Source organism: Schistocerca gregaria, chromosome X (assembly GCF_023897955.1).
Source record: "Schistocerca gregaria isolate iqSchGreg1 chromosome X, iqSchGreg1.2, whole genome shotgun sequence".
Taxonomy (NCBI): Eukaryota; Metazoa; Arthropoda; class Insecta; order Orthoptera; family Acrididae; genus Schistocerca; species Schistocerca gregaria.
Window position 1 is genome coordinate 557,786,626 of NC_064931.1, and position 210,802 is coordinate 557,997,427.

The window sequence follows — 210,802 nt, forward strand, 5'->3', positions numbered from 1 at the left end:
ATAGGTTGAAATGAAACACTTCGTTTAAATTGAATTGACAGCTTCAGTGGAAAAGAACAGTTCATTTTAGTTTACTATTAAATGCCAAATTTATTTAGCAGTCAAACAAAATAAACTTCAGCGTTCTGCAAGACAATTAATGTCTGATCTCTGAAAGTGGAAATGAAACACGATCACAAAACTGCAATTGCTAACATATTGTTTTAACTTCCCAAGATTATGAGAATGTATTCTAGTACACTTGGTAGCGCCCAGTCAGAGAATTCTGTTTTATTTTCATTTTATATGAGAATTGTACAAGAAGTAAAAACGAAGTCGTGTCTGTAATGAAGATTTTGGCTGCTCCATCAGCGGTAGAGTCAATATCTGTCTGCACGAAACCACTGCTTTAGAAAAGAACTAACAGACGTGTTTGAATTCATGATTAGATAAAGAAAAGACGTCAGCTCGATTGCTCAGGACCTTGCTGAAACAAATTGATGCAGAGCACATGATATGTTATTTTGCTTATCTGAGAATGCCCAGAACAGTTCACGTTTCAACTAAAAAGAGTTAATAATGCAATAAGGAAGAAAGATAACGAAATGTGAGAACCATTGTCGCCAGAACTGTAACTGCAGATCACATTTGGGTTTCTTGGCAAGTGGAGATTCATATTCATCTCTGCAGCATTTATATAGTGTTCCAAAAATCAATAAGAGCGAAATTTTCCAAATTTTTTGTGATGCCATCTAAATGACACTTCGTGAATACATGAAGATAAGGCATAACACTATTAAATTAGCTTTTATTATTATGAAAGAGCAAAACACACATACATACACAATTTCAGTACAGACTACCACTACAACTTAATTTAGCGTGGCGTTACAAGACGATCGCTTGAGACTGTGACAGTCCTTCTTCACCGTCCTGTATTTCTTCACGAGTAGCGAACTGTCCTGAGTGGTTAAATTCTTTCTTTTGGCATTTGGTGTTGAATTTCACACTCTTCAGCTGGCTTCTGCATTTGCACCAAAATACTCTTACCAAAGCTGGCAATTTCATGATTTTCCTTGGGATGTTCTGTGATTAACGTCAGAGCGTTAACAGCAATTTCAAGATTCTGAAAAAGGTCTTTGCTACTCTTGTATTTCGCTCTCTGTTTCGGTGCTTACTGTGAGCTGCTGCTGCAAGATTAAACACTGTCACTTGGTGTGGGCAACTGTGGTTCTCTTACTGTGTCCTCCGATGCCAGTACATTTTCTTCTTCCCCATCTGCCTTATCTTCATTATGAAAGGGACAAAGTTTAAACCATTATCAATACATGATTGTTACACCTTGAGCTTAATTGTATTTGATCATAGAACGATTAGAGTGTTTAGAATGTTCATTATAAGCTGTTCAGTACATTGTAATACAATTGGCCTTGTCAAAGTTAATGCAGTTAATGGAACACTTTATGAATAAACAAAAGTACGATAAGTAGAGTAAAAAGACAGTTTCTGATACAATTGTTAACACCTGTGTATGGTTACTGGTATACTTCTTTACACACTCTCTCTCTCTCTCTCTCTCTCTCTCTCTCCTCTCAAGCACACACACACACACACACACACACACACACACACACACACACACACACACACACAGTCAGGTGATGGGATAGCAATACGCACATGCACAGATGCAGGTAGCGTCACGTACACAAGCTACAAAAGAGAAATGCAGGGGCGGAGTTGTCATTTCTACTCAGGTGCTTCATGTGAAAAGGTTTCCGATGTGATTATGGCCGCACGACGGGAATTAACAGACTTTGAACGCAGAATGGTAGTTGGAGGTTGATGCATGGGACATTCCATTTAGGAAATCGTTAGGGAATGCAATATTCCGTGATCCACAGGGTCAAGTGTGTGCCAAGAACACCACACTGAAGACATTGCCTCTCACCACGGAAAACAGAGTGCCACACGGCCTTTACGTATCGTCTGAAAGCAGTGGCGTTTGCGTAGATTTGTCAGAGCTAACAGACAAGTAACACTAAGTGAAATTACCGCAGAAATCAATGTGGTAAGTACGACGAACGTATCTCTTAGACAATGCGGCGAAGTTCGGCCGTAATGGTCTATGGCAACAGACGACTGACGCGAGTGCATTTGCTAACGGCACGACATTTCCTGCACCGCCTCTCCTAGGCTCGTGACAATATCGGTTGCACCCTAGAAGATTGGAAAACCGGGACCTGGTCAAATGAATCCAGATTTCAGTTGCTAAGAGCTGATGGTAGGCTTCGAGTGTGGCGCAGACCCCATGAAGTACCTATGTCTTGAGGAAACAAACATCACGCTTTAAAATCTCCACACAAACATGAATTACGGTTTTGTTTAAATCCAAAACTGTAGATGTAGAGAAAACTATAATACAGCTAAAAAATAAAATCACGCAAGGTGGTATGGCATACCTATGAAAACAATTACATCAGCTGCCAGGACAGTAGCCCACCTCCTTTGCTCATTAAATAATAAATCAATTGAAGAAGGCCACATTCCAGATTCCCTAAAGCGTTCAGAGTTAAAATCTTTGTTCAAAGAGGAGAGGGTGTGGGGAGCCACAGCCCAATCTCTGTTCTTCTATTTTTTTTTTCAAAAATATTTGAAAAGTCGTGGTAAAGCAAATTAAAATGTATGCAAACATCAAACAAAATTTCAGATAATCAATATGGCATTCAGAAAGGAAACAGCACAATAGAGGCAATTAATATTTTTGTGAAAAAAAAATCATTTCATCCTTAGACAAGTCGACAGAAGTTGCAGGCTTATTCTGCGACCTCAAAATAGCATTTGAATGTGTAAACCATCACATGATCTGTATAAAATGGGAAGATACAGGATAAGGGGCTGTACTTTAGAGTAGTTTAGTAACATCTCACAAACAGAAAACAAAGGGTAGTCGTATCATCAAGCAAGGGAAATTTTTTCTCTGAATGGATGATAATTTCACAAGACATTCCACAACATTCAATTCTGGGTTCAATTTTATTACTACTTCATGTACACGCCTTTCCCCTAAACGTAAATTCACACTCAGTTTTGTCCACCGACAATACTTCTGCCTTTGTCGATAGAAATGAATCAGAACAAATTTCTTGAACTGTCGCAAATCTACTAGGCAGTTTAGAAAACTGGTTCTAACTAAATCGATTGAAACTGAATATTGGAAACACACATTTACCGCAGTTTAAAAATGAAATTCTAACGTAAATGAAAACCACATTAATCGTAGAAACCAAGTACTGAAAGAAGCAGGCTGTGTAAAATTTTAGAAATGCACTTGGACCAAAATCTATCCCACCTTTCACACATAAAGTACTTATCAAATAAAGTACACAGTCTGACCACTGCACCGAAGATTCTCTCATATTCAACTAGCATGGAGAGGAGAAAAGAAATATACCACAACTATTTTGTATTGGTTATAATGTATATCATTAATTTTTTATGTAACACAAGAAAAAAGATTAGAGTATTAAAAATACAATAATCGATTGTTAGAAACATGTGTAATGCAAAACCGAAAGAATTCTGTTGCCCTCTGTCAAGATATTTAAAAATATTAAGTGGCCCCTGTTTGTACATTTATGAACTGATTATTTTTATGTATAGCAACCAAAGTCGTTTCCCTTGTTCCTAGCACCGTTATTTATGTTTAAACATAAATAATGGTGCTAGGAACGAGGGGAATTCCATGTTTCCAACTCATAGATTAAATCCATACCCACAAACCCCAGAATACATGGGCATTTACAACATTCTAAAAAAGAAACAAATCCATAGCATGAAGCTAAGGAAAGTGAAACAAAAGATACAAAAGTTGTTAGTACAGAAATGATATTATTCCTTACAAATATTTATTAATGATTATGTGAAAATCTGACCAAGAAAGCTTTCCTGTATTATGCAAACTAAATGACTGTAATAATAATCTCTTTATACTGATTTTATTGTTGTATATTGTTATTGTAATACACATGAATTTTAATTGCATTGTTGACAAGTCTCCTGTACATTAAATCTATGTTTTAACTTTATATATTATGGGACAATAAAAATTCTGATTCTGCTACCCATTATCATCAGGCAAAGATGATTGGTAGGAAACTCACTAAAACATTTCAAAAAGACAATGCCAGCTCTTCATTGATCATATGAGAAGATTTTATAATTGTAATATACTGAGAACACCAACAAACACATATATTTTTTACAGTATTTCACACATTCACTTTCTTGCGTAGCACTAAGCAATTCTCTATTTTCTCGAAGCTTGGTTTCCCTAAAATATTTACTTTTAATCAGTTCTCAGTTCGAAATGTAATTATTTCGATTTCAATGGACAGTTATACCAACAACACAATGGACTCCATATGGGCAATCCATTAGCAAGTGTTGTATCTGATATTTTCATCAATTCAATAGGTATTTTATATTATTCTCGATACATTGATGACATTTTGATTATTTATAAAGGCCCTGAATCTGGTACTGACCACCTGTTAAAAATCTTCAACGAACTGCACGAAAAAATTACATTCACATGTGAGTGCAATAACGAACATCGTCATTTAAACTACTTGGATTTAACATTGACGATAACTGACGATAGAATATCCTTTAACATTTTTCCCAAGAACCATATATGGACTAAATTGTACCAGCCATCTATAGAGCTGTTTCCACAGTACTGTATGTCGAAACTCTTGCAACTGAGATAAATCTTTTAAAAACCATTGCAGTTCATAACGAATATAAGCCGACTATTATAGAGAAAATCTTCACAAATTACTACTCTCAGCACTCCTTTTAATAATGAAGTTGGTGAAAAGATAAAATATTTTTCCATTCCATTTATAGGGCCAGTGTCTTACAGGATTCATCGATTACTCAGGAAGAAATATAAGTGCAACGTACCCTTTTCTACTAACGACAGCTTGCATAGCAACCTTATACATAATTTAAATCGGAATGGCCTCCCTCCAGAATTCAGGAATCTATAAAATCAGTTGTGACACATCTAAAGCCTATTATATAGGGTAAACAGGTTGTGCTTTCTCTGCTAGATACAAGGGGCACCTTTTAGGGAAAAATGGTTCTAACATTCATAACTCAACCTTTGCTGACCATCTGTTGATCACAGGCCACAAACCTATGGAAATTCATGAAATCGGAATTTTGCGCTGTGAAAGAATAGGTTTTAGACTAAACATTTTGGAAGAGTTATAGATCTTCATGCATCTTTCTCTAAATGATGGTCTCATATTAAACAAACAAATGTAGATGCATATTAAAAATTTTTTCAATGGCCTAAAGATGTCTGATGGCTAATGTTGGTTATCCACTTCCATGATAGGCTCTTAAATACTGTTTTCCTCTCCCTTACTTTTATGATTTACATCCTGTTATTTTGTCAATCACTATTACATTAATTTCGTATAGATGTTATTAAACCTTTGTAAGTACTGCTACTAGATGGTGCGAGCTATATCATGTCCATGTCGTCATTTGCTACAGCCCACTTGCACAGTGCTGTTTCTCTCTCGTGTCCTATACCACTGTAGTGCCCTTAGTGGCATATAAAAATTGTTATGTATTCAGGTGGAAAATGTTTCAGTTGTGGTTTTAATGTTTTGACTAGATCGATGTCACTCAAATTTAGTGCTAACCACATGTGAGTATTATTATGTAATTTATTTTTCTTTAAATTAAGTGTTTGTTCTAATATCTACCTACTATAAATGCACCTTCCGGTAATATTGTTAGGTAAGGCAACAGTTTCATCTAAAGAAGGCGCCCCTAGTTGGCGTTGAGAACTAGTTAAAGAATTTTAAATTATATTTGCAACTGGTTGGCGTGAATTTTGTGACATTGTAATTAATTATGGTTGCTGACCACTGCCATGTTCAGTACATTAACATTTAGTTTCATATTTATCTATTAACCACATTGTGAAATTTTTATGTATCACATATGCCTTTTTATTAAGTAAGTTCCTTTATTCATGTGTACTTTGATAGTGTATGTAAGTATGATTCTTAACATGTCAATCATACTCCATAGAACCTCTTGTACGTTACTCATGACTACCCTGAGTGTGTGCAAATGCTTTAAGATGGATGAATAAATAAATAAATAAATACTGTCTGCAACTGTGAAGAGAACAATGTTAAATGTTCCATTGTAATTATGGAATGCCGAAACACTTTTCGGTGGACAGTTTATCACAACATGTTTCCCATCTACTGCACTAAAGAATGGGAAATTCCATCGAATCTGGAAGCTCCTCATTGTGTTCTTCTATTCTGTTCAGTATGAGGTACCTATTAATTAATTAGGTTTACTTATTAAACATTGTAGATCATTCGGATGATACCAAATGGCATCAAGTGGTAGTAATGAAATACTAAGGGGTAAACAAAACTCAACAAAGTATGGGAAAGTGTTTAATATGTGACATAGAAAATTAGATAAAGAATTTTAAATTCTATTTGCAACCAGTTGGCTTGAAATTTGTCTCACTGAAACTGACTGTTGTTAAGTTATTTATTAAGTTCAGTATAATAAAAGAATAGAGGGTATACACAAAAATTTCCCAATGTGCTGAATCCTAAAATTTGAGATGAACATAATTTAGGTACTTGCACATTCATTATATAAATAAGACAGGATACCACAAGGAACAAAATAAAATAGAAAGGTGGTACAAATAAACGGTGTTATGAGTTAATTAGTAAATCAGGTCTACTTGTAAAAAGTTTTCAAATTCTTCAAGACTGCAAAAAGCTTTCTCTATTGGCCATTCTTGGGTTTTATTTTCAAAGATAATAAGAGAGGCCAGTTTTTCAGAAACAGGTCTGCGTAATTTTTTTTGGTAGATGGATAATTCGTGAAAGCTTTCAAGATATATAGTCTATATGATTCTAAACCTGATTCACTTACGTTGATACAGCTGAATCAAAAAGGGCTGAGATGGTGGTATTTTTCAAATAGTACTCAAAATTTGGCAAAACAATCGAGAACTCTCCACCTGCCAGAAGATGCAGATTTAGATGACACGTTTCCACAATATTTAATGAATCGTTTTTCAAAGCATGGTCCACCGAGTTTCGGTGAAAGAATTTAAATTGCAGTCTGTTGAGTGCTTGACATGTTTTGGAAAATGTGTTTGGAATTCTGGTTTCCAAATTTCACTTGCATTAAAAATCAATACTATTTCAGTTGCAAATATTTGAGAAAATTGTCTAAGCTACATGTGCTATTTATAGTCAACAGAGAAAAATGGCTCCCCACCAACATGTGCAGCTCAGCATGACCACGGTAATGGAGTTCACCAGCTATGAACACAAAGTAGCCAAATGTAGAAGGGCTGACAGATGCAAAGTTGTAATCTGGCAGCAATAATTACTCAAAGCAAGTCGCATTATGAAGAGAAATGTTTGGAGATTTTTGTCCTGAAGATGCATCTGTACCATGGCAACATTTCTAAATCCAAACATATGTACAAACATTTTTGGATATGAAGTACTGCTGTGACTGAATAAAGAATTCAGCGTGCCTGGTTTGTGTATCATTTCTCCTTTGAATAAAGAATTCAATGCGACAGATTTGTGTAGCCTTTCTGTTGTACACAGTTTTCCTTAAAATGTTTCTAGCAAGGATTTTAATCTAGTATACAAGGGCTGTTACATGTTATTGTTTTCGTCTTCAGTCCAAAGACTGGTTTGATACAGCTCTCCATGCTACTCTATCCTGTGCAAGACTCTCCATCTGTAGGTAACTACTGCCACTTATATTCTTCTGAACCTGCTTAGTGTATTCATCTCTTGTTCTCCCTCTACTTTTTTGCCCCCAACACTACCCACCAGTACTAAACTAGTGATCCCTTGATACCTAAGAATGTATCCTGCTAATCGATACCTTCTGTTAGTCAGGTTGTACCACAAATTTCTCTTCTCCCCAATTCTGTTCAGTACCTTCTCATTAGTTACATGAACTACCCATTTAACCTTCAACATTCTGCTATAGCACCACATTTCAAAAACTCCTATGCTCTACTTGTCTAAACAGTTTACTATCCATGTTTAACTTTCATACAAATACTTTCATAAAGGACTCTCTGCCACCTAAATCTATACATGATATTAACAAATTTCTCTTCTGCAGAAGCGATTTTCTTGCCATCGCCAGTCTACATTTTATATCCTCCCTACTTCTACCATCATCCGTTATTCAGCTTCTCAAACAGCAAAACTCGTCTGCTACTTTAAGTATCTCATTGCCTTATCTGTTTCCCTCAGTATCATCTGATTTAACTCGACCACATTCCATTATGTTTGTTGTGATGTAGTTGATGTCCATCTTATATCCTCCTTTAAAGACTCTGTCCATTCTGTTCAACTGTTCTTCCAAGTCCTTTGTTGTCTCTGACAAAATTGAAATGTCATCAGCAAACCTCAAACTTTTTATTTCTTCTGCCTAGACTTTAATTCCTACTCCAGTTTTTTTCTTTTATATCCTTTACTACTTGCTCAATATACATATTGAATAACATTGTTTATAGGCTACAGGCCTGTTCACTCCCTTCTCAACGACTGACTCCCTTTCACACCTTTTGACTCTTATAAATGCCATTAATAGCGTTTCGTTCCCTGTATTTTATCCCTGTCACCCTTAGAATTTGAAAGAGAGTATGCCAGCAAACATTGTCAAGAGCTTTCTCTAAGTCTGGAAATTCTAGAAACACGGGTTTGCTTTTCCTTACCCTATCTTCTATGAGAAGTCATAGGATCAGCATTGCCACACGTGTTCTTACATTTCTCCAGAAACCATACTGATTTTCTCTGCGGTTGGCTTCTACCAGTTTTTCTAACTTTTGTGTGAAGGATTCTTGTTAGTATTTTGCAACCGTTGCGTATTAACTAATAGTTCGTTCATTTTCACACCTGTCAGCATCTGCTTCCTGTGCAACTGGAATTATTAAGTTCTTCTGGAAGCCTAGGGGTATTTCGCTCATCTCATACGTGTTGCTCACCAGATGGTAGAGTTTTGTCATGGCTGGCTCTTCCAAGGCTATAAGTTCCTCTAACAAAATCTTGTCTGCTCCCAGGGCCTTGTTTCGACTTAAGTCTTTCAGTGCTTTGTCAAATTCTTCATTCATGACACATCTAGCTTCTCGTCTTCATCTGCATCCTCTTCCAATTCCCACAAGTGCGTCTTCCTTGTACAGACCCTGTATGCGTGCAAGTTTTCATGGGCTAGAGTTGCGCGACATGAGGCCAGCAAGTTAACTGGTTTTAATTATTTTGACTTTCAGGCCAGCTGGCGTTACAGTGAGCCAATAGGGTGTATCCACACGCCATCTGACTGGTCGTTGTTGTGGTGGAGGGATAAATGTGCAAGTTTTCGTTGCCTGTGGTTGAATTGGTCTACCTATGCTCTTTCGTCAAGGTAGTGGAATATCTGCGTGTCAATGATTGTGAGTTGTTGGTGAACTGTGAAGTGTGTGGCAGTAGCCGCTAGGGTTGGTGGTGGTAGTGTGTATAGTACAAATATAAGAACTGTGGGTTGATCAGTAAAAGCAATTCATTTTGATCCAGCCAAGATGGGGAAGAACAAAGTTAGCCCAGTTAAATACTTCGTTTGTGGTGGTTTTGGTGGCGTATGTACTGTTGTAGTCGGCCACCCTCTGGATACTATAAAGGTTGGTGTTGCATGAACTAGGAAATTTAGTGAATGTGATGGATGTAATTGTTACGTTGTGGAGTAACATTTCGTTGCAGAGAATGTAGGAGACGTACGCTGTGTTGTACACTTCCATTATTGTGCTTACGTGAATCCTGTTGACATATTGTTTCTCGTTACTGTTGTGTTCCTTTTGAATTTCAGCGAAACGGTGTGTGAAAATTTGCTATTTTCTCACTCTACGGCAAGAACTTACGCAAGAGGTTACGCCAGACCTGGTGCACATCCGAAATTAGGACTTCGTGTTGCTGAATAGTAGAATGGCGAAACTGAACTTTGATCCCTCTTTAATCATTGCTCTTGTGATATTTATGGAGACTGCTGAGTTGTTATGATGGTTAGAAGAAGATTAAATATTTAATGTTCTAAGCAGTGGTTCCTCATTAAGTGTAGATAGGTAAAGGTTCCATTTGCGATGAAAACTGAGGAACTTGTGATGGAAAAACGCGTATATACAGTGAAATAAGTTGCTACAAAATAACGGAAATTCGATCAAATCCTATAAAGGTTTTGGTTATGTTGTCAGATTGTATTATTTCAGAAATATATTTTTATGTATCGTGTTGTGTGGGCAGCTTCAGCTAACCAAGGTGCTTCAGTTTCGCTGTACCTTCTGCTTTCTCATGACTCGTAGTACGATATTAAGTTTGTTTTGTCATTTATAGATTGAGTAGTAATGTATGGTTTAAGAGTTTTATGGCGTACACTAGTATCCACTTATGCTCCAGAAAGCCCCAAATCATTTTTAATGATCACCCTCTGTCAAAAATAGAACAGAATTATGTTTGGTGATATCCAAATGGTATGCTGCCGTAGGTAGGACCATGATTAAATGTAATCTTCAAGAATGTCAATGGTAATGTCATTCGTAGTTCTCTCTATTCTGGGCATAATAAAATTGAGGCAACTGAACTTACAGTTATCAAATTGGTCTGACACCATTATGTTTAGATTGGATTCAGTTTTTGTTCCATAGACCCAAAAATAAGATGATTCTCATGGGTGTGGAACAAGTCAGAAAGTATAACATAAAAAACGTGAAACATTTGAATATAATACTTACTATTCTATCATTTGTTAAGAAACTGTTAAAATAGAGAACTGATTTACAGTAAACTGGAATGGCTAATATTTACAGAATAAATGCACTGTCAGAATGAAACATTGTTATGCACTTTTAATAAATTTGTTGTACACAAAATACCTAATCTTGACTGGTGTGACCAACAAGTGCTGTCAAAACTGAAATCTAACAGACACTTTAACTTAAGCTAGTCTAACAGTCCTTGTTAAAATGTTTGTCTATAGAATGGGAGGAGTTGCCTATCAAGATTTTCAAACTCTGTTTTAACTGTGCCTTATCTGAAACCAAGTTTTAACAGTTGCTGGCAATTTATTGAAAATGTGAGTTCCTTAACATTGGACCCCTTTTTGGACTGGGGGGAAGGGAATTCGGGTGTTTATGTAGATTGTTCTTATTCCTAGTAATGATACTATGTATTGAACTATTAGTTGGAAACAGAGATATATTACGTGCAACAAATTTCATGAAGGAATACATATACTGTGAAGCTGTGGTTAGAATATAAAGTTTCTTGAACAGGTTTCTACATGATCATCTTGAATTTACACCATGAATGATTCTTATTGCATGCTTTTACACACTAAAAACTTTTGCTCCATTTGAGGTACCTAGAAGATGAGCCCTTCTGACATAATAAAATGAAAGTAAGCAAATTATGCATGTTGTTTTTGTATTTGTGTCTCTTACATCTGACAACATTCTCACAGAAAATACAGACTTGTTTAGGCGCTTCAGCAATTCTACGGTATGCCCTTCCCGACTGAATTTATTATCGAGTTGTAATCCCAGAAATTTTAATTGTCAACATTTTTGATCTGCAGGTCTTCATATGTTACATACACACTGGAAGGAATGGTGTTGTCTTGTGATGTGTGCAGACGAAAAGAACACAGAAAACTGGCAATATTTCCTTGCATGCGTATTATCTTTCAGTATGTTGGTTGTAATGACACACTTATGTGTAGTATTGTCAGATGTCTGGGTTGAGTAGAAAGGTGGTAGTTTGTTGAGAGTTTGCAAAGTGGTATTGCTTGATTTATATGTGTACAATGGAAATTATGTGATTGTAAAGTTATTAGCATAATTTTGTCATTGATCATTTGAAATGAGTAGCTGTTTTGTGGTTGCTAGTGAGGGAGGTTCAGAAGTTTATTGCATAGGTCTGTTCCACAGCCTTCTTGGCTTGTAGTAGGATAGCTCTTCTGAGGTGGGCCACTTCTGTTTGTTGACGAGTGATGTTAGTGGGCAGGTATGTGCCGTTCACTGTCAGATTTCATTTGTTGACTTGTCAGTAAGACTTCCTGTTCTTGTTGTGTTTCTTAAAAAATCAGAAAATCGCTAAGAATATCTCGTTGTATAACATACACTACGAGACAGGAAGTGTATGTAGGCGAACTTCTGCATGATCCAGGGTGTTACTTTCTGTTGAGGTCTTAAATTAGACAGATAACAAACTACACAGAAACTGGAAAAATCGGGGTGTTGAGTCTTCTGCCATATCCAACAAGTGTGAAAGGATAAAGAGAGTGGGTAATAGAGCCTTCGTTTTGGCTTTGTGGTGCTGTGTTACCTGAAAGGACCAAAATAATAGTTTACTTTTGTGATTTAAAGCAATACTTTCCAACTCCCGTCCCCTGTGGTGCTTTAAATGTTTCCATGTTGGCACATTCCAGTAGTACCTCCATGTGCTCCCCATTTCCTGAACAATCCCATATTAAGAATAGAAAAAAGATACAGGTACGGAGAAGCCCTTGACTGTCTTTAGTATTCTCAGCCAGATCAAAAATGTGAACACCATCCTGTTAAAATGATTTTGGCAAACATGGTTACTAGGCCTATGTCTGTAACAAAGGTTTAGTCATCTGCCTTTCCTCTCTGTTGGGTAATAGGGTCTGCCTGAGTCTGAATTTGTCTGTGATGAGGAACCTCATTTCCCTGCCCCCTGCTGGCAGAGACTGATACTTATGACATCCTGCAGGGGAAGGTCACCTTCTGCTGAATGTTTTCAGTAGGCCAACACTGACTTGTGGCCAACATCAGCCACTGTCCACGGAAAGACAGGCTGTGGGTTGCATGACAGCCTGTTCATCATCCCTTCCTGACGGACAACTAAATAAACCCCAACCACAGTTAAAACTGCATAAGGATGAAAAGGGTGAAAAAAAGAAAGAGGACAAAAAAAAGCGATGATGGAGCTGGTAGTCTCTGTGGCAACGGATCCCTCACCACCACTAAATTTGAAATTATTCATATTAAAATGGTTTCTACTCAACATGTGGTGCTGAAACGTGACCCACCTTTCTGCCTTCATCCCAACACCCATGGGTACCCCTAAAGCCGTTATGTAGTGGAGCTGTAATGATTATTTTCACTGCCTAACAGAACTTGGTCATATGCTTCCATTTTATTTCCCTTCAGGAAACTAGATTCCCTGAAATGTGTAACACTCTTTGTTTATCCTATGTAATCACCTTACATATTTTATAGTGTGTTGGCTGTGAAAAAGCGTATGGTGATGTAAGCACATTGGTGCTTTTGGACACTTTAAGTGGCCATTTTCCACTCAGTACAGCATTGCAGGCTGTTTGTACAGACAACTATGAATTTTACTGTCTGTGATGTCTGTCTCTCCCACCAGAAAGGGAGCCAACACCAGGAGACAGTTTATCTGATCAATCAGCTGCCGTCCTCTTTTCTACTACTGGGCAATTTTATTGCTTTCAACCCTTTTGGGGTCTCGATAAAACATCTGAGGACTCTAATAGAACAATCACGGGCTTTGACTTATGTTTACTGAACAGTGGCACAAAAACTGATTTTAGTGCAGAACATGAACAGGCTGTCATGCAGCCCACAGCCTGTCTTTCCATGGACAGTGGCTGATGTTGGGTGACAAGTCAGTGTTGGCCTACTAAAAACATTCAGCAGAAGGAGACCTTCCCCTGCAGGATGCCAGAGAAGTATCACTCTGCCAGCAGGGGGGGGGGGGGGGGCAGGGAAATGAGGTTCCTCATCACAGACAAATTCAGATTCAGGCAGACCCTATTACCCAACAGAGAGGAAAGGCAGATGACTAAACCTTTGTTACAGACATAGGCCTAGTAACCATGTTTGCCAAAATCATTTTAACAGGATGGTGTTCATATTTTTGATCTGGCTGAGGATACTAAAGACAGTCAAGGGCTTCTCCGTACCTGTGTCTTTTTTTCTATTCTTAATATGGGATTGTTCAGGAAATGGGGAGCACATGGAGGTATTACTGGAATGTGCTGACAAGTGCCGAAATGGAAACATTTAAAGCGCCACAGGGGACGGGGGTTGAAAAGTACGGCTTTAAATCACAGAAGTAAACTATTATTTTGGTCCTTTCAGGTAACACAGCACCACAAAGCCAAAACGAAGGCTCCATTACCCACTTACAGTTGGCTCCACGTGCCCCCTTGGTGGTGGGGGCACTTCCCTCCCTGTTGCTCCTGCACAACCTACTTCAGGAGCAACCCCCACACACCCCCAACCCTCGGGTACATCAGTCCCCACCTCTCAGCTGGGCCCTTGAACACAATGGATGTCAATCGCACAGGTACTGGTTTGGTGGCAGCAGGTGATCCTGACCATAGACTGCCTCATTGAGTGTTTCACACCTTCCCAGTCTCACAATCACGTAATCCTCTAGTGGAATTGTGGCATTTTTTTTTTCCCCACAACCTGGCTGTGCAACAGCGATTGTTAAGCTTTTCACCTGCTTTCTGCATTGCCCTTCTGGAAACCTGGTTCCCGGCAATGCGGACCCCAGCCCTCCGCAGCTGTAAGGGATATTACAGAAACTGTAGCTACTATAATAGTGTCAGGTGGACTTTGGGTCTGTCCTGGACTCAGTATGTAGTGCACCTGTGCCCCTTCAAACCAGTCTTGACGCTGTGGCTGTCAGAGTAAGGATGACACAGGAAATAACTGTCTGCCGTGTATATCTTCCTCCATATGGTGCAGTACCCCTGAACGTATTGGCTGCACTGATTGATCAACTCTCTAAACCTTTGCTACTTTAGGCAGGTTTTAATGCACATAACCCTTTGTGGGATGACACCATGCTTACTGGCTGAGGCAGGAGGTCGAAAATTTAAGGTCACAACTTGACCTCTGCCTCTTAAATACAGGTGCGCCCACGCATTTCAGTGTAGCACATGGCACATATTCGGCCATTGATGTCTTAGTTTGCAGTCCTGGCCTCCTCCCGTCTATTCACTAAAGAGCACTTGACGACCTGTGTGGTTTTGACTACTTCCCCATCTTCCTTTCGCTCCCCCGGCATCATACCCATCTACACCTACCCAGATGGGCTTTAAACAAGGCAGACTGGGAAGCCTTCACCTGTGCTGTCGCCGCTGAATCTTGCCCACACGCTGCCATCTATGATGTTGAGCAGGTCACTACAATGATCGTTTCTGTGGTGGAAAACAGAATCACTCTTTTTTTTAAATGGTGCCCCTGGCGAAAGACAATCACTTGGTGGATGCCAGAAGTTGCTGAGGCAATTAAAGAGCATCAGTGAGTTCTACAGTGACACAAGTGGCACCCTTCCCCAGAGCACCTAATAGCCTATAAGTGGCTCCGTGCCCATATTTGTCAGCTTATAAAATGACCGGAACAGGAGTGTTGGGAGAGCTATGTGTTGACCATTGGATACCAAACGTCATCTTCCCAAGTCTGGATGAAGATCAGACGTCTTTTTGGGTACCAGACCTAAGAGTTCTAACACACAATGGTTTATCAATAAAAAAAATGTTTCTCCAACACCACGAACTTGAGACAGGGTGATCATAAAAGTACGATAATCAAGAACATCATGAGGAGGTACCTGCTCCAATGACAAAGCAAGACTTCTCATTGTAATATCAATTACGTACTAAAGAAACAGTCCACCAACATTTACCAACAGGATTGTCAGTAACAGAAAATGTGAAATCAAAACGACCTCCTCAAAATACAGTTTCTTCTTTAAGAACATCAATTAAAACAGAAAAACTGACATTCATATTATATTCAGTCTCCACATCCAAAATAGACTTGTAAATCATAGGCCTCTGTCAGAAGACATGAAGTATTCTGCGACAAGACATGCTGCCGACTGTGCGCCAGCTACCGGAAACACTCATTATCAATGGCATGTTATCTACCGACGTAAACGCGATTGTTGAGCACTTTGCTGATCACTATGCTCGAGCCTCTGCATCAGAGAACTACCTCTCAGCCTTTTGTACCCTCAAACGGTGGATGGAAAGGAAAGTACTGTCATTCACTATACTCCAGTGATCCCTGTAATGTCCCATTTACCCAGTGGGAACATCTCAACGCCTTTGCACATCACCTCGACACAGCTCCTAGACTGGATCGGATCCACAGTCTGATTATTAAACATCTCTCATCTGACTACAAGTGACATTTCCTCTCATCTTCAACCGGGTCTCGTGTGATGGTGTCTTTCCATCACAGTGGCGGGAGACCACAATTATTCTGGTGCTCAAACCGGGTTAAAACCTGCTTGATGTGGATAGCTGTCTGCCCATCAGCCTCACCAACTTTCTTTGTAAGCTGCTGGAACATACGGTGTGTCAGCAGTTGTGTTGGGTCCTGGAGTCGGGTGGCCTACTGGATCCACGTCAGGGCGGCTTCCGCCAGGGTTGCTCTGCCATTGATAATCTTTTGTCCCTCGAGTCTGCCATCTGAACAGCCTTTTCCAGACACCATCATCTGGTTGCTGTCTTTTTTGATTTACTTAAAGCATACAACATGTTCTGGCAACATCATATCCAAAACTACATGTAACTCTGTACTTCCCAAGTTCTTGCTTCCCATAGTTATCCTAGTATTCAGGAGAATGGCATTCCACAGCGTTCTGTATTAAGTGTCTCTCTATTTTAAGTGGCTGTAGGGCCATGGGTCTCACTTTATCTGGATGTGGATGACTTCTGTATTTCATATTGCTCCTCCAGTACTTTTGTTGCTTAGTGGCACCTACAGAGATCCATTCACAAGGCGCAGTCATTGGCTCTAGCCCATGGCTTCCAATTTTCAGCCACGAAGTCGTGTGTTGACAATTTGTCGGTGACGCACCATTCATCCAGAACCAGAGCTTTACCTTAATGACAATCCATTCACTGTAGTGGAGACATATCGATTCGCAGGACTGGTTTTCGGCACCTGATTCACTTGGCTACCTCACCTTCATCAGTTTAAGTGGAAGTGTTGGCAGCACCTTAATGCCCTCTGCTGCCTGAGCAACACCAACTGGGGTGTGGATTGCTCTATGCTGCTGCAGCTCTACAGGGCCCTAGTTCAATTCCGCCTTGACTTTGGGAGTCTAGCGGCACCCTCAGTGTTGCGTTTACTTGACCCAGTGTACCACTGTGGTGTTGAACTATCAATGGGAGCTTTTAGAACAAGTCCAGTGACCAGTATCCTGGTGGAGACCATAGTCTGTCCATTAAAGGTTAGGGGTGCACAACTGCTCGCCACTTACATTGCACATGTTCATAGTTCTCCTGCACATCTGAATTACTGTCTCCTTTTTCCCAATCACTGCAGTTCATCTGCTGCATCGGGGGCCCAGGTCAGGGCTTACGATTGCGGTTTGCATCCGGTCCCTGCTGTCTGAATTGGAGTCCTTCCCGTTACCACCTCTACCTACCTATCTACATCCATACTCTCCTCGAGGTCCATTCACGAACACCTCCATGATGTACACGTAGGCTGCAGATTCTTCTGGACCTTTCGCATGGCCCTAAGGACCCTGTTAACCCTGCGGCTCTCCACTATCACTTCCTCTCGATTCTCGGCATGTACTGGGGCCATAAAGTGGTTTACACAGATAGCTCGATGGCTGATGGTCATGTAGGCTTGTGTATGTTCATGGAGGACGTACTGGACAGTACTCCTTGCCAGATGGCTGCAGTGTTTTCACTGCAGAGCTGGTGGCTATATCTCTTGCTTTTGAGCACATCCACTCATGAGTCATTTCTCCTGTGCACTGACTCATTGAGTGGCCTACAAGCTATTGACCAGTGCTACCCTTGCCATTCTTTGGTAGTGTCCATTCAGGAGTCCACCTATGCCCTGGAATGGGCCCATCGTTCAGTGGTGTTTGTGTGGACCCTAGGACACGTTGGAATCCCAGGCAACTCATCTCGCCTTTTATTTTTGGGGTGGACATTTTAATGTGTTGCAGAGTGGCTGGCTCATCCTCTTTTATTGTTGCGATCAGCCAGCCCAGACCACATGCTCTATGGTTTTAATACCTTCTTCCACTTTTCCCTGTGGTGTCTATTTCTCCATTTTTTGGTTCATTCCATTAGTTTTCTTTTTAGGTGTGGTGTTGGGTATTTTTTTACCTTGAGCCTTGCTTATGTCAGGGAAAGGGGACTGATGATCCTGTAGTTTGGTCCCTTTATACCCAAAATCAACCAACCATGTGGGCATTCCAGGGAATGAACTGGCTGATAGTTTGGGTAGAGAGGCAGATACTTAACCCATTCCCTTTCATGATCCCAGGTGCAAATATGTGGATACATATCAAATCTATTTTCCCAGTATTGGAATGACATCTGGCTCTCAGTAATAAACTCCACACAATAAAGGAGACAACTGCAGTTTGACCCTCAGGGGCTCAGCATTTAATTGGTGGGTATAGGCTTGGCGACCCTGGGGTCCCTGAGCTGGGGACTGGGAAGCGCCACCAGTCCTCAGTACTCTAAGCTCTGAGCGTGCTTCAACGACAACCGGAAGGTGCGACGGTGGAATGTTGTACGGTACAGAGCCCGGGGATCTTGGCTTAACTGTCTGGGCCATGAGGATGGTATAAGTCTCTATAAAAAACCTCAATCTCAAGATGTGCTGTGCGCCGAGGAGACTCATGGCTGTTGAGGTAGAACAGATGCTAGCAGGTGACCTCTGGGGAACCTGCCGCCCCCGGTTGTATTTGGCTTACCCAGGGAAGCGGGGCTCTGTCTGCGTGGACATTCCTTTCACTAGCTGCTCGTGGGACCACCATGAAAAGAAATGTGAATAGTGCGCAAGCACAAGTCTCTAAGAAAGGAAAGTTCAGTGGTTTCAAGTATGACCCCCGCCCCCCCCCCCCCCCCCAATCGTTATCTTCCCTGCCCACACCAGGGGAGGAACGGCGGTCTAAATTACCTGGTGAGACGTATTCTCCTCGATTTCTGGTTTGCAGCCAAACAGATGGGGACTCATTTTTGATCACAAAGCCTCAGTTTTTTCAGGAAAATTTAGAGGACAAGTTTGGAGAAGTTGAAGGCATGTCTAAAATGAGGTCTGGAGCAGTCCTCATGCAGACAGCATCACCAGCACAGTCACGGGCATTTCTTGCTTGTGACATGCTCGGTGATGTTGGAGCCTCCATTATGTCTCATAAGAGCTTCAATATAGTTCAGGGACTTAGTTTTCCTCTTGACCTGTTGTTGTAGTCTGACGACTAGCTCCATGCATGTCTGGAACGTCGCGGTGTCCACTCTGTAAGACGTGTCTTGAGGGGACCTCAAGATAGTAGGGTCGCCACCAGCTCCTTCATCTTGGTTTTTGAGGGTGACACCCTGCCCGAGAAAGTAAAGGTGATGATATATCGATGTGATGTTAAGCCTCTTATGTCCCTCCTCCCATGCGCTGCTTTAAGTGCTGGAGGTTTGGGCATATGTCATAGAGGTGTGACGCCAACCCTACCTGTCGGGATTGTGGACGTGCCTCCCACCCCAACGTCACATGTTCGCCGCCCCCTGTTTGTGTCAACTGCGGACAGAAACATTCACCTTGCTCGTCAGACTGTGCGGTTTATCAAAAAGAACGGAAGAGTGTGGAGTATAAGACCTTGGACAGGTTCACTTACACAGAGGCTAAATGCAAGTACGATAGACTTCACCCTATGCGCATTTCATGGCCGTATGCTGCAGCAGCTTTGATGTCGCCATCCCTGGCCATGAGCCCCCAAGCTCAGCTGCTTTTTGTGGGCCCTCCAGCCCAGCCGTCTATTCCTGCCCCCCCTAGTAGTTAGGGGAACCCCCTCTTCAGTTGCTCCCCCGTTTTCAACATCGGGAGTAACAACCCCTCCTTCTTTGGAGACTTCAGTCCCCACCTCTGCGCTGGAGAAGTGCCCGCCTCCTCCGGCTCCTCTCGTGCGGAAGGGATTGTTTTGTGCCCTCCCTTCCATGGTTACTGCCCCTCCAGATGTCAGACAGTGGCTGAGAAAGCCACCACCTCAGGGCCGTAGGGCTTCCAGGTCTTCCTCGGTCCATGAGACTGGGTTGGAAAAGCCCACCCAGCCTGATAAACTGGACCACAAACGGGACCCTACCAAAAAGAAGAAAAAGCAAAAGCAAAAGGAGAAGGACAGAGAGACAGAAAAGGAGTTCACCACTGCACCTGAAGATGATGTGGAGCATCTAGGGTCCACTCAGGAGCTAGATGTTGCCCGACCCGCAGCTCCTATGGAAGTTGATCAGGCTACTTTGTAATCGGTGGCGGTGTGCGCTTCTAAGGCGTGACCTATCTCCCCCCCCCCCCCCCCCCCCCCTTCCACCCAGGTTCTTTCATATGTCAACAGTTGGATACCATTATCCTTCAATAGAATTGCCTTGGTTTTTTCCGCCACCTTGCTAAGTTGAAACGGCTTTTGTACTGCTTCCCTGCCACTTGTCTGGCCGTACACGAAACCTGGTTTACTGTTCGGTGAACCCCCTCCCTCTTTGGCTTCCGGCGTTACTATAAGAACCACGAAGAATACGAAAGGGTGTCTGGCGGTGACTGTGTCTATGTTCTTGCCACTGTTCCTAGTGCCCCAGTGCCACTTCACACGGCTCTCAAGGCTGTAGCTGTTAGAATCCCGGCAGGAATGGAGCTTCTGTTCCCTCTACCTTCCCCCGGATGAGGCTGTCCCTCTTGCTGACCTAGCTGCCTTGTTCGCCCAGCTCCCCCCTGCCATTCCTCCTGTGGGGGGACTTAAATGCCCACCACCCTTTATGCGATGGAGCCCAGATCTCGGGCCAGGTTAGGAACATTGAGGCTCTCTTGGCACAGCAGGACATTTGAACTTCTTAACACTCGCGCTCCCACATATTTTAGCTTGACTCGTGGCACATACTCCATACGTCAGTTGGAGGGTCCGCGATGACCTCTGTGGTAGCAACACTTTCCTATCCTAGTTTCTCTTCTTCAATCCAAACCCCCTGACCAGCTGCCATGATGGTCTCTTCGTGGAGCTGATTGGACAGCCTACACCTCAGCTACTGCGGCCATTGCTCTGCTTTCGGTTGACATTGATTTGGCAGTGGACATGGTCACTATGGCCATTGTTTCTGCTGCCGAGGCAACTGTCACCTGTTCTTCAAGTACCCTAAGGTGTACGTCAGTCCCTTGGTGGACACCAGAGATCGCAGAAGCTATCTGGGATTGCCGGCGAGCCCTGCAATGACACCAGCGTCGTCCTTCCCTAGAGAATCTGGTTGCCTTTAAGCGGCTGCGGGCCCGGGCTTGGCGGTTAATCCGGCGGAGCAAACAGGACTGCTGGGAACAATATGTTGCCACCATAGGTTCTCACACCTCCCCATCTCAGGTGTGGTCACGGGTTTGGTGCAGTTTTGGCTTTCACCCTCATGCGTCTGTCCCTTGCCTTTCTCTTCAGCGTACACTTTGTACTGACTCAATCACCATCGCTGAACATCTGGCAGAGTACTTCGCTCATAGTTCCGCGACAGCAGGCTACAGCGCAGAATTCTACGCCTTTAAAGAGCAGGCTGCGCATACACAGTTGTCGTTTCGCATTCATCTTTGGGAACGATACAACACCCCACTTAGTGAATGGGAGTTCCAAAGTGCCCTTACAGCTTGCCCCGATACCTCTCCAGGTCCGGACTGGATTCACATAGTTTCTTCGACATCTCTTGGCGCAATGTCAGGGTGAATTACTTGCCCTGTTTAACTGCATCTCTGGACGAAGGGCGTTTTCCCAACCCGTTGGCAGGATAGCATTACCATCCCGATGCTGAAACCTGGTGCAGATCCACTGGTGGTTGATAGCTATCGCCCTATCAACCTTACCAATGTTATGTGCAAACTCCTGGAATGGATGGTGAGTCGGCGGCTCATGTGGATCCTTGAGGCTCGGGGCCTACTGGCCCAGGGACAGGGAGGCTTCCGTCAGGGCCGCTCAGCGATCAACAATTTAGTCTCACTAGAGTCGGCTATTCGTACAGCTTTTACTCAGTAATAACATCTAGTTGCTGTTTTCTTTGATACCTGGCACCATCATATCCTTGCTGTGCTGCACAAATAGGGCTTACGGGGTCCACTTCAGATTTTTCTACAGAATTTTCTCTCCAATCGTTCCTTTCGGGTTAGTTGGCACTTATTTTAGCTCTGCTCATATTAAAGAGAATGGTGTCCTGCAGGGCTCGGTTCTCAGTGTTCCCCTCTTTTTGGTGTCGATTAATGGTCTTGCCGCTGTGATGGGCTCATAGGTCTGTTCTCCTCTATATGCCGATGACTTTTGTCTTTATTACAGTTCCCCAAGCATCAGTGTCGCTGAACGGCGGCTGCAGGGAGCTATCCGTATGGCACATTTTTGGGCATCCAACCATGGTTTTCAGTTCTCAGTTCTCAGCCTCTAAGACCCGAGTGATGCATTTCTGTTTTTTTTGAACGGTCCATCCAGAGCTGCACCTTGCCAATGAACTCCTTCGTATTGAGGAGACGCATCGCTTTCTTGGCATGCTGTTTGATGCTCAGCTCACTTGGACACCTCATCGTCGCGAGCTTAAACTACGGTGCTGGCGGCACCTCAACATCTTTCGCTGCCTCAGCCACACCGTTTGGGGGGCTGCATGAACAACCCTCCTACAGCTCTATAAGGCCTTAGTCCAGTCCCGTCTCTACTACGGGAGCGTGGTGTATGACTCAGCAGCACCTTGAATGTTGCAGATCCTCGACTCGATTCTCCATTGTGGCGTCAGACTGGCGACAGGTGCCTTCCGCACTAGTCCGGTGACTAGCCGTCTTGTAGAAGCTGGAATCCCTCCCTTACGATTCTGCCAACAACAGCTTGAGTCATACATCGCCCGTGTCCATGCCTCGCTCGACCACCCAAACCACAGGCTCTTTTTTCCATATTCTGCACTCCCCTCCCCATGATGGTGCATCTCCCGATCGCGGTCCGCATTCCTTCCCTTCTCTCATCACTCGAGTCCTTTCTCCCTCCATCTTTCCGACCCCCTTCTTCTACCCCTCCTTGGTGCCATCCTCGCTTGTGGCTTTGCTTGGATTTGTCCTGCGACTCCAAGTCCTCCGTTCCACCTGCCAGTCTTCGCCAACAATTTGTGGCTCTTCTTGCCTCGTTTCACTATGCAGATGTAGTCTACACCGATGATTCTGTGGGCGATGGATGCACTGGATTTGCTTTCATCGACGGCGACTACGTTGAGCAGCATTCCCTGCTTTGTGGGAGCAGTGTTTTTACTGCGGAGCCGGTTGCTCTTTATTGTGCACTCGCTCACCTTTCCTCCTGCCCTGGGGAGTCATTTATCATATGCAGTGACTCCCTGAGTGGATTGCAAGCACTCAACCCATGTTTTCCTCAGGGTTCTTTGGTGCGCGTTACTTAAGATGCTGTTTTTGCTCTCGCCGAGTGTGGTCGTTCAGCAACGTTTGTGTGGACCTTGGGCCACATCGGCATTCCAAGAAATGAACGTGTCGACCGGTTGGCCAAGCAGGCCACCACTTCGCCACCCCTGGAGCTTGGTCTCGTGGAAAGAGACCTCCGGTCAGCCCTACATCGCAAGGTCCACGATGTCTGGAGCTCTGAATGGTCTGTCTTGAACACGCCAAATAAGCTCCGCATGGTAAAGTCGTCCACGGCCATATGGAACTCATCCTTGAGGAGCACACGTACGGACTCAATTGTTCTCTGCCGTCTCCGAATTGGACATACACGGTTGACCCACAGCTATCTCCTTCGCTGTGAGAACCCACCCAAGTGTCGCTGTGATGCAGGGCAGACAGTGGTCCATCTTCTGATAGATGGCCCCCTTTAGGCCCCTTGCGGCAGTCCTTTAATTTAACAGCTGCACTTCCTTTAATTCTAGGTGACGGTGCCTCTATAACTGACTCAGTTTTAAGTTTTATCCGTGCAGCTGGGTTTCATCACTCACTCTAGTGTGGCTGCTCTCGCATGATTTCTCAGGCTACACCCACTCCTGCGACTTTTGTGACGTAGATACCAAAATAGTGCCTTTTATGATAACAAGTTGTGTTGGTACCTCTATCAACACCTTCCAGCTGTTGTTCTTCATTTGTAGTTGAGTGGTTGACCTTTTACCTGATCCATCAACCACTGTAGTCTGTTTTACTCTAGTCTACTATTTGCTCTGCTCCTTTGAAGTGCCGTCTATTTTGTGTTACTGCGGTGTTCATTTTAGCTATGTCCTCCTTGGTGTTCACTCCCTCTGGGTGCAGAGGTTACTCTTTTACTGTATAGGCCTTTTACAAGTATGTCTGTTTAGAACAGGGGACTGATGGCCTCGATGATTAGCCCACATCAAACCTCAAAACCAACCAACCAACCAACCAACTGCAGTTTGGCTCTCTTCCTTCCTCTCCACTTGGAAAGGATCCACTGTCTTATCCTGTCTACACATTGGTCATATGAGTCTCACCGATTGTTTTCTCTTGTGTAACGAGCTGCCCCCACAATGTGGCTGTTTAGCCAAACCGATAGTATCCCATATATTGGTGGAATGTCCCCTTCTTGTGGCCCTTCGCACTAAGTATAACCTTCCAGATTCCCGTATCAGCAGGAGATTTACAGATCGTTGAATTGGTCCTCATTTTCCTATGTGAAACTGGTTTTTATTTTCAGTAATAAGGCTTTGCTCTGCTTCTGGAGCAGGGGCAGGGTGGTTGTGGTTGGGGCATGTCTCCGTATTTTCTAGGTCTGGGATCCATGTCTACTCCCCCGTACAAAGACCATTCTTTTGTATCTCAGTTTTTCTAGTTCTTAGATTTGGCCTACACTTTTATGCCTTCTGCTGTGTGTGTTTTAACTTCTTCAATTTATAGTTTGACTCCACTTACGGAATCCATTGAATTTTAGTGGATCTTCTAGATTATGCAAGTTAACTTTGAATTGCCGGACTGATGCCATCTCTGATTAGTTCCATAACTCTGGTAGGTCCGGTCGGTCGGACTGCATATAGCCTTAAATCTGTTGTCGGGATTTCTGATTTCTGGTTATGTGCATGTTTCTTGATTTTTCAACAACTGTTCTTAGTAATTTTGCGTAATTTTTATAGTGTGCAGCTTTTGCAGGTTCTCTACATGTTCCTGCCCACAGGTATATCTCCCTTTTCCTTTCAAAATATACTTTAATCCCTGTAGTGGTCCATGGTTTTTTCACATGACTGTTTAATTTCCTTTCTGATTAGTTCATGTGGAAAGCTATTTTCAGCTAATTATATGAGTTTATTATGGAATTGATTAAATTTTGTGTTAGCATTTGGTTCATAATAAATTCCATCCAAAGTCATCTTTTGTAAACTGTTCTTAAAAATCTATGATCTGGAGTAATCAGTTATTGTAATCGATTTCCACTGAGGAGTACCCATAAGGCACTGTGTTATTTATCCTAACAAACTGTGCATCGTGATCAGGTAGAGCATTTGTAACTGGGTAAATATTTTCTGTCTCTAATTTTTCTGTCTTAATGTGTGAAAACTGTTTACACCACAAGAAATTCATGCTTGACCATAAATACAGATGCTATAGGGAAGCCTGCAGATTGTGCTATTGTATTTGACCACAAATGGCACCTGTACAGTGTCTTCAGTATGTATTTGATGTTTCAAGGGGTGCCATATTGAAGATCTTATCACACACAGGGAAAGGGGGAAAAATCATCTGGAGTCACACTATGGACAAGAGTATGTTAAGTGATTGACAGATGATCATTGAAGAGGGTTGTGACGAAAAATGAAGATGTGAGCTGCAATAATCACTGTAGAACTGAGTGTCACACTCTCAAACCATCAGCACCAGAAAACGTGAAGTGAGCTCCTTTAGCAGGGCAAGCTGGAATTCCAAAACCACTAATGTGATGCAAATGCCTGTAATAAGAAAACAAGTATGGTCATTACATAACAAAGATAGGTACCTCAGTGTTGTTGCGTATTTTGCTGCTCTTTTTACCACAGCTTAGAAGTAGCTAAAATTATTACGCAGTGTGATTCTTCCAAATGCAGCATGTGTTACCTGAATGCTATGTAACAAAGTTTTTGGCTGTTTGAAAACACTATGTGAACAAATTACGTTTCAGCCTGATGAGCTGCAATGCAGTTACTCTCTTAGATCGTCTGCTGTGATACAGCGAAATCCCACCTTACCAGGTGGGATTTACGGAGGACATCGAAAGGGTGAAAAAAAGGGCAGCTCGTTTTGTATTATCATGTAATAGGGGAGAGAGTGTGGCAGATACGATACGTGAATTGGGATGGAAGTCATTACAGCAAAGACGTTTTTCGTCGCGGCGAGATCTTTTTACGAAATTTCAGTTACCAACTTTCACTTCCGAATGCGAAAATATTTTGTTGAGCCCAACCTACATATGTAGGAATGATCATCAAAATAAAATAAGAGAAATCGGAGCTCGAACAGAAAGGTTTAGGTGTTCGTTTTTCCTGCACGCTGTTATGGAGCGGAATGGTAGAGAGATAGTATGAGTGTGAATCGATGAACCCTCTGCCAAGCACTTAAATGTGAATTGCAGAGTAGTCATGTAGATGTAGAATAACAAAGTAACAACAAATGTAAGAAACACCACAATTTTCAGAGCTGTTTACCAGTAAACACATTCATCAAAGTAATGTGTGAAAATTCACTACAAACACTCTTAATTTCATGACCCCCTCCTTTGTGGATAGTTTGGGAGAGTATAACAGCCACTAAACATTTTTTAAATAGAAAACTGAGCTATTTTCTTACACTGCAATAACCTTACATTTGCTAGTTGCCATATGGAAATCATTAACACAGTATGCAGGCTTCAGAAATACATATAACTGTCATTTAAAATGTACACCTGAACATTCCAGTGGTCTGTGTTAAGAAAATCGTAGATTTTGGAAGGTAAAAATGACTTAATGTTGCATAGTGTGGATGCAGTTGTTTTGTCTTGTAATCATTTGCAAATAAAAAAAAATTCATAGAATTCTAGTACATAAATTTTGTTCTGGTATGAATAAAAACTGAAATATTAACAGATCAGAGTGAATAAAATTCATATAACAATATTTATGCGCTTATTCACAGATACAGTGTAATTCGTTTCATAGTGCTTTCAGTTGGTATACTATGCCTCATCAAAACATAGAATTGTGTTTTATTTTGTTTCATGTGGTAACATTCTGTTGTACAGAATTTTACTTGTCTGTTAAGCAGTATAAGTGGATGAATTTATTTATTCTTCTGCATAGTATAGTTCCACTTTCCAGTTTGATCAGTCTGCCGTTTCTTGCCTCTAATTCAGTAATAAATTATTTGACTCTAAATATCACTTACAGTATTGCATCTCTTGTCGCACCTGTAAAACTTGTGGCAAGTAAGACTGCAGCACTTGAGCTGACATTCTGTTACTGCAAATATAATTGAGCAGTGTTGCAGATTAGACTTACAGTATTTGTTAGGGAATGTACCTATCAGGTACACACTGCCGTATTTCCTTTATGCAGTGTTTGAAATGGTATATTTATTTTACCTGATTCAATATAATCATCACTAATAATTTTAAGTCTAATTTTAACATTGGGCATTTAAAATGTTTTTCCAAGCAGATTATGTAGATGTGTTTGCTTTATAGCATAGCAATACTACCTTTACTTAACATGTACTTTCACCCTGGATGCATAGATGCTCTATAACAGAATACTTAATGTGTGCGTATGACTACGTAATTGAAATTTATAAGCCCATGTTTTTATTTGGTGTTTTGTACAGGACTGCAATCAGTTTATTGTGCTTCAATCTTGGTCATTTTCCCTTTACAAATGACATAAAAATTTGATGACATCGTAATATATATTTAATTTTTAACAGTATTTCAATTCAGTGATGAAAATGATTCAGAGCGCACATCTGTGTAATAAGAATGTGAACATTTGCATTCATATGAGTGCAGGCTTCTATGGCTCAACTTGTCTTGTGATGAGACAGTGGTAGGGAAAGGGGGAGGATGAGGGTCTGCTGCAAGCAGTGGCTGATTTGACTAGCTAGTTTTAGTGAATCGTACGGTAACATTAGGTGTGATCTAGCAATGCTCCTGAAATTCAGTGGTTGTTTCTGTGTCATTATCTATTGTGCCTTCATTTGTAACTATTTGATGTCCATGAAGACATCCATCCACCAGAATTGTCAGTTAAGATGACAGAAGCTTGTGATGACTGTGCTTCATATTAACATGCCTCTGAATTACTGCAATCGCCTAGTACCTCTTTTGATGGTTACAGCTTGTAAAGCCTGTGTGCTTTGTGGAACCAAATAGTGCTGCCACACTTAGTTTGGTATTCTGAGTGGGGTTGTTAACTCATTCAATATGAGTGTTCCAAATGACATGTGTTAGTGTCATTCTGCCTTATCATTGTCTGATCACTTAAACCTAGATAGATGCAGTATGTAGACATCATCTTTTGGGGAGCCCAACAACTCTCAAATAAATTTGTGATCAGTAAAGCTTCTTTGACTTCTACCACCCCTTTAATTCCTGCTCCCGTCATCTAGTCCCAATAAGTCTGCGTAATTGATTGTACCATTGTCACACATTAAAAGTGACTGTGACACATAGAAATGTATGTAAAACTAGTGACATTAGTCAAATGGTGTATTTTGTTAATGTGATTAAGGCCACCTGTAATTCTAAAAAAAATAATGTGAAAGACTGGATCTTGATGCTGTCATTCAGAAGAATCAAAATTTTTATTCGCTTCAGAGTACTGAGAATAGATTAGGAGAGTGACTCTCTCATGGAGCTATATGTAACAGCACAGGAGATGAATGTGAAGTTTCACCTCATCATTACTGTGTTAAAACTTCAGCCACATCCACATTGGCAAATTCAAATTAATATCAATGGTAAGCCAGATATGGTCTGTAGAGAAAATGCATGAAGATTTCCAACACTGCTTGTTTCACCAGCAATAAGTAATTTTTACACTCACTGTCGACACTCTTTAATATCCAGTTTCTGGAATCAAATCTTGAACAGCTCTACTGAAAACTTAAATTTTATTCCAGCGAGTTAACTCCAGCTTTAGTTAGTGCCTGAATTAGGACTCCAATCCCAGTGTTAGTATGTCTGTACTCAGTACTTTACTTATTCTCTTCCACTGTTTGCAGCTGTGCACTAATTGTTAGCTCATATTTTGTAAGTTGTTTTGAGAATATTTGCATCAGAAAATCCATTCTTATGGAAGAAATTATATCACTACAGTGTGTTGGTTGGTACATTATTAAGAGCTACTTTCTCAAAATACCTGTTGTTTATTCTGCATGAGTCATGTACCTAAGAGTTTGTAATGTTGCCCACATAGGTGACAGTCTGAGATTCGGCAGATTCAGGTGCAGCCACAAAATGGATGGAAATAATAGATAATTGTTTTCAGAGTAATTTCACATAAGCACCTTATGTGAGCATATGTTCCATTCTTACTACCTCTTAGTGGGAACAGAAAAAAATTAATGTATAATTGTCATGCCTCTGTCTTTGAGAAGAATTCTGCATCTACCTTTCCCCAATTCAATGGTGCCATGTATGTCAATTATTTCTCAAACTTTTAGAATTCCTGTCACCACCAGCATAGTTATTTTCAAAAATTGCTCCCTCTGCTTGTCTGTTCTCAAATGCTCTTCTAGCTAGTTAAATTGTTTCCACAGAAACTGTAACCTAATGTATTACTTTCATTTTCTATTCACCAGTTTCAGCCTAGTATTCAGTATTAATCATTTGCATGTAAGTGGTCATATGTCTGAAGACCATACATGGGTAATGATAAAGTCAATTTCAGCACATAAACTAACAGTGACAGGCTTTTATCAGGCCAGTTGGACTAAGGTGCACAAATATGCTGTAATACCTGTCAGTGCTGGCTCGGAAATGCTCTGGCATGCTTTCAAGTATTTTAATTTTTTACTTCTTGCATGGTCTACAAACAGTAGATGTATAACTACTTACATGCAGATGCTCGAAAAGGATGATAAGGTTGAAATTGGCCAGTAGCAAACAAAAGTATTAGATACAATGACCACCTCAGAGGAAACGTGTTCACTTAACAAGAGTCTAATGCCTTTGGATCCAGTTAAGAAGGGAGATTCCTCTGATTTCATGCAATACTTCATGTTGAGAAATGCAAGTTATATCCTTCAGAATTTCAGTGTACACTGAGATGACAAGTCATGAGATACATCCTAATTATTGTCTGACCTCCTTTTGCCTGGTGGTGTGCAGCAGCTTGATGTGGCATGGACTAGTCATTAGGAGTCGATTGCAGAAATTTTGAGCCATCCAGCCTCTATAGCCGTCCTTAATTATGAAAGTGTTGCCGGCACAAAGTTTTGCGCACAAACCTACCTCTTGTTTATGTCCCACAGATGTTTGATGGGATTCATGTCAGGCAATCTCGGTGGCCAGATTGTTTGCTCAAATGCTCCAGTATGCTTCAAAACCAGTCTGGTAACTATTCCATCGTTGTTTCGGAACATGAAGTCCACACGAATGGCTGCAAATGCTCTCCAGGTAGCCTAACATAACCATTTCCAGTCAGTGTACGGTTCAGTTGGACCAAAGAACCCAGTCCAGTCCATTCCATGTAAACACGGCTCACACCATTATAGAACAACCACCACCACGAGCTTGCACACTGCCTTGTGACAACTTGGATCCAAGGCTGTGTGGGGTCTGCGCTACACTCGAACCCCACCATCAGCTCTTCCCAACTGAAATTGGGACTCATCTGGCCAATCGACAGTTTTTCAGTCATCTAGGGTCCAACCGATATGGTGACAAGCCCAGGAGAGGTGCTGCAGGCAATTTTGTGTGGTAGAAAAGGCACTCGGGTCTGTCATCTGCTGCTATTATAGTCCATTTATGCCAGATCTCAACGCACTGTCCTAACAGATGGGTGTGCCATCCACCCACATTAATTTCTGCAGTTATTTCCTACAGTGTTGCTTGTGTGTTAGCACTGACAACTCCACAAACAGTGGTGCTCTCGGTCTTTAAGCGGAGGCTGTCGGTCACTGTGTTGTCCATGAGGAGGGATACCTGAAATTTGGTGTTATCACTCTCTTGACACTGTGTATCTTCAAGTACTGACTTCCATGATGATTTCAGAGATTGAATGTCCCATTCACCTAGTTCAAAGTACCATTCCATGTTCAGAGTCTATTAATTCTCTTCATGCGACCCTAATCATGTCAGAAACCATTTCACAGGAGCACCTAAGGACAAATTGTAGCTCTGCCAATGCACTGCCCGTTGGACCTTGTGTATGCAATAATATTGCTGTTTTGTGACTTTTGTCACCACAGTGTATTATCTTTCACAGGAAATTCTTGTTTCTAATTTCTCAGTCTGTTTCAAAGTACCAGAGGTCCTATCAGAATTTTTCAAGTTTGATACAGTCAGTGTTTTTGTATAGTTTCTTTGGGAAAATTTGGCATAATATTGTCTCCTGTAGATCATGTTCCTGTCAAGTTTTTGATGTGATTAAACTGCTGCCAATTTACTATTATTTTTTAAAATGTGATTTTGTGTTAACACTTCTCCTGGCAACAGTTTCTTTGGTGGCAATATCCACTGACAATCACTTCCCCTGAGGAGGTTCATTACCATTATCATTGCCATTGTTTTTGTGATTTTACAGTATTATTTGAAGTCAGATATTAAACATGTTCCAGTGGAGGCCACTGCCAGTTTTTGAAAACAGTACTAGATTATAAATGGACCACATGGCTGCATATCCACTCTGATATTGCAATTACATTGACTTAGCGGAGCTGTTGCATCTCTCTCTCTGCCTCAGCTGCCTTTTCTGCATTGCTTCTTGGCTTTCTGTCACAACCTCTGTAGTGCAGTGAATGTATATTAATCATTAAGGTGATGCACTACTGGGAACTTGTTTTGAAATGCCATCAGTAATATGGTCCAGGCTCTGCCATGTTGTCTCACAGAGCTATAACTCTCTTTTGGTCTTCCTTGCCTGTTCAGTTGCAATTAATCATATCAGCTTCATTAGCATACAGTGGACATACCTAGATAGTAAATTCTGGTATATTTTCTTCACTATCGACACATTTGGTGTCTTATCCTAACCCTGTTTAAAGCAAATCAGCAGCTTCAGGACCTTGACACATCAAGAAATGTCAGTTTTCTTGAGGGATTCAGGTATTTCACTTCCAGTGTCTTTCATGTTTGGGAAAGAACTAGATGAGTCTTGTTGTTTGATCATCATCCCAATATTCCTGCCACCAAACTATCTGATTGTGAATTTGTTGCTTGCTTGTGGTCTTATATTCTGGTTAACTATCACTTTATATGAAATAAAGGTGAAATCGAAGAGCAATCAGACAACACAAGCCAGCTGCTTTTCATAATGCAATAGGCCTGGTGAAAATAGTGGTTAGTAAGGAGCACCAGAGCATCACAACTGTGATTTCAAACTGCATTGCATTTGTTAATGAGTGCATGTGTTCTTAACTGTCATCTGGTTGGAGATAATCTCATAGTGCTGTCAAGTTTTGGTGTCCCTTGGTAAAAGACTATTCCTCAACACATTGTCCGACAACCAAGAGTGGTACTCATGGTAAGGAAGTTCGGTCATAAACAGGAAGCCCAAGTCTGCTTTGTGACACTTTGTGGAGACCACACACAACTTAAGACAAGCCTGACTTGGGGTATGTCATGCAGGACAAATTACAGAAGCATAAATTGGACTAGTGGTTAAACAATTCTCAGTAGTCTCTTGCTTCAGTTACATGTACTCCTTCATTGTGTTCACACATGTTAGTTATAATTCCCTGAAAGAATTAAGCAACCCATAAATCTATCATGTCAGTAAAAAGACTATCTAATATTGATGATAGTAGTGGTAAGTGTTTTATTACAGATAGTGATTCAATAAATCCTGTCAGTAATGATAGTGGCATTGTTTCCTGTATGAAAATGTCTAAGAAGACTAATCATTGAAGATAATACTGGTGAAGACAGTATCAACCATCTCTCATTAAAGCAATGGATTTGGAAAGAACAAAATAACAATCCAAAAAGCTGGAAGTATACATTGACTCCCGTCATAAGAGCTCCAATTTTAGAGCAGTTGAGTCAAAGAATAGGTGTGTTAGACTTTATTATATAATATGTTTGACAGTGTGTTTTGAGATATTGTCACTGGAACATATCACTACATAGAACAATTAATTATTTATGAAAATACAAGAAAGAAAACTTATGAGACAGGGATCCCTGTAAGCTATAATGAAATTAAAATTACTTTGCTTTACGTGTAATAATGGCTGAAGTAAAAGAAAAAACCCACGTGTGCTGTTCTAAAGCAGCCATCATAAAAAACACAAATATTCGGGGAAACTATGCTTCTGAAAAGATTTTTGCAGGTCTCTCAATTGTTACATTGTGAAAATAACGATGACTGACAAGGTGGCTACATTATCCAGTCACACCTGTGTTGAACTATTTTAATAAATTACAAGAAGTTTATGTAATGCAAGAGAACATTAAAATAGATGGATCATTAATGAAATTTAAGGGAAACATGTTGTATAAGCAATGTATTCCCTCAAAGAGGGTGAGAGTTGCTATAGAATTTTATAAACTTTGCAAGTCAGCATGAGGCTATTGCTAGAATTCTAAAATATATTCAGAAAATCATAAAACAAATCATCAGAAATAGAAGTTTTCCACCAGCTTGTTAGAAAAATCTTCAACTTAAAGTTACATAAGCATGGACCTGTTCATAATCTTAGTGTTGTTCAAAACTAGCCATGCTAAAATTCAACATTTTCTGTCTGAAATCTGCCGGCCTTCATCCTTATATCAAACTAGCATTAAAGATGGGAACCTATAGTTTTGCACTGTTTCAGAATGATTAACGATGTTAATTGATTATTAGCCTCATTCAATTAAACTATACAGCCAGCGTTGTTAATTTTTGAAGTAGTAAAAATCACATGAAACTGTCTCACAATACTTAGTAAAGTATTAAGTTAAAGAGATCACTTTGAAACAATGTAATTTATTAATATTTCTTTTACACAGTTTGATATAATTAATTTGGTCCAGAAAGATATTAAGCTAAAAGTTTCTAAGTGGAATTATTGTGATTTTCCAAAATACACTGACCCCATGCTTAGAAAAATCCTTATGTAATTTCATTGGTTCGCTACACTTTCACCCTGATGGCTGGATATGGTTGACATTGGCTTCTTGATAAGCCTCTTAAAGACAACTTAAATTCTATTGAGATGATTTGGGTAACAGCCATGACCTGTTGTGAGGAAAATGAATATAAATGCATCAGTTTTCGTAGCTAGCAAATTTGTTCATATATTGCATTTTTTTGTAGATGTTGTAAAATTCTTATGGGGGTATAGATTGTATGTTATTGTAAAATGAGAATTTTCAGTCACTATTTTACTGATGGTTATTAGGGGATGCTGCTTTTATTTCAAGAGCAGAAAACAAAATAGAAGTCTAGTTACTTATGTTGCAAAAAGGTGTAAAAAAGAATATTGTTTCACAGGATGAAATTTACATAAAGCATTTAATCCTGGAACAGGGCTGAATTTAAAGACAGAACACAAAAAGAAATCGAAACAGTTCCTATGGAGGCATCTGTTACTGTCGTACATGTAATAGGTGTAATCCCTCCGGAAGAGGAAGTATTTGTACCAAGGTGTTGGTCATATCTATTGTGAAACAGTATGGATGTTACTGGTTAAGTAAGTAATAACTTTTTGAAATCTAAAAGCAAAAAACAGTTGTGGCACACTGATCTGTTAAGTGAAAAAACTTGCTCATGTCAAATAATGGCTGACATGAAACTACTTGTCACTTCACTTTACTCCAGCATCCAAAATTTCATTGTGATTGTTCCACATGAATGTAGTACTTGGTCAGTAGTAAACTTGGATAGTGATAATTCACATTTCATTATTATTTCTACTACACATTTATTAATTTTGCTGTAGCTTTTGCAGTGATTTAATTTTTTTTAACACACACAGTGCTTATTAGCACTGAAAGTATGAATATTGTGGTTTTCTGTATTTTACAGCTTTCTTTGTTGCCTGTATCTCAGCTATATAGGCTCCCAGAGGGTAATGACAAATCTGTAGTGGGTACCATTACTGGACTGAAATTGTGTGTAGTAGATAGTCATGTTATAACAACAGTTTCAGACTGATCATAGCAAATGTCTTGTTATTTATCTCTGTATTTGTACAAAGATCTTCTCTGCATTTAATATTGGAACTGCAAACTGTGATATAGACTCACATAGTGCCTCATCAGTCATCTTTCTGTACAAAATCTAACATTGACTGTTTTCCCTTGGTGCATGACACCATATCAACATTAAATACAAAACCTTGTTTTTTTGCAAAATATTATTGTTTATGAACAGTTTTTTAGTTTCTTAGGCCAATAGGAAAGTATTCAGTACTGTTTGTTAATATATGCAGCTGCCATTTGACTTGATCTTTGTAGTGTCTAATGCATTCAGATGTGGGAGGCTTTAAATGTGTTGGGTGTAAACCACATTTTCACCCAGCATTCATCCATCTTGCATTGCTACATGTGGCATATGTGAAATAATTTATAAAAGTGTAGGGGATCTAGGGTGGGAGAACCTCCCTTCCAGACTCTTAAGGGAGAACAACTGGGACAAAAATATTGCTTAAATTCAGGAATTTTTTTCTCTGTAGTGGAATGTAGTAGACAGATTGGGTTTGCTGGAATGAATAAAGCATACATTGAAGTTTTTGTTGGCATCTTTGTATTGAAAAATTATAAATTCACTGTGTAATTGGGATTTTCCCAAGGCAACTCTGAAAGGAGGTAGACTGACGGTTGTCACTGTAACTCTGGTTCTGATTATCTGAAACATGAAATAAACATATTGGCCTCATACTTAAAAATATAATATAGTTTATGATTTGAAAAAAAAGTGGCGAAATTATAGATATTTGAAAAAAAATTTCATTTTGGATCCCTTTCTTGGCCGAAAAAACTAAATATCAACATAAAAAAATGGCTACGATGAACTGAAGAAAATTCGATTTGCTTCAAGTGGGGCCAAAAATCCTTAAAATCGGATAAAAATTGTAGCGTGGGCGACGACACCCAGGCCGAAAAACTTGGTTTTGAGAAAATCCCGTTTAAAGTTTGACAACTATTTACGGTATTAAAAAAATGGACTAAGCTTGAAACTACGGGATATCATCGATGCCTGGTCCATAACTATCGCCCTGGCTACTTTGACCTTATCAGCACCCATTTTCGACGTCAAAGCCCTTTTCGTCGCTCAGCGCATCACCTATGGCGTCTCTACCTTCACAGAAACGGCGCATTTCATCGCTGATTTTGGTTTGAAGGGCTATGGCCACGTGCATTAATGCAGTATGATTCACTTTGAATAGACATGCGGACAAATTTGAAGGAGTGTTCACAATTTCACTTCGGCTGGATGTTATTTTTGGAACATCACCAAATGAGGATACTGAAACACTCGTTCACATTTTGAGTAAAACCGCCCAAACAACGCTCCAGCAAATCAGGTTTACTCAATCTGTATAAATAGGAAACGTGAGCGCACAACCGGTTCCCTAACGTCGAGGTGTGCCGTGCACGCTCGGCCCCAGATTCGTTGATTTTGGCGTTTGCGCATAATATTTTGGGGAATAATTCTCCCGTGTATATACATTCGAATTCCGTGATAAATTTAGTTTTCTCAACCGTCATCCTTTCGTTTCCCGTTGAACATGAACCACACACACACGTACACGTACTGTCTCCTTCGCTCTTTTCCTAGCACTGTTCTGTCAGGTTCAGTTGTTTCACTATCACTATATCCCTCTCTTTCTCTCTCACTTTCCTTTCTATACCACAATCACTGTCTACTGTCTTCCAGTATTTAATACTTTCACGTTGCCATTTCTCCCTCTCTCTCCATGGCAGAATTTTTGGATTTCTTTTTATAACGTGGTAAGGAAGAGAGAATGAGGCAGCTGGTACTCTTTTTTTAGTCAGTCAGTTGGTTGATTTGGGAGGAGGGGACCAAACCGCTAGGTCACCAGCCCCATCGGATTGGGGGAGGAAGTCGGCCGTACCCTTTCAAAGGAACCATCCCGGCATTTGCCCAAAGCGATTGAGGAAAATCGAGGAAAACCAAAATCGCGGTGTCCGGACGCGGGATTCAACCGTCATCTTCCCGAATGCGAGTCCAGTGTGCTAACCACTGCACCACCTCTCTCGGTTTTGTCAGTCTTATGAACAGGGAGCATGTGCGCCATTTTGTACACTGATACTAGAATTTTCCCGCTGGTTCCCTTACTTTTTCTGCACATGAAAAGAAGTTTTTGGGTAAGTAAAAGTTCGACAGTTTACTTTGTGAATTTGAAATAACCTAATTTTACACCTCACCTGCACAAAAATTTTGCATGTGCTGCAGCACAACACGGTGTTCCAGAACCCTTCTGATCACGGAGACACTGTATCAGCATATTTCTCCGTGCTACATCCCTTTCTAAACTACTTTTTCCTCTCTCTGGGTTTTACATGTACAAGGAGACGGATATAAAGTTGTAAGAGATCGGGATCTGAGGAGTATATCGTAAAAAATTTCAGCCATTTGCTGTGCATTGCTGTCTTGGATCCGCGGTCAGATTCGGGACCCAAAACCACGTTTTTTTTTTTTTTTTTTTTGTTTTCTCAGAACCGCCTACGAACTAATTGGTGGCTCCATAAGTCCCTTCAAGGCGCACATAGACCCATATAATGCAAAAAGGACCAACCGACTTGCTCCATTTGCCTAATCAGAAGGAACATACATGGATCTCGTACTGTCGAATCTTTACAGTAAGACGATCCTTATGTTTGGTATGCAAATGGTCCGTAGTCAAAGGGCAATCGAAAACACCGAGGTATGAGCCATGGAAAATCCAATTTTTATGCCCGTCTATAAGGGACGTAATAGGTGGCACATGCCGTCGCATGCGTACGATTTACTTACAGAACATTTTCACGTTGTTAGCTTCAGTTGGAAATCTTGGTCGTTGCGTTAGCTTACATTGGAGGAAGACAAGAGCATACCACCGCCAAGAGGATGCCACTCAAAGCAACATTCGGGTTGACGACAGCATTGCATTTTTAAGCTTGTATTGCGAAAAAGTGAACGCATTTTGTTTTAATAATGTTATTGCCGTTCTGGCGATCGTTGGTGATCAGCGTGGTGACCCTGAAAGGAGGTATTGTCTGGTTTAAGCCATGTCTGCAATAAAACAGCTATATTTAAAATGCATTATTTGGCTGTACCGTCCGTTGTAAACCAATTGCTGTTTAATTCCAATGAACAAGAGTTTCATTGTAGTATTTGGACCTATTTTAACCGGGAATGCTTTTTTATATTTCAGGTTTATTAATCATTTCAGGTGTTGAGTTTGAATATTGACGTTCATATTTTTCTAAAATTTCTGATTAATATGAAGCCTTCCTTCAGGGGCGTTTACACCTGTGAGACTTTCCGTGTGCATAAGGTGCAGCGGCGTAGTATGAAGAGGAAAGGAGGGCATGTAGTAGTGAAAAGCCACTCATGCCTCTTAATTGTGCGCAGGCGCAGTGGACTTCCAATCCCAGACAGTACAGCAGTGTTCTCCGTTTCTTGCTTAATAACGTCTCGCTGTTAGAAGATTGTTTTATTGCATGTATTCAAATTTCTTTGCTTTAGCACTTTGGCCCAGTGGTCTAATGAGAAACACGTCTAATTTGAACATTATTATCGTTCATTTCTTTTTCTTGTTGGTTATTTTCGTGGTTTATAAAGACAGGGAAACCTATTTGTCTACGGTTTCTCACAGATAAGTGAAAGCAACAGTGGCAAAACTGAAGAAAATAAAGCTTTCGTTCGTACTTCCGATTAACACGTGTTGAAGACGAGTGATTCTGAGGCCCGTGATGTGCCGAAGTCGCCCTGTTTCCTTTGAGCCGCTTTGTTTCATAAATAGTTTCCTTCAGGAAGAGCAGGTAGCATAACACTGAAATCTCTAGCAGATATTGCGCATCCATAAAGTATTTTGCTATTTTCAAATGGATTGGGAAACGCGACATCTAATGTCTTGTAATTCCTCATTAGCCAACAGTCAGTCCCTGTATGGATACTGCAGAAACTACTCCCCTCTATGCTTCACACTGCCCACTTCGCAGCTGCACGGGCGCATTTAACCAGTGGTTGCGGCTTTATCGCTTGAGTAGCGTGTGAATGAACTCTTATGCGTCCTGTTGAGACAGCGACGTGCACAGACACAGGAGCCTGCGAAGTTTTCTTAGATTTGTCAGTAAAATAGACATATAGTTACTCAGTCTATTTTCATAGATTTTTTAGCAATAGGGAACCAGAGAGCTATATTTTCTTGAACCCTTTAATTATTATTTCATATAAAACGATAAAATCGAAATGGAAACACGTCACAGTGAGTTAAAAAAAACTATGCCAAAGTGAGAATAGGTGGTCCAAGGAAATGTCCATCATAATGTAGTTAAATTTCTTAAAAGGTGTTTAATTACAAGACCTATGCATAAGCTCTTGTATGTGGCAACAGAGCCAGTGAGCCAAATGGGATATCTCAAGAATTTTCGCTTTCCAATCTGTTTGTGTCACAAAATGATAATTTTCAGAGGTTGTTGTTGTTAGCCCTAGTCCATTACCAAGTACCGCATCATCAGGAAAATCTTGTCAAATGATTTTAGCAGCTCAAGGAAGACAAATTAGCTTCGATGAGGGGAGACGATGACGCCATCCAAGATAATATTTATTTCCTGAGCAGTAATAGATGTGCAGTAAGAGAACTTCTGTATGATGAATGTGACAGTGAGTTGTTTGTAAGGTTTTCCTTTTTTAAAAAAAGTGCACTAATTTGTCACAGGCAATTTTTGTTCTGCTCTTCTACTCCCACAAAAATTTGTTCAGTTTTGAATTTTTTATTGAATGTTCTGTACCTGTTCTGTACCAGGTACTGAAGTGTACAAAGCTTCAGCGTGTAATACGAATATTAATCTTCTTAAGAAAATTTTTTTGGTTCTTCGTGTAAGGAAAAAAGTTCCTAAACGGTGGTCCGTATTCATGTGACGAGTCCATAACCTATTTCTTTTGTGCTCCGAAACTGTCACTGTACTATTACGTCAAGTTAAAAAACAGTGAAGGGGAGAGAGAGGGTGTGTATTTGTGTTGTATACGTGCGTATGATTAACATCTTCACTCAAAAATCTCTCCCCTTCTTACCTCCTCTGTGTTAGCACAGATGGCATGCCACTGATCTCATTTGTACTAAGATTGCAGTACACGCGAGGTGCCTATTTGCTTCCACCGCCGCCCTGAATGGAATGCATAAGTTTGTTTACCAACCTGCAGTCTTCTACAGTTGTTGTCCCCTGCGCAAGAAACTTATTTTACAAATAATTAAATCACCAATCAGTTTGTTTATATGGGATGCCACTCGTTTTTCTTTTAGCTGAACAGGAGAAACTGCCGAATTACATTCCACTTCTATTCTTCAACAAATTAATGAACTGCGTATTTCCGTAATTACAGATCTCACATTTACAAACTAGATGCCGGCCGGAGTGGCCGAGCGGTTCTAGGCGCTGCAGTCTGGAAACGCGACCGCTACGGTCGCAGGTTCGAATCCTGCCTCGGGCATGGATGTGTGTGATGTCCTTAGGTTAGTTAGGTTTAAGTAGTTCTAAGTTCTAGAGGACTAATGACCTCAGCAGCTAAATCCTATAGTGCTCAGAGCCATTTGAACAAACTAGACATTGCATTGCAAATTAAATCTTAACGGATACCGTGGCAGACAAAATGACTGTCCTCAGCGACTGCCGAACCAGCTCTGATATTTACAAACCATAGATTACTAATAAAGCCTTAACTGACACCGACCGCGGCAGGCAAAATGTCTGTCCTCCGACACTGCCATGATGTAACTATTGTAACCACTTCGCCCGCCTAGTCAGGCACGTTGTTGTTGTTGTTGTTTTGGGGAAGGAGACAGACAGCGAGGTCATCGGTCTCATCGGATTAGGGAAGGACGGGGAAGGAAGTCGGCCGTGCCCTTTAAAAGGGCCGGCCACGGTGGTCTCGCGGTTCTAGGCGCGCAGTCCGGAACCGCGCGACTGCTATGGTCGCAGGTTCGAATCCTGCCTCGGGCATGGGTGTGTGTGATGTCCTTAGGTTAGTTAGGTTTAAGTAGTTCTAAGTGTAGGGGACTGATGACCACAGCAGTTGAGTCCCATAGTGCTCAGAGCCATTTGAACCCTTTGAAAGGAACCATCCCGGCATTTGCCAGGAGCGATTTAGGGAAATCACGGAAAACCTAAATCAGGATGGCCGGACGCGGGTTTGAACCGTCGTCCTCCCGAATGCGAGTCCAGTGTTTAACCCCTGCGGCACCTCGCTCGGTCTAGTCAGGCACGATCCGATCACCGCAGTGCTTCGTGCGCCTTTCCGTTAAGGAGTTTTTTTATTCTGCTGGTTATTCATATTTGTGATACAGTGGAACGATAGCACAATATTGAGAGAGGCTTAAATTTGAAGTGCAAGTAAATATGCTGTTTAGTTTGTCTAATATTAATAACAGAAAATTTTGGCATGCAACTCCCGAATGCAGCAGCCAATAGCGGGGGAGAATCAAAATTTAGGCGGTCTTTCTCACGACACCCATACCGAATAAACCACCTGTCACCGGTAACTCGCACCACATTGTCATCTTGCCACTGCCGCCTTTTCAATTGCTCTAATAAGAGCTTTTATAGCTGAATATGATGGCTGTAAAGCCAGAAATATTACACTGCGACCTCGTATGTCAGCTGTCGAAGAGTGGGAATTGCATGTTGCGGTGAGGATCAGCCAATCAGTGGGAGGAAAAAAAACGCAGATGAAAAAAAATCAAAACACACACGTCTCACGGTTTAAACTGCACAAGGGTAAAAGAGCACACCAGCATCGATCGACACTAATTCTTTCACTAGGCCTGCAGTGTTAGATGCTACGATGATCCCGCCCTTCATTATTTCTGATAAAATAGAAAAATCTAAAGGGAAACATCTTAGACAGAGAGAATAATTTAAAAATTTGGCAAGATCAAGGTCAGGCGATCCAAGGAAAAGTGTATTAAAACGAGACTCCACTTGGCCATGGATTCATCATATGAATTTTCTAACAAATATTATTGCTACGAACTACGGAGTTCTTTGATAGACGAGTTAATTACTTAAAACCTGTGCTACTCTACTCTCCCGAAATACGAAACCTAAAAATCAAACAGGAACTTCGATCTGTTAATCACCTTAGCTGTAGGAATATCTATAAATGTACGCCTATTCGTCGCATCCGCCGTTTACTTACTGAAACTAGAAAGAAATTAAATAGAATGTCACTTGCTTTTATTATAGTCAGCCACAGCAAAGTCTCGCTTTACTTTAATTTACTCGTCTCTTTTAGTTTCATAAAAGAAATGTACATTCCTCTTAATTGTATAAGCACAAGAATTAACTGCATGTGTTTAATGATGGAACGTGATGGCTACTGTAAGACCATAGCAGATGTCTGCTCAGTGTAATAAGACGCCGCCAAGGAAAAAATTTGCGTATATTTGGAATTTTCTAGACAAGAATAATTGAAATGACACAAGGGTATGATACTAGGTCTGCATTGTTCGTTAGTAATTCGTATTTCTGTCCAGGAGTGTTTGACACTACGCTAAACCCGCGCGAACGCCGTCAGCTTTTGTTCGCGGCATTGACGCCATTCAATAACAAGCACTTACTTCTGAATGAAGACATATGAATGCCACTACCGTCTCAAAAACCTTTTTGTAGTTGTAGTTGTAGTACTGGAACTAACCCACGCAGCTTTTTCACACGTCAGTTTCGGATAAGGAAGGAGCTAAGAATTATCAGACTGCTGACTGTAAGTAATACCTACAGTGGCTGCAATATTTAAATATAACGTGATATCCTTCAATACTCTCTTACGCTTCCCACAGCTTATGCAGAAAAATTACCCCGTGGTGAAGTCAGGAATTTTCATCATTCTTGTTTTAATTACAATAGTACGTTAGCGAAAAACGATAACGTGATGCAGTTTTCGTCTAGGAAGCGTATTGTGGACGATTTGCGGTGTATTCTTTCATTCTGCTTAAAAATTAAATGATATTCGAAGCTGTATTGCTCCTGTTAGTCTCTTTTTACATGTGAACTACAGCTGGCCACGTCACTGCAGGCTATCTGTACCAGCTGAACGGCCAGTGCTGTCCAAGTTAAATGTGCCGGTAATGCTGTTGTCCCGTATTATCGCTAAGTCTATGTGCGAGTAAAGCAGAGCACAAAACATACCCTTATTATCGTACTTAACAGTACTTGAGACAGTTTGACTGCACTCCCACGTGAAACGAAAATCCAATGAGATTCCGGCAAACGCGCAAGAATACATATGCAGTGTTTACATCAGATTTATTCTTATGGTGAATGGATTATAGTGTGAACTCGAGGGGGTGAGAGGCAGGCATGTACCTCCTATTACTCGCGCAAAGTTGACACTCGGCGCGGTGGCCGATGGGAGCGATTGTAAATGGGAAGTGCCTTTACAGTCGCTCCCATCAGCCACCGCGCCGAGTTACAACTTTGCGCGTGTAAAACTATACATGTGCATCTACTTGTGTGTAGGGGCAAGCGCAGGCGTAAAGGGCCCGCCACGCAAGTGTCCACGTAGCATGGACGACGGATCGCTTCGTAGATGACACGCGCGTGGGCACATCGCAACTATAGGTCGCTCGTCGCATGGAAATCTGTCATTACGTTTACATGCGACACACCTTCCGTAAGACGAAAACCGAATTTCGGAAACAGTTTTTCACTGTCGCGTTTACTTGTAAAGGCCTGAAGAGGATTTGCTAGCCAAGTTAAATAAGGCACCTGGAAAACAGTTGTTCAGTTTGTTTTAGTCAGCACAGTTTCTATTTTTCTTCAATTAGACGAGGTGTAAACAGCTTCCGTGTAATACTTATCCTTCATGTCAAAAAGCCACTCCGTCCATATAGACTGTTTTTTAAACAGTTAGAAACCTGACAACCCAAGCACGTTTCAAAACCGGTTGCTTTTACATGAGAATGAAAATAGATTGCGGAATTGGAAAACCGGCAACCAGAAGCGATTTTGAAGTGTTTATATGACCACCCAAAAGCGGTATTTTGAAATCGGTTTACGAAATCCTGTTTTGGGAGTCCCATGTAAACAGGGTGAATCTAATGGATCACATTGCAGCGGTGTACCGTAGGTCTCTAGAAGAGCGAAGCGTTCCAAAGGATTGGAAAAGGGCACAGGTCATCCCCGTTCTCAAGAAGGGACGTCGAACAGATGTGCAGAACTATAGACCTATATCTCTAACGTCGATCAGTTGTAGAATTTTGGAACACGTATTATGTTCGAGTATAATGTCTTTTCTGGAGACTAGAAATCTACTCTGTAGGAATCAGCATGGGTTTCGAAAAAGACGATCGTGTGAAACCCAGCTCGCGCTATTCGTCCACGAGACTCAGAGGGCCTTAGACACGGGTTCACAAGTAGATGCCGTGTTTCTTGACTTCCGCAAGGCGTTTGACACAGTTCCCCATAGTCGTTTAATGAACAAAGTAAGAGCATACGGACTATCAGATCAATTGTGTGATTGGATTGAGGAGTTCCTAGATAACAGAACGCAGCACGTCATTCTCAATGGAGAGAAGTCTTCCGAAGTAAGAGTGATTTCAGGTGTGCCGCAGGGGAGTGTCATAGGACCGTTGCTATTCACAATATACATAAATGACCTGGTGGATGACATCGGAAGTTCACTGAGGCTTTTTGCAGATGATGCTGTGGTGTATCGAGAGGTTGCAACAATGGAAAATTGTACTGAAATGCAGGAGGATCTGCAGCGAATTGACGCATGGTGCACGGAATGGCAATTGAATCTCAATGTAGCGAAGTGTAATGTGATGCGAATACATAGAAAGATAGGTCCCTTATCATTTAGCTACAAAATAGCAGGTCAGCAACTGGAAGCAGTTAATTCCATAAATTATCTGGGAGTACGCATTAGGAGTGATTTAAAATGGAATGATCATATAAAGTTGATCGTCGGTAAAGCAGATGCCAGACTGAGATTCATTGGAAGAATCCTAAGGAAATGCAATCCGACAACAAAGGAAGTAGGTTACAGTACGCTTGTTCGCCCAATGCTTGAATACTGCTCAGCAGTGTGGGATCCGCACCAGGTAGGGTTGATAGAAGAGATAGAGAAGATCCAACGGAGAGCAGCGCGCTTCGTTACAGGATCATTTAGTAATTGCGAAAGCGTTACGGAGATGATAGATAAGCTCCAGTGGAAGACTCTGCAGGAGAGACGCTCAGTAGCTCGGTACGGGCTTTTGTTGAAGTTTCGAGAACATACCTTCACCGAAGAGTCAAGCAGTATATTGCTCCCTCCTACTTTATCTCGCGAAGAGACCAGGAGGATAAAATCAGAGAGATTAGAGCCCACACAGAAGCATACCGACAGTCCTTCTTTCCACGTACAATACGAGACTGGAATAGAAGGGAGAACCGATAGAGGTACTCAGGGTACCCTCCGCCACACACCGTCAGGTGGCTTGCGGAGTACGGATGTAGATGTTTGTTTCGAGAACATGCGATTCGTCTGCGCAATGTGACTGTCTGGCTCATTAGCAGTGGTGTGTGGCAGTATGGCTGCGGTGTGTGGTTGTTCAGTTTCGTTTCGCCTTGCCCATGTTGAGTTAGAAAAGTACGTCATAGTTTATAGTTACCCAGGGACCACGAAGTACTCGAGAAGTGATGCGGAAGCCGAATTTGCCATTTATATTAAGAAGTAATACAAAATACAACCCTCAGGTTGCCCTATTTGCAAATGGAAAAACCGGGCAGTATTACAGTCTTTATGTGAACCACAATGGCTTACTTGTTATGAAAGCGTATTTCTCGCTTACTGGCACCTTCTTAAGTAATTGTTTCTTGGATTTGATGTTATCACAGTATTAGGGTTGCCATAAATGCTGACACTAACATCGGGGCCAAAATCCACTGAAATCCATTGGTAAGATGAGGATGAGGGAGACTTCAAAGGCCTGGAAAAATTAACCCATACGTCAATACCGAGCATAATACTTGTGAAAATAAGTAAAGAATAAAGTATGACAAGTTAGTTACACATACAATTCTTACACACTTTATTGACCAGTCATTCTTCTCAAATTAACTGCCAGCTTTTAGATCAGTTTGTGTACTCGCGTAATTAGAACGCTCTTCACAGCTCATTAGATTATGAAGTACACTGCAAGATGCTCTCAGTTGTTGATACATATAAACCATTCCGTTCCTCAGCGCTCTGACCTTGTAAAAGTTTTCTCAGTATTAAAATTGTGTGCTACGATTGAAAACACATTGGTACATCTTTAGCAATTCTGACTCCCGAACACTGAACTCTGTATTTCTGAAAAATTCCAGCAATTTTTTCTGGGCAGATAATGGACGCTACTGAGTTCAAGTTATCACGCGAAACTTTGGAAGCCAGAAAATCCTTTGAATACGCGTAATGATAAAACATTGTTGATTCAGAAATATCTATATATGGGGTGTCTGTTCCTTTGGATATGTCTGAAAAAACCGACTCATTTTGATCTTGCAGCCATTATGAATCGAGACAAAGGAATGAATGACGTTAGTAGGCCTTGATTTAAACCAACGGGGGAAGTTGAAAATTGTGCCAGACTGGGAATAGACCCCGTGTCTCACGCTTACTACTAGGCAGATGCGCTGACAGCTGCGCCATTCGGACACAGTGGTGGGCTGCACGAAGTACCCTGGCACGTCCAGATTCTCAACCTATCCACGCTCTACAGATGTAGTGGCCCTTGCCCATTACCCTCGTTACTCGTGGCATTTTGCCGATTACCGTAAGATTTCGAGCGTGGTGTACATCTGCACTGATGTGATCAGTGGGTCGTACTCACCTTAATTATATATGTGGTGTCCGTTGTTTCGGACATGCTGCGAGTGACGAGGTTAATGGGCAAGGCCCACTAAAGTGGTAGTGTGTGGATAAGTTGAGTATTTGGGCGTGACAGGAGGCGTGCTAGCGTAAGGGTAGTCCGTGCAGTTGCATTGGCCACTCTCACAAATATCAACTTCTGTCCTTTCAAATAAACCAGTGTTCTTTCTGTGTCCTCCCATTCCACTAATTTAGTGTCATCCACTCAAAAATGTCAAAACCTGGTAGTTGGTGAGTCTATTTTGTAAGATAAGTAATGGTAGTTTCATCAATCTCTTAAGTCACTGTGAAATTTTTCGATGCTTTGTTCAGAGCAGTGAGCCTCTGCATTTTTAAAATTTCTTCAGTTTTCATATCCAAATAACAAGTTTCCTTTATCTTGTAGTGAAATTATTGTATTCTCAATAATAAGCTTCACTTCAATCACACATAATGTTACTGTTTTTCTTTATTTGCTTACCAAGCTAAATCAGCTGATGGATAAACCAAAAGCAAGCCTCGCTTAAAGGAGCAGAGAAAAATTGTACCATATATTTGGTGGTTTCTCTTCTGACAAGAAAAATATTTCAAAGCTTCCTACAGTTGTACGATTCTTCGACTGCAGGCATTTAAAGACAGCCATCTAGTATTAGTTTGACAAGTTATTTATAGTAGGTATCCACAAATTTACAAAACTGTTTTGAGGTTCTGATTCTGTAAATGGAATAGTAGTTAAATAATTTCACCACAATTAACTCGATGCCAACAGGTGAAATGTTTGCGGCAGTTCACTGTGTTCTGTAAAATGTGCTGGACAGTCCACTATGTCAAAGTTTCGTTTTTAAGTGACTGAATATAGGGTCCAAAATGAGATTTTCACTCTGCAGCGGAGTGTGCGCTGATATGAAACTGGCAGAAGTAAAGGTGTGAGGACGAGGCGTGAGTCGTGCTTGGGTAATTCAGATGCACTTGCCTTCGAAAGGCAAAGGTCCCGGGTTTGAGTCACTGTCCGGGTGTTCGGAAATTCACGTTACAAACTTCTAAGACTTGTAGAGGGGAGTAAATACATAATATTTTGATTAGGAATCCATGTCCCCGTTTGAAAATATGTTTGCTAGGTTAGTGTCCAACAGGCCGGTCATGGTGATGGGCGGGGGGGGGGGGGTCATGTTGGGCCAACTGTTACCATTTGACATCCTATCTCCCTGACCTGTTTCCAAAATGTCTCTGAGCACTATGGGACTAAACATGTTATGAGTCCCCTAAAACTTAGAACTACTTGAACCTAACTAACCTAAGGACATCACACACATCCATGTCCGAGGCAGGATTCGAACTTGCGACAGTAGCGGTCGCGCGGTTCAAGACTGAAGCACCTAGAACCGCTCGGCCACTCCGGCCGGCCCCTGACCTGGCTAGAGACTCAATCACGTATCGGTGGGTGTTAGAACAATATGGTTGAGTACATGTTCGCAGAATATACGAACATGATCCTTCTGCGTGGCGAGGCTCACGGTAATGGAAGAGCCGCTCGTAGCCCTCATCAAAGTTGTTGTCTACAACGTGCGACTCCATTGCATACCCTTTTTGCCACAATTACGTAACGGCTTCGAGAAAGAGGGTACCTTCACTGTTATTAGGCGTGACAGTGACCCTCCAAGGAGATACTACACATACGAATTGGAAGAGGCTGAACTGCATCACGTTGAAGAGAACCTGTCAACGAATACACGAGCAATTTCTTGGGCAATTAGTGAATGGAATTGTAAAACTAGTGATGTACTGGATCACGCCTAATCAATTACTTGGAAAGGGGTCGCGTTCCTTTTGAAATGGTTGCAGCACAGAAACTGTTCGTTTCCGGACACGGGTTCCAATTCAAAATATTATCTTTTCACGCCCCTCTAAAAGTCCTAGAAATTTGTAACGGGTATTTCCGAACACCCTACATATTTTCACTTTGTGGTCAACCCCCAAAATTGGTTTGGAGTTGTCGCTGCAAAACGTTAGTTATTAAATTTTTAATATGTGTGAGCGCTGAAATGCATTAGTTATAGTCTATGTTCCATTTTGTTCAGAATCCAATTAACTTACTTTTTATCCCTTCATCTGCATCAAAATACTGAACAACCATAGGAAATAATTCCAATGCTTTGTGATTGCCGCCATCAGTTGGTAGTCCGTAAAACGGATTTTTCCTAGAAGTCCAAAGTGCAAATGTATACAGATTGAGGAGCAAGAATTGGGTTATTGCTGTGGCTTTTGTTCTTGACACTTCGCTCCCTAGGGTTAACAGGACTGGGATTCATAACTTTACGCAATACCGTCGTGCAGTCAAGTGTCTTTAAATGAATGGTGATGTTCCACAGTTCTGTATGCTGTTTTCAATTCAGCGGTAGCAATGAGCACTTTCTCTCGTGTATCTGGTTTTACAAAAAATAAATAAGAGTTGAACTGGGTCTCTCTCTCTCTCTCTCTCTCTCTCTCTCTCTCTCTCTCTCTCTCTCTCTCTCTCTCTCTCTCTCTCTCTCCCCCCCCCTCCCTCCTTGACTACATTTTTGCGCTTGGATCTCAGTATGATGGCTTCCGTCAGATTTTCCACCATGCTAAAATTGAAAAATAACAGGAACGTAGTTTGGAGATACTTCATCTGTGTTTCACAAAAATGTGTTGGCATCACAAAACAATGAGAACACACACTCTTAATAACACACACACAGGTTGTGTTACGGTGACATAAGTTGTGGAACTCAAGTTATTCAAACAATACGAACAACCGAATAATGGTTGATACAGAGCGTTATCAACTGCATACGAAGAAACTATGACGTGGTGTGAGAGTAAGCCGCTGGCGGATGCTTATACTTGTATGCTATATATTAATACAATGGACTAGTAGAATATAAATCTTAGATTCTCTTACTTGAAAATCGGGACATGCATCGTGCCGATTGAGCCTTTTTGAGACACTTGGACAAAGAGAGAAAAATTCGGACATTCCCGATTAATCGGTTTGGTAGCCCTACATAGTATTGAGAAAAAGTGCAATCTTTATAACTGAGGATCAACTAATTATTTACACATTGTACAGAAAATTCATTCCTTTCGTCAGTCAAATATATATTTAGTAAGGAAAATATCCTTTCCACAACTGCATTGCGAGCAGGTATTGCAAAAAAGTACTGTGCAATTTTCAAAAGTTCTGAATATTCATCTGCAAAACGATTGGTTATGAAGTCACATTTATCAGATACAGTTTTCTCTAAAAATGTTGACCTGCCTTCCGATTTGGGCTGTTAACTTAAACACTTTAGGCGATTTACTTCATCAGTCTTCAGGCATATGCAAAATGCTCACCACAATCACAACACCTAGTATCAGTGACGACGCCGCAACCACGGCTGACTCGATGGCGGGCGGTAGGCTATTCTGAGGAGCGAGGCTGAAGATGTCGCCGTTCAACGACAGTCGACGATCGGCGGAAGCGTTGCCAACCTGCTGTTCTCTTCTAATTTATGCACAGTTTAGATTTCAGTCCGCCAGATGACACTTGACACGGATGTAAACAAAATTACTGTTCTGTGAAATTGCAACCGGTGGTTAAAATTCAAACCATAGTGACATACATACCTACTTTAATGTTAAGAGGACATTCGAATTTAAATGTTCAGGAAAAATCTGTTATACAGTAATACTAGAGTCCCTCGTCTTTCCATATACTCTTTCACACAATTTGTATGAGTTACCGTGACCGAAAGTGTTGCTATTGAAACATGGCTATAGAAACAAAGTAAATTGTGTAAGTACTTGAAGTTAAATTATAAGACTAATGGATAAAAAAAGGAACTGAGGACAAATAAACATAAAAAGGAATTGTTGACACACTGGAAAGATGTACGCACCACCCATTTAGCGTCAGTGGTAAATTTAATAGTTTCTTTAAAGTTTCCAAGAAAAGCGTTTCAACGTAAGTTCAATAAACTGTAATTCTCGTTTAAATTTGTTTTGCAAGTATTCGTGGGGATACTAAAATAAACTGCTGCTGAATGTTGCAGTTCATATTCAATAACTGAGCTTCTTTATTCAGTGACGCTCACGTTATCTATCGAAATTGCTTAGCAGCCGTTATTTGCTACTCAAAGGTCACTCCAGTTGTACCGCATTTGTCGCTGCTCTCTATACCCAGGGTAATTTACTTTCGGCGGGCACCGAGCAGCGAGGTTGCAGCATAAGGGCTAGCGCGCACGGCTGACTTCTGTCACCTTGACTGTTTCGTCACACTTATCCAGTCCGTGGGTATACAGAATGTTAGGGAATTCCCATCACAGCTTAGAGGATCGCGGAGAGGAGTGAGTGCATAGTATTTTGAATACGAATCCGTGTCCCGAAACGTCGTCTAATGTCGCAACAGAGCGTCAAAGTTATAGGCTCAGGCGCCAGTAAATGTATGTATATATGGGGGTGATTCTGTGATCATGTTAGAGACGTCCAAAGATTTTGGAGAAGTATGATTGCATCAATTTGGGGTAAGGGTCCTTGTACCTCCATACTACCACCTCTGAAAGTTACGTACCCCCCACATATTTAGCAACGATAGTATCGGCACATGTAGTCCACTGTCACGAGTATCAGAATGATTCTCGTAATTTGACTCATTCGCTTCCGAACCATGGACCCTTACTTCAAGTTCATACATTTGACCGTATAGCGTCGTTGAATGACGTCTCTGGACGCCGGTTCATATTGAAAGTGTTACGTATTCACTTCCCTCCGCAAGTGCTGGAGGTCTGTAATGGGAATTTCCGAACTCTGTATACGCAGTTGCGTGCATGTTACGAACTGACAAAACCGCTACCGCGTCGCCAGGTTTGCTGCGCGCTGAAGGTGACTAAATTGTCATTCTACATAAATTCTCCGCTTCCCATTTGTTTTCAGACTCATAACAAAGTGACACGCAATCATGGCATCAACGTCTTCACACAACATGGCTGTGCACGAAGACTATATTGATAATGATATTATTACAGAAGTGGGAAATGACCAGCACTTTTCGACAAAAAATTGCAGTATTATTCAAACAAATTTGACAAAGAATGGGTAGAAATCAGTTTAATAATGTTTCTTAAGTGCTTAGGACAACATGGGTTCAGCTGCGACAGACACCCATGTTCGTACTTCTGTATATTAATGCTGGTAAAATACGAAGCAATTCATCAAAACTTTCAACACTCATTCGAAAATGTTGAGAATTTTACGTTGTCGAAGATTATGAAACATTGTGTAAAATTTTCTTCTTATTAGCCTGGTATTCCAAAAGGTTGTATCCACGAATCGTTTTTGATACTTTCTTGTACGTCTCACGAGTTCGTAAATAATGTTTCTACAAAATTCATGTCTACATACGATGCTTGTATATCAAAAAATGATTAGTGACTCTCAATCGTCGTGATCGCAGTCCACTTGGAAGACATGACGCGCCAGTGACGGAAACTTTGTCACGGTTACAAAAATCACCCGTGCGCGGTAGCCCTTTCAGTGCAACATATTAACCGCTAGCAGCGAGGTACGAGGTACCAGCAAAGAGGATGCAGCATAAACATACGCTAAACACACCTTTACTCTGTCACGCCGTGTAGCGTAAAGGTGTATGTAAATTACTGTCAGTGGTACAAACATAAGCTGCGCTTCTCAGGTAGCCGTTGTGACATTGTTTCATCATCAGATGTCTCTTGGAGAAATACCTACACTGATTGCCGATGTCCGCAACAATCACTTAGTAATTGAAGAAAGTGTTTGTATTAAGATTTTCGCCTATTTTTGCGATATAAGTTGTCGATAAAGACTTCATTACCCTATCGAGTCATCAGTTCGTAACCCTACAGCGGACTCGTTTCCAATCTCACAGGGCTCGAAACAACGCTGTTCGCTTTCGACAACATTTTTTGCACTGTACGTGGCTGCGATGCTGTATGAATGACCTGCAAACAACCCAGGCATGAAGATTGTTTAGTTTTGATGGAGGTCTCTTCAATCTGACGTTTGCAAAAACGTATCCAGATTACACGGATGACAAAGCTACAGTATGCTGATGACACAGCATCCCTTGCCCTGACACTGGCAGAGTTACAACAGTCAGGTGCTTCGAAACTGTGTGTGATCGCTTTGGTCGTACTATCAATGCGGGAAAAACAAAGGTACTCGCACAACCTGCCACAGCATCCTCTCCCCCTCAGTTAAATATCTCCATCCTCGACACGCCATTAACCAGACTGAGCACTTCGTATCTTGGAAGCATGTTGGCTAAACGGTGTAGCTGCGAACAAGATGTTGATAGAAGGAGCAGGAGGCCCGTGCAGTATTTGAACGGTTAATGCAGTCTTTACGATTAGACGTAAAGCTGTACACCAAACTCGGTGTGCAGATCTACTATTTCTACGCTCATGTTGGCTGTGAAGCTTGGACACACTATCGCCATCATATCAAGAATCTTCCAAAACAAAAAATGAAATCTTGAACGTTAAGTAAAAGGACCACGTGATCCTCACTGCGGTGCTCAACAAAGCGCATCGAAACAGCACTGAGGCAACCATAATCGCCCATTAACTGGGATGCCAGCCCATGTCCATCGCATGAACGATAAGAGGTTCCCCCGCTAGATCCTGTCTCTGCTCCGGCAATAAACCTCATGGAGCCCATTTCAAGCGCTCTAAGGACCAGCCAAGACGACTGGCATAAACATACAAACATGGGAAGAATGTGCTGTGGAGGAACTCGACATCCACCGCTGTCAACTTGTCTAAGGAGAAGGCCGCAGGTACGAAGAGGCCAAGGGACAAGCAGGAAAGCTTCGTAAGTTAAAAACTCCGCTCGCCTCCAACACGATCATTGAGATTTATGCGGACACATGTTTATTGACAGGATTGGTCTGTTCAGCCACCGGAAACATCCATTAGCTGGATTGAAATGCTCGTTCTGTGCAGGAAGGTGTGCATACTCGGAATCGAGGTGCACCTGACGACGACCCATTCGAGATTGAATGCCGTTATATTGGCCTGAATGCGCGGTGTTCTGGAGATGGGTTATTTCATGTGATGAGCTATGCCGACATTGTGATCTTCCTGGTTTTTTGTACAATTGCCACTTAGTCTACTTCGGAGCATCTTCTTCACGTGTGATTCGTACCTTTTGAGTTTGCATCAAGAGAAACCACTTACGTAATAGCTAAGAACTACCACAAAAGGACATGAAGACTGTTCTAGATCACTGTACACTGCGTCCATCACTTTACCGTCTGACTCCAGTTTTTGTATCACATGCGAAACAATTGTTTGGTTTCAGTATATTTACAAGTACTTATTGCAGTTGTTACTAATCTGAGATGTGTAGCGCGCTAATATAATGTTAAATTAACGTATGTTTTATAAATGAATTTATATTACTAAATTTTAACAATATGCAAAATGTGACAACTTGTAACACGATTTCATGTGACGTCTCATTGTTTGTAAAATATGGTAAATAATATTTTACAAAATCCGTGTCGGTACTTAGGACAAAGTTGAAATTTACAGAACGTGTCAAGAAACTGATACTGGTATTAAAATGTGGTCATGATCGGCATCTCAGTCCTTTGTTTGTGGCATAAAAAATGGTCAGACTTCAGAAGACGAAAATTGAGGCCAAGTGCTAGGTTACCGTTTGACCTCTAGCGTACCAAATGGGTTGAAATGGTTTACAGCATTTAAATATCCACAGGTACGTATAAAAGACTTCCGGAAAGCATGTTTTGTTATCCATGCAGATCTACATACGAATATGCTAGTAGAGACTGATCTCTGTTGTGACGTCACAGCCTGTGCTACGTACGGGGAGAAGCGCCACGTCGCTAGCTGTTCAGTGTTACTTCAAGAATGAAATTTTCGTGTTTACGTATAAACCGTTATACATAGTGCATTTTGCGCAGATCACATTAAGCTATGGCGGGACTCCGAAGGAACCATAAAAGCTACGAGCACTCATCAGCAATGTTACTTTAAACACATTTTACCCTGAAGGCGATTACTTACTTCATTTTTGGGGCTTTCGTGGCATGGGCAGCTATGGTACAGAAAAAATATTCAAGTGAGAGAACACTTATGGAGAAGACATACCACACAACTGCACAAATCTGCATTTACTTTCAAAATTAAGAAATATCTGCCTACTGTTGTCTGCAAAGTAATGATTTCTTATTTCAGAAAAAATTGAAAACAAAATGTGACACGTTTTGAAGTAATTTCTTTCGCATCTTTACCACAAGTAAGTGTCTTAGAAAAGGGATATAGTAAACTGCCACATTCAGAAGCTGTTCAAACATGTTTCTATTATTTGCGCTGCTTGGGAACGAACTTTCAAAATCATCAGAAGCAACTGGTATCCTTCAACGCCAGTTGCATATATTAAACCACATGGTTACTTCAGTGCGCCAGTGCACTGATTAACTATGACTTAATGTCACTGTTTATCCCGCTTGTAGTGAAATCACCACTGGCAACAAATACATTCCACTTATGGCACCCATTTATGAATTTTAATAAGCAGTGGTGCGTATAATGTCCTATGTAGAACAGGACACTTCAGTCATTTCGAGATGTTTGATTTGTACGCTAAGGAACGTACTCTAAATGCCTAACAAACAATTGTTCTACAGAAATTAATGTCTCGTCTTTCACAGAAGTCCCCCAGTCAACACAAATACACTTCAAATATATTTATTTTTGCTGAGGTGACGTACGGGACATGTACTACATATTTTTCTATAGCGCCCAGACTTACTCTTGAGACAAAATGTCACAAACTTAACGAGTAACAAGTATTTACAACCTAGGTAACTGCACAACTCATTTTTCTGTTAAATGAGTAATTGTGGTTGTCGTACGAAGCAAAGGAAAATATTGGGAGCAAGTTTTTCAGTGTGCTTTTTAGTATATATTTTCGCTCATTCTGGGGTAACGGTCTGGGTTTTCGCAAAATTTCGGCCTTAATGAACAATGTCTCTACATATTTTTACCACATTTTTTACTTGGGGCATTTGGGATAAACGCTTAGTTTATTCTCCTTCAGTGTTTTGCTATAGAGTAGCTTCTTTGTTGTTATTGATTTAGTTTCTGTGTGCAGACTAATTTCCCCTCCTTACTCCAGAGACAAGGGATATGTTTCTAGTAGATTAATTCATGCTTCCTGCAGTTATTATAAATTGGTCAATACTTGTGAGGTCAGACAACGTGTGGCTCCTGAAGAGAGGCAGCACGCATTTCCGTAGTTGCAGGGGCAACAATCCGGATGATTGACTGATATGACTTCTTATCAACCAAATTGCCCCTGGTGTGCTGGTACTGCGAACGGCTGAAAGAACGGGAAACTACAGCCGTAAGTTTTCCAGAGGCAACGCAGCTTTACTGTATGCTTAAGTGATGGCATCCCCTTGGGTAAAATATTCCAGAGGTAAAATAGCTTCAATTCGAATTTCCGGGCGGAGACAATTCAGAAAGGATTTCGTCATCAGGAGAAACAACACTGGCGTTCTGCGGATCGGACCGTGGAATATTAGATTCCTTAATTGCGCAGGTAGGTTAGAAATTTTAAAAATGGAAATGGAGAGGTTATATGTGTATCGGTGAAGTTCGGTGGCAGAAGGAACAGGACTTCGTCAGGAGAATACAGGGTAATAAATACAGTCAAATGGGGTAATGCAGGTCTAGGTTTAAACTGAATAAAAAAAAAGGAATGTGGGTAACCTACTATAAACAGCATAGTGAACACATTATTGTAGCAGAAAGAGAGAGAGAGAGAGAGAGAGAGAGAGAGAGAGAGAGAGAGAGAGAGAGAGAGAGACGTACACGGTAGTTAGTCTATAGGCCAACTAGCTCTGCTGATGAAGGGATTGAAGTTCAGAATGGTTCATATGGCTCTAAGCACTATGGGACTTAACATCTGAGGTCATCAGTCCCCTAGAACTTAGGTTTAAGTAGTTCTAACTAACCTAAGGACGTCACACACATCTATGCCCGAGGCAGGATTCAAACTTGCGACCGTAGCAGCAGCGCGGTTCCGGACTGAAGCGCCCAGAACCGCTCGCCGGGATTGAAGTAATACATGAGATAAAAGAAATTATTCATATAGTTACGGGAGGCAACATTTGTGATGGAAAACTGGAATTCGACAGTAGGAAGAGAAGGAAAAATTTTAGGTGAATACGGACTGGGGGAAGGAATGAAAGATGAGGGAGCCTGGTAGAATTTTGCAAAGAGCAAGGATAAGGTTTCAGGTTGGTTATATAATGGTAAGACAGAGATTTCGGAACTAGATTTTATACTTAGACTTTTGCAGGGGCGGATGTGGTCTCCGACCACAATTATTGGTTATTACCTGTACATTAAAACTGAAGAAATTACAAAAAGATTGGAAGTTAAGGAGATGAAATATTTACAAGTTGTAAGAACTGGAGGCTGTTGAGAGTTTCAAGGAGCATTAGACAAAAACTGACTAGAACAGGGGAAGGAATACAGAAGACGACGAATGGGTAGCTTTGAGAGATGAAACAGTGAAGGCAGCAGACGACCAAATAGGTATAAAGATAACGCCTAGCAGAAATCCTTATATAACACAAGTGACAGTGAATTTAATTGGTGAAAGGAGAAAATATAAAAATGCAGTTCATGAATCAGGCGAAAGGAAATACAAAAATCTAAAAATGAGATTGACAGTAAGTGCAAAATAGCTAAGCAGGAATGGCTAGAGGATGAATGTAAGGATTTAGAAGCATATATCCCTAGGTAAAAGATAGATACCACCTACAGGAATGTTACAGAGGCGTTTGGAGAAAAGAGCAGCAGCTGTATGAATATCAAAAGCTTAGATGGAAAACCAGTAGTAAACTGAAAGGTGGAAGGAGGGTCCTTACAAGGGAGATGAACTTGAAGGCAAATTACATTAATGGAAGAGAAAGTAAGTCAGGTGTGATGAGAGATGTGGTTCTGTGAGAATAATTTGATACAGGACTGAAAGACCTATGTCGAAATAAGTCACTGGGAGTAGAAGACATTCCTTCGGAACTACTGTCAGCATTCGGAAAACCAGCCATGAAAAGACACTTCCATCTGGTGTGGAAGTTGTATGTGGCAGGAGAAATACCCCCAGACTTCAAGAAGAACATAATCCTTAAAATTTCAAAGAAAGCATATGCTGATAGGTTTGAGTATTACCGAACGATCAGTTTAGTAAGTTATGGTTGCAAAACAGTAACATTCTTTACAGAAGAATGGAAAAAGTGGTAGAAGTCGACCTGGGTGAAGATCAGTTTGGATTTCGGAGAAAAGTAGGAACACGCGATGCAATACTGACCGTACGATTTGCGTTAAAGGAAAGGCAAACCTAGGTTTATAGCAGTTATAGACTTAGAGAAAGCTTTTGACTATATTGACTTAACTATTTCCCTTTGAAATTCTGACGAGCGGTTCTAGGCGCTTAAATCCGGAACCGCGCGGCTGCTACGGTCGCAGGTTCGAATCCTGCCTCGGGCATGGATGTGTGTGATGTCCTTAGGTTAGTTAGGTTTAATTAGTTCTAAGTTCTAGGCGACTGATGACCTGAGAAGTTAAGTCGCATAGTGCTCAGAGCCATTTGAACCTTTTTTGAAACTCTGAAGGTAGTAGGGTAAAATGTAGAGGGTGACAGGGTATTTACAACTAGTACAGAAACCAGACGGCAGTTATCAGTGTTGAGCGGCATGAAAGGGAAGCAGTGGTTGAGAAGGGAATGAGACAGGGTTGTAGTCTGCCTTCCGCAATAAAGGAAACAAAATATCTGGAGTAGGAATTAAAGTCCAAGGAGAAGAAATAAAAACTTTGACAGATTTACAGTGTCGTCGCCAAACATCAGGGAGTTGGAAGTGCAGTTCAACGGAATGAACAGTGTCGTGAAAGGAGGATATAAGATAAACATCAATAAAAGCCAAATAAGGATAATGGAATTTAATCGAATTAAATCAGGTGATGCTGAGGGAATTAAATTAGGAAACGACACACTTAAAGTAATAGATGAGTTTCGCTATTTGGCCAGCAAAATAACTGATGATGGTCGAACTAGAGAAGATACAAAATGTAGACTGGCGATGGCAAGGAAAGCGTTTCTGAAGAGAGTTTTGTTAACATCGAATATGCATTTAAGTGCCTGAAATGTATTCACACTCGCTAATACGAACAACCATCAGCTGTGAAATGAAATGACGACAGGAAAATTCGTGCCGGACCCGTATGTCCCACTTTCCGCTAGCGGTCGGCTTAACGGCTTTGGCTATTCGTGCACGACTCAACAGTCATGGCTAGGCCCAAATTTTAATATGTCGTCGTTCCTTCGTCGTAACCGGTACACGCACACACATAATGTAATTTCCGTACAGAGGAGGACATTTTATTTTAAAGTTCCTGCCTCTTATCTGGGAATAAATACGATATTGCAGTGCCTGTGTTGTTGAAGAGCGGGGTATGCATCTCCGAAGGAACGTAGCATTGTTCTTCATAACAACACAGCACTTAAATATCGTATAGGTTTGTCAGGAAATCTCCTCTGAAAGTATTGCTATGGAGTGTGGAAGTGAAACATGGACTATAAAAAGTTCAGACAATAAGAGAATAGAAGCTTTTGATATGTTGTGCTACAAAAGAATGCTAAAGGTTAGATCGGTAGTTCACGTAACTAATAAGGTGGTACTGAATAGAATTGGGGAAAAAGAAATTTGTGGCACAACCTGACTAGAAGAAGAGATCGGTTGATAGGACGCATTCTGAGACATAAGGATCACCAATTCAGTACTGGAGGGAAGTGTAAAAATCTTTGAGGGGAACCAAATGATGAATACAGTAAGCAGATTCAGAGGGATGTAGGTTGTTGTAGTTATTCGGAGATGAGGCTTGCACAGGACAGAGCAGCACGGACAGCTGCCTCAAACCTTGTTTGGACTGAAGACCGCAACGATTTCTATGGCTCTAACCAGTACTATGAAATCTTGGTCCATTTCCCTTGGCTCTGCTCACAGTATTCATTTGATCTGATTTATTTCCGTGGGGATTTAAAGCTGTATAATTACGCAAAGCTCTGTCTACATTCTCTGTTACTTATTGACAGTCTGCTGACGGCAGTTTAGTTTTTTACGGTTTCTTTTCGATTTTTTCAGTTTTAGCGGCTCCGCTTCTTGGTTAAACATACTTCTCTTGAAGTGGCGTGTTGTATTTCTGGAAGTAACCCGTTTCGTTCAGCGTTGCACAGCTCTTTGTTCTATGTAACACTCTTGCAAAGTAGCATGATAGCATTACTAATGTGCTGTACCCAGATGATTTTTCGTGGGTTTAAAATTAATTTAATAAGATGTTTTTTCGCATTAAAAAGTGTTAACACTGTCGGTGACATAGATCAGCACACTCGCCCGCTACAACGAAAACAACTTGTTACCATGTGGAGACGCACTGAAACAATTACGTCCGCAGCTCGTGGTCTAGTGGCTTAGCGTTGCTGCTTCTGGATCACGGGGTCCCGGGTTCGATTCCTGACCGGGTTGGGGATTTTCTCTTCCTGGGTACTGGGTGTTTGTGTTATCATTTCATCATCATTCGTGTCAGTGGCTAGATTGGACTGTGTAAAAAAAACTGGACTGTGAAAAAATTGGGACTCGGTATCGGGTTAACACGCTGTCGGAATGGATACAAATCCTGCCCGCGTAATTTTTCTGTTTGTTTCTTCATACGGAATATCATTGAACAGTGTATTTCGTGCAAAATTATTAAAAAGCCATTTCTCTAAAATATACTGTACGTTGCCAATTCTGAGTTTACATTTGCAGCCACGTTAAAATTATCACCGAAAGCATTCAAAATGCTGCCCACTTGTGAAATAGAAATCGCTTAGAGGGAAGCTTCCATAAAAATGTTCTTTAATTGTGTATCAGTTTAGTGCAGCTGCCTACACAGAAATGATCAAAATACGGGTCGTTCGCATTGAAGTTGATCGAACACAGCTTGGTCCTCTACGAATCTGTGCTTCAGTTGCTTCTATGACAAATCCAGGGTGTACATAAATTCCGGGAACACTTTCAATTATTTATTGCACAAGAACCAAACATCGTACAAAAAATGGTTAAAATGGCTCTGAGCACTATGGGACTCAACTGCTGTGGTCATCAGTCCCCTACACTTAGAACTACTTAAACCTAACTAACCTAAGGACATCACACACAGCCATGCCCGAGGCAGGATTCGAACCTGTGACCGTAGCAGTCGCACGGTTCCGGACTGCGCGCCTAGAACCGCGAGACCACCGCGGCCGGCAAACATCGTACAGATATGATACATACGTCATTTTGAAGAGAAACCATGAAAGTTGTTTTTCATGTATACCGCCACAGCGTAGTTTGGTAATTTGCCTATAGTCACCGCCAGTCGCAAACATGGCGAGTTCAGGTGCGGAGCGAGCTTTCTGTGTTCGACAGAAACAAGTGTGCTACAGCTGTTCAACGGATGTTCAGAGTCAAGTACTGTAAGAAGCCACCAACAAGGACGCATTAAAGATCTGGTGTCTGTACCGCCTTTACCACGTGATGTGGCAGATCTGCGGGAGAGAATACAGGAACCGACTGCCACAGTCGACGATGTCATGCTGCGACGGGTATGGCAAGAATTCGATTGCCGTATTGACATCTGCCGGGTCACTCATGGTTCGCATGTCGAAAGTTTGTGAAAATTTCAGTTTCTCTTCAAAATGCAATATATATGACATCTGTATAATGTTTAGTTCTTGTGCAATAAATAATTGAAAGTGTTTCCGGACTTTATGTACACCCTGTACTGTGCTTCAGTTGGTTATGTGACAAATACTGTACCATCCAGAATTCTGTTATAACACCGGGAGCGACGCCAGCGATAGCGAGTAAGGAGATTCTGTAACAAATGAATACACGTTTGACTACTTTCTTGTAAGGACATGTATTTAAAAGTACTCTATTTGATGAAAGTAAAAAAAAATACACGGGCAGAATTTCAACCTTTTTTTAACAGTATATCTTTTATTTAGTTTACTAACAAGAGTACAGTTGCATAGTTATATAGTTAAAGTTTGTAAAGTAGGTAGCATTTACTGCCTTTTTGTGTACTATTTCGTGTGTAATTTTCTTACATGGTTTTCTCACTTCCGTTTTTCCTGCTATTGTAAATCATTCAGGACATGGCATTTCAGGCAGTCAGCAACTGAATTAACGTTTCGTTTGAAAGATGTGTAAGTATATTAATGTAACTGACATTTTATGCCTACTTTTTAGTACATTTCTTGCTTTCACTATTAGCAGTTACATTAACTATTTTCATCATCCTTACCGCTATGCTCGGTAGGTCGTGACATATTTAACTATCCGGGTATAAGTGGTGCGCATAAAACTTAAACCTCGATTTTCTCGGAAGCTAAGGACCGTCGCATTGAAAAGCTGGTAGCCAGGTACTTGGGCATCTCCCTTTGCAACATGTAGACTCATCAAAATGTGTGACTAACGGGTCTGATGGTTCCCTTCGCTGCACCGCGAGAGGCGGCTTCAGACTGCTTTGCATCAGAAATACTTGAAAGCTTCCACTGCGATATACATTGTTTCTCGAACACACAAAAAATCTGAAACCGACGCGCAGGGGCGCCGACTTATAAAAAATATTGGGGGTCCCATACTGGCGGTCTTGCCACGGGAAATTTTGAAAATTTTAGATGGAAAATAGTGAGTTTCAAAGTTTTTTTAAGCGTTTTAGAGTCATATGATCAACATCAGAACCCCGAAAACTAGACTCTCCAAAACTCGACACTCTGGGAAACTCTACAAGCCTGACACATTTTTTGGTTTTGAAAAAAGAAACAAAACATAAACACACGGTATTTTCGTAAGAAGCTAATTTAATTTACAGTAGTAATCATGCTTATAGACTACTACAGAGCAGTTAGTATATAGCTCTGAAAATACTAAAATTATATTTAAATAAATCCTAAACTATCATCAAAAGAACAAAACATGAAATATTGCTGTCGCACAGTAATAGCACTTTGATTAATAAGAATATTTTTATTTATTTATTTGTTTAACCTGGCAAGATTAGGGCCATCAGGCCCTCTCTTACATCTAACCAGGCATTCTACTTATTTTACATTCATGTGTTGTAGTAGGCATGTTAAACTACATCTAATACAAAAAGTGAGATAAACAATTAGAAAGGTACACCTGGAAAAATACATTATTGAAGAGAAAGATTTTAGATAGGAGTGCTGGCAGCAGGGAGTATGAGGGAGACTCATGGTGAAGGGAGGAGAAGAATAGAGAGACATATTGAAACATAATTAAGGAAATATAAAGGAAAAGAAGACTGCGTGGCTAATAGAGATAGATGAAGAGGAAGGCATCTCAGGAGCAAGATAGGAGACGCTAGCTTTGCTATTTGACAGATGAGAGGATTGGCCTTGCACATTAATTTTGTGGAGAATTTTATGAGGATGATAGTAGGAAATGCTTCAACTTGTTAAAAGCAGCAGGAGATTGAATTTTCCTCAAGGTAAGGAGCAGTTTGTTCCAGAGGCGGACAGCGGCAACTGAGAAAGAGTTTGCAAAAGTTTTTGTTTTGTGAGTGGGCACAGTTAGGATACCAGATAAGAGTGACCTCGTGTTTCGATTATGATGGCATGACAGGTTTTTAATCTCTGAAGCTAGGTACTGGGGTGCTTGCGTGACGAGGAGTCGGTGAAGTAGACATAGTGTGTTAGTCACGCAGTTTGTCCGGCCGCAGCCACCCTAGCTCGGAGTATGAAGCACTAACATGATCATATCGGCGAATGTTGCAGGTGTAACGCACACATGCATTCATGGTTAGCTCTAGCCGTCTTTTGTTTTTACTACTCATGCCTTGTTGAATCACATCACAATAGTGGAGGTTCGGTAGAACGAGTGCTTGCACGAGCTGGCGTTTCAAGTCCTGTGGAAATATGTTCCGAAACTTTTTGAGAGCATAGAGACAAGCAGACGTCTTTCGGCACACTGCGACTTCATTCTCCGCCCAGTTGAGATGCTCGTCCAAAGTTACACCCAAGTTATTCACTGTTTTCTGATATGGTATTGGAGTACCGTCTAGCAGAATAGGAGGTAGCCGTTCGCGGAAATCTGAACTTATTAATTTCTGATGGGCTATTAAGATTACTTGCGTCTTTTTTGCATTTAATTTAAGCCCCAGGTTTTTCGCCCATGTCACTACTGAAGACAGATCATCATTCATCAGAGCGATTGCAGTGTTTACATCTTCAGGTCTGACGCTTAGGTAGAGCTGAAGGTCGTCGGCATAGAAATGATGTTTACAGGAGGACAAAACCGACGAAATATCGTTGACACATAAAGAAAACAAAGGTGGTCCTAAGACTGATCCTTGTGGCACTCTCGAAGAAACATTTTTCCAGGAAGATTTTTCGTTTAGGCAGACAACACATTGCTGTCTGTCTTTTAGTAGCTTTCAAACCATCTCATTGCACTACCAGAGAAATTAAGCTGTTGCATTTTTCTGAGTAATATGTCAAAGTTAAGTGTCAAAAGCTTTGCTGAAGTCCAGTAGCGTCAATATTGTTGCCTTTCGATTGTCGATGGCATATTTCAGGTCATCAGTTACTTTAATTAGAGCAGTGTTTGTGCTGTGATGTTTACGGAAACCGGATTGAAATTTGTCATATAGACTGAATTCATGCAAGTGTTCAGTGATTTGGTCATGAACAATATATTCAAGTGCTTTGGAAACAGCAGGCAGTATGCTAATTGGTCGGTGATCACTAGGCAGTTGCGGGTTTTCGATCTTAGGGATGGGTCGAATTATGCTTCTTTTCCATGCAGTGGGGTATATTCCGTTCACGAGGGAAAAATTAAATATGTCAGTTAAGACAGGTACTAAGATATCGGCAACATTCTTAATCATGGTTATACCGATACTGTCGTTGCCTATTGCATCAGAAGAGATTCTCATTATTGCTTTTCTTGCCGTATTTGTTGTTACATGTTTTAGATGGAAGCTTACTTTGAATAAGGCTCAGGGTTCAGTAAATAAAAACAGTATCTCAAAGTTAATGTTTTAATACAGTTAATAAAGTTAATACAGTATGCCTAATATTTTCAGTCAAAAAGTATGTAAATAGCGGGTTTTAATTGAATCTTGCACCCTAAAAATATTAAAGTATTTGAAAATAACCAGTACAGTACTACAGTAATACAGTGCTAAACTAGTACTAATATTTCGAAACTGAAAATTTAACGTTATATATGTATATAATTATCTATTTTATAAAGATTTTTTCCGTGCGGTTCTAGGCGCTTCAGTTTGGAACCGCGTGACCGCTACGGTCGCAGGTTCGAATTCTGCCTCAGGCATGGATGTGTGTGATGTCCTTAGGTTAGTTAGGTTCAAGTAGTTCTAAGTTCTAGGGAACTGATGACCACAGGTGTTAAGTCCCATAGTGCTCAGAGCCATTTGAACCATATAAAGATTTTTAATATTACTCTAAATGCCATTATTAGGGCTAGAGTGTCTTTAGAAAGGTGAAAATGTCGACCGTCTGACTGGATTACTGAATGTGAAGTCGTTGATGACTCGTCGGATATCCAATTCATCCAAAAAATCTCGGTGTGCATGAAGAACAGCCACGTTGTTCAATCGCTTTAGTCTCATTCTTGATCGGAGATATGACTTCAGACATCTAAGGGCGCTAAATGACCGTTCGGCTGTTGCTGTCGTGATTGGAACGGCTCGGAGAAGCTTAATGCACTTCACATAACATTTCTCCAACTGCAGGCTCTTGTGTAATGTACTTTCTTACATCACGCATGTTTTTTAAGACCAATTGTTTTTTATTAGCGATATCGGCTAACATTAAAGTTTAAGCTCAGTTCTCAACGTCTAGGTCATTTTTGAAAAACTCAGTTGATTTTTTCCATATTTATTGCACCTCTATTTACTAAAAGCAAGCACTCTTGTTCAACTACAATGACCTGCGTGAGTCCAGGTGAAGCAAACCGCTCAATAATCCAAGATTGCACCGTTTCACAAACTTCAATGTAAATAGCTTTGTAATATTCCTTTGGGGTGCGGTGAGCTGGCTTCATTGTTTTCGTACTTCTTGGCATACTTAGATTCCGAGGACACGAAGGATCATCAACTTGCGAAGGTATTTCTTTTAAACACAGTTCCCAAAAGTGTTAAATACTATCACGCTTTCCATTCAATATACAAATGAAGCCCTCATATATTTTTTTCCATATCAGCAACACTTACATGAGGGCATTGAATTTTTTCTCACACCCTCCACTGGATTCATTGCACGGCAATAAAGACGTAAAAAGAAATAAGTCTTGAACTGTAACATTGACTCAAGGTAGCCTGCACATTTGTAACTTGTTTCTGTTTTGTCCTCTGCAGAAAATGTTTCAAAAAACTCTAGAGCATCTTCGAAGTTTTTCAGTATTCTCAAGATATTAGAAGCTCGCGTAGTCCATCGAGTCGGGCAAAGGGGTCGTAGACCAGTGCTTGGTCGTTTGCGCTCTCACAGCGTATGCTTCTGAAAAGTCCCATCCTGTTCTTGGATTCCCTTACGGTGTTTATTAAGTCCTTGGCTAAATCCATAATATCCCTCATAGACGTAAGATGGCGGAGACTGTCTAAAACTGCAAAGTCCAAACTGTGAGCAGTGCAGTGCAAATAACGTGCTTTTGGTTCTATATCCAAAACTAACTTTTTTTAGTCCTTTAAACTTATCCCTCCTCTTCGAGGGACCATCAGAGCACTGTCCTCTTAACTTATCCATTGACAAATCAAGACGAGTAAAAACAACTTTTAAAATACTAAACAGAGTTTGTGATTACGTGTTGGGGGTCTCATATAAGCCAATAACATCTTTGTTGATGATTAAGGAATCCTCGACAGTACGACTACAAAATTACACTTGTTCGTGAATCAAAGAATCATTTGTTTCTTCAACCATAATAGAAAAAATGGTCAGTCTTCTTGACTGAAGCCAATACCTTTCTCAACACAGACTTTCCTAGTAGATTAATGATTTCGTTTTGAATATCGTGGGACGTCCACTTACACCCCGAGTGCCCTAACCAATCTGTAAACTTAGGTACGTCATTCTTTCTGAGTTCCAATAATTGGAAAAAAAATGTGTACATCTTCGTGCCTTCTAATTGCTAGTCCTTGTCGGCATAGAAATTGCACGGTAGTAAAAATCGTCTCGAGAGCTAAGCGGCCTTTCATCATATCATCATCTAACTGTTCATTCAGTTGGGAGGCCACACTTTGGTTGGTGATAGAATTTAGTTTCAGAAAACCTCCTGTGTGCGTAAACGTATTTTCATGAAAAAGGAGTTTTTCGTTAGAAAACCCTATTTTCTTTTTTTGAAGAAAATTGTAATAGATTTTTAGCATCTGCCTCTTTGCAGGTTTCTAAAAAAACTTTTTCGGTAGATGCTTCATATTCTAGAAATGTATATTTGATCAACCAAGACTTCTGAAATGATCTTCCCTTGCCGAATTGTCCGGGAATAGGCTGTGAACGGTTCTCTCCTGAAGATGACGAAGCGACTGACGACACAATAATAGTTGGAGGTTGACTTGGAGTATCATCGGCTTCCAAGCGCGCCTTTTTGGTAACAAATTTATCCATTGCAAACATAATTCACAATACACTAAGAGACTCAAGTAAACGAATAAAATATAGTCATATAAAATTTTTCACTAGACACTAAAGGCGGAACACTAAACACGTCTGCAGCATGCACTGAACAAAACTATCCATACTGAATGACTGCGACAGTAGGGTGGGCTTTATATAGCCGTGGCGTCGTAATGTCTCAAGGCGTCAAGGCGACGCGAGGCGGAGGGTTCCAGGTGCTTCTGCTCCAGTCGTTTTGGTATCGCCGCTACCGCAGCGCTGGCGCGCCGGCGCCAGACTTTACCCGAAGGCTCGCGTACCGGGACAAATTCTAAGTGTGACCGTAGCACCGTTAACACTATCATGATTCACGCCACTCGTTTTCAGTTAACCTGCTTACTACCGTAATAACTGTTTCAACTCATTACTGAATGTATTTTAAAAGATAAACATGTCAAACAAGGAAAATAAATTCCAACATAATTTTGTGATTTTACAAAGCATAATATAACTAATAATTTTTGAGGCGGCTCGGGTGCCCCAGGCCCCATGGAGTCGGCGCCTGTGCCGACGCGTGTGATGGATGTAAAGAACTGTCTCGAAGTTCCGCAGGGCCGAACATAACCATTTATCGCCATAGTCAGCACGTGTGTAGTGCTTGTTTCAGCCCTCACCAGACGAGCTGTTGGCAGCTTGCCCACAGATCTGTCGGGGAGCGATGTGTTTAACCATTGCACTCTTTTTTGGAGAGGAGCGGGGTTAAATATTGTCCTGCCATCTAACTTTAGAATTTCCACGCCTCTCGTGAATAATTTCAGACCAAGAGCTGTTGCAAAACGATTGATTCACGGATCCAGTTATATGGCTCCTTCCGTGTATAGCGATTTTGCGACTGTGACGAGTGGGGCCTGGAGACGGCATCAATGTAATGCCGAAACTGGTAGCACATAGATGTTCATAAAGTAAAACAAATCTCTACAATACAACGGCTGTTGGTAAATTTATTGCATCAAGAATAGAGAAATGGTTTATCTGAACATATCAAAGCCGATTTCCGCCTGTATTCATATTCAGCTGATCTAGTAATGTCACTAATGAATTCGCTGTCGACGCTTAACTCTGACCTTCCTTCCTTAGGCGATTGTGCTGCCCTGTAACAAAGTATGATTACTAAATAACCATAGTAAATGACAGCCTTCGATTTATTGGTAATATATTGAGAAATTCCTGTTCGTCTTCCATGACAGGTGGTTTGAAAAACGGTATGCACTGCGCGACTAAGCAAAATAAACTGACGGAGAAAAAAATCGCAACACCAAAGAGAAGGTGTGTTACGTAAACGAAAGTTGGTAGGCTTGTTTCTACATCTGAAAGATGCTGTCTTTTCAAATTTCATGCCACTATGAGGATGCAAGTCAAGTTTGCTTTAAATACACACTGTAACGGACGTGAGTTTGGGATTGGACGTGCTGAGTTGATGTTTGTCAAGAATGCCTATAAGGCGACAAAGGCACCATTATCAATACCTCACTGAGTTTGAACGCGGCCATGCAATAGGGCTACGAGAAGATGGTTCCTTCTGCGATATTGCTGAGACTTGGCAGGACTGTAGCAACTGTACATGACTGTTGACATCGGCGGTCACTTGATTGTCCGGTCGCAAAAAGGCAGAGCTCTGGACCGTTACGTAGCACTACAAAAAGGAAAGACCATCTTGAAACTTCCTGGCAGATTAAAACTGTGTGCCCGACCGAGACTCGATCTCGGGACCTTTGCCTTTCGCGGGCAAGTGCTCTATCATCTGAGCTACCGAAGCACGGCACGACTCACACACACTCCGCTGCAGAGTGAAAATCTCATTCTGGAAGCATCCCCCAGGCTGTGGCTAAGCCATGTCTCCGCAGTATCCTTTCTTTCAGGAGTGCTAGTTCTGCAAGGTTTGCAGGAGAGCTTCTGTAAAGTTTGGAAGGTGGGAGACGGATACTGGCAGAAGTAAAGCTGTGAGTACCGGGCGTGAGTCGTGCTTCCGTAGCTCAGGTGGTAGAGCAATTGCCCGCGAAAGGCAAAGGTCCCGAGTTCGAGTCTCGGTCGGGCACACAGTTTTAATCTGCCAGGAAGTTTCATATCAGCACACACTCCGCTGCAGAGTGAAAATCTCATTCTGGATAGACCATCTTGTTCGACATATGGATCTGTCGCATTGTATTGCATCTGTAGCAGCAATTCTAGCAGCAGTTGGGACCGCAATGACACGACGAACTATTACAAATATGTCACTTCAAGGATAGCCCAAAGTGATACTCACTGTAGCGTGCATTCCACTGGCGCCAAACCACCGCCATTTGAGACTCCAGTGGTGTCAAACGCGAGCTCATTGGAGAGTAGGGGGGGAGGTCTGTTGTGTTTTCTGATGGAAAGCTAATTATGCCTTGGTGCCAGTGATGGCCGTGTGTTGGTTAGCAGGAGACTAGCTGTTGCCTGTAGCCAACCTGTATGCGTGCTAGGTACAGTGGACCTGGAGTTGTAGGCTGTGATGTGATTTCGTACGACAGCAGGTGTACTTTCGTGGTTAACCCACGCACCCTGACTGCAAAATTGTACGTCAGTCTGGTGGTTTGACCTGCTGCACTGTCATTTACTGAGGCTTTTTGCGGATGAGGTTGTAACAATAGAAAATTGTACTGAAATGTAGGACGATCTGCAACGAATTGACGCATGGTGCAGGGAATGGCAATTGAATCGCAATGTAGACAAGTGTAATATGCTGCGAATACACAGAAAGAAAGATCCTTTATCATTTAGCTTCAATATAGCATGTCAGCAATTGGAAGCAGTTAATTTCATACATTATCTGGGAGTAGGCATTAGGAGTGATTTAAAATGGAATGACCATACAAAATCAATCGTCGGTAAAGCAGATGCCAGACTGAGATTCATTGGAAGAATCCTAAGGAAATGCAGTCCGAAAACAAAGGTAGTAGGTTACAGTACACTTGTTCGCCCACTGCTTGAATACTGCTCACCAGTGTGGGATCCGTACCACATAGGGTTGATGGAGAAGATCCAACGGAGAGCAGCGCGCTTCGTTACAGGATCATTTAGTAATTGCGAAAGCGTTACGGAGATGATAGATAAGCTCCAGTGGAAGACTCTGCAAGAGACGCTCAGTAGCTCGGTGCGGGCTTTTGTTGAAGTTTCGAGAACATACTTGCTGCCTCCAACGTATATCTCGCGAGGAGACCATCAGGATAAAATCAGAGAGATTAGAGCCCACACAGGCATAACGACAATCTTTCTTTCCACGAACAATACGAGACGAATAGAGGGGAGAACCGACAGAGGTGCTCAAGGTACCCTTCGCCACACACCGTCAGTTGGCTTGCGGAGTATGGATATAGATTCATGAACAGCATTCTAGGTGGTGTTTTCCCACAGGATAACGCTCACCTACATACCGCTATTGTAACACAAGAAGCTCTACAGTATGTTGACATGTTACCTTGGCCTGCTCATTAATCGGAGATATCATCGGACAACTCCAGTATCATCCATAACCAGCGTTAACCGCCCCTGTATTGACAGATCAAGTGCAACAGGCTAGAACCGGTATCTATACAAAACAATGCATGCACGTTTTCATGTTTACATTCAGCATTCTGGAGGTTACACCGGTATTTAGGGTACCAAAACTTCACATTTTGAATGCTTTATCTCGCGTTTACATTAACACCTGTGCTCTTCAAATGCTAATCACATAAATATGTTATCTAGACAATTTGGTGTTGCGATTTTTTTCACGTCAGTGCGTTATTTGTCTCGTATTGGTATGGAATCAGAGATGCTTTAAAAAAATCCCATCTGGCAGGCAGTCGAATTTGGATGCCTGATACCTGACGGAAATCTACTTCCGCACTTTCAAGGTCTATTTTTCAGTGTTCAGCTACAAATTGCGCACTTCAGAGAAAAATTATGACAGCAGCAGCTCGCACGGAGGCGTATAAGCAGTCCTTCTTTTCACACTTTGTCTGTGATGAAAATAGGAGACACATGAAGAAATGTTAGAAATTATGGCAACCCGAAGTACACATAGCTACAAAGTGTGTGCCAGATTTTGACAAACCGGGACTTTTTTTTAGTAAGCTCACTATAAATGGACATAAATGAGAAAGCAGGAACAGGGACAAACTAGGAGGCTTCTCTTCAGCTTGAAAAGTGAATTAATTAATGGAAATATTTTCTCGGCTTTGTAATGACTACCATCTGTAACTATGCCAGAATAACGGACCTTCGGAAAATCATCGCACATTTGCTGGACAGTGTCGTGCGCTAACATTGATTTTATAATTGTTGATTTTGTTGTGCCAAACGTCACTTTTTTTCCTCCTTTTCTTCGGAACCATTATAAGTTAGAAGCTTAACCTGGAACTACAGTCCACTGATTTCATACATTTGATGTTTAACAGTATGATAGCACATTGCTAATTCCGCAACTATTACTAACTTGATCTTTAAAAATGAATTTGAAACGAAATAACTGTCATTTTTAAGTGCTTATTGAGTACGCGTTTCATTTTTGCTGTTCTTAATATCTGCTCTTCTCCCATGTGCAATGGAAACACAACACAACACAACACAAATACACATTCTGCTTCGTAGTCACTTCTTAGTTTCATGAAGAACCAGTCTTCTGAATATTTTTTTGGGAATTAACACTTCATCTTTGGCATTTTGAGTTCAATTGAAACAAACAAACAAACACTTAAATAATGCATTAACTACGATACGGCTCACAGAGAGAACAACGTCACTGCAAAACTGAAACCGGAGTGAGAGACGGGACACTAATGGAAACTTAGCAGAGTTACCGCGCAGTAATACTCCTTAAGGGAGTCTGTTAACGGGGATAATAGCAACTTCCGTTATTTAGCTTAACAGTCGGAGCTGGAAATGTAGATCCACGCAAGAAATAGTATGAGAATATTTCTCTGAAATCCGAAGTCCGGGACAATGTGCTGTCACGAAAATATATTTCGTGGGACAGCTTTCTTTAATCTGAAAACGGGACCTCTAGCAACCTTGTAGCAGGTAGGCAGCTGGCTTGTCAGACTTGTTGAATGTTATTTCCATAGACGCTGTGCAAATGCCTTATAGTGTTGGAGCGATTCAGAGAAAAACTCGTCCTCGTCGTTTCGAATCGTCCACAATCTTCAGCAAAATTGACTTTATCGTCTCGGAGTACAGTGAGCGAATTGGAACAGGCAACAAGCGTGCAGTCAAGGGCGACATGGTCCTTCCGCTCAGTTCCCTCATCCCCAATAAGAACTTCAAAAATGAAGGTTCCTCTGTGCTGCTTCATGAAGCAAACGGACGTTGCAGTCGGACTGAGTGGTTATCGCAAAGCAGACAAAAACTGGTGCTGAGAACTGATGCACTTTGCCCAGCTCGTCATTTCCATTTCATTGGTGAAATGCTGCTGAATCGAACTACAAAGGCATACACTGAGGTGACAAAAAAATCATAGGACACCACATAATATCGTGTGTAGTGCAGCTACTCGATGTGGCATGGACTCAACAAGTCAATTGGGAAGACTTCTGCAGAAATATTGAGGCATGCGGCTTCTATAGCCGCCCATAATTACGAAAGTGTTGTCGGTGCAGGATTTTGCGCACGAACTGACTTCTCGACTATGTCCCATAAATATTCGATGGGATTCATGTTGGGCGACCTAAGTGGCCAAATTGTTCTCATTGTGCAGAATGTTCTTTAAACCAGTGGCCCAGTGTCATGGCGCATTGTCATCCATAAAAGTCCAATATTTGGGAACAAGGTCATGAATGATTGCAAATGATCTCCCAAATAGCTGAACATAACCGTTTCCCGTCAATGATCGGTTCAGGTAGGTCACAGATCCATTCCATATGAACACACCCCACACCATTATAGGTCCACCATCAGCTGGTACATAGCCTTGTTGACAACTTGGTCCATGACTTCGTGGTGTCTGCACCACACTCGATCCCTACCATCAGCTTTTACCAACTGAAATCGGGACTCATCTGATCAGACCACGGTTTTCCATTCATCTAGGGTCCAACCGATATGGTCACGAGCCCAGGAGAAGTGATGTAGGCGATGTTGTGCTGTTAGCAAAGGTTTTGGCGTCGGACTTCTACTGCCATAAGCCATTAACGCCAAATTTCGTCACACTGCCATAACGGATATATTCGTCGCACGTCCCACATTTGTTTCTGCGATTATTTCACCCAGTGCTGTTTGCCTGCTAACACTGACAACTCTACGCGAACACCGCAGCTCTCGGTCGTCAAGTGAAGGCCGTCGGCCACTGCGTTGTCCGTGATGGGGTGTATTGCCTGGAAGTTGGTATTCTCTGCCCTCTCTTGACACTGTGGATGTCGGAATATTGAATTCCCCAATGATTTCCGAAACTAATGTCCCATGCCTCTAGCTCCAACTACCATTCCATGTTCAAAGTCTGTTAATTCCCCTCATGCGGTCATAACCGTTTCGGAAACCTTTTCCAATGAATCTTCATAATAGAAATGACGGCTCCGCCAATGACTTGCCCATTTATACCTTGGGTAAGCGATACTGCCGCCATATCGCAATACCATGATTTTTTCACCTCAGTGTGTGAAGAAGGTGAGTGCCGCACGCATAGTGATAGATGTTCCACCGCCAGGCCACTACGTCAGCTGCGGCCCCGTAGCAGTCAAGTGATTGACATTTCAATAAGGCGAGTGGTAGGGGTCAGGCGTCAGCCAAGCGTAGTTCATTCTCGATCGCCTTGTGCTCCCTATGTTGCCTGCTTTGGAGGTTACACGCAGCGCCTCGTGACGCGTGAAGGACTTCACGCCGGCAACACTGTCTCCGCCACTGCCATCGTTCAGTTGCAAACTAATTTTGTTTGGAGAGTAAACCACTGTTGGATTAAGCAACATGTCTGCGGAGATTGTACTAAATCCCTTTAAGAACAATCAAGACACGTAGTGTCAGCTAATCTTTTGGACGAAGTCCAGAAAACAATGCTGTCACTTTCTTGTCACTTGAATAGCCAACGTAAGTTTGCTTCATTTTCTCGAAGTACGACAAGTCCACAGGCGCCAAATACGTGCTTTATTGTGAACTCCTGTCAGGCTTCGTCCGGTTTGACGTTACATTCTTGACCATAGGTCACATTTTTCAATTGGAGGTGGTCCCACCACCGTAAGCGTCCAGAGGGGGGAGGGGGCACTAGCCCTAGCCTGGAATTTTATTCATTACAGAATTCCCACTACTTTCTGAAAGTGATTCTGATGCTACTAATTAAATTTAGCACTGTCGAGCGCAACAGCGAACTCTGTGACTTAAGCAAGCTAAAAAGTTGAGTTCCTTGCTTGTCAGGCTATTAACGGTAAATCATAGTTTCCTAGGTGCGGTGAGTCTCCGTAGTTTTCCAGTCGTGGTGGATGCGAATCTTTGCAGCACGTGCTACATTTTTGTGTTTTGGGAGAATGTGACTTACGGGAAAATAGTGCATGAAAGCTTAAAAAAAAATCATCTCTCCGGTCTGACACTTTACTGTTGTTAAGCGTGCCGACTGGGCTGCAGAACTCTTATTTTCCACAGGTTGCACCTAACACTGTTAGTCACTGCCTCGTCTCCCCTACAAGGAGGACATCTTCCTGATCTTGAAATATTAAAATTTGTGTACCTTCTAGCGGAGAACAAAAGTATTTATTTTTTTCGACTCATGTATTTGGGGTCCACACTCGAAGTACAATTGAACACACCTACAACACAGCACAGCCATGTCTTTCATTGCTTACTACAAACCCTCTACAGTGTAAAACTGAATACAGTCTCAGATTGTCTTTGGGGTGGGGGGTATTCCTTCTCTACAGACGAACAGTAAATCACTGTTGTGATTAAACTGTGCAGCTGGACGAAGGTAATCCGTCCTTTTCGGAACTGATGACGGGTGCCTCGCAAGTATACCGCAAACACGTTTACTATTTGCTAGGTGTTGGAACAGCTGTCCCTTTCAGCAGCTCGATAACGTCAGTACGAGGATGCGAGGGGGCAGAACTTCGAGGGACTCCATATCACTGGATTTAGAGCACCAGGCCTCTACTTCCCTTGCGATTTCAAATTCTTCAGAGAAGAGGTGTGCCACTTCGTACTTCGTCATTCGGACTTGATTTACCACACACGAGGTATCTGCTCTAGATATGGGCAAACTCATTCATCCTTGGGAAGTAGTTCACTGGTGATCGCTCTTTTTTGGGAACCGTTCATTTTTTATCGTTCACCGTTCACCGTTCATTTGTTCTTGGTATAAGGTTCTTATGAAAAACTGAAAATTAGTAGCATAGGTGACTGAAGATGGAAGGCGCTGAGAGGGGCCCTTGCCTCCGATCTGGAGTACAGAGATTTTATTCATAACAAAATTCTCATACACTTGTAATTTTCGTGATTCTGCAAAGCCTCTAGTTTAGCCAACTGTAGCGTTATGTGGCTGATCGCAGTGAAATAATGTAAGTGCACGAGAAACTGGTTCCGAGTACAGACTGCTCGCCAGTTACGCACGATTTGTTGACCGCTACGAGCAGAATAGATAAACATGTAATAATTAGGCAGTGAAGCAATAACAAATAAGCTAATGCAAACAACTACTTCGAAACAATAAATGACGATTGGTAGGCGACAATGAGCAGTCTAGTATTTGGGGCCAATTTTTCGTGCGCCTGTAGGCCTACCACTGAAATGATATTGTAGAAGTTATCATACATTCTTTACAAAATGTAACGCGGACTTTAATCGGTTGTAAGTCGGTCTGCCTTCCATAACAATGAACATGCTCTTTTACCTTCGATCAAAAAAAGACAAAAAGTGGCCACTCGTGTGTGCCGTGTCGACTTTCTTTGCATTTGTAATAAAAAATCTTCCTTTTTGCAAGTATTTCTTTTGCTTTTTATCGAAATAGTGAAGTAAGCTGATATGCCGTTTGTTACCTGAAAAGCTGTGTGTGTTACATCCGACGTAATTTACGCAATTATAAAATACATTTTAACTACTGGTCATGGACGCTGAATAGAATACGAAAAGAACCAGAAGTTAGGAGAAGTCGGCAGTGGAACTGCGACGAGTGGCCACGCGAAGGACGACGAGTCCGGTCGAGGGAGACAGAGACAGATGCGAACGGGACCGAGGCTGGAACGAGACAGGCCGATCTGCCGTTGTGGGAACGAGATCGACCGTTTCCCATTACCGGGAACTACAGGGTGTTTCAAAAATTACCGGTATATTTGAAACGGCAGTAAAAACTAAACGAGCAGCGATAGAAATACACAGTTTGTTGCAATATGCTTGGGACAACAGTACATTTTCAGGCGGACAAACTTTCGAAATTACAGTAGTTACAATTTTCAACAACAGATGGCGCTGCAAGTGATGTGAAAGATATAGAAGACAACGCAGTCTGTGGGTGCGCCATTCTGTACGTCGTCTTTCTGCTGTAAGCGTGTGCTGTTCACAATGTGCAAGTGTGCTATGGACAACATGGTTTATTCCTTAGAACAGAGGATTTTTCTGGTGTTGGAATTCCACCGCCTAGAACACAGTGTTGTTGCAACAAGACGAAGTTTTCAACGGACTGGGAACATGACTGATGAACATGCTGGAAAGGTAGGGCGACCGCGTACGGCAACCACAGAGGGCAACGCGCAGCTAGTGCAGCAGGTGATCCAACAGCGGCCTCGGGTTTCCGTTCGCCATGTTGCAGCTGCGGTCCAAATGACGCCAACGTCCACGTATCGTCTCATGCGCCAGAGTTTACACCTCTATCCATACAAAATTCAAACGTGGCAACCCCTCAGCGCCGCTACCATTGCTGCACGAGAGACATTCGCTAACGATATAGTGCACAGGATCGATGATGGCGATATGCACGTGGGCAGCATTTGGCTTACTGACGAAGCTTATTTTTACCTGGACGGCTTCGTCAATAAACAGAACTGGCGCATATGGGGAACCGAAAATCCCCATGTTGCAGTCCCATCGTCCCTGCATCCTCAAAGTACTGGTCTGGGCCGCCATTTCTTCCAAAGGAATGATTGGCCCATTTTTCAGATCCGAAACGATTACTCCATCACGCTATCTGGACATTCTTCGTGAATTTGTGGCGGTACAAACTGCCTTAGACGACACTGCGAATACCTCGTGGTTTATGCAAGATGGTGCCCGGCCACATCGCACGGCCGACGTCTATTATTTCCTGAATGAATATTTCGATGATCATGTGATTGCTTTGGGGTATCCGAAACATATAGGAGGCGGCGTGGATTGGCCTCCCTATTCGCCAGACATGAACCCCTGTGACTTCTTTCTGTGGGGACACTTGAAAGACCAGGTGTACCGCCAGAATCCAGAAACAATTGAACAGCTGAAGCAGTACATCTCATCTGCATGTGAAGCCATTCCTCCAGACACGTTGTCAAAGGTTTTGGGTAATTTCATTCAGAGACTACGCCATATTATTGCTACGCATGGTGGATATGTGGAAAATATCGTACTATAGTGTTTCCCAGACCGCAGTGCCATCTGTTGTTGACAATTGTAACTACTGTAATTTCGAAAGTTTGTCTGCCTGAAAATGTACTGTTGTCCCAAGCATATTGCAACAAACGGTGTATTTCTATCGCTGCTCGTTTAGTTTGTATTGCCGTTTCAAATATACCGGTCATTTTTGAAACACCCTGTATAAGTAGAAAGCCACGACCGAAGTGAACTATGAAAGACCGTTTCTTAGAATTCGTTCATCGCTCGTTCCGTTCATCTTGCTTAACCGTTCCTTTAGATCCGTTACTTCCCGAACGACCCATCTCTAGCCTGCTCTGCTCCACTTGACCACTGTGTCGTGTCATACGATGGTGCGTTGTTATCGTACACTCCACCTACTCGGCGCGGATGGGTTCAGCGTTGTTCATCATCAAATGCAGGAAACGCATTACCGCACGATACTCACTTAATGAGTGAGTCGCACTGTTCTGGGTCTTTGGTCGTGCTGTGGTACTCGGTCGTTAGTATTTAGTGTGTACCGGAACGCACACATGTACCTACAACCAAATAAGAATAATTACATAACTATATTTTCGGCGCGATAATTAAAATTTTTACTACCTCTCGTAGATGAGCTCTTTGGCCAACAGCAAATAACAAATGGATTTAGATTTGTATGTATATAATCTCCACGGAAGGGAATAAACGTTACATTATATGTGGCGAAAAGTTTTGTCACCATCGGTCAGCTATGTGGCAGTGGTCCAGCATTCATATGAAATACGGAAAGGGGGCCGGGGGGGGGGGGGGGGGGGGGGGAGGGACAGGGTCGGGAAGGGTAGGGTTAGGTGGGAAGTGAGAATTAATTACTGCCAGCTGCACAGAGCGTTGTGGTAATGAAATGGTGAAAGTTGAAAATTTGTGCCGGGTTCGCACTCGAACGCGGATTTACCGCTTGTCGTAAGCGGGTGCCATTACCGCTTTTTTCCGTCGTATTTGGTCATAATGGATGTCACATGACATGCGTTGAAGTTCGTTGTTGGTCATTTCACCCAGTTTTTAGTACATCTACATTTATACTCCGCAAGCCACCCAACGGTGTGTGGCGGAGAGCACTTTACCTGCCACTGTCATTACCTCCCTTTCATGTTCCAATCGCATATGGTTCACCGGAAGAAAGACTGCCGGAAAGCCTCCGTGCGCACTCGAATCTCTTTAATTTTACATTCGTGATCTCCTCGGGAGGTATAAGTAAGGGGAAGCAATATATTCGATACCTCATCCACAAACGCACCCTCTCGAAACTTGGATAGCAAGCTACACCGCGATACAGAGCGCCTCTCTTGCAGAGTCTGCCACTTGAGTTTGCTAATCATCTCCGTAACGCTATAACGCTTACCAAATACCCCTGTGACGAAACGCGCCGCTCTTCTTTGGATTTTCTCCATCTCCTCTGTCAATCCTACCTGGTACGGATCCCACACTGATGAGCAATACTCAACGAGTTTTGTAAGCTACCTCCTTTGTTGATGGACTACATTTTCTAAGGACTCTGTGCGTAGCGAACACGGGACCCCGAGCTAGTGTGGCCCTCCTTCCTTTCCGGAGTGCATACCTCCCTTTTCCGCATCCTTCGCCATCCCCCATCTTCGCCCCCCCCCAATCTCCGCCTCTTTCCTTTCGTATCTCCCCCTCTGGGAGTATGTTTTGTGCCGTCCGGAGACGGACGCTCGGAAATGTAACACATTCTTTGCTTTCTCTGCTTGCAAGTCTTCATCCTTCCTTTGTCCTTCTCTTTTCCTTACCTCTTGTCTTTACCCTTTTCTCCGCTGCTGCGTTTGAGACCTCTCTTCTTTCCTTCCCCCTTTTTTTTCCCTTTCTCTTTTTTTCCTCCCTGTGCGTGTCTGAAGGCCGACCCACGCATTTCCATGTGTAGTCGGTGACGGAGTAACGCGTAATTCCCCGCCCCGGGTAGACAGGTAGGACACGTATGTACCCCCTGGTAACGGCCAGGCCCAGGGAGGGGTTATTACCCGAGCTGTTACCTTCCGAAAGTGCCGATTGGTCCCTCCGTCCGTTTCTCGGGAGGTGTGACCTGAGGTGTGAACAAAGGGCCCACACAAGGGAGGAGCGCGCCATCGGAGACGCTGGTAATCATGGGGGATACATCCGCAATGATTTCCTCATCTTCTACTATGTCTGCACACAAGTGTAAGTTCAATGAGTCTCAGCCACAGACTGTTCTTCCATCGTTGTCACAGTTCCTTGTTGTTTCTCGGTCTGACGAAGGCCACAACTTCTCCACAGTCAACCCTTTCATTATTCAGAAAGGTGTCGACGCAATTGCAGGTAATGTAAAGTCTTGTTCCAGATTACGAAATGGCACCTTGTTGTTAGAAACAGTCAGTGCACTCCAGGCCCAAAAATTGCTGCGTACTTCACTGCTACACACCTTCCCTGTCCGGATTGAACCACACCGCACTTTAAATTCATCACATGGGGTCGTTTATACTCGCTTCCTCGACGGATTGTCTGACGAGGAAATTCAACACTGCCTGTCTGACCAGGGCGTAACGGCTGTTCATAGAGTCATGAAAAGGATTGACACGAACGTCGTTCCAACCGTTACTGTCTTCTATATACATTTGACAGAGTTCAACTCCCATCGAACATCAAAGCGGGCTATGAGATAATTTCCGTTCGCCCTTACATCCCAAACCCTACGCGTTGCTATCGGTGTCAGCAGTTCAATCATACTAGCCAGTCCTGTTCCAATCTGGCCAAATGTGTTACGTGTAGCAAGGATGCCCATGAGGGTGCTTGTCAACCTCCATCCCCTCATTGCATCAACTGTACGGGTGACCACGCTGCTTCCTCTAGAGATTGCCCCATTTTTAAAGACGAAAAGCTCACTCAGGAAATAAGAGTGAAGGAAAAGGTGTCGACCTTTGCTGCTCGTAAATTATTCGCCAGTCGAAAGCCCACTGTGCCTCAGACAGGCAAATACTGTCGTTGCCTCTCCTCGGCCAACAAAGGAGGCGGCCACGCAGACTTGTGATCTCACCTTTAGTGCCACAGTCGTCAGATCGGCCAGCACAAAGATCGCCCGTTCTACCTCCCCACTTTCGCCTGCTCACTCTAAGGCTCACGCTTCATCGGATTCTGCTAAATCTCGAGCCCAAAAGTCAGCCACCCGGACTTCCGAAAAAGAGCCTACACATGAAGATTTTTTACGTACCCCAGATTCACAACCATCAGTTCCTCCTTCATCTAAACATCCTGTTTCCAAGAAGGCTAATAAAAAACCCAGTTCCTCTCCTTCACCGCCACGGCGTGTCTCATCTACATCACCACCTGGCGGTAGCCGCCCTCGGCCGTCTTCTGTGTCGCCGAGGCGCACTGCTGGCGGCCGATCAACCGGTCGATCGCTGGTGACAGGAGCTGCTCCTGAACAACGTATAGATCAGGATCTTCTGCCTTCGGCTGACTGCCGTTCCACGCTGTCAGTCGCAAGCTCTGAGCTGTCGTTGAGTTGAGGGCAACCTTGGTCACATTCTTCCATTTTCTGTCCACCCTATGTCCATTATCCATTGGAATATACGTGGCATTCGAGGCAATCGGGATGTATTGTCGATCCTCTTACGATCCTACTCGCCGGTCATCTTCTGTCTTCAGGAAACAAAGCTGCGTCTAAATGTGCGCTCTGCCATAAATTCGCGAAGAAAAAGATCAAAAAATATTGCTACTGTTTGGCGTTTCTGGAGAAAATTGTCGCCACGACCGCTTTGTTTTCCCCCCATTTTCACTCAGTCCGATTTGATCTCCCCTCTGTTGAAGGTACTCCAGCACATGGAGGACTCATGATTCTTCTGCGTGATACTCTCCATTATCACCCAATCCCCTTAAACACTTCCTTCCAGGCTGTCGCTATCCGTCTTTCCCATTCTGGATACACCTTCTCTCTTTGTACTGTATACATTCCATCGTCCACACCAATGGCACAAGCTGATCACACTTCATCTTATTGGTCAGCTTCCACCTCCCTATTTGCTGGTTGGGGACTTCAATGCCCACCACCTGCTTTGGTGATCTCCACATCCTTGTCCGCGTGGCTCACTATTGATAGACGTCTTCCACCAAGTGGATCTTGTTTGCCTCAACACTGGGGACCGTACATTATTGTATGTCTGCACGACAACTTTCTCTCATTTGGACCTTTCGGTCGGTACTGTTCCGCTAGCTCGGCGCTTCGAATGGTTCGCCCTTGCTGATGAGTGACCACTTTTCATGTGTCCTTCGATTGCAGCCACACCTGCCATATTTGCGCCCGCGACACTGGAAGCCGATTGGACACTTTTTCCGCCTCTAGCGACATTCGATGACCGTCACTTTCCTAGCGTCGACGATGAGGTCACTCATATTACAGACGTTATTCTTTCAGCTGCGGAACGTTCAATACCTCGCACCTCTGAATTGCTCCCGCGCCCCCCAGTTGCTTGGTGGAACGAGGTATGCCGTGACGCGATAGCAAGAAGGCAAGCTGGGACTTCTTTACTAACTCGTTTAACACCTTCACTCCCTCCTCGGAAGTTTGGAGTCGGATTCGACGGTTATCTGGCGCGCCTAGTTTCTCCCCGGTCTCTGGGCTCACTGTCGCGCATGGTACATTAGTGGACCCCGTCCCAATTTCTAACTGATTGGGTCAACATTTTGCTGAGATTTCGAGCTCTTCAAATTACCCGCCAGCGTTTCTCCCGAAGAAACGAGCAGCGGAAGTGCAACCTCTTGCTGTCTCCTCTCAAAATCGCTAAAGCTACAATACTGTTTTCTCCATTCGGGAACTCCAACATGCACTCTCTTCTTCTCGCTCTTCCGCCCCAGGACCGGATGGTATCCACATACAAATGTTGCTGCATTTATCATACCATAGTCTGCGTTACCTTCTTCGCCTTTATAATCGAATTTGGACCGACAGTACTTTTCCCAGACGATGGCGGGAAGCTATCGCCGTTCCTGTTTTGAAACCTGGAAAGGACAAACATCTCCCCTCTAGCTATCGCCCCATTTCTTTCACGAGTAGTGTATGTAAGGTTTTGGGGCGTATGGTGAATTGCCGTTTAGCTTGGTGGCTGGAGTCCCACAGTCTTTCAACACCTGCCCAATGTGGTTTCCGAAAGCATCGTTCTGCAGTTGACCATCTTGTTGTTCTCTCCACTTATATCATGAAAAATTTTCTCCAGGAACACCAAACAGTAGCAATATTTTTTGATCTGGAGAGAGCATACGATACCTGTTGGAGGACAGGCATCCTCCGCACACTGTTCTCTTGGGGCTTTCGAGGACGGCTGCCCCTTTTTCTTCGCGAATTTATGGCAGAGCGCACATTTAGAGTGTTGGTGAACACTACTCTCCCGTACTTTCTCCCAAGAAAATGGGATACCCCAAGGCTCCGTGCTAAGTGTTGTACTGTTTGCCATTGCCATAAATCCAATTATTAATTGTCTCATTCCTGATGTCTCGGGCTCCCTCTTTGTGGACGATTTTGCGGTCTACTACAGCTCTCAACGGACCAGCCTTCTCGAACGACGTCTTCAAGGATGTCTCGATCGCCTCCACTCTTGGAGCATCGAAACAGGCTTCCGCTTTTCTCCCAGTAAGACCGTTTGTGTTAATTTTTGGCGTCGTACGGAATTTCTTCCACCTTCCTTAAATCTAGGACCTGTCAACCTTCCGTTTTCGGAAGTCGCTAAATTCTTGGATCTTAAGTTTGACAGAAAACTGTGCTGGTCCTCCCACGTTTCCTATCTTTCGGCTCGCTGTCTGCGATCCCTCAACACCCTCCGTGTCCTGAATGGTACCTACTGGGGAGCGGACCGAGTGGTCCTTCCGCCTCTATCGCGTCTTAGTGCGCTCGAAATTGGACTATGGAAGCATAGTTTACTCTTCTGCTCGGCCGTGTATTCTTCGGCGTCTCGACTCTATCCACCACCGCCGATTACGTTTAGTGTCTGGAGCTTTTTACACCAGCCCTGTCCTGTGGAAAGCCTTTATGCTGAGACTGCTGAGCCTCCGCTGCCCAATCGGCGAGCTGTCCTTCTGAGTCGTTATGCTAGCCATCTGTCTTCCATGCCTACTAATCCGGCCCATGACATTTTTTTTCGACGCCTCGTTGGATTTAGGGTATGCAGGCCGCCCTTGCTTCCTACTACCACCGGGAGTCCGCTTCCGTCAACTGCTCCATTCTCTTTCCTTCCGCTTTACTAAAACTTTCTTGACAACTTGGGGTACAGCACCGCCTTGGCTCCGTCCCCGGACCTGTCTGCTCCGTGACCTTTGTCGGTTTCCCAAGGATTGTACCTCTTCACTTGTCTATCGTCGGGCATTTGCTGCTCTATGTGCACAAATGAAGGAAGCCACATTTATTTACACTGATGGCTCAAACACATCGTTTGGTGTAGGGAGTGCTTATATTGTTGACGACACCCCAATTCGATTTCGGCTTCCCGACCAGTGTTCGGTTTATACTGCGGAGCTTTAAGCTGTTCTCCAGGCTATCCAATACATCCGTCGCCATCAGCGGATACAGTATGTTATCTGTTCAGATGCTCTCAGCTCTCTCCTCAGTCTCCAAGCCCTCTACCCTGTCCACCCTCTGGTCCACCGGATTAAGGACTGCCTACACTTGCTCCACTTGGGGAGGTAGAGGGGGGGGGGGGGCGGGCGTCGTCGTCATTGTGGCGTTCCTCTGGATCCCAGGACACGTTGGTGTCTGTGGAAATGAGGCGGCCGATACAGCGGCGAAGGTGCGGTCTCTCTTCTTCGGCCAGCTATTCGCACGATTCTCTTTGCCGATCTACGGAGTGTTTTATGTCGTCGTGTTATTTTATGGCACGCACAATTATCGACACTTCCCAATAATAAATTGCGGGATGTGAAAGCTCTTCCCTGTGCTTGGACCTTCAAAACTCGTCGTCGGGAGGAGGTAATTTTAACTAGACTGCGGATAGGGCACTGTCTTTTTAGCCATCGACATCTCTCTTAAGTGGCGATCCTCCCCCACTATGTCCCCACTGCTCTCAGCTATGAACGGTAAGACACCTTTTACTGGAGTGCCCCTATTTTACTTCGTTACGCGCCCGTCTACAGCTGTTGCCTGATATGTCTTCAATTTTAGCAGATGACACGCGCTCAGCCGATCGCGTTCTCGAGTTTATTAGTGCCAGTGAGATGTCAGTCATTTGAAGCTCTTTTTGGGGACAACCAACCCCCTTCTATAGTGGTTTTTTAAAGCTTTCCTTCTGTTTTTAGTTTCTCCAATTTTTTGAGTTTTGTTCCCATTGCTGCTGGTTTCAAATTTCGTTTTTTTACCTTTCTGTAAGTCACAGACCGGGCGCTAATGACCGTAGCAGTTTTGCGCCCTGAAACCATAACAAAAAAAATGGATTCCCGTAGGAGTTGGTGCGATATTAGTGCATCCACACTGAAACAAACGCCAAGGAGCCGTCGCACTCTGATAGAAATGTGTGTAGTGAGTGGTTCAGCAGTTTACTACGTACGTGTTTTTGCGCCCTGACGTTTATTGTCTTTGTGAAAAGAGGTGGCAGAATGAATTAGACTCGTGCTGCAAATATACTTACCAGCTAGCTACATTCAGTTAGTGGGTTGTCATCTTCAAAGTACTATCCATTTGAGATCACATGTTTACATACGTTCCTTCTACTGCTGAAAGCATTTCTGCGTATCTTTACGTAAGGCTCCACAGGAGCAACAGCACTAGATTTTGATGAAACTTGTCATAGCGTAAGGACACTTGGAGGTCTATATTTTAGGTTGTTGATCATAGGCTGCCTGCATAAAGGGTGAGCAAAGTATATTTGGCCCCAAAAGTGTTTAAGTATTTATTGAAAACGTATCTGAAAAGCAACAAGATAATGCATTAATCGTGAATAGTGGTTATTTCTGGCATCTACTCCAAAGAACAGTCTGTTCATTAAGAGATACTCACTTTGTCACGTTTTCTGGGCTAGTTTTATTTAGCTCCTTTTGCTCAACTATTTGAAAAGTTTGTTTCGAGATATCACCCACAGCCAATAACGGGAAGGGTACGAAAAGTAGTCATACCATGTTAAACACTTAATATAATTTTATGTTGCTTTGGGAAAAACTCGTAGCAGGCCGCGGTGGCCGAGCGGTTCTAGGCGCTTCAGTCCGGAACCGCGCGACTGCTACGATCGCAGGTTCGAATCCTGCCTCGGGCATGGATGTGTGTGATGTCGTTAGGTTGGTTAGGTTTAAGTAGTTCTAAGTTCTAGGGGACTGATGACCTCAGGTGTTAAGTCCCATGGTGCTCAGAGCCATTTTAGCCATTTGAAATACTCGTCGTTGTTGTTTTAATAGTCGAATACGTCTCTGGCTACCGAAATTCCACTTATCTGGCACGACGCATGAGATATACGTATTGCAGTACCACAGGAGCTGCGCGGATAAGACAACAAGATTTCATGAAATGTCATAGGTATGACGCCGATAACCGGTAAATCGAAACAATAAGGATTAACTCTGAATGCCGGCCTGGGCTTTTAACGCACAGCAATGAATATGCAAACCACTAGGATTAGACAGAATCCTCCTGTCCTGTTTCAAAACTCTTCCCGTGCGTGTAAAATAAGTCTTCTCCACCAATTAAACTGTTTAAGCCATACATATTTGCCTTTAAGGTCTTCCAAAACTGCAGATACGTACCCGTATTTTTCTCAACATTACTAAGTCACATTCTGAAGTGCGATAACCTTTCATAACATATCTTGTGGCAACATAATAAGCCTATTTCTTTTTAACTCACCATAGCACCACAAAATGCATACTGCGGGAAGTAAAGAGAATCTAGCCTTGGTGGCTGATTTATTGCTGTTTGGAGAGACGGCTTTAAAGTGGTCTTATTGCAACAGACAGAAGTGGTTATAAGTCGCAAAGATAATCTCTCGGACAAGTTGGTATAGCGAAATTCGCCGTCATAAAAAAATTATGAGTTACTGTAACCGTGCCGGTCATCGGTTAGAATCCTGGAGGTTAGAGATAGAAGCGACATTTTTCCTCGTCCCAATCAGTCCAGGACTGTCCCGGTCCAGCCAGCCAGTTGTCAAAATGACACTGGTGAGCCGAAAACACTATGACCACCAGCTTAATAGCTTGTTTGTCCTTCGTTGTAACGAAATACACACTGATTCTTCGTATCGGGTCCAAATGACTCTGAGCACTGTGGAACTTAACATCTAAGGTCATCAGTCCCCTAGACTTAGAACTACTTAAACCTAACTAACCTACGGACATCACACACATCCATGCCCGAGGCAGGATTCGAACCTGCGACCGTAGCGGCCGCTCAGTTCCAGACTGAAGCGCGTAGAACCGCTCGGTCACAGCGGCCGGCTGCGTATCATGGAGCCGACAGTTTATTAGTAGGTTTGTGGAGGTACGTGACATTAGATGTCTACGCACAGGTCATGTAATTGGCATAAATAACGGGCCGCTGATTTGTCTACGCTGTGGTGGCGCCCCAGGTGCATTCCATAGTATATACATCAAGCTAATTTGGTCGCTAAAACATCTGTGTGAGGTCACTATAATGCTCCAGAAACCACTGTAGCGCGGTTATGGCTCAGAGACACGGACGATTATACTTCTGAAGGATGACATCACCATTGGGGAAGACATCAAGCATGAGGGGTTGCAGGTGGTTCGGAGCTGTCAGCGTGTCTTCGATTCCTATCACAGATCCCACGCAAACGCAGGAGAATGCCTCCCACAGCATAATACTGCTCTCACCAGCCTGCGTCCTTGGCGCATTGCATGTTTCGAGCTGTCATTCACCTTGATGATAGCGTTTGTGGAGACGACCATCGACCTAGTGCAGCAAAAATGTGATTCATCTGAAGAGCCGATACGTTTCCATTCGTCGACGGTCGCACTCCGTTGTTTGGGTGGTTGATTTGGGGGAAGTGACAAAACAGCGAGGCCGCCATCTGTCCCATTGGATGAGGGAAGGATGGGGAAGGATGGGGAAGGATGGGGAAGGAAATCGGCCGAGCCTTTTCAAAGAAGCCATCCCGGCATTTGCCTAAAGAGATTTAGGGAAATCACGGAAAACCTAAATCAGGATGGCCGGAGACGGGATTGAACCGTCGTCCTCCCGAATGCGAGTCCAGTGTGCTAACCACTGCGCCACCTCGCTCGGTAGACCAGGCCGATAGTCAGGCCACGGGCCTGCGCCGCAAACTTCACTATTACTTTAAAATTTACGGCTGTTGTTTAGACTACCGGACATGTACGAACCTTTCACCGTGTTACCAAATATGGTGCTATTTACAAACTGGTAACCTTAGATACGGAAAGTGTGTTGGCTGTGACAGGGAGATGAGCAACAGTTGACCGATTGCCATTCTCTGAACACGGAAGTCATTTTTTTCCGGTAACTTCTGTTTGCAGTCCACCAAAAAGATTTCATTTTGAGTTTCTCTTCTCTGTATTAATTGAACTAATGAAAGGACATAGGCGCCGAAGTATTCCGAAGTAACGTCTCTGGTTGCACTATTTGGTACCCAAGTCAACCTTAAACTCTTAAAAAAAATCTTCCGCTAATACAACTCAAGCCAGTGGTCATCAAACTTTTTTGCTCGAGAGTCAGTAATGACATAGTAGGGCGGCACCTCAGCCGGATGTATACCGATCTTATTTATTAACTGGTAACCTAAGTAAATTAGTATGTTTGACCCCCCAGTATACTAGCTACAGTAAGAACGCGCTGAGCTTGGGGGTGGTCCCCAAATACTGATCGCAAAGTCTGAACCATTCGGAACACTTGGGTGTTAACTGTTCTGTTGGATTGCTGCCACCCTCAGTCACTGCAGATGTTTAGCACCGTAACTGCTTGACGAAGTGCTGTCTGTGCGAGCGGAGGATTAATTCATTGGCAGTAATTGTATTTATGCTTTAATGCATTATGCAATATCAAACAGAATCGCAAATGTGCACTAAATGTTCTCAAGGTCATTTTTCTTCTACTCATTGCGTTGTATCAAAACAGCATTAATTTATGCAAAGAACTGGAAAACAGTATGCTGCTTTATATTTTATTTTAGTTTATAAGCTTGCTTCGGCTTTGTCTTCATCAGTACATGCCCTGACGTCGTAGATGGATATATGCCAAGTTTGAGTAAACCATTATCTCCGGATCTGTCCCCCATTGAGCATGTTTGGGACTGGATGAAGCGTCGTCTCACGCGGTCTGCTATCTGAAGTTGTTGTTTGTAATATTATTTCCAGCAACGTTTTAAAGTTGTTCGATAATTTGCTGTTGCAGGTATATTATAATACCATTCTTACTATCTGACAGTTGTACAAATTCAAGTTTAATAGTTCTTTCTTTACTCAAATATGTACCTCTGTCAGCACATTCAGTCGTGATGTACAGTTGGTGCAGTGTATAGAGTTTTGGGTTAGCATTACAGGAGGTCGAGGGTTCGATCCTGGGTTTGGGCGCATTTTTTTTATTTGCTAATTTCATTGGAAATTTGTGGTAAGGTCTTACGGGACCAAACTGCTGAGGTCATTGATCCCTAAGCTTACACACTACGTAATCTAACTTACGCTAAGGACGACTCAGACACCCATGTCCGAGGGAGGACGACTCGAACCTCCGACGGGGAGAGCCGCGCTGACCGTGACAAAACACCTGCGACCGCGCGGCCTGATTTCATTCTGACATTTCATACTGTAATATACACCGTTTCTTAGGTCACATGTATCCTAAATTTACAACATTTTTAACGCTGAACATAACAAATACGTGGTTAGACAAATAAGAAATAGACAGTTGGAACAAGGACCTCTCATAGGGCAGAATAACCACAAAAAATTATCAATATCGAGATATTAAATATGACAGCACGGTACAATAACATCTACTCGTTAAACAGGGTGTTACAAAAAGGTACGGCCAAACTTTCAGGAAACATTCCTCACACACAAATAAAGAAAAGATGTTATGTGGACATGTGTCCGGAAACGCTTAATTTCCATGTTAGAGCTCATTTTAGTTTCGTCCCTCTTTACTTTTTTATGGGGGCATTTGAAAGCTCTTGTCTACGCAACCCCGGTACCAAATGTAGAGACTCTTCGTGCTCGTACTGTGGACGGCTGTGATACAATACGCCATTCTCCATGGCGGTATCAGCGCATCAGCAATTCCATGCGACGGAGGGTGGATGCATGTATCCTCGCTATCGGAGGTCATTTTGAACATTTCCTGTAACAAAGTGTTTGAAGTCACGCTGGTACGTTCTGCTGCTGTTCGTTTCCATTCCATGATTCATGTGATTTGAAGAGAAGTAATAAAATGAGTCTAACATTGAAAGTAAGCATTTCCGGACACATCTCCACATAACATATTTTCTTTCTTTGCGTGTGAGGAATGTTTCCTGAAAGTTTGGCCGTACCTTTTTGTAACACCCTGTATTAATACATGTAATATGAGCGCTCAGATGTTCCACGTTAGCAACCAGCGACAATAATGATGTCCATATTAATGACTGCATGACCTTCACAACAGAATACGTTGTCCTCAGAACAACAGATGTTCAAAGCGACCTCCCTGCACATCCAAACATTGCGCAACCCGCCGAATCATACAACTCTGGACCCTTCGCAGCAAAGCTGCGTCCTCAGTAACAAGGGCAGCATGAACGCGCGCTACCTATTCTCCCACATTCGTCGTCCGAGTAGAGTAAAAGTGCTCCTTCGAGTGTCCGCAGAGGAAGAAACCCAGGTGATTTAGGTCAGGCGAACGCGGTGGCCATTCAACTGTACCTCCACATCCGAACCATTTCCCTGGAAATACACTCCTGGAAATGGAAAAAAGAACACATTGACACCGGTGTGTCAGACCCACCATACTTGATCTGGACACTGCGAGAGGGCTGTACAAGCAATGATCACACGTACGGCACAGCGGACACACCAGGAACCGCGGTGTTGGCCGTCGAATGGCGCTAGCTGCGCAGCATTTGTGCACCGCCGCCGTCAGTGTCACCCAGTTTGCCGTGGCATACGGAGCTCCATTGCAGTCTTTAACACTGGTAGCATGCCGCGACAGCGTGGACGTGAACCGTATGTGCAGTTGACGGACTTTGAGCGAGGGCGTATAGTGGGCATGCGGGAGGCCGGGTGGACGTACCGCCGAATTGCTCAACACGTGGGGCGTGAGGTCTCCACAGTACATCGATGTTGTCGCCAGTGGTCGGCGGAAGGTGCACGTGCCCGTCGACCTGGGACCGGACCGCAGCGACGCACGGATGCACGCCAAGACCGTAGGATCCTACGCAGCGCCGTAGGGGACCGTACCGCCACTTCCCAGCAAATTAGGGACACTGTTGCTCCTGGGGTATCGGCGAGGACCATTCGCAACCGTCTCCATGAAGCTGGGCTACGGTCCCCCATACCGTTAGGCCGTCTTCCGCTCACGCCCCAACATCGTGCAGCCCGCCTCCAGTGGTGTCGCGACAGGCGTGAATGGAGGGACGAATGGAGACGTGTCGTCTTCAGCGATGAGAATCGCTTCTGCCTTGGTGCCAATGATGGTCGTATGCGTGTTTGGCGCCGGGCAGGTGAGCGCCACAATCAGGACTGCATACGACCGAGGCACACAGGGCCAACACCCGGCATCATGGTGTGGGGAGCGATCTCCTACACTGGCCGTACACCTCTGGTGATCGTCGAGGGGACACTGAATAGTGCACGGTACATCCAAACAGTCATCGAACCCATCGTTCTACCATTCCTAGACCGGCAAGGGAACTTGCTGTTCCAACAGGACAATGCACGTCTGCATGTATCCCGTGCCACCCAACGTGCTCTAGAAGGTGTAAGTCAACTACCATGGCCAGCAAGATCTCCCGATCTGTCCCCCATTGAGCATGTTTGGGACTGGATGAAGCGTCGTCTCACGCGGTCTGCACGTCCAGCACGAACGCTGGTCCAACTGAGGCGCCAGGTGGAAATGGCATGGCAAGCCGTTCCACAGGACTACATCCAGCATCTCTACGATCGTCTCCATGGGAGAATAGCAGCCTGCATTGCTGCGAAAGGTGGAAATACACTGTACTAGTGCCGACGTTGTGCATGCTCTGTTGCCTGTGTCTATGTGCCTGTGGTTCTGTCAGTGTGATCATGTGATGTATCTGACCCCAGGAATGTGTCAATAAAGTTTCCCCTTCCTGGGACAATGAATTCACGGTGTTCTTATTTCAATTTCCAGGAGTGTATTTTGTCCAAATACTGTCCCACATAATTACAGAGTGTGGAGGTGCACCATCATGTTGGAACCGTATCTTCTGCCAAACATGTGGTGGAACATCTTTCAGCGCATCAGGCATATAGTTTGAGAAGGAATGCATGATACCTTCGTGCAGTCAACCGGTCAGGCAACAGGTAGGGTCTCAAACACCTGTCGCCCAATATTCAAATGGTTCAAATGGCTCTGAGCACTATGGGACCTAACGTCTATGGTCATCAGTCCCCCAGAACTTAGAACTACTTAAACCTAACTAACCTAAGGACAGCACACAACACCCAGTCATCACGAGGCAGAGAAAATCCCCGACCGCTCCGGGAATCGAACCCGGGTGTCGCCCAATATTCCGACCCAGACTTGGATACCAAAGAAAACTTGATATCCACGGTCGCGGGTGGCGTGCGGGTTAACCTCACACCAATGGTGCTCATTGTGCGTGTTGAACACACCCTCAAGAGTGAATGCTGCCTTGCTAAGCTACGTGTACTTCGCTGAGGTTCTCGGTGTAGAGACCTCGAAAATAGGTTCCTCAATAGCTGGAGTACGGCGAGTCCGTGGACGACCACTGTCACGCGATGATAGAAGGAGAGAACCTGACTCCCGAAGGCGCAGCTCCAGACGACGAAACACATTTTTACCTGGATGGCGTCGACGAAGATATGTAGCAGCTTGTACAAGAGCGGCAACACCAGCCCGGATATCAAATGTACAAAGACCAGAAGCATATCCACATATTCATCATTTGTGTGTGTCATACGTTTGCCACACTGGTTTAGAGGATTACAGTAAGTAAATTAGATACGTGTACGCATATACATTGTAGTCTGTCACACGCGCGTTACTCCGCTCGCAGCTAGTCCCTGTCTGGTGGGCAGCGCATACAGTATTAAACACGTCGTCAGTAGTGCGCGCTGTTCCACCTAAAGCGCACTACCCCTCTGACAGGCATTGTGCTGCATCATTCTGCCAGACACCGCTAATTGTGAAATGTAAAAAGACCGGCGCCCTTTGGACAAAGGGGAAAAGGGAGAAACATAGCTACAGAATGCAGGATTACTGGGCAAACATGTAGTCCCTCTTCAGGCCGAAAAGTTGAATATCCTGGTCCTTAGCTGGCCCATTCCGAGGAGGAGGAGGAGGAAGAAGAAGAATGCATTGAGATACGTACTAAACAGCATGCGGTTACCAGACTCAATGTTGAAAGGCATTATTAGTGGGGCCATGTCCGACCCCGGTAGCTGAGTGGTCAGCACGACAGAATGTCAAGCCTAAGCGCACGAGTTCGATTCCCAGCTGGGTCGGAGATTTTCCCCGCTCAGGGACTGGGTGTTGTGTTGTCCTAATCATCATCATCATCATCATCATTTCATCCCCATCGACGTGCAAATAGACTTTCACCAGACGAACGGTCTACCGGAAGGGAGGCCCTAGTCACACGACATTATTATTATAGTGGGGCCATGGTGATAACACACACAAATAGTAAGAGTTACAACATAATTCGCAAAGCACGTTCCTAGTCCTACTGATAACGTAAAGCCCTAACGAAATGTAATGGACCTGAACGAGGCGAGAATAGTAGTTGGTACTAATCTATGGGACCATTGGAGGACGGTACAAAGAAAACATGTTTCGCATGTAGTAGATAAAGAGGAAAGGGATTCTATCAAAGCTGACTAATCTTAGGTTTGCACTTACATACTACAATCGTAGAAATGAAAGTGCAATCGCCGTTGACGATTAAGACGCCAGATACCGTACCTCATGGACTACATTTACGAAATAAAAAGCATATGCCTCAACCCAGGATCGAACCATCGACCTCCTGCATGCTAACCCAAAACTATATCCTCTGCACCAACTTTACAGCACGGCTAATATGTACTGACCGAGGTATATACCATACATGTGGTTAAAGTGTTGCCAGATTGCCACTCTTTGCCCTTTTTCTGCCGCATGTACTCGCCAGACGAAATTTTGAGACTTTTTTTTTTATCGCTGGCATGTGATTAGTCGCGCTACGAAGTCCGAGTGTGCGAATATCGCTTCACCCTGTATACTAAAATATACCAAACAGCATAATGTTCTCTAATTATCTGCATAATGTCCTACTGTGATATATAATATACCGCAGGTCCCACAATAATGAAAGCATTAATTTAATTACATATTCCTTACTATAAACACATACTGCATTTGAAGACGACTGCATCCATAAAGCACATTCACGAATCCATCTTACTTACATGTCGAAATTTATACCATAGCAGCTGATCGGTGTTAGTTGCACAAGATGGAAGACAGACAATATAAGATCCCTCCCCCCCCCCCCCCCTCTCACATTCTCTAAGCCCGCAGTCGCCGCACTACTTACCCCTCGGACCCTGCGGTAAGCGGCCAAATTTTATCATCTCATAGCCCAATTCACAGACTTCAATTAAAATGAAGCACATCCTAAAATACTACTCAAATGGCTCTGAGCACTATGGGACTTAATTCTGAGGTCATCAGTCTCCTAGAACTTAGAACTACTTAAACCTAACTAACCCAAGGACATCACACACATCCATGACCGAGGCAGGAATCCAATTTGCGACCGTAGCGGTCGCGCGGTTCCAGATTGTAGCGCCTAGAACCGCTCGGTCACTCTGGCCGGCAAAATAATACTGTCTCTGTATTTTTGTTTCTTAGTGAGCAGGAAAACCACACCCTTAAAAAGCAGTTACGGTTAGTTGACGTTTTTAGATTCGGCTTTTATTTGCCAAATGCATATTATTATAAGATGCGCGTGAGTACCGCCGTCTGTACGGATACTTGATTCGGCCGCAGTTTGACGACCGCTGACTCGAGCAGGTCTGCGACAGAATACAGTTGGCTGGTTGGTTTGGGGGAGGGGACCAAACAGCGAGGTCATCTGTCCTAATGGATGAAGGAAGGATCGGGAAGGATATTGGTCGTGCCCTTTCAAAAGATCCATTCTGCCATTTGCCTGAAGCGATTTAGGGAAATCACGGAAAACTTAAATCAGAATGACAGGACGCGGTTTTGAACCGTTATCGCCCCGAATGATAATCCGGTGTGCTAACCACTGCGCCACCTCGCTCGTTCAGAATGCTGTGCGAAGCACGATAATGGAGGAGTATCACTGCTTATGTAATTAAACATTGTTGAGATTTGCAACTGCAGATCAAATTAGTGCTGCTGTCGCACGCCTTTCGACAATATACTACAGCGATTTTCAGAAGTCTAAGTGATCCTTGCAAATATTGTATTTTCGTCAATATGCTTACATGAATGTAAAGTAGGTCGTGGTACATGAACAGCAGCAAACAGATAAACTAGGAAAAAATAACTTACCTCCTTACGATGTATATTTACAACTATTTCTAAGATATATACTTCATTAAGGCTAGATTATCGTTACCGGTTATGACAGTAGTTTCTAGCAGATATTGTCAGTTTATAATATTACGTTATTTTTACCAGTGTACTTGTTGACTCGCTTCTAAATCTTCTGCTTCACGGTAAAATACTGCAGTGTACAATGTGCGAGAGAACGCATTTTCTACTCGAAATATTCTGACACTAGTTTAATAACGAAAAGTGTTTGTCGGCGAGTGATCTGTTGAGTGTGATGTTCGTGAAGTCTCAAAATGCAAAATTCACAACTTTTGCAGTATTCTTGCCACTTGGAAGCTCCTGCATTCACTGTTGCCTCAGCTTTCAGAAACTAATCGTGCACAATGTTAGAGTAGTCTACATCATTACTCAGGCACTAACTTCAGTAGTGAAATAAATTTCTTCATCTTTACATTGGACAAAACCTTTCAGTTGGATACAGTAGTTACGGACAGTTCCTTAAGCAGAGTTAAGAGTTGACCTATTGGCAGCATAATGAACATTGGCAGCAAATAAATCATGAAGACTGAAGTTATTTTGGAAAACATTAAACGATACAACCAGACTAGTAAATGAAAAGTTCTTCTGAACAAGCGCCAAGAGTCATGACAAATGCTGCGTCTCGGTGGGTAGAAGTATTCAATCCACCAGCTTTCAAATATAAAGAGGAGAGGTCGAAATATTAACCACTTTCGCTTGTCTGTGCCTCAGTCGCAAATTAATATAATTGTTACTAAATCTAAAAGCATTCACTTGCCACCATCCTCTTTCAGTTACGTATGTGCTTTGTTTGGTCTCGGAGAAAGGCAAATATGAACTAAAGTTTTGCCAAAAGTTCAGCCACTGATGATACCTGTATAGTGCAAATCCATCCACGACTAAGAAGTGATGCAGCTGTTAAATTGGACAAGCAGGAAAAAAAGTTTCATTTGTTAAAGACGACACACATTTTGTTGTGGCTAGCCAGAACGATACAGGGACATGGATTCGAAGTCACTATCAGACTCGCCATGATAGAGCTATTTCCATTCACCAAGGTATTCTGCAGTCCAATTCTGGCTTGTACAAATTATTCATGCAGCACATGGAAAAAAATAAAAAACTAAGGATGACCCAGAATATGAGACATAGGTGTGTGTGTGTGTGTGTGTGTGTGTGTGTGTGTGTGTGTGTGTGTGTGTGTGTCGATCTGAACATGCACCTCCTGTGTGATTAAATTTCTGAAACACGACTAGTTTTCCAGATGATTCCTCCTGACTGCTCTGCCCATATTGTCCGGCCCTCCCCTCCCTCCCCCCCACCCCTTCCATCTGCAGCACCGACCACCCCATCCTGCGGCACCTCCTCCCTCCCCACATGAATACAATGCCACCTCCTCCCCACCGCGAAACCCTTAGAGCCTCCCCCTCCCTCCAAAACCTGTGGAGCCTCCCCAGCCCAAAACCTGCAGAGTCCCCACAATACCTGTGGAGCACCCCCCCCCCCCCCCCCCCGCCCCAAAAAAAAAAAAATCAGCCGTAACTCCCCGCCTCTCCCCCCTCCCCCCACGAAATCAGCCGCGCATCCCCGCCCCTTCCACCCCCAAACTGCAGCGTCTCCACCCCTCCCCCCAATATAACATCAGCCCCCCCTCCCACTCCTCACACCCCGCCCACATTTTTGTGGCCCACAATGCTCCCTCCTTCCGCAGCAGTACTTGATGACTGCCCTTGGTGGTGGTCACCCTCCCTGTCCTTGTCGGGAACCCTGACCTGATGCTCCAACCCCTCACCTCTGCCTGAGGGCTTAGCCCCTCTCCTTCACACCTTCTCCCCTTCACCCCCTCCTCAACAGGAACCCTGCCTTGACCGCACCCCACACACACCCTGTGCCCCTCCTCAGGCCCCAACTACACCTCTTCCTCATGTTTGTGGGCCACTGATTTGTCCTATTTGCTTTTATTCCATTTTCACGTTGTCAGCACCATCCATCCGTTTTGTATTCAAAGGTCCTTCATGCATAGTGCACATCATCTCTGTTTATAGATACATGAAAAAGTAAAATCTAAATGTATTGTGCAGTATTACCAAACTAAATTGCATTGATATAGCTTCTGTCCTTTTTTGTAACATGTTATCTATGTGATTGGCACCTGGAAATTCCTCCCTTATGAGTGAGGCAAATTCTGAATTATAAATATTTTATCTAGTTTTGCTCAGTGTGTTACCCTAATAAATTGTAATGTCTTTCTTCAACACAGAATCTCGTAAACATGGGAAATATAGCTTTGTTTACTCTTTGTGATAAGTTATGTTTATCACAAGTTTAGTATTGGCCCTAGTTTGTGGCAAATACATTTGTCTTCCTATTTAACTGCCTTTATGCGCTAAATAAATTCAGAACTCTTAGCTCTTAAACATATAACGAACCTTGTCTGTCATTTAATTTCTGAAAACTGTTGCAGGTCAGGCTACAGACAATGCCAAAAACCTTACCTGGTGAGAAACCTCTCTACACCGGAACATGGGACTGCTTCAGGAAGACTGTATCACGGGAAGGTGTTAGAGGGCTGTACAAGGGTAAGAAGTAGGGATCATTTCTCCTATCAAAAGTGTCATTAAAAATTGTCTAATGCTTGCCTCTTGTTTGCCTTTGGTTTTTGTAATAAAACAACATTATCCATTAGGGGACTAAATTACGCACCAGGGCACTAAAATTATTTGTTACGAGTTGTAAAACTTTGCTTCCTCCATTTTTTCCCCAACATTTGAGGCTTTAATGAAACAAATAGGTTACACATGAATCATTTAAAGTATTTTCCATTGCTGGCCACTACTTTCTCCCATCTTTTGGGCACTGTACGAATCCCACGTCAAAAAAATTTTTCATCTTTCGAAGTGATCCACAAATCGATCCAATTTGTGACTTCTTCATGAGATTGGAAGTGTTGGTCAGCCATGCAATGCGCTACTGATCTAAACAGGTGATAGTCGAAGGGAGCAATGTCTGGAGAATGTGGTGGGTGGGGTAGGACTTTCCGTTTTAATGTTTCCAAGTACGTTTTGACCTCTTTTGCAACATGCGTTAGAGCGTTGTCGTGCTGCAAAATCACTTTATCGTGCATCTCGCTGTATTGCGATCATGTGTCTTTTAATGCCCTGCTCCAACACATTAAGCATGTTCAATAATGAGCAACTGTGATTGTTTCACTTGGTTTTAACACCTCATAGTACATGACGCCGAGCTAGTCCCACCAAATACAGAGCATGATCTTGGAGCCATGAATATTTGGTTTGTCCGTTGACGAGGAAGCATGGCTGTGATATTCCCATGATTTTTTTGCATTTAATGTAATTGTAATGAACCCATTTTTCATCCCCGGTCACAAAGAGACACAGAAATGCCTTCCGTTTTTGCTTCTGGAGCAACTGTTCACACACACACAAATGCCATTCAACATCTCTTGGTTTCAGTTCACACGGGACCCAAGTTCCTTCTTTTTGAATTGTGCCCATAGCCTTGAGACATTTTGAAATGGCTTGCTGTGGCACTCCCACTAATCCTGCCAATTCTTCTTGAGGTTGACACAAGTCTTCACTCAGCAATATCTCTAATTCTGCATCTTCAAAAATATTCTCTCTTCCACCACTATGCTGGTCTATGACGCTAAAATCACCGTTCTTGAAGTGTTGAAACCACTCAAGACACGTTCTTTCATTGACAGTGTCCTTACCATACGTAATTGAGAGCATTCAGTGAGACTACACTAGGAAGACGATACCTGCACCTAGGAAGACGATATCGGTTTTGATACAGTGATGGCATATGCCATCTGGAGGATAGTAGATTTACTGGTAATGGTTTCAACATTGTCCGCCAACAGATAGCATAGTGGAGGGCCATCTGTATCTACCTTTTAAGAGGGAATGTTCAGAGTGGTGCAAATGTGTGAAGCAAGCAGGCAACCATGCCATGTACACACACCCGTGCTTCCTACAGCCAACTGAGTGAGTTTGAAAGGGGTCAAATTCTGGTCTTCTGGGTGCCAGGGTGGTCCTTTCAGAATGTTGCAACACAAGTTGGATGTGCTGTGTCAGTTGTGCAATGATGCTGGCATCAGTGGTCATAGTTACATTAGTATCACAAAATGTAAGCATCCTGTGGGTTGGGTAAACAAAAGGAAAATGACGTGATTTCCTTCCCCCCCTCCTCTCATCCCCCCGTGTGCTGATTTTCCATGGCTTATATACTGTTTTAGCTCATGAATTCATGAGCTAAAAATGTTTTTAGCTCATTAGATAACGTTCTGGACATATTCACAGCACAGACACCTGCTAGGACCATAGTATTAAGTGTCTTCCACACATGCCACAGAATTAACATGGATGACTTGACTAGTGCCATCAGAGGATCACTTGGAAGATGGAATGGCGTGCTGTGGCCTTAACGATGAAAGCAGATTCTGCCTGTTAGACCTGGTAAGTGCTGTCTTGTACACTGCATTGATCCAAGACACACTGGCCCCATCCCAGACCCTTTGGTCCGGGGTGCAATACACTGCAGTTCTCATTCATCTTTGGTGTTTCTGGAGGAGACACTAATAACCAGCACTTGGTACATGCAGAATGTTGTTAGACCCGTTCTTTTTCTGTTCTTGCAACAGGAAGGAGATGTGTTGTTACAACAGAAAAATGCTTGCCTGTGCACTGCCTGTGAAGCTCAATGTGCTTTCCAAGGTATTCAGCAACTTCCCTTGCCAGCACAAAATCTGGACTTCTCTCCAGTCAAACATGTGTAGTATTCGATGGGTTGAGAAGTGACTTGTGTTACTCGTCAACGAAGTACTCTTACAGAACTACATGGAGGGGTCAAGCAGGCATGGCATTATGTATGCCAGGACAGTATTCACCATCTGCATGACCGACTGGATGCCAGAGTCAGCACCACCCGTGGCGCTTACACCACATACTGACGTGGGTGTTTCAGCATGGCTTTATACTTGGTACTTCAGAACTGCTTGTGCTATTGATCTGTAAGTGTAATCATTTCATTTATTCCATATGCACTGTTGCAACAATAAATCTTGATGGATTGGAAACGTCTAAAAGGGTGTACAATTTTTTTTTCTGGCTGTGTGGATCATTTTGGGACACCCATTTACATTTGACACGGAAAACATATAAGTAATATTCCTCAAAAGATACTCCTTTTGATGCTGACCCCAAATGATATTTCTTTTGATCATGGCCACCTTCCATTGTTTCAAATTAACATACAGTACATAATATTTAAATGAACACACAAAATGTAAGCATCGTAACATCAAGAAAGACACAAAATTACATATAACAAGTGAAATACAGTTATTAAAACCTAAATGGCTACCTCAACTTGTGCACCTGTTAGTCTCATCCATTGATGTCATGACATTTATTTCAAGTGACATCAATTTGTAATAAAAGGTAATTCTATTATTGACCAGTGAATTAATGTATCAATTTCGTTAATACCAACTTAGAGGATGAAGGTTTGGTGTAGGTTGTTAGATTTATTTCATAATGTGTGCTGTTCACTGTATATGTATGTTCTCATTTGGTTAAGTGTTGCGTTTTTTTTTCTTTCTTTTTTTCTTTAAAAACTATGCAGAATACAAGTCAATAATTTCTGCTAGCTACTACTACAACTGTGTGATACTAGATGCCCTTTGGATCTAGTTCATAGCATTACACATTGCATACATCAATATCGAAAGTATTTTTATGTAATTTCGGGAACTGCAAAACATAGCCTACTTTCTACAAGTTTGGTCTAATTTGAAGGTGGAATGAAATTGACTTTTCAACACAGAATTTGTGGTACTTGGTTTAATTTAGTTTGTTTGGGAATATGTAAATCAATTTTATGGCAAATATTCTGAAGTTTTCATATGGAATTTAGCATAAAGCATGTAGTTCCGCAGCTGGGTTCTACTTGTGCCTAGACACAGGTTTCTGGGTCCATGTGTAAATTCACCTGAAGAATTTTGCAACTTCTTCCATATCATTGCTCACATTTAGCTTACTGCCTGGTCATGTTTGCAGCCCATAGAGTGCTGTCCTGTAAAAAAAATCATGGCAGCCACCATCTGACATTTAGCTGACTGGGTGTACTTATAAGCATTTTATCATTGATTCATAGTTGTTTGTTAATGTGGATGACATTCTTCCAATTTGTCGAAATTGAGAAAGAACAGTAATTCTGCCACAAACCACACATTGAAACTCATAGCTGAATTTATCACAATAAATAATAGAACTCTGTGAGAACTAATGAATTCAGATGAATTTTGCATTACAGATTGATAGTATTACATTTACAGCATTACCAAGAAAATACCATTTCCAATTACATGTTTCCATCATCCAGTAAATTGGTACCATATTGTCAGGCAAGCCATCTTTGTCAGTAATTACACCATTTTTTGTGATTTCTCACTCATTGCACCCAAATAGTATCCCAAAATGCATCTTATGTGCTCAATATTTGTGCCATTCTTTAAGTTGTGTTTGTCTCTAGTCTCTCCAGTTTGTCTTCAAAAATTTTGTCATAAAGCTTACACTCCAGACTGTTTCAGACATTAATGCAGAACTACTTTGTTTACTGCTTACTCTTTTAAGAGCAAGAAAAGTTGAAAAACAACCAAATCATTAACAAATTCTAAAACATAAAATGTTTGACAAAGAGGCTGTACAGAATCTTCTGTATAACTTCTCTGTCAAACACTTTACATTTTAACATACGAGGGCATTGTCCAACAGCTTAGTAACAATTTCAGTCTCCTTTATAAGCCAATGGAACATTCACCACCTCAGACAGACCCTTACTCTTTCCATTACTTGTATGCCCTCAGGGGCTTTCAGTATCAAAGTTGTCACTTGTCACTTTGCTATTTATGCCACCCCCCCCCCCTCTCCACCTTGCCCCTGTTAACTTATGTATGACTTAACTTTTAACAAATATTAACACTTCACTTTTTTGCCATTTGTTTAATATACAAGGGATTTGGAAATGCTGCACACTCATCCCAATCCCCACCCTCTACTCTTGCATGAGGTATAACTGATTTCATCAGTATGTTTTGTATTTCCAGGTATGGCTGCACCTATAACAGGTGTAGCACCAATATTTGCATTGAGTTTCTTTGGATATGGACTTGGTAAACGCTTGCAACAGACAACACCTAATCAAGAGCTGAACATGACTCAACTTTTCGTCGCAGGTGCATTTTCTGGTATCTTCACAACTTCTATTATGGCTCCAGGAGAGAGAATAAAGTGCTTGTTACAGGTAGTCATTATGCATTTGATAAATATGTTATTGTGAGAAAACTAAATACTAGTAACTACTCTGTAACTTCCCTCTTTCATGAAGTGCTCTTTAATATATATCATAAAAAAGCCTGAATTTATTGCTGTGAAAACAGGAATTTTCAAGTTATTTGTTTAATGTACTAAGTGATTTTGGGTGTTAAGCAAACAGTGACCAGTTGCACAAACATACAGCCTAGAGTTACAGTAGTTTACATTGTCTTTGGAGTGGATCACATGCCACTCTATCTATGCTTTGCAGCTGTTCTAATCGAAACAGAAGTTTTTACAAATGCTCATGTAGTTCTATCAGTCATAAGTCACACACATTTTTAGAATAAATAATAACTGTTTGTATGTGATCCAGAAGGATCAATAATGGTAGCCAACACAAAAATCTATGGATATTATTTTTTAAAAAAGTTATTTATTCTTTCATAGAAATAAAACATGAATTGTGGCTCCACAATGACTCAAACTGTGGGTAAAAGTACAGTCATTCTCAAAGATGTGAAATATTATCAGTGCAGTTAAGCTTGCATGTATCTGACACGTGCTACCAGATTCCCCAAAAATTACTATTTATTTAAATGTTGCATGAAAACAAAGTCCCATAGCATCTCAGTTTCATTAAAATATGAAGTGCATGTTTTGCCGGGGGCCCCTTCTGGGGAGTGCAGCCATCTGTTGAAAGCCCTTTTATTTGATGCCATTTCAATGACTTGCACCTCTGAGGATACCGTGATCGAAAGTCATTGGTGCTGACCACAATGGCATGAGCTGCTGAATGTGTTACTGAAGCCAACTAGTAAATACACTAAACTGTAATTCAGTGTCTTGTAGCACTCTGTTAAAGTGTGGTTGTAAAATATTTAAGTACATCAACACTCATATTGCTCATCCTTTGAAGAATGTTAAAAATATCAGCTCTCGGCAAAATTCTGTCACTGAATTATTGTAAACCTCCCAAGTTGGTGATCAGAGACTAGCACTCATCAAAAGTTAAACTACGAAACTCGTACAGCTATTCACTGCCCAGAAGCCATCACTTGAATGTTATGAAACCCAACATAGATCCTACCTTGTTAACCACCTGTGGTATTGGGAAGGGGGGGGGGGGGGTTAGAATAGACCCACTGCCCTTTCTTACCTGTCATGAGAGGCGACTAATAAGATCTCTCTTTTTTATTGGCTCAAGTTTTTTTACTTTCGTCTTGGCTGTTCTTCAGACTTTTGCAAGCTTTCACTCTTTTTGATTTAATGCCTTTTTCCCCTCACCTCCATGCTCAGGCAGACTTTTGCAATGCCTGACACACTCTCTGCTCTTTTATCAGATGACTTTGCCATGGTGGACTTGGTTTTGTGTTTTATTCGGGCAGGGGGTTTTTATCCTTTAATCTGAGTTTTTTAGTGATGACTCCGGCTTTTAGCCTCCGATTTTAAACTGAGTTTTTAAAGTGTCCTTGGTGGTTGGCTTTTCCTCTTTTTCTCTACGGTCGGCCAACCACCATCACACTGTGTGTTTTAATTTTTTTTGTATGGTCTCTGTCAGAGTATTTCATGTCCTGTTTCGTCTGTTGTCTTTCCTGTTGTTCTTTTTTTATTCTCTTCGGGTGGTTTTAGTTTTTATGGAACAAGGGACCGATGACCATAGTAGTCTGGTCCCTTTAATCCCACAAACCAACCAACCCCTCACCTCCTTTTTTAAATACTGGTCCTCTTTTTTTGGTGTGACCTCCACTTTCCAAATTTTACCAACGTGCGAGCTGTTTCGGGAAGGATGCCTCATTGTGGTGCTGTGCTCTTTTGTGTGTTGCACATACCAATCAAGTGGATGTGCCTCTGCACCCAAATTTCAGCGCTGTAGCCAGTTCATCATGGTGGGGTTGTCGTGTACCTGCTTGGTGGTAGTCCCTGATAATGCAGGTATCGTTCTGCCAATGCCTGAGCTGTAACCTCCCTGTGTCCTCCAAGGAGTAGGTGCCTGTCCCCTTCAGGGTACCGGGACTCCAGGTAATGGCTACTGTGTCAGATGGTTTTTGCCTTGGTGGTGTGGAGGCCACAGGGAGAGCCTATGATTGGAGATGAAATGGATCAAACTTAATGGTGGCCATACCAACAAGGCAGTCTCATCAGTCGGAAATAGTGATTTTAACGCAGAAGTTTACAATCCTACAGCATTTCCGTCAGTGACCATGCCTCAAAACAAGAGCCAGACAAGAAGTAGCGGAAGTGGACAGTTTGCACTGATGGCAGCTCTTTCGCTACAATGAAACCAAAGTTTTCATTGAAAATATTGAAGATCAGTTAGGGGAGGTTGCGGCAATAGAAAAGATGAGAGATGGATCTTCACTGATATGAACATTACATACCAACCAATCACAGGCACTTGAGGCCTGTGTGAAATCAGGAGATAAAACAGTCATCATTTCTCCTCATAACAAGCTCAATAGAATCAAGGTGTTGTCTTCCATTGGGACCTAATGCTACAGACCAATGAAGAGCTGCGTACTAATCTGGCATGGTGTGGAGTCCATTTTGTTTGCCGCATCCAGAACAGACCCAAGGATGTTGCAGTGGACACTGGAGCTTTTATCCCAGCCTTTGATAGCAACATTTTGCCTGAGAAGTTAAGGTCATGGATTATAGGTGTGATGTTAGGCATTACTTTCCTGCTCCGATGAGATGTTTTAAGTGCCAGAGATTTGGACACGTCCTCCTTCTATTCTAATAAGGCTCTCTGGGGCATGTGGACGGGTGTCCCATAAGGGAAATCCTTGTGATCAACCACCTTTATGTGTCAACTGTCCGGAACTGTACCCTCGTCCTTCACCGCAATTCTCAGGGAGAATAAACTAAAGAGTATGAAGTGCTTGACCACCTGTCTTACAAAGATGCAAAAAAAAAAAAAAAGTTTAAAAGACTTCATCCAACTAATATGGTCTCCAATTTTGCGACTATCGTGTCACAGTCAACATCTTGGGCAGTGACACTGTCTCACACGACACCTCCAGGCCCTGGTCATATTCCAGAGCCTGCACTACAGTTGGGGGAGATTTAGAGTTCTGTTGACAGCCTCCTGGCGAAAGCCAGTGTCCCAAAGCTGCAGGTTTGATGACAGCAGCCTGTGGAAAGTTACGCAGTCACAATCTATCGGTTGCCTGCTCACCCCTGTCACTCAACTCTGTTCCACAACCAACAGTTCAGACTGTTTGCACACCACCTAAAATTGGGTATACCAGCTGAGTTCCAACTCTATATGCACTTAAGAACCTCCAGCAGCCTCTGTTAGTGTGTGGTGTGGTCCTAGAGCTCCCTTCTGACCCCCCCCCCCTCCCCGCCTCTTCCTAACTCCCGTGCCCTGTCCTTTGATATGGATGGACCTCTTGTTTTGTCCCGACAGGGACGCTGAATCCTACCTTTCTCCGACACTGGTTTCTTTCGATCTTCTACGATTATTCTAATTTCTTATGCGTCTACACGGCTGGATCAAAAGTTAACAGCAGGGTCAGTTACAGTTTTACACATGTAAGGAGTCTTTTCTGAAAGTATTTGTATGGAGTGTAGTCATGTATGGAAGTGAAACGTGGACGATAAATAGTTTGGACAAGAAGAGAATAGAAGCTTTCGAAATGTGGTGCTACAGAATAATGCTGAAGATTAGATGGGTAGATCACATAAGTGATGAGGAAGTATTGAATGGGATTGGGGAGAAGAGAAGTTTGTGGCACAACTTGACCAGAAGAAGGGATCGGTTGGTAGGACATGTTGTGAGGCATCAAGGGATCACAAATTTAGTATTGGAGGGCAGCGTGGAGGGTAAAAATCGTAGAGGGAGACCAAGAGATGAATACACCAAGCAGATTCAGAAGGATGTAGGTTGCAGTAGGTACTGGGAGATGGAGGACCTGGCACAGGATAGAGTAGCATGGAGAGCTGCATCAAACCAGTCTCAGGACTGAAGACCACAACAACAACAACAACAACAACAACAACAACAAGGAGATACAAGAGGCACACTGTGCCGAGTGCCTGCAGTATATACACTGCAGAGTTGTGAAACACTGCTAAACCTGCTGGGCAGAACAGGTAATTAGGATTGTGGAAAGGGCCAATAAGGTTGGGGTTAGTTTCATCTTCTAATTGTAATTTAATGACACATTTACAACCAAAGCGGCACATAGCTGAACCTTTTGCAACTCTTTCATGGCTGAAGGTCTCCAAACAAGAAATCTTAAAAATCAACAGGAAAAAAATGCAATAAAAATAGCAAATAAAATAATAAACAAACATATATCAGAGCTAGGTGGAAAGCCTCAAGGCAAAGTAGATAGAACAAACATGTACAAGGTGCAATACATATGGCAGGGGGCCACAATTAAGTTTCAAAATTTTAAAATGTGTTACCATAATCTTTTAAAGGCAGAAGGCCGCAACGTTTAAGCTTGAAAGATAATTTTTAAAATAAAGTTGCAAGGCTGAAAGCCCATAATTAATTTTCCGTAATTAAAAAAATATATATATAACAATAAGACTAAAATTTTAAGTAGCTGAAAACAGATAATATAAACACGGGTGGGAAAGACAATAAAGACAACGGCATTCGGAAGCCTCCAGGGAGGTCGGTTTGCCCTCATTCACTTTTGTGAGACAGGTGGTGAGCCCATCTGTCAGAACCCAACCAGGGGACAGCCACAGACCGACTGACACGTCGACTTGCTTGCCATCAGTCAGTACATGAGAACTCAAACACACAAGGTTACGTATGTGGTAATCCACAATGAAGTATGTATTAGCTGTCAAAATTACACACCATGTTGGACAGCAACAACATGTGAGGAAAGGACGCTGCCTGAAATTACATAAGGGCCAGGGTAGGTAACCGGAACACTAATGGCCACAATGATCAGGCGAGCCATGTTGACGCAGACCTTACTGGTACTCCAACCCGACTCCACTAGGCCGCATTGCAACTCCCCAACTGGCAGGTCCGGACTGCACTCCAGATGAGTTCGAAGTGACTGGCAGACCCGAACTTGCTACCTGAATTCCCTTATGACAGACAATGACTGGAAAGTAATAGTAGTCGAGCAAAGATACTACGAGAGGGGATATATCAATATGCACTGCTAACGCCGCTGATGGTCAGGCAAAGCAGCAACTCAGTGACACCAGTAATTTAAATTAACATAGTGAAGTGGAAGTACATTAAAAATAGGGTGTAAAATAGATTAAGGCAGGAACACGAGCCATGCATGGCTCAAGTTGGTTGCCATATCTCAGGCTTTGCAGTATGCCAAATCCCAGGCCATGATGAACTTCCTGATCTGCAGCGATTCCATCAGGAGTTGCTTAAAAGGCGTAATCCTATGTTATCCCAAAAATCTTTTTGTCACCAGCATCCAGGACCTACTGGTTGACCTCTACAGCTCTGGAAAGACAGTGACCTTCATATGGACACAGAACCACATAAGCATTGGAAATGAACTTGCCTGCCATCTATCTTCAGGAGATCTATCTTCAGGAGATCTACTTTACATAGAGGTAGCGGACACAGACTAAAGATTACAACTTTGATGCAATATTTTTAGGCTCCAGGAATTGGAATGGCAGGTTAATATGACCCAAAACAAGTTCAGAGGAATTAAAGGGTCCACCAAGGTGTGTCGTTCATCTCTCCAGACCTCTCTGAAAGAGGCCATTGTGTTGTGTCCTCACTTCAGCTGTGGTAGTCTACTGATGTTAATGCATATTCTTGTTGAGTGCACCTTGCTGGTTGATTTGAAGCATGTTCTCAGCTTGCCTACCTCCTCTACCCCAGATGCTTGCAGATGATGACACAGCCACTATCTAAGTGTAGCATTTCCTGAGGGAGAGCACACTTTACACTTAACTATAATACTCATCCAATTCCAGTGGTGTGTGTGTGTGTGTGTGTGTGTGTGTGGTTTTTGTTGCAAACTGCTGTCACACCCTTTTTAAACTGTTTGACATTTTTATATAGTTGGAGCAACCAAGTCCCCATTTACTACTACCTTGCCAACTCACAAATTATGAAAGACCATCACCAGTCCATTTTATATAAGCACATTGAACCAAGTTCCAACTTAACCACTCAATATTTAAAAAATTGCCCACTCATCAAATTTATAGTAAATTACACTTAATTTTAAAATGTTGGGATGAGTACCTTTTCTCATTTATGATTTCCAATTTCCCACTTCACCCTTGATCAACTGGATTATTGATAAACAATAAAAACATATTAGCACACATTTACATTTTTTTAAACAGTAGAAACTTCATTAATTCCTTAAAGGTAAATTAAAATATACTTCTAATATTGAATGTCTTTGGTAGCTCTTCTCTTTGAAATCTTCATTGGTTGCACCATATTTAAATGACATGCATCTTCATTGACCAAAATGAATATCTTAATTAAAATACCTTTGAATCAGAATGTGTAACATGTTGGGAGAAGTGAATCCATCGGGACTACATGATGCTGAATTCATGTTATGTGCATATGCTGAGATTTCAGAGTTATAGCACACTTGCATAATTATGTAGTTCAAACATCACATATATTAATGGTATTTAAAACAATGATACAAAGTGCTCAGTGGTAACACTTCACACCTACAGCATTATCTTTTGATAATGCAGCTCTCTCCTCTTTTTAAGTATTTTGGTCAAGCACTGATTACTGCAAATTGCTCAATTTTTTAAAAAAAATTCTTACAGGACAGTTATCTGCTAATTGTCAGTGAGTTTGTATCGGTGTATCTGATACTTATCCAAGTTTACAGAAAAATGTGGAACTTGATTTCATTAATGTCATAAAGAATTCTTTTCATAGCCAACCATGAGATCTGCTGTTGTAGCTTAATGCGTACATCTGTAACTGGTGCAGTCACTTGACCCTTTCATGCCATGGCCATGAAAATCCAGGTTTATGATAACATTTAGAAACATTTTGACTTTTAGTTTGTAAAAGGCAGTGTATACTGCTGTGAGCTTTGTTTCTATTGGTGTAGAACTTGGCAAGAATTTAATTTTTGGGTGCTGAATAATTGTCCATCAGGATTGTTAGAGTTCCAGATCTGCCTCTAAGTTACTACTTTAATTACCATGTTCATCAGTATTAGAAAGCGATTGCAAATCAATGTTTTTGCCCTGCCTTGTAATTGAACAATGCTGACAGTCTCCAAAATTACACTAGAAAATTGCATTTCATTCTTTTCCGACTAATATGGAGCTGTCACCCAATTTGGGATTGGATCTCGGCAATATAAGAGAGAACGTGTGCAATATGGGTGTTCGTTACTTTCCTTTTGTTGCTAAGATAAATATGAATCTTTCAGGTATTTGCTCCTCCCCTTCTCACAAAGATATCTTAATCCTATTGATTCAGAAAAATGGAGACAAATTTTGACATTAGCCCCTACTTTAACATTTAGTGTTCATTTTTCTGTTGATTTATTCATAGAGAGACCCATTCTTTTACTTAACCTGAAATCAAAGTATTCTGTAATAATCATCCTAATCCTTATATCAAATCTTGTAGAATGTAGATAAAGCAGGGGGTTCTGTACTTTGACATCTCTCTTGTTGTTTAGAGTCTTGATTTTTGTCAGATCTGGAGGTAATCCCCTAACAACAACATTTGTCGATATCAAACAGAAGAATTTTCACTACATTTGATTTCCATGTCACATCAGTGTTTCTCTTATACCTTGTAAAAAAAAATTATCATCAGTCAACTGTGCACTCCAGACTGACAAAGTTCACATGCTGTTGCGCATGTAGACTTAAACCTGTGTATCCTGTGGATGCATATATTAACAAATACTCATTACCCTACTAGCTCTCCTTCAATCACTGTGAGACTATGTAGTCTAAACTAGACTATGCCAAATGTAGAATGAAACTTTAGAATAGTTAAAAGTTCTTTCTCCTCTACAGTCTTATTATACTACAGTGACAACATGCTGATGATTGATCCTACACTACAGGTCATTTAAATTCATCGTAGTTTTATGGTCTTGCATCTTCTGATGGTGCTTTTTGTGGTTACAAGTTTTTTAATGTATTTTGGTTACTATTTTAGTAAGACACTGATGATGATGATGATGATGATGATGATGATGATGATGATGATCACGATCACTTAGGTCAAAACCAGTTATCCAATAAAGAAAAAAAAATGTGATTAAAGACTGTTGTGAACTCTACTATGTTAAACATACTTCAATGTAATTGTCACATTTCATCAAGAACAATAAGTATAGGATACAAAATCTGCTGGATTTTATATGTCACTCTTTCATTTTTGTGATGACACTCTTAAAAATTATCAGGCAGGTAAGACAATAATTGGATCAAAATGCTGATGGTGGTAAGCCAGTGGAGTTTTAGGGTTCAAATTGTCACCCAACTACCCTGAGTTAACTCCCTGATAATAACTTCTGATCAATGTCAAACCTGATTCATTCAAGACTTGAACAAATTTTTCTGTCCATGCTGATTTGAGTTAGCACTTTGCCCATGTTATTTTCTAGGCTAAATCAAAAGAGTTTAATCTCATTTGCTCTTATTGAATGAAAGCTATTTAAGAAATTTGTGTGTAGTCATTTAATGCAGTTTGCTGTTTTCAGCATTTTTTCCCTCAGTATTATGGTTCGTAATGTAGCTGCTCTTTCCAGCAGAATATTTTAACTCAATATTTAGAAAATATTGCTATGTTTTTCTCCTTAGCAAAGTGATTAATTTCACTAACTTGTGTACTTTCATGGTTAATTGTGAGGGGTCATGATGTTTTGATTGCATTTAGGTACAACAAGGTGGCACTGCTCCTATGAAGTACAAAGGCCCTGTAGATGTAGTGAAGCAGTTATATAAGGAAGGTGGCATTCGCAGCATATACAAAGGAACAGTGGCAACACTTCTCAGAGGTAAGTTTGTAACTTATTAACAGAGTATATTATGGAGTATCACACTTTTTAATTTATGATTGTTAATGAGAAACATGTTCATACAATTTGCTAATAAATTGTGGCTTTAAATAGTGCAACACAATGCAGATCTGTAAGTGTAAAATTTATGACGCGACTTTTGGGGATATAAATAATGATACCCGAATACTGACAAAGAATCACTTTACTATGGAGACAAACGATGTCAGATTACCTCTTGTTAGGTATGAGTCCTAAACAGAACCCGAAACAGAAGTCACAGCAATGTCATTTGTAGACTAGTTCCAAATTATTTATATTTCCTCCTAAAATATGATCTCCACTTGAGCCCCAATGTTATGCACACTTTTAATCTCTCAGATAAATCAGCATCAGCCAGCATTTTGCTAACTAGTAAAGGTTTCTATAAAAAAAGTGTTAGGACTGATGTAAGAAGTGTTTGTGTGGTTATAGTGGGTAAATCTGCCTACTTGGATATCATAGGGGGGAGGGGGGGGGGGGGGGGAAGACTGAGTGGAGCTGTGAATTGGGCTATGGGGTGTGGCCAGATGGCAGAGTTATCCATGGAATACATTGATCCAGGTTTGAGTTCCAAACTGTCACGGAGATCCAATTTTTCACCGAAGTCATTAGTCAGTATTTGGTTCATTAGTGAAAATACATTACAGACACCACAGAACATTGTATGGGGAAGAAAAAGAAAAATAACTTTAGAATGGTGAGGTTTTGACCAGTTTGTCATTTCTGACCATATGTTTGTAAGCAGTGTGTGTTGTTGCTGTCATTAAATCACAATGTGAAACTCTTCTGTAAAAAGAGTAGAAATACTCATTTGCTTTAACTTGTGTGCTTGTGGGGTGAAAGGGGGGGGGGGGGGGAAGGGTATGAGATAGGGATGTTTCCGTACTAATTTTGTTTAAAGGAAAATATCATCAAAAAGCTTAGTAATGTTTTCAGTCTTGTTTAAATGAGTAGGCTCCACAGTCAGTTAGTTAACATGAAAGTTTCATGTGTATGGTGTCACATCATGTTTGTAAAATAAGTTGTTTCAGAAACAGTTGCAGTGTCATTCCTCTGGATCTATTGATGTAATGTGTTGTGGATTGTGTGGCATTAGCCTGGTTTATTTCTTCGTTTGTTGTCCTTGGTGTTGACATACTGCATTATGATACTGGCTGAAAAATGGGGGGGGGGGGGGGGGGGAGAGGGGAGAAGTTCAACACTGACTACTTCAAATGATGTAGCTGACCGGTGCATAGTTGTTTCACAGTTCCTTCCTTTCAGTGTTCACAAACCCTCAATAATACACAGTTATATGGCCAGTGCACTATTGCTTAACTTTAGATAAGCCTCATTAATAGGTCGCAGGCAAACATCCACTTACTGCTAAAATAGTTTACTGTTGAACATCTGCAAGCAGTAAAAGCCTAACCACATAGTTCAGTTCTTGAAGAATAAAAAGGTACATATGGAACAGACAGTCATTGTATTAACACATGACCTAATTGTGTTACACTTATTTCACAGTTAAGTTGTTGCATTGGTGTTGTTCTAACCAATACAAGTTCCTCGTCTGAAACTCTGACATGGACTGACTGTTTCAGAACCAAAAATTGGGGCCGTATATATCCTCACAATAATAGTTACTGAAACTATACATTTTTCAATGTTTAATTTACAGAAATTACAGTTGAAACTTAACTCATTCGATTAACTGAATACATCGAAAAATTAGTTCTTTTCAAAAGTTTCTTCTACTACAAGAGTTAGGCTGAATTATTTGTTTAAATGATGAAATTAACAGATATCGTTATGTAAACAATGCTTTTGACAAAACTGTTAATTACTTTGGAATTAATTAAGGGCTGGCTTTAGGGCCAATCTTTCTCTCTTAAGAAAATGCAGATTATACTCAGGTATGTTAATGGTAATTAGTCAGAATTGAAAAAAAACTAATTTAAGGAGGCAGATGGGAAAACAAGAGGGAAAGTAAAAATATCCCAGCTTGCTTTGTCACAATTGTCTACTTATATTGTGTCAGAACTTCTCTACTGGGCAGGACTTCAAGACACAATTTTTTTTAAAAAAAAAGCTAATATTATTGTCAGTGAAAATTTCAACCAGCTGCAAATATTTTTAAAAAGCTGTATTTTACCGCCATAACTGGTTTCAGGTTATTGTGCCTGTCTTCAAATGGTTAACTTTTCCAAGTACATCAATGTTTTCATCAGTAGCATTGGAAAAATTTGCTTTCTGTAGGTGGGCACACTGGCCTGAAATTAGTTACAGCATTTAAATACAGCTTTTTAATTAGTATTTCTGGTGGATTGCATTCCTCAGCAACAATCCTCAAGTCGTAGGATTGACAAGATCTAGCACAGGTAAAATACTACTGATGTCATTTATTTTGCTTTACCGGAAACTTTGGGAAACTGTTGCCTATCACTCCATCCAGTATGAGCCACTTCTTTGTGGAGGTAACAGGGATCGATTGGGAAAGATTAGAAAGGGGTGAGAAACATGTCATTCAGATCTTTAAGTTGGGGGTGACCTACCTATTGAGAAGAGGATTGGGTGGTAAAGATGGAGAAGAAAGTATCGGAGATATGTCAAAAATTGGGAATTAGTAAGCACTTCAGAGATGGAAGAAGAAGAAGAAGAAGAAGAAGAAGAAGAAGAAGAAGAAGAAAAAATGGATTACGAAGGGAGAGGTGGATAGCTGAATGAATGGTAAAAATTAAAAAAGGAGGGAGGATGAGAATGGGAAAGACAGAGAAAAGTAACTGAGTGAATAACTAAATTGTGCCAGTGGGGGGAAGAAGTTGGAGGGTATCACAGCCTACACACGGGACAGTAATTGCCTAGTCTGGCTGCTGACAGTTTCTGACCAATAGTGCTGGTTGACATGGAGTTCATTACTTGTTCTTGGATGGCAGGTACAGATGTGAAGGGTTTATGATGTACTTGATGCACAATATGGTGATCATTTGTGGTCAACCAGAACCTTTACAGTGACTATGCCTGCTTTCATGTTCCCATGCAGTCCAAAACTGGACTACTATCACATTGATATGCCCCACGAATGTCGATATTGCCCAATTCGGCCAGCTGGCCAGGAGGAGACCCACAATGGGGCCCCTTTAAAACTGTCGGGTGCTGATAACGCTGTGTCAAACAACTGTGCAATGTCTCAATTCCCTTCACAGTTATTGTTAAACATCTGATGCTGTTCATGTCCCTTATTTACTCTACTAGGCCTGCAAGCAGGTGAAGCACCAAATTCTGGCCCATGATCCAGTTGGGACTGATTGACTGCCATGTCATCACCTGCCAATGGCATAATTGGGTGCCTACCATGCCTGGCAAAAGTACTAAACATGAATAACACTAATGTACTCTGGTGGCCATTCTACCTGTCTCAGAGGATTGCAACTTTAATTATTTACATACCTGCCTATAGTGTGTACAGAGTTACGTAGATATTTGACCGTATCTTCTAGATGTTTTACTTTTTTGTTAGGTAGTGTATATTATAGAATGCACTTTTAATTCAGGTTTTACTATTTTGAAGAAGCTCTGTAATTGTATTGTAATGTACTTTGACAAGTCTGAGTGCTACATGAACTTGAAGAGTAGTGTAGATGAAATGCAATTGGAAGAGGAATTTACTCTTCTCCAAGTTTGTAAGTATCCTTCAGACATTAAACAGTTTTATGCAGCACAGAAAGCAGTTTTGAATGTCTGTTATACTCTGTCAAGTAGTTAGACACATCTGTTATACTCTTTCAGGTAGTTTGGAACATTTGTTACATTCTTTCTTTTGGATTGATGAGATTTTTTTTGTTTGTGTTTTGTGTGTGTGTGTGGGGGGGGGGGGGGGGGGAGGTTTGCTAGAAGGCAGAAAATGAATGAGATGCCATACACACTAAGGAAGCTTGTAATGGCCATACTGTCTTGTATTCTTCAGCTACACCTCTGTTTGGACTTGGCAAGACACTTTATGGTGTACAGCGTAGACCATTATCATGCCTCTCCCTTATCTCTCAAATCATATATGGGGAACAGTCAGCAAGCCTTTGCATTAGCCTGAATTTCTCAGATTTTACTGTTGTGGCCTTTAGATGGGATTTTTGATGGGAGGGCATGATATGTTGAAAGACTCTACCTGGAAAATGTGTTCTTGGTATTATAATAGTAATCATCTGCGTGATGGACAGTCCTATGGTAACATTTGTCAGTGAAACTTGATTTACCATCTTCACGACTCTCTCAAATAGATGGAATTTCAAAACAAGGAGCTCTGCTTCGAATCTTTTATGTTCATTGTTAATCCCACTTGCTAATGATTCTAGTCTACCAAAGTGACAGAGCTGGTCACATGAGGCTTTTGTAAGAAACCTCGTTCATGGATTACATTTCCTCAAGCTAATTAAAAAAAAAAAAAAAAATAATCTGGCATCTGCATTTCCACCAAAAATAAGTCTGGACATTCATTTCTAGATATTTTACAATCTATTGGTTAATTACCACTGGCGTAATTCAACAATGTGTTGATTTCCATCTATTTTTGCTGCATTTCAAATTTAATTGTGTTATGGGTAGAATATCCTTCTCTGCACTAAGCACTGATCCTGTATCTCCCTGCCTTTCATTACAACTTCAGGGGTGCTGCAGCTTCCCCCTATATATCACCATTGCCTGGAAGTAACCTCATGGAACCCCCAGGGTTATACATTAAGTCATGGTATATATGTTGTGCCCTAAATGGCCATATAACATCCTTGGACCATGTTCAAAGCTACTTTTACAGTTGACATTTTTTCCCCTTGAACAAAAAATTTTCAGAATTCTATCTACTGGCCTACAATCCAGTCACAAATCTGGTAAGACATTCTGTAAGCCCGTATTTTGTTAATTTTGGACAGTGCAGGGCTGTACTGAATACATTCTGGAAGTCAAGAACACACCAAAAAGCACGGTGTCTACTACCTTCTGGATATCTTTGGACAAAGAGAACTGAGGGATCCATTCCTATTCCAACAGAGATTTCCAGTCATTGGAAAGTTCATAATACCTTAACATGAAACTTGCTCCATAATTCTCTAACAGTGTGACATCAACGATGTATGACTACAGTTATGTGAAACCTGTGTCTGACCCATTTTTGGAAAAAGAAATAATTTGTTTGCTGCTGTGACCTTCTATAAACCACTGTTAAAAAGGACTCTTTAATAATGATTACTCTGTGATAGAACTGAACAGGTATTCTGTAACGTCCAGTGATCATTCCTGTATCAATTTTAATTGGTTTTCTAGTCTGTGATGACTTTTCTATGTGTCTAACAATGTAGGAAAGGACAGATTACTATGTACCATACAGAAGACATGGATAGCACACCTCGTGCGCACGTGACCGCTAACTCCTGCATCTCGGGCTGGAATGCAACTATCACATGGGATACAAGCAGTAATCTCGGTGGGGGCAGGGAAGGGGAAGGGATAGTAGCGTACGGGCGGGGGGGGGGGGGGGGGGGAGAGGTGGAGCACTGTCAGGTGGAGTGTGCAGGACTAGAACATAAATAGGCACATTGTCAGGAGGTTGTGGTGTGGTGAGATGGGGAAAGATGGGCAGATGTATTGGCAGAGGGTGGCAAATAAACAGGGTGTACTACAGGTGGTGCTTTTTTTGTCCATTGTAGCAAAAAATTGTAAAAATCTTGTTTTGTGTTGCATATTACAGTGTTGAATAAGCAACATAAAGAAAGTGTAATGATATGAAAATGCCACTCACTCACTTGCGTGTGTGGTAGGTTGGGCAGAGTAAGGGGTGGTGGGAGGGAGGTGTTGAGAGCAAGGTAGATGGGAGTGGTGATGGAGGGAGTGGGTTGGACGGATGTATACTTAAACATGCAATTATTCAGTTCTGTACATCAAAGTATGCAAAAATCGTAGAAGTCCTTAAACAACTCATCTCGGCCATTTCATCACTTTGTGATATTGCTTATTAGATCAAAACAAATAGTAAAATTATTATACTTTTTTATTTTCATTCACCAGTGTTCTATATAATTGTATTTTGTGGAAACTCATCTTTAAAGAAGGATGTATGTGACACGAATAATGTGCAGTTCTCAACCTGTAGTTCTCAACCATAATTATCATCTGGTCAGATAGTGTAACTGCAGTGCCACAGTATACTAATTCTTTCATGATATTTGTTGTAAATACATTATTAGAAGAAAATAATGAATTAATTACTTTACAGGGAAATCAATTTAAACTCAAAAGCCTGAAAAAAATGTTACTAAAAAAAAAGTGAAGCTGTATTGGAGAGGAAGTTTGAAAAAAAAAAAAAAAAAAAAACACACACACACACACACACACACACACACACAGAGAGAGAGAGAGAGAGAGAGAGAGAGAGAGAGAGAGAGAGAGAGAGAGAGAGAGAGAGAGAGAGCGCACACACTGCATCATACCAGTTAAATAAACAATGCTGGGAGGCAGACTGGAATGAGGGGTTATGTCAGGTGATGTGGGTGATGGGAGATAAGAGGTGAGGATCAGGAGGGAGACCTGGAGAAGGGTGGCTGACTGCTCAGGAGTAGTCAGCATGTGTGCGAGATAGAAATGCAGGAGGGCGAGACAAAAGTTGCAGAGGACGGAAATCTGAGACACTGGTAGCGAGTTTGTGCAGCACATGACGACGATGACATAGGTAAATGTACTGGGAGTGGATGAACGAACAGAGGAAATGGGGGGGCTGTTGAAAAGAGGGTTTGGGTGCAGGGGTTAGTGGAGATGGAGGCCAGCTGGATTATGAGAGTGAAGGGTGTGTTGCAGAGTTAACTCCCATTTATGTAGTTAATAGAAATTGTTGCTTGGGGGATGTTCTAGATGGCATGGGCTGTGAAGCGGCCATTGAAATAAAGCATGTGGTACTCAGCAACATGTTCAGCCACAGACTCGGCACTTAGCCACAGTTTGGCAGTGACCATTTATTTGGGTGGACAATTCTGTGCGGAACTACAACGTAGCTGGTATAACATGGTTGCTTTCACAGGTGGCTCTGCCTCTGATGTGACAGGATAAGCCTGTGACAAGAATGGAGTAGAATGTGCTGGATGCACGAGTCAGTCAGGTGTCGCACGTCAGTGTTTCACAGGGAAATAACCCGTGTAACAAGGGTCTGGGAGTGGTGGTGGCATAGTGATGGGCAAGGATATTGTGTAAGACGGGAAGGCAGGGAAGAACTGTGGGCAAAATGCCCCTCATTTCTGAGCACAATGATAGATATTCCAGGCACTGGTGAATGACATGGTTAGATTGCTCCAGTCCTGAATAATTGTGGATGATTTGGCTGTTGCTCCTTAGCTACTATTTCTTGGAGACTGTCGGAGGAATAGTTCCGTGTGAGAGGGTATGGTGCCAGAAATCTGTTAGCATGCTAGGTTTCAAGCATAGTGCCTGCATGTGAAGGCCACAGTGAGACCTTCAACATACTGTGCAAGGGAATTGTAGTCACTGCAGATATGCTGTCTACATGTGGCCAAACTCTATGGGAGCAATTTTTTGATTTTGAAGGGCTGACATCTATCAGAATGCAGGTACCGTTGATAGTCGACTTGCTATGGACAGCAGTATGGATGGAGCTGTTAGACAAGTGGACATCATGTTGGTCTAAGGAGGACACATGAAACAAATGAGAAAGTGTTGAGGCTCTGGAGGAATGAGGATAGGGTGCCCTGGGTCCACATCACGAAAATATCATCTACACACTCGAATTAGACAAGGTGTTTAAGGTTTTGGGAGGCTAGGAAGGTTAACTCCTGGTCACCCATTAACAGATTGGTGTAAGAGGGTCCCCATCAAAGTAAAGCCACCTCTAAAAGCAGCCACATCATACTCCATATGTGCTGAAATTTATGCACACCATTTTATATGGGTATGACCATCAACCAAATGTACACCCAAGTGAATGGCCACTACCAAACTGTGGTTAAGAGCAGAGTTAATCACTCAGTGGTGGAACACACTGCTGAGCACAACATGGTAGAGTTCAGTGGCTGCTTCAACACCCGTGCCATCTAGATCCTTCCTGCCTGCATCAGATTTTCTAAACGACATAGGTGCAAGTTATGCTTGCAACATAGGATTCATTTCTGTAATCCTCCTGGCCTCAGTTTCCATTAACCTGCTGCACGTAAACCCTCTTCCCAACAGTCTTCCTGTCCTCTGTTCTTTCACCCTCTACCAGTTCATACCCCCAAGTCGTCGTCGTCATCATGTACTAAACCACTGAAACATTTTCCCTGTTTCACAAGTACTGCCTACCAAAGCGAGTAAAAAAGGAACCTTCTCTCAACAAAATTCATCAAACAAGACTGGTCTTGTATGCACAAATAGGTTCAGTATTTATCAGAAGACGGCAGCAACCTCGTAAACATGGAAAATGAATATTACATCCAACAGGAAAATCAAATTAAAATGTCAAACGGTAAAATGAAAATCACTGGAAATTGAAGGCAGCAGGTAAAGAAATGCAATGTGCTTTTTCCAGTGGACAATCATTGGAGAAAGCTAGCTACTATTTTACAGGAAATGAATACGGATTTGTGTGCAACTGGCATCATGAAACCCGGAGCGATGACCAAAAATGTTATTGAAGGTGTCTCAGAACACTGAAATACACTGAAGAACAGTGACATCGTTGTTTGTGTGACGGGTGACAACGACGTAGCTCATAAAGAAGCTGGAAAGTGCTTAACAGGTTTGAGGGATTTTTTAAATATAAATATGGTGAAAAACACTGTTGTTGTGATGATACCTCACAGACACAGCTTCACGTATTATGCGTGTGTGAATAAAGAAATCCGCAAAACCAACACTAGGATAAAACAATTATGCTCTATTTACGCAAAATGCAATGCAGTAGATATTAACAGACTGGTGAAAAATCTGCACACTGAACACGGTGAGCATCTGAATTACCAGGGTAAAAAATTTCTCTGTCACGAGATAAGCAAAATTATAAATGAAATTCAAGAACGCAACTGTCTAGTTTTAAGACACTATTTCTGCGGACACTTATGGACCTCCTTTTTTAGGCAATACAATGTTACAGGGGAAGGATGGTTAGAAACCACGTTAAGGGAAAACTGCAGCAAAGTAATTAATTAAGATAACTGTGTTGTTTTAGATCAATCGGTGAAAATAAATGAACCTGTAAGACCTTGTAACATCAAAATACCTTTCTGTGCAGATAACAATGTTCTCCTTCTACATATAAATGTACAATCACTTCGTGGTAAAATTGATGAATTGCAGTACTGGATTGATAAAATTAACTGCAGTATATTGTGTATCAACAAGCATTGGATGAGAGAGTCTGAAATAGACTTGTGTGCTCCTCTGGGATATTTGCTAGTTAAGTAGCTATTGCAGAAGAAGCGTTTCAATCTATGTTAAAAGCAAATTAGATTTAGATTATTCAGTAGTAGACCTTAGGAAAATGTGCCTTGACGGCATATTTCAAGTAGCCGGTATGGTAATACATGCACAAAAAATTGCAATTGTGTCAGTGTATCGAACTCAAAGATCTGATGAAATAATATTTCTAGAAAAAATTAACACACTAATTTTGCAGTTGTCCAAATATAAACAAAATAAAATTATAATTGTAAGTGATATTAACATAGATATAAGGGCAAAGGAGAAAAATGTTATCTGTATAGTTAATTCTTTGAAGGCATTGAACTATTATTGTCTTAATGAAAAGCCCACCAGACAGAATGCATGTCTTGATAACATAATTGGGTCGTTCCATGTCAATTCAACCAATTTGAGAAAATGTTCCAGCTGATAATCTCAGATTTGGCTGAAATTTAGCACACCAATGTTACAAAGTGTGGAACACTCATGTACAAAATTTTAAGTTCCCCTGCCAATGAGTTCCAGAATTATGGCTTGTGAAAGAAGGTGGCGTGACCTGTAAATTGCAACCCGCATCTGGCAATGTATCTTCAGACCCAACTACAGGTCTCAATAACTTTGGAACTATTCTGCACAGTTCAGTGAAAGTTTTAGAACCCAGTAACATCCAGTTAGAGAACACACTCTATGAATCAAAACAACCAACAACATATTTCTGAGGGAAAATAAAAAATTCCAAAATGTGATTTAAAAAATGTAATATGTTAAAAGGTATATATTGTAGGTGCTCTCTATACCAAATACACTCCTGGAAATGGAAAAAAGAACACACTGACACCGGTGTGTCAGACCCACCATACTTGCTCCGGACACTGCGAGAGGGCTGTACAAGCAATGATCACATGCACGGCACAGCGAACACACCAGGAACCGCGGTGTTGGCCGTCGAATGGCGCTAGCTGTGCAGCATTTGTGCACCGCCGCCGTCAGTGTCAGCCAGTTTGCCGTGGCATACAGAGCTCCATCGCAGTCTTTAACACTGGTAGCATGCCGCGACAGCGTGGACGTGAACCGTATGTGCAGTTGACGGACTTTGAGCGAGGGCGTATAGTGGGCATGCGGGAGGCCGGGTGGACGTACCGCCGAATTGCTCAACACGTGGGGCGTGAGGTCTCCACAGTACATCGATGTTGTCGCCAGTGGTCGGCGGAAGGTGCACGTGCCCGTCGACCTGGGACCGGACCGCAGCGACGCACGGATGCACGCCAAGACCGTAGGATCCTACGCAGCGCCGTAGGGGACCGCACCGCCACTTCCCAGCAAATTAGGGACACTGTTGCTCCTGGGGTATCGGCGAGGACCATTCGCAACCGTCTCCATGAAGCTGGGCTACGGTCCCCCACACCGTTAGGCCGTCTTCCGCTCACACCCAACATCGTGCAGCCAGACTCCAGTGGTGTCGCGACAGGCGTGAATGGAGGGACGAATGGAGACGTGTCGTCTTCAGCGATGAGAGTCGCTTCTGCCTTGGTGCCAATGATGGTCGTATGCGTGTTTGGCGCCGTGCAGGTGAGCGCCACAATCAGGACTGCATACAACTGAGGCACACAGGGCCAACACCCGGCATCATGGTGTGGGGAGCGATCTCCTACACTGGCCGTTCACCTCTGGTGATCATTGAGGGGACACTGAATAGTGCACGGTACATCCAAACCATCATCGAACCCATCGTTCTACCATTCCTAGACCGGCAAGGGAACTTGTTGTTCCAACAGGACAATGCACGTCCGCATGTATCCCGTGCCACCCAACGTGCTCTAGAAGGTGTAAGTCAACTACCCTGGCCAGCAAGATCTCCGGATCTGTCCCCCATTGAGCATGTTTGGGACTGGATGAAGCGTCGTCTCACGCGGTCTGCATGTCAAGCACGAACGCTGGTCCAACTGAGGCGCCAGGTGGAAATGGCATGGCAAGCCGTTCCACAGGACTACATCCAGCATCTCTACGATCGTCTCCATGGGAGAATAGCAGCCTGCATTGCTGTGAAAGGTGGATATACACTGTACTAGTGCCGACATTGTGCATGCTCTGTTGCCTGTGTCTATGTGCCTGTGGTTCTGTCAGTGTGATCATGTGATGTATCTGACCCCAGGAATGTGTCAATAAAGTTTCCCCTTCCTGGCGAATGAATTCACGGTGTTCTTATTTCAATTTCCAGGAGTGTATAATTCACTCAAAAAGGGTATAAATTTTTTTGTGGTAAGCTTAATGTGGCCTGAACACACACAGAACTCATCTTGCCCATATGAGTCTCACAAACAGTTAGATGCACACAAAAATACAAAAATTTGAAAAATTACCTGGAAAAAATGGATTTTATAAGTGTGGTAGCACAAAAGGGACAAGTGATATCAAAGCCAAATTTCAACTTGTTATTGCAAGGCATTTGTGTACAATAAAAGTTTACAGAGATTTATTTGGTTATGTTTCTTTCAACACGATTTAGCAAGTAATAGTGATGATGCAGACAGCTTGTTTCAGATAAAGCTGCAGAAATTCTTAGGAACCATTAGGCAACAAAGTTAAACAATGGCAGTTTTCAGGGACAGAATGAGTCATTGTTAGGCAGGAACAACAAAGGGAGCAAGCAACAATTACAGGTTACTCATGTTTTTAATATTCTAGTTCAGACTAGTCAGTACTGTTGTGGAAAGTCAGTATGGAGGCAGAAGAGTGTACTAGTGGTGCTTTTGTTCAAACAAGTTGCAATACTGGTAGAGAACAAGCATCTGAATGTCATAAAACAACATATGGAACAAAATGTGGTAATCACTTTGTACTGTATGATCTGGATGAATCAGACCAAGATTTGTTGCTGTGGAGATCCAGGATACACCCTGTGGTCACAAGAAGTACAGTTCCAGGAAACTTCAGTGTTTGTTATCATCATATGAAAGTGTTTCTGAATAATAATTCTTTCCTACAAAGAAGTTGTTTTGATCCATTTCGGATTCATAAGAAGACAGTGAAGTGTAGCCTCATAGAAACTGATGTAAAATCAGTATTGAAAGTGAATCAGTGCATGGGACTTAATATGAAACCAGGACAAAAGTTATGTTCCAGGTGTGTTACACTGCTAAAAAATGAAGAATATTCTGATAATTTACATGACCGTGATGAATAGTATCGGCCACCTACAACCACAGTGGATGAGCAATTAAATATTTCAGTGACTGCTCTTGGTTTGTCTCCCACGAAGACACACAAAGTTGGGAAGAGAGACAGGCCCAGCTATGGTAGAAGAAAACTACAAGAAGCTCAAAGAGAATTAAAACACACAATAACTGACACACTAATGGTGGAAGAGGAAGAACTATCTGCTCCAAAGGAACACAAATCATGCCAGAAATGCTCTGATTTGGACAAAATTATGCATGATTTGAAAGAAAAATGTGCCATATCCACACGCCAGAAAAAGGTAGCTATTCTTACCCTTGTGCCTTCCAGCTGGTCTATTGACTACACTGCAAAGGAATTCAATGTCTCTACATACATGGTAAAGCAAGCTAGGAAAATAAAAGCAACCCAAGTAGTGCTATCACAACTTCAGCAGGCTCAGGGTAAGCAATTGAGTTCAGAAATAAAGGTGCTAGTGTCAGAGTTTTGTGAAAATAATGACTATAGTCGAATAATGCCTGGAAAAAGACTATGTAGTGGTGAAAATGGGAAATGTACATGTATAGATGCAAAAAAGACTGTTGCTATGCAACATATCAGAACTATATGTAGACTTCAAGGAAAAGTATCCCAATACCAATGTAGATTTATCATCTTTTTTCAATCTTCGGCCAAAATGGGTTGTACCTGTAAGTGCAAGGGACGCACAAAATGTTGGTGTATGTGAGACCCATCAAAATGCTAAGCTGATGTTTGCTGCTATAAAGGATTCTGGTCTGGAGTACAAAGGTGCAATGAAGATGCTAGTGTGTGACATCAGTTCCTACCAGTGCATGATACACAGGTGTGAAAAGTGTCCTGGTAAGGCAAATCTTGCAGAACACATTAATAACAAACTGTATGGTGAACTCCTTGATGATGATGATGATGATGATGATGAACTTGTTTCTTATAAACAATGGACACACATGGATCGCACAAGTCTTGAAACAAAGCAGAGTACAGTGGAAGATTTTGTTGAAATCTGTTGTCAAAAAACAGACAAACTGACCTTACACAGCTTCACAATCGGCTTATCTCCAGTTTTGTAAGGATAATGTGAAACAAGATGAAATTATAGTAATACCAGACTTTTCTGAAAAGTATGCATTTATAGTTCAAGGTGCCATCCAAGGATGTCATTGGGACAACAGTCGAGCAACTCACCAGCCATTTGCGATTTACGATAGAAGTGAATCAGGTGATGTGTCTGTCATGAGTCTGTGTGTTTTTAGTGAATGTTTAATTCATGATGCCATTGCAGTTCATGCCCACATTTGCACTGTCATGGCATATGTGAAAAACAAGCTGCCTCACGTACATTTTGCGAAATTCTTTAGTGATGGGGCAGCTAGTCAGTACAAAAACTGTAAAAATCTCAAAAATGTATGCATGCATAACCATGATTTTTAGATTCATGCAGAATGGAATTTTTTCATAACAAGTCATGGTAAAAATGTATGTGATGGTATTGGTGCTACCATTAAGTGCATGGCATCACGAGCTAGTCTGCAGCACCCTACAAAAGATCACAATCTAACACCTCTTCAATTATTTACCTGAGTACAGAAAAATATCTCTGGCATACAATCATTCCATGTTTCGAAAGATGAGGTGAAATCAGTCGAGCAGTTGCTATAAAGCAGACTAGAACACGTTAAAACTGTTGCAGGCACAAGGAGCCATCATCACTTCTCTCCAGTGGACTCTGACAGTGTGCAGATGAGCAGACTGTCCAGTTATAGTATAAGTTCATGCACAACATGTGTATTCAGTGTGTCTGACTCGGGATTCAGAAGCAAAAGCAGCTACATACAACCAGGTTGCTATGTTATTGCTGTTTATGATGACAAATGGTACTTAGGATGTGTTGCAGAGTGCTGTGAAGCAGAAGGTGATGTATTTGTGAACTTCATGGCACCAGCAAGATCATTTCAATGGCCACGTTTGGTAGACAGGTGTTGGATTTCTTTTGAACATATTCTTATGACAGTTCCAGTTCCTACCACAGTGTCAGGAAGACAGTACAATTTGCCACTCAATGTACAGAGTACAGTGGTTAAAGCATGGGAGAACTTCTGTTTGAAGCACAATCGACTGGTTTTTAGCAGTTAAGGTGCAGTAAACATTGATGATAGGTTGTGTTAATCTGTCTATATGTTGTTGCTTAGTGGGAGAGGATAAGAACAGGCAGAACAGTTTGCGAAATGTTTTTACAAAATTGTGTTGTGTAACAGTGGCCACATCACCAAATACATCTGTCAACTTCCATTCTACATAAATGTCTTGCAAAAACATGCTGAAATTTTGAGATGTATATCATTATGGTATACTTATGCAGTGTGTGAAATTTGGCTTGGATACCACTTGTCCCTTTTGTGCTGCCACACTTCAGAAATCAATTTTTTCAGGTAATTTTTCAAATTTTTGTATTTTTGTGTGCATGTAACTCAGTTTTTGTGACTGATATGGGCATTATGAGTTCTGTGTGTGTTTAGGCCACATTAAGCTTACAACAAAAAAATTTATACCCTTTTTGAGTGAATTATATTTGGCATAGAGGGCACCTACAATATGTATCTTTTAAGATATTACGTTTTTTAAATCTCATTTTGGAATTTTTTATTTTCCCTCAGAAATATGTTGTTGGTGTTTTGATTCATGGAGTGTGTTCTCTAAATGGATGTTACTGGACTGAGTGGAATAGTTCCAAAGTTATTAAGACCCGAATTCACAAGTCATAATTCTGGAACTAATTGGCAGGGGAAACTATTACTTTGTACACGAGTGTTCCATACATGGTAAAATTAGCTGGAGCCCCTGGTTGAACTGACATGGAATGACCAAATTAGTAATGGATATAAAGATATCTTGAATGTGATATAATAGAATTAGGAATATCAGTGGCTTCGAATAGAAATTCAAAACTCAACACTAAAGAAAGACAAGTGACACATGGACTTCTAGGAGAATCCAATGTAAACAACATGATTAATGAGTTACAGGAAATTGATTGGTCTCATAAAATTAATAATAATAAGGCAACTGATAAATGCTTTACTAATTTCCTCACAGAAATTAAGCACATTGTAGAAAAGACGTGCCCCACTGTAACCAAATAACATCACAATAATACACATCAGCAATGTCCTACTAACAAGTCGTACACTCCAAAACTTAACAAACTTAGGATACTACTTCTAATTCTGAAGGATAAGTCTAATAAAAGTGAACAAGACAAGGCGAATTACATAAATATGAGAAAACTTTACAAATCAGAAGTAAAAGGGACTACGTGCAATGCAAGTGATGAATACATTTTGAATTCCAAAAATAAATGTAAAGCAGCCTGGAATGTCATAAAACAGGAAATTAACAACATCAATAAAGAAAACAACATCCCTATAGACTGTGATAAACTCAATGATTATTTTGTAAATAGTGCCACTACTACTTCACTCAATCATTCTACCATAGATGCAGAAGCACTACTCATCCATACAAAACAGACTAGTGAGAAATTTACTTGGACCTCTATCACCCTAAATGACATTTGCAAATCGATAAACAAACTAAGCAATTCCAAAACAGAAGACTATTATGGCCTCAGTAATTTAATCATAAAGCATATAAGAAAGGAAATCAAAATGCCTCTTCTCTCACTGTCAGAGTACTAGATGTAGGAATTTTTCCAGAATGTCTTAAGCTCACAGTTACACTACCTATGTATAAAAAAAGGTGATGAAAACCTCCCAAACTACTACAGACCCATATCAATAGTACCAATCATATCCAAAATAACAGAAAATTGCATGCATATACAGCTATTTTGAAAGCAACAAACTATTAAATGAAGAGCAATTCGGATTACAAACTGTGCTGGATAACAACAGAGAAATGATGCAAATGATTAGTCTCTGGTGCCAGGCCAATCAACTGTGCATGAACAATACAAAAACAGAAGAAATAATTTTTAATCTAAAAGCTACAAAAAGTAAAAATATAGCAGTGAAACTACTTGAATTGCACATAGACCAAAAACTCTCCTGGGAAGAACACACCAATCACCTGTGCAGCAATCTAGCCCGTGTACTTTTTTACTTTACAAATTGAGAAACAGTGTGAGAAAACAGCTGTTACTCCACTGTTGTCCATAATAACTACAAAGATCTGGGCATAAAATTTTTTAATAAGGTACTATACTCAGCTCGTACAGCCCCATTTAATAAATTCAAGAGTGTATTGCAAAATTGGTTAAAATGCAGTGAATTCTATACAATTGAAGTCCTAGGAAATACTCATTATAATATGAGCTTTTAATAAGTGATAAAGAAATGTTTTCAATTCTTAAATAAGCTAAATAACTCAGTGTATGTAAGTGTTTATTGTGCTTAACTGTACTCCATTGTAAACTTTGACGAAGCCAATTGTATGAAAAATACTGAAAGGCGAATAAAAAATATTCTATTCTATTCTATTCTATTCTATTCTATTCTATGCTGTAACAAGTTTAATTATAATCAGCTTAGTGGCAGCAGGTGAACAGTTGTTTTACAGACATGTTCTTGTGCTCATGTGGAAGATCTCCTTGTATGTGGTCTGACCCAAAGGAAACAAGACTGAGATTTTATGTTTGTGTAATTATTAACAACATTGTCCAAGAAGTAACTTCCAAAGTTGTAGGAAAAAGAAAATTACATAACAAAATTTAATGTAGAATCAAGAAACTTCTGTTGAGAAAAAATGAGGAAGGAACCATGTTCCACTGAAGGGTAGAATCTCTCTAAAATCCATCAGGGAACACAATAAGCTTAACAAAAGAGAAAAGTGAATAAGACCATTATAAGAGAAGCAGAGAATGGTTGTAACCATCACAGCACAAGGCAAATGTATCAAAATAAAAATAAAAATAAAAAATCTTCCTACATATTCACTAAGTTAACTCATAAAGGATCAGCCTGAGGAAAAAAATTTGACAAACAAATCCAGGGAGAATGTCAAAACATGGCGGCGAGTAGAGAAGCAGTAGTAAGGGGCTCCGGGAAAAACGTATATTTCACAGATATAAAATCTATTCTATGCAGTGAAACTCTAGGGAAAGCTACTCATTCTGAAGTATATGTGCTAAGCATTCCTCAAAGATACGACTTGATGGTCGAGTCCTGGGTAAATAAAGAAATTACCAGAACAAATAGGATATTTAGGAAGATATGTAGCAGCTTCCCAAAGGTGACTTTCATAAATGCAACAAGCTCACAAAGAGAGCATTTCACAAGGCATGGTTTACACAGAAACAACCACGGAAAAACTAGTCTGTGCAAAGAAATTTTGGAAAAATTTGACAAACTACAAGGGCAGACAAACGCACCAATACTACTACCAATGAAGGAAGAAGCAGGAAAGTCTCCACTGGGCCATATAAAAGAAAAAGAAACAACCTCATCACCAACAGAAGCAGACCCACAAAACTCACCATGCCCGATAGAGGAAAAAGAAGCAACAGAAGAGGACCCACTACCCCCACCCCCAAAAGAGGAACAGATAACGCAAACAACAGGAAAAGAAGTAAGGTCATCATAGACTCGACAGATAAGATATGGAAGGGGAGAAAGAAAAAAGAAACCTATCAGGGATCAGGACTTCCTATATAATGAAGTCTGAAACCGGCCAACATACAAGATGTTGTCATCGAAGGAAACTCAGGATTTTCACTGGCCCAAGACCAGCAATGCCACAACATAGCAGACAATCTGAGAAGCACACAAGTACTAAAGTGTCAAAACCAGATGTACCCAGAGACAACAAAACCAGGAGAAAATGAAGGGAGAAAAAACATGAAGATAATGTTATGGAATGTAGAAGGATTGAAAACACAGCATGCATAGCTCCAACAGACTTTCTCGAAGGTTATGACGTAGCAATATTCACAGAAACTTTTCTCACAGATCATTGACAACACCCTAAATTCTATAGCATAAATATGCTGGCAAAGCAAGGAGAAAGGGGGCGACCCCAAGGGGAAATAACAGTCCTACTGAAATCGTGGATAACACCAATTATAGCGACAACATAACTAAATCACTCCATTCTAATAGAAGTAAAACACATCACAATATTAGCAACCTACTTCCAGCCAAGCAAATCGGCCATAGACATAATCGATGAACTGGGCCAACAAATAAGACGGAGCAAGAAAGACATCCCTTTACTTATCGCAGGGGATTTAAACTGTCGGTTGGATGTACAGAATTGCAAAACAATTAGTAATCGAATCACTAAAAGGAGGCCTCATCCTGCTAAATGACACAAACGTCCCTACGTACTTCTGCCATAAGGGCAAAAGTGCTATTGAAATCGCCCTCATAAGAGGAAACAGAAAAGGGGACATAAACCCACTTTGGAATGCAAACCACACGCCTATAAGAAAACACATCCCGATGAACGTAGTCATACAAAGTGATTGGAAGGCAAGAGAGAACCTAGAGAAGAGACTGCTCTCAATGAGACTGGATCCAAGGAAAGTGGAAGAATACCACGACCAGATAGAACAAATTGAGTCCTTAATCGATAACTCAAAAGTAGAGGAGGCAGCACTTGAACTGGAGAAACTTTTAAAACAAGCAACTACCCCCAGGAAAGTGAGAAGAGCTAAACCATGGTTCGATCAAGAGTGTCAGCAAAGAAAAGAAGTACTCCAAGCTTTACACTGACTAAAAACGGACACAGATAATCACTCACTACTACGAACATATGCTGAGAAAAGAAGATCCTACAAAACACTAACAAGGGAGAAGAGAATGGCACACAGGGAAGAAGAGGGAAGAAGAGTAGCTGAAGAAGCCAGGAGAGACCTATTCATTGCAATCCGCCCCAGAAAGCAGGCACAGTCACACTATATAAGCATGGAAGAATGGACGAGACATTTCAAAGACATTCTCAACAAAGATGGTAGAGAAGGAGCACAGGTAGCAAGTCAAGAGCTCACACTGCAAGAGATGGCAGCCTGGTCCCCACTCACTCCGAATGAGGTCCGAAACAACATTGAATCAACAAAAAGGAAGAAAGCAGTGGGACCGGACATGCTTTACAACAAATACCTTAAAGACACAGCCCATCTGCTAGCACCAACCTGGACAAAACTTTATAACAAATGCATTGAAACAGCAAAAATCCCAGGCCAGTGGAGAAAATAAATAGTAAGGGTAATGTATAAAGGGAAGGGCGACCCAAAAGACAGAAACAAATACAGAGGAATAGCCTTGGAAAACAACCCTTTTAAGGTATTCACACAACTAATCACAGGAAGAATAAGACACACTTTGGAAGACTACCTCCCAGAATCTCAATTCGGGTTCAGGGGAAAAAAGATCCACTATCACAGCAGTAGAGCTGCTTTTAAAAAACATGGGAAACCATTGATAAGAAGCAAGAATATTATGCTGTATTCATAGACTTCTCAAAGGCCTTAGACCTCCTCGATTGATCATTAGTAAAAAGGACACTCGACGAAACCCTGGCAAAAGAGAACTTCTGGACAAGGATTATAAACTCCATAAATGAATGGAATGAGATAAGGATCTCGGACAACCTCGACCTGTCTGAACCAATAAGGCAAACAAGCGGAGTACTCCAAGGAGACCCACTAAGCCCGCTCCTGTTCATTCTGGCAGCAAAGGACATTATGAAAATCGCTCATGACGAAGATGTCGAAGGATATTCCTACGCGGACGACATTGTGAAAGGCTCAAAAAACTTAAAGAAACTACAGGAGACTATAGAAGACGTGGAAAAATGGTGCACAAAACACAAGTTTGTAATCCACACCGACAAAACGGAAATGATGGTATTCAGACCAGGCGGGCAAATCCCAAAAACAACAAGAATTGCACAATAAGGAAAGCAAATATCTATCACAAAAGATTACAAATATCTAGGGATAACACTCCAGCCGTCCACAAAGTGCTTCACTAAACACACAACAGAGAAAGCGACACAGGCCATCAGAGCGATAAACGAAATAAGGAAAGGGAACTTAGAAACATTGGAAAGAGTAAAAGTAACCTATATCAAAAGAGCATTAGGGGTAGCAAAAACCACAATATCAAGATTAGTTTACCTTCTCGCCCGAGAATCTTTCCTCATCGAGGATCTAAGGACAATGTTCTTACTTCCAACACATCAGCATCGGAGAACCTACTAAGATCACTACTCAAGAAAAGAGAGGCAGTACCAATGGAATTCTATGGATCTGGGGCCATGATCGACCGCACTTGCACAGCAGCAAATTTTGAGGTGAGACACGTACTCAAGACTCGCAGTACACGGATTCCACCATGAAATTTGTGCAAATACAACATACCACGAACCGTCAAACCTTTGCAAGTGTACACTATGTGGACAGTCTTGTGAGAGATACCATATAGAAATATGCAACAAGAGGAGCAGATCAATTAGAGACTATGCAATAAATGGTTCAAATGATAATCTGTTATAATACCTGCACTGAATGTAATCTACTAAGAATTATGCGGACACTCAATGTATCCTTGTAATTCACTCTCAAATGATTGTAATGTAATGTATAACTATAATGGCTATTTTGCTGCAATAAATCGTTTAAAAGTAATATAGAAATACATAGAAGTCATATTTTTCAGAGCTACTCAACTGTAATAGTCTGTGATCTTACTTTAAATTTAAAGAACAAGATACTGTTGATATTTAAGCCACCATCCCATCCATAATTGAGATATACCAAGCAATAAAGAAACAGCAATGCTTGTGGATGGACCATATATACAATGAGCTATTAAAAAAATGTTGGATCTGAAGTAGGTTTAGATTTACAGTCCTTAATAAAAACAATTTTGAAAACAGAAACAGTACCCTCGGACTAGGAAAAAAGCTGTTATAATACCCATAATTCAGAAAAATTATCCCCCTGTGTGTGATAACTACAGAGGAATTGCTGTATATGTCATTTAAAATGTCGTATTGATGTGCCTGTTAGGCATCCACATGTCTGAGGAACTATTGGGAAGAACCAGTGTGGTTTTCACAGAAGCAGGTCAAAATTAGATCATTTATTGACTCTATTTATTGAGCAGACATTGCAATTCGGTACAATGTCCATATACTATCTCTAGATTTGAAAAAAGGACCACTGATTGTATAAAATACCTGTCCCTAGTATAGTGAAGGAGTGTGAAATGCACTCGAAATAAATCAGATCAATTAAAATGTGTATAAATGAAACGTTATGCCATATAAAGACACTTGTCAGAAAAACTGAAAATTTTAAGTTGTGCGCTGGACAAGAACAAGGGGACACTGCTGCTTCCCCCCCCCCCCCCCCTCCCCCCCCTCCCCCCTCATCATAGAGAAGCTTGGTTGACAGTTAACAAAGGGATCAAACTGCAGTCTATGAACATAATTAGACTTTTCTACATAGATGATGTAGCATAAATAAGTAGCTTCAAAACCGAATGAATCAGAATGCAAAACTGTTAAAAAATTGCTGAGAAAACAGGGTTATGTATTAATGAAGACAGAATATTTAGCCATAACTAAGAAAATCCAGAGTGATGCACCTCTTACTGTAGACAGATTCAATTTCAAGATAGCTGTTCACTTAAAGTACTTAAAGAATACTTTCTAGCAATGACAACAGAATGTACCCACATAGCAGCAGCTAGAAGAATGCTTTACAGAGATATCAGTATCTGAAGGTAATAATCAGCTTGTTCTAACCTCAAATTTGCTAATGTCAGGTCAAGAATCATACCAGTATTACCATACAGATATGCAGCTTTAATGTATAGAAAAAATGGATTAATGAAAACTATTAATACTTGAAACAAAAATATAAAACATTTCTTTACCTTTGTTGATGAAAATATAGAATGGAGAAAAGGAGAGAAATTAACTATTATGGAAGTTACACAAATATCATGACATTATCACAGTGCTAAAGGGGAGGAGGCTGATCTGGGTTGGTAACATAGAATAACATTGGTTAATAGACTACCTACAACAGCATTCCATAGCACGATAGCTGCAGTTGGAGGAAGATGATATCCCGGAATAATGTGTTGAGACAAGATACAGGATGATACATATAGGATCAACATCAACTCTAAGTGAGCAACTGACACACTCAATAAAAAGAAATTGAAGAGGCTCATACGTATTCAGTACATATTAAAAATAATGTCGAGCAAGTAAGTTGTCTTGTCATGTATTACAGCTTGTGTTTTCTGGCTGTTACATTTTATACATCATCATCATCATAATCATAATCATCGTCGTCATCGTCATCGTCGTGTTTCTGGAGCACAAGTTTCTTTTTGTTGAGCAGTGGATAGGGGAGATATTGTAGGAGGTGGGAGAAAAGGAAGAGAAAAGATCAGTGAAATATAAAAGGAAAGAAAACTAACAATTTCAAAAGTGTGAAGTACTCTATCTGAATATTTATGTTATACCAAGTGCATGATGATAAGTTCCCTAAAACCTAATCACTAAAGGAAGTAAAAGAATTTCTTGTGTGTTTTAGGGAAGTCCCATATTTTGAATGTATGTAGTTCATTACCAGACACAGTTTCATGTTGATATTGATCACTGTTAATGTTACATTGGAATGCGGAATTATGTATCGAGAACATGAGTGTAAAGAATTGTTAATATTATCACAATGGTTTATTGTGAAGACAGTGTAAATCTAAAATTTTATTTTTCCTTAATCTTCATCATTACTAAGAAATTTAAATAATAAAAGATTGGGTAATTTTTGTGACATGTTGTCACTGAGTGAATGCATGAAACTGAATTTCAATGAAGAAGACTACATGATGCGCCAATTAAGAGTAGACATAATTTGATGTTGTTTATATATGTCTGTTACCAGTGTCTAAACTAAGTGAATGCTAACTATCCCGTACACAACTTAGAAGAGCATGAGTTGGGAATGTAGCTGAATGCATTTTTACAATATTGCAGTCATAGGCTTTTGAGAGGAAGAAGAATTGTGGGAAAGTTGTAACATGTGGACACTTGTATGAGGTAACCATGTATTGCGGTCGTGGTTGGAGTGGTTGCATAAATACCTCATACATTTTGAAACCCTGCAAAGTTAAAGAGCTGTCAAAATTTTGTAAATACTTTCTATGTAGTATTTGAAAGTGCCCCCCCCCCACCCCCCCCACCCCCACACCCACACCCACACACACACACACACACACACACCCACACCCACCCACACACACACACACACACACACACACACACACACACACACACACACACACACACACACGAGAGAGAGAGAGAGAGAGAGAGAGAGAGAGAGAGAGAGAGAGAGAGAGCGAGCGAGCACTGTAGTTCTTATAATTCTATGTAAAGAAAGTTCCTTATTCCTGCTGAGTATAAAATTATTGGTTAAGAAATAAGATTGTTTACATTGTTCATGGAAAAAATAATATTAGAAAAATGGCTTGTTTGTCCCTTTGAATTTCCTGTATGAACTATAAATCATCGTCAAATTATATTACATCATAAGCTTAAGATAAAGTGAAAATTTCTCTTATAATCAAGGAAAGGAAAGTCTCTATTCCCATGTATACACTTTTGTGAATTTTTTTATTTATTTGTGTTAGTAACACTGTCTGTATGGGCCCCAATTTAGTTTTACATTTTGTATATGATATTGTGTGTTCCAGTTGGATGATTATGGCAAGAGTGCCAATGGATTGTTTAAAAAGTTTCTGCTTTCAGCATCCATTCTGAACAGTGACTGCATTATTCTGCACAATAAGTGTGTTATTTGTCAACCACTTTCTGTACTTAATTGTTTAGTAACAAAATTTAGTAGATTGGGAAACTGAATAGAAATTTTTGTGCGTTTCCACCATGTCATGTTTAAGCTGTTGACTACCACAGTTTCTTGCTACTAGTATGAAAAATGAAGTTGAAGACTGAAGCCAAGTTTGTGTGAGAAACTTAATCATATATGAGAAGGATCTGTGTTTTAATAGTATATCTTGCTGCCTGATCTTGAAGGGGAAAAAGGGGGGTGGAGAGGAGGAAATGTGGAATCTGGAATGAGGCTTTCTACAACTGATGACATTTTTGCTAAACACACTGAATATTTTCTATTTAATTATCATTTTTTAACTTGTCTGTAAGTTATAAGACAAATATGGCTCATGAAAATTAAGTTTAGGCAAAAACTGTCAATAAACATGTTCAGATGAAATAAAGGTAATTATCCATACTTTTGTTTGTTCCTTAATTTTAACTTCAGGTGGGCTGGAGCAACACACATTTCCTTGAACATTTTCCTACCCATTTTGGAACATTAATTTTGATGACCATTTTTCATTAAATAATGTTAAAGATATTTCATCTAAATAGAAGAAACCTTTAACATAAACATTGTTGCTGAGAAAGAAAAAATCAGTTTTGTTTTCTGCCTTCTGAATGTTTCTTGCAATTACATCTTTTTTCAAGAGTAAATGTTCTTGCCAAATTTTATGACGACGTGATTTTTCAATGAATCTATTGTAAATTTATGTAACTGCTTCATCAGTACCAAAAAAGTGTGTAGTTGATGCAAAGAGAAGACTGCTGTATACATTGTGATACTATCTTACTGAATTATCTAATGAGAGTGATACTTCACTTGCATCACGCACTCCTGTGGTTGGCACTGGTAATCTCTGAAGTGCTAAAATTCATTGAACTTTAAAATGAAGTTTTGAGAATTAATTTTCAAGGGTTTTTTTCCCTCCCTAATCTGTAAAACAAGTTGTACACATAAATACTTTCATAAATTATGTCACAATTTAAAATTTCGGTTGTGTATTGGTGTTCGCAGTCCATGGATTAACAGATTATATAATGTTCTTGGGGGCATACTTAGATGACAAATTGTCAAGGGAGCAACACACAAAATACATTTGTCTTAAGTTGCCTAGAGCAATTTACTTGTCAAGATGTCTTATGAAATGTGTACAAGGAGCCTATGTTAAAACATTTTGTTTTGTATTTTTTTCAAAGTAATATGTCATATGGACCCACTCTCCGGGGATACTCCAACCATGTTTAAAACCTATTATTTCTACAGAAGAAAGCAGTCATTACAGGTTCTCAACATAAAGAAAATTGTAAGCCTTTGTTCTCTCAATGGAAAATGACTGTTATGAATCTGTATATATAACAAGTGTTATTTGTACAAATCAGAATCTACATGAAGTAAAATGTAGAAATAATATTCACGGTCACAACACATGAAAAAATAATTCCATACATATGTCATAACATATACAATCAAAGACATCATATTATGTGGAAAGGCATCTTGTTCTCTCTGCATTACTAGCCACACCCATTGACCAGTTGCAGCAACAATTGCATTTAGCATAGAACACAATTGCCCAAAGAGACATCCACTATCTTTATGGTCATCTTTATAAACAACTCAGAATGCTTTGTAGTTAGATGAGAATTTACAAAATATTTGGCTTGTCCAGTACAGTTTTTCCTTACATGTATGACCTTGTGTTCATGATCATGTACACTGAAAAACTTGTGTAATTTATGAATCAAGCATCATTCATATGGGCTCATTACTTAAGTGCCAGTTATTGCTCTGTGATAGAGTAGAAAGTCCGTAGCACCTGTTCTTTGCTTACTATTGAACATTTTCCCAAATCCATTATGTTGGTTTTGAATTTTTACCTCTACTTGTGTATGATGATTTGCCACATGTGAAGCATGTAGTTGTTTGAAACTTAAGTCATTTTCACCAAAACACACTTAGTGTTACTGTTAATGCCTTGAGCTTCATTTTCTTCCTGAAGGTAACTAATTTTTCTTTTTTTTTTGGCAATGGAGATATAAAAAAACTACTGCAGACAATTTAGTCCTAAGGCATGATTGAGCTACTAATAAATTTTGATAAAGTAACAGCTAATTTTAAGTATCCATTTTTTTCTGTGTTTGTAAGTAATACTGCAGTGTCTGCAAATAAGATGGTACATCCCTTATTTAACCTTCACTGATTTCGTCATTTTGAAATAAAGTATCAGACATTTGTTTTGGAGTCACATGGTTCAGTTTATGGACTTTTCAGATGATGATGTGTAGCACTACTAGACTCAATTATTTAATTTGAGAACAAACAACACAACTGTTACTGTTGGCAGAGTTTTGCATTATTAAGAAAAATACTCACTCTTCCATTACAAACTTTAAAACCCTGATGTGTAACTTGTGTTGTTAATGGGTCTAAATTCCTTGTGAGTGAGAAAACATAGAATTAAAACCCTGATTGAGGTACAAAAAATTTGTACCAACATAAGGTGGGAGTATCCTAAATGTAACTTTCAACTGTGAGGCTCAAAAGGGGAGGAGAAAACAAAAGGAAACTTGTTGGATTGAGAGGGTTCAGGGATTATAAAACTGAGATTTCAAAAATTGGCAGTATGAGCCCACATATGAGTATGACATGATATTGCACCCCCTCTGGCCTGGATGCATTCGCTGATTCACTTGTGAAGGTTGTCGTGAGGCCGTTGTATCTTCTGAGGTAAGATGGGCCGCAACTGTTGCAACTGATCCTTGACATCCTGGATTCTGGGACTGAGACAGAGGTGATGTACCCTTGCATGTTCTATTGGGGACAGATCTGGGCATCTTGCTGGCTTCATGAGTATCTCAACATACAGACATTTTATTTGTGGATGAGCAGTGCCCTGTTAAAAATGGCACCACAATAGTCGCATGAAAGGTAATACGTGAGTATGAAAGATGTCTGTGACATGCCACTGTGCCACTGGAGAGCCCTCGACCACTACAAGCCAGGACCTGAAATAGTACCCAACGGCTCCTCGCACTGTTATGTCAGGGGTAAATATTCTCCAAAACAGTGGAAGAATGGGAACTCTCATGAGGTTGCCATGTACAATATGCTGTTAATGCACATGCATTCAAAGTTATATTGACATCCAACCATATCTTCTGGGTGCTTCACTTTTTTTGTGTGGCAGTGTACATTCACATTTAGTTCCAAAATGATTATTACAGAACTAGAAACATTATCTATTAATTAAAATTTCCAAAGGAAAAACGAGCAACAAATACGAGGGTTGGAACTTTAATAGTGGCAACTATTTATTTACAGCTCGTACAAAATTACATGGTTAAAAATTCTACTGACCTTCATAGTCATGACCAGCATTGTGTATAAGCCGTTGCCAGCTGTGTGGAAGTTGTAGGGTACTCTTAGCAGTACCAGTTGTGTTGACACTTTGAGTGGCATGGTCTGTTGACCAACGAATTTGTAGCCGTTCTGAAGCAAATGCTGTGAAGTGAAGTGTTTCCTTCAGTTTAGAAATCAAGTTGAACTTATGAATGCTTAAGGCAGGGGAGTGCAGTAGGTGGTATAGCACTTAGCAACCCCATCAATCAAACAAATAGGTAACAGCTTGCACTGTACGTGCTTGAGCATTGTTCTGCAAACTGGTCAGATCCTGCAGAAAGTGTCATCACTTTTGTCTCTCTGCTGTTCATTTTTGGAACACAATGTACAACCAGCTTAGAGACAGAAGTGATGACACTTTCTGCAGGACCTGACCATTTTGCAGGACATGCTCAAGCACATACAGTGCAAGCTGTTACTAATTTGTTTGATTGATGGGGCTGCTGAGTGCTATACCTCTTACTGCACTCCCCTGACATAAGCCCTCATGAGTTCAACTCAGTTTCTAAACTGAAGGAAACACTTTACGGCATTTTCTTCATAACTGCTGCAAATTTGTTGGGCAATAGACCGCGGTGCTCGAACTGTCGTACAACTGTCACTGCTAAGAGTATCCTAAGACTTCCACATCGCTGGCAACGAGTTATACAATGCTCGTGACTACTTTGAAGGTCAGTAAAACTTTGAATCATGTACCTATTTTGTACAAGCTGTAAATAAATAGTTGCCACTATTAAAGTTCCGACACTCATAGATAACATAAAAGTATAGAATTCTTAAATGTATCTGAACTCTGATGGATTTGTCTGTTGTTTCGTCCATATTCCTGTATTTCTTCAGATTTTTTTTAAAAATCCTGTATTTGATTGAACATATTTGATATCGTTGATGAAAGTATAAGCTTCTCGTTGTTTTGATTGTTCCAGCAAGTAACATCATGTTGTTTTAATTCTGAATGGGCTATAATAGCAATTTCCACCATATTGCAGGCTTTATTAAACATTCCCACTTTTCAGCTGAAAATGTTGCTAAAACAATGCTGAATTTAGTGTCCTTACCTTTCACTCTAGTATCATAACAGTAGCCACATTATGAAGTTATTACTGGTGTATGAATGGCTCTGTGCTTATTCTTTCATTGTTTTGGAGAATGTTTACTCTTGGCATAATGATGTGTGTACCAGGTGGATTTGATCCATGGCCAGTGTGCCTCCATGAATCCTGGAAGTGGCATGCTAATACAGGTAGCCATCTGGGCAGTTATATGATAAACTCTATACAATTTCCAGAATCTTATTGGAATCAGTGATTGAGGTAGCATATTGGTAAGAAACTGTACTTGCATTTGAGAAGAATACTGTAAGTAAGAAGGGGCAGGGGGAGAGAGAGAGAGAGAGAGAGAGAGAGAGAGAGAGAGAGAGAGAGAGAGAGAGAGAGATCCCACATTTCAGTTTCACTAGTAACTGGCAGCGCTGGGATAAGTGCCATTGCAATGCCGAAATATCCTCAGCATACATAAGATAACATGAAAATACACACTAAATGTTCTATGTGCACCCTGAAGTGCATGCTACAGACAGGCACAGCTGGCAGACACTATTGGCTGGTATGTCACGTGATATTTTGTCCTATGCTACTGCACATCACCCTAGCACCCACCTTTGTACATGCACATGGCTCCAGTAACATGCTACAGGTAATGAGATCGCAGAATAGAGAGAGATAATCTCAAAATTGCATGGTGCAACTGAAAAAAAAATACAGGAAGATGGAGTGAGGGTGTTTAAGTGATCAAAAGTTATTGGTGGGGAAGAATAGAAGGGAAGTGGGGAATAGAAACAATTAATTCAGGTTGGTACTAATAAATGGATAGAGAGAGATTGCAGGATATAAAAAAAGGAAAGAGGATTGATCTTAGAAGGCTAAGACTGAGAATCAAGAAGAGCAAAGATGGAAAGAAAGTGTTCATTTATGTAGTGTTATGCTACATAGTGTATTTAGCAATGTGTTGTATGTTGTTGTGGAAAGCAGAATGTCTGTGATATTTGTTGTTACTGAGAGCTTAATAGTGGTTAGTCTAATACAAATATTTGGACAAAACTTGCAGGTCTTCTTATATAGCACATGTATGATATTCGAATATATATGTTAGCAGCTAGTCTCAAGTATGTGTTATGGGTGGAGTATCATAACTGTTCTCATGTGTATGAATTGTTAGGGATAGAATTATGTTTAGGGATGTTATACTGTGTTCGAAGTATACTTACTTTGATGACTATTTATACTGAGATGATGACTGATGGTAAAAAAGGTGTCTGAACTCATATTTCAGTAGCTTCTATGTTATTAGCACTGTACACCTTGTAAAACAAATTGTACATCCTTATGAAATGTGTTGATTATTTTTTCTTTTGGAAATTCACTTTACATACTATTTGCGTATTTTTTTGGGTGATGTAGTGATATTGCATGGTAAATGTGTTAATAAAAAATCAAAAAGATTGAGTACTATTGGGTCTCCAGCCAAAATAATAAATTACCTACAGAGACAGAAAGCGACGAAGAAATGGGGAGAATTAAAAAATATGTGCTAATTAATGTAAGTTTTGGTTTGATACAGACAACGTTAATGGCAATTATTGAATTGATTTTCTTATACATACCTTGTATGTTATTTATCCAATGTACCTTTTGTTCTTTAGTCTTAGACTAAAAATATGTGCAGTTTTTCCTTTGTAAGCAGTCTTCATAAAAAGAATTGTTTTAGTAATTCTTTGATGAATGTTTCAAAACTTACTACTGATAATTAAATTGACATCATGCATTTTAACACTTAGATGACTGTCCTTTAAAGTCCAAGGGATTTACTGGTTGTGAATAGAATTTAAATTACCACAATACAAAATATAATTCTTTATTTTCAGTTCTGTTCAGTTCAGAACGGAAAGACCGTCCTTGTTAGGAATTCAGCAATTTTACAAGTTTTGGTAATAGGAAGACATGAAATAGCTGCAAGAACATGCAAGAAGTGTTTTACATGGCCATCTTTGTCAAATGATCATCATTAACATGTAATTATTAGATTTGCCGTTACAGCATAAAAATATCATCCTAGTAGGTGCATAGTTAAAACAATTCAATTTGCATATACTACAATTGTTATGGCTAACACATTTTACATGAAATGTCTTGTACACAAAAGTATGTATGAGTCAGAATTAACACACACAGACTTGTGACTGAAGTGAAATTAAAGAGCAATTTGTTTTCATGCAGTGTCAAAATGATTTTTGTAAACTGATTCCTAATTATTGGCTGTTTGCTTAATTCACCAGTTTTGCCAAATACGGAAAGGGTGGGTGGGTATGATAGCTGAAGCTTTGGCTTCAAGGATTCTTTCTGAGTGCATGTGCAAAATTCTCTAGTAGTTATTAGTAATCATGACATAGTACAATTACTACTATTGGTGGTGGTGGTCGTGGTCATGGTCGTGGTCGTGGTCGTGGTGGCAATAACACTATACTTTACTTGAAGGTGCAAAGAAAAGATAATTAATATATGCATAACAAAGATACTTGAAAATTCCAGTCCATTTAATACATTCTGTCACTGTACCCATTGAATAAATTTACCAAAGTATTTACAGGTTTTTTTAATTGTGAGGCTGACAAAGTTTCAAAGGCCCCCACAGCAGCAGCTGTATATAAATACCTATATACAAAAATTCCTCATTAATCACATTTGTGATTAATGTGTGATGGGCTCAAAATGGAGCTTTATGAACTTAAAAATAAGTTATTAGTCAATCATCATTTCCTGGAACAAAATAATTTATTTTCGTGTGAAATGTCGCAGGTTTGCTGCATATTTTCTAAGTTTCTCTTCGTGCTTTCTCTTGAGCTCAAGTTTCCAAGCTTTTTTGGATATTTCTCCATTGTTGTCATAAATATTAAGTGATTTTTGTGGAACATTTCTGGTGTGATCTTTGTGAAAATTTCTGTTTTGTAGCTCTGCTGAGTAATCATCATACTTTGATTGGTTGGATTTTTGTGCTGCCTTTTCTTTGTGCTTATAGTTGACTATGCCATCCTCCCTCTCATCAGATTTTCTGTTTGTGGTAGGTACAATTTTTTTTCGTCCTGCATCATTGTCTTGTATATTAACCACTTTCAAAGGTTTTGATTCCACCACTGTAATGTTATAGGATGATGGAAGGTCTGTGCTATTGCTAATATCACTTTTGAGTTTGTTGCTGCTGTCAGTCTGTTCTATAAAATTTACCTTTCTTACTGATTCCTGAGACATATCAGGTAACTTAAATGTGTTACCATTTGCTGATACTACATTAGAAATGTCTGATTTTGTTGTTGCATTTTTTTGTGGCTCTCCCTGTTCATTGTCAGTGTATGATGGAAGCTTTTCTGATTGAGGTATTACTGAAGTCTTCAAATTACTCCTAATGGTTTGCTGAATCTGATATTTTTCATTCTTTTGTTTGCGCAAGGCTTTTCCAGAATCAAATTGTTTTTTGAGCTGAACTTTTTTGTATGCCTTCAAATATTTTTTTGATGTACAGCGTAATTGTTTTCGTAAAGTGTGGAAAACTGTCCAGTTTTTATATTTCTTGGGCGTATTGCATCGTGGGACAACTTTCTTGTCATACACGTATTCCTCATGGTCTGTCTTGCACATGCTGCCCTTATCGTAATGGAAGTCACAGAACTTCATAACCTTCTGCTTTACTTTGTTAATTGCTACTGGCTGCCAGTCTGACATTGCACATGAACAGTGCCAAGGATTGCCATCAAGACGTATCATTTTTGCGGGAACATTCCTGAAGAAACCAGTGGGTAATTCAGTGAGATAATTGTTATGAAGTAAAAGTTCCTTTAGGGATGTCTGTTGATCGAAAAGATTTGGTGGCAGTGATTCTAAAAAGTTATTAGACAAATCAAGATGAATTAAGGAGTATAAACCGTAAAAGGCATCCATAGAAATTGTTTTCAGGTTGCAGTGGTTGAGAACAAGTCTTTCAAGTTTTCGCACCTCAAGGAAAGCATCATATGACAGGGCATTAATTGTGCCTGTCATTTCAAGATCGGTAAGTTTTGGCATTCCTCTAAGCAGTTCCCTTTCAAGCAGAGGAACCCCAACGTTATATATATTCAGTTTCTTTAATGCCTGTAATCCTACAAAAGAATTAGGTTTTATATCTAATGTAGATCCATCTCCTCCAATATACAGTACAGATGTTGCATTCATAATTTCAAATGTACTGGCAAAGATTGCTTCTAGAGGATTGTGCTTGAAATTAGCAGTATGAAGTTTGGGGAAAGGAGGTAAAGATAGTTCAGAGAGATGTGAAAAATTATTATGAGACAAGTCCAATTTCTCTAATTCAAGAAGTCCCGCAAGACAAGTACTGTGCAGGTTTAGTAATTTATTTCGTGCAAGAGAGAGAGTTTTTAGATTAGGTGTTCCATGAAATGCAAATTCTGGAAGAAATAGAAGATGATTTCTTTCTAGTGAGAGATATTCAAGGGAACTGAGCCCTTCAAACATTTCCCAGTTTACCTTATGCAGTCCACAATTAACTATTCTCAAAAATACAAGCTGTGATAAGCCAGCAAATACTGACAAGCCAGCATTGTTTTGCTCCTTGATGTATTCACTATATGGAAGAATTTCATTGTCACTGGTATCTGGAGCTATAAATGACACAAAATGTTGATTAGCATTATCATTCGTGCTAAAATACTGTTCATTTTCCAATGAGTAACCCTCAGAAAGTTTGTTTAAATTAATATCAAATATAGAATTTGGTATTCCATTTGACTGAGGGATATTTTTTTTAACTTCGCCACGTAATTTCACATTTTGTAAGTTCACATACTGTAATGATGATAGATGTTTCATGACATTATCATGTAATATTATTTCACCATCGGCACTATTTACATCAGTATTTCGCCTTTGTACTCTGCTATGATACTTTGTATCTTCATCCTTGTCATACCCTAAGACCTCAAGCACTATTAAATTTTGGAAGCCATTTGTGTGCTGGAACTCCAGATTTATATTTCCAGTGTTGCTGCCTTGTAGTAAAGACAGTACCTGAAATAAGACATTGAATTTCATTTGAATCACAGATATTTCACAGATAATGAAATAAGCATTTCTTGTATAATAGGTGTTTGCTTCCACATTGTAAGGTTAGATAATTAAGTATATTTGGAGGATGAAAAGAGAGAATTGTTACCAGTGAAAGATATGTGGTGGTTATCACTTTCAGAGGAACCTAAAATGCCAGAATGTAGCTAGACTGCACATTATCTTGTGTGCAAACTTTAAACACAGAAGGAAATGATGCAAAACAAACATTATTTTGCCTCATTTAGCGGAGTCTGTGGACACAATAGGCATGGTGTTGAGAAACAAATGTGTTAGTTCTATGTATGCTATTCCCACTCCATAGGAATTTTACGAAATTTTGGATAATGAGAGATACTTTGCTTGAAAAATATGTTACCCAGATGCTGAGATTTTATCCAATGGGAGGAAAAAAGTGTTTTTGACATTGTAGCTCTCCTCTGCTTTTACCCTGTATGTTCACAAGTTTTGATAGCGGAATAGGAAAACATCACAACTGCACTGAGTGGAAGGACTATAAATTATGAATCACAGGTATCAAATGTATTAAATAATAATTTCTTAAATGTAGTAGAAAGCATAGGGAAAACAGGCAAAGAGAAAAATAACAGAAATATGTTAAAAAAGTAACTCGTATAAAATTCAATCATATGAATGTATCACTAACTTCTCCTTTGGAAACCAAGAAAATTATACATTCTCTAAAAAATAAAAGCCCATCTGGCTTTGATGGTGTTTCCAATAGAGTACTAAAGATTTGTTTCCATATAATATTTCCAGTCTTATCTGAAATATGTAATGCATCACTACCTCAAGGCATATTTCCAGAGAAACTGAAACCCCTCTTTAAGAAAAGTGATAAGAGAGATGACAGCAACTGCTGATCAGTTTCACTGCTGACATGTTCGAAAATTTTTGAGAAGGTGATGATGTATTCTAGAACAGTATCTCACCTTAGCAACAATAATATCCTCAGCAAATCACCGTTTGGGTTTCAGAAGTGTTGCTCTACTGACTGTGCCATTTACATGTTCTCTCACCAAATTTTGCGAGCACTAAATAATAAAATAGCAGTGGTTGGTATTTGCTGCAACCTATCTAAGGCATTTGACTGAGTGAATCACAGTATTGTCTTGCATAAATTGAAGTTTTCTGGTATAGCCAACCAACAGATAATGTCGTACCTAACCAAAAGAATGCATAAATTTGTTCTTTGTAATTCAGCCAATATAGTCTGGGGACATAATTCTGACAGGGGAGAAATTATTTATGGGGGTTCCCCAAGGCTCAATCTTAGGTCCATTATTGTTCCTCATTTGTAAACTATCTTCCATGTAACATACAACAAGCAAAATTAATTCTTTGTGTAGATGACCCTAGTATTGTAATCAATACTATCATACATATAGAATAAAAAAGCGAGTGGGATTAGTCGAGCGGTCTATGGTGTTGCACTCATGGACTGTGCGGCTGGTCCCGGCAAAGGTTCGAGTCCTCCCTCGGGCATGGGGGTGTGTGTTTGTCCTTGGGATAATTTAGGTTAAGTAGTGTGTAAGCTTAGGGACTGATGACCTTTGCAGTTAAGTCCCATAAGATTTCACACACATTTGAACATTATTTTTAACAGAATAAAAAGAAATGGTAAATGATGTTTTTAAAAATATCATTGATGGGTTTTCTGCTAATGATCTTTTTCTCAGTTTTAAGAAGGTACAAAATATTCAGTTTTGCACATTCAGGGGTACTACACCAATGATAAATGTAGCACAGGGTGAGGAAATAATAGATAGGATGGAAACTTCAAAATTCTTAAGTGCCCATACTGACGAGAATTTAAACTCGAAAAAACGCATATTTGAACTCTTAAAACAACTTAATTCAAGTACATTTGCTCACAGAATCATTGAAAATCTAGGGGAGGCACAAATTAGTATTTTGTATATTTTCATTCATTAATGTCATATGGAATAATGTTCTGGGACAACTTTTCTTTAAGAAAGAAAGTCTTCATTGTGGAAAAACAAGATGTCAGAATATTAAGTGGTGCTCACCCACAATTATCTTGTGGACATCTGTTTAAGGAGTTGGGCATTCTGGTTACTGTTTCATAGTATATTTATTCCCTCATGAAATTTGTTGGAAATAAACCACTGCAGTTTGAAAGTAATAATGATGTACATAATTACTCTACCAGAAGGAAAAAGTCATTCATTTCTCTACATTAAGGTTGTCTTTAACACAAAAATGGATGCACAATGCCGGAACAAAAATTTAAAAATGTTTGATCTCCCACCCAGCGATATGAAATTTCTGACAGAAAGCAAAGTAAAACTTGCAAAGAAACTGAAAAAGTTGCTCTTTGACAACTTCTTCTATTTTGTAGAAGAATTTCTATTACTGTAATGTGTAAGAGGTAGTGGGTAGCAATTACTAACTCACATATGTATATTTAAAGAAATAAAATAAAGTTAAAAACATATAACTGATTGTCAAATTAATTTGCAATGTGAATGTAAAATGAGTAGTTTCACGTGATTACTATTCATCGTGCAAAATGATCCAGGGAACATGAAACCAACTGACTAATAGGAATACTTACTTGAACATCAGTAGGTATTTGTCTGAAGAAATCATGGAGATCAGCCTCAGCTGGCAATACACACATAGCCATTTTGAGTAATACATTCTCGTAGTCTGGTGTCTCATCTGGTGGATACATGTCTTCTTCATAAAATGCCTAAATTAAGATATAAGACATCAGTTACACACATTTTTTTAGTTGAACTTACTGTGTGTGCATCAAATAATAACAATAATTATAATTATACTTATAATGGATGACATGAAACTGTATGGAAAGTATGAAACTGAAATTCTCTCTATGACCCACAGTCCGAATCGTAAGCAGTGATATCAGCATTGAATTTGGCTTAGACAAGTGTGTCACACTAGCTCTAAAGATGAGCAAAGTCTCAAATGGCATTGAAGAAAAACCAAACCACAAAGTGGAGGCATCAAAGTATGAAATGGACAAAACATAAAGTGCTCTGAAGCCTACAGATACATAGGCATTTTGAAATTGGATTTCATCAAGCATGAGCATGTAAAAAATGTTATCAACAAAGTGTACACTCAGAGGTTCAGTAAAATTTTGAAAATCAAACTGAATTGCGGCAATATAGTCAAGGCACCCAGTGCCTGGGCCATACTTAGCATCAGATACTGCAGGGATTGTGAACTGGACAGTAATAGATTGACATAGTTTGGACAGGAGTACAAGAAAACTCATGACAGTTAAGCAAGTACTCCACCCGTGCAGTGACCTTGTCAGGCTATACTTGCTCAGAAAAGCAGGCAGTAGATGACCCTTGAAAGTGAGGCAGATGACAGAAAAAGAGAAACACGTATTGTCAGACTATGTGGAAGATAGCAAATTATCAACTCTGACTGAAGTTACTAACAACAAGATGAAATGATTGCATGGCATAATTGGGTGGTAAACCCCGTCTGTAGTTTTTTGTCATCCTGGTTGAAGTCTTTCTAATTGATGACACTTAGCTGACTTGTGCATCTCAGTGAACTTCAGACGGCTTCTAGAATACAGCCAACCAAGAATCAGTACCTGAAGGCTGTACTCCAGCAGCATGTGCAGTAAAGCATCTCGTGGGCTGTGTTTTTGAAGAAGGTTGAAAGATAAATATTTAAAGAAATATCTTATCACTGGACACGACTAATTTTTGCTACCCAAGAACAAGTCAATAAGTCATCAGAACTAATGCCGTAAAAGCCAGAATCGAGATACCAGGACAAGGCCAAAACTGCAGACTCTGTAAAGAGACTGACGAAACAGTTGATCATAAAATGGTGGGGCCACAAAGCAGAAAAATTTGACGGAAACAAACATGCCAAATTACTGTGGGACTTCAGACTTAAGAAATTGTGGATCATTGACATTGCAACTCTAGGTGATAGCAAAATCATTAAGAGACAGCTTGAAAAACTTGGCACATATGAGGACTTGAAAAGTGAACTACTGCAGTTCTGGCATAAACCAGTGAAAGCGGTCCCAGTGATTCTCTGTATACTGGGAAGAGTGCGAAGAGATGTTAGAGGGCACTTGAAAACCACTGATACTGGTAATCTATCCATCTACCAGCTGCAGAAAGCAACTTTACTAGAATTTATGTGAATGATCTGCCAATACATAGTGCTGTCCTGGGTGCTTTGGAAGTGTCATACTACTGATAAAATACAAAATCCAGCACTTTGAACTCATTTGTAGTGTTTGATGCTATAAACCATATGAATAATGATAGTAATAATATATAGTGAGTGTTTACTTCTACTCCCTCATACATCTAGTTTTACTCCTTGTTCTTATTCAACCTATACTATATGTAATTGTCTCCATCAGGATACATTTTTGAATAAAGTGCTTATAATGCTAATAAGTAATGGAATTGGTTATATGATATATCTTGTTATTATACACAAAAAAAAAATCCCAAATGCAAGGAGAAGTTGTGGGAGATAAACAAAAGTTGGTAGGTTTCTTTCTAAATATGAAATATGATGTCTATTTATATTTAACACCTGGTGCATAAGGATGGTTGTAGTAACACCCCTGTGAGAGTGAAAATGAGGTATGCTTTAAATATGCGCTGTAACGATCAGGAGAGTAAAGTTACCCTTGAGCTTGGACGTAGTGAGTTGATGTTAGTCAAGAATGCCTTTAAGGTGACAAAGATGCCATTATCAGCAACTCACTAATTTTGAATCAGATCATGTAATAGAGTTAGGAGAGGCTGGATGTTGGTTGTGCAATACTGCAAAAAAACTTGGCAGGAATGTATGCACTCTACACGAGTGTTGGCAGCAGTGGTCACGGAAGGTACAGTCTCAAGAAGCCCAGCCTCCATACAGCGACATGGCACTACCGAAAGGGAACACAGTTGTGTTCGGCAATTTGAGCAGCAGTTGGCACCACAGTGACACGATGAAATGTTACAAATCGGTTACTTCAAGGACTGCCCGAGCTGGACACCCTGTAGTGTGTGTTTCACCGACTGGAAACCCTCACTGTTTTCGACTTCAGAGGAGATACGCTGCATTTTCTGATGAAAGTCAATTCTGCCTCAGTGCCAGTGGTGGCTGTGTGGTGGTTAGGAGGCGGCCTGGTGAGCACCTGCAACCACACTGTCTGCAGCCTAGGCACACTGGACCTACACATGGAGCTGTGGTCTGTGGTGTCATTTTGTATGACAGTAGAAGCCCTATTGTGGTTATCCAACACATCCTGATTGCAAATTTCTACATCAGTATGGTGATTCAGCTTACTATGCTGCCATTCATGAACAGCATTCCAGGGGATGTTTCCAAACAGGATAACACTCTCCCACATACCATTGTTCTTACCCAACATGCTGTATGTAGTATCAACATGCTCCTTTGGCCTGCTAAATCACCAAATCTGTCTCCAATCGAACACGTGTGGGTCATCATCTAACAACATATCCAGCGTCATCCACAGCCAGCATTAACCATCACTATATTGACCTACCAAGTGCAAGTCTGGAGATTATGCCCCTAATTAATGTACCAGCATTTCATATTTGCAATAGCTTTTCTCATGCATATGTTAACCTGTAATATTGCATGGTTAATCACTTACATATATTACCTAGACAAATGTATTCCCAAAATTTCATTACTCTATGTTAATTTGACTTTTTTAGGTGTTATAACTAAGAATCTTTGAACAAATGAACAATTTAAAATACTTCATTGATTTGGACATTATGCAGCTTTGACTAAATACACATCTGATTAGGTTGATTAATTAATGACTAACAAGTGACCATTCTCATACAGAAATCTGGTATAATATTTTTATCATCATCATTTGACACTTGGTTTAATGAACATCAATAAGTGAGGAGTATTATTTGTAGACAGTAACGCACTAAGCAGAAGAGACTTTTAGCAGGAAATATACATGTGAAATAAGTTTTTTTTTATTGTAGTTGCCGTACCGTTGACTGAAAGTTTTCATCATGGATGATACAGTGGAAGTATGTGGCTAGTCATAAAGTTTTAATTGCGATTTCAAAAAATAAATTCACACAGTTCCCCTTCCCCCCCCCCCCCACCCCCCCACCCCCACCCCCGCCCCCGGATACATGTCTGCAGTCCTGGTAAACACATGAATACCTGCACTACTAGAGGAACCAAAACGAGATGGTGCAGCTCATTGGTAAATTGGTGTATCGTGCAGTGAAAATGCTGCAACTGTGTTAGGCCAAGTCAGTGTACTACTTTAACTGCTGAAAATGAATTATCACACCTGCACTGTCTTCTTTTTTACTCCTTTAGTTGCATGCTAGAGTACTGTCGCACACAGATTTCATGTGTACAGAGACTGCAGACATTTATTTGCAAACAAACAGAAAGTTAATCAAGTAATTGTTTTTAAAGGTGATGAATAAAACTTTGTGAGTACTTCTTTTATACTCATATTTAGAAATTGCATCCAAAATTCCAGAGAAACAATATTTCATAAATAACTTGGAATAATACAGAATAATCGGTCACCTACTTTAGAAGATATTTATAATGAATTTTCTTTATCACTCATCATCTACTGACTAACAATTAAAATAGTATAGAAACTACATCTGGGGTCAGCGCTGCTTTCAGGTTGTAGTCCGATAATTTGAGAATAATTTTACCTCATTGTTTTGCTTAGATGTTTGCAGTAGTCTTGTCTCTTGGTGATGATTTCCTCTTTGTTTGAGCCAGCGGTGGAGTGACAAGTCTTTAAATACGGTTAAGTGGCAAGTACATGCTGTTGGACAAGAGTGTCCCCATGTATTCGGTTCATTTTTTACCTGGAACATTAAAGAACTGTTAGTCTATGTGAAATAAAAGATAATAAATTTTTCCACAGTCGCTGATTTTGGCATAGTCACTGATTTTGGCATAGTCAATGTAACATTTTTAAGAGCTTACTCTCAAACTAATGTATAACATATATTACATACAAAGTTTGATGCCATACGCTTCAAAATCTGTGGGCCAGTCTATGTTACTTAACATGGCTGCATGTAGTCCTCATAATTTCACAAAGTCATTGCGGGTGTATGCAAAGTAAATCTGTCATTTTCATATGCAGTTGCTGGTGTAGTAAATGCGAATGAGAAAAATATTACATACTCATCTACCATTTTAATAATACTACTGGTAATAGTTGATAAGTACGGAACATTTCCTCCCCCCCCCCCCCCCCCCCACCCCACCCCCGCGACTGCTATACAAGTACTTGGGCATGAAAAATATAGATGTACATCGTATACACCCACTTAGAGTGACTTTGTAAAATTTTGAGGCTACAGTTTTTACTCAGTAGTAATATGGACTGGCCCATAAATTTTGAAGCATATTACATTGCACGCATCATATATTGTGTGTAATACATTGGCTTCAGTGTAAGCAACTGAAAATGGTAAGTCGCCAGAAAAGCTGGTAATGTGAAAGTAAATGACTATGATCCTATATGAAATACTTCTTTGTCCCAATGGTTAAATGTTTCAAGTGACCTATTATAAATGCACAAAACTTATTATAGAGGAGAAATACCATGGTCTCCATTCATGTGCCTGTCATTTTTGATGTATTTTTTGAGACTTAGTCAGTACGGTATAAAGCAATTTGGAAGAAAATAATATAACGGTGGGCTAATTTTATTTAAATCTATTAATGAGGAAACATTTCATCAATTTGTAACAGATACTAATTGTTGGGAAGTTAATCTACATGGTTACTTGTTTCTTTTTGTGCTTATTCTCAGAATTGTTGTAGAGCAGCTGTTCTTTGAAATTAATGTAATTCTTTCATATCAACTTGTGGTAATGGGTGTTTGTTTGTCTGCGGTGTTGTAAATGATAATAATAATGCAGCTATACATCCAGTCATATTGCAGCAGTGAAATATCATTTTCTTACTTCATTAATAATAATTGTTTTAGAAAACATTAAACATCTTGTCTCTCTGGTTTTGTTATTCACCATTGTTCTCTAGCAGCCAATGTGCTTCTGTTAGAATAACAGTCAGCAGCTTGTAAGGTATTGTAGGATGTGCCATAAAATGTTAGTTTGATTGAAATGATTGTGGTAAATACGGTACAGCTATTAAGTGCTTGACAATGGGGCTAATGTAATGAGTTATGGTGCCAGTTTTGGAAGAAATTCCAGTAAACTTGTAGCTCTTAGAGGTGTGAATTCAGGGATAGTCATAAAAATAGAGTATTAGTGAGTGAGAGTTGACTCGAACCAAGACAAATATTACAGTGAGCAGCAGCAAAAGTGTCATATTTTGATGATACGTTATATCAAAGGAAAGCCAATTAAACTCCTATGAAGAGAGGTGCTGCTGTACACTGACAGTGTTGCTTGCTCCAAGAGTAAGTAAAAAATGATTAAATGCTCTAAAACTGAATATTATTTGACAAAGACTGTGTGGGACCATTAAATTCCCAATGGAAAATCAGTTTCAGAAATTTATCAGTTCAGATGTGTGAAGAAAGTTACTTGTTACCTTCCAAATACAAAGAATAGTCGTTCCTTCAGACAAATTACAACCACTGGCAAATTAAATTTCTCTCTCTCTCTCTCTCTCTCTCTCTCTCTCTCTCTCTCACACACACACACACACACACACACACACACACACACACACACACACACACACACACACACTTTTAATTCATATAAACCCTTGACCAAGAATACATTCTTGTTTCTATGTTCTCTCTTAGCTTCCTGGCCCATTAATAGACATATCCAGGAGGCTTTCAGTTATGTTCTAAAAATCAAGGAGTTGTGTGCACTAGACTGTTGTTTGTGTGAGGTCATATGTATCTCAGTATTTGGCAGCTTAAGTGCACAAGGTTTTCATACATTATATGATGCCTCTTTCAAAATATATATCTCAGGTGCTTTTATGCATCAACATATAGGATTCATTACAGTGAATTTGGCACGCAAGTACTTGAAGAGCACCATTACCACTCCTTGGACACAGCTTAACTGACAGTCACTAGAGTCCAACCAGAGGCAGGCTAGTGTGATAAAGTTCATCATTTTCACTTAAAACATTCATATAATGCTTTGTGGTTGTTTGAGATTAAATTTTTCAGTGAAACATTTTTATATCAGTGATAGAACATAAATATAGTTCCTTTTTCTGTTTATGATATATTGCAGCAAGATAGAGGCACTGTTGTATGAAATTGTTAACTAGCACTTTTTATGCTGCTGGAAGCATTCAAGAAACCTGGCACCCGTTTAATGTAGTCAAAGAATAAAAAATAGAATAAGTTACTTACAAGAGCAATGAGGAGCAGTATAAAGATGAGAGGCTGCCACATTTTCAACCAGTAAACTTCAACAACTCTAGTCTGTTACAAATTAGAGCAGGAAGCAGTTGTGGGTGGGGGTTGGTATCTTATCACTTCCTGTTGCCGCTGTGGAAGACCCCTGCCTTTGTTAATCAGTACATCCCACTCTTCTCCCTTCTCTTCTGTATTACTGATGTTTTATATAGACATGGGATTTGCTTTATCAACAAAGACTTTTTAATAAACTTCCAGCATTTGTTGAGATGATGAAAAAGAAAATGACTGGAAAAGCAAAATTCCTGCCAACAGGCAGATTATGAATGTTCAGTACATACATATTTGTCATTGAAAGTCATTCATTTATTGGCAGATATAATAGTGCTTCTGTGCAGCTGTCCATGGACACTTCTCATGTTGTAAATTGCATGTTGGTTTTTCACACTAATGCTTTAGTGCATAGATGAGAGTTATAAACTAAACATTGCATCTTTACTTAATAAACGTAACCAATACTTGTCACTCATGCAAAATTAACTGTAATAAATATTCCTAAATGGAATGTTAAATGAGTAAGAGGAACCACCACCACTAGTTGTTTCTAGGGTGAAATATTTAGTGCTAGATACACAAATAAAAAGTAGGAATGCCCTCTTAAGCTTTTGAACTCTCCTAAACTTTCTGTTGTTTAAACACACTGAAGTACACATACTAGTGATGTAATGTTTGCCAAAAGCATTCAGTTGTTACGGTTCACTATCTCCTTCAAATTGCATAAAATCAGCACACAATTGCAAAAGACATTTGGTGTGTTAAATACGGTGTCCTGAAATCAAATCAAGAAGTAAAATGCTTAATCAACATCCTGTACTTGCACAAAAAGTACATTTGTTGTCTGAACATCTTCCATGCAAAAATGCTTTTGTAAGCAGGAAAAGGTACTTGATGGATAAATTTGGCTGTTGTTGATTAGCAGTCATGTTATAATTTAATATGAAGTGAAATTACACATACCTTATATTTTGTATCTGCAGTATTTTCTCTGTCTCATCAGGTCTGAGTTGAAGTGCTTATTTCGGAACTTCTCAGGATGTTGTGGTACTTAATGCTATAAGTGTCTGCAAGGCTAATGAATGCATTATGTAGATGTCATGCGTTACACACACAGGTACCCTTGCAATGAAGTAGACAAGTTGCTTTGGAACAAAGCTATTTTTTCACCCACTCTGAATAACAAGTAAAACTGGAGTGGGCAGGGTTTCCTGAGAGATTCATATTCCTGGAACCTGTGTGTGTGTGTGTGTGTGTGTGTGTGTGTGTGTGTGTGTGTATTGAACATTTCAATAACTGAACAAGAAGAACTTTTTTTTTTTAATTGGTAGCACTGACATGGTACATGTATTCAAACAAGAATAATGGATAATTGAGTTAAGAATACAGAAAGAGAGTGAAAATGTTTTCTGTGCAAGAGAAGACACAGAATTTATTGTAGCTGAAAATACTGAAATAAGCTACAGTTGTTCAGCATCATATCTGGATGCAACTCAGCACATGTAACAATACTCTCCTCTGGAAACAGGAATTTTGACAAACAGGAACTGTTGGATTATGATGATAAAAAATAATAAAACTGCAAATTATCCAGATTAATTTAAAAAGAAATTAATTTTTACAGCAGTAAGACAGATGAACATATGAACCGGTGGCTCACAATGTTAGGCAAATATGCTTATGTCTGTAGTGTTCCAGACAGTTACTACTTCATGTTATTCTGTTAGAGGATCACGCTCAATTGGGAACAGCTTGTAGTGATTATACTGCAACATTCTGAGAATGGCTTATCATGACAGCCTTTTCAGATGTAACCACATTTCATGTATATGATAAAATGAAGTTGTGCAGGCACTGAGTTTAGGGGAATGAAAATCCATGTGCTATGGTGCTGTCTGATCTGGCTTCTGTAGGCCATTGTTAAACCCACAGTGATTTGTATCTTGTTCTTAAACATTCCGTCAAATTACACAGTTCCAGAGCTGCCACAAGGAATCAGCTTAACGACAGTCTTAGTGAGGGTGGTGATAGTGGTGGTGTGCTGTGCTCTTTTCTGAATGAGATAGCCCATGATAATAAGAATAGGGGTCTGAACCTAAAGTACATAATGTTCACCAGATTCAGTTCCATATGCCCTGTAGAGTTTTGTAAAAAGAAAACATTGTATCACATTCTTGTGGCTGAAATTGCTGATATGTGAGGCCATATAATGGAAGTGATAAGACTAGTTGTGTGACTGCTACTTTCCAATCAAATATCTTGCAGTCATAGGTTATATAGGAAGTGACACTCACATAAACATCTCAAATAGTTTTGTAAAAAACACTCCTCATTTGTATAAACTAAGAGTATAAAGAAATCAAAATGATGGGTTTAGATGCACAAATTTTTGTTTCATAGTGTCATTCCCAGAAATCGTTACTGTATGTATGTAAAAGTAAGTGGTGCCACAGAGTGCAGTTAGTATAAGTTCTCATTACATTTCTTTGCAAGGTACTGAAAATAAACACAATTTGCATATAAACGTAAACTGTCACTCAAATCATTTGCATTGTTCTAAATGAGTCTTGAATAATAACCTATAGAAACACCATGGAGATACTCGTTTTTTGAAAAATTAAAACTGTCATAGTCGACGAGAGAACATTTAATTATTAAGGGACAGTTTGTTAACAATCTCAGTATACAGTGATTTTCTGTAAGTGATTTGCTGCTATTTGCTGAGATAAAGGATGAAAAATCTAGAGAAATAATTTTCTAAGGGGATTGACCCACTAATAAAAAAGACAGATTCCCGTACATCACGTTGACTGGAATACCCACTTTGGAATTCTGAGGTAGCAGGAGTAAAAAAGAGGGAGTGATGGCTATAAACAACTTGTATGGAAACCAGGACACAGTTACAAAGGTTGAAGGGCATGGAATTGAAGCAGTAGTTGCAATGGAATTGAGACAGGGTTGTAGCCTATCTCCATTGTTGCTCAATCTGTGCTCTGAGCAGGCAGTAAAGGAAACCAACGAAAAATTTGGAGAAGGAATTAACACTCAGGGGGAAGAATAAGAACTTTGAGGTTTGCTAATGACATTATAATTCTGTCAAACAACGAAGGACTTGAAAGAACAGTTAATGGGATGGACAGTCTCTTGAAAGGTGGATATAAACATACATCAGTGAAAGCAATGGAGCACAGTTGATGTAAATTTGGTGATACTGCAGGAATTAGATTAGGAAATGAGACACACAAAACGTTAGATGAGGTTTCTTATTAGGGAAGCAAAATAACTGACGATGGTAGATGTAGGAAGGGTATTAAAAGAAATGTGTCCGTAACAAAATTTCTGAGGAAGAGGAAGTCATTAATGTTGAATGTAAATTTAAGTTTTAGGAAGTCTTTCTGTAGGTACTTACCTGGAGTGTAGCCTTCTACAGAAGTGAAACATGGACAATAAGCTTTTGAAATACGGTGCTACAGAAAAATGCTGAAGATAAGGAGGGTAAATTGTGTAACTAATGGGGTGGTACTGAATATGATTAGGAAAAAGAGAAATTTGTGGCACAACTTGACTAAAAGAAGGGATTTATTCATAGGACACATTCTGCGAAAGCAAAGAATCGTCAATATGGAAGTGTTGGGGGGGTGGGGGGTAACAATTGTAGAGGGAGGCCAAGGGATGAATATAGTAAGTGGATGCAGATGAATGTAGGTTGCAGTGGTTGCTCAGAAGTGAAGAGGCTTGCACAGGATACAGTAATGGGGAGAGCTGTGTCAAACCAATCTTCGGATTGAAGGCTGCAACAACATACAACAACAAACAATTTTCAAATAATTTTATTTGCCAGAGGAGTTATATCAAAACGTCAACTCAAACATTTTGTAAGAGAGAGACAAACTTTACTTCATTTTATATACATTCTTGTGTAACTGACCTTCATTAATTCTTTATAGCATCTGAACACTTTTCCTCTAGAAGAGTAAACAGCAATCTTCCCTAAGAAGGAGGTTCCAGGTTGCATATGTACCGTCTGTTTTAATGATTTGTGGACCATATTTGACATAAAATATTCATGGCTATGCCACCTAATGGACCTAAAAGCAAGGTCCCTGAAGGTGATGCACATCCTGAGGGGTGTTAGTCGAGGGTCTTGGAGAGCAGACAAGGAGTATTTTATAAAGCTCTTGTGCTGTCCTAACCTGTTCAAAGCTGTTGCATAGTTTATTAATCAGTGACACGTAAAAGGGAATTAGGCTGGCTACAGGTATCGCTGTCTCAGTCTCATATTTAACCTGTGTTCTTGGGACTCGCACTTCACATATAGTTGCAGCTCCTCATGGCTAATTGTGCATACAGAATCTTGCCTCTTCCAGAAGCACCAGCATTCCAGTGCCTTGCTGTCACTGCTGTGGAATCTATTTTCACAAATTGCGTTCAAGCAGCAAGGCTACTTGGGATCACAGAATAGTACGATCTTCTCACATTTGGTGTAGGGCGAATGCCAATCCTTATATAGTAGTGGAGGTCTCTTCTAGCTAGGGTACTGAAGAGGGCCAGAATTATTTTAGATTTATTGAATTAAAAGTGGGTCTGTACTCCTGGATATGTTTTTAACACATTTCATGCCATACTGAAGGAACACCACAATTATATGGTAGGTAATATTTATGGATGTCTCTGAGTAGGACCACCATCCTGGCCTTTTTTTCCCTGTGAGCATGCCCTGAAGATCTATTTACCAAATAAGTTTACTGTATTGAATGAAGAATAGTGTGTAACTGTGCAAGCACTGGAACACTTAAAACGTACTTGTGGTGCAATACTTTTTACCTGCTCCAACTCTCTGAGTACCCCTCTCTGTATCCATTGTGTATCCAGACTTTGGTTAGCAAACTCTGTTTTGGAGGGGATTTTAATTTGTAAAAGTGTTGCTGCTGGTAGAAAGGCTCAAGACTCGTTTGACATAACTGAACACTTTGTTTGAAAGTAATTTGGAGTGGACAGAGTGTATTGATGTTTGTACTGACAGTTGTTGTTTGATGTCTGGCTGTTGTGGAGAATTGCAGACCCTTATTTGAAAGAGAGCTCTAGATTCAGTGTGGACCTGTAGCATCATTTGCAGAGAAGTGCTTGCCTAAGGGTATTTGAGTCCTCAACTGAATCTAGTCTTAAAACATGTTGAAGATAGTAAATTTACAAAAACATGTCTGGTGAATGCAAGGTTTTTCAAAAAAATTGTGTGAGTGTATAGAAGTTGAATATATATCTTCATTGTACCACTGCCACTCATGATGACACTCCTGTGCAGTGAGTGCACTTTCTTGTACATTTTAGTGATGGCAAGAACAGTTTTCTTGAAGAAAAACATGAGTATGTGGAACACTTTGTGGAAACAGATTTTTTGGTTTAGTCAGCCTGATTATATCATATGTTCGAAAAGTTTCACGTGTTGAACATTCCCATTTTAAAATTAACCAAGAGGATTCAGCTTATAGGAAAAACGTACAACTAAACAAAAGAAAAAAATTAATTACTGTGGTATCGGTGATTGTTTTCCATTGTTGCACCAGTTTGTAATCCAAAGAAGTTAATTTGTCTTGCCGTATAATCTGCTTTTCAGTTTCACCTCCCTCAACTTATCTGACAAATTAATGTGGATTTATGAACTATTTAGACCCAAAATCTGAATTTACTTCTATATAGAAAGAAATTTTTTAACGTTTAATTGAGATCATACACCAAAGACAAAATTTAACAAGCATGGAACTTTGTGACTTCTGGGTAGCAGTGATAGATGAAAATCTGCTGCTCACTGGTAAAGCTCTTACTCTTACTCTTATTCTTACTTACTCTTACTTTCCAGGCCCCACAAACTGCAGTCAGTTTTTGGTCTCCTCAAGTAGCCTCCTCCAGTGTTCTGTCCCTGGCGTCTTCTTCCCTTGCTCCAGGTATCTGAATATCCTTGGCCACCTGGTCTCTCCATCATATTTTTGGTCTGCCTTAAGGTCTCAACCCTATGGGTTTCTTCTCCAACACTTCTCTCAATCTTGATTCCTCCTCTCTTCCATAGATGTTCCTGGTCCTCGTACTTGCTTCTGCAACAGTATCTGGTCCATTATATACTTCCCTGAGCTTTCTGTTTTTTCTTCTTCACTCAGCAAACATTAGTGCCATTTACAACACCCTATTTGAGCAGAAATGTTTTTTGATAGTTCCTGTTAATGAGGAGAAAATATTGTGGAACAGGAAATTAGGGTGGCTGTATCCAGTCTGATTCTGATATTTGAGAAGTTGTGTAGTGAACAAGCTCAGACATCCCATTAATTATATTACTCATAAATCTGTTCACTAATTAGTTTTTTGAATTTAATATATGAGTTTTGTTTATAATTATATTTTTGAAGTAACTTACCTACATCAGCTGTGCACTTTACCTACATTGGATAGATTAGTTAGGACACACTAGAATAACTCTAGTCTATGAAGGCTGCAGGGAATCAAAAATGTTGGGGACTATTGTGATAGACAATAAATTGCTGCCTGTAAAACAAACAACTCATAAACGGCATATCTCCTTCCAGCAATGTAGGAGACAATATATTTTTCTCACTCATCTATAAATGGGGCACAGTCTGATGACAGAAGGCTTCTTGGTCCACTTAGGAAGCCCACCAATATGTGTTGCACGTATGTGACAGTTTAGCTGATTATAATTTATATTCTGACAAAAAGAGCATGGACAAGCTTAACAGCTGACCATTTTAGCAGGCAATGAGTGGTATGCATTTAAAGGAATTGTGGGAAATATCCAACCTGCTCCTAGATTATTAGGCAGGATGTTTTAATCTGTTATGCAGTTGTTTGTTGACTGATCAGATTGCCACACTTAATTGAGTTATTATTGTAGGTAGTTCCTCATAATTCTTTCAGTGTGTTAACTGAAAATTCTAACACTGGAACCAGTATAAACATTTGCTAATTTTTTTTCCAGATGTACCTGCAAGTGGAATGTATTTTATGACATATGATGGCCTTCAGAGAGTGCTAAGCACCAATGAAATTGGCATTTTGGGAACAATATTTGCAGGTGGCTCTGCCGGTATTGCTAACTGGTTAGTTGGAATGCCGGCTGATGTACTGAAAAGTAGACTGCAGACTGGTAAGTTCCTATATATTGTTGTTTCTACTGATGTATGTTTTGTGAATCTTTTTTGAGTTATATAGTGAAGTATGATTGAAGAGTAGAAGAGATTTCAAACCATGTTTTCTTAATTTGTTCTTATTTGAATACATCATGATGATTGGTGGCGTGGCTGCATGTCACCAAATTCATTAGTGCCTGTACAATTATATAAGTTTAATTAAGTACACGGCTCACCACAACAGCATGAGGCTTCATGGAATGTTCTTTGTAAAACAACAAAAACCTACTTTAACCAGACACTAAGATTTATATTTATTATTAACTAAGCATTTTGGATAATTTCATTTTGAAGTGACACTTTTGAGCTTTAGTTTTCTACGTAGCTCCTATCAACACAACACCAATAAGTGTTCTAAAACAACTGTAATGGTGGAAGCTATGTTGAACACCATGATTGTTATTTGAGGGTGTAATCAAGTCGCCGAAACACATAATTGCTAATAAATATAAATTGTAGTGATACAGAGTTTTTGTTATTTTTTATGGTTTGACATACAGGCACGGAAATAAGCTTCATAGATTTGATTATGTATAATGTAGGCCTACATTGTTGTTTCTAAAGTGTATCACCAACAGCTGAAGGTAGTTTGTGTCTTCTAAACATTCATTTTTATCAATCCGTGCTTCAGTGCTATGAACTGTTTAGACCACTCGGAGATTAATGAAACATCAAATCCAAAAGCTGCCTTCCTCACATATGTTTGTCAGTGAGCCAAGTGTGCTTCCAGTCTGTTGCAAGCCATGCTATCTAAAGTATTTTTGATAGCATGGCTTATGGGGTGAACAAATGTGTGTGTTCTTCTGATTTTGGATATTTTGCTTCCGATACATGGAGAACCACCTTACATTTAATTTCTTAGGAACCACTGTCTCCAAACCTGAACTCTCGCATTCGGGAGGACGACTGTTCAATCCTGTCTCCGGCCATCCTGATTTAGGTTTTCCGTGATTTCCCTAAATCGTTTCAGGCAAATGCCAGGATGGTTTCTTTGAAAGGGCACGGCCGATTTCCTTTCCAATCCTTCCCTAACCCGAGCTTGCGCTCCGTCTCTAATGACCTCGTTGTCGACGGGACGTTAAACACTAACCACCACCACCAAATCTGAAGAAATATTATTTCCATTGACACAGTATTGCTTATATAATTTGAAATTGTATTCTATTTATTAGATACATTTTGACATTTCATTAACTCTTGTTTTCTTTGTTTTCTGTTTTTAATTTGTCTTACATCAACATAATAAGTTAAATATTATGAGGGCTATTTGGAACGTAAGGAATGATAGGTCACAAAATGGAAACCACAGTGAAAATCAAAACTGTTTTATTTGCAACAGTCAGCTAAAACTTCCAGCTACTCATCTCCATAGTTTCCGATCCAACTTAGACATTTGTTGTAGCATTTTACCAACTTTACAACACCCTTGTTATAGAAGGCAGCCACCAGTTCTTTATGCCAATTCTCTATGCTGGCCTACAGCTAGTTGTCTGTGCCTAAATGTTGTCTTTATAGTCAACGGTTCATGTGAGCATAGATGATACTCAGAGGGAGACAATCATGGGCTGTATTGTGTGTAATCAAACATTTCCAATTGGAAATGATACAGGAGCATCTTCATTGCCCCTGAAGAATGCAGCTGAGAATTGTCTTGAAGAAAAAAACACATGACCGTTATGTAGTGTTGGCTGCATAGCTCAGTGTGAAATTTCTCACCAGGCCCTCATACTTGGCAGGAGACACTATTGTTCTTAGTATCTTTATGTGCTCAGAACTTTAAAAAAAAACCAACGTAGCACGATTGATGGGCAAAACTTCATTGGATTTTCACTGTGGTTTCCATTTCGCCACTGATCATTCCTTACTTTCCGAATAACCCTTGTATGTTTTTTCTTAGGTTTTATTCATAGTAAACAAAAAAGCTGTTCCATTTTCTTGCATGATGTGTGATAGAAATAAAGTTAAACATTCTGTCTTCTTACAGCTCCAGAAGGAACGTATCCAAATGGTATCCGTGATGTCTTCAGAACACTGATGAAAGAAGAAGGGCCCACAGCATTATACCGAGGAGTTACACCTGTTATGTTGAGAGCATTTCCAGCAAATGCAGCATGTTTTATTGGTTTTGAAGCATGCATGAAGTTTCTTGACTGGCTTGCACCATCCTTATAATAGGGTTGATGCTAGAAATTTTTGAATGTGCTCATAGTTATTTTTCTTACATGAACACCTCTTTTAAAAAATATGTTAATCATAAAAATTTTACTTGCCTTAGTTTTTACAATTTAGTGTATTATCTATTTTTTGGAAGATTGTTGTAATAATGATAAAAAATTTCTATTTTGTAACGGTTTCTGTTTATCGAGGTGTATTTTGTAAATTACTGGTTACAGAAAAGATGATGATGTTTATATAACTATTTTTATCATTGAATTGTTGATTTTTGTTTGCATGTGACATATTTTATAGAAAACTGGAATAAACAGTATTTTGTTATGCAATTATGATATTCTTTCAATAGATAAAGTTCCTTCTTCATTGAAACTTCCTGACAGATTAAAACTGTGTGCCGGACCGAGACTCGAACTCGGGACCTTTGCCTTTCGCGGGCAAGTGCCTTACCAACTGAGCTACTCAAGTATGACTCACGCCCCATCCTCACAGCTTTACTTCTATCAGTACCTTGCCTCCTACCTTCCAAAATTTACAGAAGCTCTTCAGCTAAACTTGCAGAACTAGTACTCCTGAAAGAAAGGATACTACGAAACCTGGCTTAGCCACAGCCTGGGGGATTTTTCCAGAATGAGATTTTCACTCTGCAGCAGAGTGTGCGCCGATATGAAACTTCCTGGCAGATTAAAACTGTGTGCCGGACCGAGACTCGATCTCGGGACCTTTGCCTTTCGCGGGCAAGTGCTCTACCAACTGAGCTACCCAAGCACGACTCTCACCCCGTCCTCACAGCTTTACTTCTGCCAGTACCTCGCCTCCTACCTTCCAAACTTGCACGTGCCCATGAAAGGCAAAGGTCCCGAGTTCGAGTCTCGGTCCGGCACACAGTTTTAATCTGCCAGGAAGTTTCATATTGCCGCACACTCCACTGCAGAGTGAAAATCTCATTCCTTCTTCATTGTTAAATCTTATTATGATTTTTGAGCTTATATTAGGAAGTCTTACGTGGAATTATTTGTCTGAGGTGTAGCTTTGCCTGAAATTATAACATGGACAATAAACAGCACAGAGAAGGAGAGAATAGAAACTTGTGGAATGTGACATTACGAGAGAATGCTGAACATCATGTGGGCAGATCAAACAACTAATGAAGAGGTACTACATCAAACTGAGAAGAAGAAAGCTTTATGAAACAGCTCAATTAAAATCGAGGATAGACTGATGGGACATATCCTGGGGATTGTAGAGGAAGGCCAAGACTTGAGCACCGTAAACAAGTTCAAATGCCTGTAGATTGCATGAATTGCACATGGTAGTCTAGTTTGGAGAGTTGCATTAAACCAGTCTTTGGGCTGTAGACTACAACAGCATTATTTGGTCATTGTTTTGTAACAGCTTGTTCATTGTAATAAATTTAAAACTTCGAGGGGCCTGTCACTGGCAATGATAATTACAGGTCATATTTGACACTGTTTTTGATTTGAAAAGAAGTTATTTGAGTCCCCATCTACAAACATTGAGTTATTCTCTTCTTTTAGTTGTTTTCCCCTGCTTAATTCTCTGCATGTACTGTAGTAGTTACTTAACTAAAACCTCAGACAATAATGAATTCTTTCACTAACCAACTCAAGTTTCAAGGAAACTGTTCAATGTGTCAACATTCTGTAATATACTACTTAGTGGACTGGACAAGTGCCAACTGTGTGGAAAATAATGGTTTTTCAAATCAGTCTCAAATATGTTTCTGAACAATGTTATTAACGTAAGTGTACTTGCACAGTTGTGCCATATTGCAATGAGATGTGGGGCATGAAGTGTGGTGTAGCCACTGACATCACTGTCTAACATGCTGTGGGTCACCATTTAGATCCTGATCACTGGAAACTGTTTGTTATTTAGTACTTATCATTTTTGGAATGTTCTCAAAATTTGTTATGATTTTACTGTTTGCATATTCTGGAGTACTTTAGATTTGCAGTTCTCCTAGCCCAGGAGTTCCAATCGTTCCGGCTGCACATTGGTGTTTGTAATAAATGTGCTTTCAGTTCTAAGTGTTATATGTCACTGGTGACCCTGCATTCAGATTTGGACATGATTGTGTTCTGGCATGAAATTGTTTCATCTGTGCCACTGTGGGTCCAGTCGGGCTACGTAAAAACAGTCATCTACATTGACATACATACATTCTGGGTACCAATGGATTCCAAAACAGCAACAAGTCAGCTGCACAGCAAGCATCCAGCAGTGTTTTCTGGAGATACTGGTCAGGTTCTGAGGAAATGGCTGAAAGTATTCAACTGAGTTGCTAAATACTATTTGTAGTATGACATAATGTGTTTGGCAAATGTGCACTTTTACTTGGATGGTACAGTCTAGCAGTGGTTGGAGAACAGTGAAGAGAAGCTTGATAGCTGAGACAAATTCCAGGCTGAAATGAAGAAAATGTTTGGTCACAATCAGCAGCGAGTCTGCTTAGCAGAACAACAATTGGAGAACAGAACCCAACATCACAATCCTACATACAGAAAGTTTTGACCCTGTGAATTAGACTATGACAAACTAACAAAATCTCACACTTGATGACAGGGTTGCAGAAGGCATATATCAGGCTATTCTGGTAAAGGATGTCTCAACAACCAAGCGGTTCATCAAGCTGTGCCAGCACATTGAGGAAATTCAACAGAAAAGAGATGGTTGAATGAAGTATGACCGACTCTCAAATGTAGTCCCTATGGTAGTTGTGGAGTACCCCCACAATGTCAACTCTCTCATATATCAGGTAGTGAGAGAAGAGATACAATATTTTACGGCAACCAGAATTGGTAGATCAAGTAAGCAAGAGAGAGCATCCCTGTACTGTACGTCAACACCATACATCAGGAAGTAACAGAGGATGCTGAAGAAGAAGAAGAAGAAGAAGAAGAAGAAGAAGTAGTAGTATGTCTAAGTTTAAACACCAGTGTCTGGCACCAGCCAACTGCAGCAGGAAGAATGAACTCGGCCAATTCAGACTTTATCCGCAGCTGTCAAATGACAACCCAACACATGACCAACACAGGTACAATCACCTCCTTTGCCAAGTATAATGTTCCACAAAAGGACGTATGCCTGCTAGTGTGTTTCCAATGTGGATGTCCAGGACACATTGTATATTATTGCAGAGAAAGAAGCTGAGGTTTTGGCTACTACTATGCTGCCAGATGTCAACAATCACAACAGTTTTTTTCACACAAATTGACTGGAGATTATTATGGTTGACTTGCGGCATGGAGCCCATCACCATACCCTGGATGAGGTCACTCACCAAAATGCCATAGCGGTTCCCCATCTTCATACAGAGGTACCTAGTAGTGGTGGCTGTTGTGTAAGAGCACAAGAGCATGTGAACGCTCTCACTTTCCACACCATGTGGATTTATTGGTTATTTTTCTTTGAATGCTGTGAAACATAATGTAGATGCAGTAATCTGAAATACACAGCACTAAGTCTATAGTGCTGTGCTACATACCCCCTTTAGACCAGTGAAACTTGGTATCAAGTTTGTGAGCACACCTTCACTTGTGCATGCCTTAAGGAGCTTCTGCGCTGTGCAACTGGTGTGATGTAATTGTGTTACAGGCCAAATACATACAGATTTGATAAACAATGTGTACAGCTCATGGCGTGCTCTGCTATCCCTTACCACTCAACTACAAGTTTACATCAATGCAATCATAGTGCAGCAGACTTTTGTCCACACTTGCTTGGCATAAATCTTACTAGGCAGCAGCTCACTCCACAGATACGCCAATTCACTCACTATATAGTAAAATTTGATCAGACGTCAGTATACATTGTAGTTATAATGACAGAAGAACCCATTTTGTGGGATTCTGAATGAGCTATAGTACATTAAGGTTTGGGTTTTATTGTACAGTAATTTATTTGAGGTGCTGAGAACCATAAAGCACATCATTGCCGATTGTGAGACTGTAGCACTTATTCATGCTACTGACATCTGTTGATCTTATGATGGGTCAGGTTTATCTGCACTGTAGACCCACATTGTATGTATATCTGAATATTCACGGAAAGCTATCTCACTGGTTTCTCTGATATATACCTAAATATGAGAGGACAAGGGTTGCGTGCTTTTGGCCCTTATGGTTCTCAGCACCTCATCTCTATTCTAGTCAAGTGACCTTGCTGGTAGATAGTACGACTTGAATTGATTGACTTCCACAAACAGCAGTTTGTGTTTGGGTTGGTTGTTTACTGTGCAGGACTCGTCTTTCCTGTTCGATGTCAACATGAACTCTGTTGAACCTGTATTAAGAGCTAGCATAAAAGAAAAGTTCCAGGAAAAAGTTAGCCACAAAGGAACTAGGGCCTCCCACACAAGATCCATTGTGTGAGAAAGTGACAAAATCAAACAAGCATGACTACAAGTGGAAATGTAACAAAGAATTTTAAAATAAGTGTAAGTTTTTGTGTGGTTGCAATGTAAGAATGCCTGATTTTCAGCCTAGAAGTTCATTCGTTAACTAATACATGAATTGGGGATCTTGCACATTTGTCTGAAAAAATCAAAAAGCACGAAAACTCCCTCTTACACTAAAATACGAAACGGAGAGTAGCAAAAGCTTAAACATTATTTTGTTCTCACCATAAACTGTACTTAATTATGTACAAAGCAACAAAGTTTCACTAAAACAATTCTTTCTTTTTGCATATGAGGTATGCACATTTATTATTATTATTATTATTATTATTATTATAAGAGTTATTTCTTTCCGTTCTCAGACATTGTCTGGTTAAAAATGGAAAGTGATCAAGGATGACTTCCTTTTAACTGTACGGTATATGTTACATTGCATTTAGGAACTTTTGGGTAATTGAACATGTATCAATAATTACAGATTTCTGTAGTTCTATATATATACATTTGGGTGTAGCTGTATTGCATTGATGTATTGGTGGATATTGTGTGGTATGACTCCTGTAGTTGATAGTATAATTGGTATAATGTCAACTTTATCCTGATGCCCCATGTCCTTGACTTCCTCAGACAGTTGGATGTATTTTTCAATTTTTTCTCCTGTTTTCTTCTGTATATTAGTTGTATGGACATTTCGATTAGTTGTGTTAATTTCTTCTTTTATTGGTGAGTATGATGTCAGGTTTGTTATGTGGTGTTGTTTTATCTGTTACAATGATTCTGTTCCAGTATAATTTGTATTCATCATTCTCCAGTACATTTTGTGGTGCATACTTGTATGTGGGAACGTGTTGTTTTATTAGTTTATGTTGTATGGCAAGTTGTTGATGTATTATTTTTGCTACATTGTCATGTCTTCTGGGGTATTCTGTATTTGCTAGTATTGTACATCCACTTGTGATGTGATCTACTGTTTCTATTTGTTGTTTGAAAAGTCTGCATTTATCTGTTGTGGTATTGGGATCTTTAATAATATGCTTGCTGTAATATCTGGTGTTTATTGTTTGATCCTGTATTGCAATCATGAATCCTTCTGTCTCACTGTATATATTGCCTTTTCTTAGCCATGTGTCTTGATCGATGTGCGGCTGTGTTAGATGATATGGGTGCTTGCCATGTAGTGTTTTCTTTTTCCAATTTACTTTCTTCATATCTGTTGAAGTTATGTGATCTAAAGGGTTGTATAAGTGGTTATGAAATTGCAGTGGTGTAGTTGATGTATTTATATTTGTGTATTTTGCTAGTTTCTGCTCATTCTATAAAGAATTTTCTTAAATTATCTACCTGTCCATAATGCAGGTTTTTTATGTCGATAAATCCCCTTCCTCCTTCCCTTCTGCTCAATGTGAATCTTTCTGTTGCTTAATGTATGTGATGTATTCTATATTTGTGGCATTGTGATTGTGTAAGTGTATTGAGTGCTTCTAGGTCTGTGTTACTCTATTTCACTACTCCAAATGAGTAGGTCAATATTGGTATAGCGTGAGTATTTATAGCTTTTGTCTTGTTTCTTGCTGTCAATCCTGTTTTCAGTATTTTTTTTAGTCTTTGTCTAGATTTTTCTTTTAGTTCTTCTTTAATATTTGTGTTATCTATTCCTATTTTTTGTCTGTATCCTAGATATTTATAGGCATCTGTTTTTCCATCACTTCTATGCAGTCGTTGTGGTTATCCAATATGTCATCTTCTTGTTTAATGTGTTTTCCCTTGACTGTGTGATTTTTGTTACATTTGCCTGTTCCAAAAGCCATATTTATATCATTGCTGAATACTTCTGTTATCTTTAGTAATTGGTTGAGTTGTTGATTTGTTGCTGCCAGTAGTTTTACATCATCCATGTACAGCAAATTTGTGATTTTGTGTTGGTATGTTCCAGTAATATTGTATCCATAATTTGTATTATTTAGCATGTTGGATAGTGGGTTCAGAGCAAGGCAGAACCAGAAAGGACTTATTGAGTCTCCTTGGTATATTTCACACTTAATCTGTATTGGCTGTGATGTGACATTATTTGAATTTGTTTGGATATTACATGTGGTTTTCCAATTTTTCATTACTATGTTTAGGAATTGTATCAATTTAGGATCTACTTTGTATATTTACAATATTTGTAGTAGCCATGAGTGGGGTGCACTATCAAAAACTTTTTGGTAATCAATGTATGCGTAGTGTAGTGACCTTTGTTTAGTTTTAGCTTGATATGTCACCCCTGCATCTATTATCAGTTGCTCTTTACATCCTCGTGCTCCTTTGCAAGAGCTTTTTGTTCTTCATTTATAATTTTGTTCTGTGTTTATGTGTAATTAATTTCTGTGTGATGACTGAAGTTAATATTTTGTATATTGTTGGTAGGCATGTTATGGGGCGATACTTTGATGGGTTTGCTGTGTCTGCTTGATCTTCAGGTTTCAGATAAGTTATCCCATGTGTAAGTGTATCAGGGAATGTGTATGGGTCTGCAATGTAACTGTGAAATAATTTAGTTAGATGTGAATGTGTTGAGGTGAACTTCTTTAGCCAGAAATTTGCTATTTTATCTTTTCCAGGGGCTTTCCAATTGTGCATAGAATTAATTGCTCGGGTGACTTCATGGTGCGAAATTATCACTTCAGGCATTTGTGGTATCATCTTGTATGTGTCTGTTTCTGCTTATATCCACCCTGCATGCCTGTTATGTTGTACCGGGTTTGACCATATGTTGCTCCAGAAATGTTACATATCTGTTATGTTTGGTGGATTGTCTATTTTAATGTGTGTGTTATCTATTTTCTGGTAAAATTTCTTTTGGTTTGTGTTGAATGTTTGGTTTTGTTTCCTTCTATTTCCACTTTTTTTTGTATATTCTAAGTCATTTGACCAATGCTTGTAATTTCTGCTTCTTTTAATCTAATTGCTCTATCGCTTCTTGTTGTGAGATTTTATCTAACCTTTTTCGTTTTTTGTCTGATATTTCATTTCTTATCAATTGTGTTAGCTGTCCAATGTCTTTTCTTAGTTTTTCTATTCTGATCTGTAGCCTGTGTCGCCATGCTGGTTTTGTGGGTTTCTTCTGTGTGTTGGTTGGTCCTGATCTCTGCCTAGTGTGTATATTTAGTATAGTGAGTGCTCCTATATAAACCAGTAGTTGTAACTCTTCCATAGTTGTATTTTCATTTATTTTGTTGTGTATGATTGTGTTGATAGTTGTTATTGTTGTTCGACTTGTGGATTATTTGGTGGTCTATGCAAGAATGGTCTAATGTCTGTATTTGTGTCTTTGTATTCTATATGTGTCAGCTGAAATTTTTCTTCTATATCTAACATGTGTTTCACTTCATGTTGTATTCGTGCTTGTTCTGGTGGCTGTCTTAAGATTTTGTTTTCCTCTGATTGTTTAATTGATGCGTGGTGTTCTTTGTTTCTTTGCTCTGGGATGTTTGAGTCCATTACTGTATTTTCTTCATCTTCTGATTGCACATTATTTTGTTCCAATATTTGTTGTACTTGTTGTTTGATGTTTTCTAATTCTGGCTGGGGTATCCTGTTCTTTTTGATTATTACACAGATCTGATCAGCTAGTCATTGTTCTGTTGAAAATTTTAATTCTAGGTGTCTGGTAATAAATGTTGTGTGTACTTGTGATTATTATTATTATTATTATTATTATTATTATTATTATTATTATTATTACTGACAGCATCTGAAGGTGTATAAATATGTTGATAAGCATAACTGTTATACAACAGATGCTATTAATTCTGCACACTCATATTTATCTGAATTTAACAATCTGTGAACACCCAGAACGTATACCTATGGGCTGCCGCTACTGGTATATAGCTGCCAAATCCAGGAAAACTGAGTGAGGGGACTGTCTATGGAGGTGAGGTCACCACAGATGAAAATCCTCCATGGAAGACGGTCACCAAGATGTCAGGAAATCTCATTGATGATATCATTGACAGCCAGCCTCTCCAGTTGCTAGTTGACCTCAGGGCTTCCTTTTCTTTAATGTCAAAAGTTTATAATCATCAGCTAAATAAGACAATGCTCCAATAAATGAAAGTGATAATGCTGAAAGTCCCAAATGAGAAATAAAATTGGATGACAGAAACATGTATTTCAAGAATAACAATCGTCAGTGAAATGACGTTTAGTCATCAGTCAAGATGTTCAATTGAATTATTTTGTTGATCTCAGAGAGCTACTGAGGCTCACAAAAGAAACTAGGTGCCAAAAGTGATCATAATTATTGTGGGTGGTTAAAGAGATCTCAGGATCGTTACTTGTTGTGAGTAGCCACAACTGAACCCCAAAAGTATATGCATAGGAGCAGCTAAACCAGTCCAGGAAGGGCAACTTAGTGCCGATGGTGAAGAATAGTGCCCTGCTACCATTACAGTCAATGTAGGGGGAAAAGTTACTATCAAACTGCCAGTAGGATGTGGTCTGACCTACAAACAATGTTAGTGAGTGTTAGCCATCTGTGCCAGTAGTCAGATGCTTTCAATCCATGATGGAGAAAAGACAGACCAAGTGCCTGCAGTAAAACACTGTATCAACACAGGATATTCCGCAACTTTGTCAGTACTCATATAGGGTGTTGCCAGCTGAAAAATGGGTAATCCGCAAGGAAGTGGAGAAGATGCTGCAATATGACATCACTAGACATTCTTGGACATACAGTGTGTCTGGTCCTCTCCTTCGGATCTTGTAAAGAGGGAGGATGACGGATAGCATTTCTGTGTTGACTGTCATTGACTGTACAAATCACAGAAAAAAGATGTGTACCCATTGCCATGCATTGATCACTCCCTCAGCTGCTTGAAAGGAGCAAAGTAATTCTCAGCTGTGGACATGCACATAACACCTATGAGTCCAAAGTTATGTCATTTGGACTTCGTAACAATCCAGCCACCTTTGAAAGTATGATGTACAATCTGCTTCAACACCTTAAGTGGATGACATGTGTTTGTTATCTGCATAACATTGTCTTTCTTTGTCGATATTTGAAGAACATCTGAGCCACCTGGCAACAGTCTGAAGTGTGTTCAGACTTCGGGCCGTGTCCGAATCAAAAAAATGTGACTCATCCTTGCCTCAGAAATAAAAATCTTGGGAGTGTCCTTGCCCAGAGAAAATAACAGCAGTCACAGATTTTTCAACTCCTCGGTGAATTTTTAGTGTGAGTAGTTTTTTGGAAGGTGCTGGTACTATCGGCAATTTATGTAGGGCTTCTGACCAAGATACATCCCTTGCAAGACCTATTGCAGGGAGACACCAAATTTCCCTGGAATGAGGCACAAGGAGGATCATTCCTTGTCCTTAAGGAGGCATTAACATATTCTCCAGTCCTAGCAAAGTATGGCGAGAATTCCAAGACAGAACTTCATGCTGATGCTAACAGTTACGGCATAGGTGCAGATCTAGTGCAGTTTCTGGAAGGTGCTGAAAAGGTGAAAGCTTATTCTCCCAGAATACTTTCCAAGTATGGGGGGAACCACTCTACAACTGAGAAAGAGTGCTTTGCAGTTGTTTGGACCATCAGAAAGTTCTGGCCATATTTATTTGGTAAACCATTCACCATCCTGATGGACAACCATTCCAGCCATTCTTTAAACTGGCTGAAAATAATGAAGGATCTGTCGTGTTGATGGGTGAAGTGGGCTCTGAGGCCTCAGTAGTTCAACATCAAAGTGGTATACAAAAGTGGATGCAAACACAAGGACGTTGACTGCCTTTCAAGAAATCCTGTGGTGGAACACAGCAGCATGATGCTGCTTAACAGAAGGAAGAGCCAACAGTACTGGAAGCCCTAGAAGCACTGAAGGAGGAGGAACCAACCAAAGGAGAATTCCAATTAACAAACAGAACATTGTATAAGATGAACTATGATCCAGTGTATTGGAAATGGTTACTCGTCGTCCTTGCTAATCTACATCCATCTGTCCTGAAGTGTTTCCATAATCTTCCATCACCTGGTCATCCTGGAATCTGTAAAGAATCTAGACACAGGTATCACTGGCCAGGTCTCTACTGATCTGTTAGACACTATATGATCCACTGTAAGTGTTTCCAGTTGACAGAAGCACATGCTACAATCACATCCAGTGCATCTGGTACCAATTCCGCTTGCAGAAACGCCATTCCACCGAATTGGAATAAACTTCTTGTGGAAGTTCCCAAAGTTAACGAATGGGAATTGCTGGACAATTGTTCGGACTGAAGGCTAGTATCAGAGATAATTTCACATTGCATTACCCAAAGTATGACAACTGCCTACTACCCAGAGAATGATTTAATAAGACAGTGGCACATATGCAATCAACATACACTTACATCAAACAGAGAGACTGAGAGTTTTGGATACAATACTACCAATCATGATATTCACTTACAACACAGCAAAGCATGACACTATGAGCTTCACACCATTCTTCATGGCCACAAGGTCATAACAACAATGGATACTCTCTTCTCATTTCTGGTGGATGGTACTCAAGATGACTACATGAAACATCTCATCACCAGGACTGTAGAAGGAAGACAGCTAGCTCAAATGTAGACCCTGGGTGCCCAAAACAAAGGTCAAAAGCTCTATAATGCCAAGCACTGGCCAATGTGATACAGCCTGGAAGACTTGCTGTTTGTGCCATATGTCCCTACCTAGCAACTAGCATATAGTCTGAAAAATATTGTGACATCATAACCACACATTAGACCAAATCTGAAAGCAGGGTTGTCAGTGAAGTACAACACTTTGAACTGAATGCATGGTTAGTAAAAACACCACAATATAAGCAGACAAGAACTGAACTCCTGGATGAAGAGCTATGCTATTTGTACAAGCATTGACACGTTAAAAACATAACATATTTTGAGAACCTTCCAGCAGAACTTCAAAAGTTTGAGAATTTGATCCCAGTTTTTTTTAAATCTAAGTTGAGAAGCTTCCTTGTGAGACATTTCTGTTCTGGATGGAAATTCCTTGTAGTATTTTAAAGCTTTGCATTTTACCACTTTATTTATTGTATATACTTCTTTCTTGTTTTTAAATTTCTTATCAGCTTTCTGTGAGTTACATATTTAAACATTCCATGACCAAGTAGCTATGGCTCACATGGTTAAATAGAACCCATTGCATTAAAAGAATTAATAATAGGCAAAGTGCTTTCACAACACTTATGAATGGCTATTGAAATAGGAAGCTGTTTTTGCTCATGCTGTTATTAATGACCTGAAAGGTTTTTATTAGTTCATTTCTGCTTCTCTTATAAATTACCCGTTTTGTTCATGACAACAGTAAGTCATACATGTACCCAGATATCATGCCAAACGTAATATACAAACTGTTATTAAAAAAATGGTTACACCATCTCAGTAGTAATACACACATAAAAAAGTGTTTTGCATCACCCCAGTTCCCAGAACACCTGAAGACACATGTTGACTGTGGATATTGTATCACAGCTGTTAAAACAACAGCTGATTCCTCAAACTGGGGGGATATCAAGTACGGGGTCCCACAGGGTTCGTTCTTAGGTCCTTTACTGTTCTTGATATACATTAATGACTTACCATTCCACATTGATAAAGATCCAAAGTTAGTTCTTTTTGCTGATGATACAAGAATACTAATAACATTCAAAAACCAAGAACTAAGTGATGTAATTGTAAATGATGTTTTTCACAAAATTATTAAGTGGTTCTCAGCAAACGGGCTCTGTTTAAATTTGGATAAAACACAGTATGTACAGTAAATGGCACAACTCCAGTAATAAATAAAGACTTTGAACAGAAGTCTGCAGCTAAGGTAGAATTTTCAAAATTTTTAGGTGTGTCCATTGATGAGAGGTTAAACTGGAAGCAACACATTGATGGTCTGCTGAAACGTCTGAGTTCAGCTATGTATGCTATTAGGGTTATAGCAAATTTTGGTGATAAGAATCTCAGTAAATTAGCTTACTATGCCTACTTTTATTCACTGCTTTCGTATGGCATCATATTCTGGGGTAATTCATCGCTGAGTAGAAAAGTATTCATTGATCAAAAATATGTAATCAGAATAATTGCTGGAGCCCACCCACGGTCATCCTGCAGACATCTATTTAATGATTTAGGAATCCTCACAGTATATTTATTCACTTATGAAATTTGTTGTTAATAATCCAACCCAGTTCAAAAGTAATAGCAGTGTGCATAGCTATAATACCAGGAGAAAGGATGATCTTCTCTATGCAGGGTTAAATCTGACTTTGGCACAGAAAGGGGTAAATTATGCTGCCACAAAAGTCTTTGGTCACCTACCAAACAGCATCAAAAGCCTGACAGATGGCTAACTAACATTTAAAAATAAATTAAAAGAATTTCTAGATGACAACTCCTTCTCCTCATTAGCTGAATTTTTAGATATAAATTAAGGGGGAAAAAAGAAAAACAACTTAAACATTAGTGTCATGCAATATTTTGTGTAATGTAATATCTTGTACAGACATCTTTTATTAACCTGACACATTCCACATCATTACGAAGTGTCATATTCATGATCTATGGAACAAGTATTAATCTAATCTAATCTCTAAACAGCCACAGTCCCTTTGACTGTTGAGAGATGGCACTAAACCTACCCAAAGATGTAAACAACCACGCATGAGCAGCGCATATTAGATGGAGGGGGTCTGACAGCTGATCAGTTCCAGTCATTCCACCAGAGAGGAGGTACACGACTCATGTTGTCTGTAGTTCAACCATGTCTAGATGGTCAATATTGCGGTTCATTGCTTCCGCATTGTTACTTTGTGCCAGGAAGGGCTCTCATCAAGGGAAGTGTCCAGGTGTCTCAGAGTGAACCAAAGAAATGTTGTTTTGACATGGAGGAGATACAGAGAGACAGGAACTGTCGATGACATGCCTCACTCAGGCTGCCCAAGGACTACTAAAGCAGTGGATGACTGCTACCTATGGATTATGACTCAGAGGAACCCTGACAGCAACACTACCATGTTGAATAATGCTTTTCGTGCAGCCACAGGACGCCGTGTTATGACTCAAACTGTGTGCAATGGCTACGTGATGCACAACTTCACTCCCAACATCCATGGTGAGGTCCATCTTTGCAATCACAACACGATGCAGCACTGTACAGATGGACTCAACAACATGCCGAATGGACTGCTCAGTATTGGCATCACATTCTGTTCACTGATGAATGTCGCATATGCCTTCAACCAGACAATCGTTGGGGACATGTTTGGAGGCAACCCAGGCAGGTCGAATGCCTTAGACACACTGTCCAGCGAGTGCAGCAAAGTGAAGGTTCCCTGCTGTTTTGGGGTGGAATTATGTGGGGCCAATGTACGCCACTGGTGGTCACGGAAGGTGCCATAACGGCTGAACGATACATGAATACCATACTCCGACTGATAGTGCAATCATATCTGCAGCATATTCACAAGGCATTCGTCTTAATGGATGACAATTTGTGCCCTCATTGTACACATCTTGTGAGCGACTTACTTCAGGATAATGATATTGCTCGACTAGAGTGGCCAGCATGTTCTCCTGACATTAAACCTATCGAACGTGCTTGGGATAGATTGAAAAGGGCTGCTTATGGATGATGTGACCCACCAACCACTCTGAGGGATCCACACCGAATTGCTGTTGAGGAGTGGGACAGTCTGGACCAACAGTACCTTGACGAACTTGTGGATAATATGGCATGATGAATACAGGCATGTATCAGTGCAAAAGGACATGTTACTGGGTATTAGAGCTACCGGTGTGTACAGAAATCTGGACCACCACCTCTGAAGGTCTCGCTGTATGGTGTTACAACATGCAATAAGTGGTTTTCATGAGCAATAAAAAGTGTGGAAATGATGTTTATGTTGTTCTCTATTCCAATTTTTTGTACAGGTTCCAGAACTCTTGGAACCGAGGTGATGCAAAACTTTTTTTTGGTGTGTGTGTTATATCTACAACAGTCCCAGTGAGTTAGCATTGGTGTTTATGTAAGTTATCAAATTGTCTTTTGCTGTCAGTTTCTGTTTAATAGCAGTAGCACTAGAATTATGGAGAAAAAGAAATATGTTGATAACTTTTAATTTCTACTGTAAGGAGATTTAGTGTTTCCAGAAATACTGAGAATACAGATGAGCCACACATGCTATAGATGGCAGAATCCAACACTGGTGCCACCATCTTGGGTAACTTACAAAGCTACAGGGCGGGTCTAACAGGGCCCGAAATATGTGTGATATGATGAAGCACAGTGTATGAGTAAGAGTACAAAAACAGATGAGTGAAGTGTGTTTTACATCTGCCTCCAGGAAGTAGAAAGCCAAAGGACAAGCTTCACATGACTACACTGTCTGCAAATCATGTGTCAATCACTTTTGTACATAATGGAAGGGAGGTTATACATTCTTCTGTGTTCTTAAGAGTCCAATAAAATCTTATGTCGTTCATGTAACCAGCCATTTACTATTGCGAAATTTACTGATCAAGTGAATATGCAGATCTAGACCCCTATACAATAAAAGGAGTAAAGAAATAAAATAAAATTTCAATACAGTTTCATTTTTACCAGATGCCCAAAAAATAATGGAGGGTTCATGTATAAGTTGCTTTTTAACAATAAATAATGTTTTGTACAAGTCACTCATTGGACTTCTGCAATAGATATAGATATTTACGTAAACACTGACACTGTATGGTGCTTCATTCATTAGGCATTAAATTACAACCTATTGGTATTTTCTGTGATTGGTCAAAAGCTTTTGACACTGTGGATCACTATATCCTTTTATGTGTGTTAAAATATTCCAGTGCTCTCAGATATTTAAAAAAATATATTTCTCTAACAAGAAATAAAGGGCATCAACAGAAAATACTTGTTAATTAACTTGTCAGTTATGTTCCCCATGGTGGATCTATTAGAACCAAAAGTACATATAATCTAATCTAGTCTATCTAATCTAATGTCAGAGCTCTGAAGCCTTATTTTTCCTAATCTTTATTAGTGATCTGCCATGGTGTGTGACACAAAAAGCACACATCACTCTAATTGCAGAAGGCACAACCATTATGATTGACAAAGTACCCGCTGCAGTCTAGAGAACACTGTGACCATTATATTCAAAGAAGCCCTACATTGGTTCAACTCAAATGGTCTGTCCCTCAATGATAATAAGACTCAGCTCATTCAGTTTCAAACAAAAAACACGAAAATATTGGAATAAAATGTGGTGACAAATAAATACTGAGAGCTGTCTTCCAGATTCCTGGGATTATACATTAATAACTATCTAAACTGGTGAGTTCACATCACTGATTTAGGTAAAACACTGAATTCAGCAGCATTTGCTATTCGCTCAATTTCATCTGTTTGTGACTTGGAAACATTCAAAGCTGCATACCTTGGATATTTCCATTCACTTAAGGCATTGTGTTCTGGGGAAACCAGTCATGAGCAAATAAAGTCTTTATTGGCTAGAAGAGAGTCATCAGAATTATAGGTAGAGTGCACCCTACGTGCTCTTGCAGAAATTTGTTCAAACAGCAGGGGATCCTCACCATGCCATGCCAGTACATTTTTTCATAGTGTGCTTTGTGAACGATAATCATACAATTTATGAAACAAGCACTGAATTTCATGATCATAATACATGAAGTAAACATGATCTCCACAAAGATATAAAAAAATCTCAGAACGGTACAGAAAGCATTACATTATTCAAGCCTCAAAGTTTACAACAGTTTTCAGTTCATGTTAAATCAGTCATTGGGGATATGACGAAATTCAAAAAACAGCTAAAACTTTTATCTTTTCAACAGTTCTTTCCATTCTTTGCAGAATTTTTTTTACAATATATGATAATTAGTGAAATGTGTTTAATTTTAAGCCTTATAATTGGTTCATGTAACTATTATTACTACTATAATATGTGTTGTTATTTGAGCACTAGCACCCCATGTATCTGTTTACATGTTATTTAGATTCTTTACCTTATGATCATTTACATATGGTTAGTTCTGTAAGAATCTGACATGTTCTACATCCTAGCTATACACTTGCATCATTAATCCATGGAACTCGAAAATAAATAAATCTTAAGATCTAAAAGTATTTTAGTGAGATAGTGGGAGGGTGGCAGCTGATAGATGCTGCCTGTTGTTATTGTACGGAGTCTTTATTTAGTCACTGCTGTATTATGCCAGTAGTGTATAATGTTTTGCACAGTCATTCTGTCTACACACCTTTGACTCTGCTTGCCCCAAAAACGAAATGTTGCATTTGTGAAAGGAGCCTTCAGAACAAGTCCTATACCCAGCCTTTGTGCTGAAGCCGGGGAACTGCATTTAACCACCAAGAATCCCCTTGTGGTGTGATGTGCATATAAGGTCCAGTTGCATGCACAGTTTCAAGCCTTTAATCTTCTCATTCCAATGTCACCTGAACATTTGTACATAAACTGCAGAAGAGCAAAAGACTGTTTGGGATTAGAGCAAAGGAACAACTTGCAGAGTTCAGTGTGGTTGACCTGAACATTTTGAGACAGGGCTGGAATAAGAATCCTTTATTAGCAGTGAGGTCCAGGCTATTTTGTAAGTTTGACAAAGTTAAAGAAATTTGGTGTATCTTGTTTTGTTATTAAAAAAGCATTTTATGGATCTTTAGATGAGCACCAACATTTAACTTATTTATGCACTTTTAACTGTTCAGTAGTTTCATCTGACAATGTCTTCAGGATAGGAATTTACGGTCTTTGAAGCAGAGGCGCACAGAACCCTAAAAGAACTGGAGCATATGACATGAAATGTAATCAATAGAATAATTTACTCATCTGTTCTGATTCTTTAAGTGCTCTACAGATCAGTCAACAAATGTACCCAGCAGAGAAAAGTGGCACACCATATGTAAGTCACCCTTCATGTATATACTACAATGCCAAGCTGGCATGGCAGCAAGGGAGCTTTCAACACGACTGTTCTCTGACACACAGGTATCATATCTAGTGGGATGACCCACTAGTGCACACACATGTAGCATGTGAGTGTCAGTGCATCATATTTTACTTGATTGTGTTTTATATTCTAACAAAAGGGCAGCAGAATTTTTTCCAACAGTTTGTCCAAGTTTTTAAATGACAATGAGATGAGTGTGAAAAAGATTTTAAGGTTTTGTGTTTTGTCCAGACTCTTGTTAAAATTACTGGGTAGGTTATTTTAATGTGTGTGTGAATGGTTGTAGATCAGACAGTTGTAAAGGCTTGCATGCTTCATGTGAAGCCCAAAGAGTTTCAAAATACAGTGAGTATTCTTTAATGCAGTGACTCTTCCTCAAGAAGCTAGCTACTGAAATTCTCAGATTAATGAATTGCTGATGAATATATGATATTGGGGCACTAGATGCTGATTTACACATAGGCAGAAAGAAAGAGAGACCAGCTTTTCTTTTGCAGTTCCACACACTGCAGTTATTACAGGTATTTTTGTTGACAGAAATTGTCCTTTTAATACTGTAACAGACATATTAGCAGTGAGTGGTTTTCTTGCTGTAGTACATGAAATAACACTGAGTGAGGTGGTGCAGTGGTTAGCACACTGGACTCACATTTGAGTGGATGATGGTTCAAACCCATGTCCGGCTATTCTGACTTAGGTTTTCCATGATTTCCCTAAATTGCTTCAGGCAAATGCCAGTATGGTTTCTTTGAAAGGTTGTGGCTGACTTCCTTCCCCATCATTCCCTAATCCTATGGGAATGATGACCTCATTGTTTGGTCTCCTCCCCCAAATCAACCATGAAATAACTGTAGGTGTTTATGTTAACTGTTAGTTCCCCCCAGAAAATGTTGCAGTATATTGTTCACATACTGGTACCTATCTGAAGTTATGATTTGATGGAAAAAGATTGATCCAATTATTCATGTAACACTGATTACACACACACACACATACACATACACACACACACACACACACACACACACACACACACACACTACTGGTTTCACAATTGCAGAGGCACTTGATGTAACTGATGAAGATTTACAGAAATTTAACTTTGACTGTTCTGCAAGTTCACTTACCCCAATAAATGCAGCCATGGTCTGTAAAACAAAGAACAATACAAGTTCAGCCCCTCCATCATGCACAGATTTCTGTGGCTAGTTGCAGTGTGGATGTTGACCAACCATAAGTGAATTGGTCAGTTACGTACTATCATTAGTTTGTAAGGTTTCAGTTCGAGCTTGTGCAGATGCTACTGACACATCAGTCTGAAGTGCTAAATGATGTACTGTTTTTCTCAGACAGCTTTCCAGGGTCATTCCCAACTTGTCTAGTTTGATTAAGATCTGCCACAGTCTGAGGATCATGTTGCAAAGTATACAGTGATTGGAGCCTCTTTCTCTCCAGTATTGCAGCCTGTGCAGTGCTGGACACTGTGAAACACTTTATATTTGTCAGATATGAAATATGCAAAGACTTATTATAGCTCCTGGGAGAATATACTTTGACTACGTACAGTACAAGTACAAGTGTAGCGTTTATACCATGCACCCACAAGTTACCAGTGCATTAAACTCATGCAGATTAATGTAATGAAAAGTGCCTTTGTTATGGTGAAAACACACGCCTTTTCGTAGGTACTGGGAGTGGACTCAATATGTCTCTTGAAGCCACACATTAAAAACAGGTAAGTTCCCAATGTATGTGTCCCTAGTATAAAGCTGATGCAATTGCACCTGCTTTAGTGCTAAATAAACACTTCACAGTTACACATATCTCGCAGCTCTGCAAGCAACCTTTTGTGACAGTCATCAGAAAAGAAAGATTGGGTTTAATGACAGTCAATGAATAATCAGTAGAACAGGAGTACAGTTTTGGAGATGGGGGAGGTTGGAAAAAAATATCGGCCATGAACTGTTTAGAAGAACCATCCCAGACATTTCCTTACACAATTTAGGGAAAATGTGATAACCTACAATGGATGGCTGTACAGGGATTTGAAATGTTGACTTCCAAAATTCGAGTGCACAAGCACTGCAGTGTACTAGCCAAAACTCACTCAAAGAAGACTGGAAAACTATGCAGCAGGTTACAAGTATATAGGATGAAATAAAAATATGCTGACAAACTTTGAGAGGTCATAGAAGATGCCTTGAGGAACAAATTGAGGATGGGAACAATCACCCAAAAATGTCATCTAATGATGCTATAGAAGAGCATCAAAGTTATAGGGATGAATGGCCACCTATAGGATCTCCCTCATCAGCAAACATGGTTTCTAACATTGATGGACTGTAGGTCAAACTTGCAATGATACTGACAATACTCAGGACATCAGATGGCGCCTAAGGTATCCAGTCACAACAGCTCTAAAGTGTAGAGGAAGTACAGTGATTGCAGAGGCATCAGCATTACAACTCAAATAATATCCTCCAAGAGAGTGGTCTAGTGGCACATGTTGTCCCTTATACGAGGTGCATTCAAGTTCTAAGGCCTCTGATTTTTTTTCTAATTAACTACTCACCCGAAATTGATGAAACTGGCGTTACTTCTCGACATAATTGCCCTGCTGACGTACACATTTTTCACAATGCTGACGCCATGATTCCATGGCAGCGGCGAAGGCTTCTTTAGGAATCTGTTTTGACCACTGGAAAATCGCTGAGGCAATAGCAGCACGGCTGGTGAATGTGCGGCCATGGAGAGTGTCTTTGATTGTTGGAAAAAAACCAAAAGTCACTAGGAGCCAGGTCAAGTGAGTAGGGAGCATGAGGAATCACTTCAAAGTTGTTATCATGAAGAAACTGTTGCGTAATGTTAGCTCGGTGTGCGGGTGCGTTGTCTTGGTGAAACAGCACACGTGCAGCCCTTCCCGGACAATTTTGTTGCAGTGCAGGAAGGAATTTGTTCTTCAAAACATTTTCGTAGGCTGCACCTGTTACTGTAGTGCCCTTTGGAACGCAATGGGTAAGGATTACGCCCTCGCTGTCCCAGATCATGGACATCATCATTTTTTCAGCACTGGCGGTTACTCGAAATTTTTTTGGTGGCGGTGAATCTGTGTGCTTCAATTGAGCTGACTGATGCTTTGTTTCTGGATTAAAAAATGGCATCCACGTCTCATCCACTGTGACAATTCATGCTGTCGTTGCGCATCAACATTGCTTGGCAATATGCCACACTGTCAGCCATGTGGTCGTCCGTCGGCATTCGTGGCACCCACCTGGATGACACTTTTCGCATTTTCAGGTCGTCATGCAGGATTGTGTGCACAGAACCCACAGAAATGCCAACTCTGGAGGTGATATGTTCAACAGTCATTTGGCGATCCCCCAAGACAAGTCTCTCCACTTTCTCGATCATGTCGTCACACCGGCTTGTGCGAGCCCGAGGTTGTTTCGGTTTGTTGTCACACGAGGTTCTGCCTTCATTAAACTGTTGCACCTACGAACGCACTTTTGACACATCCATAACTCCATCACCACATGTCTCCTTCAACTGTGGATGATTTTTAATTGGTTTCACACCACGCAAATTCAGAAAACGAATGATTGCACACTGTTCAAGTAAGGAAAACATCACCATTTTAGTATTTAAAACAGTTCTCATTCTCGCTGCTGGCGGTAAAGTTCCATCTGCCATACGGTGCTGCCACCTCTGGGACGTATTGACAATGAACGCGGCCTCATTTTAAAACAATGCGAATGTTTCTGTCTCTTTGCAGTTCAGAGGAAAAAAATCGGAGGCCTTAGAACTTGAATGCACCTCTTATAGATATATTTTGTGTATTTCCAATACTGTCTTCTATACTCATGGAAAGATTATAGGAGCTGTGTATTTTTTGCAAGACAGCTTCATCTGATTACAGGTGACATAAATGCAGAACTGTCCTCATGATGATGTACAATACACTAACTGATCAAAGGTATCTGGACACCTACTAGTAAACATTAATACGGAATTTGTCCACCATCTGCCTTTATGATGGCTTGAACTCTGTTGAGGACACTTTTAGTGAGGTGTCTGAATATCAGTGCACGAATGGCAGCCCGATCTTTAAGATCCAAAACCAGAGAAGGAAGGGCTTATAGGCACTAGGGTTTGGAGTGAAGTCGGTGCTCTACCGTACACAAAGAATGTTCCATTGGGTTCTGGTCAGAACTGTGAGCAGGCTAGTCCATTTCAGGAATGTTATTGTTCACAAATCATTGCCTGACAGATGCTATATTATAACAAAGTACACTGTCGATTGGCGACTCCATAGAGTGCTGCGTGCACAACGAAAATATACGTGAAATTAGAAGGAAGGTCAGCATTGTCCTTAATATTGATCATTTATTGACAGCAAAATCGATTTTCAATCACACAGTGATCATCTTCTCTGCTGTAGTATACACATTAAACTCATATTATCAGTAACCAAAGCTATTAAATGATCACAACAACTATTGTGATTGTTTCATAGACTTGGTTACTGATAATAACTTGACACTAGTGCCTATGAGTTTAATTTGACACTACAACAGTGAAGATGGTCACTATATGATTGCAAATCGAGTTTGCTGTCAATAAACCATTAATATTACAGCCAACGCTGACCTTCCTTTTAATTTAAGGTACACTGTCATGCTGATACAACCATCATCTCTGAATTGTTACCCTACTGTACACAGTACACAATGCTGTAAAATGTGTTCATATATTTCTGCATTTAACATTTTCTTAATTGCAATAAAAGGACTACACTCCAACCATGAAAAATTCCTCCATGGGAAAGACCACCTCCTCCATAATTCACTGTAGGCATTAGACATGATGGCGGGTAACATTCTCCAGGCGTTCTCCAAACCCAGATCTCTCCAGCAGATTGCCACAGGGTATAGCATGAGTCATCACTCCAAATAACTCATTTCTAGTCATCCGCTGTCCAGTGGTTTTGTGTTTAGCATTGACTACAGAAATGTGTGGCTTATAAGGAGCTGCTGGATCATAGTACCTCATTCTTTTTTACTCTCTATGCACAGGCACTATGTTGGCTGGACTGGTAATACCACATTGGAACTCACTAGTGATTCCTTCTGCTGATTTTGTATGATATCCTACGAGGTGCATTCAAGTTCTAAGGCCTCCGATTTTTTTTCTCTGGACTGGAAAGAGATAAAAACATGCGCATTGTTTTAAAATGAGGCCGCATTCATTGTCAATACGTCCCAGAGGTGGCAGCACCGTATGGAAGATGGAATCTTACCGCCAGTGGCGAGAATGAGAACTGTTTTCAATACTTAAAATGGCGACGTTTTCCTTACTTGAACAGCGTGCAATCATTCGTTTTCTGAATTTGCGTGGTGTGAAACCAATTGAAATTCATCCACAGTTGAAGGAGACATGTGGAATGGAGTTATGGATGTGTCAAAAGTGCGTTCGTAGGTGCAACAGTTTAATGAAGGCGGAACATAGTGTAACAACAAACCGAAACAACCTCGGGCTCGCACAAGCCGGTCTGACGACATGATCAAGAAAGTGGAGAGAATTGTCTTGGGGGATCGCCGAATGACTGTTGAACATATCACCTCCAGAGTTGGCATTTCTGTGGGTTCTGTGCACACAATCCTGCATGGCGACCTGAAAATGTGAAAAGTGTCATTCAGGTGGGTGCCACGAATGCTGACGGACGACCACATGGGTGCCCGTGTGGCATGTTGCTAAGCAATGTTGATGCGCAACGACAGCATGAATTGTCACAGTGGATGAGACGTGGATGCCATTTTTCAATCCAGAAACAAAGCACCAGTCAGCTCAATGGAAGCACACAGATTCACCGCCACCAAAAAAATTTCGGGTAACCGCCAGTGCTGAAAAAATGATGATGTCCATGTTTGGGACAACGAGGGCGTAATCCTTACCCATTGCATTCCAAAGGGCACTACGGTAACAGGTGCAGCCTACTAAAATGTTTTGAAGAACAAATTCCTTCCTGCACTGCAACAAAAACATCCAGGAAGGGCTGCACGTGTGCTGTTTCACCAAGACAACGCACCCGCGCATCGAGCTAACATTACGCAATAGTTTCTTCATGATAACAACTTTGAAGTGATTCCTCATGCTCCCTACTCACCTGACCTGGCTCCTAGTGACTTTTGGTTTTTTCCAACAATCAAAGACACTCTCCGTGGCCGCACATTCACCAGCCGTGCTGCTATTGCCTCAGCAATTTTCCAGTGGTCAAAACAGACTCCTAAAGAAGCCTTCGCCACTGCCATGGAATCATGGCGTCAGCGTTGTGAAAAATGTGTATGTCAGCAGGGCGATAATGTCGAGAAGTAAAGCCAGTTTCATCGATTTTGGGTGAGTAGTTAATCAGAAAAAAAATCAGAGGCCTTAGAACTTGAATGCACCTCGTACAACCACCCTCTGCAATGTTTGACTCCCTATCTATCCATCAGTATGTGAGGCCTACCTGGTCTTGGTTTATCTATAGTTATTCCTTCATGTTTCCACTTCACAATCACATCACCTACAGTTGACTTGGGCAGCTTTAAAATGGTTAAATATCCATGATGGATTTGTTACTCAGTTGACATCCAATGGCTAATCCACATTCAAAGTCACTGACCTATCTGAACCAACCCATTCTGCTGTTACTTCTTCTGTACTAACAACGCAGCACTCTGCACCTCACTTTATACTGGTGGTTCCACCTCTTGTGACATCTAGTGGTCAATTCCACATTATGTAGGGGTGCCCAGATACTTTTAATCAGGTAGTACAGGTATAAGTGACAAAATTGGACTCATATTATAGGATGCCTTTGAACAAATGGAGAGACATGATCGGGGACCTATTAAAATATCTACTAATATGTACTCATACTTGTGAATAGGATTCAAGGGTGAAAGGTACACCAACATCCTGTCAGAAGTGATCATTGATGATTTATCATTACTCATACTTTCTTCAGTGGATGGTTAGCATAATGATTGTTGGCCACTGTGTATAAAATGGTGAACTGGGTGAAACTTTAGGCTGAACTTGGACATCTACTAGCAGTGAGGAACACTCGCCCCAGTTGTACAGCCAACTTTGCTAGCGATGTTCACTGCCTACTTACATTCTCATTTGCTGAGACGATAGTTTAGCATAGCCTTCAGCTACGTCATTTGCTACGACCTAGCAAGGCGCCATTATCAGTTACTATTGATATAGTGAATCATGTACCGTCAATACCGACGTTCGTCATTAATGGATTAAAGTTAAGTATTCCACCAGCTACGTCCGTTTTTCTAAATTCTAATTTCCTTGTCCTGTTCCAGACCTCACGCCAGCCTGCGTGAGCTAAAACGCATGCATTTTGGCCTCCTCTAGTAACACGGTGTTGGCTCTCCTGCCAACCACAACAGGCTCTGCTGTAGACAACCCCTATGTCTTCCCATGTTGACCCACAATTGTGACTATAGAGCGCACGGGTTCACTGAGACTGGATCATGGATCTCTGGAAACATGTCTTTTGTTCTGATAAATCACATTTGTTGTTACATCTGGCCAATGGTCGTTTCCAAATACATGGTCTTTGTGTGACCTGTGAGTAGACACCTATTACCACATACCTCCAGAATCCTACAAGAAAGTGTATGGGCAAATGCTCTTAACTCTTGTATCAACTGCGATAGTGAATATTTTTTATGGAATAATATACTTTTTTAACAACATGCAAAAGCTGTTGAAAGGAGATTTACAGTCATATAACATATGTTAATGAAATATTGAAGCAGTTGTGTGTTTATGTTGACATTGTAGCTTTTTGCAAAAGTGTCTCAGAAACGTGCTAAAGCTGAAAAGGAAGGCAGCCTGAATTGGCTATTGCAGAGGAAACACCGCAAGTGGGGCCACCCTTCATAGTTACATGTTGTGTGAAGATATTCCTCCGGTACTTAGATAAAGATATTTTTTCTTGGCCCTATTTTATAAGATGTAGATAAAGGATCAGCTATGATTATTGTAAATGGATCTATAATGCTGTGTAAAACTTAAGTACAAGATAGATAAAGTAATATAACATATTAATTACTTGGTAGAAATGAATGAAAGTGTGGTAGCATATTACTAGTGGTCTCCCAGTCATACATAAAAAGTTGATGTCCAAGCATGGTCATAGTGCCAAATGGGGCAGGCCCCACAACACAAGTCAGTTGAAGGAACTGGAAAGGACAGTGTTTCTCAAACAGCAAGTTATGGTGCATTTTGATGTTATTCATTACAACATGGCTCACAGACAACATCTGGATGATTACACATGGGGAAGGATCATAGGGAAACTGGAAGAAGAACAAAGTGTGACAAGTGTAGCCCAGGAGTTTGGTACTGCTCATAGCATTGTTTCATACGCATGGAGAGTGTCCCGATCACAGACTCTGCTGACTGAAGCAGAGGAGGTCATTGACCATGGTGAACTACAGCAGCAAATGACCGCTACATTGTGCAACAGGCAAGAAGAGATCCATGTCAAACAGTGGGTTTAATTGCAACCGTATTTAACAGGAATACAATGCATGCAATCTCATGCCCCAAAGTGGTACAGTGACTGCAGGAGAGTGGTCTGTTGGCCCATCGACTAATGCATTGTGTTCCACTGGCACTTACACATGAGCAGCACCATTTGCAATGGTGCCAAGAACATCGGGACTAGACCAATGAGGAGTGGGATCGTGTGCTATTCTGGGATGAGAGCAGATTAAGTCGGTACTGATTTTGGATGTACCCTCACATGGTGAGAGGTGGAAACATTATTGGATGTGATCATTTTAGTGGTTCAATCGTATGGTGAAGGGAGGCGTAATGTTGCGTGTGTGTGCTGACCTTCATATCTTTGAACAGGGTACACTCACTGGTCAGTGCATAGTGAAACTGAACTCCTTCCCTATGTACATCATTTCAGAGGTGCATTTGGCACTGATTTCATTTTTATGGATGACAATGCACAACCACATCAAATAGTATAGGTTGAAGAGCTCTTTGCATGAGAGGATAGTCAGTGAATGGATTTCCCTATTCATTGCTCCAACTTAAAACCCACTGAGCACATATGGGATGCATTGGGCAGATGTAGTGCAGTATGGCCATATGCACCAATGAACATCCAGCAGTTGTCAACTACACTAGTGGAGGAATGGAATGCCCTACCGCAAGAACTCCTTACCAACCTTGTGACTGGCATGGGAGCATTGCTCCTCATGGTGACCATACACTCTATTAAGAACAATTTCTCACCTTTTGTAATGTCCAGAGGACCATCATAAATCACAGTGACTTCAGCATAATTATTTTCTTTGAATAAAATTGTCATTTCCATTCATTTAATTGCATATTTCATACATTAACCTTCTGTACTATACTATAGGAGTTCATCTTAGTGTGGTCCAAGACTCATCGAGATATGTTATATGGCAGTGACACAGGATGTGAAAGTTACTTTCGTCCTTCAGTTTTGCACACCAGTGTGAATGCTAACTTGTAGTATACCATAAGTGGCACAGAAAACTATTTGAAATGTTTCTACATATTGAAGTGAACATGTTTTAAGTGTTTAAACTGCAATAGTCAATTCCAGCCACCATAACTTGCAATAAAATTGCATTTCTCAAATTTTATTGTAAAAATTTCAACATCAGTATTAATACCTACATCCATACTCCTATTCTGAATTGCACTGTGAAGTGGATGACAGAGGGTACTCTACATTGTATCAGTTATCAGTGCTTCTTCCCATTCTGTTCACATATGGAGCATGGGAAGGTTAGCCTTTATGCATGCTGCAATTAATCTAATCTTGTCCTCATGATACCTACAGGAACAATACATAGGAACTTGTAGCATGTTCCTAGATTCATCATTTAAAGCTGGCATTCAAAGCTTTGTAGATAGCATTTCTTGTTATACTTTTTGTCTATCTTGAAGTCTCTGCCACTTAGTTTTATCACATTTCTGCGACACATTCCCTTGGGTCAAACAAACCTTTGACCATTCACGTTGCTCTCCTCTGTGTGCATTCAATATCCCTTTTTAGTCCTATCTGGTTTTGTCCCACACACTTGAGATATATTCTAGGATGTGCCAAGTGAGTGTTTTGTAAGCAATGTCTTTTGTAAATTGATTGCATTTCCATAATATTTTACCAATGAAAAAAAATTCCATTTTTGTGAATGTTTCAATACCAATATTAACATCTGTTTTACTTCTGAGTGAGCCTATGTGATCCTTCCACTTCATATTCCTACAGATTTTTACACCCAGGTATTTGTATGAGTTGACTGATTCCAGTTGTGAATTACCAATGTTTTAGGCGTAGGATACTACATTTTTTTGCTTCGTGACGTGCACAGTTTTACATTTCTGAACATTTAAAGCAAGTGGCCAATTTTTACATCACTTTGAAATCTTACCAAGAACTGACCAAATATTTGTGCAGTTTTTTCAGACAGTATTTCATCACACATAACTGCATCATCTGCGAAAAGTCTGAGGCTATTATTAATTTTTCTGCAATCTCATTAATGTACAATGTGAACAACAAGGAAGTAGGTGATCAGGGAGAATTCTAAGGAGGAATTTGCTGATGTCAGCATCAGCTTCACTGGAATTTTGACATCATTGCACGTGGACGTCATCATGTCGCTGCCCTGTGAAGGACAATTCCACCCCGCATCCCGTGCATCATGGAAGCACTTGTTGATGTCTTCCTACTGTCTGCCTATGGTGTGTAAATCAGCCCCCAACCCTTGAGTAATTTTAATTTTTATAATTCGATTATGTGTGTGAGAACATTTGCCATCTGCACTTTGTCGAATATGAAATGCTGCTTGCAGCAGCGATCATTCAGAAAGAAGAAGGCTTATAGTAAGTATCTGTCAATAATTTTTGCCATTAATGAAGTAAATTTTCAGATCATGAAGTCAACAACACATGTCCTACATGTATAGCATGGGCATTACATGACAGGGTGAATCACTTTTAGATACAAGGTACTTATTTTAAGCTGTAGATATTGCTTTACTGCACAAGGTGGTCATGCTTTGTGGTGCTTACAGCCACAGTGAGTAATAAAAGTTTGTCTTTTTTACTGTGGAGACAGTGCCCCTAATCATGTTAAAGGCAGCCATGCAATTCTTCAACAGGAGATGTGTTATCTTGACATAAAGCAGCTAATTCTATCCATTATTTTTACCGTTGCATTTTGGTGTATTCCACCACTTCTTATAGCTGATCGCACTTGACAAGGATGACATGTGGACATACCAGTGTCATTTTCTCAGTGCAACCACAGTGCAGTAGTACACTATCTTTTTTTGTATGTGCAGGGTAAATACTGTAGTTATACATCAAAGATTAACACACAAAATGAATCAGTCATATGCTGCAATGCATCATACAACAATATCTCAATTTCCTGATTAAATAAATAGAACTATAGACAGATAGATAATAGTTGTGTCTGATACATTGGTTCCTTTTCTTAAGACTCATTATCCAATTCAACCAGTTGATGGAATGTCCTGAAAAGGAGAGGGTGCAAAAGTAGTTAGTCAATTCTTTTAGAAACCACTGATTTGGTGATAATACATGTGAGTCAGGACAGGCTGAGACTTGTAGAAATGCAAGTTCAGTCAAATATTTAATGTAGATCTCACAGAAAGCAGTGAAAGATGTATTTTCTTGCACCAATGGTTTCAGTCTCAATACCAACATCCTAATCATCTTACTACAGAGCATGGTCCTAGAATAAAGAGCAAACTGCTTAAGAGCAGTGAAGCCCTACAGTTATTGGTTGAGAGTAACTGTACATGGTTGTAGACAGGTAAATGATAGTTTGTATTTTATACACAATTAAAGTAACAGCCACTCGTTGTCATTCCATATTCTTCCTGACTGCTTGGCAGTCTAAGTAAACTGTCATGTCCTGATGTAGAAGGCTGCTACTGTGAATGAGGCAATAGTGGGTCATGAAACAGTTCTGTGTCCTGGTCCAGCAGTTTTGCTAGCATTTGATTAGGTGCTCTTTGGGCTGTGGACATTGCTGCTATGACTATGCTACAGCATACTCAACAAAAGCCCAGAACAGTCAGGCAGACATCTTGTGGAGAGGGACTGCTGCTTCTGTTGCTGTGGTACTAGTCTGTCTTGAACCATAACCATGTCCTCATTCATAACAATAGCAACAAAACCAAAGTACAAACACATTATTAATTTATCACAATAGGTCAGTAGATCTGTAAAAATGCACATGCAATAGTTGTCTAAATCTTGCATAGAAGCAATACAATGTTATCTACTGCTCTCACACAAAATTGACTCTGTTAATAAGAAAAGGAATTGACAAATATTTACTGTGAGACTTCTTCTGTATGGCTGATTGTTGTTGCTGGTGGTGCACATACAGATGGAAAATGAGAGTGTGCATGCATCTCAATTATAGAAATTACAATTGTTCAAAGGGTAGGTGGCCAATCTTGCACACCATTGGTGCCCCAGGGACCATGATGCAATTGATAGATAGTACAATATTGTCAACACATATACATAGTGCCATTGGCCACAGGCGGCAGGGGGAGGGAAGGGGCAGGAAATTCAAAGGACAATGTCACTGCATGAGTGTTGGATGCTGGTGTTAGCAGTTCTGGGAGAGCTGATGCTGATGTCATCAGTTCTAGGAATGCTGATGCTGAAGTCAGCAATTTTCAGACCAGAGCTCCCAGTGATCCTCTACTTATACGTTAAGGCCATGTCACTTGTATGGTAACTGAGTTAAGAATGCATGTTGTGCCTGCAAAATGTCATCTGATTGTCTTTACTAAGCACATGGTAGACAAAGAAGCAATTTCCTTTGGTAATTAATTAATAACAACACAATTTCATCATAGATGTCTGCATCAAATCTACCCCATTACTGTTGAACTTGTACATTGAAGAATCAAATGTAGTTACTCACTCAGCAAATGCATGACAGCAGTCATATCACATAACATTTACCTCTATGGCCTCCTGTTTCATTATGTGTTTTACATTGCACACATAACATCAAGATAATCTGTATGATTTCTAAATAGAGACAGCTGAGACACATACAGCAAATCACTGAATTTTCATGTTAATTTCTCATGCATGATTATCATGTCAAAATAAATTAAATTTATACCTAACACAGTGAATTTTGTTTGTCTGAGCTATACACAAATGTTATGATTCTAACAGGAAGATTTTACATGTCACATCATTGTGCAATAAATTACTAAATATTGCTAGTACACACACCATGGCCCCAGAATGTAGTTAATTTAGTGATAGTTATGTATTAAAGTTATGCTGTGGAGCAGCATCAATCATCAGAACTTCTGTAATGGTTAAATACTGTCAGAATACTGCAGCTTGCCAATATTTCTAATCTGACTGCTAGTGGATGTAAGCCTTTGGATGTACGTCTAGCACATGACAGAAAATTTGATGTAGTACCTGAATTAGAGAACACTTAAAAATTTTTGGTGTAGTATACATGACATGAACGGATCTATCTGTGCACTGTGATGAACCTAGTTACAATATGGCATATCTGATGCATCTATTGACATCCACGTGTTTGGAAGGAAGACATCTATGTGTGTGGAGAACCAATATTGGATTATTAACACAAGAGTGCTGTTACTTTATGTTATCTATACTATATGTTAATGATCATGACAGACAGAGTGACCAGCTTGTGTCTGTATGTTAGATGCATACCATGACTTTATGAGCTATATATATGTGAGCATAGCTTAAAGATGTGACAATTTGATCAATGTAGCATGTATTCATCCAGTACTAAAATCTATAAATATTGAGTGTGTAAGTGTAAAATCAATAGAAGCTGAATATTTGTCTTGATACCCTTAAGCCACTAACAGGATTCAAAAGAAAAAATAGGGTAATAATCACAGAAGTCTCGCTGTGGGCACAGAGACACGGAGCCAGTGGCTGGTAGCTGACTGCAGTGGCTTGATCAGCACACTACAAGGCCTGCAGCTGACTGTGCACAAGATGCACTGTGGCAGCACACCTTGTGATTTTTGGTGCATGTACATGCCAGCAGTTGCGGAAATGTATGATATCATTGTTTCACGAACGTCCATAACATGTGTGCAGTAAAAATCTATACCACGGATACATAAAGTTTGCTGCACATGACTGTGGAAATGTGTGATAGCATCATTTCACCAGTATCACCTTACACATGTGTACAAGAAATTGCAAAAGTGCATGACATCATTGTTTTACCAGAATCGCTTTCCACGTGTGTACATGCAGTCGTGGAAATGGGTTACAGCTCTCAATCACACCAGAAACCATGGCATGTGTACAGGCCGACAGCTGTGAAGATGTGTGACAGAATTGATGATGTGTGTACAGGAAAAATGTAACATAAAATTTTTGCCTTTCGGAAGTGCACCAGTGAACAGAGATTTTTAAAGAAATACATTGCAAATGTGCAGTAAAATAATTTCTGTGGGAATGTAGCATTTATCAGTATGCTGGCAATATTTCTGATGTGTTCTGCAGAAAATATTATTTTTGTTGACCAGCTCAATGATATTTTCATGCAGAGAACAGTGCACATGGAATTTGAGTCTTATAAATAGGAGCACATCTCGACAGCATGATTAGGGGACAAGTGGATAGCTACAGGAGCAAATTGACATGTTAATACAAATGCATCTATCTTTATTACTAATATTTCAGAGGAGAATATATAATTTATATTTCGAAACAGCAGTCCATCATCATTTGTACCAAAGCTTAACACTATTGACAGTGGGGTTACCTTCCTGAAACGCATTGCCGTGCTTGCAACTTCACATATAAATGTATGACTCCCTACTGTACCAACCTGGCTGTGGATGGGGTTGCTACGGTGCAGAGGTGGTGGAGGGAAGGGTTGTCGAGGCAGTGGTGGTCAAGAGTTGGCTAGGAAAACGCCACTGCAGGATATAGTATATTTTATTAATCTTAAATTACAATGTTGAAGTGCTGTGGCACCCCAGATGCACCCTTTGTAGGCATATAGTCCACATGCATTGTCTATGACATCAGAAAGCCACAGCAGTGTGTTGTCCAACAGACATCCACATACTGCTTTGTTGACACTGTTTATCTCACTCCGTAGCACATGCCTGAGCTAGTGTTATGCAGTCCTGAGCAAGCAGTGTTAGCAATAAGTACATCCACTGAATTCTTGTAGGTAGCTACAGATACTGGGTTAAGAGCCTGCACTGGCATGGAGGGATGGTGGCAGTACCACCTTGGCTGCAAACAGCTGCCCTCCAAGGCAGAAATTCATTGCCGCTGTAGCCCCTGAGTAATGACTCTCCATTGTCGCCTAAGTGTGTGGCAATGGATTTAGATTAGTGAGCTGGTCTGTTGCAGCTGGCTGCCCAGACTGGCACTGGATGCTGGCTGGCCCATAATTGCTGGAACTCGATGTGGACCCAATGTCATGGAGTGCACTGTCAGGCTGCACACCCCTGTGTTAGAATCAGAGGGTATTTGTAGCAATTAGTAGTACACTTGCCTTGCTTTTACACTGCTTACATGTATGTACAGATCAATGCCTTGGTGTCCCAATAATGTGGAAATGTACCACAGGCTGGTTTCTTATTGATGTCACCGTGATTGCACAGCTTAACCAGGCCATCTCCTGGTGTACATACAGGCTCGCTTGCAAAATTACATATCAGGACCTCTGTACCTGCCTGCTTGCCTCACACATGGCTGCCATGTGCTTCTTCAATTTAGTAATGCCCAAAATTTAGTGATGACATTACATACCTCCCCTCTTTCAGAAGACCCAGATCCCAGGTCTAAACCTGTAACCAGTTTGCAACAGAAGACTTCACCGTAAAGTTATGACATAAGTTATTTACAGTTTTGTCTTTTACATGAAACAACAAAACTCCAAAAGTGGGAAACATTATCTAAGTTATCAGCCCACTGGCTCATTGGTCCTGACACTTCTACATAAAATCTCCATTCTCACCTGAGTTATGCCTTAAACATCAAGCAAGTATTTACATGGATATTCCCTTATTGCACATCTATGGTACCTTGTATTACAAGCAACAATGCTCATTTCAACACTGAATATGGCTTTTTTCTTTCAAATAACAATTAATTACATCTTACAATAACTCTCTCTTATTATGATATCTACTTTTTGCACTCACCACACCTTCTCATGTACAGGCAGTTAACCAGCCCAGTGGTATCTGATGTACTGGAGGTTCACATTGTCATGGGGACCCCTATGTTTGGTAGATGAAGGATGTGCCTGTAGTTGTGATGATTATGGTCTTGATTGCGTGCTGTTGCTCCTCCCAAAACTACTGAACACATGAAAGAATTTGCTCCACTGTAACATGGCCTCTTCTGTATTGTTTCTGGGACAGGATTAGGTTAGGTAGGTCAGATTTTTCACTGGAAGGATAGCTAGTTGCTTCTCTGGGTAATACAACTGCAGTTGCATAATGTTCAACTTGGTTTCCCTCATAACAGAAGCTGACAGATGAAATGTCTACCTGGTTATGTCACAGTCCATTCCATTAATAATTATTCCATCCCCTTGCTGTCCCACTCTCACCATATTCCTAGCAGTTTGTTACTGCAACTTCAGTACTGTTTACAGAAAACACCCCCTGCAAACCTACTTGCTGAAAATAGGGTCACAGCTGGAATATGTCATGTGAACAATTGTGACCTACTTTACCTAAATGCAGCCATATCTGACATGTTTCGGTACCTCTATGTACTATCTGGGTCAGGCAGATAGTAACCCTCATCTCTGACAATGTTTGAGTTCAATTAGTGACATCACTGCATGACTACCTCCATCTTCTGCAATCAGTAGTATCTCCTGTGTTTTTACTTGGACAAATTTCCCCAAGTTTTTGCACTTTAGTGGGTATGCGTGTATGGTGTAATATTTGAATCTGGCTTATCAGAAACCATACCAGTATATACAGTCATGCTAGATCTATTCTGATCTTGACTGCTGCAATATGGCAACACAGTGGTAGATTCAAATTGTCTGGTTCAACTACCAGTTCTAATTCCAGTGACAGCTCCTTCTGCACTTTCTGTAAGCCTGCCAGAACCTGATATGGATTAACAGAACTGGGCTCAGCTCTCACATCACATATACACTCCTGGAAATGGAAAAAAGAACACATTGACACCGGTGTGTCAGACCCACCATACTTGCTCCGGACACTGCGAGAGGGCTGTACAAGCAATGATCACACGCACAGCACAGCGGACACACCAGGAACCGCGGTGTTGGCCGTCGAATGGCGCTAGCTGCGCAGCATTTGTGCACCGCCGCCGTCAGTGTCAGCCAGTTTGCCGTGGCATACGGAGCTCCATCGCAGTCTTGAACACTGGTAGCATGCCGCGACAGTGTGGACGTGAACCGTATGTGCAGTTGACGGACTTTGAGAGAGGGCATATAGTGGGCATGCGGGAGGCCGGGAGGATGTACTGCCGAATTGCTCAACACGTGGGGCGTGAGGTCTCCACAGTACATCGATGTTGTCGCCAGTGGTCGGCGGAAGGTGCACGTGCCCGTCGACCTGGGACCGGACCGCAGCGACGCACGGATGCACGCCAAGACCGTAGGATCCTACGCAGTGCCGTAGGGGACCGCACCGCCACTTCCCAGCAAATTAGGGACACTGTTGCTCCTGGGGTATCGGCGAGGACCATTCGCAACCGTCTCCATGAAGCTGGGCTACGGTCCCGCACACCGTTAGGCCGTCTTCCGCTCACGCCCCAACATCGTGCAGCCTGCCTCCAGTGGTGTCGCGACAGGCGTGAATGGAGGGACGAATGGAGACGTGTCGTCTTCAGCGATGAGAGTCGCTTCTGCCTTGGTGCCAATGATGGTCGTATGCGTGTTTGGCGCCGTGCAGGTGAACGCCACAATCAGGACTGCATACGACCGAGGCACACAGGGCCAACACCCGGCATCATGGTGTGGGGAGCGATCTCCTACACTGGCCGTACACCTCTGGTGATCGTCGAGGGGACACTGAATAGTGCACGGTACATCCAAACCGTCATCGAACCCATCGTTCTACCATTCCTAGACCGGCAAGGGAACTTGCTGTTCCAACAGGACAATGCACGTCCGCATGTATCCCGTGCCACCCAACGTGCTCTAGAAGGTGTAAGTCAACTACCCTGGCCAGCAAGATCTCCGGATCTGTCCCCCATTGAGCATGTTTGGGACTGGATGAAGCGTCGTCTCACGCAGTCTGCACGTCCAGCACGAACGCTGGTCCAACTGAGGTGCCAGGTGGAAATGGCATGGCAAGCCGTTCCACAGGACTACATCCAGCATCTCTACGATCGTCTCCATGGGAGAATAGCAGCCTGCATTGCTGCGAAAGGTGGATATACACTGTACTAGTGCCGACATTGTGCATGCTCTGTTGCCTGTGTCTATGTGCCTGTGGTTCTGTCAGTGTGATCATGTGATGTATCTGACCCCAGGAATGTGTCAATAAAGTTTCCCCTTCCTGGACAATGAATTCACGGTGTTCTTATTTCAATTTCCACGAGTGTAGTACTGCTTCTTGCAATAGTTCACTGCATTTATTATTGTATTCACCAGGGTGTTACCTCAGTTGCTAGCCTTCACAATACCTGTGTGTTGCTCAACACAATAGGGTTCCAACTGATTAACTGTGTTGTGTGCCATGCCATGGTAGCCTTATTCCTCTTTCTATATCACTCACACTTTCCATTGTACCATTCAGCTACCAGAAGTCCCTGACATCCACATTCCCTAAAACCATTTCTAATAACCTTCCCCAAGTATCCAACATACCAACATACCATGTGTGGCACTAATTCCACTACCTGCTGAATCTGCCCTCGAAGTCACTCATACAACTGGTGCAGTTTACTGTACTCACTTATCATTTCTTTAAGTATGTCTTTCCCTTCCATCTCCCTCTATAATGCCACAAATACATTTTTTCCAAATGCCTTACCTCATTGTGCATTTCCCAAGCATTCAGAGTCAGTTTCAATGCCCAACAATGGCTTGGGAGTACTACATCCTCTTGTCCTGGAAAAAGTACTCAGGTTTCCAATTGTAGTACTGAGTGCCCCTACTCCACTCCTGGTGAAGAGGTGCAGCAATGCTGAGATAAAGACCCTCCTCATCTTTTACTTCAACTTGCGGCAACCTGGGAACACTGAACTCCCGCACTCTCCACCTCCTTTCAAAAGGTCTACCATTGCATAGATATACAAAAGAAAACTGAACCCTAAAATACCTAACTCACACATTAATGATTGTAAAAGGCAAAATTTTTTCTCCTATTCTTATTTTCTAATGGTATCATAATCATTCATTTTTCTAAAGAACATGTACTCACTAATCCAAATGTATAGTTTCCCTCTTACTTCCTTGGCTTTAACCCATGTCGAACCTCATCTACAGGTCTTGCAAGGTTTCTGCACTTCCTCTCCTTTCTGATAACTATATTTCTATGGATGACAACACCTATGTCAATGCATCTGGAGCATCTTGAAAGGGCTTCCGATGCTCCACATGAAAATAGTTGTACAAGCTGGTAGTCGAAGCTTCACATTTACCGGTGGTGTTGTTTCAACTGCCTGATATGGCCCTTGGTAACAAATTACAGATTTCTTGGTCTTACCCTTTGGAATGTACAGGTTTGATAACTTAGTGGACTGATCAGTTTTATTCTGTGGTCACATACCCACATGATACCACAACCGCTCTTGGCATTCCATGGCTTTGGTGTTTGTTCACTGCACACTTTTCAAAATTTCTCTCACTATTTTAGCAAAATCCTTAAAGGATTCCCCATCCTTGCCATTTCTTGGCACTATTTTGTTGAACAGTGGTGGCATGCCCTTCCTGTAAACTACATCATATGGTGATAACCCTGTCACAGAGTGGGCTTTTGAATTATATGCACGCACAATGAAGGATAAATATATGTGCCAATCATTATGATGTATGCCCACACAGTGACTCAGCATCTTTCCTACCGTGTGATGTACCTTTTCCATCCTACCATTAGTATGTGAGTGCAACAGACTCACCCTTAACTTCTCAACTTCAGCAAATTAAACAGCTGCTATAACAAATCTGACATAAATTTTGTGCATTTATCAGTGGTCATAGTTTCTTGTACCCAAAATTTGAGCACCCAGCTGTTGGCCAATTCTTGTGCCACCATTGCTACCTGCCTGTTGGTTAGGGACTGCAATAATTTCAACATATCTAGAAAAATGATCAATAATGGCTGAAGACTTATTGAACAGCCTGAAGATATCCAGCTCAAACATTCTGAAAGATTCTGTGACTTCTGGTAACCTCTGCAAAGGTTATGGCTCATATCTGCCTGCTGTGAACACCGTACACAACCCCTTACATTCTGATCCACATCCTCTTTCCTTGACTTCGACCAGTAGCACTCTGCTCTTAGGCTATTCATTGTTCTACAACCCTCATGTCCTGACTATATATAGTCATGCCCTTCTTTCAGCACTTCATCTTTTAACTTTGCAGACATCACTACTCATTAACTCAATCTCAGTGTCATACATAGTAACCTATCCCACACTGTGAACTGCAGCTGTGACTCATACTGTTTACATTCCAAGTCAATCTGTTGCACTCAGGCCCAGATCTAGGGGGGGGGGGGGGGGGGGGGAGAGGGCAGGCAGTAATTTCAGGAGTTGCCAAATTCATATTCATGAAGAAAAAGACCTTGTTTCACAAAGCAGCTAGCACCCAGCATAAATTGGTCTATTGATTGTTCATATGATGTTTAAACACTTCTGCATTGGTTTTTGAACATTTTTGAACACATTCTAAGTTTATTTCTGAACGAAACATAAGTTGATTTTTGAATTTGTGTATAATGTATGTGTCGTCTCTGCCAGGGGAATCCCCATCTCTAGAAATAAGAAACGTTCCCACAGACAAAAGGGGATGGGGCTACACGAGCTGATCCAAATAAACTCAAATGGGTGAATGCGAACTACTGTTAGGCACACCTGATGAACAACATAAACAATTATAAGTGTTGTTATAATTATTAGGCCAATGGCCTTGCCGCAGTGGTACCACCAGTTCCATATCAGATCACTGAAGTTAAGTGCAGTCAGGCTGGGCTAGCACTTGGATGGGTGAACCTTTGGTCTGCCGAGCACTGTTAGCAAGCAGGGTGCACTCAGTCCTTGTGAGGCAAACTGAGGAGCTACTTCATTGTGAAGTAGCAGCTCCGGCCTCGGAAACTGACATATGGCAAGGAGACCGGTGTGTTGACCACATGCCACTCCATATCCACATCCAGTGACGCCTGTGGGCTGAGGATGACACGGCAGCCAGTCAGTACCTTTGGGCCTTCATGGCCTGTTCAGGAGGAGTTATAATTATTAGCAAAATCCATAGATTCAGACTACCAGAGTGGAAATAAACGATTAACAGGAACAACAGGTGAGAAAGATTACACATTATCTTTTCAGTGTATCCAAGAAAATGAAATTTTGACAGAAAATTTTTGCCAGAATGCTATATACTGCTAAGAGACAGTTGTACAGTCCCCAGTTAGCAGCCACTTAAGTTCTATTTTCAGAACAGTGCCCAAAATGCATTGCACAAACACATAATAACACCCAACTGGACAATGAATGTGGAATAACTGAACTGGTGGTCCTGGAAGGGTTAGTGAAGTTAACTGGAGAAAAAGTTTTGACAATGACAGGAATAGTTACAGAATTAGTGATGACAGGATTGATTGTTAGATCAAGGAAGGACAAGAAATGAGGACATCACACAAATTATATGGAAGATTATGACGATTCAAAATTAATATAAAAATTTCGTACTACTACTACTTTTTGATCTCATCCTTGAGAAAATTGAGCATATGAATGAAATGTGAAACTTACTACTTTTTGATCTCATCCTTGAGAAAATGGAGCATATGAATGAAATGTCAAACTATTTCCTAACATAAAATTTTTTGTGTGTAGTAGGCCTAGTAGGCATTTGATGTTGGTACCTCGTGAATTATATTCTGTCGTATTATTTATGCAAATGAGGTAGACAAAAATGGCCATTTGTGACAAAACAGTCTCGCTTATTTTGCTTGTGTTACAACTGCTTTAATAATAGAAAGTCCTATTTCGCTTTATCTAGTAGACAGTGACAAAATAGAGGTAATGAAATTGCGAAACCACACTAGTCCTGAGTATTATTTGTATTAACTGCTTTTTCAGCATTAGATAATGGCGTTTTGATTCTTCATGTGGCAAAACATTTGTCGAACTTTGATGAGGTAACAGATTCTTTCACAGAAAGGAAAGCATTGCATGTAAACCTGTAGCACTATTAGAGAGAAAAATGTTGGGACCAAAGGGTTGAAGAAATGTGCACTGTTTGCTTATCTCTTGTTTTTACTGCTTTTATGTTTCCTATATTTAATTTTATATCACATAAAGAGAAAGTTATTATCTAAAAGGTAATAAAGGGTGCAAATTTTCTGAAAAGTTCTTATTTTCCTGGTCATAAATAAGCCGATCCAGTGTTTAGTGTGAGGGTTTTTGAAAAAAAATTTAAAGGGTAGGTAGGATGTCAAAGCGGTCACTTGGAGCAAGAGAGGCACCACAAGACATTTCAATTTCCACTGTCCTGAATATATATATTTGATGGCTTGTGCTGCAAAATATACACATTTGAATTCCACAGAGCGAAATACAGTGATGTGCGATGGAAGAACGCTGTGTGAAGAGGCATGGCACTGCACTTTGGCACATTTAAGACCAAATAACATGTCTCATATTTCCTCAAACATATATGTTTTATACATCAAACTCTTTATAAAGATGTGCGCTACAAAATGAACATATTTTTTAAACATAGATTTTTTTAAATTTTTTGACGTCCTGTCTCAAACACTCAAGGTGGAAAGGGAGGGTGCCACCATCAAGTTTTTGCCCCGGTTTGTAAATATTGTAGATCCGGGGCTGGTTGCATTGCTTGCTATTGTGCGAAGTCTTGACCCAATGTCTGTATCACTGCTATCTTCTGGCTCAAACTGTGCAGTCCTAATGCATCCACTGCACACTGACCAGCACAGTGCCGTAAAATGGCATCAAGAAGGCACTGACATACATGCCAATGGAAAGAGCAGCCAGTGCCACACCTCCAGGAAGACGGAGTTCAGCACCCCCTGTCAACAATGACTTAACTAGCTGCCCGTCGCTGATCGGCCCCAGTTGGGTCACAGACTTCAAGAGCATCAGTACTGTGTAATATGAAGACAATAATTAGCCTGTGTTCTGTGAGTAATAATAGTGTATAAATGTAATTGCATGCAGGAGTCACAGGAAGTCACATCATAATCAGAAGTAAAGTTATGTTTCTTTCTCTTTTATAAATAAAGTATTCTATTAATTTGAAAGTGTTATGTACAGATCATTTTGGATTCCTGCCACCAGCACAACTTCTCTCCTTCTCTGCTGACTCCCACAGTAGCTGACACAACATCTGCTGCTGAGGATACCAGAATGAACTCTGCCTTCACTCTTCGCCACTCCATCACAGTATGTCACGGATATTTCTCTCTTTTCTTTCAGAAGAGAATTGCTACTAACTGTGTTCTATCTTGCAGACTAGCCACAATGCTTCCACTATTTGTGTGTTTGAACTGATTATACTTACTTTGTTGTGGCACTCTTCTGATTAATATGACCTCTAACCCACCTCCTACAACACCTGCACTTACTCCTCTGATTGCTGCTGGCTTTATTCAATTTCAGAACCACCAAATGTTGCAGTTGATGATGGCAGTCCAACAGCTCATTAACGCACAAGCCACTGCTGCATCATCTCCACCACAAAAGTCAGCCACATGCATGGCACCGCCCCTGTGCACTCCACCATTCTGAGTTTTCAATGAACAGCAAGAGGAATAGTATATCAGTTCAATGCTCATTGTGCTACACATTAAGTGCAAGATACTGCGAAACTTTCTTATTTCTTGTCACTGGCCAGCACAGGACTTTACTGCCTTGCTCAGGAGTTATTCCTGACTAGTAGGCAAGAGTTGCTAGTTTTTGAAGATTTAGTTTCTGCCCTCACTAAATACTATGATGATCAGCTCATTACAAGTTCTTTCAATTGCAGAAAAAGCCAGAACAGACATACCATCAGTTGGTCACTGAACTTCAGAGTTTGACATGACAGTGTCATTTTGAATCTAGCTGTGGACAGTACAATAGTGACGCAATGATAAATGATGGAATTATGTACAGTGTGCCAAACAGTAGGATTTGTGAACAATTTCTCAAACATTCTGATCCTACTTTGAAACAAATGTTACAAATTGTTGAATATCAGGACTCATGTGATAGTACTGTGGATAATTTTGAGGTAGCTCCCATTTGCAACATAACGCAAAGTGACAAACAGGTATGGCCTTGCGACTGACCACCACGTGCAAACAGGCCACTGCACCATGGACAGAGTAAACGATTGTAAGTGTGTGTGTCCACTGTGGAATCCTTTCCCTGCTGCTTTTAAACACATAAAAGACAAAATTGCCTTTCAGGGAAGTCAACTTGCTTTGCTTGTAGAAAGCCAGGTCATGCACAGTCTGTGTGCTTGCAACGGAAAAAGACTTCTACCAACATTCTCCCTCATAGGTGCACAGTACCATCTCACTTAGTGAATGTAGTTTTTTTCTAAACTGGCTATCAGCACTACTAATCAGCAAATTGAGGACATGCCTTCACTCCATCCAGGTGCTATGCAATGACAGTCAGACAAACTGTTTGTGAACTTAGTCATTGCCAGTCGCTGTGTGCAACTTCACTTAGACAGAGGCACTACCATTACACTGCTCAATCATACCACTTATAAGTAGTTGGGCTCGCCACATTGGCAAAATCTTGCATGTAACTTACTGCATATAATGGTCAGGACATTCCAATGCTTGGTACGTGCAGTTTGCCTGCCACATTCCAGTCTCACACCAAAACAGTGACATTTACAATTTTGTGTTCACAACACTGTGAAAATAATTTTGGGTTAGATTCTTTTGATTTGTTTGGTCTTCATATTCAGGACAATAGGCTTCCTATTTCTACTTTCAACCTAAAGGACAGTGTTACTCATTTGATTGAGGAGTTTCCTGATTAATTTTCTGAAAGACTTGGCAGAGCAAATGCGTTTGTGGTGCACATTACCACAAAGGGCAATGTGCAACCTATTGTTTTCAGGCATGTCTCATCCCTCATGCACTTAGAAACAAAGTTGCAAGTGAACTTATAGAATGGAAAGACAATGGTGTTATTGCTCCTATCCAGGTTAGTCAACGGGCTTCTCTCTTAATGATCTTAGCAAAGCCTTTTGGAAGACTTCTTTGTGTTGACTTTAAATCCACTAAGAATCTGCAAACATTAACTGGTGCTTATCCATTGCCTTGCCTTGAGTAATTAATGGACAGCCTTGATGCAGGCTGATATTTTTCAAAAATTAATTTATGTGATGCGTTTGTGGGAATTCTGCTAGATGAGGAGTCTCAGAAAGTGTTTGTGGTCAACACACATTTAGGGTTGTTCAAATTTTTGCACTTAGCATTTGGCAGTGCATCAGTGTTTGCCACATTCCAGTGGCTACTTAGAACAGCTTACTGCAAAAGTTCCATACTTTCTCAAGTACTTTCAGCTGCAGTTTTGAAGAGTCATCTGGACAAATGTCCACTTTTCAGAGTGAACTCAGCACTTAGGCCATGTTCTTCATAGCCAAAGTGTTCATCCCCTTTGCTGACCATCTGGAACCTCACTGCCACACAGAATGTGATGGATTTGCAGTCAGTTTTCAGGAAGATGATCTATTATATCCTGTTTATATCCAACGCAACCCAGATCACAACTCTGTTGCATCGTTTATGCTGTTAGAACATGCCTTTTGTTTGGACCAAAGAGTGTCAGGATGCATTCCAGAAACTTAAAAAATGCCCTGTTGATTGACAGATACCTTGTTCATTTCGATCCCACTAAACCTGTGGTTTTGGTAGCGGACGTTTCTTTGTACAGAACAGGAACTGTTCTGTCACCCAGATTTGGTTCACAGGACAGGCCGATTGCTTTTGCTTCCTAGTTATTGACCAAGACTCAATGTACCTGTCCCCAAATCTAAAAGGAAGGGCTCACTATTATCTATGGCATCACAAAGTGTACCAATTATCAGTTTAATCTGAAGTTTCACCTAGTGACTGACCATAAGCCATTTCAGTTTTTGTTTCATCCATCCAAACCCGTTCTGCCACGTGCACCTAAGAAGCTGCAACATTTGGCTTCGTTATTGTCACAGCAACTGCACAAAATATTTTACTAGCCCACATCGAAGCATTGCTGTTGGTCCTTGAAGCTTACAAATGCTGATGACCTTTGTCGCCTTCCTGTAGGTCCTGATTCTAAATTCGATGCTACTGCCGCATCTTGTTGTCAGATCGATGTGCAGGGCACTGAACTTCTACAAACTTTTCTACTGCCTTATAATAAAATTGCACAGGCCATAGAAGCAGACCCGCACTTGAACCTTTTGTTTCATTGCATTTGCACTGCTTAGCCTCATTCGGCAAAAAACATTCAAAATTCTTTTTTGCACCGATATTTTGCTCATCGGCATAACTTCTCCATCCAGCACAGTGCAATTTTATTGCAAAATGACTCTGGACAATCGTGTGTGGTTATTCCTAAAGTGTTGCAGAGAGATGTGTTGTGATTGCTCCATGAAGGACACTAGGGAATTGTATACACAAAACATTCAGTGTGTCGGCACTGTACTTGGCTGGGAATTGACGCCCACATTGAATAGATAAAGCCAATGTGTGGTCCTTTTGCTGAAACTCTATTAGCCCTGCCGCAAATGTTTACAGCTTCTCCAAAGTAATCGCCGCGACACTGAGTGCATATTGACTTTGCTGGTCCCTTTTGGAATACTCATTGGCTTATTGTTGTTGCAGTGCCCATGAAGTCGACTACATCATGTAGTACCATTCAGGTTTTGTCGTCTATTATTTTCTTGGAAGGTTTGCCTGAAGTTTTGGTTACAGACAATGGACCACAGTTTATGGCTCAGGACTTTGAACAGTTTTGTACAGCCAATGGAAATACTCACTTTACCAGTGCTCTGTTACATCTTTAGTCGAATGGAGAAGCTAAATGATTTATGCATATGTTCCAGCAACAGATGAAGAAACTACGTGCCTCCCACACATGGGAGCTAGTGCTGCTGCACTTCCTTGCAATGTACCACTCCCAGCCCTGAGACGGTGGTAGTAGTAGGGCGAAGCGAGAATGAGCATTTTGTTAGTGGAGGTTGCATACATTCAGGGGCAAACTTCATTGATTTATGATTCATTCCCCTTCCTCTTAACCTATTGTCCTGCTAAGGAGAAGAAGGTGCTTAAAACATCAATGTAGGCCTGTGCTGTGATAGCACCATGCAAAACAACAAGGGGCCCTCCATGAAAAACACCATGCCATAACACCACCACCTCCAAATTTTACCACTGGCACTGCACACACTGGCAGATGATGTTCACTGGGCATTCACCATACCCACACCCTTTCATCGGGTCGCCATATTGTGTACCATGATTTGTCACTCCACACAACGTTTTTCCACTGTTCAGTCGTCCACCCTTTACACCAAGCGAGGCTTTGTTTGGCTTTTACAAGCGTGATGTGTGGCTTAAGAGCAGCCGCTCGACCATGAAATCCAAGTTTT

The 210,802-nt window shown here is 40.7% G+C and overlaps 2 protein-coding genes across 2 annotated transcripts; one reads left to right on the forward strand and one right to left on the reverse strand.

Annotated features, from left to right (window-relative positions):
- Window positions 1–9,495: 9,495 nt before the first annotated feature.
- Window positions 9,496–165,796, forward strand: LOC126297789 (congested-like trachea protein). The gene is made up of 6 exons (XM_049988988.1): window positions 9,496–9,733; window positions 98,745–98,859; window positions 103,410–103,606; window positions 112,460–112,580; window positions 163,082–163,249; window positions 165,277–165,796. Exons 1-6 carry the CDS (start codon window positions 9,635–9,637, stop codon window positions 165,462–165,464), a joined length of 888 nt encoding a protein of 295 aa, XP_049844945.1. The 5' UTR covers window positions 9,496–9,634; the 3' UTR covers window positions 165,465–165,796.
- On the reverse strand, window positions 143,403–156,138 carry LOC126297788 (slit homolog 2 protein-like). The gene is made up of 4 exons (XM_049988987.1): window positions 156,037–156,138; window positions 153,383–153,541; window positions 149,254–149,391; window positions 143,403–146,618 (listed from the first exon to the last, which is right to left on the reverse strand). The coding sequence occupies exons 1-4, from the start codon at window positions 156,076–156,078 to the stop codon at window positions 144,336–144,338; spliced, it is 2,622 nt and encodes an 873-aa protein (XP_049844944.1). The 5' UTR covers window positions 156,079–156,138; the 3' UTR covers window positions 143,403–144,335.
- Window positions 165,797–210,802: the final 45,006 nt, after the last annotated feature.

What these genes read in the sequence shown, in the direction of transcription:
- LOC126297789 (XM_049988988.1), top strand. Translation starts at nt 9,635, where the DNA reads ATGGGGAAGAACAAAGTTAGCCCAGTTAAATACTTCGTTTGTGGTGGT. An exon ending in TGTTAGAGGGCTGTACAAGG is followed by an intron (nt 98,860 to 103,409) that starts GTAAGAAGTAGG and finishes TTGTATTTCCAG; the next exon opens with GTATGGCTGCACCTATAACA. An exon ending in GAAAAGTAGACTGCAGACTG is followed by an intron (nt 163,250 to 165,276) that starts GTAAGTTCCTAT and finishes GTCTTCTTACAG; the next exon opens with CTCCAGAAGGAACGTATCCA.
- LOC126297788 (XM_049988987.1), bottom strand. Translation starts at nt 156,078, where the DNA reads ATGTGGCAGCCTCTCATCTTTATACTGCTCCTCATTGCTCTT. An exon ending in TACTGCTCCTCATTGCTCTT is followed by an intron (nt 153,542 to 156,036) that starts GTAAGTAACTTA and finishes TTAATGTTCCAG; the next exon opens with GTAAAAAATGAACCGAATAC. An exon ending in CATCTAAGCAAAACAATGAG is followed by an intron (nt 149,392 to 153,382) that starts GTAAAATTATTC and finishes ATCTTAATTTAG; the next exon opens with GCATTTTATGAAGAAGACAT.